The 257,402-nt window shown below is 37.1% G+C and overlaps 3 protein-coding genes across 3 annotated transcripts; all 3 read left to right on the forward strand.

Moving 5' to 3' along the window:
- The first annotated feature begins 1,613 nt into the window (after nt 1-1,613).
- On the forward strand, nt 1,614-62,855 carry LOC101441071 (transmembrane serine protease 11D). Its single transcript, XM_071212704.1, has 10 exons — nt 1,614-1,684; nt 22,092-22,213; nt 24,616-24,734; nt 34,959-35,026; nt 38,699-38,856; nt 43,006-43,044; nt 46,351-46,528; nt 58,100-58,359; nt 59,469-59,611; nt 62,694-62,855. The coding sequence occupies exons 1-10, from the start codon at nt 1,614-1,616 to the stop codon at nt 62,853-62,855; spliced, it is 1,320 nt and encodes a 439-aa protein (XP_071068805.1).
- A 28,738-nt stretch (nt 62,856-91,593) lies between these two features.
- Nucleotides 91,594-172,824, forward strand: LOC139437852 (transmembrane protease serine 11C-like). Its single transcript, XM_071212727.1, has 9 exons — nt 91,594-91,757; nt 105,422-105,540; nt 116,750-116,868; nt 132,722-132,789; nt 138,290-138,453; nt 164,908-165,079; nt 166,964-167,223; nt 168,284-168,426; nt 172,590-172,824. Exons 1-9 carry the CDS (start codon nt 91,594-91,596, stop codon nt 172,749-172,751), a joined length of 1,371 nt encoding a protein of 456 aa, XP_071068828.1. The 3' UTR covers nt 172,752-172,824.
- Nucleotides 172,825-195,968: 23,144 nt separating this feature from the next.
- GNRHR (gonadotropin releasing hormone receptor) lies at nt 195,969-214,972 on the forward strand. The gene is made up of 3 exons (XM_004466873.2): nt 195,969-196,490; nt 212,336-212,552; nt 214,728-214,972. The coding sequence occupies exons 1-3, from the start codon at nt 195,969-195,971 to the stop codon at nt 214,970-214,972; spliced, it is 984 nt and encodes a 327-aa protein (XP_004466930.1).
- Nucleotides 214,973-257,402: the final 42,430 nt, after the last annotated feature.

The raw sequence follows: 257,402 nt of genomic DNA on the forward strand, positions 1-257,402 counted from the left end.
GACCATATTACCCCTCTTCCCATCCCCAGCCCCCCTCAAACCCAGAAAACCCCACCCGAAGGTAACCCCTTGCCCCCATTTTGTCCCTTCTTTGTGCTCATACTTACCCCCAGCTCATCACAGATTCCACCCCTACAGATATTAACTCACATCCTTCCTCCACCCCCCGATTTCCAGTAAGCCACTTTTCCAGACTCTAGCTCTCTGAGGCAGTTAACTTATTTCATATCATTGAGGTCATATAGTATTTGTCCTTCAATGCCTGGGTTGCTTCACTTAACATAAGATTCTCAAGGTTCATCCATGTTATCACGTGCGATTGTAGTGTATTGGTTCTTACAGCTGAGTAGTATTCCATTGTGTGTATATACCACATTTTATTGATCCACTCATCTGTTGATGGACTTTTGGATTGATTCCAACTTTTGGCGATGGTGAACATTGGTGTACATATATCGGTTTGTGTCCTTGTTTTCAGATCTGATGGGTATATACCCAGCAGTGGTATTGCTGGGTCATATGGCAAATCTATGGATAATTTTTTGAGAAACTGCCAAACTGTCCTCCAGAATGGTTGGATCCTTCTGCATTCCCACCAGCAATGGATGAGTGTTCCCCTTTCTTCACATCCTCTCCAGCATTTGTATTCTACTGTTTTTTTTTATGGCTGGTTGGGGTCTATTTTAGAGCCAATTGTGTATTACCCACCAGGTTCAGGGTCAGTGAGAAGGCAAGAAAATGCTATAGGCCCTCAAGTGGTATTGCACAGGAAGGCAAAACCTGAGGGGAGACAGGGAAGTTTTTTTGTTCATGAGGGAATCTGAAACATTTGGGAAGGTCAGGTTGACTTTGGTGAGGACAGCTGAGCAAGGTATGGACCAGCCTGAGAGTGCTTAGGGGATACCTTCTTGTCCAGGGGTGGGTATTGACTTCCTGGGTGTTGTCAACAGTTTGATCTTCTGAATTGATCGTGTAGATAAAAAGTTTCCTGCCACAAATAAAGAAACAGGGGAAGGGCATTGTGGAATGAGACTCCCGAAGGCAGGTGAAACCTGGTGTCTTCTGGGAGGCCACTTTCACCTCTGGATTGTACTAGGGACTCCCACAGGAAAGACCAGTGCTAGAAAGATTAGGGAGGGGTATTCCATAAATAAAGGATTGGGCTACTTGAGGGTTATTATGACAAACCCAGCAGTTTGAGAGATTAAGCCTGGACACAATTTGGTGTTAAGGATAGGGTTGGTTTTCCAGATGAAGGTGGGATGGGGGAGACAGAGGAGGAAGCAAAGAGTAGTTCTGGGGTTATTTTAGTTAGCCAATGTGGCTAGATGAAAAAGTGTGGGAAGATAATGTTTGTTATGATCTAGATAGAGTCAGTGAAACTAACTGCAATGAAGAGAACAGAGATAGCAAGGGTCCCTAGAGTCAGGGTGTTCTGGCTCTCAGGGAAGAACTACGCATTAGTTAAATATTTAGTTAAAAAAAGAGACAAAGGGAATTTTAAGTATAACAACCCACATCCAGAGTCTTTGGAGAACTTTCTTGTCAGATGCCAGATGCTTCTGGGCCCTGCCAGGTCAGGTCTCCAGTGCTTTCAATGGCCCACTCTGGTGATGGGGCTGGATTTAAGTGCAAAGAGTGAATCTAGGAGTGGATTCCTCAAAGCTTTGCGGCAGTGGGGGTGGTAAGGAGGACTTGAAAGTATCCTGTCCATTGGGCTCATGTCTGTGCTTCTGACGGTGCTGTTTCCAATACACCCAATCTCCTGGTTGCACAGGCAGTTGAGAATTGGGAGCTCAGTAGAGAGAGACTCAGTTTTGTAGAGTTCAGAGTTTGTAAGAGATTTTGGCAGTAGGTAGCCAGTGAGGAGCTGTCTTCGGCAGTTTGTGATGAGGGAAATAAGGGCATGGGTCTGCCAGTAACAATCTCATAAGAGGAAAGTTGGTGAGGGCTGAAAAGGCATCGCTGTAAATTCCTGAGGACTAGGGGAAGAACTTTAACCCCGGGGAATAAAACCTGTTCAGTAGGTTTTGATTAGGCCATTGGTGCGTTCAACTAGCCTTGATGATTGGCAGTGACAAGCGCATTGGAAATGCAAGATGGGTGAAGTCGATGGAAGTTTAAAGTGTTGCCCTGGAAAGAGGTTGTGGCAGTCACTATAGATTTCTCAAGTAAACCCCACCAAGGAATGACTTTTTCTAACAGAATTTTAGCTACAAATGTGGCAGTTTCTTGTCTTACAGGAAAAACCTCCACAAACTGAGAGAACATACAGATCTAATAAGGCAATACTTATATCCCACACAGGGAGGGAGTTGGATGAAGTTAATCTGCTGGATCTCAAAAAGCCCTCAAGGCAATGGGAACTTTCCCAGAGCAGGCTGAAGGTGTCTACCGGGTTTGTACTGAAGGCAGAGGCTGCAGTTTGCAGCTGCTTCTTGAGCTGCAGATTTAAAATTTCCCCACCAATACTTTCTCACAAGATTTTCAAGCTTACTAGGAGCCTAATGGGATTTAGTGTGAAGGTGACTCATCATTGGGTGAGTGAGGACATCTGGCAGGACAAGTAGACTGTAGGGGCTGACCCAAAGTCCGGTCTGGGGAGCTTTATGTCCCCCTTGGCCCTCCAGATCTTTGAGATTGAGGAGAACATAGTCTGCTGGGCTCATATAATGTCATTTAAGGACAGCCCTTGGGGGCTGTCAGCACAGTGCCGAGGGGAAGGCAGGCCACCTAGGAGCTTCCAGCAGTTCACTAGGTGTTCCATACCTGCCCCTTGACAAGCTGCAGCGTCCACTGTTGCATATCTCCAGGTTTCTTCTGAATGAGCTCTGCTATGTCATACAGTTTTCACTACCACTATTGCCTTGGGGAGCAAAAGACTTTAGAGAAATTCACCTACACAAAGCTTGTTTTTGATGAACTTCCCAGAGGACATAAGGACACCTCGGAGCTTCCAGAGCCGGCCAAAGTCATGGGCTACTCCAAAAGTTTAGTGACTGTCAGTGGGAATGGGAACTGTTTTACCTTTGCCCAAGCAGCAGGCCAGCATAACCGTGCAATTTCTGCGGGTTGAACTAAGGAAGCCTCAGGGAGGGGACCATATTCAACAATTTCAGGAGTTGTTGTTCCATATTCTGCCACTAGATGTCCCTTTTCATTATGATAGCAGGATCTGTCTGTAAACCAGATATAATCAGCTTCTTTCAAAGGCTGAGAACTGAACTGAGAAAAGTGATGCAGTTACGGGGTTTAGGGTCATCTTTGGTGGCAAGTTGGGCAGGAAAGTGGTAGAGTTGGGAGTCTTAATGCACTCTATTAAAATATTAGGGTTGCTTAACAAGAAGGCTTCTAGGTGTGCCAGGAGGCTTGCAGAGAAATGCTGGGTATGATGGCTATTTAGCAGAGTCTCCACAGTATGAGAGGCACAAAACTTGTATAAGTCCTCTCTAGGGTTACTTCAGAGACTGCCAGAGCCCAAGTGGCAGCGGCAATTACTGCTTAATAGGCAGAAAGGAAGGCCCCAAATTACTGCCTCCAAGGTCTGGCGGTAATAGCCAATGTAGTGATAACGATCAGCTTGTCTTTGGTTAATACCCCACGGGCATTGCCTCCTTTTTCATTCACAAACAGCTGGCAGCGAGGGAGTAATTAGGAAGCCCAGGGAAAGGGGTTCTAACAGCTCTTGCAGCAGAGACTGGAATGCTGAAAGGGCGGGGTCAGAGAGTGAGAAAGGTTCAGGTTGGGATTTTTGAGGAGCTCATAAAGGGGCCGGTAATGCAAGAAAAGGATGGGACCCACAAACAGCAACATCCAGTGAGGCCCAAGAAAGCATGGATTTGTTGTTCGGTGGTGGGTTAAGAATGGGCTTGAGGCTAGAGTAGTTGAGCAAGTCCTTGAGAGGAGATGACCTAGGAGCTTGAAAGAGGTTGGGCAAACTGAAGTTTTTCCTTAGCTCTGTGCCCTTTTGACTCATAAGTGGTAAGGAGTATCAGGGAGTCTTGAAAACAGGAATCAGCATAAGCGAAACAGAGTAGAAGATCATTAACATACTGGAGCAGAGTTGGTTGAGAAAAAGAAATGTGAGCAAGGTCTTGTTTCAGTACTGGGGAGAAATAATAGGGGAACTCAGTATACCCTTGGAGAAGTACAGTCTAGGTGTACTACTGATTATCTCAGATAAATGGGAAAAGATATTGGCTCTCAGGGGAAACCTTTACAGAGAAGAATTTGGCCTGGGGTTGGGGGACTAGGAGCATATGTGGATTGGGAACAAGAAGCATTTAGGTTTAACAATAGCATTAGTAGTGTGGAGATCATGGGCAAGACATCAGCCATGATTCGTTTGTGCAGAGGAAAGATAGAGGTGTTGCATGGACTGGTGCAAGGAATGATAGAACTTTTAGCAAGTAAATTTTTAATTATGGGTTTGACTCCTTCAATTGCAGCTGGACTTGGGGGTACTGTGGGAGAGAGAGGAGGGAAGCAGAGGGCTTTACCTAGATAATAATGGGGTGGGGGTGGGGGGTGCCACTGAGGACATGGCCAGTGTCAGTGGAGTCAGTATCCCATAAAGCGAAGGGAAGAGAGCACGGGGATAGGTGGGAAGGACCGGGGAGTCTAAAAGTGTGAGATGAAAGGGCAAGATGAAGTTTGCAATGAGTCTGTGACTGTTAGTGAAATCCGTGTTCCCTTCGTTTGAAAACTGATAGATACATGAAGCCTGGAAAGGAAATCTTGCCCTAGGCAAGGAGAGGAGAAAGGGGTGTATTCTAGTAAGGTCTCGAATTTCTAGAGGGCTTAGAAAAGGGAGTGGAAAAAGGACTTAGTGATCCCCACACTATAAAGCTCAGTACTCTGGTAAGGCTCTTTGGGCAATAAAGTGGGATTTAGGACAGAAAGACTATTCCTGAAGTCAATGAGAATGGAAAGTGGACTACCGCAAATGGTCATTAGAATGAGCCAGAGAGGAGTGTCTGAAATGGTAGTAGTCACTGCATAGAGGTTAACCTCTCCAGAACTCTAAGAAAAGCTGGGTTGAAAGCCAGGGGTATTTAATTGGTTTCTTGTGGGGGAGGGTTTTTGAAAACTCCCTCTTGGTCATATTTATGGGGACATTTGTTTGTCCAGGCTGGAGTTGATTTAATTGCAGCTGTAAGACTTTGGGTTTTTTTCCTCTTTGTTCCAAACAGAGGGAGTTCTGAAATTGGGCAAAAGTTCAAAGGAGGGTTTTAATTTCAATAGTTTACCAGTCAGCAACATTGCCCGTGACCAGAGTAGAGAGTTCAGGAGAGAGGCTTTCTAAGAACGTGAAATGATAATTAATAAGACTTCCAGGTGGCTATGATTGAGTCCCGAGTTTGCATCGTAAGTGTCAGTGAATCCAGAGTAATATTCATAGACAGATTCCCCTTCCTTTTGCTTTATGGCCTGGATCTTTGAGGTCAACAAGTCAAGGGAAGACACTGGGGATGGTGTCTAAAAAATTTTTTGTGATATGTTGAGTCACATCCCAATGCTCCTCGGAAGTCCATTACTGTTTAATCTAGGACTGAATGTCAGATATGTCCCCAGTAGTGAGCCAGTGAAGAGCATGTCCTTGGCTGACAGTGAGTTGGGCTAATTGAAAAAGGTGGGGGATGCCTGGCTTATATTTGAGACAAAGTATTTCAAACTGCCTGGGAGAGCTAGTTGGATCTTCAAGGGCGTTGGAGAGGCTTTCAGTGAAACAGGTCAGTTCACTTTGAGTCCATGGAGCATAAGTATAATGGATCATATCTTTAGTTCTGTTTTTTTGATCCTAAATGATGCAGGATTTGATTTAAAAGAGAAACTGAGGAACAGGGTTGGAACAAGAACAGTTAACTTGAGGAATAAAAAGAGGGGCAGGGAAAAAAAAAGAGAGGGAGGGTGATTAGGGTTAGGCAAGGGGGACGCGGTAAAGGAGTTTAGGAATTTGGGGCATGGAATCCAAGCCACAGATTTTACTTTTCAGTCTTTTCACGGAAGTATGAAGTTTGTGCTTTAAAATCTTTTACAAGGTCATGGGTTTCCATTTTAAGGTCCTTTACAAGGTCATGAGTTTCGATTTTAAGGACTTTAATTTTCTCTTTAATAGATTCTAATTGGCCTTTGTGCTGCTCGCTGGCTTCTAAAAGCTATTTATTCAATGCATCCCATTCAGGGAGCTTAGTGGAACCTTTTGGTGAGCTTACCTCTTCCCTAAGATAATTAAGTTTGAAATGATCAAAACATGCCCATGGAGACACGTAAATTTGGGGTCATCAGAGGTTAATTTTGTCCATTTAGTTAGAAAATAACAAGAATTATGCCCTAAATTAGAAAACATAAAATGAACAGCCATCCTTTGTGGAGCCACTTCCTAGGAATTGACTGTCTCCCATGGTAACAGTTCACTTAATGAACAGATCATCAAGAACCTAAGGAGTTACAAGCACTGGCATAGGACTAAGTGCCAGGCATTATTCTAGTTGCATTAACAAAATTTTAATTCATTTAATCTTTACCACAACCTGAACATTGGACTATTGTTATCCCCATTTTGCAGATGAGGAATTTGAGAAGTTAGATAGATGACTTCCCAGGGTCCCCATGTAGTGGAATTTGAACCAAGTTAGCCCAGCTCTCCAATCTGTGCTCTTAACTATTATTAATATATTGTGCTGCCTCTCTCATGAAGCTTACAGTCAGGAATAGGGAGACAGAAAATAAACATGTAAGCAGACAAGCCCTATTAAGGAACGAAATTGTTTGCAAAGATTGAGAGTGTGTAGAGAGATGGGAGAATCTACCTGATAGAGTGGTCCTGGAACACCCAGCAGGCCAGGTGCTGTAAGTGGGAAAGAGGGAGGGCAGTGTAGGAAGAGGGGAAAGGCAGTGTGAAAGTGTTGAGGAAACTCCCTGATTCTTTGTTCAACAACAAAGGAGAAGCCTCAAGTTCAGAAAAGTGACCTGCCCCATGTCAAACAGGTTTTCTGATCACCACATCAGTGTTTTGCCCTCACTATTCTTACTACCTCCCAGGATGAGATACATCCGCAGCATTTTCCATGAGCTCTAAGGGATGCATTCTATTGTACAGGCCTCAAAATATTCACTTCATAAACCTTGAAACTCTGTTCATTTCATTATGACACAAACCATCCTGGGAAAAATGATACCGGGAATTTCATTTCCCTCTTCCACTTCTAAAGACAATCAGGGCAAGAAACCACTAGGATTAAATTCAGAAGGTGTTGAGTGCAAGATGTTGTTTTAAAAAATATATTGATGCAACTAAATATTACTCAAGAGCACTTGAAACACCTAATCTTGGGTTTGGTTCATGAATCACCAGAAGTCACCTTTTTATATATGAAAGCAATTCTCTTTTACTGTGTATAGTTGAATAGAACCAACCATGACGAATACATGTGGGGCTCATATTCCAGTCTTCACTCCTCTTCTCTGAGTTACTGGTAATAACCTTTAACAGTACTAGAGAATAATTGTGGTATGTGTCTGGAGTCAATTCTCTGTGATCCCCACTGACTAGTTCTTCCCACCTTGTAATGAAATATCTCCTTGCTTTAGGCCCTTTATTAATAGATTCTTACATTTTAATTTGTACACTTAATAATATAAAATATTTCTACTTCCCTTATCATTCATAGCACCTTCCTCCCTTCTACCAACTAACAAATATTAAAAATCTGGTATATATCTTTCCATACAAATTAACCAGGCCTGTCTCCTTGGTAATTGTTAGATTTGTGTTATAGTTGGGTCTATTAATAACAGTGGAATCAAACATTGGAAAATGCACATATTTGGAGCAAAAAAACACTGCCCTGTGCTGGCATGTAATATGTCAAATTACTTACCTCTGTGAGGCACACTTTGGAGAGACTACAATGACGGATAGAGGCTATCCTGACACTAGCAATTTAGTATTACAAATCAGGTCACATTAAGCTGGAAATAGGGGCCCCTAAATGTTTCATCCATTTATATTCTATAGAAAGGAAACATGTATCTAGTTCTATATTTTGACAAATCAGTAAATTAAGCTTCTGAACACTCCACAATGACCCTATAGCAAAGGATAATTGCATGCTCAGACTTTAGGAAATAGACAAGAAATAATTGAGCTTTCAGTAAAATCACTTCTTATTGTCTTGGAGCTACTCTGGTCTAATTGTATCCTAAACCTTATTACACAAAGTGTAATCCTTGGACTAATAACATCAGCATCGCCTGGGAGTTTGTTGGAAATGTAGATTCTCAGTCCCAAGCCCAGATTCAGTAAATTAAAATTTGCATTATAACAGGTAATTTGCATATACATTCAAATTTAAAATGCACCAAACCACAGCTATAAACAGCTACAAGATAGTTTTCCAAGTATAAGAAAAAAAAAAAAAGGAAGAGAAGTACAGCAATCAGTTGCTTGGTGTGTTTAGGTATAAATAAACATGCTAAACATGCCCTCTAAACTGGAAACTGCCTAACCTGTTCCTTATTGTAAATGTTATACCTGTTCTATTGTAGATGTTGCAGTTGTTCCTTATTACTGTAGATGATGTTGCAGTTCTGATAGCAAACAGTTGCTTGGTAGTTTCCAATAAATATGAGGTGGAAACTAGGGTCGAGACTCTCAGTCCCAGAAGCTGCAAGCCCCTGGTTCCATCCTTGGTTCTTCTCTAGTGTTTCTCTTCATCCTTTATTTCTGTAAGTTCTACGTTGCCTTCCCTTCGAGCAAACCTATTGTTGAGCTGGTTCTCAGCAACTGGAACCCAACATGGGGCACAAAGGGAATCTCAGCACTGGGTGTGCAAATAGATTTCCTATCCCTCTCCTGTTGAAACGCTTAATACTGTGGGCAGTTTAGAACTCACAGAGCAGCATTTTCCAAACCAAGTTCCAGGAATACTATGCTCCCCCAAATGCTAGGTAGGGGTTAACATGGCTATAACTGGTCTTTTAAGCAATTTCCAATGCACTCTTTTATAACTCCACCCAGAAAATTTAAAATACAAATGAGTGGAAGGAACATTATCCTGGAAATACCTACTCTAAATTGTATAAGAAGTAAATCATTTCAAATCTCTGACTCTTAACTCTCATTTTTAATGAAATGCTTTTGAGCAACAACAGCACATCACCACATTCCAATTCACTGAGAACTGCTGCTTAAGAAGTGCCATTGAAACATGAACTGAATAGGTTAAGTTCTTTTCTGTGAGTTACTAAATGCTTGGTAATTTTATTATTGCAGTAATATATTCATTTATTTTAGGAGCTTTATTGAGATATAATCACATTCCACAAATTCACTGGCTTAAAGTACAATTCAATGGTTTATCGTATATTTACAGATCTGTGCAACCATCACCAAAATCCAATTTCAGAACACTGTCATCATCCCAAAAGATACGTTTAATTTTAAAAATTAATTTGATTTGCTCATTTCCAAAAGATCATTTTAATAAGAAACTGTTACATATTACATTGTGATTAACATTCCTTTATAATCTGCAGATAGATAGAAAGATAAAGTTGGTGCCAAAGAAGGTTAAAGAATATCTTCAGTTAAAAATGAAAAACAAAAAGGAAAGGAAATGAAGGGAAAGGAAAAAGGAAATGGAAGAGAAAAGAAGAAAACCTACCTATGTGAAAATTAAATTCAGGTAGGAAAAATGCTATTTTGCGGAAAACAGACAAGGATGCAGGCCTTCAACTAAATTATCCTTACCGTCTTTAAAACTACTCTTGGCAGTGGCTCTGAAAATCACTACAAGGTCTAAAACTGGGAAGAAATACTAACATTGAACAACATTGCCCTCTAGAGTACATACTTGGTTCCTCCTAACCAATATTACTAACCAGCCAGGAGATAGAGGAGATAGAGGTAGCCTGTGTCAGGACTTCATTAGAGTTGTTGGTGTAGGAACACTGGGTATATGTCTTTCCGTAATGGTAGAATCAACAGGGTATTGCTCCCATTGCTTTATAGATTGTTGACTCCTTGAAAAATATACTTAAAATATCAACACCATAAAGTTTTGTTGTTTAAAATCACCTAAGTAGCTCACCTTTGTAGATCACACCATATAATGCCACCCTGGGTCATTTGAATATGGAAAAATCTCCATAATTTAAATTATGGAAGCAAGAACCATGTTTTGAGCTCCCCAGTTCCAGCAAACTGGCCTTCCTTTAAAAAGCAAGTGTTTATGATGTGAAGCAGGACAGTAACCACAATATGTATTTTAGTCCTCAAAGGACTCTTGATAAAAATGTCAAGTAGTTTTCGGCCACATTCTATTAATAATTATGCAAGTCTGACTCTATTACTCTATATGGGAGTATATGCTAAGTGAAAAGAAAATGGACAAGATTTACTCACCTGTCTCCAGCAGCATTTCTCAACCCCCTCAGCAGTCTACACCATCTTCTTAACCAGATCATTTGCTTGAGGAAGATGAGGCATGAGAGTGATGACTCAGAATACCATTTCCTTCCTGAGTCTAAAATAAAGTTTATGTCAAATAAGAATAAAAAACAAGCTTCTGAAAATTCTTGTGCTGCAGGTAATGGGTGCAAAGCTGTATCGACTCTGAGTTGATAAGGAAGTACTTTGAGTTTCTTTGGATAATTCTTCCATAATAAAAGTTTTTCCTCTGGAAAGGGCCTACAAAATCATCATCCCTGCTCATGGACAAAAGTTCTTGTCTTGTCCCTCTGACTGTTCAAGGCAGAGGGAACAGCAAGCACAACCTCCCAGAGGCAGAGTGCCTGTTAAAGTCTGAAGAGTAGCAGGGCGTCCAGGATGTCTGGAGCAGAACACAAAGGGAGAAAGGAGGATTAAGGTCAGATACATGAGGAAATGAGGAAGCCTCTTAGATATTCCTGGAAGTAAGTTCCCGTGCAGTATCAAGAAATGAAGAGAAAACGTATTACAAAATGAATACTCAGGATTTTCTTGGATGTTTGATACTACATAAGCATTGGTAATCTTATCCTTGAAGATCTTAGAAAACATTAGAATATGCAAATTTAAGGTTTTCCCATGGAAGAAAAGTCTAAGGCATTCCACAAGAAATCTTTAGTAGTGAGATGATCAATGCAGTGCCACGACATCTTATTTGATTAGATGCTCAATTTTCTTCTTTTTTTTGGGGGGGGACAATACCTTACTATAAAGAGAGCACACATTTGTAAGAGAGCAAATAAGAAGACAGGCTCAGCTTCTAGCTGTGAATTGACCTAAAATTAAACCCTGATCTCGATCTGATTACACCATGCTCCAGTACCTTACATAACCGGCTACTGATTTATAGTTTAATGAAGTAGGTGTGGACCATTTGTCTATTTAAACAAACTACACACCCAAGGACCAAACGTAAGTAGTTACTGATGTTGTTTTCATTCATTTGAACGCCCAGTGCCTCTTTTAAAATGAGCATGGGCTAATAAAAGCAGTTCAGAAAAAATTCTTATTTCTTATTTTCTTATTTGCAAGCCACAGTAAGTTTCATCTTTCCTTGGTCATGGTTCACTGTGTTTTCAGTCTCATATGTAAATAAAAGATTTCACTTAGGACAGTGATATGCTTATGTGTTTGTTAATATTAACTGATGGTTGTCTAAGTTATTCATATATATAAATAAATATATATAATTTCTGATTATAATTGCCTAGGGTTTCTTCTTTTTTTTTTTAAAGATTTATTTTTATTTATTTCTCTCTCCTTCCCCCCTGCCCCAGTTGTCTGCTCTCTGTGTCCATTCACTGTGTGTTCTTCCCTGACCGCTTCTATCCTTGTCAGTGGCACCAGGAATCTGTGTTTCTTTTTGTTGCATCATCTTGTTGTGTCAGCTCTCCGTATGTGCGGTGCCACTCCTGGGCAGGCTGAACTTTCTTTCACACTGGGCAGCTCTCCTTACGGGGTGCACTCCTTGTGCATGGGGCTCCCCTATGCAGGAGACACCCCTGCGTGGCATAGCACTCTTTGCAATGCATCAGCACTGCACGTGGGCCAGCTCCACACGGGTCAAGGAGACCCTGGGTTTGAACTGCGGACTTCCCATGTGGTAGACGGATGCCCTATCCATTGCGCCAAGTCCACTTCCCTGTTTCTTCTTAATTACTGGATACACAAGGCTATAATAATGGAAAATTCCTTATGAAATAAAATTCATATTTGTCTGTATATCTACCTAGAGATTCATATTGGAGCTCTATATTTTTTAATCCAAATATAGTGAAGTGAGCTAGTTTCATGCTATCTTTTCCAGAGCTTTATACACTACCTGTGAGATAATGGTCCAAACATCTTTGCTAAGTCCAGACCCAGCTTTTTAGCTGACTACTGGGCATTATCACACTGAAACACTGAACATTATTAAAATTGAATATTATAAAACATCTCCAAATATTCAAGTTGTCTAGTCATATAACTAATATAACTATCGCCCCAGTAACTTAGGCTCAATCCTCAAAGTCACATCTTGGACTGCTACTCTTGTCTCTCACACTGAATCTTCTACCAGTATTGGTCTTAATTTTCTGTCTTCCTCATTTCCCATACAACCTGCCTTTCCAAAGCCCCCACAAGGCTCTAGATCCATTCTATCCTTTTAATGAACTGAGTCAGTCTTTCCAGTGAGACTTCCTGACTCCTAACTCCCTCCCCTTGCAGTCCAATTGGGCTACAAGATGCAACTTTTTAAATCACTGCTGTGTTGGTGTAAGTCTATATTTCAAAAAATTCAGTGATGTCTTAAAGTCTACAAAAGGAGTTCAAATCGATAGCACTTGAAGTCTTCCCATAATCTTGACCCACATTATTTTTCAAGGTTGTTTTACATCTGCCTGTCTTCAAAAGCCAGATTGAGACAAATATGTTTACTCCAAGCACAGTTTGCAGTCTCCTTTTCTTTTGTTCCTTTTATCCTTTTACCAAGAAGGTCAACTTTCAAGGCATGGCCCATATGTCACATGTTTCAAAAAGATTGGTAACAGTTCCTCTTCCCTTTAAGTGAAAGATATTTGTCAGACTTTTTGATTTCTATAGCATTTGGAGTGTTCCTGTGGCACGTTTCACCGATGATCCTGAAGTATTTAATGAATTTTATATTATATTATCTTTGCATGCCTGGCAAAATAGGCATATAAAAACAATAAATATTTCAGAGTAAAGAATTAATGGCTATAGAAGCAGAGTAGAAAGCTAGTATTGAATCTCTTCCACTCAAAAAAGTATCCCAATGGAGGAGCAGGTGGGCAGGTTACTGTCCCTTAATTAAGCTGGAAGATATTAAAGTTTATGGGAAATGTTACACCTGTAAGTATAAATTTAGAAGTCATTCCCCCTGAAGTAATAGTAAAAGCTCTGAAAAAGAATGTGCATAGAGTAAGATAAAAAGGGTAGAAATAGAATGAGTTTTTGAATATATTTAAAGAAATGCAGTTTTTTCTCTTATGGTACATATTAAAATATAAACAGATAATAACAAATAAGATTAAATGCATTAATGAAAAATTGTATTTAACTCAAAAGATTTCTTGTACTTCTTTAGCACTAGAGTTTATGGAGCATGCATGTTATCCGTTTTAGTTCTCACAAAATTCCTTTGTGGAGCATGTTGTTATCACCATTATATAGTTGGGGAACTGAGACTCACAATATTAAAATGCCTCGACCAAGATTATTCAGCAGTTATAACAATCTTCAGATCTAGGGCCTTTCTATTTTACTTCAGTTGACCCTATAACACTGCTTTACAATTCCAGTGGATTTAAGTTTATAGATCACTGTCATATACACTGGTTTATTTGGTTCTTGTTGGATAGGGAAGGTTACTTTTACCCATATCAAAAATGACAAAAATGATACTGAGAGCAATCATGATTTATGTGAGGTTTCATTGGTTATATTTAATAGAGAGAGTACTGGAATCCACATCTCCTAAATCTAGTCTACTCCTCTATCTACATGCCCTTAGAAGTCCTTTGCAATGCAAGAATTAAATACTTTGTTCAGAAGGTTAAAGTCAATTAAAAGAACTTTTATATCTTGGGTCCTTCATTTCAAACTATGACTGATATTAGAACAAAGGAAATCTCAAAAAGAAGAAATGATCAATTTTTTAAGGGGGATAAAATATAATGCCTACTGCAGATACATTATGTGAATATTAGTAACAAAACTGGAACTATTTTTAAATTTAGTGTGGTCCAAATAATTAAAATTTGATGTACTGTGATGAAGCATAATCTACAATGTTTTCCTTTGCTAATTGTTTAGCCTAAGATGTATCTTAAAACACTACAATCTAGTGAAAGTATGGTGGTGGTTGTTTTTTAAATCAGTGTCTTAGTTTGCCAGGGCTGCTATAGCAAAATATCACAGACTGGTTGACTTAAACAACAGGAATTTATGGTCTCACAGGCTTAAAGGCAAGAAGTACAAAATCCAGGTATTGGCAGACTATACTTTCTCCAAAGTCTATAGCATTCTGGTGGTGGCTAAATCTCTATTTCCATCATATGGCAATTTGTCTCCTCCTGTGACTTCTATTTCCATGTCCAACTTTCTCTTGCATATAAGGGCTACAGTCATATAGGATTAAGGCCCATCCTGTTTTAGTTTGGCCTCACCTTAATAGGATCTTTAAGATCCTGTCTGCAAATGAGTTCACACCCACAGAACCAGGGATCAGGACTTGGCCATGTCTTTATGGGAGAAATGAGTGAATTCCCAATAATCAGGTAGTAATTGCTGTAAAGTATCTTGAAATATAAAAATTTAGTAAACTGGAGAAAGAATGCCTATATACTTCTAGGATAGGAAAATGATTCCTTCATGCTTAGAACCAATTAGACAAAGTATGACTAGAACAACAGTAGGAGAGAGATTTATTTACTATTTTCCTAGCAGCAGAGCTGGACTGGTCCTAATGTAGGCGCACCCTCTAATGAGATTCATTCTATGAACTAGATCTGTTAAACAGAGTCTGACCTACAGAGTGTAGCCTGGGTCCTAGGAATGGAAAAAGTTACCCAGTCCATGAAGGACTTGAGCACACACACTTAGCCTCACTGACCCCAGATTCTCATGAACCATAATCAAACCCTCTTGCCTCAGCTACTGCCTCCATATATACATTTTAGTTATCTGTTTATATCAATTTTCACACTTTATAAGAGGCTTAATCCTAGACTGGAAGTTACAGTTTAAAGCTTTTGTGAATCCCAAAAAAGATCATGTTCTTGGAACTAACCCATTCCTGTGGGTGTGGGACACTTTGATTGCATTAGATTCAATTAAGTGAACTTTTGATTAGACTGCTTTTGATTAGATCTCTTTAGGACCTTTGATTGGACTATGTCAGTGAGGCATGACCCAAGCTGGGTCTCAGTCCTCTTGCTGAAGTCTTACATAAGGAGAGAACTGAAAGCAGAAACACAGAGAAAGACAGCTGTCATTTTACCTGCCATATCAGATAAGACTCCAGGATCGCCTACAGCTGCAGAAAGAGAAAAAGACAGAAAAACCCTGAGAGGCTGAGAGAGAGGCCAAGGCTGGACTCAGTGGAGCAGCCAAAGGGAGAGATGAGCCATGTGCCTGATCACCCACAGCTGGGCTTGGAAGAAAGTGAGCCTGGAAGGAAAGGCAGAGACTGACCTCCATTTTGCCTTGCCACATGTCAGGACTTCAGGATTACCAGCAGTTGACCTTTGTGAGACAGTCGTGGAGTTATAGGATTTTCTCCTAAAAAATTCCCATTATAAAAGCCAACCCATTTCTGGTATTTTGTTCCCAGCAGCTTTAGCAAACTAAAATACTGAATTTCTGTACAAGCAACAGAATCCAGAAATTCGACACTTTCTTTCATGTCCATGTCCAGTTGCACAGTATATGTAGTGCACAAGGGTGAGTGACCTGTGGAAAGACTGGAAGTGGGATGGAGCCCATGATCTAACTCCAAGCTATATGCCCCAGAGTGGAGCTTCATGCCGCCAGAGGGTTACCTGTTTATAATCGCCTGCTCAGAGTACTTACCTTTTCCTAATTCCCTCAAAAATATAGACTAGCCTAAGTCCCTCTCCACTTGCCCAGGTTGTGTATTCTCAAGAAGTGTAAAGTTTTTTTAAATACTCAAGTAATATAGACTTATTTAAATGTTACCTAAGGTAAAAATAAATTGAAAAGTAAATCATTGACTTAAAAGTCATATAGTGCGTTCCAAAGACACACACACATACAGTATTGTGGATTTGCAATTCAAGGATAGGATCTTTATCTTCCACATGAATCCAGAATTTTCAGAAAGTAGAATGGCTTAATACAATGAATTTATTTGAGAAGTCTTGTGACTATGATTCTACCATCCAGTTGTGTAATCCTGAATAATTACATGTCTCTATTTCCTTTTACAGCTCACCTAGGTTTATCAAGACCCCTCAACATAAAAAAGTAGAGCTACAGCATTGATTTTCTGGAAATAGGGGGAAGGAGTCCTTTTCTCCCACCCCAATTTCAAACAGTACAGCTACTTCATTTTCATCCATTTTAATTATTGGGGATCCAAAGGAGATTTTGTTAGAACACAATATTCCTTCACTTAACAAAAGATAAACCATTGAAATGGAAAGTCTCTACTGCCTGCCTAGCAGTAACCTTCTAGAGTTAATGAAACTGACTCTTGCTAAAATAGAAGGATTCCCTTTATTTTGAAACCATTCCTCATATTCTTCATAAGTACAATATGTAATGTAACATATATACATACATGCACATATATATTTATGTACTATATATGTGTATGTGTGTTTGTATATTCTATATAAGATCCATAAAAGTATTTTTTAACTTTTCATTTTTAGCATCACTAATTACATTCCATGATAGAAATCAATAGTAACAATATTGTAATAAGTTGAACATCTCCTCCCATCTAATGTGGGCCTTTATAGTTTAGCTTGACAGATCTGAATTTACATTCTAGTTCTGTCATTACTAGCTGAGCAACTTAATCTTTAAACTTCTACTTCCTCATCTGTAAACTAAGGTTGTTACGAGGATTAAATGAAATGATGAGCACAGTTCCAGGTTCATGGAAAGTACTCAGTAAATGACAGCATTTATTCTATCAAGAATACACTATATACAATTCTATATAAAGTCCTTCCAAACTACAGTGAATTTATTTTTAAATTCCTCTTCACAGAGTCATTCATCAATTTGTCCATAAACAATGTCTAATATGGACTCTGCGGTCAGTATCTTGCTAGGACCAGGGCATACACTGAGAGAGAAAATGCATCTTCACTTCTCATGAGCTAACAGCCCAGAGGTAGAAGCAGGCAAGAAATCCATTGATTACCTCTTGAAGGGATAAGGAGTATGATAGAGGAATTCACTGAGCATTTTGGGACCAGATGATGGGAAGCTAGGAGAGAAGAAAGGAATTACCTGGAGGAAATGAATTATCTTAAGGATAAAATTGGAACTAAACAGGCAGCAAAGGTATGAAGAAGTTTTCCAGGCAAGAAAACGTCACATATAAAAATGATTGTAGCATTTGGTTTGGCTGGAGTTAAGTGGGCAGGTGAAGATGTGGCAGGAGATGAAGGTATAGAGGTGATAGTGATGGGCCTTATATGTCACGCAGAAGGTATGGATGTCATCCTGAGAGTTTTGAAAAGCTGTAGACAAATTTCAAATGAGGTAGAGGAAGAGAAGATATAACATGCTAAGAGTTACATTTTAAAAATCTCTGGCAGGAATTCTAAGGGTTGATTGGAAGGAAGCAAAAATCTTGGATTTCACTTTCACTCCTCTTTTTCTCATACCTCACGTGTGAATCAGCAATCCTCTAGGCTCTAAATTAAAAATATATCTAATTCTGACCACTTCTCACTACTTCACTGCAACTACCCTGTCTAAGCCATCAACCTCTCTCACCTGGATTAGATCTGATATATCACTTCTTTGCTCAAATTGAGAAGGGCCCACTTGGTGTTCCTTATTTTTACCAGGTAGGCTCCTGGCTAGGGTCTCCCACTACCATTCCCTCAGTTTAGCTCATTCTTTGCCTGGTGTCTGCATGGCTGACTCATCACCCCTTTCTGGTCTTTATTCAAATGCCACCTTTTCGGCAAGGCCTTCTTTGGACACCCTATCTAAATTTTCATCTCCCCATAAATACTCTTTTGCCAACCTCCCTGTTTTTTTCCAGGATTTTACTTATTTATTTTCTGTCCTTCCCACACCATTGGGCCAGGTGTGTTTGTCTATTTTTGTTCACTACTATATTCCCAGCACCTTGCTTATATCCTGGAACATTGCAGGCACTCACAAATGTCTCTTGAATCAATTGATCAACTAATGGAGGGATTCATGTTAAGAGGTGTTGCACGTAAAGTAATAACAAACAGAATTAAGAAAGAAATTGAGGGAAAAGAGAAAAGTTAGAAGCTATGATAAGCATTATTTAGTGATCTATTGAATGTGGGAAGTTTCAAAGAGGAGTAGCTCCAATTAAGGCCTGAGTATCTAACATGGGATGTCACTAATTTTAGAAATAATGGGGGCAGAGTGCAGACTGGGAAAAAGTAGTTAAGGTAGTTTATATAGTATCCAGGGGATATCTAACAATAACTGGAAATAACGGTGCAAAGCTCAAAGACAAAGATATGGCCTGAAGAGCAATCTTAGGAAATATTACTTTCTGTGCTGGCTAAAACCATGGCCTAGGATGGGATCATCAAGAAACAATATATAACAGGAGAAGAGGACTGTGAGCCAAACCTTTGTTACAATCATACCTGAAATCTTATTTAGCTGGAAGGAAATTACTTATAACTTCAGTACATACATGCTCTTTGTACCTGAATTTGTATTCATCCTGTCACAGGTTTCCTCCTTTCTTGCAGATAATGGAAGTATATTGTCACATAACTTAATTAATCCATAGATGAGTGTTGGGTGTACCTATATGTCAATGACAGAGATTAATTAGTATTCCTACATAAATCAGGCATATTAATGTAAGGTATATTTTCAAATGAAAGTATACCTTTTTTTCCCACTTACTACGCATAAGGCAAATTTCTAAACACTTAATAAGCATTCAACAGATGTTGATTCTTTTTGCTTTCTCCAGCTAAAGTCAGATTAAACTGAAGTTCCTAAACTTTCCCAATCCCTGTCCTGGGAGACAATTTACCCAGGGAGGAAGGGTATATGAGAGGAAATGTGCTTTGATTCAGAAAAAATGCTCTGTTGCTCCATGAGTAATCATGAGCTATTTACTCTTTGAGACTCAGTTCCCTATCTTCAAACTTTACATATTGTGAGAACAGACAATGATATATGTACAATGCCTGACACAAAGGCTCATGTAATAAAAATATACAAAACTAAGTTTTCCAACGTTTATGTGATTTTTTCCAAGTCAGAGAAAAAGAAGAGAGAAGGAAGCTGGTTAAATGTGTCACAACTGAATATTTGTTTTGCTGTTTAAATGCAAATCGTACTAATCAAGGATCCTACTTAAAAGCAAAGTACTTTCTTCCACAGATTTCCATTGCATTTTGAGTCACATTTCAGACAGCATTAACATATATTTTTCTCATAGTTTGCCAGGTAAATATTGTGTGCTATTTAGTTCATGTTGGCAAAGCTTATAATCAACAACATACGAGATTTGACTACAATTTGCACTGCTAACAAGAGAGCAGATATTTCTGTGCCTGTTTCTACAAGGTGGAACAATCCATTCTTATGTAATTAGTTGTGGCTTGTAAGATTAAGGTAATTTGGGTCTCCACGCCCTTCGTTCATTGAGTCATATGTCTAATGGTGCTTTTCAGTCATTGAGTGTAAGATGTTTCTGGTGAACTGCAAAGTTGGCTCTAAAGTCATTGCACAGGAGGCACATCCAAGTTAAAGTATATGCTGACTCCAGTCTTTTCATTTTGTTTTTTGAGATTTTTTGACCTCCATCTTAATCCTTGTTTGTGAGAATTTCCCACTCCACACTCATAAATCTTGACACAGAAGTAATCTCTATAAATACCATCAACCCTTGGTTATTGAGGAAAGAGTGACTATTAAACAGAGACTTATTTAGGCTTTGTGGTTTACTCTTGTCTTCATCTCATGTCTGTCTCCATCTCATGTCTCTGTCTTTGTCTCTTTTTGGCTCTTTCACTGCTCACCAGACTCTAATACTACTGAACTCACAAATGCCAAACAATGTTCCCTTGTGACTGCATGTAAATGGTATAAGAACCCCATGAGGTTGTTGCCATTATCCCCACTTAACAAATGAGTAAACTGAGGCTCAAAAAATTAGCAAATGTCAAAGTGCCAATTTTCTCCAACTTGAAAATTATTACAGCAGTGTTTCCCAAACAATGTCTCTGGACCAGTCAGTAACTCACATTTCACTAGTATAGCAAAATGAATAAGGACAAAGAAGTAAAGATGTTATAAATTTTAAGTGCACTTTTCAACTATTTTTTTGTTCTGAGATTATATATCCTTCTTACTTTCATATATTTAAATACATGCTCTTTCTTTTGCTACATGGAATTGTTTGAGCAGGGTTGTGTTTTGTAAGTTGTAATATTTATATCCCCCCCAAAAAAGTGAAAGTTTTTATTGTCTCCAATAACCTAAAATTTTACTGTTCCCAGAGCCACAGCATGTAATTGTACAAGGTGGTACACTGCAAATCACCAGCAAGTGCCCTTTTATAGGTATGTAAATTGGGTAGGGTCAAACAACACTGGGCAACTCTGCTGTGGAAAATTAAAGTTTGGAAACCACTGACCCTCAGAATACTCCTTTCACAGTTACACTAGAAAGTTGGCAAAACAAAGAGAAAATGAAAGTCAAGATTATTATCTGCCTAAGTTTAACTGCTTTTCAGCTCTTAAGGCTTTGAAATCTGCAACATACTCAGGATTTAACACATGCAACAAATATTTATTAATTTTATAAATACTTACGAAACACCTACATGTGTTGGGCACTTCCCAGTGTCAGAAATCCAAGCATGGATACTGGCTTTAGCCCCGAGGGGCTCATAGACTAGTGACTAACCTATTTAACTAGAACTGTACCCGTTCATAATGCCCTACCATACCTAGAATACCTCATTCGATCTTCAAAACAGTCCTGTGAGGCAGATATTTGTTATTATTCCCATTTTTCAGGTGAAGAAACAAAGTCTCAGATACATTACAATGTGACCTCTAAGCAAACAAGGGTCAGAATGGGAATTCATACCCAACTCTGCCATTGAGCACCCCAGTACATGAGTCTGTGTGACTATGTGTGTAGGGGGCAGGTGGGGAGAGAAACAGTAACTAAGATTATTCCTGGGCTGTATGCCTAATGCAATACCAGATACCATGTAAGTATAAATCCATAGGCTCACACATAGGCTCTGAATTCATGGGGGGGGGGGGGGGAATGATAAAGCATATAAATCGAAAACTGCTATTTGGTGATGTTCTAATTCATTTCAGGTGCTTGCTAGTCTAAAGGATTCCAGACTCTCTGTCTCTGCCCATATTCCCGTTTATTAATATCGAGAACATCACAGTGAAGGCTACTACTGTTCTGACTCTCCCCACCCCCACCCCCTTTTTTCCCCTCTTCCTTCCCTCCACAGAAGAAAATAATCTCTTTTCTGTGCATCTCTGGTGGTGGTGCCCACGAGAAGAAGATTACTAAAGAAGTGCCCAATGGATGTCTTGAAAAAACTTGTAGTAAAACAGAGAACTATTATTTATTCTTGAGAACGTTGCCAATTGGCAGTAGAATGGAAATCAATTGCTAACTATAGGTCACATTGCCTCATTCTACCACCAAACTACCAAAATGTCAAGAGTTTTGAGCTGAAAAAAAATTTTGAAAGGAAAGCCATTAAGGAGAAGAGTCTAGCTCAGTTCAGGTTTCACTTCCAGCACCGTTTACTATAAATGAAGCCACGTGCAAGCTAAGAGACTGAAGAAGCTTCTCTGAATGAAATGAATGACCTTTGATTTTTTTTCCCCCTTGCTCTAAGGCCGGCTCGGGTGCCGTCAACTTCAAGATTCTTAAATCCATATGTAATATGTTTCATCGTCATCGCAGTGGTAGTGATCCTGGCAGTGACCATAGCTCTACTTGTCTACTTTTTAGCTTTTGGTAAGTATTAGATTATTACTCTTTTTACTAGACAACTAATTATTTGAAATATACTTTCAGATTAAAAGTTTAGCACTTTCCTTTCTTTCATGCCACTTTTATCCCTTCTTTTTTTTTAAAGATTTCTTTTTATTTCTCTCCCCTTCCCTCACCCCCCCACCCCCCGTGTTGTCTGCTCTCTGTGTCCACTCGTTGTGTGTTCTTCTGTGACCGCTTCTATCCTTATCAGCGGCACCTGGAATCTGTGTTTCTTTTTGTAGCATCATATTGTTGTGTCAGCTCTGTGTGTGTGTGGCACCATTCCTGGGCAGGCTGTACTTTCTCTCATGCCAGGCGGCTCTCCTTACGGGGCACACTCCTTGCGCGTGGGGCTTCCCTACACAGGGGACACCCCTGCGTGGCAGGGCACTCCTTGCACACATCAGCACCGCACGTGGGCCAGCTCCACACGGGTCAAGGAGACCCAGGATTTGAACTGCGGACCTGCCATGTGGTAGGCGGACGCTCTATCTATTGGGCCAAATCTGCTTCCCTATCCCTTCTTAATGTAACATAATTATATATCTTATTATTCTTCTCTGAATATATGTTCATGTCTGTATTTTCCCTCAATGCATATTTTTTTTCTCTTCTCTTCTCTGACCTTTCTAGTATTCAAAACATTATTACCTAGGCAAGGATTATTCTAGTGGAAGAAAATGTAAACTCCGGAAACTTTTCTGATTCTAGAACTTGTCCATTTTGTTTTTTATTAATACAATGATTTCCTTTTGCATTTAATAACCTGATGAAATTGTAAAAGTGGAATATTACTAAGTACCTTAAATTCCAATACCTAAAATATCTTTTAATTCATGCTCTTCTCCTGAAAACACAGTTTTGTAAGGAGAACAGGTGTGATAACAGAAGATGCCTTTGCAATTGAAATGCAAAGATGTAAGGTGAAAAAAAAATTTTGAAAGTTCCTATTCTTTTATTAGTTGTTTTTCTTATTTTGTTTAATTTTTATCATAGGAAAGAGACAAAAAATAATATCAAGTAGACACTGCTCATGCATGAACAGTCCGCATTAATGTCTTGGTAAATATTTTTCAGGTGCTTTAACATGACATTTTACTAGATAATACCATACATCTATAATCTGTTTTTTTTTTTCACTGAAAAATACAGTCAAGGTATTTTTATTTCAGATGTATTTCTGTTAAATCATTTAAATTGTATGCATGTGTGTGTGTGTTTGTGGAGAGGAAAAGTGTAACATTATTATGTCCTATTGTACCTTTAGGCTGTTCCCAACTTTTCCTTATTATAAACATTAAAGAGTAAGTAAAATAGGCCAAAAAGGAATTTTAATTTTAAAGATATACTGGAAAACTATTTTTAAATGGGCCAAAATGCTTTACTATGCAAAGACTGAAAAACTCCCAATTGTGCAATGGCATTACCAACATTAGAAAAATCAGAAACTAGAACTAATCATTTCAACCAAGTATTCCATCAAATTTTAAAATTATAGCTAAAACTGTTTTTTTATGCATTTCCCTACCAAAACTGATTTATAGAAAGTGGGGAAATAAAGCATCATGTTTCAGATTAAATTAGTGGACTGTCACTCCTACTGACACTGTATTACCACACAAACACAAAAAGAGTAGGAGTTTAGGTAAGTGCTCTTCAAATTGTATCCCAGTGACCAACTGTGGCCCACAAAAGACTTATCCATATGCTTGTGAATGATCAAAACCACATATGAATTTTTCTGAGACAGATTCTTCTTGTTCATAATGTTTGAGATATGTGCCAATGTTTTAGGAATTCCGTTTCCTTCACAAAGCTGTATATGTCCTTTGGAAGACTCCTTCTGATAGAAATAATTCACAGTAGACAACCAGGTTATACATTTTGTCAGAATATTTCTTTTCTAGCTTAGTCCAAAAAAGAGTAATGACAAATCAATAATTCCTCTATAAAGAATATTATTTGAAATAATTTTTAAACTACTCAGCATTACTTTGGGTTCTTCCTTAATGACATTAGAATAATAGCATATAATAGAAATTCATTTCTGTTTCTTAAATGAATACATCTCCAACCACAAATCTCAAATCTCCCTAAAAGATAGTAAGAATGAAAATTATAGTACTTCTGAATATTTTCAGTGTCTCAAATAATGATGCTGCTCTGATTTTAAAACATCTTTAACAGTTCCAGCTTTGCCAACTTTTTAAAAGTCAAAGAAAAATAATGATCTTATAATTGCATTTATATTAAGTATAGAGTTTTCATTCTACTAAGGAAAGCAAGTTTTTAAAATAATGTAATATAGCCTCCCAATCCTAAATAATATAAATGTTCGACTATTTCATAGAGTGAGACTGATCCTGCCTTTTTTTCTTTTATAGACCAAAAATCTTACTTTTACCATAGCAGCTTTCAAATCCTAAATGTTAACTATAGTAATCAACTGAATTCACCAGCTACACAGGAATATAGGAGTTTAAGTGAAAGAATTGAATCTGTGGTAAGTTAATATTTATCCTTGCCCTTTACTCCATTGTAAAATGAATATATTAAAACTAATATTTTGCTATGTATTTTCTATTTCTACATACTCTGCATAATATCCTCTCTTGAGTGAGGAAAGATGTATTTCTCTGTGCTGAGTTTTTTAAAGGTAAATCTACTAAGATACTGATTTTTATATCATTTTCTTAAGTCATGAGTCAAAAAGTATTAGAGGGGCCATGAGTAAATATTCATTTGATTATGATTTCAAAGACTGGAAGTATTGTCTGTTCAAGTTAAACATCTATTATTACTACCCTTGAGATTGCCTTTGAAGCCTTTTCCTTTTGCCTTCTTTCCTCTGTTCTCATCCAACTACACGCACAATGGGTTAGATGTGATAGCACGTTAGCCTAAACATTAATGCATTGTTTGGACAGTCCCACACTTTAGTCCAAAGAAGACTTGACTCAGGGTTTCTCCCTCATCCTACATTTTTTTCAAAGTTGTCTTAAGAATATAAATGAATTCAGTGGTTCTCAGACTTTACCATGTAACAGAATCACTTGGAAGGCTTGTTAAAACACAGATTGCAGAAATTTCTGATTCAGTAAGTCTAGATGGGTCCAAGAATTTATGTTTCTAACACGTTCCCAGGCAATGCTGATGCTACTGGTCCAGGGACCAGATTTTGAGAATGACAGTTTATCTGTTATGAGAACTATCACTGTTAAGGGGCAGAACTATCAGCTTGTCTAACACGAATTTCCCTAGAGGCCAGCTTCACTGAAAGCCAAGTTATTAGAAGACTGCTTGGCGAGCATGGAATTAGAGCAAGAGAAATTAGGTATATCATTTAAATGCTTAATCAGATCAGGAGGAAAGCTGAATCAGAATGATTTGGGAAGAAAAGCTAAGGTGGGTGGCAGATGCAGGGTTAACGTAGGGAAACATAAACTTAATATATGAGAACTGGGAGCATCCTTTTCCTTTAATAAACATTTATAAAGCATTAACTCTGCCAAATACTAGGGACATACAGAAATGAGTGGAAATGGATCCTGCTTTCATGGAGTTTAGTCTAACATGCAAGATTAAACAATCCTACAAATACTTATGATACAAAATATATAGGAGGTACGTGACTTGAGAGTAACACAGATGAATTTGTGGTGATGGGGTGTAGAGGGGAAGTAGATTATATCCAGTCATGGAGATGAGAGAAATTTTCTTTTAAAAGGTAACTTTTCATTTTGGCTTGAGGATGAAGAGGAAACAAAATAGCCAAAACATAAACCAAGGCTTAGAGGTGGGAAGGTGCTTAGCTAACAAGTTTGGACTCTAGTTTTTAACAGGCAAAAAGTCTTAAGCCTAGAGGTGACATAATAGAACCCAACTCAGACAACTTAATGTTCAGAAGTATATAAATTAGGTTAGAAAGAAGAGCTAGTTGGAAGCTCATTACAGTGGTCCAGAAAAAAAGTGTAACAGTTAAGAGCTTAAACTAGGGAATAGTCAGAAAATGTGGAAATGCAGATAACAACTTCCAGCTTAGGCTCACCAAAGTAAGCCTCTTTACCCTAATCAGTACTTTCTGCTTTCAACCTGTTCTTAGAAATGCACAGGAATATTTAGTATTTCATTTGTACCTTGGAATCCCATTGGTTGCAGTTTAAACCAAATGATATTCCTAACTTTCTTGAAGAAGCTACTAGAGGTACACATCCTTAGGAGGCCAGTCTGAAGACTCAGTTGTTCGTAATGAAGTTCTCACATCCACACAAAGATGTCTTGTAATGCATCCAGGTTAATAAAGGAAAGGAAAGTGAAAGGGTGTGTATTGAGAAGTTTCCAACTTCACTGTGGGGAAATAGAACCGAGCTATTTGTTATTATGGCAAGATGCCAAAAATGTCCTCAGCCCTAATGAGTTCACTCAATTCCTGCTAGAATAGATCAGATATGTTAAGTCAGCTCATCCTTAATTGAGCATATATAAAATTGCAAAAGGCTAATTTGGAGAAGAGTTTACAATAAAGTACAGCATATATTCAGCAATGTGAGAGGACATGAACTACATAATTTCTTTTAAAAAATACTACCAGCCCTTTTGGAAGGTATTCAATAAGCCTTTAGAACACAATCCCAAATGACAAAAAAATTATGTATGCTACCTGGTTATTCTCAAATTATTCTTGAAAATGTTCTATAAAGTTAATCATTATGTATAAACAATTTTTTTCAAAATGAAAATGGTTTTATTATTGTCTCTTATTATAAAGATAATACATAAACATATAGAACATTCAGGCCATTCAAGAAAATGTAAAGAAAAAAATATATACAAAATCTCAATACTCTGATATATCTGCTATTAACATTTTGATGAGCTATCTTCCAAGTACCTTTCTATATGAACTATATATACCATACATGTATAAACACACACACAACCAATTTGCTATCAATGGAACCATGCTATATATATTTTATTACCTGCTTTTTCCTCAAAAATTTGTTTTAGACTTATTTAATGAATGTTTAAATGCCACTTTAAACAATATTACAGTATATAGATGTACAGCATTTTATTTAACTAATCTTCTATTGATAGACGTTTAAATTGTTTCCAGTTTTTTTACTATTATAGTTAACATTCTTTTTTTTTTTTTTAAGATTTTTTATTTATTTCTCTCCCCTTCCCCACCCGCCCTGGTTGTTTGTTCTCTGAGTCTATTTGCTGAGTCGTCTTCTTTGCCCGCTTCTGTTGTTGTCAGCAGCATGGGGATCTGTGTTTCTTTTTGTTGCGTCATCTCGTTGTGTCAGTTCTCCGTGTGTGAGGCACCATTCCTGGGCAGGCTGCACTTTCTTTCGCTCTGGGAGGCTCTCCCTTACGGGGCGCACTCCTTGCGCATGGGGCTCCCCTACGCGGGGGACACCCCTGTGTGGCACGGCACTCCTTGCACGCATCAGCACTGAGCATGGGCCAGCTCCACACGGGTCAAGGAGGCCTGGGGTTTGAACCGCGGACCTCCCATGTGGTAGACGGACGCCCTAACCACTGGGCCAAGTCCGCTTCCCTATAGTTAACATTCTGATGACTACCCTTCTTCATGCATCTTTGCCCACTTGAGTGATTATCTTCTTGGGATATATTCCCAGAAGTGAAATGACCAGATTATAAGGTCTTTGAATTTTTTATTTCTGTCTAGAGATAGGCTTTTATTTTTTTCTTTATTTTTAATAAAATTTTATTCTAGGGTTATTTTAGATTTACCAACAAGTTGCAAAGGTAGAGTTCTCATATACCCTGCACCCAGTTTCCCTTATAGTTAACATCTTACATTGCTCTGGTACATTGGTTACAATTAGTTAACTGATACATTGTTCTGAACTAAATTCCTCACTTTATTCAGATTTTCTTAATTTTTATCTAATATCCTTTTTCCTGTTCCAGGATCCCTTGATCATCTAGTTAAGGTAGCATTTGTTTGGTTTTTACACTGTAAAATGATCCTCCCTTCCTCTTCTTTTTGGAAGGAAGTCACAAGCATAGCTCACACTTAAGGGGTGGAGAGTTAAGCTCCACCTCCTTGAGGGTAGAGTCTCTGCATAACTCATTTTAAAGTCCTATTTGTATATTCTCCCCATGTTTTTATTTATTCAACCATTTATTTATGTCAGTATGGATGTCTACATATTTTAAATATTTGCTTAATTTCTAGATTCTTCTCCAAAGTGCCTCAGTTTACATGTCCACCACCAGTATATAAAAATATATGCTTGTTTCTCCATCACATTCACCAAGCTAGGTGTTGTAAATCTTTTTAATGTTGCTAATCCAATAGGTGAGAAGTGATATCCTCTTATCATTTTGGTTTGCATTTCTTTGATTATTAATGAGGTTTAATTTCTCTCCATATACTTATAAGTCATTTTTATAATTTCATTTGTTAATTGCCAGGTCATGATCTTGCAGATTTTCCTACTGGAACATTTGACATTTTATATGAATTTGAAAAAATATGATTATTAGAAATTAACATTTGTTTGTCATTCATGTTGTACATATTTCTCCAATATATGTTTTTAATATCAACCTTGCTTATAATGTGAGTCTTTAAAATGCCAAGTAGAGGATTTAATTTTTTATGTAGTCAAAAATTTCAATCCTTTTTTATGATTTCTCACGTTTATGCCAGGTTTCGAATGACTCTCCCCACCCCAAAGATTCTTTAAAATGTTCATTTATATTTTATTTTTGTACTTTTAATTATTTCAGAATTTAAATTTTTTTCATCTTTATTGTATCTGGAATATATTTTGTGGTACAGTAGTGATCCAGCTTTTCCCACAAAAATAGCAAGGTTGTGATCCCAATAAGTGTGTTAAATAGTGCTATTGACTTTATTTGCTATGCCACCTTTACCTGCTCAATTCCTTCATATTTTTTCCTGTACTCTGCTCTCGCACTGATTTCTCTGCCAGCACCAGTACCAGGCTATGTACAGTGCTGTAGCTTTACAATATATTTAAATATTGGGCATTGCAAGACTTCCCTTGAAATTCTTCTGATGTATGATTTCCCCAGTTAATCTTACAAATGTATCTTTCTGTTAAAGTACTTTGAAGATTTAAAACACTATGTGACTAATACTCTATTATAGTGTGTTATATAGTTTACAAGACACTTGCACATATCTAATCTTCATCTCACAACATCCAAACGAATTAATTGTTCATTTTCTAGTCCAGTAAGTAAAGGTGGTGAGACTAAGAAACATGTCAAAGGCCATTCAATTAGGAAGTGGTAGAACCAGAATTCAAACCAGTTTCCTGACTCCGCGTCCCAGAGCTATACCATATCTCAACATCATTATTCTTGTCATCCCAAAAATGTTATGGTATTTAATGGGCAATAGAATAGGCCTAAGAAGATTGGGTGTTACAACAAGAATCTATTATATTAAGCAATTCACTTCTCTTCTCTGACCCTTATTATAGTCATCAGAAAAATCAAATCATTGAACTAAATGATTTTTACAGTACATTTTAACTCAAAAAGTATACGATTTTGTGATTATTGTAGGAGACATCCATGCCAACTTGTTTTTCTTACCCTGACTATCTGACCACTCCTCTGTCTTTTATGGACTTACCCTACTCTGTCTGGCCATTAATGGTTGAAAGGGTTGAAATTCTCCAAGGCTTTGACCTACACCCTCCCTTACACTATAGTCTAGAAAATAGTCTATCTCTAGATGATCACATCCAAGCGCATTAGTTCATACATTATGTATGTACAAATGATTCACTATATCTCCAGCCTCGGTTTTTTTTCTACACTTCAAGACCTGTTCATTTGAACTACCAGCTTGACATCTCTGCTTGGCTATTTCTAAAACATCTCAAATATATTATATCCTTAAATCAAATTCATGTTCTCTATCCACAATCTTAGCCTTCTTCTAATGCTCCCTGTCCCCATTGACAAAACCTTTTATTCAGCTATCCAAACCAGAGTCCTATAATTCATCCTTAACATACTGCTCTCAATCATTCCAAATATCCAATCCATCACCAATCCTTGTACATTTTATCTCCTCTATTTCCCTTTTTTTTTTTTTTTTAAGATTTACTTACTTTTATTTATTTAATTCCCCTCCCCTCCCCCGGTTGTCTGTTTTCTGTGTCTTTTTGCTGCGTCTTGTGTCTTTGTCCGCTTCTGTTGTCGTCAGCGGCACGGGAAGTGTGGGCGGCGCCATTCCTCGGCAGGCTGCTCCCTCCTTCGCGCTGGGCGGCTCTCCTTATGGGTGCACTCCTTGCGCGTGGGGCTCCCCTACGTGGGGGACACCTCTGTGTAGCACGGCACTCCTTGCGCGCATCAGCACTGCGCATGGGCCAGCTCCACACGGGTCAAGGAGGCCCGGGGCTTGAACCGCGGACCTCCCATGTGGTAGACGGACGCCCTAACCACTGGGCCAAAGTCCGTTTCCCCTCTATTTCCCTTAACTCCATTCATTTATTTCTGTATCCACTGTCACCATGTCCATCCAAACCATTACCTCTAGCCTGGAATACTGAAATAATATCATAACCAATCTGTCCATTTGCAACTAAAACTGATATTCCATGTGCAACTAGAAAAATTGTTTTCAAATTGCAAATCTGAAAGCAGGATGAAAGAAAGAAACTTAGCTTTGTTACTCTTTAACAAATGAATTGTCATTGGCATCTTTGGTTTTTATGACAGATGGTCATCTACTATGTGTAACTTAGGAAACAGAGAGTGATATAGCATAGTGGAACTGATTAGGACTTCACCATCCCTTTACCTGTTCTCAGTATATTTCAATGATGTGCAGTTTACAGTTGGATTTAAAGATTATTTTATCTAGTTCTAAAAGTAAAATCAGCTTCCACAAATCAATAAGTGGAGTAAAAAGAATCATACACACACACACACACAACCACTACCAATAAACAAAGAAGAGAAAGAAGACCTACAGTTTTTTTTGTTTGGTTTTTGGTTTTGGTTTCTTTAATCACCTTTTTTTTTTATTTTTGAAAGTTAATAGATCACAAGAAATATTACATTAAAAAACATAAAAAAACAAAAAACATAAGAGGTTACCATATATCCCACTCCCCACCCCCACCACGTCATTTTTGTAAATTGTATTTTTTTGAAGATACATATATCACAAAAAAAATGTTACACTAAAAAATATGAGGTTCCTGTATATCCCTCACCTCCCCACCTCACTCGTCCCACACCAACAATCTCTCTCATCATTAACATAACCTTAACATGTATGCACAGTAATTAACAAGTAAGTGAACCAAAGGATAATGTCAGAAATGTCTCCTCTATAACTCTGAAATAAAGCCATGTTACCAGGTAAAGCAATGACAATTATTGATATGCTTCTTAGAAGGCATTTAATATGTATACACATGCAAAAAAAAAAAAAACCTGTTTCTGCAATGTAAAATGTGAGAAATTAATCACTTTTCAAAGAAAACTTTGAAAATATATGTTTAGAAATGTGTGCATCATTAGGTGATTGGATTTGTTTTACTGAAAATGAAATGCAAATGTAAAGTATATTATCTATAAAAGAATTCAGGCATACACACATAAATATTAGAGGTAAAGGGTTTTAAGAAATGAACACATTTCTTAAAAAGTAGAAAGTTTTTAAAATGAAACACCTTTCATTTGGCTTATAAAACTATGAATGAAAAAAAGTCAACCAGTTAACATCATGGAGGATGGAAAGCCAATTGCTGAATTACAACAAAACCTTTGCATGATGAATGAAACTGACAGCATAGTGTCATGATTTATTAAGTTATGCCAATGACACACTTCATGAATTTGTAGCCACATAATTTTGTGAAAACTTTTCAACCCTTAACACCAAGTGCTAACATTAAACTTGGAATGAGACCCTTGATTCATACTATCACAAAGTGTTTCAGAAATTATAAATTCTATCCAGTCACATTGTTAATAATGAAAATATTAATAAATTAATTTAATTAAGTAACTAAATGTTAACGCCTAACTTTGTAAACATTTTATGTGATGGATATATCATAATACCACATACATTATTTATCTGTTTCTTGAAAACTGAGGCTTCCACATCTTCTGATTAGACTAAGCAGAAAAGAAAATTATAACTGGAGCATGATTGCAATCACAAAGAAAATTACTTCTACTATTCAGCTATTGAAAAATGTAAGCCAAACTACTATTAGGCGGCGGACTTGGCCCAGTGGTTAGGGCGTCCGTCTACCACATGGGAGGTCCGCCGTTCAAACCCCGGGCCTCCTTGACCTGTGTGGAGCTGGCCCATGCACAGTGCTGATGCTCGCAAAGAGTGCCATGCCACACAGGGGTGTCCCCCGCGTAGGGGAGCCCCACACACAAGGAATGCCTCCCGTAAGGAGAGCTGCTCAGAGCGAAATAAAGTGCAGTCTGCCCAGGAATGGTGCTGCACACACGGAGAGCTGACACAGCAAGATGACGCAACAAAAAGAAACACAGATTCCCATGCCACTGACAACAACAGAAGCGGACAAAGAAGACAATGCAGCAAATAGACACAGAGAACAGACGACTGGGGGTGGGGGAATAAATAAATAAATCTTTAAAAAAAGAAACTATTATTAATAAGAAAGCACTGAAAAAATAAGGTGAAATATCTGATACACTCATGAGCAATTAATAAACTCTTTCCCCTCTAGATATGCAAAATGAGAGACAATTACATTCTGTAATTAATATTTATATGACCCGTTCCACTAACAGACTTAACAATGTTCATTTTATTAGAATTTACCTAAATAATCCATAACTCCTTTCAAGTCATTATAATTATGAATATTAGTGAGATATGAGAATTCTAGATATATCCTAGAATAGAAAGATATTTTTGTCACTCTCCATCTGGAGAGTAATATTAAATGGTTCTCTTTTTTTTTTTCATTGTTTACTTGATTTTTATCCAAGGTAATAAAATGGTCAACAGTCCCATGTTACAAAATCAAATTATATGAAACTAAAGTCACTTTTTAATGAGTTAATAATTTTGAAAGAAGGGGGAAAGGCCAAAAATATTGAATGTAAAGACAATTTATTTGTGTTGCATTATCAGGCTACATACAAATAAATTATCTTAATATACCATTAACTTTTCTCTTTTTACAGATAGAGAAACTGAAAGGAAGACAGGTTTCAGATTCATTCAAGTTATCATAGCAAATTAACTTATCTCTGTATTCTCCATCTAGTGCCCTTTCTACTATTTCATTGATACATACTTCAAGCATCTGCTCACTGATTTTCTACCAAGCATTTGATAATTTCTAATGAAAGCTTCAACAACATTTTCCCTCACTCTGTGAAATACAGACTCTTACAATAATCTCTTCTTTTATTATTGGACTTGCATATCCATAAATTAATCAACTTTTTTCTTAATGTCGCTGGTACAATATCAAATCAAAAATTAAATATAATTATGAAAAATATTTATCTGAATTTTAGCAATTCTATTAACTTCTACTTCATTAGTTTCTTTTAATTCTGTTAAAGTCAAGTAAAATTGAAGTTAAATCTTTTCATTAAAATACCTCCTGTACAATACCATATTACTATTCATAGTTAAACTCATCCTTCTACCTACATATCAGCAATGTAGCTCACCTAATGATCATAACAGCTGGGATGACTTGTGTTCTATTCTTCATATCTACTGGCATTTCTGAATTCTAAAAAAGAACATTAATTAACTTGATAATATCAATAGTATCATTATTCTCAAAAATGTTCAAGGCCTCTCTGAAAAAAAGAAAACTATCCTTTTGTCAAACAAATGCTAGATCTGATATCATCTGTATGAATGGATAATGAAAAAGTAAGATACAATGTGGTGTGATAGAGATTGGCATACATTTCAGTCTCAAGAACTGGCTTCAGGGGAACAGGCATAGCTCAGTGGTTGAGTGCCTGCTTCACATGTACAAGTCCTGGGTTCAATCTCTAGTACCTCCTTTAAAAAAAAAAAATGGGGAGCTCTTCCAGTCACAGAGTCACTTATAGCTTACTGTAACATTGAACTTTATACTTCAAGAGGACCATCCTTGCTGGGACTGAGTAATAATTCAGGAAGATAGCTAAGGTTAGGTCAACAAATTATCAACCAATGCTAAAATAATCTCTGATGCTTATAAATAAATTATAAATAACAAGGAAAAGACTGACATTTGCATCCTTTCCTCTTCTCTTCAAACTCCTTATTGTGAGTCATTTTAATATGGTTTCACCCATTCAAAAAAACAATTGTTGGTGGACCACACAATGTGAGTTGCATCAGTGGCTTTTCCTAGTGTTGGTGTGGCCTCTGCACCCACTTCTTAAGAACAGCCACCAAGTTACGTAACAGGGGCTTTCAGTGAGTACAGCATCTGATGTGCTCAGGATGACTTTTAATGAGGACATATTCTGTGCATTATTATCTTTGTGTAATAGAAGATTGGACACTGCCTGAAGAGTTTACATAACTACCCAGATCTAATCCCATGTGTCACTGTGATGGAACTGAGCAGAACTGAAAGCCCAGACCTCTAGTCCTCATTTAACCCAAAGTCTCATGTTGCAAGGCTGGGAGGAAGGAGGAAGGGGAGGAAGAACTCTAATAACAAAGAAGTTTTTTCCTTTCTTTCTACAGGTTACCAAAACATTCAAAGAATCAAATTTAAGAAATCAGTTCATCAGAGCTCATGTTGCCAAACTGAGGTGAGTGAAATTATGTCAAAAAATATAAAAGCATAGATGAAAATGGACACATTTGGCTTTTGCTTACAGCTTCAAAAATGAATGAGAAGTTCACACACTTGGTACAATATTATGAAAATAGTATATTTGGCAACTTCAAAAATGCTGCATGTTGGGAAACGGACTTTGGCCCAGTGGTTAGGGCGTCCATCTACCATATGGGAGGTCTGCGGTTCAAACCCCGGGCCTCCTTGACCCGTGTGGAGCTGGCCATGCGCAGTGCTGATGCGCGCAAGGAGTGCCGTGCCACGCAAGGGTGTCCCCCGCGTAGGGGAGCCCCACGCGCAAGGAGTGCGCCCGTGAGGAAAGCCGCCCAGCGTGAAAAGAAAGAGCAGCCTGCCCAGGAATGGCGACACCCACACTTCCCGTGCCGCTGACGACAACAGAAGCGGACAAAGAAACAAGACGCAGCAAATAGACACCAAGAACAGACAACCAGGGGAGGGGGCGGAATTAAATAAATAAATAAATCTTTAAAAAAAAAAAATGCTGCATGTGATCTATTTACCTACTAATGTAAATAACACATTACTTCAATTCTTAGTGGGAGAAAGGGGAAGGGGGGGAAGGGATTAAGGTGAAGGTACAGTAATAGGGCCATCCTATTGTATAAATCTAGTGGATACCATTCATGATGCAATCTCTTTAAACACTATAGCCACTCCTCAATTTCTTTTGCTAGCTCTTATTCCTTCTGTGTGCATTCCTCAAATTTTATTGAACACCCAGCCGTACTGTTAGCCTCCTATTCAGTTCATATCTCTCTTTTCAGTGGCATCTTTGCCACCAATAGCTTCATTTGTCTCACAGCTGTATTTCTGAACTAGTCTCCTTTCAGCTCTACACATGAATATAGAGCTATTTCCCCCTAAAAGATTCATACATACACATGTGCATGTACACTCACACATGCACACAAATGCATTTTTTCCTTTCCCCTTCATCTGACCATTTCCTACTCATTTTCCAGGTCTCAGATGAAATGACTTGTCACTGCTACTACCACCTCAGACAAGGCTGAGCACTCTGGTTCTGTACTCAATTTTGTCATTCACATCATACTTAACAATAATTTTATTATGAAGCATTGTAAGCATATAGAAAGCACAAAAATGATCAACACATGCCTTATATCAAACATCCAGATTTGTGAGATCAACATTTTGCCATATTTCAGATCTTTTTTTCAAGAAACAATAACTTACAAATTAATTTAAAGTCTCCATTATACCCCACCCTGATTCCATCCTCTTCTCCTTCCACTAGCTTCTATTTATTCATCTAACACTGGTAAATGTTTGTTGCATGGAAGACAGTAGGTGAAGTTCTAGGTACAATGCATTCCACAGAGAACAAAACTTAATACCTATTCTCAGGGAATTTGTTCCACTGAGGGAAGTCAGAAGAAACAAACATATTATGTGTTAGGTGTGATAAATATAATGAAAAAAAGTAAATGTGTTCCAACTTTTATTGTGATATATTTATGTGTGGATTTTCTTGTACATATTTATTGTGGGCTCATTGTGATCTGAGGTTTCATATCTTCATCAATTCTCAATAATTCTTATCTTTAATAATATTGCTGTTCTTTTATTTTCCTCTATGCTCTTTCTTATCATTGATTTAAGTATATATTTTGGCTTTTCATGTCTCTTAACTTCTCTGATATTTTTCATTTCTTTACCTGTGTTTTATTTTGTATAATTTCTTCATTTCTGTCTTCCAATGCCATAATTTCTCTTCAACTTTGTTTAATACTCTGTGTAACTCTTCCACTGAGTTTTAATTTCAATGATTATGTTTTCCTGTCTGCATGCTCTATTTCTTTCTTTTGAAAATCTGCCTGGTCTTTTCTGATAATGTCCTATACTTTTCTCATATTTATGATTTCTTCTTTTATGTCATTAATCACTGTAAATATACTTATCTAATTATACATCTATTAATTCTATTACAGAAAACTTTTGAGGATACTGTTACCACTCTGCTGACTCTAGCTCTTAATACATTGTTTACTCTTGGGATTGAGTGATTATCTTTAATCTTATTTTATTGTGCAATCTGGATTTAACATGCATGCCTCCACAGCATTTGCTTCTGTCAAGCACCCTAGAGAGACCAGCAGCACCTGGACCTTTTTTTTTTTTGGTTAATTTTCCTTGCTTTGGATCATTTTTTAGCTTGATAGTTCTGGGACCATGCAGACAATACTAATGTAAATTGAAAACATACATGCACACAGACCAATAATTATGAATTCTCAAGGCCTACTTATTTTTTCCATCAAAGCTGGACCTCTGAAAAGATAAACTTTGCTGTTTTTTTTTTCTTTTACAATATCGTGAACAGATATTTCTAATCTACTCTTCAACTAAGGGTTTAGTTCTTTGGGAATCATACTTATTACAAAACCTCAATTCTAACTCCTTATTTTACACTACCCTGAGACCTTCTCTCAAATCTCACGGTAAATGTTACTATTCAATATTATTTATTCTAGTGCTTATTATCATAATATCATAATATTAATATTTTTCTTTATTTTGGGTCTTTGGTGATTTCCCTTACATTCATGTGAACTATGCTTTGCATTTCTGATTGTTTTATATGGAAAGGTTCTTGGAGTTATATGGGCTTCCGTGTTGCCAAAAAATGGAAGCTGTAATTATTTGTTCAGGGTATGCTTCTCCAGGTAGAGGATGGCATGAGAATAGCAACTACTAATCTTATGCATGGCTAACTTCTGAAACGTAGAAGAGTGCCTAGCATAAGAAGGCACTTATACTTGCTGAATAAATATTAAGTTAGTACCTAGAATGAATATTATGCCAAAACTGGCAATTGAGATGCAAAAAAGAGGTTTAGAGTGAAAAAAAGTCTCCAGAACTCCACAAATAGGAATATAAGAGCATCAAAAACAAATTTGCCTACTGCACATTTTTGTCTAAATATGATCCAGAAATAGAGAACAGCCAATTTCAGATGCAATAAATGGTTTACATGGTAATTTACGTGGAAGGAAGTAGATAATTATCAAGTTTTTAGATAACTATAGCCTTTAATCAAATTTTCAAGGCTCATTGTGAAGAATGATATGGTTAATTGAAATGAGAGATAGAATCTTGATATATGATTATAAAAGTTAAAATTTGCTTTTGAAACCAGATGATTAGGTCGAGATACCAGAAAATTAAATTTAGTGCCTATGTCACATAAATTTGAAACCTCATCTCTTTACATATTTAAGAGTTATAAAATATTTGTGAAGTCTAATAATAATCGTTAAGTACATTGACTATATGCTGGATATACTTCCCAAGAGTTTTGCATATATTAATTAATAGAATCTTCATTAAAAATGCATTTTATACATGAAGGAACTTAGACACAGAAGATTAAGAAACTAAAATAACTCACCCAAAGTCATACAAAAACAGCAGAGCTGATATTCCAACTCTAGCATTCTGACTTCAAAGCCAGCTAGGCTGTATGGTAGATACAGTGTACTCTGCATTGAAACCAAATTTGTAAGATAGCACTATGATAAGGTTTAATCAAGAGGAGTATATAAATAGAATGGTAGAAAATTATCATAATTATCCTTCTTTAAAAATATCTCATTGTTTACAGACCAGATGGTAGTGATGTGATTGCAGATGTTATCATGAAATTTAGATTCACCAGAAGTAGCAATGGAGCATCTATGAAAAGTAGAATTGAATCTGTTTCACGCCAAATGCTGAATAATTTTGGAAATTTGGAAATAAACCCTTCACCTGAGATAACATGCAAGTACCATTTTTATATACTATTTTATTTCAATATATTCCTTAACTTTACCTGTTCTAATTTGCATTTTAATTTCATTACAGACTGGCTTTTCTTTACTTGGAATTAAGCTTTATGAAAACAATACATTAGAAAGCTATATATAATGCATCTAATAATAAAACATTCTGAGATTTGAAGAATCATTTAGCATTCATATAGTAAATTTTATTTGCTAAAAATTCTTTATTAATTATCCCTCCCAACACTCCTTATGAGGGATGTTATTGTCAGATACACATGACTGCTGATAATTTGTGGAAATACTATAGAAAGATTAAATGCTGCTCAAGGTCAAAGAACAATTTAATTAATAACCTACTTCATCTACAACAGGGCCTATTATGTAACTGGAAGGTGCTAAATAAAACTTGTAGACTAAAGAAGGAAATTAGAAAAATTTTATCCATATTCCTAACTCCTCTCTAAAAATCCCCTATCCCTCTGCCTGTCTTGAATCTATTCCCATATTTTCCACTCCTATTACTACCAAGGCAACATCAGCTCTCATTTTACTGCAATAGCCTCCTTACTACTCTCCTTATATCCTTGTTTTGATCCCTTCCAATCTATTGTCCACAAATTAGTCAAGGAAGTCTTTTTAAAATTCAAATACATACTTAAAAAATCTCCCATGGCTTCCTGTAAAGTCAAAAAAAAAAAAAAGTGTAACCTGTAATTAGTATAGCATACTTCCTGATATAGTTCCAGTCTATTCCATTTGTCAAAAACCATTATTAATATTGCTTCCTTTCAATGGAAAATTACCTTCATTTGGACAATAAATGGCATAGCCATTCTTCTAAACTGCTGCATGATCTGGTAAATAATTACCCCTCCAGCTATGGTACCATTCATTTCCTCATTCACCATAATCTAGACACACTTTCTTTTTCTCTTTCTGCCAGCTCCTTCCTGCCTCAGGACCTTTGCAAACATTGTTTCAATTTCTTAGCATTCTCCCTGATCATCTCCCCTCATCATTCAATTCTTAACTGAACTGTTGCTTTCTCTGGGAAGCCTTGTCTAACTCCCATTACTCAATTATTAATCTGTGACATAGACGCCTTCATTTCCCTTCATAACAATTATCACAATTGAAATTTTAAAATTATTTCTGCAATTGTTGTCTTATTTGTCTTCACCCTACTCTATAAGGCAAGGACCAATATCTGCTTTGTTCATCCTACTGTCCTTCTGCCACCTAGTTCATATTCCATATTACATAGCAGATACTCAGTGAATACTTGTTTCATGGCTAAAAGGTAGGAATTACTGAATACCTGCGTAGAATTCAAGGACACCTCTCCAACTTTGCCATGTACTGCTAGCTTAGTAAACCATGACTTCCTCATAATAAAGGGTTTGGGTGACTTCTACAAAGGAGTAGATACCTGTTAGCTGTACTAAGTTTTTAAATGTTGAAATGCTTCCCTATTGATTGGGAAAGAGCCATTTCTCCAGACTCACAGAGTCTCCTTCATTCCCTTAAGCCTGCCAACATCTACCCTGGACTCCCCGGCTTCTCCAGCAGAACCCTGCAATAAAGGGTTAATGCTTGACCAGGCAAGAACCTCCAGGACACTGCTCCAGCTCCAAGGCCTGGCCTGTCAGCATTCTTTCTGATTTGTTGATATCCGAGCCATACAGTTTGTTAAATAATTGAATATTACCCCTGCTCCCATTTAAGGAATCTAAGGAATTCTTCCAAAAGCACTTCCCAAGTGACTATTAGAGCACAGACAGTGACTGCTGTAGAAATCCAGGAAAGGAAGGGACCAGAGTGCTCAGGATCCCTAAGTAATAATTTCATAAAGAAGGATACTTTAAGCCTGGGTAGGACTTCCGTATTTTGCCAGAGAGGGGGCGGGCATGAGAAGGGGCAAAAGTCTGTAATAAACTTCTACAGGACAATAAAGGATGGCTTGCTGGAATGACTTGGTATGCGTTCTCATCATCCCCCTCATCATTGTCATCAAAACAGTTATTTAATGATGACTTACTATTTTTAAGGCATGGTTTAAAGTATATTTTATGCATTTCTTTTTCATTTAATCTCACAACAATCATATTCTATGGGCACTTTTGTTGTTTTCACTTAGAAAAGTTATTGCCCAGAGTCCTATAGTCAGCATCTGGGGGAGAGGCAGGATTCAGACTCATGCTTTCCTTGTTCAAAGAATGAAGAGGGAGAAGCTCTTTACATTTCCTGCCTCCAAAATGATGATTTGGCTTCACTGAGGCTTAAACTAAGACCTTAATCTTGCAAAGCAAATATATAAATCTAACTTTGTGAAATTTCTAGTGAGAAATAAATTTAGATAAACTGATTTTTGAGAGCATGAAAATTTATCTGAAAATTTTGGGTTTATCTTATAAGAAATGAGAAGCCACTAAAAGACTCAAAGCAGGAAAGGATATGATATGACATACATTTTTAGAAAAGTCAGTCTGGTAAAGTAGGGGAGGATGAATTGAAAAGGGCAAGAGAGGAGGCAGGGAATATTCCTATTTAATAGTTATTATAATAGTATAGGTGACAAATAATGAGAGCATGAACTAAAGTAGTAGCATAAGGGATGGGGAGGATGGGGCTAATTGAAGGTATTTGGGGAGCTAGAAGGCAGAGAACTTGAGACCAATTATATGGTGAATGATGAGAAAGGAAGAGCTGGAGACAATTTCAGATTTCTAGCTACTGGTGGAAGTGATGCCATTTGCTCAAGGAAGGAATATTATGTAATGTTGCCAGATTTTCTCTAGGTTCTTGGCTAAGCTACAAAAAATAAATTTTAAGTGCAAGCCAGTTTAGTTAGTCCAATAATGTATTAAGGAACGAGGGAAGAGAAATGGGAGAAAATAACAGGTTATGGGTCCCAGGTAGAGAGAGAAAGTGGTAAGGAGGACTGATTTGCAGACTGTGATTCCCCATTACAGATTACAAATCCCCAGGTTTACCTGCATGCTGATCCAGGCAGGGGGGGGAAAGGCAAGAACAGGGCCTGTTCAGATTCCACACTTGCTTTTTAAATCATTAATTATTCACCTCTTTGCTAATGTTGGGGGAGGAATCCCAGTTGTTTGCTGTTTTGATTATGCCACCCCTCAGTTCCCCCGGGAGGCCCCAATAATAAGGCCCCTTGAGAGTATCCAGGGCTTCTCCTTGATTCGGGAAGAAATCCTGTTCTGAATGGGGGTTCTTGCAAGATTCTTCCAGCAGCCATCTTGTGGGGTGTCCATGGCCACACAGGCTTTCTGCCAGATTCCAGACCCATCTCTTGTCTTCCTAATCTAGCCTGCATTATAAGTAGCAAATTTCAGATGAAATTGGATCATTGTGTTTGAGATGGCTGTGGGACATTTAGAGGAAAAAATAAAGGACTGTACGTAGACCTCAGATTGGAATAGAAAGACGTTGACTATTTTCATTTCCATTCTCTCCCACCAATTTCCCCAACATACAGCATGTGTTCTAGCTCTACAGAAATTCCTGCTCCACAAACACTCTTACAGCTCCATGCATTCGCATCCCCCATTGCTTCCACTTAGAATGCCTTTTCAGCTCTTTTCTGCCTGAAAAAAAAATTCATTTTACGTCTTAAAATAACCACCTCTGATTCTCTCCGATAGCATTAATTACCTTCTCTTTTCTCCTCTCCATTTGGCAATTACATTTATTTTAATGATTCCTTGATTAATTTCTGTCTATAAATTTTGTGAGGAAAAGGACCCCATATTTTGCTCACTGTTATTTTTACTGAGAATATACCAAGAAGAGTTGTATTTTATATAATTCTTTCTTCCAAAACTAAATTGAATTACTTAAGAGTAGGGATATCTCTTAAATATTTGATGAAAATTAAAAACAAAAAACAAGAGTACTCAAACGTTAGTGTGCATGATAATAAATTGGGGGAATGTTGTAAAAATAGAGATCACCTCAGAAATGCTTTTAGTAGGTCTGGCATGGAGCCTAGGAATCCACATTTTACCAAGCCCTCTAAGATTCTGATTCTGGTTATTTGAGTACTACACCTTGAGAAGTCAAAGTCAAATGATGTCCTGTCCATCTATTGATTTTATTCTCCTTCTCTTTTCCCTAATACCAGCACTTACTGTCCAAGATGCAGCAAATATTTTCACCAAAGGTAAGTTTTAAAATTATTTGGTAAGTATGACTTACCAAAAGAAAAAGAAAAAAATTGCAAGTTATTTGTGTTCTTTGCCAAAGCAGCATCTTCATCTGTAATTCTTAATAAGGTTGGTAACTTTCTGTTCTTTTTTTTTTAAGATTTATTTTTATTTATTTCTCTCCTCTTCTTCCCCGCCCCCCACCCCGCTGCCTGCCCCAGTTGTCTGTTCTCTGTGTCCATTTGCTGCATGTTCTTTTTGTCTGCTTCTATTGTCAGTGGCACAGGAATGTGTGTTTCTTTTTGTTGCATCAGCTCTCCGTGTGTGTGGCGCCATTCCTGGGCAGGCTGCACTTTCTTTCATGCTGGGCGGCTCTCATTATGGGGTGCACTCCTTGCAATGTGGGGCTCCCCTACACAGGGGACACCCCTGCGTGGCAGGGCACTCCTTGCGTGCATCAGCACTACACATGGGCCAGCCCCACGTGGGTCAAAGAGGCCCAGGGTTTGAACCACGGACCTCCCATGTGGTAGACAGACGCCCTATCCACTGGGCCAAGTCCGCTTCCTGCTAACTTTATTTTCAATTCACTCAGACAGGTTACTTGTTTTGTTTTGTTTCATTAATTTTTTTAAGCTTTTCATCTGAAATAATTTCAAACTTACAGGAAAGAACTCCCATATACCCCCTACCCAGACACCTAAATTTACCAACTTTTAACATTTCGCCACATTTATTATATTATTCTATCCATTGATTCATCTATTTATCTATTTATTAAACATTTGAGGGTAGGTTTTATATATCATGCTCCTTGAACACTTAATATGCTCATGTATATTTACTTAAAATTCACTTATGTAACCTTATTAAGTACAGTTATCAAGTTCAATAATTTAACATTGACATAAAGTATACAGTCTACAGTCCAATTTTTTTCACTTATCCCAATAATGTCCTTTTGGACATTTTCTTCTCCGTTGTTAGATCTAGTCTAGGATAATGTGTTATATTTAATTGTTTTATTTAATTATTGTCTCTTTAGTCTCTCTCTCTTTTTAATTATGGAAAAATATATAAAACAAAACATTTTCCTTCCCAACCACTCCCCAGCATATAACTTAGTGGGATTGATCTCTCTTATATTATCGTACCACCCTCATAACCATCCATTACCAAATTTTTCCATTAACTCAAACAGAAACCATGTATCTATTATACATTAATTCCCCATTTTGCCTCATCCTTACTCCTGGAAACCTATACTTCATTTTTCTGTATCTTATGAATTTTGGGAGTTATTTCATAAGTGGAATCATACAATATCTATTCTTTTGTGTCTGCCTTGTTTTTTGCAACATGATATCTTCAACTTTCATCTACTGTTGCATGTATTAGAACTTCGCTTCTTTTTATGGCTAAATATTGTATTATATGTATACCACATTTTGTTTATCCATTCAACTATTGGTGGACATTTGGGTTGCTTCTACCTTTTGGCTATTGTGAATAATGACACTGTGAACAATGGTGTACAAATATCTGTTTGGATCCCTGCTTTTAATTCTCTGGGGTGTACACCTAGAAGTGGGATTGGTGAGCGATTAGGTAATATGGTAGTTCTATGTTTAACTTTTTGAGGAACTGACAAACTTTTCCACAGAGGCTGTACCATTTTACATTCCCACCAACAATGTACTAGGGTTGTTTTTGAGGTAAGACAGTGCTGATCCCATTGGCCCATGGAATGATGCTTAGGTTTTCCCCTCCTTCCAGAGGAAGAAGGAAGTAGCTATGATTTGCCACTGGAGTAGCACTGGAGGTAGGACTCATGAAAAAATTTTTGGCAGCTTTAGGAAGCTTGTCCTGCCCTGGTTCTATGATGGCATTTCTATAGACTTATAAATTTTGTTTGGTGACACAAGAATAGCTTAATTTGTTATGGATTCAAGTTAATCACAAGACATAATAAAAAGAAATACAAAAAGTTTGGGTTCAATACTTCCCAATGTCATCCTATATTCTCATAAACTGGGTGAACAGAATATAATTCCTTAAAAAGTCAGTTTACTTATCTGGCTGATAGAATATAGTTAGAAATTAGTTCAATGTACCTGGATACCTAGCCTATCTCTGATATTTACATGATATTATAAGATGATACTACTCTTATGGATGTTTTTTTACTTTATTATATATTTAATTAATATTTCTTTTTAATTAAAATGTGACTAAGTAATTTACTAGAGAATTTGTTTGGAGGATGCAACAGAGGAGACAATATTCCATGTATATTCGTGATAGAAGACTGGTCTTCCTCTATCTGGGAAGTTTGCTAGAAAAAAAATGCCTTTGGGTAGTTGTCCTATTGAAGCAGGGTCACTACTTTAGAGCCAACTCAGCAAATGAAAGTGGTGGAGGTGATTTGCCTCTAATAGACTAAAACCAGACTAAATCAGAGGAAAAAAACTGTGGGAGTGGGGAGCTGAGAGAAGCTCTTGGTGATCAGGCTGCCCCAGCCTGTTTCAACTCTGGCCATTGGAGTAATCATGGCTCTCTTAAGAATTTTAAATAGACCTTATCTAGATACTTGAAAACCTTCAGTCATGCTCTAGAATAATCTCTGGAACTAACATCAGTCTTTTTCAAGGGGGCATTTGGCAATATAGAGTTAATTCTGGAGATGACCTGGAAATTTCATGATGGATTACACCACCACCAAGGAGTCCTCCAGAGCAGAGCAGTGTTCATCAGACTTCTTTGTGCACACAAAACACCTGAGGATCTTGTTCAATGCTGCTTCTGATTCATTCCTTAGTGTGGGTCCTGAGACTCAGCATTTCTAACAGGCTCCCAAATGATACGCATGTTACAGTTTCCGAGACCACATTTTGAGTAGTAAAGCTATAGAGAAGGAATAAATTCCCCCAGAGAACCTGTGGTCCGAGCTGGTTCATCCAGGACTGACTTATTTTAACTCTTGTTCATGAGAAATGCTGGAGAACTCTGAAGCTGCTCCAGAATTTGAGGTCTAAATGCCAATTAACTCTCAGAGAATTTCTTGAAAATGCAGTCTATTGGCTATGGTCGTCAAATATTTACTTTAAAAATACAACATATTGATCATACTTTTGGAAACTCTAGCATATCCTGGGGAAGACTACATGCCTGCATCTGGTGTGTTGGGGGTGGAGGGTGGGAATGTAGGCAAGAACAGCAGGGAAGGCATAAAAGACGTAAATGATGAGGAAACTCCTTCATTGCCGCATCTACCAATAAATTGTGATCATCCTAGCACACATTAATTGCCCTTTTCTTATTAGAATGTGGGGCCGGTCCAGACCTAATGACATTGTCTGAAGAGAGAATCATAGGAGGCATTAAGGCTGAGGAAGGAGACTGGCCATGGCAAGTCAGTCTGCAGCGCAATAACTTTCACATCTGTGGAGGCACCCTGATCAGTAACACGTGGATCCTGACAGCTGCGCACTGCTTCAGAAGGTGAGGGCACAGCTACCCGCCATCTGAGAACAGCTAGGATAGACGTTTACCTGAGGATTCCACCTATTATCCCTAGAACTGAGCATGACTGGATTGAACCAGAAATAATTCGATTAAAAGAATTGAGACTATTCTTCCTATTCATGATAGTAAAGCCTGTCCTTCAGCTTGTAATAATTTACTGCCTGCTGTTTCACTGTTTCAGGTAATCATCTGGCAATATGGTGAAGAATAATGGTTTATGTGTTAGAATGTTCAATTTAAATCCTAGCTATGAAAGCTTTAGGAAATTTACTGAACCTCTATAAGCCTCATTTTTTTCCTAATTAGAATTGATACTATTATCTTTGTCTTGATGTTATTGACAGGATTAAATAAGTCCTTTTAAACATGTTAAATGTTTGCAAATTGAATTATTGTGGGAGATATTGTGGGAGATATATCATGTAACTTGATCAGCAGGCTGATGACTGACCTATAGATTGTCCTATGCCACTAATTTATTCTTTCACAAAATTATTAAGTATTATGTTTTATAGAAGCTGCTAATATAAAAAGAACACAGCCCTTACCTATAGGGAGCCTACATTCTAATGCTGGAGGTAAATATGCACACATACAAAAATGATCAGTTACAAAATTAATTTAAACGACATGCAGAGACTTCTTAGTCAAGCTGATGAAAGGCTAACATTAGGGTAGTAAGCTGCCAGTGGACAGAAGGGAATATAATCTTATCCTTCTGGTATAAAGAAAATTTCATATTGTTCATGAAAAAAGCACTTCGGACTTCAGCATGATGAAATCCTGTGAGGTTCAGAACTCTCATCTTATTGGTATTTTGGATCCCAGCAATTGTTTTCTAAAGAAACTAAATGCAAAAAGTTCACCCAGAAGAGATAATCTGACCTCCAGTGTGCTCCTCACCACATCTATCCCTTTCCCAGACGCTTCCAATGATTTGCCACTTCCAGAGAATACAGCAAAGTATAGAGATAAATACAAAAGATTCTTGGGGTACAACTGGCTTGCTTCTATCTTCTAGACACCAAGAATCTTATTGCAACTGCCCAGGTTTGGTTTAGCAGCTGTGGTCATTTCAGCAGGCATTTTTGTGGACCAATATTATCCCTGGTTTCATTTTCATTATTGATGCATTCAACCTCTTTACTATTCACCCAAAGCTCTCCATTTAAGTCAGATCAGTGCAGATTTATTTCTCAAAGCATGAATCTTGAGCTCCAGCCAGACAGCGCTATGTTCTTCCCCTGTACTGTACCTACATTTTCCTATTTATGAGCATTTGCCCAATCTAAAATGTTAACATCCCTTCCAAATCGCTATTTTTTCCTATTGGAATTCTTCAAAATCTTCACAATTTCAAAAAGGTGTTTTGTATATTCAAGGGCACTACCTAACAATACAATGCCTAATACAAAAATATGTGTTAAGTTAAAATAAAAGGGAATAAAGGTTGACAAGACTAGTGCAGTTTCTGGATTTAAAAAAGTTTTAGGAAATTCCAAATTATTCTGAATTTTTCTTATGGCCTATCTTATAATTCAATATTTTAAAACACTTTAAATAAATTTAAAACTTACTATAAAAGATATACCCAGAGTTAGCACATTTCTGGCTTAGATTCATACAGTTATTGCTGTGTCCCAGGCAATTCAAGGAACAAAATTCACAAACATTTCAATTTTCATTGCCACCTGAAAGCCCAACAAGCAGGAATGGGGCTAATTGATTTCAGAAATGCTATGGAAGCAATACTGATGCTGAGCCTTATTCAAACTCAACTACCAGAAGCTAAAATAAAGGATATGACTATAATGAAAGTCATAGCTGTAAATCTATAAATATCACTAGTAATTATTAAAGGAATCCATGATATTAAAGACTGGAAATTCTTTGAAGGTTGCCTTCCCAAATCCTTCTGTTCACTACCATGGTCGATCCACTAGGGTTGACAAAGCATGTGAACCATCTGTCCCCTCCCTGTAGATTCCCAACTTCGCTTCATTGGCTTTGAGAACCCATCAAAGAGGGTTAGTTTGGGGCATGGCCGGCCCTACATCAAGGTACATAGTAGTGATGAGGGAGGATTGTTGATTTGACAGTTCTTCTATGAAGCTTTCCCTGTTGTTCTCTTCCCACTCCATCCTGTCCCCACAAATTTGCTCATCTTTTACAGTTGTCCCTGTAATTTAGTATAGTTTTTTGTCTCTGTCAGTCTCCTCCACTGTTACGTGCAGCTACTCGAGGACAGGGGTCTTAAATTATTTCTATTTTTTATTCCCAGAGACTCATGGTATTACTTATACAAGTTTAGACACTTAGTAATGGCTTGTATAAAATTAATGAAATTAATAGCAAACTTCATTGAATGCTAACTTTGTGCTAAGTCCTGTACTTGACGTATTTTACTTACTTGATAAATAAATTCAACTATGTGTATTATTATAAAGGCATTTCATACTTAAACTAAAATCAGAAAGATTAAGAAATTTGTCCTAAATAACACTGTTAATGTCTGGGAGAGCCAAGGCATAAATGCAGAGCTGTCAGATTCCCAAACCATGCCTTTATTCATTTGCTGGAAAGAGTAGAGGAAACAAGGAAGGTAGAAAGTGAGGGAGGAAGGGGAAAGGGGAAGGAGAGAGAGAGGAATTAAAGAAAAAAAGGGTGTCGTTAGAATTTTCACAATATTACATTAATCCAGGAACAATATTCTGTATAGACCCTGAGCCAAAGAAGTTGAATATTTTTAAAAACTCATGGATTTGTTTTAAAAATGTTTTTATGAAATTTTAAACTATGGCTCATTGTACCTTATGAAAGTATTTCCCAGATATGTAAGATTTGTTTTCTGTGTCAAGTCTAATATCTAAACTCAATAATTCTTTTTAAATGCTTTGTTTTCTTTTAATTCAACCGTTGGGACAACCTTCCAGTTCACAGATCCTTTTTTCATCAATATTTATGAAAACTTTCTCATTTTATTTTTTTCTCCTGTCATCCCTGGGTCCCACTTCTAAATGCTCTGCCTCCCATAGTCCTCAAACTAATATATATGAAATATGCCCATATATATATATATACCTGCAAAGCCTGTAGTTTTATTTTTGTGTGTATGTATTTTAATTTATGTAAGTAGCATTATGCTATAAATCTTCTATTGTTCTTATTATCTTCACTCAACCCTAGGAATTGTTCATCAGGCCCATTAGTACATAGCATTCCATAATATTCATCTATCATATTTCCTTCATCCAACTGGGTTGTTCCAACTTTCCACTGCCACAAAGAGCATGTGAGCACATGCACGCACACACACACCCAATCTTCACATGCGTCTCTTTATAAACCTTCAGGAATTTCTTTGAGATATGTATCCAAAAGTACATAAGTAGTCTGCTGAATAAAACTAGAACACTTTCCAGAAGGTCTATAACAGCTTACACCTTCACCTGTAATACAAAATAATTCAAATTTCTCCTCATCACCAACATATGGTATTACTCTCCTGTCTAATTTTTGTCATTCTCATAAATAAAACTTAGATCTCCTTAGTACAATTTGCTTTACAATTTGCTTTTCTCAGATTATTAGGGAGATTGAGTATCTTTTTTTATATCTATTTCCTGTTTGGAATTGCATATTTTATTTGTTTTGTTTTGTGAGGTATATTTTTATTAGAAGAGTTGTAGATATATATAGAAAAATCATACATAAAATACAGAGTTCTCATGTCCTGCCATATTATTGGCATTTTGTATTAGAGTGGTGTATTTGTTACAATTGATGAAAGAACATTTTTTTATAATTTTACAAATAAATATAGTCCTTGGTTGACTTTAGGGTTCACTGTTTTGAACAGTGCTGAGTTTTTCTTTAATATTAATAACATGTATGTAACCTAAAATTTCCTCTTTTAACCACAATCAAATATATAACACAGTGATATTAGTTATGTTCACAATTATCAATCATCACCATTCATTACCAAAACTTTTCCATCACCCAGATAGAAAGCCTCTAAAATGTAAGCATTAACCCCCCCTTCCCTTCCCACATCCCCACCCACAATAACCTATATTCTAGCATATAACTATGAATTTCTTATTCTAATTATTTCATATCTGTGAAATCATACAGTATTTGTCCTTTTTTGCCTAGCTTATTTCACCCAACATGATGTCTTCAAGATTCATCCGTGCTGTCACATATATCAGAACTTCATTCCTCTTTATGGCTGAATAATATTCCACTATATGTATATACCACATCTTGTTTATTCACTCATTGGTGGATGTATGCTTGGGTTGCTTCCATCTTTTGGCAATTGTGAATAATGCCACTATGAAAATTGGTGTGAAAAGATCTGTTTAAAAGTCCCTGCTTTCAATAGGTTTATACTTAGAAATAGACGACAGGGTCATATGGTAATTCTATACTTAAATTTCTGAAGAACTGCCAAACTGCCTTCCATAACAGCTGTACCATTTTGCATTCCCATTAACAATGAGTATTTCTATCTCTCCACATCCTCTCCAAAAATTGTAATTTTCTATATTTTAAATACTATCCATTCTAATTTGTTGATTTGCATTTCTCTAACAGCTAATGATGTTAAGCATCATTTCATGTGCTTTTTGGTCAATTGTATATCTTCTTTGGGGAAATGTCTATTAAAGTCTTTTGCCCATTTTTCAATTAAGATGTCTTTTTTTTGTTGAGTTGTAGGATTTCTTTGTGTATTCTTAATATCAAACCCTTATTGGATATGTGTTTTCCCAACATTTTCCCCCATTGTGTAGAATGTCTTGTTACTTTTATGATACAATCCTTTGATGAACAGGTTTTTTTTTTTAATTTTGATGCTGTCCCATTAATCAATTTTATATTTTGCTACTTGTGCTTTGAGGGTAAAGTCTAAGAACTCATGGCTTAACACAAGATCCTGAAGATTCTTCCCTATATTTTCTTCTGGAACTTTTATAAGTCTGATTCTTTTATTTAGGTCTTTGCTCTATTTTTAGTTGATTTTTGCATATGTTATGAAGTTGCGATCCATCTTCATTCTTTTGCATATGGATATCCGGTTTTCCCAGAACAATTTGTTGATGAGACTGTTCTTTCCCAATTGAGTTTACTTGGAAACCTTGTCAAAATCTGTTGGCCAGAAATGCAAGGGTTAATTTCTGAATTCTTGAGTCAATTCCATCCATCTATATCTGTCCTGATACCATGTTGTTTTGATTTCTGTGGCTTTGTAATAGGTTTTAAGATTGGGAAGTGTGAATCCTCCAACTTTGTTCTATTTCAAGATGGCTTTGGCTGTTCAGGGCACCTTCCATATAAATTTGATGATTGACTTTTCCATTATTGAAAAGGAACAATAAATATTGTTGAAATGTCTCTTCTACCCAAGCAATTTACATATTCAACATAATCTGAATTAAACTGTAATTTCTTCTCCTAGTTGCTCTGTCAAGAACTTCCAGTACAAAGTTGAATAACAGTTATGACAATGGGTATCCTTGTCTCATTCCAAATCTCAGCGATAGAGCTTTTAGCTTTTCACCATTGACTATGATGCTAGCTGTGTTGTTCAATTTAGTCCTTTATCATGTTAAGGAAGTTTCCTTCTATTCCTAGTTTTCTAAGTCTTTTTATCAAGAAGAGCTGCTGGATTTTATAAAATCCCTTTTTTGCAGCAAGTAAGATGATCATATGTTTTTTGCCTTCCTTCTATTGATGTCATGTATTATATCAATTGATTTTCTTATGTTAAAACACCCTTGTATACCTGGGATAAATTTTACTTGACCATGGTGTATAATTCTTTCCACATACTTTTGAATTTGATTTGCTAGCATTTTGTTCAAGATTTTTTAATCTATGTGCATAAGGGATATTGGTCTGCAATTTTTTTTCCTTGTGCTCTCTTTATTTGTGTTTGATATGAGGCTTATGTTAGCCTCATAGAATGAGTTAAGGTGTATTAATCAGCCAAAAGGGTGCTGATACAAAATAACAGAAATCTGTTGGCTTTTATAAAGGGTATTTATTTGGGGGTAGAAGCTTACAGTTACCAGACCATAAAGCTTAAGTTACTTCCCTCACCAAAGTCTATTGCCACATGTTGGAGCAAGATGGCTGCCAACCTCTGCCAAAGTTCAGGTTTCCTGTGTTCCTCTCTTCCTGGGGCTCATTTCTCTTCAGGCTCAGCAGCTCTGCTTTCTCCATGAGGCCAGCTGTAGATATCAGGTGAACAGCTCTGTCTCTCTCCCCAAGACCTCTGCCTGTGTTTAGTGGAGACTTCTTTCATTCCTCATGTATCTGCTGCTTTGTGTGTTTACTTCTCGGGCTCAAGGATCAAAACTCTCACTCTCTTCTCTGCCATGTGGTTTTCTTTGGTGGGGACTCAACATCCTACTGATGTGGCCCAATCAAAGCCTTAATCATTATCTAATCAACTAAAAGTGAAACCTCTGAATCCAATATCATCTAATATGCCCAGAAGAAAAGACCAGATCACAAATATAATCCATTATCTATTTTTGGAATTCATAAACAATATCAAACTGCGACAAGGAGTGTTCCATTCCCTTCAGTTTTTTAACAGAATAGGTGTTAATTATTCTAGGAATGTTTGATAAAATCACCTCTGAAGCTTTCTTTGCAGGGAGGTCTTTGATTATTCAGTCTTTACTAGTAATTGGTTGGTGGACATCTATTTCTTCTTGAGTCAGTGTAGTTTGTATCTTGGAATTTGTCCATTTCATCTAGGTTATCTAATTTGTTGGTGCACAATTGTTAATATTATTCTCTTATAGTCCTTTTTATTTCTGTGGGGTCACTAGTAATGTCCTCTGTTTCATTTCTGATTTTCGTTACTTGTGTCCTGTCTCTTATTTCCTTTGCCAATCAAGCATAAGGTTTGTCAATTCTATTGATCTTTTCAAAAACCAACTATTGATTTTGTTGATTCTATTGTTTTTAATTCACTGTTTCATTTATCTCCACTCTAATCTTTGTTATTTCTTTCCTTCTGCTTGATTTTGGTTTAGTTCTTTTTTTTTAGTCCTCCCATTTTCAGATTTGGACTCTGATATGAGATTTTTCTTTTTTTCAATATAATTTTATTGAAGTATATCATTCATATATGAACATGCATAAACAATAAGTGTATGGTACAGATTGTGGACTTACAAAATAAACATACATAACATCATACAGGGGTCTCATATATCATCCCTCCACCAACACTTTGCATTGTTGTGAAACCTTTGTTACAAACTATGCAAGAGCATCGTCAAAATATTACTACCACCTGTAGTCCTTATCTTACTACATTTGGTATATTTTGTTGGGCCTGGGTAATACTTGGATAGGAGATATTTTTTCTTTTTTAATGTAACCATTTAGATCTATAAATTTCTCATTCAGCACTGCTTCTGCTGCATCTCATAAGTTTTCCTATGTTGTGTTTTCATTTTCATTCAACCTCAAGACATTTCCTAATTTCTCCTGTGATTTCTTCAACCCATTGGTTGTGTAAGAGTACACATATTTGTGAATTTTCCATTTCTCCCTCTGTTAGTCTTGATTTGTGACTTAACATATGGTCTAATCCTAGAGAATTGTGTGCACTAAAGAGTATATATTCTGCTGCTATTAGGTGAAGTGTTCTATATACATCTATCAAGTCTAAGTGGTTTAGGATATTGTTCAATCTTCTATTTCCTTAATGATCTTCTGTCTAGATGTTATATCCATTTTTGAAAGTGGTGTATTGAAATCTATTGGACCTCTCTAGTTTTCCCTTCTAATCCCTTTTTTTCCTTCATATATTTTGAGACTTTACTGTTAGGTGTATATATATATTTATAACTGTTATGCCTTCTGTTTAATTGACCCATTTTTCAATATATAGTGAGCTTCCCTGCTTCTCATAACACTTCTTTACTTTAGTATGGCTATACAGCTCTCTTGATTACTACATGCAAAAGAGCATGTAGCTTTAAATTCAAAACTCATGATTTTGAATTTAAGGTACCTTGTAAATAGCATATGGTTGGATCATCCTTTTCATTCCATTAGCCAACCCCTGCCTTTTGAATGGAAAGGTAAATCCACTTGTATTTAATGTAACTACTGATAATGAATTACTTCTGCCATTTGCTATTTAGACTTTGTAAGTCTTATATGTTTTGTGACCCTCAATTCTTCTGTTAACACCTACTTCCATATTTATTTATTTATTTTGGTATTGTATCATTTTAAGCCCCTTATTTCTTTGTAAATATATTTTATGTGTTTTCTTTGTGGTTACAATGAGGTTAAATGTTATCTTAAATCTACAGCAACCATATTTTATTTGATATCAACTTGACTTCAATAGCATATACATACACTGCTCCTATGCCCCATCTTTTTGCACTTGTTTCAAGTGATATCTTTGCACACTGTATGCCCAAAGCCATAGGTTTATCATTTCATTTTATGCATTTGCCTTTCAGCACTGGTAGGAGGTAAGAAGTGGAGTTACATACCAAAAAATACTTTTACTGGAAGTGTCCTTTCCTTTCAGTCTGAATAATTCCTTTTAGGATTGCTTGTAAGGCAGATCTAGTAGTAATGACCTCCTTCAGTTGTTGTTTATCTGGGAATGTCTTAACCTTCCCTTCATTTATTGAAGACATACCCACCAGATAAAAGATACTTGGTTGGAAATTGTTTTCTTTCATCACTTTAAATAAAGCTGCAGAGAATTGGATTTGGCTCAACTGATAGAGCATCCACCTACCATATGGGAGATACAGGATTCAAACCCAAGGCCTCCTGACGTGTGTGGTGAATGTCCATATTCATGTTTTCCATTGAATTGAGAAAGTTTTCTGCCATTATTTCTTTGAATAGTCCTTCTGCCTCTTTTTCTTTTTCTTTTCCTTCTTGGACTCCCATAATGCTTATAATGGTATTCTTGATGGTATCCCAAGATCTTTTAGGCTATTTTCATTCTTTTTTAATCTTTGTTCTTTCTGCTTCTCAGCCTGAATAATTTCAACTTTCTTCTCTTTAAGATCACTGGCATTTCTTTCTGCCACCTCTCATTTGCTATTGAAACCTTCTAGGGAAATTTTAATGAATTTACTATGTTCTTCAACTTCAGTATTTCTGTTTAATTGCTACTGAGACTCTCACAGAGTCCCTCCCAAACTGTTCATTCAATTTTTCCTCATATATTTTAGTTCTTTCTCCATGTTTCCCTTTATCACCTGAGCATATTGATAATCATATTTTTTAAAGTCTCCATTGATTAAGTCCAAAGTCTGGTCCTCTTCATTGAAGGTTTCTGGATTTTTCTTTTTCCTTTGGATGGGTCATCATTTCCTGTGTCTTCATTTGTCTTACTGTTTTATAGTACACTGTGCATAATTGAAGTGTTGACTCTGGAATTTAGTTCCCGGGCTGTCTGTTCCTTGCATTTGTATCCAGCTAGTGATATGGCAGAGATTTTCCTGAATGCCAGAAGCTAGTCAAAACAAATAAGCCAAAGCAAAGGCACCTTTCACTGTTTTTGTAAATTGGCTCTGCTTTGGCTGGAGGTTTCCTTCAGATCTTAGTCATCCTATCAAGAAAATCAGCCCAAGGAAAATAGGAAGTGTCCTGTCTTTTCTGTCTTATCTGAGCCTACCTGGAGCCACAGGACCTGCTTTTTTCCTGGGCATGTGCTTTCTAAATGCCTTAGGAATTTCCTATTTATGCTTTATAGTCGTTCAAGTGAACACCCCCTTTACTCCCCTTGAAAAAGAGTTTCATCCCCTCCTGGTTGTTCTCTTGAGTGACTTAATGCAGGTAATCCTTTGTCACCGTTTGCTTCAACTTAGTTGTTTCTCACACTGTCCCAGCTGTCTGCAAGTAGCTTCTTTGCCCTCTGAACAAACTCTCAGAGGGCAAGCCTGAGACATGTTCCCTGGCTCAGTCTCTCAAACTTCCACCCAATAGATTGGCACAGACATGCATGTGCTCCAATCTGGAATAGGGCCAGCACAAGCTGGCTTTACCCTGCACTGTGGAGGAGTTGGGAGAAGGACCAGCAAGAGTGCCAGGAGTTCCTTCTATGGCTGTTGAAGTTGTATTTACTTAATTCAGCACTTGCCCGGTTAATGTAGCCCTTTAATTTTTTCTTAGTTTTGAGGAGATTATTGTCTTTAAGTTTCCTCTGCTGATTTTGTCTGAGAGGACTTGGAACAATGGCCACCCTAAGAGTCAGCAGCCAGCAAACAGAAGTAGATGATCAAAATTAGTGATCTGCGATCAGACCACACACCACTGGAGATTGGAGGACTAGGATTTCATGTCCCACCATGGCACCAGCAAGCTGCCTCAAGAGCGTGAGCTGCAGTCCCCACTGCTGCCTGCCATGAGGCTGGGGGAAGGTGGATGGTAACTGCTCAGGGAGGGTGAAACTGACTAGCATTTGTCACAATTTACGAACCTCTTCTTTCTGCTCCTGCCTATATGCTGCACAGTGTTCCAGAATTTCAAACTAGTTGATTCTGACAATTTCTGTCAGCTCCAAAGTTATTTTGGTGGAAGTACTGAGTTCTGGAGCTTTCTACCCTGCTGTCTTCCACAGTTTTCCTTGTCCTTTTATTTATTTATTTATTTTGTATTTTCTACAAAAAAATTTAGATATTAAATATTGTAATATTTTCTCATGGTTTTTCATCATCTGGTAATCTTGTCTATGGCATGCTTAATTTTGATTTAGTGAAATCAATCCATTTTTAAACTTATAGTTTGTATTGTGGGGGGTTACCTGAAAATTCCTAATTCCTAGGTTGCAAAAATAAAATGTCCTGCTTTGGGGACATTCTCATTCTTTGTATTATATTAATATATATATACATACACACACTTATAAATATATGTTCCTATGTATATATGTATGTGTATATATATCTATGTGTATGTGCATCTGTATACGTATACATACCAAAATCTTCAACAAGCATCACACTTAGTATAGAAAAATCATTCATCCATTAATAAGACAAGAGTATTCATTATCACCTTTCTTATTATCATTGCTATTTAAATGGAGCTTCTGACTAAAGGCAGGAAACAAAAAAAATAAGGTTTGGCAGAAACAAATTAAAACTTAAAATGGCCACTTTTCCACACTTATTAATTGTTTGGATGGAAGGGTATAGAAAAGAGAGATATCAGAGAGGAGGTTTATGCTATGCTGGTCATAATCAAGTGTCAGAATGACTTCATTGAAATAAAAAAGAATGAAGAAGTTCATCACCTCAGGACATATTTTCTAGAATTTTTCTCTGTTTCTTTAGACAAATGATTATTCATTCTATCATGAAAGAGTTAAACTCATCTACTAGCTTGTAATATAGCAAAATATAACAAAGAGATGTTGATCAAATACTCCTAAATTGTGGGCACAATGTGGAGTGGGAGGGTAGCAAACACTAAATTCAAGTATTTGAAATGCTCACAAATTACTTTTTCAAATAGTATGTGTTCTTATTTTTTTAGCTCCTCTAATCCTCGTCAATGGACTGTCAACTTTGGTCTTTCAACAACAGTTCCTGCACTTAGAATGAGAGTAAGGAGTATTGTAATCCATGATAATTATGAACCTATAACTCGTGAAAATGATATTGCACTTATGCAACTTGAGAGAGGAGTAACCTTTACCAGAAATATCCATACAGTGTGTCTCCCTGTGGCTTCCCAAAATATTCCACCTGGTTCTACTGCTTATGTAACAGGATGGGGCTCTCTGGAATACGGTGGTAAGTAACTCAGGAGAAATAAACAAAACAACAAAAAAAATCTCTGTTATTTACTATTAAGGAAATGTTTAAATTAGGGAATATCTGGAAGACAGGATTCTATGGAAGAACTATCCTATATTCTGGTCAACCTAAGTTCTAATTAGTCCTAGAATTCCCTTAGCATAGCAAAGCAAAGTCCCAAGAATCCTGGAGAGTTCTCAAACAAAATCAAGGGAAATATATGAGAAAGTAAATATGATACAGGAGTTCTTTAATGATTCCGAGACTCTCTAGGACTCAAATTGTTCTCCTATTTAAAAAAATATTTGGATATACATATTCTCTAAAGGTTTTTACAGCATTAAAGTATTTTGAATGAAATTAATTCTTACTCTAGGGCAGAAATTCCATGTGTGCATAAGCATTGCTCATGCTTGTTTATTGAATGGATGAACTAAAGTAAAAAAAAAAAAAGGAAGAAAAGGAAAGCAATGCTAAAAGAACCAAAGAGTAAAATAAGAGCATCAGCCAAAGAATGAAAGGATGATGCCAATAATTTCCACTGGCTTAAATCCACGTTGTAAACTATTTCCCTAAGGAATAATACAAATGTATAATTGCCTTAGAAAATATTTCTGTGTCCTCATTGCCAAAAGTAATTTGGTATAACACATAGAATTTGTGCTAAAACCTGGAACACTCTAACAGTGCCATTTTAAGGAACACCAATATGAAATAGATTCACAATTTAGACCTGGCGGCAAACTGTTTTCTCTTTAGTGGCTGGATTAAAGAATATTCAATATGTAATTTTCTAATCTAAAGCTGGTCAATGTATAATTCACATGCTACTGGTAAATTTTAAGATAGCAAATTTATTTTCTCTAAAAGCCTAAGCAACCCTACATCACAAAGCTATAGCAAAAAGAGAAAAACAATCGTTGTAAAGTTATTCTTCTCTACTATGGGAATCTTTGTTGGGAAAAAACTCCTCAGTACATCTTCAGTAGCCTTCCTTGCTGAACAGGAAATCATGTTTGGAGGATATTCATTATTTCCCATACTCGCCGTAGTTATTAGTTTATATATTCTGAAGTCCATTTTCATTCTGCTTTAACACTTAACAGGCAACACAGTTACAGAGCTACAGCAAGTACAAGTCAGAATAATAAGTAATAATGTATGTAATGCACCAGCTAGTTATAATGGAGCCATCTTGCCTGGAATGTTGTGTGCTGGATTACCTGGTGGTGGAGCAGATGCTTGCCAGGTGAGTTCACCGCAATATTATCAATGTCATCATCCAAGAAGATGTTTGTAAGCAATTACTAGCATGTGATACTGTGGTAGGCATAAAGCTAGCATAGTTACATAGTCCTGATACTCTAAAAATGTATGATCCAAATATTGGAAATAAACTTCTTTTATGAAGTTGACCTATCATAAAAATACTAATTCTGAGAAGCCAAATTACAGTGGTTAAGTATCCAACTTAGCTCAAAAATCAGAAAGACCAGGGATGGAATTCTTTAATCTCTAACCAGTGTTCTTTATCTATAAAATGGGATAATGATAATAGTATCTAATGTTTTAGGTACTATTAAAGACTAAATGAAGGTTAAATATCTCAGGCACATACTCCACATCAAAGAAATATCAGCTGTTTTTATTGTTGTTATTATTAACCTAAGACCATGATCGCTGTTATTAATAATTTTAATCTCACATATTTAACAGCTATGAATTTTTAAATAAAAAATTAATCAATAATTTAAGAGTCATAGACAATAAGCAAATTTTAAAATACAAATTGCAACAATATCAGCATGTTAAAAAATAGAAAATTTATTCAGAAAGTCTAATAATTTGAGTCACAGCAGCTTCCATAATTGTGTAAAAGTGCAAATGGAAAAATTGAATAAATGACTATTTAAGTCTAGCCAGTAATTTTTCAAGCAAATATACATAAGCAAACAATGAATATGAAATTTTCACTTTAAAGTAATTAGAATAAAAGTTTTTATATTAAAATTTTAAATCAAATTATATAAATGTAATTCATATGGTTTTGTCTTTCAATAGGTTTAAATCATATGTCTAAAACTGAACCCCATATATTAGCAGGAACTACTACTTAGTGGCAGAAATTAAATATTCTTTAACGTGGAATTAAGTCAAATCAATCTGATTTCTTGAGGAAAATGCTGTTGCTTTCCTGGCAAATTGTATGCAGAAACATTAGACGTGCTCTTTATATCAAATAATACTGAATTCTATGTTTAGTGTTCACACCCTTGGGAAAGAAGTCGTGCTTAAATAGCATATGCAATGAAAGACCCCCATCCATAAGCACTTTCCCCAAAATGAAGAATTTTTCTCAACTGCAAGTTGTGTGATGTTGGGGATTACTTCTCAATTTTCAAGACACCATCAATTACCCCTTCAGCCTTTTTCCCCTTTAATTGCGATCTCTCTAGGGTAAGGAATGGCTTCTTGCTCCCCTTCCTGGTCCCCTTTTAATGCTAGTCTTGCAACAAGTTCTCAAGGTCATAATAGTTTTTCAATGAATCCACCAATCACATAAATAGCACACCTCCACACTGACAATTCTAGATTCCCTAAAAGCATTAGTTAAAATTGACATATGGATACACAAGGGATTTAAAATGATTATTCACTTGCCTTTTCTGTAAACAAATTCTATTCTTCCTTCATTTCAAGCCATAACTCATCATGAAGTTTTCCTTGTGTGTTCCATTCCTTACTGATTTTCCTCCAAAATAGTATAGTGCTTAGACATTGTGCCTCAAAAGTATACCATTTTACATATAAGCTTATTTTTTTCTATTCATTCTTTCTTTCAGTGAAGATATAGTAACTAGTTTCTACACACATTGTGCTCGCACAATGCACATCACACATTCCCTGTCCTCAGAAAGGCCACAGCATAAAAGAAAAGAAATAAGCTAGAATGCTTGCACAGTCAGACAGTGAAGCTAGACAAATAGAGAAAAAAATTACATGTCCCTCTTAGTTTAACCTTTGCTTGCCCATTCTTAATAAGACATCATGCAGAAAAGCTTCTTCCTATAGACGAAGCAGCATCAAAAGCATGATTATGTGAAAGTAACTGAGAACTGGTTCATTGGAGCACACATACACCACCTAAAGGAGGTAGGTACCAGTCAGTTCTATTCAGTGCTTGCCCTGCAAATTGGTGATTCACACGATGACCTTTCTCCCCATCAGGCCAATAATTAAATGGGTATGGGAAGAACTAGCTACTACTAAGAGCACCACCTGAATAGTAAACTATTCCAGAGGCAAACATGGTAATAATAGCAAACTTTTGAGTAATCTCCATAAGCCAGACTGCACTCAAAGTGCTTTATGTGTTAGCTTATTTAAACTTGTTAAAACACTGTTTACAGATGAGGAAGCTGAGACACAGAAGGCTATTAAAAAGCTCATATAGGTAGGAAGTGGAGCAGCCAAGTTGCAAACCCAGGGTATCGAACTCCAGAACCCACAGTCTTAACCCATCATGTGACATATAAGATGTACCAGATTTGTCTCCCTCAGTAGATTATTACATGCACAAATATTTGTTGGTTGGTTGATTATAATTGGCAGTTAATTATTTCATAAGGAGAATTTTGCTCATTGCCATATAAATTTCTCTACATTTATTCACCAAAAAATACTTTTTGAGGATATTCTTTTCATCAGACACTATGCAAGGAGTTATGTATATGAAAATACGTTGAGTCCTCTAGAAACTCATTCATTCATCAAATATTTACTTAGTATCTCCTAAGAGCTACAACCTTATGTACAGAAGTTTTCAGAATAAAATGCCCTTTCCCCTGATGGTGCTTACAGTTTATCAGGGAAAACAGACACTGAACAAAAATCATTGATACAATGATTTGTTAGTGCAGTTGCACTAACAAGGGGGGCTAACCTAGTGGGCAAAAGCTCAAATGTGCTTTTATTTGATGATGAAGAAGCAATGATAGCTGAAAAGTCATGGTGATGGGGCGGAAAGGAGCAGGTCCAAGAAGGCTTAGGAGGTGAAGCCTGGGATGAATTGGAATAAATCAAAGAATCAACTAAGGAAAGTCTTGGAAGTGTACTTATCTTTTTCTCAGACTTGCTAAAGAAACAACTTACATACTTGGAGAGTTTTGGTACTTTTTGCATGATTTGATGTAATATTGCCACAAGTAATATCAGACTGGCTTTATTTTTAAAATGGATGTACTCTTCCTCTGTTGCCATAGAAATAAACTCCTTAATGTTTTGGGGCAATGTATTCACATTTAAGTAATCAACAATTCTATTTCCTTCAGGGTGACTCTGGTGGCCCACTAGTACAAGAAGATTCCCGGCGACTTTGGTTCCTTGTGGGGATAGTAAGCTGGGGATTCCAATGTGGTCTGCCTGATAAGCCAGGAGTGTACACGCGAGTGACAGCCTACCGCGACTGGATTAACCAACGAACTGGGATCTAGCTCGATAAATGCACCTCTCTTGTAAACTCTAAATGCAGATGTGCCGAAATTCCAAAGTTTTACTCTCCACTTGAAACAGAGAATGAAGTGTTCTTTTACAACACCTTGACGCATAAATGTTGTTTAAGAAAATGCCATTTAATCTTTCTTTGTTATTATGGCTCTTATATTTTCTCAAGAATTATATGAGTGTTACACAGTACTGTCACTGTGTACTAAGGGAAAAATATTAAACTGGTTATAGAATTAACAATTTTCTTATAGTTGTGGTAAGTGCTAGCAGTAAGAAAAACAGGTGCCTTAAGAGTGTATCCTAGGGAACCTGGACATGTCCAAAAGGTCAGAGAAGTCGTCTCAATGAAGAACTGAGAGAAGTGTAGACACTAACCAAGGAAGAAGTGATAGATATCACTCAAAAATGAAAGATCAATGTGAAAAAAGAAAAAATAGTATTTATCCAATACTACTGGTTACTTAATATTTTCCAGGTGATGTGAATCCTAATATTAAGTATCAGGAATCATTGTACAGTCTTATAGCAATATTAATTATATATGTAATATGCTCCAAAAAAACTATGACTCTCAGGTATTTAAGTTCAAAACTAAAATGGTTCATTCCTTAACTGAGACTTTAAGAATTATAAATAATTCTCATGATGAGTTTTATAAAAAATATCCTCCACCTATAAGAAAGAGAAAATATATCTCCTCCATAGCAAAGCTAAGGAAGGACACCTACAGAAACTTCTCAGGTACCTTTTCAAGGACCCAATAATACTCTTAAGAACTAAGGACACTATCGTTTTTGGAAGAATTGTTGGTACTAACTTCCCACCAGTGGCAGTAATTTTGAGAATTTAAGGATCCTCAAGAACAAAAATCCAAATAATGAACTGAATGTTATTGAGTTTAAAAAGAGGAAGCATTGGTTTGCAAAGAGATAGTTTAAAAGTTTTATTTCAATAAAATTGTCTTAGAGAAGGAACTTTCTTTTCCTCACACAAACACACACCACAAAGAACATAAATTAAACAAAAGCCATTAAAATGTAATGGCATAGCAATTTATATAACCTGACTCATTAATGTTACTGAGTTTTAATGGGATCCTAGCATAGCTAAAGCTTGGTTATACATGGTCATGTATGTGTCAGAGCTTCCTTCTTCTAAAAGTTAACTCACTACACCTGGTTATCTGAACTTCATGCATTGTAATGAATATTTCTTGTATTTCCTGATTTAAAATTTATAAGACATTCACACTGAAGCCATTTTCTCTGAAAGAAAATAAGTTGCAAATTTAACTCTTGGCGAGATATAGAAACTTTGATATACTTTATTTCAAATAAAGCTATTTTAAAATCTTTTCCCTGCCTAATTATTTTTGGAAGTTATGATTTCTGAAGGACAATCCAAAACAGTTTATTTAGTTCATTCTTAAATGAAAGACCTACCAACTACAGTCTAAAAGTTTGGCACTTTTTGCTGCCTTATAATCAAGCTCTATATCTGAGTCAACTATCTAGCTTGACACTCCCTGGCTGTACCCCTGTGAGGACAGCATTAAACTGGTATTTTAGAGTAAGTCTTAAGGGCAGCATGAATATGTGTATGATGTGTTTGTGTGTTTGTATTTGTGTGTACACATGCCCTCACATAACCACAAGCATATTTGTGTTTATTCTTATACATATAAAACTATAAGGCAGTTATCTACTTAGCAGAAAAATAGAGCAAATTCAATGCTTTTTTGAAAACAATAAAAAGTTATTATTTAGCAGATTATGCAATGTATATATAATTTTGTGAAGAGATATTTGAAAACCAGATGACCATTTACTTTACGAGCATTTTTCTTTCATGTACTGATGGATTCCCTTTCCTGACACCCAGGAACTCCATAAAAGTAAGTTTAAATATTTATGAAGGGTAAGTGTTCATAAACCCATTTAATCCTTGAAAAATCATTCTGAAAACCCTTGCATTAACTGTCCAGCAGTGCAACTCAGTGTCAGAAAGTGTTATTAATATTTAGGAAGAATCCTATTCAGCATATAGTAAAAATACTGACCAATGAAAAAACATGGCAAAGTGCAAATTTAGTATTCAAACAATTCTCCTGAGTTTATAGTGGATAATATGAAAAAAGACTATCCAAGAAAGTTTACAGCAAAAGAACAGGATTTTTTTGTACTACTTGGATTACAGATAGAATAGATCATTCATTTAACAAATATTTTAAGCCCTACTGTGTTCCAGGCTACCTATGAGACACTAAGGAAATGAAAAAAAAATTAAGAAATAGTCCCTGCCCTTAAGATACTCAGAGAAGAGTGGTGTTGACAAACACAAACAGGCACTACAATATAACATAATGGCTGCTGTGATAAAGAGTTGGATATTTATTACAGGATAACAGAAGGGAGGTTCTAGTAGACTCAGGAAAAATGCATTCCTTTTACAGCAATATCAAAAGTGGGTCTTTCAGAGCATCAATTTGACATAGGCTATAATAATTACCCTGTGATTAGAGAAAAGAGTGCCAAGAACGTCTCAATTTATGAACCTAAAATCTACCACAGGCTCCAGCTTAGACAACTCACTTCCTATTTTCCAATTTGCTAAATATCAAATGGTTCAAAAAGACCCAAAGATTTTCTCTTTACACTTTTTTACTTTGCCACATACATAATCAAAACCTCAAAAGCCTGTCCTTTCTATTTCTAATCTCCTATGGGGATAATAAATCATTTATTCCTGTGTTTCCAGTGGTCCATTTCATTAAGAATCAGATGTCTTTTGAAGGAAGAGTCTCCTTATCCTGGGAGGTTTTGAAGCAAAATTCAGATGATCAACTACAAAAAAATGTTTGGGTATATTTTTGCATTGGGTTGGACTTATTAAAATCAGGTATTTCCCAATGCCCCTTCCTGGTGTAAGATTACTTGTGATAGGCAAATAGCTTTGAGAGTCATAAGATCTCTGCCAGAAAGAGGAACTTCAGAGCACTAGAGCTTTCATTTGTTTGTTTAATCTTATGTACCACAAACACAAGCAAAATCATTTAGACTAAAGAAATCAAACCAATCATAATTCAACTTAACCAGAAATCACTTTTAAAGAAAAAGGCAATGAATGAAATTGAGGAATTAACTTTAAAAGCAAATGGAGATTGCAGGGCATTTTCCAGGGCTACCTCTATATTGACCCTACCTCCTTTCACACAAATTAGACTGAAATTACTAATGCAGTAAAAATGAGCTGATATATTAAGAAGGATATTTTCTGCAAAATTAATCTACCTATCCATTCATTCATTTTTCAACCATCCATTCATTTATCAATGTTTTTCAGCATTTATCATATACCAGGCACTACTCAGTGCCTTAACTTCACCCAGGCAAGTTCATTTCTAGGGAAGACCAAGCCAGGCAGAAGAAGAAATAAGTGTAGAGGTCCTGAGGTCGGTGAAGCCACTGTGGAAGACAGTTCGGCAATTCCTTAGAAAGTTATGAATAGAATTACCACATGATCTGGCAATCCCACTTCCAGGTTAATACCCAAAGGAATTGAAAGCAGGAACTGGAACAGATATTTGCACACCAATATTCTTAGCGGCATTATTCATAATTGTCAAAAGATGGAAGCAAGTCAAGTACCATCAATTGATGAAAGGATAAACAAAATTTGGTATATACACACAATGGAATATTATTCAGCCATAAAGAGAAATGAAGTTCTGATATATGCAACAACATGGATGAACCTTGAAGATATCATATTGAGTGAAATAACTCAGTCACAAAAGGACAACTATTGTATGGTCTCACTGATATGAAGTAATTAGAATAAGTAAAATCAGAGAGTCAGAATCTAGAACTTAGGTTACCAGGAGACAGGGATAGGGAGCTAAGACTTAAAACATACAGAGTTCCTATTTGGAATGATGGAAATGGTTTGGTAATGTATGGTTGTGATGGCAGCACAATATTGTGAAAGTAAATTAACAGCACTGAGATTTTTGTCTGCATTTGGTTAAGAGTGAAATATTAGGTTGTAGAGATGGTACTAGAATAGTTTTTTTAACAGCCATAGAACTGCACAATACAAACACTGAATTCTGTAGGACAGGCTGCATTCCAGGAACTCTGATGAAGCTTCTCTCTGAGTTCCCCTGAGTGAGCTGGTTGTCTGAAGTAGAGACAGGAATTCTCTCTTCTGACTTTGGAAATTGCTTTTTTAAAGGCCTTCAACTGATTAGATGAGATATCTCTCATTGCTGAAGACAATATCCTCAGTTAATTGTAGATGTAATCACTATAAAAGCAATCAGCTCACTGATGATTTAAGTCCACGAAATGTCTTCACAGTACAATTTGGCCAGTGCTTGCTTGACCAAACAACTGGGCACCATTACTTGGTCAAATTGACACATGAGTCTAACCATCACAGCAGGCACCATTACTTGGTCAAGTTGACACATGATCCTAACCATCACCCTCGTACCAAAGCCAGATAGAGATACTAGTAGAAAAGAACTCCAGAGACCAATATCCCTTATGGATATAGATGCAAAATTCCTCAGCAAAATACTGACAAAACAATCCAATAGCACATCAAAATAATTATACACCACTATCAAATGGGATGCATCCCATCTACGCAAGGGTGGCTCAACATAAGAAAATCATTTAATATAATACTTCCCACTAACAGAAAAATGAAAAATATATATATATGATCATCTCAATTGAAACAGAAAATGCATTTGACAGAATCGAACACCTCTTCTTGATTTAAAAAAAAAAAACAACTTAAAAGACTAGTAAGAGAAGGAAATTCCCTCAACATGAAAGAACATATATGAAAAGCCAACTGCTACCATCTTACTGAATGGTGAAGGATTGAAAGCTTTCCCTCTAAGATCAGGAACAAGAACAGGATGTTCACAGTCACCACTATTTTTCAACAATGTATTGGAAGTTCTACCTAGTGCAACTAGGCAAAAGAAAGAAATAAAGGCATTCAAACTGGAAAGGCAAGAAGTTAAGTTTTTCATCTTTGCAGATGATAGGATCCTATATATACAATATTAAGTATTTGCACACCAATACACTTAGTGACATTATTCACAATTGCCAAAAGATAGAAGCAACCCAAGTGGCCATCAGCCAATGAATGGATAAACAAAATGTAGTATATACATACAATGGAATGTTATTCATCCATAAAAAGGAATGCAGTTCTGATACATGCAACAACATGGATGAACATTGACAACATCATTTTGAATGAAATAACCAAATACAAAAGGGCAAATATTGTATAGTCTCACTGATACAAAATAATTAGAATAAGCAAATTCATAGAGTCAGAATCTAGAATATAGGGTATCAGGGGATAGAGTGGGTGTAGAGTGTGGGGAGTTCATGCTTAAATTATACAGTTTCTGTTTGTGATGATCATAAAGTCTTGTTGATGAATGGTGGTGATGGTAGCACAACATTGTGAACATTGTTAACAGTACTGAATTATTTCTTTGAATGTGATTGAAGGGAAATTTTAGGTTATATACATGCTACTAGAAAAAAAATTTTTTAAATAATAACAGGACTGTACAACACAAACATTGTATATGAAAGAGTATATTTAATAGCCAATTATAAAAATGATCTTTCATTAAATTGTAATAATTATGTACCACACTAATGCAAGGCATTATAATAGGGTGGTATTAGGGAAAATATACTTAACACATGATTTTTCTTTACACCTATAACTTCTCTAACAAAAAAAAAATCCTAATCACTTGCATTATTTGAATTTCACTTATAAATGTTTGTCTTTGTGTCCTTGGCCTGCTGTAAAATATTATCAGAACCTGTTAACTTGAAACAAGTGTATTGTCTTACAGTTCTGGATGCTAAAAGTGTAAATAAAGACATTGGCAAGGTCGCACTCCCTCTGAAACCCACAGGAGAGAATCCTTTCTTGCTTACTCCTAGCTTCTGGTGGCTTACTGGCCATCCTTGCATTATTTGGCTTGCAGTTACAACACTTCAATCTTGTGCCTCCATCATCATTTGGCCTTTTCCCTTTATTTGTATGTTTCTTCTTCCTTTCTAATAAGGACACCAATTGTATTAAAGGCCCATTTTATTCCTTATGACCTCATCTGAACTAATTCCATCTAAAATGACCCTTCCTCCAAATAAGGTCACATTCTGAGTTACTGGAGATTGGCACTTCCACATGTCTTTTGGGAGAAAGACAATTCAATGCATAACAATGTTATTTTTATTTTCCAAACTATACGAAATTTGAGGGAGCTTCCAACTCTCCAGAACAATGCAAGTGTCAATGCTAGGGTAGAAAGCCTGGCCTCCCCTAAAATTTGTGCCATGCTTTTTCACAAGAAATAATTTTTATGGGGTCTGAAGTCTCTAAAAAGACTCTTGAACATTTTCTTAAACTTGTTCTAATCATCCCTTCCTTAAAATCCTACCAAAACTTTCATTAAAATCAAATGTTCTTCTGTTTCAGGCTTTTACACTTCGAGCTCTAAGAGCTGACAGTTCAAGAGAACTACATCCTCTGTGTTCTTTCTGGCCACTGCCTCCAATGAAAGCCCCTCTACTCTTCAAGAAAGAAAACCAAAGCTTCTATGCATATTAATGGATGAAAAGATCTTTTGAGGGGAATGTAGGATGAAGGTGTTGGGAGTAGTGGTAAAAGCTTATTGGTGTCAAAGGAGCCCGCAGATAATAGTGTTTATTACAGTTTTTTAAACAACTATAGCGTTTTTCTTACCTCTTTGGTTAACTGACTCAAACACTATTTGCAACTCCTAAATTGTCCTTCTAATTCTCCTACAGTCCTTACTCAATACCACTTACACTCAAACTCATTGTGGGTCCCCTAAAAAATCCTGCCTTTTGCTTTTCTTGTGATGCGTTACACATTCTCATGGTGTGATTTCACTGACAATTTCTGTTTTGAACAAAGTAGGATGAAACCCTCTTTTGTTTCAACATTAAAGACATTGTATTTTCTCTAATATTGAGACAGAGCTATTTAATGAGAAGGTATACATTTGAATAAACTATGAAAATCATATGTAATAAAAATAAGATCATAAAAAAATCAACACTTACATTGCCTCCAGACTGGCTCGGTTTCGTAGTGTCAAAGTGCACTACACACCAGGCTAGTCAAATACTGGAGCTTTACTCTTCTAGTCTCTTTCTAGGGTCAACTTTAATGCAGCATGCTAGCTGTGTGAATGGTATTTCAAGTGGAGCAACAATTACCGTAGCACTGTGAGTAGAACTTAAATAAACACAATTGGCATTATGGTATGCTCCCATAGAAAGATAACATGTATTGCAAACCTGGAGTTCAGATCTATTAACTGCAGCTCAAAGAGGAACTTGTACATTGATTAGTATTAAGTACTGTACCTATATGCCTGATGACTATGAGGATACCTTTTTATTCTAGATTATATGCAGAGAGATATTGAACATGTTAAAAGTTCTCGTAAACTTAATTCATTCTCTAATTAATGAACGTGCCTATAAGATAAAGGAATGGCTCTCTTAAGTACTGTCTTTATTTTGTTTGCCATTTGCTTGTCTTGTTGCCTATATTATCTTTGTGAGTTTACATCTAGGGCAGTGCCTCTCCTTAGCTCTCCTAGCTGTCCTAAGTATTACCGCTGCTGTGGGAACTGGGGTTGGGAGTATGTACCCAAATCCAGCAGGTCTACCACAATCTCTCCCTAAAGTTAACAACAGCATAAAAGAACTCAAGGAAGAATGCTGTTTCCCATCAACTATGGGAAGACGCAGCCATTGAAGTCACCTGGCCTTTCTCACTCTCATAGTCTAGTATGTCATGCTGGACCCCTTTTTGGGACCACCCACCACCACCTTCTTTACCCTTTTAATGGGATGATATATCTTCAAAATTCTAATTAATTTTATTTCTTGCAGAATCAAAGCCCTATTAGTTATGCAGGGATTTCATCCAGTTCCAATCAGGGTGCCAGACCCATTTTCCCTCAACCATAATAGAATAGCCAGAGAGATTTATGCTCTGTCAAACAGACACTACTGCCTTAACCAGCAGGAAGTAACTACAGAAGAATGACCATTGCCCCTCAACACTCCCTTAAGAATAAGGGCTTGAACTCTCTGAGGGGGTAGTTGAGGCAGTATAGTATAGTGAAAGGGGAAAGGTGACTGGCCAGGTAGACAATATGGCCAACAGACAATATGGCTGCAAGACCCTGCCAAGACCATGATCCCTACCTTGAGGTCCTAGCTGGGACTCTTTCTGGAGCCAAGGGGAGGCCCTGAATATTCCAAACAGGCCTCATCATTCATCCCCACCATTGGTGGGGTAACCAATAGCAGCTGGAGCCCCTCCCCTTAGCATTAGCAAGAGAGGAATAATTAATAGCTTAAAAGGTGATAACACAGGCCAAAGCCTGCTCTCTCTGCCTAGAGAAGGCCACACCAAATCTCAGTACATATTTCCGTCCTTCTCTCCTATTCCTCAGCAAGCTCTGTTCTTTTTCCCCATTTCCCAATACTTTTTATTGGCCTAAAAAAAAAACACCACTAACCTCAAAGATATATTTATAGCACCTAGTTGGCCAATTTAAAGGAAAATATCTTCTAAATTACTCTAGAGATGTTATAATCTAATTATTACATTTTTCAGTAAAAAAAGAAATCCCCATTTGATTTACAGCATTTAACAAAACAATGAACTTTTCTTTTTCTAACACTCTAAAGCTTTTAACAATCCCTTCTCTAAAACTTTTTTGTGTAGAAGACTTGTCAAACTCATCTCATTTAAATTGCCTGTAACTTCACTTTTCTTCCAAGCCCTGCCCAGGAAATATTGATCACAACATGAAATGTCCTTGATTTATGGTAACACCCTTGCCATGAGCCTGAAACAAAGATTTCCTTTTCTTCTTCGCCAGTTCTGTCTAGCAGGGCAAGTGTGACTTTCAGTTCATTGCAGTTTCATATAATGTGAGGGGGAAATGCCAGAGTAGAAACTTATTGTAATTGTAGGGCCTGACTCAGTGACAAACTTTAAGAAAATTAAATAACAGTATTAACTGTCTCATGAGAAAGACCCCTGTGATTAGAGTGATTCTTTTAGAAAAGAGAGAGAAAAAGAAAGAAACAAAGAAACAAAGGGGAAAAAATTAGTAAATTCCTCTAAAATCTTTTCTTAAATTTTACAAGCAAAAATGAAAGGTTTTAAATATTAATTTTAAAATGGACTGAATTAAAAGACTGTAAAATGGATAAAGAAAAGGGACTAAAGGTCCAATAGTGTAAAATCAGAGTATTTTTTCATAATTTTGACTCAAGCAGTTTTGAAAAAAATCAATGAACTGTATATAACCACACATCATATATACCTAGACTTTCACAGAATCCTTATGCAGATTTAAATTTTCCACAAAATTTTACTTTCATTGATAAAAGTTGACCGTCATCTCAGAATCTCCATCATGACGCATGACATATAATAGGCATTCAAAGAATATCAAAGGAATGAATTAATTAATGAACACTGAAAACAGAAGTAAATAGCATATAAGGGAAATTTTCACTTCTTCCTACAATGGATAAAGATTGATGCCACAGAAATTTTATCTTATGTGCAGCCATTTTTATGGGTTTTGAAATTAAAACACATTTGTAAAAATTGTTCTATACTTTAGAAAATATTCTTTCAAACTTTTCTCCCAGTATACAGTTTCCTGAGTTATTAAATGTTAAAATAGTGATGGAGACTGAGAGAGATACTTTAAACACATTTAATTACTGAACTTAAAGGAAAAATATACACACAATTCCATAAATGTATGTAGGTATTTACATATGTATATTTATACAATCATATTACACATTAACAGAAAATGAAAGAAAACATTCTCAAGAAGGAATAACAAGTGAATTTACTAAGCTTTTTTTTATATGTCAGGCAACTTTTACAAAAATTCTCAACAATGAGTATACACCTATACATTTATTAAGAAAATGGAAAATGCTATTTCTCAAATTATGAATTGAATCTATTTCAGGATTGCCTCTTAAATTAGCTTCATTTTTATCTAATTAAAAATTCTCACATAGCACAATGGCTTTTCTAAAATGACTTTTATTTCATTTAAAAAATAATGAAATTTCTTCCTTTATATACCATTCTGTGTGATTTTCTTACTAACATACATTCCCCTCATAAAACATTTTCTATTGAAAACTGGATAGAAAAAATGCATAACATATGCTATACTTACTTTACAAAAAGATCATTTTTAAATTTCGCCAGAAACATTAAAAAATTTATATAAGTGAGAGAGCTGGTGTAGCTCAGTAGTTTGAGTGCCTGCTTCCCAAATACAAGGTCCTGGGTTCAATCCCTGGTAACTCCTAAGAAAAATATGTATATAAGTGAATAAGCCAAAATCAAAAATTGTTCTGTTTTTCAAAAAATGTATTATTTAAGCAACATTACATTAATGGAAATTAATTTAAAAATCAATTACACTGTTAACAAATCATTATCAAGTTTCATTTTTTCATATTCTTTTTCAACGGTCATCTAACTTATATAATTTTACATGGTTTGTATTCATGGTATAAAGCAATTTTGCATTCTGCCAACTTCACCTTATATTTTATCTCCAACATCATTTTATATGGTTTCATGACAAATATCAAAAGATTTTAAGTTTTCCTTTAGTTTATTCTATGTCAATGACACAGCTAATACGCATTTTTAAAATGAATTTTTTATTCTTTCTAATTTGAATCCAATGGTTTGTTTGATGGTTAGTTGATTGACTTTTTTTCACTTTTTAAAAAAATTTATTGAAGTATATCACTCATACATAAACATTAACAATGAGTGTACAGTAATAGTTGTGAACTTACAAAACAAATATATATAACATCATACAGTACTCTAACACCTCACCCTACCACTAATACCTTACACTGTTGTTATAATTTTTAACTAATAATTAAAGAGCATTGTCAAAATATTACTACTAACCAAAGTATTTTCCCCAGCCCCGTTATCTTTATATCATTTTTATATATGACCATATATAAACAATAAGTGTATAGTAAAACTTGTGAACTTACAAAGTAAACATGCATAACATCATGCATCCCATACATCAACCCTCCACCAACACCTTGCATTGTCATGAGATGTTTGTTACAAATTATGAAAGAATATTGTCAAAATCTTACACTAATTTTAGTCCTTATCTTATATTTGGTGTATTTTTCCCCAACCCATCTTATTGTTATTTTTTAAACATATTTTTTTATGACAGAAGTTGACAACTTATAAAATAATCATGCACCTGTGCTGAATTCCCAAACAACATCCCTCTATTAATGCACCACAATGTGGTGGAACATTTGTTATAAATAATATAATATCATCTGAATACCATGTCCATAGTGTACATTTGGCACACATTTTCTAGACTGCCCCATTATCAACACAGTACATCTTTGGCATAGATGCAAGAATATTATATTGTTACTGCTAACCACAGTCCATAGGTCATTCCAGTTGTATCTTTCCCATGCTTCTCCACATTCCCACCACCCTGCCATAGTGATGTACATTTGCTCTAGGTAACAAAGGACACTCTTGCATATGTACCATCAACCACAATTCTCATCCACCTCTTGGTTTACAGTGCTATTCTGTTCCTAGAATATTCTCTAGCATTCTGTTAATTGGAATTTACATACCTAGACTACCATTTTCAGTCACATCCCATTTATAAACTAGCTGTTACTATATGTTACCATGCACCTTATACATTAGCACACTTTTACAGTAAACCTAATTAAAACTGCTATATATATTAAATGTCAGTAGTCCATCTCAGTCCTCCTCTTATCTCCTTTAAGATCAACCATCTACCACAGGTCCTGAAGCTACTTTCTTACAATTTCTTCTAGAAGCTTTATGGTTATTGCTTTTATTTTTTAGGTTTTTGATCCACTTTGAGTTAATTTTTGAATAAGGTGTGAGATAGGGGTGCTCTTTCCTTCTTTTGGCTACGGATATCCAGTTCTCTCAGCACCATTTGCTGAATGGACTGTTCTGCCTGAGCTGTGTGGGTTTGACAGGCTTGTCAAAAATCTCTTGACCATACATGTGAGGGTCTGTTTCTGAACCATCAGTTTGGATCCATTGGTCTTATGTGTCTGCCTTTATACCAGTACCATGCTATTTTTATGAATATAGCTAACTAATATAATTTGAAGTCTAGAGAGGAGAGTTTGCGTTTCCTTTTTAAGATGTTTATGGCTATTGAGGATCCCTTATCCTTCCAAATAAATTTGATAATTTTGCTTTCAATTTTTTTTAAATGCTAAATTTTTTATTGGTATCACATTGAATCTCTATATCAGTTTGAGTAGAATTAACATCTTAATAATATTTAGTCTTCCAATCTGTGAGTATGGAATGTTCTTCTGGTTATTTTAGGCCTTTTTAAATTTCTTTTAACATTGAGTTGCAGTTTTCTGAATACAAGTGCTTTACATTGCTGGTTAAGTTTATTCCTGACTTTCTGAGTTTTATCTGTCATATTTTATTTTCATACCACACTTGACACTTTTAGTTACTTTGATTGATATAATCTTCATTTCTAGACTTTCTTCTAGGCCTCTCTCTCCTGTCTTTTCTTTTCAGACTCTAGCACACTCTTTAGAATTTCCTAAAAATCTCGTCTCTCGGTAAGAAATTCCCTCAGTTTCTGTTTATCTGTGAATATTCTAAACTCTCCCTCATTTTTGAAAGACAATCTTGCTGGATATAAGATTCTTGGCTGGAAGCTTTTCTCTTGTAGTATCTTAAATATATCACACCACTGTCTTCTTGCAGTCATGGTTTCTGATAAGAAATTAGCACTTAATCTTATTGGGTATATGTTATATATTATGCATTGCTTTTCTTTTGCTGTTCTCAGAATTCTCTCTTTGTCTTTGGCATTTGACATTCTGATGAGTATGTGTCTCAGAGTTGGTCTATTTAGATTTTTTTTTGGATGGGAGTACATTTTACTTCATGGACATGGATATCTAAGTCCTTCAATAGGATTGGGAAATTTTCTATCATTATTTCTTCAAATATTCCTTCTGCTCCTTTTCCCTTTTCTTCTCCTTCTGGGACACCCATGACATGTATGTTTGCATGTCTTTTCCTGTCATTTAGTTCCCTGAGACCTTGTTGAATTTTGTCCATTTTTTTCTTTGCCTGTTCTTTTGTAGGTTCACTTTCAGAGACCATTTCTTCATGCTCACCAATCCTTTCCTCTGCCTCTTCAAATCTGCCTTATATGATTCCAATGTTTTTTAAATTTCATTTATTGCACCTTTAATTCCCATAAGATCTGCTATTTTTCTAGGTATGCTTTCAAATTCTTCTTAGTGCTCATCCAATATCTTTTTATTAAAGATTTATTTATTTATTTCTCTTCCCTCCCCGCCCCCCCCCCCCCCCAGTTGTCTGCTCTCTGTGTCCATTCACTGTGTGTTCTTCTGTGGCTGCCTTTATCCCTATCAGCGGCACCCGGAATCTGTGTTTCTTTTTGTTGTGTCATTTTGTTGTGTCACCTCTCCGTGTGTGCGGCACCATTCCTGGGCAGGCTGCACTTTCTTTCATGCTGGGCGACTCTCCTTATGGGGCGCACTCCTTGCGCGTGGGGCTCCCCTATGTGGGGGACACCCCTGCGTGGCACAGCACTCCTTGCGCGCATCAGGACTGCACATGGGCCAGCTCCACACGGGTCAAGAAGGCCTGGGGTTTGAACTGCGGACCTCCCATGTGATAGGCGGACGCCCTATCCATTGGGCCAAGTCCGCTTACCCAATATCTTCTTAATATCCTTAATCTCTTTAGCCATCTTATTGCATTTATTAAGGAGATTTGTTTGAACATCTATGATTAGTTGTCTCTACTCCTTTATGTCATCTGGAGGCTTATCTTGTTCCTTTAACTGGGCCATGGCTTCCTGTTTCTTGATATGGATTGTAATTTTTTGTTGGTATCTTCTCATCTGACTTACTAGAGTATTTTTTCTGGGTGCAGTTTTTCTCTTTAGTTTAGGGCTTCCTCTCCTTTCTCCCTTGCTGATTCTACAGTAGGAACCAAGGATGTAGTTGGTGCTATAAGCTGTGGAGGCTCAAGCTGCCCTTATTACCCCAGGGACCAATGAAGCTTCTCCCAACTTTCTCCTTTGCCAGGGGCAGGATCAGAGTCACAGCTGTGTGGAATAATCCAAGTCATGCAGGTCTAGACTCTAGTTGTCTAGAGAGACTGATGAAGCTCATGTCCCTTTCTCCCCTGCCTGGGGCGGAGATGGAGCTGCAGGTATGGGCAGCAATCAATGCAGTGCAGGTCCAAGATGACCGCGGTTGCCCTGATAGACATCTGATTATTCAGTCTATGGCAGCCAAATATACCTGCAGTTACCAGGATAGACTGGTGCAGGTCCTGCCAGCCTCCTCCCTGTCAGAAGCAGGGCTGGTGCCTAGGCTAGGACTGCAGGCTGATCTGGGGGAAAGAAACTAGTCTCTACCATCACTGTGATTTTCGGTCAGCCCTGCTTTCCCTCAGGCTAGGGGCAGAGTCAAAATGGCAGCTACCAGCCTCTTTCTGACCTGGACAAGTTCAAATTTTATCTGTTCTTAGGGTTATACTCTAGCCAGTCAAATCCACCAAGCAGTAGCTGAAATCAGTAGCCAACCGTCTCCTCCTCCTTCCGTTTTTGGGAAATGGAGCTTCAAATTCCAACCACAGAATAGCTCCTGGGGCAGCTTGTGCTGTCAGGTAGGATAATCACTGTTCTCCATGGCTTGGCCAGTTATTTCCTGGAGAGGCTGACGCAGGTCTCCCACAGCTTCCTCCCTGCCGGAGGCGGGGTTGGGGCCAATGCTAGAGCTGCAATCTTTTCTGGATGGAAAGAAGCTGGTCCCCACCAGCACTGGGATTTTCAGTATGCACTGCTTCCCCTCATGCCAGGCACACAGTTAAGATGGCAATTATTGCCCTCTTTCTGGCTTGGACAACTTCAAACTTAAGCTGCTCTCAGGATTATACTTTAACCCACTGAATTTACTCATCAATTGCTGAAGTTGGTGCCCAACCATCTCATCCTCCCCCATTTTTGGAAAGTGGAGCTTTCAATTCCAGCCATGGAACAGCTCCTGAGGCAGCTTGTGCCTTCAGTGGAGGATAGGCACTGGCTTCTGGGGCTTGGAATGCTCTACTTCTGAGTCTTCTCAGCAGATGGGCAGTCTCTTTCTTCCATTCCTTCAAGGATGTGGCAGGATGCTCTTCTGGCCTCCTAGAGCCCCCAAAAGGTGCTTCAGCTAGCTCCAGATAACTCTGGCTATTTACTAACTGCCCTGTAGTAGGAGCTGACTTTAGGAGTGCCTTACTCCACTCCCATCTTGCTGGTTCTGGTTGATTGATTTTTAGCGATAACTTTTAAAGTGGATTCTTAGAGTTATAAGAAGAAAAAGAAAAAAGAAGAAGAGTTTTAACTTTTGAAATAGTGCTAAAAATAGATAGCCACAAATGTCAGATAGTGGAAACACTTTAACATGCATACAATTATGGAATATAAATGAAACCTTAGAATTAAATGGCATCTTTCTATAGCATTTTTCTTTTATAGAATGTCTCAAAGGTATCATCCTGTGTCTTTCCTTGAGGATTTCTAAACATTTTATTGCTTAAAATCTAACCATTTTAGAGAGTGTTTTTTCTATAACTCAACATATGCCCCTTTTTAAGCTCAACCTCAAACTTCCTCCTCTAGCAGGTATGATATTTTTATACCATAAATGAACTATGCCCCTGAGAGTGTAATTTTCTTAAGTACATCTCTCTTTCAAGTCCTCATCTGCCTAATGGCAGAAACTATATATTCTAAAAGGGTTTTCTTAGACAGTTTGGGGTTTTCTCAGTTGTTTTCTTAGACAGTTTGGGGTTTTCTCAGTTGTCTCCCCCTCCTCTAAGTTCGAGATGACCTGGCTTACAGTGTCAAGGCAATGGGGCTAAGGAGCTGATTTTCAGCCATCATGTGTTCACACTGTCATCTCCCAAGATGCATATTTCCCGTCTGGTCTGCAACCCTCCACAGCTATCCTCTCAGAAGTCTGGATTCCCATCTAGTCTCTGATTCAGCTCATCATGCTGCTAACTGGCCATGACCTGGTCCCACATCAGACCTATACAGATCTGCCAGCTTACTCTCTTGCTCACTTCTGAACACTATTCAGAGGCAAAGAAAAAAGTGAACTATTATCCCCAACTACTTTAGGTCACCAACAAACTCAACAAGACTACATCATGGTCTCTCTGCCTCAATATACTGTGCAGTCTCTGTACTCAAGGGCTTCAGCAAAAGGATGGCACAAGGAATTCTGCAAGGCCATCTCTTTCCAACTACAGATGAGAAGAGGAGCACAAGGCTTCTCTACTTTCCTATCTTCCCATCCTTATCTGAGTTTTATTATCCCTATTCTCCAGAACTAACCCTGAGTTGGGGCAGAAGTACAGGAAGGGTTGAATGGTTACAGGATTTTTTTCAGGCTCTTCCTCTAGTGCTTTCTTCTCTGATTCTAACCTCCTACCTGTAGTTCAAAAAATTCTTTATCTAGTTATGTTGGATGGGAAAAAAATGTTGGCTCTCAACAATAAAGTATTTTTCCAATTCTATAGAATGGGGTTCCAACTTAATATAAGAATATGTTTCATATATATATATGTATATATATATATACATATATATATACACACACACAAAGTAGTATATATTTATATACAGTTTAGAGAACATTTTTAGTAGAAGCACTAATACAATTCTCATAAGAATAGAATATTTTTGGCTTGAGTTTTTCTGTGTAAGAGTCAGTTTTGATAGTTGTCAAGCTTTTTAAAAGATAGATAAATAAGCAAACAAACTTTTAAGATACTAATTCTGACCCATGTTTTAAGGACCTATTTGAAATTATGTTTACATTTCTGTTGTAACAACCTTTACTCAATTCAGTAAACTCATAACACTGGAACTATGGCATGAGGTTAGCAAAAGTGTCACAGGATCAAGGACAATTACCAGAAATGAAAAAAATACAACAAATAATGTTTTAAATTGTTTTTCTGCCACACTTGCTTTGCTTTCTGAAAATGGGAAAACACACAAAACAGATCAATACTGTGGGATCTCAGATATTTTATCTCAGCTATCGTCTTCCTCCTTATTCAGTTTCCTTCAGCCATTCTTTTTGTGGTTTCCAGCCATATCATGATTCCAAATTTTCTCCTCTGATTTTACTCTATATTATCGTTACTCCCTCAAAATATAGCACTCGAAATTGTAGACAGTTTTCCAGGTATGGTCCAATCACTGTGGAAATCAGTGGGAATACTACTTCCTGTGATTTGGAAAGTATATTTCTTTCATTGAAGCTCAACATTTTGTGAGCTTTATAACCAGCAGCATCACACTGTTGACTCATAAGTATTTGCACTTCTGAAAAATGATTCACTCATTCTGTAATATACAATGTTTTAACTTTAATGCAGAACCATATGCTAATATACTAAAATTACTTTGTATACATAATCTATTGTTTTTCCCAGCATTTTATAATTTAATCTGTTAATATTAGTTTGACTCTCGATGTAGACTTTATAAGATTATCTATTCCTAGAAAAATGACTTATTTTTCCTAAATCATTGAGTAAAATATTGAATGGAACAAGACAAACAACAGAAATTATTGATTAAAATATTGAGTACATACTAAATAACTTCATGAGGAGTCATATCCGATTACTGATCAATATTTATTTGATAGAGTTGTCTAACAATTTGGAGATCAACGATGGCATTATCACACTGTTCACTGTTCACAATTTTATACACAAGGGTATCATGGGTGTCTTTGTCAAAGGCACTTTTATGAAATCATGCATTAATATTGTTCTTGATTCCTCCTCACCCTCACTCCTCACATCCAATCAATCATTAAATCTTATCAAGTCTCTTGACTGAATCTAAATTTCTTCATTTTACTGGCTTATTTCAAACCACTTTCATCTGGATAATTAAAATAACTTTCTAAATGTTCCCTTCCAAACCCAGTTTTTCCATTCTCCAAATCTTTCCCACATATCAAAATGTCAATATAATCATATTTAAACTCCTCAGAAGCACTGCATTGCTCTGAAATCAAGTCCAAATACCTTAACTAGCCCATCAACCTATAGAATCTACAGAATTCCTACCACCAAAGTAGGATTGAGTTTCACCTCTATGCTCAGGGTGACATATATGCTCCATCAAGAGTTTATTGTATTTACATTGACAGTTTATTTGACTTCATCATAAGTCTTTAAGGTCTTTAGGGTATTATTTCTAACTCTTCTTAGTATAGTACCTAATCCATAGTATGTATGTAATACATATTTGGGATGAAAGAAGGAAGAAAGTTAAGTGTACCTTCTCTTGATCTCCAAAGACCATTCTAAGACAGTAATTCAGGAACTATATGTATGAGAGGCTCATACATATATTTCTGTGAAATGCATATATTTCTGTGCAAAACCCCATGAGTTTATGGGCCTCAGATGATAAAGCAGTATGTTTAGGAAAGCCCACAAGGAGAAAGTAGGATTGAGATAAGCTTGAAGGATTAGTAAGTGTTACAGAGTAAAGTAGGAGTGGGAAGAATATACTAGATATTTTGAACACACAAGCAAAGGGGTAGAATCTAGAATTCTTAAAAACAATACAATTAAAATTGAAATTTTTAAAGAATAGGATTCTATTAATAGCCAACATAAGAACTATCATAATTGTTGTTTTCATTCCAATTCAAATAGAATTTCTTTGATTATCTTTCCCTTTGCATGATGTTGGGAAGAAAGGAGGTAGCTTAAGTAGGACACTGATTCTACTTGATCATCCAGTGTTGCTGAGTATTTTAGTAAACACTGTAACCCCAAGAAGTCTTCTCTCCCTCCTAATAACTGCATGCTCACTGATGGCCTCTGGCATCTGGCAAATTCTTTCTCTTCCAGGTAGCTAAACATCAGGATGTGTCCTATTTAGTCTCCACAACATCAACATTGGCTGCCAAGAACCAGAATACTGTCCACAATCTTGGAAAATTACTGGTTAAACTCATATATGAGGGGTGTGTGTGTTTAAAAAGCAACACTCTTTGGATTTCAGGGAATCAAAAATTCTTTAATGAACACTAATATTATGGTAGAAATAAAAATTTCAGGGAGGAATTCATGACAGTATGATTTATGTGTTGAAGGAGGAGGAGAGCTATGAGTTGGAAAGCATTCAATTCTTAATAGAGGGTTAGGGCTGGGAGAGCCATTGGCTTACCACAGAAGAACAAAAAAGAAATTGCCACAATCTTTGCAAGTGGAATCTAGGGACTTAGAAGAGCAGCAGCATGTCTCCAAATTCACAAAAATGTGACATGGAGTAGAGGCTCAGTGCCCTCCTCAAATCAGGCGGCCCTATTGTTTCCTCAGTCACAGCAAGTGAGAATTTTAAACTTTGCCTCCACTTGGGTCATATGATTAGTTATTGTTTATGGAGCTATATAAATACACCTCATGTTTTACTAAAGTAAAATTAATTAGTAAATGTTTGGAAAGCACTTTGAAGATGAAAAGTTTTGTAAGTGCTAAGTATTATCATTATAGCAGTATCATAAAACACATATAAGTCACAGGATCTTGTGAGCCAATAGGTGGAGAATGACTGTGCTGTGTAGCACTCTAGAAGAAGATGGCAAAGGAACAAGTTCAGCACAGAGAGCAGATATGGACATCTCTTCAAAACAGGTGGGTCTAAGAGTCTCTCTGAAGAGACCAAATTAATTAAGATAGCATAATTTGTATTCTAAAGATTTTAAAATTGAGTTCCTGCCTCAACCATTTTATGGCTATAAGAGCAACTTAAATTATAAGGGAGAAAATCTATGATTAAGATTGAAAATTTTGATCATTATAGCCTGCATTGCTTAAACATTTTTGTGAAAAATCTTTAAATAACAGTTAGGACATCCATGAAAATTATGGGTATAATTGTTGAAGATATTTGGGTGATTTTACTTTTAAAAGATAATCTCACTTTGAAATTGAAAGGACACAAGATATATTTCTAATGATGTGTGTTTATACAGAAACATATTTATGTTCACAATATGCCCTTTTACCTATCAGAAAAGTAATCTAATGTTTAGGTCTTAATTTTTAAAATTTTTGAGACATCACAGTGCTTCACTCATATGCATTAATACTTGAGTTGAAAACAACACCAGAAGTAACAACAGGCTTTATTCCTTCCCATTGGCAGTGCCAGGAAACCAAAAAAAAAAAAAAAAAATGCTGACTGTTCCACAGCAAGCTCAGATGGACAAATACTTTTTATATTTTCATTGTTAAGCTAATCAAATTAACATTCAAAGATGAAGGTTAATATACACATTGTAGTCTTTCCTGGCACTCCAATAAAATGTACACCTTAATAAACTTATGGAGTCTGACTCATATTTTCAATGAAATTTTTAGACAATTTTTATGGTTATATGGTTTCACATATATATTTAAATATACATATATGTATTTTTAAACTCTGGATAACTACTTTCAAAATCAACAAAACATTTTGCAAGTAGAAAGAATACCTGTATTTTAGAAATGGATACTTTGTTCTTTGACCTTTCAATTTAATTTTATTTCATTAACTATAATTTTGCATTCATGGATCAAGATGACCTTAAATTTTGGCTTCAAGATAAGTGAGAGTTGTAAGTGGGATATAAATTTCACATATACTGACAAATATACTGAATATACAGTTTCCCCTTCTTTAAAAGTAGGAACCTGGAATGGGTGATTTGAAAAGTCCCCTTCAGCTCAAAACAGCTATGGGTTTTTGGAAGGAAATTTGAAGTCAAACAATACTCTCTAATAGTTGAATTCTTGTACACAGAAATGACTTGTGTATCATCTTTAGACCAACCAAAAGGAGAAACAATAAATGAAAACTATCTGTGTATTTATAGGGTGTATTATATAAAATTGCCAATATTAAACTGCTTTTTTTTAAATAAAAAAGCAATTTTAGATGGTTCAAACTATTATAAGGACATGCTTGAGAAGAATGGGAATATATACCTCAATTACTTGCTACTTCAAATTTCACACTCCATTTATTACTTCTTTGGAGCTTATCCAATGTCAAGCTGTATTGAGTAAAATATACAGGCACATATCTCGATAATACTCCTTATGGAAGTATGGAGGAGGATGCTTCAAAATGACACGTTCATCTGGAGGAAATTAATTTACCATTTAGTCAATTCCTTTTTTAAAACATTTAAATAATATTTGAGACTCAAAAATTAAACTGGTCAGATTGAAAAAGATGTCTTCCTTAAGATTTTATGCATTTTATTATGAACCAAAAAATTTCATGGGCATCATACTTCTATAGAAATATTGAGATATTAGTCCTTATGTGCAGTGTGCAAAGAAAATTTGAATAGACATTTTAAATGGATAGAGTGCTTTTTAAAGCAAAATAAGATTCCTAAAAGGATTTAGACAGAAATTTCATTTGCCTTGGAGATCTAGCTGTTAATATTTTTTCTACTGCTCTGTTTAGAGAATGACTACTAACTACAAAACAAATTTCCTGATTGTTATTTAATTCCATTTGCAAGTAAAAGCCAAAATAATAAAGATGATTAAGATAATATTATTATAGTCATTTTGATGTAACTTGATTTTTCTTTCTATATACCAGAAACATCTCATAAATACACACAAACACCCTCTACATATACATATACAGAAACATATTGGAAGGATGGTGTGTGTGTATTTTTATACAGTTCTTGTATTTTATATTTAACAGTCATGCTCATCATTATACTCCCTTAGCCTAGCACAACAATTGGCATGTAAAAAAAATGCTCAACAATAGTGCTAGAATCAATTATTTATTAATTAACTTTTACAGAGACATTTCCTTCTATATCTGCATATGCTAAAGAAAAATATTATTTAACAATGTTAAAATATATAGATAAGAATAAAGTTGCCCTTACAATTCACAAATAATAAGGCAATTTATTCTAAAAGGTATAATATTCTCTTCACTAACACAATTGTTTCCAAGTGGTCTGTATCATATAATGCCTATAACAACCTCACAAGTCTATGAATAATGATGAGTAAACCTCAAGGCATCTGAGAGGCTGTTTTGATTACAACATTATTTAAAGTGTGGGGAAGGTAGTAAGCATCCCAGTGTTCCTTTTGGTAGCCTTAATTTTGCTTCATAACTTATAAATGAATCCAAACTATTGTATAAATTGTGTCTGATAATCCTATGTTGTCTTCTCCTCTACTGATTTTTCTCTTCCCAAACTTTTTTTAAAATTTCCCTTCTTATCCTTACCCAAATCCCTAGAGAATAAGTGGAAAAACATCACATGCAGCTCTCATAAAAGGTGCATATATCAAACACCACCATCCCTGCCAAATCAATATATTAATTCAAAATATTATGAAGTATTTATCATATGCCAGATATTAGTCTAATATATGTAACATATAAAAATAGTTCCTGCCCTCATGATATTGCAACAACATAATACACAAACAAAATTCCACTTCCCAGAAACATAAAAAGAGAATGCACAAAAATTATGCCTAACGTCATAAAAAATATCAGCAATTTTTCCCATCCTTAACAAAATGGGATCCACTTCTGGAAATATAGTTGACACACTTTCCCATACTCCTTCCACTAAATACAACTAAACCCCTTGGGCATTATATGTAAAACAAACATAAGATTCTGAAAGGTGGAGAGAAAAGGCCAGACCATCTAGGGAACTCAGGACTTTTAAAATGTCACATGATGAGTTTCCTGGATTTTCTTTTTGCCTAATACATCCCATAGTTGGAGCTGAAGAAGCTGGCTACCTGGAATGCCAATGCGTGTAGATACAAAAGGCCCTCAGAAAGTCTGCTCTCTCTAGTCACAGACAAGGAAAAGTCACAAATCAAAAAAAAATTTTTTATACAATAACTTCTCTACAACAGAAAAATAACACAGGAAAAAGTGTGGCCCCACCAACACCAGCAAAGATTCAGGGAAGAGCCTAGACTTTGACCAACATGACGCTATAACAGAGGTACTCCAATAGCCTCAAAAGGGTGGTGCCAAAGAAGGTCACGTAAGGAGCTAAGACTTTCACACCTCCCAGTCAGTAATAAGGTCCCTCACCTCTTTTGGTTTAAAAGGAGGCCATTGGGGTGCTGGAACACCCACAACAACCCAACAATAATGAGTAACATGCCCCCCACATCAGAGAGAAGGGACCCAAAATCTTTATTACCACCAAGAAGTAGCAAAGTGGTATCACCACAACCACCACCCCCATAGATGGAGCCATTTCAGAGAAGGCCAACAAAACAGAAAATAAAAATAAGATTTTAGGACTTATAATGAATAAATGTCCAGGTTTCTATTGAAAATCGCTGATCATAACATGTTTCAAATTGAATGAAAAATCTGACAAAGATTTTAAAGCAATGATAAAAATGTTTCAGTAATTATGAGCACACTTGAAACAAATGAAAATATTGAATGCCTTACAAAGAAATAAAAAGTTTCAAAAAAGAAATGTAAGACATAAGTATCACATAGAAACTTTAGAACTGAAAAATACAATAACAAAAAAAAGTTCATTGGAATGGGTTAATAGCAGAATGGAGGAACTGGATGACAGTGAACTGGATGACAGAACAATCAAAATTACCCAATCTGAACAACAAAAAAAGAAAAATAGACTGAAAAACATGAACAGAGCCTTAGAGACTTAGGGGACTATAACAAAATAGCTAATGTTTCTTTCACAAAAGTCCCTGCGGTGGTTAGTTGCATGTGTCAATTTGGCTAGGTTATGGTGTCCAGTTCTGTCCAGGAATCACTGGTCTGATTATTGCTATGTGACTATTTTGTAGATGGATTTGCATCTATAGTCAGTTCATTGCATCTTTGGCTGATTGCATCTATAATTAACAAAGCAGTTTGCTCTCAGCAATGGGGGATGTTTCTTCATCCAATCCTTTGGAGTTCTGAAAGTCAGAAGTCAGCAAGAATAATTCCTACCTCTACTTCAGTCAGTAAACTTCTCCTAGGGTATTACACCTTACCTTCATCAGCATTTTCAACTTGTGGCATGCCCAGTGGAATGTGGAATTTCCAATCCCCCCATTCATGCGAAACAATTCCCATAACCAATCTCTTTTTGTGTACATTATGTGTGTCCTGTTAATTCTGTTTCCCTGAAGAACTCTGACTAATAAAGACCTAGAGGAAAGGAAAAAGAAGATGGAGCTTGAGGTTTGAAGCTGAATATACCCCAGAAAAACAAAAACAAAAACAAAAACATGTTCTTAAAATTAATCCATTTCTGTGGGTGTGAACTAATTGTAAAAAGGACCTTTTGACAAGGCTACTTTAGTTAAGGTGTAATCCACCTCATTCAGGATGGGTCTTAATCTTCTTACTGTCATCCTTTATAAAGAGAATGAATACAGAGAGAAGGAAAGCCATGGAAACATGAAGCTGAAAGCAATAAAACTCAGGGGAGAAGGGAGAGATTAGCAGGTGACACTAGGTGCCATGCAATGTGGCAGAAGAATCAAGGATCTCTGGCAGCCAGTCTTCAGGAAGAAAATATAACTGTGATGATGCCTCAAAACTGTAAACTAATAAATTCCCATTGTTAAACCAACCCATTTCATGGTATCTGATTTCAGCAGCCTAAGAAACTAAAACAGAACTTAAAAGTACTTTAAGAAATAATATCTGAAAGCTTCCATAACGTGGCAAGAAACATAAATGAGCAAATCTGAGAAAGTGAATTAAACCCAAATTGGATAAACACAAAGGAATCCACATCAAGACACATCACAGTCAAACCTTTGAAACTAAAAACAAAGAATAATCCTGAAATCAGTGTAAAAGAAATGACAGCTTAGCAAAAAGGGAAAAATAATTCAAATGGCAGTGGATTTTTCATCAGAACCATGAAAGTCAGAGGAAGTGTCACAACATTCTCCAGCATTTTGGTAATTGCAAAAGTACTTCCCCACTCTCTGGTTACAAATTCTGTATTAGTCAATCAAAGGGGTGCTGATGCAAAATACCAGAAATCTATTGGCTTTTATAAAGAGTATTTGTTTGGATTAGAAGCTTACAGTTACCAGGCCATAAAGTGTAAGTTACTTCCTTCACCAAAGTCTGTTACCACAAGTTGGAGCAAGATGGCTGCCAACATCTGTGAGTATTCAGTCTTCCTCTTCCTCCCAAGGCCCCATGGTCCCAGTTTCTTCCAATCTAGCCACAGGCTGGGACAAATCTTGTCTCTCTCCCAGAGCTCATTTCTCTCCAGATTCAGCTGCTCTGCTCGCTCCACGAGGCCAGATGTAGACTATCAGACTAATGGTTCTTCTCTCTTCTCAGGGCCTCTGCCCTGTGTAATCAAGCCTTCTCTCCTTCCTCACATATCTGCTTCTCTGAGTGTTTAATTCGTGAGGCTACAGGTCAAAACTCTAGCCTTCTCTTCTGCCTTGTTATTTCCTCTGGGAGTACCCACCCCATGGGCAGGAACTCAACAGCCTAGTGATGTGGCCCAATCAAAGCCTTAATCATAGTTTAATCAAGTAAGAGTGAAACCTCTGAATCCAATACAATCTAATGTATCCAAAGGAACAGCCAATTTACAAACGTTTTGGAATTCATAAATAAAACCAAACTGCTACATAGGGATATGTCAGACCAAAGAAAGACTCAGATAAATCTAGCTTTGTGAGTAACAAGCATTTATTTAGGGGGCTTATGTGGGGTCCTCATCCTCAGCAGTGTGAGGAGAGACAGCATTTTCTAAGCTCAATCATTTGCACTTACCACCAGAGGAGAGGGGTCTTTTATGTGGTATGTTTATGTGCAGCTGAGGGGGGCCTGCCTTATAAAGAATGCAGTGCACTGTCAAAGGTACATGACTTGACAACAATTACCAAAGCATAGAGGGGATGCACATGACTTTTACAGGACATAGATTCTAAAGGAACAGATTTTTCAGCAAGGCAGAAATTACACATTGCTGGAAAGTTTATTGATATAGGGGTGATAAGGCAATTTGAGGAAAATTGATACCATAGCAGGCTTCAGGAAAAATTGTTTAAATATTCTAATATAAGATCTGCTTATCAGTTATGGGCTACAGAGGCTGCTGTTTTAGCTACTTAGATATGTTGCTACTATTTGGAGTGGGGAAAAGAGCTGGAAGAGTTGAAGGAGAAAAATGCAAAGTCATATATACTACAAGGGCCCTAGGGGGTCAGTGACAGAGCACATACAAAGCAGTCCCCAATAAACAAGGGCAACCCATAGTGGGACTGTTGGCAAATGGTGCATGTTGACAATCTGGTTTCCAACTGCTGGTGTACCCGAACAACAACAAAAAAAATGAGTGTTTATGAACACCAACCCTATCTGGCACCCTGGAAATGGATACCCTCATGGAAAAGTTCCTGGAGACAAAAAAGAGGCATGCAAAAAGGGGGAAACTGGACCACTCTATACAGGGCAGACCCAGGACTGAAAGTTGTTTTGAAAAGGCAGCACAGAGCAAGGGAAAACAGTTGAGCAAATCATAGCCACTGGAAGGAAAACATGCATAAAAACAAACAACCCAGGACTTTAAGAAGAGGAACAGAGGAAAGGAAATATTCAACTGGAGGGGAAACAGTTTCACTTAATAGCATAATCATAAAAGTTTCAGCACATGCCCATAGGAAAAGACAGGTCAAAAGACCTGAGAAAACCAGACCTGTTAAGCATGGGTTATTCTAAAGGTTCAGTATAAGCTGAGGCAAGCATTGAAGAAGTGCTTTAATACACAGCCAATCTAGTAATAAAACCCTAGGCATGAAGGAGAATTGACATCCAGAGTTAACACATCAAACAATCAAATGCCCAGACATCTAGCAAAATATCACACATAAAAAACAAAAGATCAAATGGCTGAAGTAAGTCCTGACTTATCAGTAACAACACTGAATGTAAATGGATTAAACTTCCCAATCAAAAGACAAAGATAGGCTCAATGGATACAAGAGCATGATTCAAATATATGTTGCTTGAGAGGACTCAAAGATGCAAATAAGTTGAAAATGAAATGATGGAAAAAGTAGTCCATGAAAACAGTAACCAAAAGACAACTGGGTAGTTATATCAATACTGGACAAAATAAATTTGATGAGGTTATTTCAGTTAAGAAGGTGTAGCCCACCTCAATCATGCTAGGTCCTACTACTGATGACCTTTAGAAGTAAAGTAAAATTCAGACAGAGAAAACTACAGAAAGCGAGAGGCTGGGCATCTACAGAACTCAAAAGAGGAAGGACAGATAAGGAAATGCTGCCATGTGACAGAGTAGACAAGGATTACTGGCAGCCAGCCCCAGAATACCAGTCTTCATGGAGAAAGCACCACCTTGATGCCTTGAATTGGACTTTCTTTTAGCCTCAAAACTGTAAGCTAATAAATTCCCATTGTTTAAGCCAACCCATTGCATGGTATTTGTATGAGCAGCCTAGGAAATGAAAACACTGATAAAGGGGTCAATTAAACAGGAAGAAATAATAATCATTAATATTTATACTCCTAACTACAGTGCCCCCCAAAAACATGAGGCAAACATTGACAAAACTGAAGGGGAAAAAATAATTGAGGTCTTCAATACACCACTTTCACCAATGTCTATAACATCTGGGCAGAAGATCAATAAGGAAATGAACTTGAATAATATGATAAAGTAAACTTAACAGGCAAATACAGAACACTTCACCCCCAAAAAAACAAAATATGCATTCTTCTAAAGTGCACATAGATCATTCTCCAGGGTATGCCACTTGTTAGATCACAAAACAAGTCTCAATAAATTAAAAAGTTTAAAATTATGCAAACATATTTTCTGTTAACAATGGAAGTAAGATAGAAACCAATAAAAGGGAGAGGCTAGAAAATACACAAATATAGGGATGTAAAACAATGCATTCAACAATCAATAGATAAAAGAAGGCATCACAAGGGAAACCATGAAATAGCTTGAGATGAAGGAAAATGAGATCACAACATATCAAAACTTATGATATGTAGTGAAGGCTGTCTCAAAGGGAAATTCATAATCCTAAACCCTAACATTAAAAGAAAAAGAGGAACTCCTGTAAACTATAAACAGGGAATTCCTAAGGCCTCTAGCAAGCACAAGCCCAGGAAAAGAACAGGCTCCAAAATTCAGCTCCACACAGGTTCAGCTAAGAGAGAGGCACTTCCCAGTTACCAGATCTTGATACAAGACAATCAGCCAAAGCAGTTAATTTGCAAAAACAGTGAAAGGTAATCTTAGCCTAGTTTATTTGTTCTGAATAGCTCCTAGCAATCAAGAAAATCTCCATTATATCAATAGCTGGATACAAACTTAATGGACAGCCCAAGGACTAACTCCCAGTCAACACATTAAAATATTAAAATGTACAATGTACAACAAAAGATTACAAGACAAAGAACAGGAAATTACGGCCCATCCAAAGGAACAAGATAAAAATATAGAAACCGTCAGTGAAGAAGAACAGACTTTGGACTTACCGGACAGACACTTTAAAATAATGACCCTTGGAACAAACAGCAAGATGGCAGCAGAGTAAGGAGCTCCTAGAGTCAGCTTATTCTACAGGGCAGTTAGTATTCACCTAGAGCTATCTAAAGAACCTGTTTGGGGACCCCAGGAGACCAGAAGAGCATCCTGCAACATCCGTGAAAGAATAGAAGCAGGAGACTGCCCAACTGCAGAGTAGATTCCCAAGTAGAGCGCTCGATGCACTGGAGGCTAGTGCCCATCCTCCACTGGTAGCACAAGCCGCCTCAGGAGCTATTCCACAGCTGGAATTGGAAGTTACATTTCCCAAAAATGGGGGAGGAAGAGATGGTTGGGCACCATCTTCAGCTACTGATTAGAAAATTTGGTGGGCTAAAGTATAATCCTAATAAGAACTAAAGTTTGAACCTATCCAAGTCAGAAAGAGGACAGTAGCTGCCCTTTTAACTCTGCCTCCAGATCAAGGGGAAGCAGGGCAGACTGAAAATCACAGTGCTGGTAGAGACCCACTTCTTTCCATCCAGATTGGACTGCAGCTCTAGCATAAGCCCCAGCCTCACCTCTGGCAGGGAGGAAGCTGGGAGGACCTGTGCCAGCCTCTCAGGAAAATACAGGGCACAAAGCAGAGGTCAGTGATCATCCTACTTTTGCAGCACAAGCCATTTCAGGATCTATTCTTTAGCTGGAATTGGAAGCTCCATTTCCCAAGAACAGGGGAGGAAGTGACAGCTGGCTGTAGATTTCCACTATGGATTAGTAAATTCAGCTGCTAAAGTATAACCCTAAGAACAGCTAAAGTTTGAAAGTCAAAGTCAGAAGAAGGCCAGTAGTCACCATTTGACCCTGCCCCCAGCATGAGGAGAAGCCCTGCTGACTAAAAATCACAGTGACTGTAGGAATCCATTTCTTTCTTCCAGATCAGCCTGTGGCCCTAGCCAAGTCTTCAGCCCCACCTTTAGCAGGGAGGAAGTTGGCAGATCCTGCACGAGCCTCTCCAGGTAACTGAAGGTATATACTGCTGCACAAACTGAAGAGTTTGAAGTCTACTGGGGCAACTGCAGTCATTTTGGACCTGAACAGCATATTTCTGCTCATACCTGCAGCTCCATCCCCACCCCAGGCAGGGGAGGGAAGGGGCATGAAGCTTCATCAGCCTCTCTGGGCAACTACAGGCTAGGCCTGCACTACTTTGGTTATTATGCATGGCTGCAGCTCTGTCCTAAGCCCTGAGAAAGAAGAAAGTTAGGAGAAGTTTCATTGGTCCTTGGGGCAACGGGGCAGCTTGAGTCCCCAGAGCTTATGCACCAACTACATCTTGGTTTCTACAACACAACCAGCAAGGGAGAAAAGGCAAGAAAGCCCTAAACTAAAGAGAGAAACTGCACCTAGAATAAATACTCTAGTAAGCCAGATGCCAGGACAACAACAAAAAAATTACAACCCACACCAAGAAACAGGAAGATATGGCCCAGTTAAAGGAACAAGATAAGCCTCCAGATGACATAAAGGAGTTGTGAAAACTAACAGATGTTCAAACAAATCTTCTTAATAAATGCAATGAGATGGCTGAAGAGATTAAGGATATTAAAAAGACATTGGATAAGCACAAAGAAAAATTTGAAAGCATACATAGAAAAATAACAGATCTTATGGGCATGAAAGATACAATAAATGAAATTAAAAATACATTGGAATTATATAATAGTAGATTTGAGGAGGTTGAAGGATTGGTGAGCTTGAAGAAATGGCCTCTGAGAGTGAACATACAAAAGAACAAAGGAAAAAATGGACAAAATTCAACAAGGTCTCAGGCAACTAAACAACAGCAAGAGACATGCAAACATACATGTCATGGGTGTCCCAGAAAGAGAAGAGAAGGGGGAAAGGGCAGAAGGAATATCTGAAGAAATAATGGTAGAAAATTTCCCAACCCTATTGAAGGACATAGATATACATGTCCAAGAAGCACAATGTACTCCCATCCAAATAAATCTAAACAGACCAACTCCTAGACACATACTCATCAGAATGTCAAATGCCAAAGACAAAGAGAGAATTCTGAGAACAGCAAGAGAAAAGAAATGCATAACATATAACATATACCCAATGAGATTAAGTGCTGATTTCTTACCAGAAGCCATGACTGCAAGAAGATAGTGGTGTGATATATTTAAGATACTACAAGAGAAAAGCTTCCAGCCAAGAATCTTATATCCAGCAAGATTGTCTTTCAGAAATGAGGGAGAGTTTAGAATATTCACAGATAAACAGAAACTGAGAGAATTTCTTACCGAGAGACCAGATTTTCAGGAAATTCTAAAGGGTGTGCTAGAGTCTGAAAAGAAAAGACAGGAGAGAGAGGTCTAGAAGAGAGTCTAGAAATGAAGATTATATCAATCAAAGTAAATAAAAGTGTCAAAAGAGTAGTGAAAATATTATATGACAGATAAAACTCAAAAAGTCAGAAATAAACTTAACAATGTAAAGCACCTGTATTCAGAAAACTGCAACTCAATGTTAAAAGAAATTTAAAAAGGCCTAAATAACCAGAAGAACATTCCATGCTCACAGATTGGAAGACTAAATATTATTAAGATGTCAGTTCTACTCAAATTGATATATAGACTCAATGCAATCCAATAAAAATTCCACCAGCATTCTTTAAATAAATGGAAAACATGATTACCAAATTTATTTGGGAGGGGAAAGAAGAATCTTGAATAGCCAGAAACATCTTAAAAAGGAAAAAGCAAACTTGGAGGATTCTCATTTCCAGACACTAAATCACATTTCCTAGCTACACTGGTAGTACTGGCATAAGACAGACACACAGATCAACGGAACTGAATTGATGATTCACAAACAGACCCTCACAACTACATTCAAGTGATTTTTGACTAGCTTGTCAAACCCACCCAGTTCAAGCAGAACAGTTCATTCAACAAATGGAGCTGAGAGAACTGGATATTCAAAGCCAAAAGAAGGAAAGAGGACACCTATCTCACACCTTATACAAAAATTAACTCACAATGGATCATAAACCTAAATATAATAGCAAGAACCATAAAGGAAATATCTTCAAGACATCATGGTAGGTGGTGGATTCTTAAAAGAGATAAGAAGAGGACTGAGATGGACTACTGATGTTTAATGTATGTAGAAGTTTTAGTTAACTTTACTGTTAAAGTGTGGAAATGTACAGAGTTGATGGTAACATTATAATGAGTAACACCTGGTTTATAAATGGTAATATGGTTGAAAATAGTAGCATAGGAATGTAAATGCCAATTGACAGAAAGCTAGAGAATAATCTAGGAACTGAATAGCACAGTAAACCCAGAGTTGGATGAGAATTGTGGTTGATGGTACAGATGCAAGAGCTAGAGCAGATGTACATCACTATTGCAGGGTGGTGGGAATGTGGAGAAACATGGAAAAAATACAACTGGAGTGACCTATGGACTGTGGTTAACAGTAATAATGTAATATTTATGCATATATGCCAAAGAAGTACTGTGTTGATAATGGGGAAGTATGGATAAAGTATGCCAAATGTAAGCTATGAACCTGGTAACAACCTGAGGATATTATGTCAATATCATAATAAATGTTCCACCAAAGTGTGGTGTGTTGATAGAGGGGTGGTATATGGTGGTATATGGTAACTCTGCACATGGGCATGATTGTTTTGTAAATTTACAACTCCTTTCATAAAATTATATTTAAAAAATAATAATAGGGTGGATTGGGGGGGGAAATATACCAAATGTAAGATAAGGACTACAGTTAGTAGTAAGATTTTGACAATATTATTTCATCATTTATAACAAATGTCTCACAACAATGCAAGGTGTTGGTGGTGGGTTGATGTATGGGACCCCTGTATGATGTTATGCATGTTTGTTTTGTAAGTTCACAACTTTTACTATACACATTGTTTATGTATGTTCATGTATAAATGATATAAAAAACAATAATAATAGGCTGGGTTGGGGGAAAATACATTGGTTAGTAGTAATATTTTGAGGATGCTCTTTAATCATTAGTTTAAAATGTTTCACAACAATGCAAGGAATGTGCAAAGAAATAATAGCAGAAAACTTCCCAAATTTAATGAATGACATGAATATGCACATTCAAGAAGCCCAAGTTACACCAAACAGGATAAACTCAAAGAGAATCATATTCAGATGCATCTTAATCAAATTGTCCAGTGCCAAGGAAAAGGAAAGAATTTTGAAAGCTGAAAGAAAGTTGAAGATCAACAAGTTATGTACAAGGGAATCTTAAAAAAGTTAAGGGCAAATGCCCCATCAGAAACCTAGAAGGCAAGAAGGCAGTAGTAAAAAAAATATTTAAAGTGCTGGATAGCATCTGTGGCTCAAGTGGTTGAGCACCTGTTTCCAATGTGGGAGGTCCCAGGTTTGGTCCCAGTGCCAACTAATAACAAAAACAAACAACAAGCAAACAAATGAGAATACCAACTCAGAGAGGCCAATGTGGTTCAGTGCTTGAGCACCAGCTTCCCACATTGAGGTCCCAGCTTCAATCCCCAGTCCTGGTACCTCAAAAAAAAAAAAAAAAGTAAGTGCTAAAAGAAAAAACTGCCAACAATTTTATATCCAACAAGATTTTCTTTAAAAAATGAAAGAGAGATTAAGACATTCCAAGATAAACAAAACCAGAGGGACTATGCCTGTCCTATAAGCAATGCTATAGAAAGTTCTTCATACTGAAAGGAAATGACACCGGACAGTGGATCAAAGCAGTATAAAGAGGAAGCGGATGTGGCTCAACAGATAGAACATCTGCCTACACATAGGAGGTCCAAGGGCTTGATGCCCAGGGCCTCTCGGCTCATGTGCTGAGCTGGCCCATTCATAGTGCTGCTGTGTGCAAGGAGTGCTGGCCCACACAGGGATGCCCCCACGTAAGGGTGCCCCCTGTGCAAGGAGTGGCCTCCATGCAAAGGAGAGCAGCCCCATGCAAAACCACAGCGCACCCAGGAGTGGTACCACACACACACAGAGAGCTGGCGCAGGAAGATGAGACACAGATCCCAGTGCTGCCTGATGAGAATACAAGCAGACACAGAAGAACACACAGTGAATGGACACAGAAAGCAGACAATGGGGAATGGGGAGAGGGAGGCAAGGGGAGAGAAAAAAATAAATCTTTCTTTTAAAAAAGGAGTTTAAGAAATAAAGATCTCTAGTAAAGGAAATCATGGGTAATTATTAATGCCAGTACTATTGTATTATATTGTTTTTGTGTAAATTCATGTCTTAGTACAGGTGCTAAAGTGCAAATATTAAAAAGTAAGCTAAATTGACAATTTGGAGCATACAATGTATAAACATATAATTTGTAACAAGAAAAAATGTGGGGAGATGGAGAAGTAGAGGAACAGTGTATGTATATGCTACTGAAGATAAGTTGATATCAAGTCAAATATGATTGTTATAGATTTGGAATATTAAATTTTAACCTCATGGTAACCACAACAAAATACATGAAAAATAAATTCAGAAAGAAAGGAGAAGGAGCTCAAAATGGTACAATACAAAACAGAAAAATGGAAGTAGGTATTAACAGAAGATATAAGACTTAAAAATGCAAAACATCAAAATAGCAAAAGAATGGCCTGTATGATCAGTAGTTACCTGAAATGTAAATGGATTTGATTCCCCAGTCAAAAGGCAGAAATTGGCAGAATGGATTTTTTTTTTAAAATGATCCAACTATATGTTATTTAAAAGATACCTTAAATTCAAAGACATAAATATGTTGAAAGTGAAAAGGTGGGAAACATACCAATGAATTAGTAACTTAAAGAGAGTTGGGGTAGCTCTACTAACATAAAATAAAATAGACACAAGTTAAAAATTGCTACAAGTGCTTCACTGAAAGAAGGAAAAGGAGGAGGAGGAGGGGAAAGTGCTCAAATCAATTATTTCAAGACTGAGTCAGCAAGATGATGATGACAAGACTAGCAAAGGAGGAGGGGAAAGTGCTCAAATCAATTATTTCAAGACTGAGTCAGCAAGATGATGATGACAAGACTAGCAAAGTCAGGGATACAAGCCAATTTTCATGAGGAAGGGGTTTTAGTTTTAGATTCATTGGCTTCTAAGTGGAAATATTCACTCTCCATTAGGTATTTCTGTAGGATATCAGTATCATATGAACTACGAAAGGCCATAACAAATACTCAAATTTATAAGCCCATTAAAGTATTTCCCAAAGCAAGTTCTAGGGAACAGTTTCTTGTGATGTCCTTTAGAAAAAGGATTGCTTTTTCATTAGCACCTAGTATTCAAGGAACACTCTGTCCTATCACTATTTTGATACAAGTTTAAGGAACAGATTTCTCAGTTACTAAATTCCAGAGATAACACATTAAAATATCAAAATGTTCAGTGTGCAATAAATGATTACAAGGAATACAAAGAAACAGGAAACAGCCTATGCTAAGGAATTAGATGTAGCATTAGTAACAATCAGGATTGTTACTAACAATTAGGAAAACCAGAACTTGGACATCTCTAAGAGCTCAAGGAATACATGAATAAAGAACTAAAAGGAATAAGGAAAATGACAAATGAGCAAAAAAAAATTTTCAACAAAGATATAGAAATCATAAAAAGGATCCAAACAGAAATAGTAGAGCTGAAGACTATAGTAACTGAAATCTTTTTTTAAAAATTCCCTGTTCCCTGTTCAGCAACAGATTGGAGCTAGCAGAAGGAAGAATCAGGGAGCCTGAAGATAAGACCATTGAAATTATTCTGTCTGAGGAGCAGAAAGAAAAAAGAATGAAAAGGGGAACCTGTGGGACACCATGAAACATACCAATATATGCATCATGGGAACTCCAGAAGGAGAAGAGTGAAAGTGTCAGAAAGAATATTCAAAGAAATAATTGCTGAAAATGCTTCATGTTTAACAAAAGACATAAATATATCCACCTAAAGATGCTCACCAAACTCCAAACAGAATAAACCCAAATAGACCCACATGGAGATAAATTATAATCGAACTGACAAAAGCCAAAGATAGAGAGAGGCCTGAAAGCCAAAGGAGAAAAGAAATACATCATATACAAGAGAACCTCAAGAAGATTAGGTCCTGATTTCTCATCAGAAACCATGGAGGCAAGAAAGCACAGGGATGACATATTTAAAGAGCTAAAAGGAAAATAAATTTCCAACAAAGAATTCTGTATACAGCAAAATTGCAATTCAAAAATGAGGGAAAGATGAAGAAATGCCCAAATAAACATAAATTGAGGGAAACAGTCACTGCTAGACAAGCTGTACAAGAAATTATTAATGCAGTTACTCAAATTGAAAGGAAAGGAAACTAGACAATAGACAAAAACTATATGAAGAAATAAAGATCAATGGTAAAGGTAAAGACATGGGTAAATATAAACGCAATTAACACTTCATTTTTGGTTCCTACGTCCTTTTTTTACTTCCTACAGGATCTAAAAGGCAAATACATAAAATATAATGATGAATCAGTGGTTTTACACTCACAATGTAAAAAGGTGTGATTTGAGACAAGAACTACATAAAGGGAGGAGGATAGAGGGTGTAGGAATGTAGTTTGTGTATGCTATTGAAGTTAATTTAGTATCAAATCATACAAGATTATTATAGATTTAGGATATTAAACTTCACTAGCCATAAAGAAAATATCAGAAAAATATACACACAACAAAGTGGTTCACTATAAAAGATCATCTAAATACAAAAATAGGCAGTAATTGATATACACAAGAGAACTGAAAAGCAAAAGAATTGAACACAGATTTATACATCAATGATTATAGCATCATTAGTCACAAAAGTCGAAAAAGTGGAAGCAATCAAATGTCAATAAACAGTTGAGTGGGGAAAAAATGTGGTTTATACCTACAATAGAATGTCTTCAGCCATTAAAAAAAAAGTAATGAAGTTCTGATACATGCTACAACATAGAAGAAACAGTTTGAATGTAAACGTGGCAAAATGTTAAAAGTTGATAAATATGGGTAACTGAGTATGGGTATATTGGAGTTCTCTGTATTGGTTTGTATGGTTTTTTCCACTGTCCTGTCAGTATGAAATTATGTTAAATAAAGTTTGTTAAAAGACTGCATAGTATTGGTAGAAGAATAGACACATGGACCAGTGGAACAAAATAAAGAACCCAGAAATAGACCCACACAATTAAGTCCAACTGATTTTTTGACAGTGATGCAAGGCAACTCAATAAGTATAGTCTTTTCAACAAACGGCACTGAAGCAAGGAGACATCTATAGGCAAATAAATGAACTTCAACCTAAACTTCACACCTCATACAAAAATTAAAATAAAACTGACCTTGAACTTCAGTGTAAAATGTAAAACTATGAAACATTTAGAGAAAAACATAGAAGAAAATCTTCAACATATAGGGCTAGGCAAAGAGTTCTTAAACTTGATACCAAAAGATTGACCCATAAGAGAAAAACTTGATAAATTGGACTTCATCAAGATTTACAACTTTTGCTCTGGGAATGACACTGTTAAGAGAATGAAAAGACAAATTATAGACTTGGAGAAAATATTTGCATACAACATATCCAACAAAAGACTATTATCTAGTGATCTAAAGAGATCTCTATTACAACAGTGAAAAAAGCAACATATCCAATTAGGAAAGGGGCACAACATATCCGGCAAAGGACTAATATCTAGTTATCTAATTAAAGAACTCTCTAATACAACAGTGAAAAAAGTAAACAATCCAATTTTTAAAAGGGCAAAAGACAGAGATATTTCACCAAATAGGATACGCAGATGGCAAATAAGTACATGAAAGATGTTCAATATCATTAAGAATTAAGTAGGCAGTGTGTGAGTGCTCATTTTGCCATAGTGGGTTATATCACTGGATAGAGACCCATATAATGAGAGTGAAGGTATACCCACATCCTAGGAAGGACTGATGTTCTCAAATAGAGGGAACTGTATCTCTCGAGAGAAATGGTGTCTCCCTAGGGCAGTTGAGCATGTCAAGCCCTCAACACTGTTGCAAGTATCTCTGAACATGGTCCTTCAAGCAATGAAGATTGACTGTCACTGTGGGCCTTGAGGGGAGGGGGAAAGAGGTACTGAATAGATGGAACCAATGTAACTGTGTGGGCAATAGAAGTGTTCCACAAGATTACACAAGGATGGATATAAGACATGTTAAATTACACCAAAAATATATAGAGGCTGATAGGCTAAAATGTAAATCATAATGTAAAACATAAGATAACTAAAAATTTAGAAAATTGTATAATCTAAAATATAAACCACAATGTAAACCCAAATGTTACCTTGTTTGAAAGCTATTGTCTCAATATCTGTACATCAGTTTCAGTAAATATAGAATGAACATGTAAAAAGATTATTGCTGGGGAAGGGAAAAGGGTTTTATGTTGGATATGTGGGAGTACTGTATATTGTATATATGAATTACTGTGATTTAAAACTTTTGTGAAGATAAGCTTAAAAATTAGGAAAAGAAAAAAGAAAAAGAAAGGACATAGACACTGAGGAAAAGATGGAAGACGTTGCCTTGCCAATTTGCATACAGGGCAATACTTATTGCAGTGATGGAAGGCAAAACATCAAAAACAAAGCTTTTGCATTTTTAAATTTTTTGATTTTCCAGTTTATTTTTACCTTAATTTTTCTAAATTGATATGTATTCTATATCTAACCTTTACACTCATCACTATATTCCATTTTACTATTAATGGAACCTGGCAATGTATTGGGCTTCATTTTTTAAGAAGTTTTGGATCACAGAGAGGTTCGACAATGGCAGGGGAAGAATACTGGTGTGGGATGTTACTGACAGGGGACATATGGTTGGCAGGGAGTTCTCCAGGGCCTATATCCAGGGTACATAAAAATGTTTGGACATTTTCATAGTGGTTACAAGTAAAAACAACAAATGAGGGAGTGTTGAGTTCCTAACCAGGGGAGCTCTATCACAGTCCCTAAAGGAACAATCCCCCAAGTGCAATGGCAAAGACCAAAAAAGAAGGAAGGTCCAACAATGAGCCCTTGATACTAATGACTATGCTTGTGAGCCTGTGCACCTGAAATAAGAACAAGGCCTAAAGCTGCAAGGTGCCTAAGAGTTACCTCCTGAGAGCCTCCATGTTGCTCAAATATGGCCAGTCTCGAAGCCAAACTCAGCATGTAAATGTGTTGCCTTCCCTCCAATGTGGAACATGATTCCTGGGGATGAGCATCCCTGGCACTGAGGGATTACTACCAAGTTCCAGCTGATGATGTAACTAGAAAATGACCTTGAATAAAAGGGTCAACTCAGCAGAATATCTCAGTCTACATATAATACCAGGAGTTAAAAATGCCTTGTGACCTGAATAAAAGGGGGAAATGGAAAGGACAAATGAGTTTATATGGCTTTAAGTCTCCAAAAAGAGCCAGGAGGTTATCTGAGCGGTTGCCCTTATGCACACCTCAGCAGAGTCCCAGAGACAGATAAAGTGGATACAACCCCAGGTATTGGTTCTTCTGAGGGATACAGAGACCCACAGGTTTTATGGTCATGGCAGATGGAGTTCAGTGCCATGTCAGTTGGCCCTACTTTGGAATTTGTGTTTCTGTGTGATGGAGCTGGACTCAGATGTGATCTTTGTCCACAAGCCTCTCCTGTTTCTTTTAATGGATCTGTAGTTGGTGCTGTGGTTTAGTGTATACGCAGGGGACCTGAATCTCTGGACTGACCATGTGATAGCCAGGCCCTGAGCCTCAACAGACTTGTAACTCCTACACTCTGGTTTATTGGACTTACCACACTCAGCTAACATGGAGGTGAAGAAGGTCAACCACCACACCAGGGAGCCAAGAGTGCCTACAACTGAAAGCAAGAGAATTGCATCTATCATCCATGTGGAATCTAAGACCCCTCTTGATATAGATGTGGAGTGGACACAACCATTCTAAGGTCCACAGGATGGAGGAATAGAGTATGGATTAGAGTTGACTTACTGATATTCTATACATGAACTATTGTGATTAGTAATCGAAGAAAATGTGGCATTGGTGTGGAGAAAGTGGTCATGGTGGCTGCTGGGGGTACAGGGTGGAAGGAAGAGATGTGATGTGGGGGCATTTTCGGGGGTTGGAGTTGTCCTGGGTGATGCTGCAGGGACAGTTACTGGACATTGTATGTCCTCCCATGGCCCACTCGGCGGACTATAGGAGAGTGTGGGCTATGGTGTGGACCATTGACCATGAGGTGCAGTGGTGCTCAGAGATGTATTCACCAAATGCAATGAATGTCTCATGATGATGGAGGAAGTTGTTGTTATGGGGGGAGGAGTGGGGTGAGGGAGGTGGGGGTAAATGGGGACCTCATATTTTTTTAATGTAACAGTTAAAAAATAAAGACAAAAAAAAAGAATTAAGGATATGCAAACTAAAACTGCAATAACATATTAATACACACCTACTAAAAATGGCTAAAATTTTAAAATATAATGACAACACCAAATTCTGGTGAGGATGTGGAGAAACTGGACCGTACCTTCATTGTTGGAATGTAAAATGGTATAGCTACTCTGGAAAGCATTTTCGCAATTTCTTTAAAATCTAACCATATAACTATCCTAAGATCCAGACTCTGCATTCCTAAAAGAGTTACCTTTTTATCCCATAGAAATAAAGACTTATGTTCACCTAAAAGCTTACACATGAATATTTATACCTAATAGCCCAATATATTCTTCAATGTGAAAATGGTTAAATGGTGGTACATTGACATCAGGAAATACTACTTAACAATAAAAATAAACAAAGAACTATCGATACATATAAGAGCATGCATAAATATCCAGAAAATTCTGTAGAGTGAGAAAAAGCCAATCTCAAAATTTACATACTGTATGATACCATGTTTATATAACATTCTTTAAATGAAAATTATAGAAAGGAAGAACAGATTTGTGACTGCCAAAGAATAAGGACGAGGTGGGGAAGTGATGGCAGTGATTAGGGCTATAAAAGGGCAACATGAAGGATCCTTATGATGATGGAAATTACCTGTATCTTGACTGTATCCACATCTATATCATAACGTGACAAGATGTTAACTTGGAGGAAACTAGATAAAGACAAGGCATTATTCTCTGTATTTTTCTTACATGTTCATTTGAATGTATAATTGTCTCAAAATAAAATGTTTAATTAAGTAAATAAATTTATTCTCTTAGGTAAAACATTTTCTAGAACTGACCTACTATCTTCAACAACTAAATGTTATGAAGGAAAAACAAAGTGAGCTATGGAAGCTGCTCTATAATAAAAGAGGCTTAAGAGATACAAAAAACAAATTAATGCAATTGGATTGGATCCTGGTTCAAACAAACCAATTGTAAATGACATTTTAGGGACAAGAAAGGTATCTGAATACGGACTTAGTATTAAAGGATATTTATATCTCCAGTCCAGATCTCTCTCACAATCTCTAATTGTATATCCAATCAGAATCTCTACTTGGATGCCTAGCAAACACCTCAAACATAAAGAACAAAAGGGAACTCAATCATACCTGCCCCATCAACAGCCTTCCCCTTCTCCATTGATACAACTCTATTCTTCCAATTCTCAAGCTAAGGACTGTAAAACCATCCTTCACTGCTCTTTTCCTCCCACATTCCACACGTAATCTATCAGGAAGCCTTCCCTCAGCTCTATATTCAAAATATATCCAAACTTCAACCTTTTTTCTTTCCCTCCACTTCTACTACCCTGATCCAGCATCATCTTTTGCTTCACTTATTTTAATTACTCCTTTCTTTTTGTTCTGCTTCTGCCCCTGCACACTACAGTTTATCCTCCACACAAGCAGCAGGGTGATCCTATTAGGACCTTAGGTCAGATCAACATACTCCTCTGTTCAGAGCCCTCCAATGCTCCCCATTTGACTCAGAGAAAAAGCTAAAATTCTCATCATGAACCACAAAGCTCTATGTGATTTGGGCCATAGGTACCTCTCTTACCACTCTTCCCTTCATTTCTTGCTCTAGCCAAAATGGCCTCCTCACATATCAGAGCTGCTCCTACTTTAGGGCCTTTGTCTGGTTATTCCCTCTTCCTGGACATTCCATGTGGTCAACTTTCTCGTATGTGTCAAGTCTGATCATTTTAACTTCTCAGTCAGTCTAAACTGACCACTGTCTTTAATATCACCTCATGTCACTCTCACCATCTCAAGGACACTTCCACATGTTAATCTTCTTTTCCTAGCTCTACTTTATCTCCACAGGGCTTACTATCTCTCAACTTGCTATATACATCATTAATTATAATTTTGTTTTCTGTCTCAGTGAAATGTAAGCTCCATAGGGGAAGAAATCTTTGTGCCTAGAAAAGTGCCTAGCATATATAGTACATCTGTAAATATTTGCTGAGTGGTAAATGAATATTGATTTTATTATTACCATTATTATTCATATACAATGAAAATTAAACAGTCAGGCCAAATATGGTATTCACTAATTCTACATCTGTTTTCCAAGCTCAGCAGTCCCCTGAATCTAAAATTAATGTAAAATAATTCTTGTATACTTAATGCCAAACCCACAATTTATTTCTGAGAAAGTACTATATCATGCTTATATTAACACTTGCACTTCCTGTTCTTTTTTGCTTAGAAGAACAGAGTCAGACACAAAAATGAAACTCACAAGGTGTGGAAAAGTTACCCTGTGTATCTTAGTGATGGTGCTTGCTGCAGTAGTCATTGGACTCATTGTTTATTTTGTTGCTTATGGTAAGTATTCTTTCTGTCTGGCTTTCCAGTTACATAGCTTGATCAATTCCATTAATTGCCAATTTAGGAATTTCAAGAGTGGAGAAAGGAAAGAAATCAAATGAGAGTATCCAGCAAAAAGAATTTCTTGTGATTACTAAAATTTACTGAAAATTTGTTTTTTAGTGACTTTGGCTTAGAGTATTCCAAGACCAGAGATTTAGGTACTTTATTTTTCCTTTCTTAGAAAGATTTAGGTGCTGGGAACACATTAATTAATAAAGTAGCTGCAGTCCCTACTTTTTCTGAACTTATAACTTTCTGAGTAAATTATCAGTAAGTAAATACAAATAAATACAAATACGTAGGATTTGTGATTCTAAGCCAATATTTCTTACTCCAAAGTCTATGTTCTTTAAACTATACAATGTTTATTCCCTTATAAAATTATACAGATGAAGTATACTCTTTCCTAAAATTGAGGGGTGAAAGCAAAACAATTTCAGACAAAACTTTTCCACATATTTGGCATAAAATAGGAAAGAATTATAGCCTCCTTGAGTTTTTCTTAAAACTTTTTATTTGTGCCAGGTTCTATGTGCCCTATTCTTGTTATTTCCTTTTACCCACTGGTCTTATTCTGCCAAAGGGCTGCTGATACAAAGTACCAGAAATCTGTTGGCTTTCATAATGAGGATTTGTTTGGGGTAAAAGCTTACCATTCCAACGCCATGAAAAGCCCAACTCAAGGCACCATAAGAGATGCTTTCTCACCCATCAGCTGCCACATACTGAAGGAAGATGGTGGGCAATTCCTGCCTGGTCTTTCCTTCCCCTCTGGGCTTCCTTTCTCAAGTCCAGCTGCTTCACTTTCTTCCTGATTTCAGCTGCAAACTTGCACAGGGCTTGTCCCTTAGGGCTTCCTATATCAGTCTCAGCTGTTCTGCACGCTTCCCAATCTCAGCTGTAAACTCTGCAGCAAATGGTTAATCTCTCCCAGGGGTCTCAACTGTTTGAGCCTTCTCCTTTCTGTCACCTGGCAGGATCAAAAATGACAGAGCTCTCTCTTCTTGTGTCTGTCTGAGTGAGTGTTCAATTAAAGAAGAACTAAGCAAGCGGGTAGGGACTAAACCTGAGTCACGCCCACTGATGTAGTCAAATCAAAAGCCCTAAAGCAATCTTTTCAAATAATCTAATCAAAGTCCTCTCAACTGAATTTAATGCAATTAAAAGATATCACACCCAGAGGAATAGATTAGTTTACAAATCTTTCTTTTTGGGGAATTGATAAAATAATTTCAAACAGCCACACCACTGTTTCCCAACCTTTTCATGGATGAGGATCTTTTAATAAAGAAAAAGGTTTTCTGCATTCCTACAAGAGAATACTTTGTTGACTAAGAAAATACATGGAGATAAGCAAGTACTATACATTTAGTAATGCTTTTAAATTAACTTTTACTTAGTTACATCTATCTATGCCTGAAAAGCAGTAATACATGAATGTACAAGAATCACCATTTATTAAGTCTACAAGAATAATGTGAATATAAATATTTTTACCCTGGAGTAATTTCTACTACCCCCATACCCCCATCACATATAATCCATGACTCACAAGCTCACTACTGCTTTAAAACATAATAGTATTTTCTGGGAACAAAATCACATTTAGACAAGAGACTTTCTGGCTAAATGAACATCTGTCTCAGTTTATAAGGGGAAATAATTTGCATATAGACAAATAAAGAGAGTTGTGCACAGTAAAGAGGCAGTCACCCCAGGAACTGTTTATGACTATCCCTACTCCGTCTTCCATATGCACCCTTCTATAGACACAGACTGATTGTGCAAGCATTACCCTTCGGTGTATTGTAATACCAGCTGTTGCCTCTCCAATCCAAGAATCACAACCAAACCAAAAGTCATCATCATAACATACATCCATAAAACTTTGAATAAGAGGTGCTCACCTACAGAGTAGACACAGAATCTGATGCTTTTCATTGAAGGTATAAAAGTGCCAGGAACTGAAGATACAAAAGGGAAATTTAAAGAGGTTGTCTTTGGAGAACATATGCTATAATTTCTCATCCTATCACAACCACCCCAAAATATGAATAGTGGATATGTTCTTCCCTTCACCTTTAGCTGAGAGACAGATATTAAAAAGGAGATCTATATCACCCTAAGACAAGCCTTGCAGGTGAGAGAACACAGATTCTGACTCACACCTGGAATATCTAAAAGGCAAAAGAGTTGGTGCTTGTTCAGCAAAGTGAGGAAGGGGTGATAGCCCTGGACAATTTGATCAACAAATGTATGTTGAGCAAATAATGCTTAAGTGTGTCCTATTGGCCAGATATTGGTCACCCAAAAAAAGTATCATATATTAGGTGCTCTCCTAGAAGCCACATAGAGGGGTGAGCCAATCTCAAGATAAAGAATGGGAATTATCTCCAGCTGCCTAAGAGCTGAGGAAAGAATAAATTCAAGCAGGAGTACAGATACATTTGTACATGTAAATGGAACTGTCGTTGAGACAGTTCCAACAATGTGGAGAAGGGAGAATTCAAAGTTCAAAAGTACCTAGAAAGGGGAAGAGGATTTGGCTCAACTGATAGAGCATCCACCTACCATATGGGAGGTCCACGGTTCAAACGCAGGGCCTCCTGATTCATGTGGTGAGCTGGCCCATGCACAGCATTGATGTGCACAAGGAGTACTGTGCTACGCAGGGGTGTCCCCCACATAAGGGAACCCCATGCTCAAGGAGTGTGCTCTGCAAGGAGAGCTGCCCTGCGAAAGAAAAGCACAGCCTGCCCAGGAGTGGCACCACAGACAGGGAGAGATGATGCAGCAAGATGACGCAACAAAAAGAGACACAGAAGAACACACAGCAAATGGACACAGAGAGCAGACAGCAGGGGAGGGGGGAAGGGGAGAGAAATAAATAAAAATAAAATCTTAAAAAAAAAAGTACCTAGAAGGGAGTTAGTTTTAAATATCTACCAAGTCCAAGAGCACCAAAGCTAAATGCCAAATTCTTAATCATTCAAGTAAGGATATTCCTCTTCCTAGTTCCTCTCCCCTCCAAACCTGATAGGGTCCAAATATAGTTAATCAAGTGGGAAGGGAGGAATATTAGAATTGGGTAAGTAAGGAACTTGGGGAGGGAAAAAGCCTCAACTTTAAATCCAATTCAAATTTTGATTATTAAATAGCCTCTGTGTTTTAATTTCTGAATTAATACCATGATTTATAATTTATAGTGACCATAGCACTTTTTTTACTAAATTATTCAAAACAAAATTGCCTTCTAATTACATCCCATAAGACATGCTAATGTGAAATAACATTCTACATGTATTTGTGTGTGTGCATGTAATCACCCTTTTCATTTTATTCTAAAGCAACTCTATATAAACGGATAGCTTCCATGGGCCGAGAAGAAGCTACCCACATGAGGATGAAAATGAGATCTAATATATTTAAGATCTCATCCCTGGAGTTGTAATAGTAATGACTATTTTCCAGTAATTCTGAACCTTAGTCTCTTATAAAAACTTACAAAAGGAAGGAAAAACATCCAACATTAAATATTTCTTCATCAGAATAATAACACAAGATTTCTGCAAGTGACGCTAAACCACTCATCTAGGGAGGAGACAGTTTCATGCATAAGACTCAGACACATACAAGTTCAGAAATCTGTGACCCAAATTCAGTCTGTCACTATGAGATGTCAGGGACACAGATTCTCTTCATCTCTCGTAGCTCTACTGTGCATGGCTTCCATTGCCAAGGACACCTCTCATTGTCCAAAGTCACTGTGCCAGCAAGAAGGAACAGAAATAGCATGCCCTCTCCCAATAAGGAAACACCTCAGAAGTTGTACCTACCACTTCCCATTCATTCCATTGTTCAGAAAGTAGATGCATTAGGTCACTCCTAAATGTAACAGAAGGTGATAAATAAAGCTTTTACTTTGGATAGGATCTACTCAGCTAAAAGGTGTAGGTTCTACTACAACAGGAAAGGGAAAGGAGAATATCAAGAAATAACCCAATTTCTGCCTCAAGAGATTATGATGAGATTGAAGTAGGCTAGGTTGTAATTGTGAAGAAATTAATATATGAGATGGCCAGTAAAATTTTTAGATGTGCATGGCATGACTTTTTTTAATCTCTGAATATTTTTTATTATTATTTTAAAAGAAGCTTTAGATTACATTAAATATTACATAAAAAATATAGGGGATTCCCAGATACCTCACCCCTCCCTTCCAAACTTTTCCCCATTAACAACATCTTTCATTATTGTGGTACATTTGTTACAACTGATGAACATATATTGAAGTATTGCTACTAATCATGGTCTATAGTTTACATTATGGTTTACTCTGTTCAAATCTCTTCTTTCAATTCTTTGGGGTATATACCTAGTAGTGAGATTGCTGGATCATATAGTAATTTAAAGTTCTGAGGACCTGCCAAACTGTTGTACACAGAAGCTGTACCATTTTATATTGCTGCCAGCAAGGAATGAGTATTTCTATTTCTCTGCATCCTCTCCAACACCTGCACTTTTCCATTTTTTTAATAGCAGTGATTCTAAAGGGCATGAAGGAGTATCTCATTGTAGCTTTGATTTGCATTTCCCTAATGGCGAATCATGTTGAACATCTTTTAATGTGCTTTTTCATCATTTGTATATCTTTTGTGAAGAGATGCCTATCAAGTTTTTTGTCCATTTTTTAATTCAGTTGTTTGTCTTTTTGTTGTTAAGTTGAAGTATTTCTTATATATTCCGGATTAAACCTTTATCAGATATGTGGTTTTCAAATATTTTCTGTTGTTAGCTGTCATATTCCTTTCATGAAAAAAGGTCATTGAGAGAAAAAAGCTTTTAATTTTGATGAGATCCCATTTATCTATTGTTTCTTTTGTTGCTTATTCTTTGGATGTAAAGTCTAAGAAACACAGTCCTGAAGATGCTTCCCTTTGTCTTCTTTTGGGAGTTTAGATCATTTTTCATTTTGAGATGATTTTTGCCTAAGGCATGAAGTAAGGGACTTCCATTTTTTTTGGAATGGAGATCCAGTTTTCCCAGCACCATTGCTTGAGGAGACTCTTCTTTCCCAATTGAGTGCCTATCACCCCTTGTCAAAAATGTAGCTCAGTGGTTCAGAGCTGGCTTCCCACATACAAGGTCCTGGGTTCATTCTCGACCCCCAGCACCTCAAAAAATAATCATTTGGTCATAAGTGTGAGAGCTGATTTCTGGCCTCTCAATTCTATTCTATTGGTCTACATGTCTGTTTTTCTGCCAGTACTATGCTGCTTTGATTACTGTGACTTGTAATAAGTTGGGGTTTTTTTTAAATTTTTTAAATTTATTTCTCTCCCCTTCCCCAACCCCCAGTTGTCTGCTCTCCGTGTCCATTCACTGTGTGTTCTTCTGTGACCGCTTCCATCCTTATCAGCGGCACCAGGAATCTGTGTTTCTTTTTGTTGCATCATCTTGTGTCAGCTCTCCGTGTGTGCAGCACCATTCTTGGGCAAGCTGCACTTTCTTTCGCACTGGAAGGCTCTCCTTATGGGGCACATTCCTTGCGCATGGGGCTCCTCTACGCGGGGGACACCCCTGCATGGCAGGGCACTCCTTGTGCACATCAGGACTGCGCATGGGCCAGCTCCACACGTGTCAAGGAAGGCCGGGCAAGGAGGTCTGGGGCAAGGAGGCCTGGGGTTTGAATCGCAGACCTCCCATGTGGTAGGCAGATGTCCTATCCATTGGGCCAAGTTCACTTCCCTGTAATAAGTTTTAAGTTCAGGAAATGTGAGTCCTCCAACTTCTTCTTCTTTTACAAGATGACTTTAGCCTTTTCAGTCTTTCACCTTTGAGTATAATGTTAGCTGTGGCTTTTTCATATTTGTCCTTTAGCATGTTGAGGATGTCTCCTCCTATTCCTAGTGTTCTACATGTTTTTTATCAAAAAGGGGCGCTGGATTTTATCAAAAGCCTTTTCTGCATCAATTGACTTGATCATGTTTCCCCCTTTTTTCTTTCAATGTGTGTATTACATTAACCTGTTTTCTTATTTTGAACCACCCTTGCATACCATTGATAAATCCCACTTGATCATGGTGCATAATCATTTTTATGTGCTGTAGGAACAGCTTGTTTTTATGTTGTTGAGGAAGTTTTTTTTTATATTTATCAAAGATAATGGTCTGTAATTTTCTTGCGTTATTTTTATTTGACTTTGATATGAGGGTGATGCTGGCCACGTAGAATGAATTAAAGACTGTTCTCTACTCTTCAATTTTTTTGAAGAATTTGAGCAGGACTGATGTTGATTCTTCTTGGAATGTTTGGTAAAATTAGCCATTGAAGCTATCTGGTCCTGAGCTTTTGTTTGTTGGGTGTTTTTGATTATGGATTCAAACTCTTTTTTCATTTGATAAGATCTTCTATTTGTTCTTTAGTCAGTGTAGGTAGGTTGTGCGATTCTAAGAATTTCTCCATTTCATTTAAGTTATGTAATTTATTGGCCTACTGTATTTCATAGCATCCTCTTAAAGTCCTTTTTATTTCAACAGGATTGGTAGTAATATTCCACTTTGCGTTTTTGATTTTTGTTATTTGTATCTTCTCTGATTTTTAGTTTGTCAGTTGTACTAAAGGTTTGTCAATTTTTTCCTTCCTTCTACTCACTTTGGGTTTAGTTTGCTCTTCTTTTTCTATTATTTCCAGTATGAGTTTAGATCTCGGATTTGAAGTCTTTCTTTTTTAATTTAAACATTTATAGCTATAGATTTGTCTCTCTGCATTGCCTTTGCTACATTCCATAAGTTATGGTATGTTCTATTTTCATATTTATTTGTCTCAAGATACTTATAATTTCCCTTGTGATTTCCTCTTGAACCATTAGTTATTTAGGAGTATATTGCTTAATTTCCACATATTTGTGAATTTTCCCTTTCCTTCTCTTTTATTGATTTTTAGCTTCATTCCATTGTGGTTGGAGAATATACATTGCATGATTTCAATACTTTTCTATTTATTAAGACTTGTTTTGTGACCTAATATATGGTCTATCCTGGAGAAAGGCACCTGTGCACTTGAGTCCCAGCTACATGCTGTCTGCAAGAGCATTTGAGAAGAATGTGCATTCTGGTGTTGCTGGGTGAAGTCTTCTATATTTTACTGTTAGTTCCATTTCATTAAAGTATCATTCAAGTCTCTTTTTTTCTTATTTTATTGATCTTCTGACTAGAAGTTCTATCCATTATTGAAAGTAGTTCATAAAAATCCTACTATTAATGTAGTGCCATCAGTTTCTTCTTTCATTTCTGTCAGTATTTGCTTCATATATTTTGGGGACTCTGCTCTTAGGTACATATATATTTATAATAATTAAATCTTCTTGCTGAATCTATCCCTTTATCAGTATACAATGACAATCTTTGTCATAACTGTTTTTAATTCAAGTCTATTTGATCTGATATTAGTATAGCTACCCAGTTTTATTTAGGCTACTACTTAATTGATACATTTTTTTCATCCTTTTACTTTCAGCCTACTTGTACCTTTAATTTAAGGTGAGTCTCTTTCAGATAATATATAGTTGGGTATGCTTTTTTACCCAATTTTCCCAGTCTCTACATTTTTACTGGAGAATTGAATCCATTTACATTTAAAGTTACTACTGATAATGCAGAACTTTCCTCTGACATTTTGCTGTTTAGTCTTTGTAAGTCTTATACCTATTTTATGCCCAATTCTTCTGTTATTTGCTTTTTGTGTTGTACCATATTGAGAGACTTCTCTTTCATATCTGAATATATTTTTCAAATATATTCCTTGTGACTATTATGGGGTTAAAAGTTAGCATCCGAAATATATAACAATCATATTTGGTTTTATGTCAACTTAATTTCAATAGTATGTACATATACTTTTCCTATACCACTCTGTCCCCCTACCATTTTTTGTACTTGTTACCACTTATATCTTTCTACACTTTTTGTCCAAAATCATAGATTTATTATACTTTTTATACATTTTATTTTTAACACCTATAGAAAATAAGAAGTATAATTACATACTAAACAATACACTATAATAATACTGGCATTTATAGTTACCCAAACAGTTACCTTTACTGGATTTCTTTATTTCTTTATGCTACTTTGAACACTGTCTAGCATCATTTCTTTTCAGTCTGAAGAACTCCTTTGCCATTACTTATAGGGCGGACCTAGTGTTGATGAACTCCCTCGGTTTTTGTTTATCTGTGAATGTCTTAATTCCTCCCTCATTTCTGAAAGAAAGTCTCACTGGACATAAAATTCTTGGTTGGCAGTTGTATTTTTTTTTAGCACTTTAAGTGTTTCAACACTCTGCCTTCTACTTTCCATGGTTTCTGATGTGAAATTGGCACCCAGTCTAATTGGAGCTTGTACATAACTTGTTGCTTTTCTTTTGCAGTTTTCAGAATTCTCTCCTTTTCCTTTGCATTTGATATCATGATCAATATATGATGGGGTATTTTTCTTCATGTTTATCATCTTGTTTGATGTTCTCTGGGCTTCTTGGATGTACATATTCACATCTTTTGCCTAGTTTGGGAAGGTCTCCATCATTACTTCTCTTGATGATGTCCCAGGGGGATTTTAGGCTATTTTCACTTTTTAAAATTCTTTTTCCTTTCTGCTCCTCAGTCTGACTCATTTAAATTTTATTGTCTTTGAGTTCACTGATTCTTTTCCTCCAGCCCCAATCTCATCTTAAAATCCTCCCAGGAATTTTTATTTCAGTTATTGTGGTCTTTAGCTCCAGTAATTCTGTTTGAGTCCTTTTTAAATTTCTTTCTCTTTAAAAAGATTTTCATAGTGCACATTCATTGTTTCCCTGATATCTTTTAGCTCTTTCTCTGTATTTTCTTTCACCTCCTTGAGCTTTAAGATCATTTTTTAAAAAAGTATTTGTTCAGCATCTCCACATTCTCCTCTTCCTTAATGGGGTTTTCTAGATTTTTATCCTCTTCCTTTAAATGGACCATCATTTCCTGTTTCTTTGTTTGCATTTTAATATTTAAAATATTAACTCCAGGATTTATTTCCCGAGATGTCTGTTTCTTGATTTTGTAACCATATGGTTACAGAACAAAGTTTTTCTTGAGCTCCAGTCCTCCTATCTGTGAATTTAGAGTGCAGGGTCTGGGCCAGTGTCTTGTCCTGGTTTGTGCTTGTTAGTTGCTTTTTAGCTCCCTGTTTACAGGATTTCAAACACCCACTCTATTTCCCAGGAGATAAATCTCCCTCTCCTAGGTGTTTCAAGAAGGGAGCCTCTATAGTTTCATACACTTCTTTCATTGTCTTTAACTGCTTTCATCTGGAAAGAAAATTCTGGGAGGGGAAACATGCCAGAGAGGAATTTCCTAATTCAGTATTCCCAGCTGGAATAGGGACAGGGACTCACAAAGGGGGTACAGACTGGCTCCAAAGTGCCCTGGGGAGAAAATCAGGAAAGGCACCATGAGCTTCTTACTTGGGCGCACAATGCTGCGCTTTCTTGGCATGCTCAGCAAATGCAGCCCAGTAACTAACTGTCCCCCATAGCACTGAGAAAGCACAGTGCTTTAAGTCTCCTCTACGGCCTTTGTCTTGGGCAGATTAGATAGTGGCCATCCTCAGAGCCAGGCGTCCAGCTATCTGAAGTCACTAATCAAAAGCCATGGTCAGTAATCCGCCATGCCTCACTACCTGTGGGTTCAGGACATTGATAGTCCAATAAAAGTAAGAAGTTTGTAGTATTTGTGCCTCAACGAAAATGTGTCTCTTTCAAATGGAAAAGTAAAATGTTGTGACAGGAAAATAAAAGAAAAATAAAAGCAGACATTAAAGAAAAGTGGGAAAAAATTAAAGTAAGGGAGAAAAGCAGAAGAGAAACCCAGTAGTAAAAAGGAATAAATAGGGATAAAGAAGTTTTTCTTTAAAAAATGATTTTTCTAGTTAATGTGATAATATTTAGGTTTGTGGAAAATACAGAAAAACATGAGGAAGAATATAAAAACTATTTTAATCTTACCCTCTAGCTAGAATCACTATTAATTTGGAAGGACATTTCCTTGCTGTCCTTTATTTCCCACTTCTCATGTTCATGAGATGTTGATGTTAAATATTATTCTAAAATCAGGTTTTTCATGATAATATAGTATTTTATTTCATAGATACATAATTTATTTTGTTAATTTCCTACTCTAGGAATGAAAAAATGAGAATATATCTCAGGCTTTCAAGAATAATTGTATTCCATAAATTTGTTCCAATTACCATTCTGATTGACCAACCAAAAGAGTGTGTGGGTATTATGACTTTTGTTATCTCTGCCAATTTATTCCAAAAACAATGGCTATCTCATTTTACTTTGCATTTCCTTGTTTATTTGTGAGACCACTGGGAAAACTTTTTCAAATACTTAAATGCAGCCACTGACATGAAAGATTTCCTCAGAATGTTCCAAAATGTTTTTTCTCCGTTTCTCTCACCCTCTCTCTCACTCACTCTCACTCTCACTCTAGATTCTCTAGCTCTAGCTTTAGCTCTGTCATCTCTGTCTTATCTCTCTCTCATAGTGGAGAAGTAAAATAAGTCCTGAAAAAAAGCAAATGTTTTTCATTCACTTCTACTTTAGATGCATTATATTAATCAGTACAACCTGTACCTCATCCTTTTTCCTTTGTTTTGCTTTTCTAAATTTGTTGGTTTCATTTCTTTGTTCTATTTGCTTAATTTGTAGTACTTACTATTCATGATTCTTCTTATTTTCTCTTTTATTAATTTTAACTTCCTAGATATGCCATAAATGATAAACCCTAGGATTCTACTTATTTTCCTAAGTGTAATCTGTGAATAATAGGTCAAGACGATTATCTATATTTCACTGTGTTTCTTGTCATTGTAACATATCAGTCTTCCAGATTGTCCAAATTTGAAACTCGGCAAATTAAAACTTTATAAAAACATCTGGATGCAGTCTTAAGGAAGGTTATAATTTAATTAACATTCCTCTGTCAATGCTATTTCGACAATCTCTGGGCATCAATACTATGTAAATGTCTAGTTACCTGAAATTTTATCAATCTATTTTGAATCATTTTCAGGAAAATTAAAGTAGTTACACAATAAACAAGTGAGAATTTTTTCTTTTCTCTCCTCAGGCAAAACACCCTTCTACTATCACATCAGCTTTAAGGTCAATAACATAGACTATAACAGCAAGTTTAAAAAACCATATTCACAAGAATATATGGGCTTAAATAAAAAGATCGTGTCTTTGGTAAGTTGACTTTTTTCCTCCAAATTATCCTTTTCTGTGTGGTCTAAGAAATGCCAGTATCCTAGAACTTGCCTTCAGAGTAGGAAACAACTGATAATTTCAAACTTTTTCTTACCACCTTAGTTCTAGAATAGAATAGTCATTCATTTTAGAAAATTGATTAGAAGACATGTAGAGCAAAAAATTTGAGGGACACATTTCAAGAATTTCAAATAATATTTAGTAAGTAATTTAGTAAGTGCCAAGCTCTTTGTGAAGTCCTAGAGATATAATGAATGGTGAGGAAAATTAAACAAGGTCCCTGACTTCATGGAATTATCACAGATAATACTATGATTAGTTCAAGTAACTCTACCAATCAAACCAAATTTTTCTAAGAGCAATAATATCATCATTCATCTCCCATTTTCCCCAGCAGATTTTGACAGATCATCTTCAGAACTACCTCTGTCTGACACAAGCATGGGTCTTTCTGTAACATCCCAATACTTTCCAATTCCTAGTAAATACAAAATCTCTGAAATTCCTGGCATGCATTTACCATTATACTGAAAATTATTAGATAGAAAATAGAAACAGAAAATCCCCACCTTTAGCTAAGTTTTATAATTAAAAGGAAATGACAAGGAAGTAATGTAGCTCAATTGTTAAGGAATAGGCTTTGAGTCTGGGTCCTTCTTCAAATCTAAATTTAGCCTTTTACTAGGTTAATGTCCACTCACCTCAGTTTTCTTCTACTACAAATAAGTACCTACATACAGGTACAAGCGGAATATGCAAAGATTAGTATTGCTTCTATATAGTAGTAATGAACAATCTGAAGAAGACGCATGAATTTTAGAACTGATTCTTTTTCCACATATAAGGAAGAACAAATTGGAAATTACAATGGATTATAGAATAATAGAATTTCTGCTATAAGCTTGTTACACTTCATCTTATGTAATGCCTACAACAACCCTATATGTTGTTGCCACTCTACTGAATTCATGTATTATTTCCACTAGGTTTGTTGTGGAATTTTTTAGGATTTTCTGTCTTATGCAAATAGGAAAAGTTTATCTTCTTCCTTTCCAATTTTGATTACTTTTATTTTTTCTCTTGCCTAGCTCCTCTGGCTAGAACCTCTACCACATTGTTGAATAACAGAGGTGACAGTTGGCATCCTTGTCATTCCTGATCTTAGATGGAAAGTTTTAAGTCTTTCACCATTGAGTATGATGTTACCTGTGGATTTTTCATATATGTCCTTTATCATGCTGAGGAAGTCTCCTTCTATTCCGAGTTTCCTAAGAATGTTTTTCAAAAAGATGTGCTGGATTTTGTTAAATGCCTTTCTGCATCAATCATTTTAAGTTAAACCATCTTTGTATATCAGGGATGAATTCCACTTGTGCAGGATGTATAATTCTTTTGATGTGCTACTGGATTCAGTGTGTAAGTATTATGTTGAGGATTTTAGCATCTGTATTCATAAGGGATATTGGTCTGCAGTTTTGTTTTTGTTTTTTGTTTTTTAATTTTCTGGTGGTATCTTTAACTGGTCTTGTTATGAGAGTCATGTTGGTCTCATAAAATGAGTTAGCAAAGTGTTCCTTCCTTTTCAATATTTTGAAAGGCTTTGCACTGGACCTGTTTTAATTCTTAACATTTTTGGTAAAATTTACTTGTGAAGACAATCTGGTCCTGGGCTTTTCTTTGTTAGGAGGTTTTTGATTACTGATTCAATCTCTTTACTAGGTATTGGTAGTTGAAATCTTCTACCTTGTCTTGTGTCCATGTGATAGTTTATGTGTTTCTAGGAATTTTTCCATTTCATCCAGTTTCATCCAATTTGTGGCATACAGTTGTTCATAGTATCCTCTTATAGTACTTTTTATTTCTATGGGGTCAGTAGTAATGCTCCCCTTCTCATATCTGATTTTAGTTATTTGTGTCTTTTCCCTTTTGTTCTTTGTCAGTCTACCTAAGGTTGTCGATTATATGGATCTTTTCAAAGAACCAGTTTTTGTTCTTTTGATTCACTCTATTTTTTTAAATTCTGTATCTCATTTATCTCTACTCTAAGCTTTGTTATTTTCTTCCTTCAGCTTGCTGTGGGTTTAGTTTGTTCTTTTGTGGATCCTCTAGTTTTAAGTTGAAGTCTCTGATCTGAGATCTTTCTTCTTTTATAAAGTAACTATTTAGAGCTATAAATTTCCTTCTCAGCACTGCCTTTGATGCATCCATAAGCTTTGGTATATTGTATTTTTGTTTCCATTCATTTCAAGATATTTTCTAATTTTCTAATTTCACTTGAAATTTCATCTTTGATCCATAAGTTGTTTAAAGGTACATGGTTTACCACATATTTGTGAATTTTCCATTTCTTTCTCTGTTACCGATTTCTAGCTTCATTCCATTATGGCTGAAGAAGATATATTGCATGATTTCAATATTTTTAAAAATATGCAGTGTAGCATATGAATCCAAAATGCAATGAATGTGCTACACTGATGAAAGAGGCTGTTGATGTGGGAGGAGTGGGGGGAGAGTGGGGTATATGGGTATGTCTTACATTTTTTAATGTAACTTTTTGTGTGATCTATGTATCTTTTTTAAAAAGACAATGAAAGTAAATAAATAATTATGAAAGATAATAAAAATGGGGGAAAAAAGAGAAAACTTTTTTCTTTATTTTTATTTTTTTAAAGATTTATTTATTTCTCTTCCCTTCCACTCCCCCCTGCCCCAGTTGTCTGTTCTCTGTGTGTATTTGCTGCATCTTCTTCTTTGTCCACTTCTGTTGTTGTCAGTGGCATGGGAATCTGTGTTTCTTTTTGTTGCGTCATCTTGTGTCAGCTCTCCATGTGTGCAGCACCATTCTTGGGCAGGCTGCACTTTCGCGCTGGGTGGCTCTCCTTATGGGGTGCACTCCTTGCGCATGGGGCTCCCCTATGCAGGGGACACCCCTGTGTGGCACAGCACCCCTTGAGCATCAGCACTGAGCATCAGCACTGAGCATGGGCCAGCTCCACATGGGTCAAGGAGGCCAGGAGTTTGTACCGCGGATCGCCCATGTCGTAGACAGACGCCCTAACCACTGGGCCAAGTCTGCTTCCCTTTTCTTTATTTTTAAAGAATTTTTAGATTACATACATATTACATAGAAAATATAGGGAGCAGATGTAGCTCAAGTGGTTGAGCACCTGCTTCCCAAGTACAAGGTCCCAGGTTCAATACCCAGTACCTCCTAAAAACAAACAAATAGAACAAAATAAATGGGGGGAAAAATCTCTCATTGGGAAGTGGATGTAGCTCAGTGGTTGATCGCCTGTTTCCCATGTATAAGCTCCTGGTTTCAATCCCCAGTACCTCCTAATATATATATTAGGCTATACCTCCTAAAATATATGCTGGAGGTATATACAGACATATATGTATATTTGGGATTCCCATATACCCCATCCCCACATTTCTCACCTTCCCACACTTTTCTCCATTAATATCTTTCATTAGTATGGTACTTTTGTTAGAATTGATGAAGACATATTGAAGCATTACTACTAACCATGATCTATAGTTTACATTGTTTTACACTTTGCACAGCACAATTTTATAGGTTTTGACAAAATGTATAATGGCTGGTATCCATCATTGTAAAATCATGCAGGACAATTCCAATGTCTCAAATATACCCATGTTACACCATTTGTTCACTCGCTCTTCCCTCAGAACATCTAGCAGACACTGGTTTTATCAATGTTACAAGTTCTTCCATTTCTAGAAAAATAATAAGTCTATTTTAGTCCACAGTTGCATTCCCCCCTTATGTTCGTTCACCCCCCTATCTTAAGGGTTTTGGGGTGGTGATGACCCCTCTGCATCTGACTAAGAGAAGTCTTAGATCCATGGGGCAGATGGATGGAACTGTCTTGCCTACAGTTGTAGATACTCTCTGTTTCTTGAGATGGGCATTGTCCATCATCATCCTTTTGTTGGTTATCCTGGATGAGTCTGATGAACTGAAGAGGAAATGTTGGCTACAACTCTGCTGAGATTCAGGGCTCAACTGGCACACTAACAGTCAGAAGATTGAAGGTTTTGTGATACACACTCAAGGGATACAGTGCTAATCATAGGTTCAAATAAAGTGGTAGAAGAACCATGTGTGGGAAAATTATAAATGAATCTAACTCTGATACTTTGGGAAGATAGGTTATTGTATATGCCAAGATAAGGCCAACTGATGGGGTACTGATTTCCTGGTGATGTCTGCCCTGCCTATAGTGTCTAGATGTCTCTAGAGCACCCAGGAGCATACCTGCTTGAGACACTGTTTACTGTAGCAGTTAGTGTGATCATCCTGAGACATGCATAAGCAGAACCTCTGTAATGGCCTCCCAACCCACTTTGAAATCTCTTTGGTATTAACCCCTCAGTGACAGGGATGCTCATCCCTGAGAGTCAAGTCCCATGTCAGGTGGGGGAAGGCAATGACTTGATATGCTGAGTTTGGCTTAGAGAGAGACCACATATTAGCAACAAGGAGGCCCTCAGGAGGTAACTCTTAGGCAATATAAATTAACAGACCAGGTTTCAATTTCACAAGAACAAGGTTCAAAAGTACAAGCATCAGTATCAAGGGTGAGGCACATTGGTCCACCTTCCTTTGCCAGGCTTTGCCCATGTACTCCATAGATTCTTATCACTCCATGAGAGAATGTAGCAGGACTCACCAGGATGGGAATTCAATATTCCATCAGTTATTGTGTGGGTCTCCATCCACCAAGACAATACCCTGAACACATGAACACCATCTTGGTCACAGTGGTTATCTCAGTGAGTGAAGGTCCACACAATAAACAAGAAAATATTAAACTCCCATCCTGGGGAGTCCTGCTACCTTCTCAAATAGAGGGGCAAGAACCTCTCAAGTACATAGGCAGTACCTAATAAAAGAAAACAGCATGTCAATCTCTCAGTGTTAATGCATGTAACTATGAACCTTACTGTTCAAATATTGGACCATAGTGGTTGCCATTGGTTCTGAGGGGAAAGGGAGGGAGAAATGGGTGGAATATGGGACATCTCTGGGACACTGGAGTTGTTCAATGACCAAAACAGGTCATTATACATTTTGTCAAAACCTATAAAATTATACAGTGCAAAAGGCAAACCATAATGTAAACCACTGACCATGGTTAGTAGCAATGCTTCGGTATTTGTTTATTGAATGTTACAAATGTATCATACTTACATAGGATGTTATTGGTAGTAGAGGATGTGGGGAGGAGGAGTGGGGGTTATAGGAATCCCCTGTGTTTTCTATGTGACTTTTATGTAACCTAAATTTTCTCAGAAAATAAAGTGAAATAAAAATAAGACATTGGGGGAACATAAAGAAGAAATTGTCAACATACATGAAAGAGATCTGACAGTGATGAAAGGCACAATGCAAAAATTTTTTGTTTTTTTTATTTTTTATTTTATTATTGTTATTTTGTGTTGGCTTTGTTTTGGGGGAAGTTTTGGGCTGCAGAGTGCTTGCAGCTGGGGAGCAGAGGGGAGGATCACTGGTCTGGGGTATCAGTGCTGGGGGGGATGTGTACGTGAGGGGGTACACCTGGGATTTCAATATTTTTAATTCATTGATACATTTTTGTTACTTAACACATGGTCTGTCAGAGAAAGATCATGTACACTAGAGAAGAATGTGTATTATGCTTCTATTGGGTGAAGTCTTCTCTATATATCAGGTTTAGCTGGTATACATTATCATTCAACTCTTCTATTTCCTTGATTTTTTGCCTAGATATTCTATTAGTTAAAATCTCCTGCTATTAAAGTAGAACCATTTATTTCTTCCCTCAAATCTGTCAGTATTTGTTTCGTGTGTTTTGGGGCTCTGCTGTTATGTACAAATATATTTATAATTGTTACATCTTCCTGTTGAATAGACTCCTTTATCAATATTTAGAGATCCTCTTTGTCCCTCATAACAGTTTTTTACTTAGACACCTTCAGAGTTTGGTTTTATTTTTAAAAATTTTTTGTTTGAATAATACCTTTACATTCCTAAAGGTAAAATAAATATGTAATCTTTTATCTTATTTTGCTCAATAAAATTAAGAAGATCAAAAGTAGTAAAATCAATGTAAAATTTAACATTTCAATTCTGATGTTGTACACCATTTTACCTAATATTTTGGGGAGTTAACTGTCTCTGTAATCACCTTTTGTAGTGGCATCAGTAAATAAAGGGATGTTTATTATTTTTTTAAAAAGTCTATTGTATTAGTCAGCCAAAGGGGTGTTGGTGCAAAATACCAGAAATTGGTTGGTTTTTATAAAGGGTATTTATTTGAGGTAGGAGCTTACAGATAACAGGCCATAAAGCATAAGTTACTTCCCTCACCAAAGTCTATTTGGAGCAAGATGATTGCTGATGTCTGCAAGGATTCAGTTTTCCTGGGTTCCTACATTCCTGTGGCTTTCTTTTCTGTGGGTTCAAGTTTCCTTCCTTCCTGGGGCTGGCTTCTCTTTCCTCTCCATGCTGACTTCCTGGGGCTCCAGTTTAAGTCTTCAGCATCAAATTCCAACATCAAAACTCCAATATTAGAAACCCTCAACTCTGTCCTTTGCCATGCCTTTTATCTGTGAGTTCCCACCCACCAAGGGGTGTGATTCAATGCCCTAATGACGTGGCCCAATCACAATCATAGCCCCAATCATAACTCAGTCATGCCCAGGTACAGACCAGTTTACAAACATAATCCAATATCTATTTTTGGAATTCATAACCATTTCAAACTGCTACATCTATTTTATCTCATATTGCTATAGCTACCCAAGCTATCTTTTGCTTACTATTTGTGTAGTATATTTTTTTCATCCTTTCACTTTCAAACTACTTATGTCTTTGAATTTAATGTTAGTCTCTTGCAAACAGCACATGGTTAGGTCATGATTTTTATCCATTCTGCCAATCTCTGATTTTTAACTGGAGAGCTTAATTCACACACTTTTAAAATAAATATTAATAACAGGACTTTCTTTCGCCATTTTGCTATCTTGTGTTTGTAAGTCTTATAAAATTTTTAATCCTCAATTCTTCCATTAATGTCTACTTCGATATTTGTCTTTTTTGTATTGTAGCATTTTGAGTCTCTTCTCATTTCTTTCTGAATATACTTTTCACATATTCTTTTGTGGTTATCTTGGGGTTAAAAATTAACATCCTAAATATTATAATAACCATTTTCGATATAGATACCAACTTATCTTCAATAGAATACACACACACTGTTCCTATACCCATCTATCTCCCCACATATTTTTGTACTTGTTACAAATTATGCTTATGCATTGTATGTCCAAAACCATCAAGTTATCATATTTATTATGCATTTGTATTTTAGCACCTATATTAAGTAAAAAGTGAATATACATAGCAAACAATAGAATGTAAAAAGTACTGGCATTCACAATTACCTATATGGCCACCACTGGAGGTCTTTATTTCTTTATATTGCTTTGACTCACTGTCTAAAACCTCTCTTTTCAGGCTGAAAATTTTCTTTAGCATTGCTTGTAGGGCAAATCTAGTGGTATCATTCTCCCTCAGCTTTTTTTTTAAATCAGGGAATGTCTTAATCTCATTCATTTTTAAAAGAAAGACTTGCCGGTTATAAAATTTTGGGTTTAAAATGTTTTCTTTTAGCACATTAAGTATTTTTCACCACTGCTTTCTAGTCTCCATGGTTCTGATGAGAAATCTGTACTTAATCTTATTAGGATTCCCTTGTATACAACTCATTCCTTTCCTCTTGCAGCTTTCATAACTCTCTCCTTACCCTTGCCATTTGGACAATTTGATTACTATATATCTGGACAATGTTCTCTTTTTTTCATTTTTTATGAAAAAAAGCATGCATAATGTACAGAATTCATGTATATCACCCCTCCATCAAAACCTTATATTATTGTGAAACATTTTTTACAGATTATAAAAGAACATGATCAAACTATTACCACTAACTATGGTCCATAGCATACACTTGGCATATTTTTTCCATAACCAGCTTGATTTATTTTTAATTTTTATTTTTAAAGAAGCTTTAGATTACATAAATGTTACATAAAAAATATAGGGGATTCCCCATATGCCCCACCCCTTCCCCCTCCCACACTCTCCCACATTAATAACATCTTTTATTAGTGTGGTACATTTGCTAATATTGATGAACACATATTGAAGCATTGCTACTAACCACAGACTACAGTTCACATTATAGTTTATACTTTATCTCACACAATTTTGTAGGATATGACAAAATATATAATGGCCTACATGTGTCATTGCTTTCCCTTGCTCTTTTCCCAGTCCACTGTACATGCCAAAGTGTCAGCCCAGTTCTCCCAACAGCACCCACCACGTGCTGAGCCACCCTCCCACCACTGCATGGGATGGTTTGCCTCCCTCCTCCTTTCCCCACCAGTGTCGTCCCCCCTCCACCCACCCCTTAACCTTGTACTAGGCTGGCTAGGGCCTGCACCAGCTCAGCTATCTTCTCAGTCTGTTTCATATTGTTTATTATTTTAATTTTCTATTAAATTATTGAAATAAAGTTGAAAAAAAATATCATGTGTGACAATTCCAATGTCCTGAAAATGCCCCCATATTACACCTATTCTTCCCTCTCCCTCCCCTCAGAATCTCTGGTGGCCACTGCCTTTATAAAAGCAAGGTTCTCTTTGACTTTGTCCTTTTTGGGGTTTGTTGTGATTCTTGAATGTACATATTCATGTCTTTCATTAAATATGGGATGTTTTCTGCCATTATTTCTTTGAATATTCTGTCTGCCCCTCTTTCTCTTTCTTCTCCTTCTGGGATTCCCATAATGAGTATGAGTATGATGGTGTCCCACAGGTCTCTTACGTTCTGCTAATTCTTTTTTGTTCTTTCATCTTTTTTGCTTCTCAGCCTGAATCATTTCTGTTGCCTTGTCTTTGAGTTCACTAATTCTTTCTTTTGCCAGCTCCAATTTGTTGTTGAAACCATCTAGAGAATTTTTCATTTCAGTTATTGTGTTCTTCAACTCCAATATTTCTCTGGGGAGATTCCCATATTGTTCATTCATTGTTTTCCTCCTATCCTTCAACTTTTTCTCCATATTTTCCTTTATCTCCTTTTCATATTGAGGATAATTACTTTAAAATCACTGTCTGATAAGTCCAAATCTGGTCCTCTTTGCTGATGGTCTCTGGTTATCTGGTATCTTTGAATAGGCCATCATTTCCTGTTTCTTTTTCTTTTATTTCCTTTGAAATGTACATTCTCCTCCTCCTGGTTGCTCTCTTAAGTTACTTTATGCTAGTAGTCCTCCACATTTCCTGGTTGTTTCAACCTAATTGTTTCTCACACTGTGTCAGTTGTCTGCAAGCAGCTTTTTTTGCCTTCAGGACAAACTGTGGAAGGACACCTGAGACATGCTCCTTGACCCAGTCTCTCAGACTTCCAACTAATAGACATAGCACTGACATACATGCACACTCTGCTTCCTATGGAACAGAGCTAGGGTTCTACAATGGGAGTACCCGCTGGCTCCACCCTGGCAAATTACCAGCCTAATACTCCTACCTAGATGTTGCTCAATGCTTCCCTAAACTCCGTAATTTCAATGTGGTCAAATCAGACATTTCCTGCCAGTTCAATAGTTGTGTTAGTGAAAGAACTGATTCTTGGAGTTTTCTCCACCATCTTCCCACAGTCCTTTAGACTGAGCTTATTAAAAATAGGGTTGCATGAGTGTTAGTGAAAAAATTCCCAGAACTCCACTTTATAGTATTTTGGAACACCCTTAGCATAAAGTTGCTATTTACTCTAAGGATGACAGGCTTTGATAATATTTAAAGTATGTCTTGACTTTCTAAGCTATTGTGAAGTTTAAGAAGATGAAGACCTATAATGGAATAAAGAAAATAGTCTTTGAAAAGGACTAAAAGCATTGTTATTTCAACCTCTTTTTGGTTTGAAGACTGTACTTAAACCCAAAATTGTCAAAAGCATTGTTATTTCAACCTCTTTTTGGTTTGAAGACTGTACTTAAACCCAAAATGTAATTTCCTGTCTTTGAACATCTACAGATCTCACAATCTGAAGTACTAATTTTGTCAATGAGTCTTTTCTTTGGCGCTACAGCTATGCTCCCTGTATCTTATTGTTCCAAGTACCTCTTCAAAGACAGAGATCATCCAGTGCTGATCATATTCAAATAATATTGGCAAAATAGAAAAGGCAAAAGTGAGGGATAAGGGCTGAGAAGAGAGAAAGAATAAAAATGATAAACTGCTTAGAGAGAAAAAGGTGGATTTATGGAAGCAGCAGAATTATTTCTGAGTACTATAAAAGTTAACACTTGAGTTATTCTGTGTGTAAGTATCTATATTATTCTCTTTTTTTCATAGAATTTCCTCTTTTCCACAGGAAATAGGATACCATAACACTATTGCTCTCCTAGAATGCACTGCATTCTTTCATGGTCTTTGCTTCAGTGATTTCATTAACTGGTTCAGAAACCATCATCTGAAAACATCTCCTATAACTCTACGTTCCCCTCCAGCATCATTTCCCAGCTTTTCTTTCAGCAAGATTTTGTTGAATAAGTAAGGTATTCTTCACTACTGTTCCCATCTCCTTGTCTCCTGTTCTCACCTTAGTTCAGTGCAACTGGGGATTCTTCCTCTCCACTCCATTAAACTGCTCCACATAAGTCACCAAAGTCTTCACTTTTGTCAAACCTGATGGTCACTTCTCATTTGAACTCCTCACCATTACTTTTATTCTATCCTGAAAACTTTTTCTTTTTTGGTTTCTGAAACACCCCCTTCATCATATTTTCTTCCTCTTCATTAGCCACTGGTTGTCTGAGTCTTAGCTATGTCAGTAAATAAAACTAAAACCAAGTCAGTTGCTCAAGCCAAGAGCCTAAAAAAGAAATATTCCTCACAATGAACAATTCAGTACATTCTCTCAAGATACCTCCAAAATATAAAATTTTTTGAGGTACCAGGACCGGGGATTGAACTCATATATGGGAGGCCAGTGCTCAACCACTGAGCCATGTTGGCTCCATCATCTCTTTGCTTGTTGTTTGCTCATTGTCTGTTCATTGTTTTTGCTTGTTGTCTGCTCATTGTCTGCTGGTTGGGTTTTTGTTTTTTCCTCCTTGTCTGCTCATTACTTTTGCTCATTGTCTGTTTGTTTTCTTTGGGAGGCACTGGGAACCAAACCCGGGACCTAGCATGTGGGAGGCAGGTACTCAACTTCTTCAGCCACATCCAATTCTTACTCATTTGTTTTTGCTTATAGTCTGCTCGTTGTCTGTTCATTGTTTGTTTGTTTTCCTTAGGAGGCACTGGAACCTCCCATGTGTGAGGTGAGCATTCAACTGCTTGAGTCACATCCACTCTCCCCAAAATATAATTTTAGCCTATTCCTTTCTCTCCTTAACCTCAACCTCTATGATTTCCCTTGCCTACAATCCTATAACTGCCTTCCAAACAGTTTCTTTGCTTTCACCCTCATCTCCTTAAAATCTATATTCCACACAGTAGCTAAAGTAATCTTTCAAAATTGAAAACCAAATCACATCACTTACCAGCTTAAAAAACCTCCAAAGATATAAAAAAGAAAGAAGTGTATAAAACATATAAATGATAGAGTAGGATCAAATCATACAAAATGTATAGTTTTAAATACAAACTTTATTACTTTTTGCTTGCCTTTTCTCACTCCTTCCCTTTCTCTTGCACATATCCCCAAACTCCACCTCCAAATAACCCATATAAACAACATAGTATGAATTCTGCCATATATTCCTCCTTGCCTATATTAGCATATATAGAAAACAAAAGACACAGGAATATTTATCCATATTTTAGCAAAATAGGATTATATTATACACAGTTTACATTTGTAACTTGTTTACATTTCTCACTCAGTAATACCTCACAGAAATTCTTCCAAGTCAATGTAAAGATATAATTTATTCTTCTAAGGTTTGGATAATCTGGTGATCTAGCACTATTTATTAAATAATCCTTTTCCCCTTTAAAATATCATCTTTGTCAGATACTAAATCCATATGTATCCTGGAATCTCTTTTGGGGTTCTCTGCTGGTTCTGCGTTATTTATTTAGTACTTCTTTCCCATAACTTCATTTTCACATTCTTTTAACCCTTTTTTTACAAATGTGATCCTTATAAATAATAGATAACTTTTTTAATGGAAAATGATAGATTCTATAATGACAGAACTTTGCCTATTTGCATTAATTGCAACAAGTGACTTACTTGATTTTATTCATTCCAGTTTGCTTTAAGTGAATAGTGTTTTACTTTTTATGCTTCCTTTTCCTTATTCCTGCTAATTTAAGTTGTTCTTCATTCCAATTTCTTCTTGTTGTAAATTTCCCTATACTTAATTAATAGTTCTTCCCTTCCTGATCTCACTATTGGGGGGGGGGGGGTGGAGGGGGAGTTGCTAGTCCCAAAACTTCCTCAAAATGAAAAAGGGCATATACAAAAAATCCACAGCTAACATCATACTCAATGAAATTTTTTTTTTAAATTTCTCTCTCACCCAGTTGTCTGTTCTCTGTGTCCATTTGCTGTGTGTTCTTCTTTGTCTGCTTCTGTTGCTGTCAGCGGCACGAAATCTGTGTTTCTTTTTGTTGCGTCATCTTTTTATGTCAGCTCTCTGTGTGTGTGGTGCCATTCCTGGGCAGGCTGCATTTTCTTTCGCACTGGGCGGCTCTCCTTACAGGGTGCACTCCTTGTGCATGGGGCTCCCCTATGCTGGGGACACCCCTGCATGGCAGGGCACTCCTTGCACACATCAGCACTGCACATGGACCAGCTCCACACAAGTCAAGGAGGTCCGGGATTTGAACTGCAGACCTCCCATGTGGTAGACGGATGCCCTAACCACTGGACCAAGTCCGCTTCCCTCGATGAGATATTGAAAACTTTTCCTCTAAGATCTCGAATAAGACAAGGATGCCCAATGACACCACTTATTCAACATTGTGTTATAAGTCTAGCCAGAGCAATTAGGCAAGAAAAGAAATAAAAGGCATCTAAAATGGAAAGGAAAAAGTAAAATTTTCACTATTTGAAAGTGACATGATCCTATATATGGAAATGCCAAAAAATCTACAACAAAGCTCCTAAAGCTAATAAATGAGTTCAGCAAAATGGCAGGATACAAGAGCAACATGTAAAAATCAAAAGTGTTTCTGTGGACTAATAAGGAGGAAACTGAGGAGGAAATCAAGAAAAACATTCCATTTATAAAGCAACTAAAAGAATCAAATATATAGGAATAAATTTAACTAGTGATGTAAATGACTTTTACACAGAAAACTAAAATAGTGCTAAAAGAAATCAGAGAAGACCTAAATAAATGGAAGGGCATCCCATGTTCATGGACTGGAATACTAAATAACATTAAGATGTCAATTCTACCTAAATCAATTTACAGATTGAATGCAATCCCAATAAAAACTCCAATATCCTACTTTGCAGAAATAGAAAAGCCAATTATCAAATTTATTTGGCAGAGTAAGGGACCCCAAGTAGCCAAAAACAACTTCAAAGAGAAGAATGAAGTTGGAGAACTCACACTTCCTAACTTTAAAGCATATTACAAAGCTTTGGTCAAAACAGCATGGTACTGGCATAAGGATAAGTACATTGACCAATGGAATCAAATTGAAAGTTCAGAAATAGACCCACATATCTATGGTCCATCAATTTTTGACAAGGCTGCCAAGTCCACTCAACTGGAAAAGCACAGTCTCTTCAACAAATGGTGCTGAGAGAACTGTCTATCCACACTCAAAAGAATGAAGAGGACCCCATCTCACACCATATATAAAAATTAACTCAAAATGGATCAAAGACCTATATATAAGAATCAGGACTATAAAACTCCTAGAAAAAAATATAGGGAAGCATCTTCAAAATTTTTTCATAGGCAATGGTTCTTAGATTTTACACCCAAAGCATAAGCAATGAAAGAAAAAATAGATAATGGACCCCCTCAAAATTAAAAACTTTTGTGTATCAAAGGATTTTGTCAAGAAAGTGAAAAGATAACCTATTCAACAGGAAAAAATATTTGGAAACCACATATCTGATAAAGGTTTAATATCCAAAATGTACAGAGAAATCTTACAATTCAACAATAAAAAGACAAACAACCCAATTTAACATATGGGCAAAAGACTTGAGTAGACATTTCTCCAAAGAGGATGTACAAATGGCTAAAAAGCACATGAAAAGATGTTCAACATCAGTAGTTATTAGAGAAATGCAAATCAAAACCACAGTGAGATATCATTTCACAGGTACTAGAATGGCCACTAGTTAAAAAACATAAAACTACAAGTGTTGGAGAAGATGTGGAGAATTCATTGCTCATTCACTGAGTTGGTTATGTAAAATGGTGCAGCTACAGTAGAAGACAGTTTGGTGTTTCCTCAGGAAGCTAAATATCGAATTACCATATGATCAGGCAATCCCACCACTAGGTATATACCCAGGAGAACTGAAATTAGGACTCAAACAGATATTTACACACTGATATTCACAGCAGCATTGTTCACAATTGCCACAAGATGGAAGCCACCCATGTGGCTGTCCATCAACCAATTAATGGATACACAAAATGTGGTATATACATATGATAGAATGTTATTCAGCTGTAAAAAGAAATAACAGTCTGATGCAGGCAACTACATGCAACATGGATGAACCTTAAGGATGTCATGTTGAATGAAATGAGCCAGGCACAAAGTGATAAATATTGTGTGATTTCACTGTTATGATCTAATTATAATAAGCAAACTCATAGAGTTAGAATCTAGAATATAGTTACCAGGAGCTAAACTGGGATTAGAGAATGGAGATTTGATGCTTCACCTGTATGGAATTTCTACTTAAGCTGATGGCAATACTTAGGAATAATACCAAACTCCTACTGTAGCCCTCAAGGCCCTCTGTAATCTCATTCCTGCCTACCACTTCAACCTCAATTTATACACTCTTTCCCTTACTCGCTTCTCTTTGCTTCTACCTCTAAGATATACCAATCTCATTCTTGCATTTGCTTTTCTCTCCATCTAGAATACTCTTGCCCATTTATTGTCAACTTTTCATCATGCAGATCTCACTCAAATATCACCTCTTCAAAGAGAACTCATTTGATCACTCTACAACTGTCCCCGTAATCATTCCACCACATTATTTTACATTCTTGTTATCACTTAGCGTTATCTCAAATGATCATATTTATACATCTATTTCTTGGTTTGTTTATTGTATGTTTTTTCCACTTGCATTTCCAAGAAAGTATTGTTCTATCTATCATATTTGTACCTTTATTTCTATAGATATTAAATAAAGGAATACGTTTCCATTGCTTTGGAGTAGGAAGAAAATCCAATAATAATTCACTGTTTGAGGAAACCTGTCTTTGCCAAGTAAAAGTCATGGGTAGTACAATTTGTTGTCTGGGACTGTGTGAATGTCCTACTGCAGTATATGTATATACACACAGAGAGACATACTCTGATGTGTTGAGATAAAATTATAAATTATTTTCCCTAAAATAATCTGGCAAGGTAGGGGATATGGGTAGGAGTAAAATGAAACAGGTTTGGCCATGTCATGATAACTGGTGAAGATGAATGATGGGTAAATGGAGTTTATTACACTATTCTATTTGCTTTTGTGTACATTTGAAGTTTTCCATAATGAAATTTAAAAATAAAACAAGAAAATATGTCATTATCCACTTTTTAACAGATAAATGAAACATTTCATGGATCCAAACTGAGAAGACAGTATGTCACATCTCATGTCGTCCAAGTAAGGTATGTAAAACAGCTAGAGAAGCACAGAGTCCTTCAACTCCACATCTCATGCTCAATAGAATATCTTTTGCTTGGTATACAGTTGAATTGCTGAGATATACTTGAATTCGGGATTTCAAATCCCCTAACATTTCAAATATGAAAGAAGGTATTTAAAGTCTCTTGGAAAACTAGTTAACCAGAAAACCAAGAATTCAGGCTTATCGTAAATATTGGGTGGAAGTTAAAGGAGTGTTTTTTAAATTTGAGGGCACAAAGTCAAAAAAGCAAATAGAAAATCAGGAAACCAGTTCAAGATAAGACAAGAAAGCCATTTGCAGAATGTCTGACCCAGAAGTGGCAAACTATTAGCCAACGGGTCAGATCTAGCTTACATAGGTAATTTTGGCTTCTACAAAGATTTGAAAAGTGGGTTAAATATAAAAGTTTGGAAATCACACATAAGAACAGAACTTTCAAATTTTTGTTGAAAAAAATCAAAAGATCTGGCAGCATGGGGCCCACATTACTACATGGTTATCATAGACTGGAACTAAGTCTGTGCAGTTTGCCACAGTCCCTCACATTCACACAATGAATGCATATATCATTAGACCCAACCAACTTGACGCCTTTACTTTACCTGCCTGGCACCTCTAGAAATCCAAGACTACTCAAAAACTGGTAAAGAACAGAGAACCTGAAATATGTAAATCAAGAAGTATGGAGACATTCAAGTGTACAGAAACAGGCAGTCTACATCAGAAAAGTTTACAGAGAGAGAGAGAGGGAAAAAAAGAAGACAAAGATGGCATACCTTAAGGAAACCTACCCTCTGGGAGAAGGGAGTTCATGGAGAGAAAAGAAAGCCAATGCATAACAGAAAAACAAGAAAAAAATTTAAGTCACTAGGAAATGGATGCCAAACCCAGAGCGCATTAAATATCCAATAAATACTTGCCACCTATTATGTTTTAGGTCAGGAGAATCTAACAGTAAATAATACCCAGATTTGACATAAGATGCTTACAATATAATTAATTAAATATAATTTTTAAAATATGTATTAATTACTTGGTATGCACAAAACATTCTTTTAGTCTTCATTGGGCATTGAAGAGTCTTGATAATATCAATAAAATAATATTTCTATTCTCATGAATTATTGGAAAGCCAAACTAGGTAAAGAAATTGGTTACTAGAACCTCCACCTAGCCTTTCTAAGAATATGAGGCATAAAGCAGGTAGCTTAGATAGTGGGGATCTGTAGTTTCTAAACCATAGCAGAAAACAACTACCTAGACACCAACCAAGTGGACTAAGGCAGGCTTCTTGCACCAGTGGATAGTGTGTCATATTCTGGACAGAAGTGAGGCTGTGAGCTACCTAGGTAGCCTGGGTTAGAATCATGCACATGCGGGAAACTTGGTAGGTCATTGCACCTGGGCAGCAAGATTCCCTTAGTGGGTTTTTTAACAAACAATTTCAATAAAATGAACTATTACTTCCTGGTTGTGTGTTACACATTCCATGTTGCCACTACTATTTGTCATTAGTATTAACTATTCAATTGTTTTGAGCAAAAATCTGTGGCCTTCTGGAAGCCAAATAAGTGTCCTTACCCACCCCAGGATAAGAGAAACACAGATGCATAAAAATCAAAATACCCATATTTCAAATGATTCTTCAGTGTTATCAGTTCCAATGAGTACTCCTTAACAAAAGAGGGGAGGAAATATTTTCCTAGGGAGAAGAGATAACATTCAAGATAGATTAATAATCCACTCATGCAGTGGAAGTAATTTTTGAAATGTAGTGATTCCAAATCCCTATGGGAAAAATTATATGAAATTCTAGCAAAAAGTTTCCAAACCTGCATGCTCCAAAACAAAAATCACCAACATTTTTTTAAATGTGCTATATCTATTGGTTATGTGTAGAATTAAACCAATGCAGCAAATGTACATTCTCACTGTGTTCTATCTAGATACATTGTTAAACACAGTTGGACAATCTGGATTTATTTAAGAATAGGAATAATTATTAAAATTTAAATCAAATTTGCAAAAAATTAAAATAAATTCTCTGGTATTACTAATCCAAATCTCAGTAGCTAGAGTGAATGTGAGATATATTTGCTTTTGGTGTGTAGAACAAAAATAAAGGAAGAGTCAATCAATCTATAGTGAGACAATTTAATAGGAGAACACCTTAGAACTGCTTTCTTTTTTGAGGATAGATGGGAAAATAACAAGCATGAGTAGAAAAGTTAAACTTTAAAATCTAAGTCTTCCTTAAAGTAAACATGGACTATTTTGTTTTCTTAGTTTGCTTTTAAATATAAAGCATGCTTTTAATCAATACCCCAGATGACTTAACTCATTTAAACCTCATAACAATCCTGGTATGGTAGGTATGTTATTTTCCCATTTTACAGATAGAAAAACTGAAACATAGATAGGTTTAGTGACTTATCAAGGCTACACATTTAGTAAACAATAAAGCTGTATCGTGAACCAGGTAGTTTTACCATGCTCTTAACCACTACATACGCTGCCTTTTCTAAAGATTGTCATGATATAATAGTACCTTGAAAAGTAAGTGCTTAGATCGTTAAGCGCATAGATGATCTAAACGTGAACCAAGAAAATAATAGCACAGGTTTTAAGTCCAGGCAAATCTATATTCCAAAGTTTATTACCTTTTCTTTTTATATAGTACATGAATTTGTAAATAGTTTTAAAGAAATTTCTGGTCATAGCTTTTGGATGCTTAACCCCTATATGCTTCAGTTTTCCTTTTCTATAAATGGAAATAATAAAGCTTCATTTACAGAGTTCTGATAAGAACACAATGAAAATTAGCCATTTTAACAATTTTGCTTCTCTAGGTCTAGGATATTCTACTCAGTATCTTAAAAATAATTGTCAAATCACTGGCATATAACAGATTTTCCATCAGAGCACTTTCAAATTTCATTCTTTATCATCTTCAAGATGTTTCTCTATTATCCGATTTTAAAAGAATAAGTCTCTTTTCAAAGGTCACTTTGAAGATAATTCCTTTTGTGTTCTCATAACACAGGGCTACACTAAAGTTTTAATTGTACAAACATACAAATAACACCATAATATTTGAAAAGTAACAGCATTTGACTTCAATTTCGATGAGTATAATCCTATATTAAATTCATAAGAGCCAAAATGTGAAAAACAACTATAACTGATAAGCTCTAACTTGCCAAGAAATCCTATCAACTAACTGCTATATCTTCTAACTTTTCATATATCAAGCAGCATTTCACAGCGCCACTTGCTACCTTTAATTGGGTAAACAGATGAGTTAAGCTGGGGGCATAATCACTAGCTGACAGCAGAAAAAGTAAATAACCTGCTAGGGCAGGTGCGATAGAAATTTCCATAAGAGGGAACAGGTTGTTGAGTTCAGAGAGTTGAAGTAAGAGTTAGAAAGAGGAGGGCCTCTACTTCCTTCATCTAGCTATCTCTACTACATCCTAGCCCAAGTTCTTCCTTATTTAGATTACTGTATCACTCTGTTTAATCTCCAGCTTTCACTCTTGCCCCACTACAATCCATTCTCCACACAGCAGCCAAAGTGAATTGGAAAACCACGTCATTCCTGTTTAATACCTACTGGTAGTTTTCCACAAATTCCAACCTCTTACTATATAGTCCGTTGACCCTACCTGATGCGACCCCTGTCTCTCCCTCTCTAACCACATCTCATACCCCCATCCTCACTCTCAAACTTACATACACACTGACATACTTCCTATTCTTCCAGTAAAGTATACCCACCACAGGGCCTTTACACTTGATGTCCTTCCTGGAATGTTTCTCCAGATCTTAGCTTGAGTCTTTCTTGCCATTAGGGTCTCAACTCAGAGGCCCTCCCTCAAGTCCTATGTGATATTCCTGCCTCTAACTGCAAGTCAGTACACTATGTTCTTCATAACACTTACCTTGAAGATTATTTTACTTCTTTGTTTTCTTGTTTCTACATATTTCCCACTAGAATATTAATAAGTGACATGAGTGCAGGGACCTCATAGTCTTACATGCTGATATATGCAAGTCTCTAGAACTCTGTCTAGCTTATTGTCTGGACCAATACACATTTGTTAAATGAATGAATGGAAAGTATGAGAATAGAGAGGAAAAGTGCTTTATGCAAATATTTATCATATAAAAGTAAAGATTATTTTGTAAATCAGGAGAAAGCAAAATTTAAATAACTATTAATTCATGTTTTTGGTAATAGAGGGGGGATCATATATCCCTAATGACATCAGGCTAAGAATCCATGTGTCTATATTTAACTTGGTTTTAGTTTGCTATTTGACCCAGGAAAAAAGTTCAGAGTGACATCCATGGTTTAACCAAATCCTTAAAATAAATAGAGTAATATGATATGTCCTAGTCCATTCCATAAGGAACAAAGGGTTTATCACTGCAAATGAAACAAGAAGGAGATGTCATTGCACCTGTGGGGAACATGAAAGCAGAGGAAGAGGTAAGAATACTTAACAAATTAACATGTAATTAGCAAGGGTCTAATACTACACAAAGGAAATTAAAATAGTATCTTTATGGCCCCAAAAGAAAGGGTGCCTGGTTTATAGTACACCTTAAAACATAAAGTGAATAAATTGACTAATCCACTTATTTAGAATAATCCTGGAAAAATAACTGAAATAATAAGGCATTGTAATCACTCAGATAATCTTGAATCTTGGCCTTGGTTTCTATTTTTTTCATGAGTTTCATGAATATTTGGAGGTAGATGTTTTCAGGCTCCTTCTCAAAGCAGAGAGCTCTGGGGCTATTGTAGATTTGCAAGTGCACAAAATGTGGAGAAATGCCTATGAAAAGGTGAGAAGTCACAGAAACACAGATGAAAACAGAATAGACATTTCATTAGGTCAGTAGTAGTAGTTTTCCCCTTTTAAAATTTCTGGCTTGTACATTTGCATTTTCAAGGTAGATTACTAATTAAAGTAAATGCAGTCTAACATTTCCCCCCAGTCATTATTCCCAACAGGTAAAGAGAACTGACTCACCACTGCAAATTTTACCTCAGCTAAAAGAAAATCAAGATGATCAATGATGCTCTCATCCTACCTATTATGTTTCATTTTGTTATTTTTATTGGCCCTTTCAGCAGAGTCTCTAGTGTATTCGTAATGCAGAGATATATTTATATTAATGAATAATTTTACACAGCATTCTAAGATTTTCAAAACATCCCTATATCTATTACCTTATATGATATTTTAATTACTAGTAAATATTATCATCCCCATATTAGAGATGAGGAACTTCAAGTACAGAGAATGCAAATAGCTTGATGTAGTCAAACACTTGACAAATGGTGAATCTAGAACACAAACTCAATTTTTCTGAGTCTCAATCACACTTTCTTTAAAATGTTTCACCACAAGGTAGCATGACAGGAGCTAATGTGTAAAAGCATAATTTATTTTTCTGTTTATGTTCTGCAGCCAAACCAAAGGGAAAGTGATAGTGCACTCTGTGCTGAAGTTTAAATCCTGTTACAAAAATCATGCAGCAAAATTTCGGGATAGGATTAAAACCACTTTGTATCAGAAGCTGAAGGGTAAAACTGGGTCTTTACATATAGATTCTTCCTCATTTAAATTTTCAGGTAAGCCTTTTTATTTACAGTATAGAATGAGTTTCATCTTTTAATTTGAATGCATTGTTTTGTTAGGCAAATGAAAACAACCCCTTTATCCCATTGTTAAAGTAATCAGGGTCCCAAATAACCTTTCTTTGTAAAACAACAGTCTTTTTTTTTTATGGCTTCTTTTTTTTTTTTTTTTGTCTTTATTTTTTTAACATTACATTAAAAAAATATGAGGTCCCCATATACCTCCCACCTTTCTTACCCCACCCCTCCCCCCATAGCAACAATCTCGTCCATCATCATGAGACATTCACTGCATTTGGTGAATACATCTCTGAGCACCGCTGCACCTCATGGTCAACACAGTCTTAAACTTCTTCGGCTCATTCTGTGGGTCATGATTACTCCATAGGTTTTCCTGTTGTCTCAAGAATCTAGACTCCTAAATTCCACATTTGAATTTGAGTCCCTTTAACATCAAACTGACTTCCTAACAGGCCTTTCATGGACTTTGTCTCTCTCCCTGTTTATACAATATAATTCTTATCTCTGTTACCTAACAATATTGTGAAAGTCAGCCTCCAAATGTGGAGACAAGGATCCCTCCTTTCTCGGGATAATGAATGTCTCTCTGATCTTGATAAAAGGACATCCAATGCCTGGCACAGCTAAGCTCGGCTATCAGTTCTCTGCAACAAAAATTTCACCAAGGACAGAAAAGTATCTCTATTCTTACAGGAAGGTATTAAAGGACTAGATGTTCATTAAAAAGAAAAGGGGGAAAAAACTAGGCCAAGGCTTCATTTGCATGAAACATCAAAAGGATCAAAAGGCAAAATCTGAAAATGCTTCTCCTGGGTAAGAAGCCATTATGCTTTTGAAATGTGACTTTCCTCAAGTTACCAGATCCTTTTCTTTAGAACCTTTCTTCTCTAGCTGCTTACCCTGTCCTCAAAGAAACAGAGAGAAATAAAGCACTTCTCCAATTTATAAGGAATTTGCTGCCAAAAACATATTTTCAGGAGTTCATCTGCTAAAAAACATGAACTCAAATGTAAAGAAACATAGCATTATCTTCCTGGTATTCCTTCAAACTTTAAGAACAATATGTGAAAGCCAAGAAAATAGATTGTTCTAGCAGTTTTTTCCAGCTTTGTGACTTTTTTCAGCAATTTTATTTATGAAAAAGCCATCCTACAATTTTATGAAGAGTAGTGACTGTTAAACGTCACACACTTAGGTATGGACTGTGCTTTGGTATTGTCTTCACCTATACCTGTTGCATAACAACTTCCCCTTTACCCCCCATCAGAAGCTAGAAGCCTGATAAAACTGACTGTGGATTCACAGTTCAGGATCAAGCCCAGTAGCCAAACATGTCAGACCTCCAAAACCACATTGAAATGAGCTGACATGGGGTCACATGCAAGGCAGCTCTCACTGAGACCAAATGTGAATTCATGTAAATGGTCTCTGGATTAGGGATCTCGAGAAAGTTTATCATGACAGTCAATGTTAGTGTCATGGTGTCTTATTAGATCACCTGCCTTCTTATGTTGTTTGATTAGTTCAATTGCTTAGAACCTGCTTCTAAATATGTCAAAGTTGTGGATTTCATTTCATACATGCTGCTTAGCATAAAAGAAAAAGTCACTGCTTCTTACAGATGTGGCTTAGACGGTGTGACTTTGGAAAAATTACTTAACATTTCTGTGGCTCAATGTCACCATATCATCATGGGAATAACAATAATAATAAAATAGACTTCATATGGATTTTGTGAGGATTTCAAAGCCTTAGTACATATAAAGCACTTAAAACAGGTCTGGCTTAGATAAGTAAGATAAGTATCATTAATTATCTTATTAAGAATACTTTGTTATGTGGAAAAATACAATGTATGTCTTATGGATTGTGGTTTTGCAAGTCAACTATATATATATATACACACACACATGTATATGTTATCATTGTTATTAATAATTTGACACCTGCCCTACCCTCTCCCCACCAACTCAGGCTGTCCCATGGAGCAAGCCAAAGAGAGTAAACTCCAAAAGCCTTCACAGTGTAGGTAGGGATGCCTCTACCTCCTACTCCCAACCCCTCACCAAAAAAATCACTTCAAATCATTAACTCTTAGTTTTCTCATTTATAAAAAGAAAAGTATGAAGGAAAAAAAAAAAGAAAATTATGGTATCATATGCTTCATAGCACAGGGCCTGGCACAGACCAAGCATTCAATAAATAGCAACCAAGATCTTTGTCTAAATGTACACATCACAATGGAATGTTTTCCCAGCCATTATTGCTATCTTTCTGATATCAGCATATTTGGATGTTCACTGCCACAGTCAACCAAATCTTAAGGATCATCCCTATGTGCTTTTTATATATAGATTAAAAGCAGGGCAATAAAGTCATTTAAGGAGGTTTTACAAGCCTTAGAAATGAAGTAAATCAGTGGGAGTTGAACCAAAGGAAAAAAATATTGCTTTGGTAGAAATAATGGTTAATCAAGTACTCTCCATTAACATTTCAGCACTTATATAATAATAGTTACACCCCCCAAAAAAAATGTTTTAGTATAATTTTTGGTTATAATACAAAATAATGACTAGGAAAATGTTTAAATCATTAATTGCAGGCTTAATTAATTCATTCACTTATTGAGCAAATATTGATTGAACACTGGCTATGTCCCAGGAAACTGAGCTTGAATTTTACCTAAATAAATATTTTTTACTCATGCTAATATTAAAATCATATTCTTTTCCTTTGTGCATACCAAATGATACTGGGATGGTTATCTGAAAAGGAAATTGTTTGATGATATTTTTTAAATTTACCATGGACAATCCAGACTAAAAATCAAAATCTCACAGAATTTCCATTCGGAATTTCTATTCTCTATTAACTGCCACATTGTTAAATAATTTATCAAAGATAATTGGCAAAATCAGGAATAGTGAAAATGGACTACTAAATTCTGGTCTAGATCAAATGTATGAAAATGCATTATTCATTGCAGAGTGGACATTTAGAGGGCTTTGGAGTTAGATAAGGTCTTAGAAATCCAAAGTTTGTTGCCTCATTTACAGATAAAGAAAATCCAGAATCAGAAATAAGTGATTCATCCTAAATCAAAAAACAGATAATGAGCAGAAGCAAGTCTTGAACCCACGTCTTCTGATTCTGAGTGCACTGCGCTATTTTTATGAATCAATTTAGAACTGAGATCTGCCACTGCATTCAAAAAAATCTACTTAAACTGTAGATGGAAAGTCCCTAGAAGGAAAAAAAAAAACTTGCCTTCTAAAAAAAAATATCTATAGTCACTCTTTTCAAATTCCAATCTTTTAAGTCTGTCTTTTGTTTACTCATCAATGAAGAAAGGATAGAAATCCATATCTAACTTAAAGAACTACTGAGAAAGGATTAAATAAAATATTATGAAATGTTAAATTAAATAAACAAGGATGTAGTACTTACACAAAACATTTTGCTAGGCACTATGGGGAACTCAAAGAGAAACAGAATACTGGCCTCCCAGCTAAGAGCTTACTTACTCTTATACCAAGTTAAAGTACAGGAGATGAAAGACATAATTAGTATTTCACAACTATATTTTAAACTTGTCCACTGGGTGTAGATTATACAGTGGATGTGATTTGCAGATTGAACCTAATGCTGTTACCAGTTGGTAAAGTCAAAGTGATTGCAAGTTGCTAAATGAGAACAGCTGGAAACTGTTTCTGTTAAGAGCAAAAATAATTGCATGTTTCACAATCTGTTGACCTTTATAGCCTTGTCACCAATTTTCACCAACAATCCCAGTCAAGATCAGGCTTCTTTGACACAGATCTCTTAGAAACCCATTCCTTGCCTCCAGCACACATATCGCAGGTTTTAATTATACATCTATTAAGATGATTATTTGATTTCTTTTTGTCTGCACCACCAGAACATAATCTCCATGAGGGCAGAGGCCATGTCAATTTTTGTTCACCATTATATCTTCAGAGCCTAGCACAGGGCTTGGTATATAGCAGGTCATCAGTCAATATTGTTAGGTGAGTTAATTCCATAATATCAAAGCTAAAACTGACAACCAGAAGAGGAGAAGACACCCTTTCTCACCTAAGGTTTTAGAAGAGAATTAAGCCCTAAAGAAAATGGCTTAGTTATTTGCTTATTTTAAATAAAAGATTGCTTAACTTTTAGAATGGAAAAAGTGCTGCAATTATTAAGAGCCACATATATAATAAATATGTAACTTCATTTTCCACTCACTCTTGAAATTCCATGAGAAATGATAATACTACTACCTGCTTAGATACTAACAAAATTAGTATTTAATTTTGTGTATTCCTCAGTGAGAGATCAATGTTTTCTCTATCAATTCTAAGCTCACTAGATCAGGAGATTTTCATATTGACATTTCAGCATAAAACCTAGAAAACCATTTATGGTATAGTTTTCTCCTGCCCATGAAGGAATTGTTTCCTTAAAAATCCTTCATAAGGTGAATTTCTTAATTTAATTCCATTGATTTTCATGGCAAAAGTTTTAAGCATTCCTGAACCCCAAAATTTATATTCATTTATGCTTATATTGCTTGATATTCCTTAAAAACAGAGACAATTGCTTCAATGATTAAAATCAGTTAACAGGAGAGGGGGCAAGATGGCGGCTGAGTGAACATCCCTGTGAGAGTCTTCTGCAGGGAATCGGCTGGGCGGCGTTGGAGACTCTTTGGGACCGGATTGTTTTGGGATTTTTGCTGGTCCGGAGGTGTCTGGACATCGATTTGGAGGGAAGGTAAGAGAGAGGATTCGTCTGTGAAATATACACGGAGATCCCAGCTACCTGTAGAGGATTCCCTTCTTGGGTAGGCGGAGACGAGGCATCTAGCCCCGCTCGGTGGGGCTGAGCCAGGCCGGGCCGGGCCGCGGTAGCGTTTGGAGCCGGGCGGGGCCGGTGCAGGCCCCGGCTGCGGGCCGCGGTAGCGCTTGGAGCCGGGCGGGGCCGGTGCAGGCCCCGGCTGCGGGCCGCGGTAGCGCTTGGAGCCGGGCGGGGCCGGTGCAGGCCCCGGCTGCGGGCCGCGGTAGCGCTTGGAGCCGGGCGGGGCCGGTTCAGGCCCCGGCTGCGGGCCGCGGTAGCGTTTGGAGCCGGGCGGGCCCGGGTCAGGCCGCGGCGGGTACGGAGCCGGGCAGGGCCGGTCCAGGCCGCGGTGGCGGGAGGTGGATGCCGGAGCCGGCTGGGCCGCTGTAGCAAGCGGAGCTGGGCGGAGCCAGACCAGGCCAAGGCGGCGTGAGGAGCCGGGCAGAGCTGGTCCAAGCCTCCGCGGCGGGCGGAGCCGGGCCTGCGGAGGGGTTTCTGTTTTTTTTTTTTTTTTTTTAATTTTACTTAATTTTTTTTTTTTTTTTTTTTTTTTGAGCATCTGCAGTACTGGGGAGTTCGTGGGCCCTGGGCGGCCTATTGGGGGTTTGTGGGAAGGGAGGTGCTTGCAGACCCATTTGGGCAGACAGACGGGGGGGGTTTAGGGCAAAGCGGGGGGAAGTTGTTGTTTTAGATAGTGTTGCAATTGTGACACGTGTGTACCTGTATCTCTCTTCTCCCTATCCGTTCCCCACCGTTTGCCCATCCTCTTTTTCTTTCTTCCTTTCTTCTTCCCTTTCTTTTTTCTTTATTATAATTAGTTTGTTTTTTTTTTTTTTCGGTTTTCTCTTTCCCTCTTGTCCCTCATCTTCCACTTATTTTTACTTTAATTCAAGTATACAATAGGTGCTACAGGGAACACCGCACATTTGCTGGGTTTTCCCATCCTCCACTGCCTCATTTCTGTGTGAACTGATTTAGGCTACCTACACTATCCCCCTTCCCCTGCATCTTGATATCCACTATCATCTACTGTCTCTCCTATATTCCACCCCCCACCTCCCGTTCTTTGATCCACAAAGTGTCTAACTCTTAATTTCTAATACCTTTGTTCTGTTTTCTGTCTATTATCCACTCTTGAAACTATTACCTTTCTTTTCTTTATCCCTCTCTCATGAAAACAATAGCTGTGTAGTTCATACCATATTCCTCCCAAATTCAGTCATCAACTTCATAAAAGGTACTCTACCTACAGCTATAACCCTATACAATCTACATGAATCTAACCTCCATCCTTCCAGATCTCATATTCCTGCTTTATTAACATACATCACCAATACAACTTTACACTTTTCCCTTGCTTACACAATTGCCTTTCCCCAACACTAATACTTTCCTCTAAAGTGAACTTAACCAACAACAAGTAACTAGAATAAGAAGAAAAAAGTGACAAAGAGAAGATATAACACCTGTGCAAAAATAACAACTAATTAACCTCCAAGAGCAGACAAAGAAGCTAAGGAACTGATTAAATTCGTCAAAATAAAGAGATGACCAGAAAGCAACAAAAATCTACGAACCAAACCAATAATCAGGAAAACATGGCTGAATCCAATCAACAAACCAATAATCACGAAGGGGAGCAAAACTTGGCACAAGCAATAAAAGATCTCAGAACATTTATCACCGACAAATTTGATGCAGTAATGAAAGAGGTTAACAACATGAAGACATCACTTGGAGGGGAAATTGCAGACATACGCAAAAACATAACAGATATGATGGGAATGAACACCACAGTTCAAGAAATCAAAAATACACTTGCAGCAAATATCAGCAGACTAGAAGAGACAGAGCAGAGAATTAGTGATGTGGAAGACAGTACATCAGAAATCAAACAGATAGTAGAAGGGGTCAATAAGAAGATAGAAAAAATCCAATTAGGATTTAGGGACCTGAATGACAATGCAAAACGCTCAAACATACGTATTATAGGCATTCCAGAAGGTGAAGAGAAGGGAAAGGGGTCAGAAAGAGTGTTGCAGGAAATAATGGCTGAAAACTTCCCAAATCTACTGAAAGAGACAGATGTACATATCCAAGAAGCACAGCGCACTCCACAAGTCATAAACCCCAACAGGCCCACCCCAAGACATATACTTGTCAAATTATCCAATGCTCAAGACAAAGAGAAAATCCTAAAAGCAGCAAGAGAAAAGAAAACCATCACATACAAGGGAAGCTCAATTAGATTAAGTGCTGATTTCTCTTCTGAAACCATGGAGGCAAGAAGACAGTGGTATGATATAGTCAAGGTACTAAAGGAAAAAAATTTCCAACCAAGAATACTCTATCCAGCTAAACTAGCATTCAAACATGATGGAGAGTTCAAAATATTCACAGACAAACAGAAACTGAAAGAGTATACCAACAAGAAACCTCCCCTTCAAGAAATTCTAAAGGGAGTTCTGCAGGAAGAAAGGAAAAAACAGGAAAGGCAAAGTTGGAGGAGAGTATAAGACCAACAACAACAACAAAAAAGACAAAAAAAAATATACAAACAAAATATGACAAACACAAATCCAATCAAAATATGGCTAACACAAATAATTCCTTGATAGTAATAACACTGAATGTCAATGGATTAAACTCACCTATCAAAAGATTCAGCCTGGGACACTGGATAAGGAAATATGACCCATCCATATGCTGTCTACAAGAGACACATCTTAGACCCAGAGACGCATGGAGATTGAAAGTGAAAGGCTGGAAAACAATCATACAAGCTAACAATAACCAAAAAAAGGCAGGAGTAGCTATATTAATATCAGACAAAATAGACTTTAAATGTGAAACAATTGTGAGAGACAAAGAAGGATACTACATTTTAGTCAAAGGGAAAATCTGTCAAGAAGATCGAACAATCATAAATATCTATGCCCCTAACAAGGGTGCCTCTAAATACGTCAGGCAAACGCTGGAAAAACTAAGTGAAAGAATAGATACATCTACAATTATAGTGGGGGATTTTAATACACCACTATCAATTCTGGACAGAACATCTCAAAAGAGAATCACCAAAGAAACAAAACATCTGAATAGTATATTAGAGGAGCTCGATCTAATAGACATATATAGATCGCTACACCCAAACACAGCAGGATATACATTTTTCTCAAGTGCACATGGATCATTCTCCAAGATAGATCATATGCTAGGCCACAAAGAAAGGCTGAACGAATTCAGAAAGATTGAAATCATACAAAACATTATCTCTGACCACAGTGGAGTCAAGCTGGAGATTTGCAAGGGAAAGAAGCCCAGATTTCACACCACGATTTGGAAATTAAACAGCACACTCTTAGAAAAACAGTGGGTCAAAGAGGAAATCTCAAAAGAAATCAATGACTACCTTGAAACAAATGATAATGATAACACAACATACCAAAATTTATGGGATGCAGCAAAAGCAGTACTGAGAGGGAAGTTTATAGCCATAAATTCATATATCAAAAAAGAAGAAAGAGCAAAAATTGAAGAACTAACTGCACATTTGAAGGAATTAGAAAAACAACAACAAAGTAACCCAACAGGAAGAAGAAGGAAGGAAATAACAAAGATAAGAGCAGAACTAAACGAAATAGAAAATAAGAAAGCACTTGAACAGATAAACAAGACCAAGAGCTGGTTTTTTGAGAAGATTAACAAAATTGACAAACCTTTAGCAACACTAACAAAGAAAAAAAGAGAGAAGATGCAAATACACAAAATAAGAAATGAGAAAGGCGATATCACCACTGACCCCACAGAAATAAAGACTATCATAAGAGGATATTTTGAAAAACTATATTCCAACAAAAATGACAATCTAGAGGAAATGGACAAATTCCTAGAAACACATAAACAGCCCATATTGACAAAAGAAGAAATTAATGATCTTAACAAACCAATCACAAGCAGAGAGATAGAATCAGTTATTAAAAATCTCCCAACTAAGAAGAGCCCAGGGCCAGATGGCTTCACAGGTGAATTCTATAAAACATTCCGGAAAGAACTGACACCAATCCTGCTGAAACTATTCCAAACCATCGAAACAGAAAGAACATTACCCAACTCCTTCTATGATGCCAACATTACCCTAGTACCAAAGCCAAACAAAGACATCACAAGAAAGGAAAATTACAGACCAATTTCTCTAATGAACCTAGACGCAAAAATACTTAACAAAATACTTGCTAATCGTATTCAACAACACATTAAACGAATTATACACCACGACCAAGTGGGATTCATCCCAGGTATGCAAGGATGGTTCAACATAAGAAAATCAATCAACGTAATACACCATATAAACAGATTGAAGGAAAAAAATCACATGATTATATCTATTGATGCAGAAAAAGCATTTGACAAAATACAGCACCCTTTCTTGATAAAAACACTCCAAATGATTGGAATACAAGGAAATTTTTTGAACATGATAAAGAGTATATATGAAAAACCTAAAGCCAATATTGTTTACAATGGAGAAATCCTAGACTCCTTCCCTCTAAACTCAGGAACAAGACAAGGATGCCCACTGTCGCCGCTCCTATTTAACATTGTCTTAGAAGTACTTGCTCGAGCACTGAGGCAAGAACCAGAAATAAAAGGCATTCAAATTGGAAAGGAAGAAGTCAAAATTTCATTATTTGCAGATGACATGATCCTATACATAGAAAACCCTGAGAGATCTACAACGAAGATTCTAGAACTCATAAATGAGTTTAGTAAAGTCGCAGGTTATAAGATCAATGCGCAAAAATCAGTAGCATTTCTGTACACCAATAATGAGCAAGATCAGGAGGAAATCAAGAAACAAATACCATTCACAATAGTAAATAAAAAAATCAAATACTTAGGAATAAATTTAACTAAAGAGGTAAAGAACTTATACACTGAGAACTATACAAGATTGTTCAAGGAAATCAAAGAAGACCTAAATAAATGGAAGACTATTCCTTGTTCATGGATAGGAAGACTGAACATTATTAAGATGTCTATCCTACCAAAATTGATCTACACATTCAATGCAATCCCAATAAAAATCAATGCAGCCTTCTTTAAGGAACTAGAAAAACTAACTATGAAATTTATTTGGAAAGGAAAGAGACCCCGAATAGCCAAAGACATACTGAAAAAGAAAAACGAAATTGGAGGAATCACACTACCTGACTTCAAAACATACTATAAAGCTACGGTGGTGAAAACAGCATGGTATTGGCATAAGGAGAGACATATAGACCAATGGAATCGAATTGAAAGCTCTGATATAGAACCTCACATATACAACCACATAATATTCGATAAAGCCACCAAACCCTCTCAACTGGGAGAGAGTGGCCTATTCAACAAATGGTGTCTGGAGAACTGGATAGCCATATGTAGAAGAATGAAAGAGGATTACCATCTCACACCTTATACAAAGATCAACTCAAGATGGATCAAAGACCTAAATATAAAAGCCAAGACCATAAAAACCTTAGAAAGCAGTGTAGGGAAACATCTACAGGACCTTGTAATAGGTAATGGATTTATGAATATCTCACCAAAAGCACGAGCAGCAAAAGAACTAATAGATAAATGGGACTTCCTCAAAATTAAAGCCTTCTGCACCTCAAAGGAGTTTGTCAAGAAAGTAAAAAGGGAGCCCACACAGTGGGAGAAAATATTTGGCAATCATATATCTGATAAGAAACTTATAACTTGCATATATAAAGAACTCCTACATCTTGAAAATAAAAAGATAAACAATCCATTTAAAAAATGGGAAAAAGACTTAAACAGACACTTCTCCGAAGAAGAAATACAAATGGCAAGAAAGCACATGAAAAAATGTTCCAAATCTCTAGCTATCAGGGAAATGCAAATCAAAACCACAATGAGATACCATCTTACACCCATAAGATTGGCAGCTATGAAAAAAACAGAAGAATACAAGTGCTGGAGAGGATGTGAAGGAAGGGGAACACTCATCCACTGCTGGTGGGAATGCAGAAGGATCCAACCATTCTGGAGAACAGTATGGCGGTTTCTCAAAAAACTAGCCATAGATTTGCCATATGACCCAGCAATACCACTGCTGGGAATATACCCAGCAGAACTGAAAACAAGAACACAAACGGATATATGTACACCAATGTTCATAGCAGCATTGTTCACTATTGCCAAAAGTTGGAATCAACCCAAATGCCCATCAACAGACGAGTGGATCAATAAAATGTGGTATATACACACAATGGAATACTACTCGGCTGTAAGAACAAACACACTACAAACACATGTGATAACATGGATGAATCTTGAGAACCTTATGTTGAGTGAAGCAACCCAGACATTGAAGGACAAATACTACATGACCTCAATGATATGAAATAAACAAGCTGCCCTAGATAGCAAGAGACTGAACGATAGGCTTGCAGGAAATCGGAGGGTGGAGGAAGGATATGAGCCGATGTCTGCAGGGGTGGAATTTAAGACGAGATGGTGGTAAGTATGAACACAAAGAAGAGATAAAAGGGGGGCAAGGGGTTGCCTTTGCTTGGGGCTTTGCGGGTTTGAGGGTGGCTGGGGAGGGACGGGTGGGTAACGTTGCCCAAAAGTGGGGGGAGGGAGGGGTAGCATACGAACCAGGAGAGGGTCAGGTGTTGGTGGAGAGTAAAATGCCGAGAAAATCATATAAAAATATAATAAAGAGGGTTACCTGTTTAGAATGCTCGGAGGGGAGGGTCTGATGCAGGACGGGCTCCTGGGGAATGTCTAAATGCTCATTCTGCCAGAGTGGGTGACACCATGGGGTAGAAACCCAAGTAGTGAGAGTGGGGGTGGACCCACATCCTGGGGAGGACTAATGCCATCCAATAGAGGGAACTGTATCCCTCGAGAGAAAGGGTGGCTCCCAGGGCATTGGGGCAGTTGAGCAAGTTAGGCCCTGAACACTATTCCATCTATCTCTGGAAGTGGCTCCTCAGGAAACGGAGGTTGGCTATCACTGAGGGCACCAAGGTGGAAGGGAAAATGGACGTTAAATGTGTGGAACCAAAGTAAATGGGGGGTAAGAGAGGAGTTTCTTGAGAGTACACAAGGATGGATATAAAGCATGTAATATTACACCATAACATATAGGAGATGACAGACTGATAATGTAAACCATAATGTAAAACATAGGATAACTAAAAATGTAAAGAACTGTGTATCCTAAAGTATGCACCATAATGTAAACACAGATGTCACCTTGTTAGAAAGCTAATGTCTCAGACTCTGTACATCACTTTAAGTAAATATGATATGAATAGGGCGTAAGAGTATCACTGTGGAAGGGAAAAGGTTTTCTGGTGGATGTGTGGGAGTGCTATATATTATATATATACATTGCTGTGGTCTAGGACTCCTGTGAAGAAAAGCTGAATAATTGGGGGGGGGGGGGGGGGGGAAAGAAAAAAGAAAAAAATAGGATGTGGAATTTTTTCAAGTCAACATTCTTTATCTAAGTTCTTTATCTAACTTTATCCAAGTTCTTTATCTATCCTTTAAACTCATCGCTATATGCCATTCCCTAGTAAGGGACCATGACATTATATTGGGCTTCAAATTTCGGGGAGTTCTGGATCACAGAGTGTTTCAACAATGGCAATGGAGGGATACTGGTATGGGATACCAATGACAGATGATATATGACTGACAGGGAGCTGTACAGAACATATGTCCAGGGTGCATGGTAATGTTTGGATATACTCATAGTGGCAACAATTAAAAACCACAGTAGGGGGGGTACTGGGTTCCTGGCCAGTGGTGCTCTGTCGTGGTCCCTAGGGGAGCAGCGACAGTCTCCCAGGTACAGTGGTGGGGACCGGGAGGGAGTGAGGGTTCAACAGTGAGCCCCTGATACTAATGACTATGCTTGTGAGCTGATAAACCCAAAATAATAACAAGGCCTAGAGCAACTTTGTGCCTGGGAATTTCCTTCTGTCAGCCTTCATGTTACTCAAATGTGGCCAGTCTCGAAGCCAAACTCAGCATGTAAATGCAATGCCTTCCCCCCAGCGTGGGACATGACACCCGGGGATGAGCCTCCCTGGCAACGAGGGACCACTATCAACTACCAACTGATGATGCAACTGGAAAATGACCTTATACGGAAGGTTCAATGCGGATCAGCAGAATATCCATGTCTACATAAAATACCATGACTTTAAAATGCTGTTTGACCTAAAGTAAGGGGGAAATGGAAAGGAGAAATGAGTTTATATGGCTACGAGTTTCTAAAAAAGAGTCTGGAGGCTGGCAGAAGGTTTGCCCTCATGCACAACTGAGCAGAGTCAGAGAGACAGATAAAGCAGATACAACCCCCAGATATTGGTTCCTTTGAGGGCTAAAGAGACCCATGGGAGTTATGGTCATGGCCGATGGGGTTAACTACCAGGGCAGATGGCCCCTCTTTGGAAATGGTGTTTATGTGTGATGAATCTGGACTCAGATGGGATCTCCCTTCATAAGACTTTCATGCTAATGTGCTGGAGGTGCAGTTAATGTTGGGGTTTAAGATATATTTAGGGGATTTGAATCTCTGGACTGACAATGTGATAGCTAGATCCTGAGCCTCAACAGACTCCAGCACCTACAATCTGATTTATTGGACTTACCACACTCAGCTAAGATGGAGGTGAAGAAGGACAACCACCACACCATGGAGCCTAGAGTGATTACAACTGAAAATGGGAGGATTGCATCCAGCATCCAGGTGGAATCTGAGCCTCCTCTTGACATAAAGGTGCAATGGACACAACCAATCCAGTGTCCACATAGAAGAGGTGGCATTGGATTGGGAAAAGTGGACATAATGGACAAAGGGTATGGGGAAAGGCAGGAAGAGATGAGAGGTGGAGGCGTCTTCGGGACATGGAGCTGCCCTGGATGGTGCTTCAGAGGTAATCACCGGACATTGTAAATCCTCACAGGGCCTACATGATGGAATAGAGGAGAGTATGGGCCGTGATGTGAACCAATGTATATGAGGTGCAGAGGTGCCCAAAGATGTACTTACCAAATCCAATGGATGTGTCATGATGATGGGAACGAGTGTTGTTGGGGGGGGGGGAGAGGGGGGGTGGGGGGGTGGGGTTGAATGGGACCTCACATATATATTTTTAATGTAATACTATTACAAAGTCAATAAAAAATAAAAAAATTAAAAAAAAAATAAAAAATAAAAAATAAAAAAAAAAAAAAAAAAAAAAAATCAGTTAACAATCAATTTTCCCTTTATTGTTTTGTAATATGACTACTTATATGATATCATTAAGATATTTTAGATATGTTAAGCAACAGTCAAAACAGAACATACACATGAAACTTAGTTTATGTAATTCAAATTTTAATGCAAAAAATAAAGAATAGAACTTGTAAAGCTGTGCCAGTGATATCTCACCAAACAAGCTGACCTCACAGTATAATGTACTTCACTGTCTGCCATAAACTATCAAGCCAAGAGCTGTGAAGAGATCAGAGAACATAACAGTATGCTAAATGCACCAACCACACAACTGCAAAGTTGACCACATGGCTACTCTCTCCTGAACTCTCTGGAGGAAAAATGTAGATCAGTCCTTATAAATGCAAATAAATGCCTCATAATCTAAAGTGAAGGTTTTAAATGAAATGCCTCATATAAAGTTGAATGCTTATAACTTATATTGGCATATGTAAAGGTACAGCTGTAATTTGTTTTTAAAAAATAATAATTTCCTACATAAAAGATAATAATTTCTTACATAAAAAATGATTTAATTTTATTGGTACGTTAACCTAGTGAATCAAATAGCTGTGAAAATATTTCGAGTAGTTACCCCAAATCAGAATTAAAGTAAAAATTCAAATTACATTGGAGTAATAGAAATAATAATAACATAGCCCTTTGTACCTGAAGATGATAGTCATGACCCACTATCAAGAGTTTCCCAAGAAGAATGAAGCTGTTTGTGAGTAGCCATCCAACATAGAGGTATGGATTATATTAGTGGAATGTTCCTTTTATATGTAGTTTGGTCCTAAGATAATGCATGACTTCATGTTTTAAGCAACTGAACTAATCAATCTTACGCTGTTAAATCCTAAAGGCCATTTTTTAAAAGCTATATGCATACACCAAAGCATACTATTTACCAGATTGTGCTTTCTTAGTGGAGAACCAGTCTTCAACTCTATGAACCTGTTTTATCAGGAAATGTTTCTTAGGATATTCTGAGTAGTATAAGATCTTAAACACCTATAGTTCCCTGGAAATAAATCTAAATAGGAAACCTTTCTGAAGAGATTATATTTTGCCTTTTTAATGAAGTACGGAATCCAATTATTTTACATCTAACTAATTGGTTGATGAAAACTTCATAAAGAAATAGGAGACAATGGAGAAGGAGCAACAGTTGAAAGGTGATGAGTTTAGATTATTTGGTCATGTATATTTGCATGTGATGATCTCTGAGATCAAATATACATGACCAAATAAGACTGTTTATCAAGACGTTGGAAATAAAAGGCTGGTCTTCTAGAGGAAATTCAGGTTCAAAACCATAAATCCTCCCATGAGGGGATTCTTGAGAAAGGATAAGATTACAAAGATTATAGTGAATGACATGGTGGTGAGCTCCTCAGATTTTCTAGGAAAATGGAGAGGAAGATAAGTTCAAAGACAGTATTTCAGGGGTCGTTTTCATTTTTGGAATAGAAGAAGAAAGAGGAGACAAGAGTTAAGATAATGAATCAGAATAGAATAGACAGAAAGTTAGTAGAAAAATAGTTTTCTAGAAATTCAATAAGGATATATGACTTTTCCTTCTCGAAAGATGAAGTAGATGTAATTGTCCAAGTTCTTCCCACTAAATACAGCTAAAAACCCTGGTTATTAGATATAGAACAAACGGAAGAAGACTCTGAAAGGTGGAGAGAAGAAGAAAAACTGGATAGGGACTTCAGGACCCAAGGGATGCAGCAGTGAATTCCCTGGGTTTTCCTTTTACTTCATATATGCAGGAATTGGAGCTGAAGAAGCCAGCGAGCCAAAAATGTCAAAGGGCATAGGGGGAAAAAGAACCCCAATAAAAGCCTGCTCTTTCTAGCCAAAAGACTAGAAATGAACACCCTTTCCAGACAGAACACTATTAGACAATAATGATGTTACTCCAGTCAAAACATCACAAGAGAGTACTATGGGCCCCACCTCCACCAAGGCCAACAAAGGCCAAGTGGGGAGCCTCCCAGGCTCTAAGAAGCATGTACAAGTTATATGCTAAAAACTACACAATGCTCATGAAAGAAATCAAAGAAGGTTGAAATAAATTGAGAAACATATCATTTTCATGGATTAGAAGACTCAACGAGACATATCATATTCACGGATTAAAAGACTCAATGTAGTAAAATGTCAAATGACTCCAAACTGATATACAGCTATAATGCAATTCTTACCAAATCCCAGCAAGGTTTTTGTAGATATAGACAAAATTATTCTAAAATTTATGTGAAAAAGCATGGGAACAAAAATGGCTACTTTTTTTTTAAAGAAGAAAGTAGGAGGAATCAGTCCTCCAGATTTTAAGACTTCTTATATAGCTATAGTAATCAAGACTGTGTAGTACTGGCAGAGGCATAGACACATAATTCAGTGGAACAAAATAGTGGACTCACAAATAGACGCATACAATTATTCCCAAATCATTTTTGACAAAAGGTGCAAAAAGCAATTCAATTAAGGAAGTATAACTCAACGAGTGGTGCACATGGGCATCCATAGGCAAAATATGAGCGTAACTTCACATCTCCTACAAAAAATCCAAAATGGATCATGAACTTCAATGTAAAACATAAAATAATAATTTAGAGGAAACATAGGAGAAAATATTCAGAATCTAGGACTAGACAAAGAGTTCTTGACACCATAAACATGGCCTATGAGAGGAATACTTGATAAATCTGACTTCATCAAAATTCAGAACTTTTGCTCTGTGAAAGTCTTAAGAGGATGAAGAGACAAAACTACAAACTGGGAGAAAATATTTACTCACCACATAATCCAACAAAAGACTGCTGTCTAGAATTATAACAATGTTCAAAACTCAACAGTGAAAAAAACAACTTTTAATCCAATTAGAAAATGGGGGAAAGGCATGAAGAAACACTTCACCAAAGAAGATATAAAGATGTAAATAATTACATGAAAAGATGTTCAATGTATCATTAGCAATTAAAGAAATGCAATTTAAAACCACAGTGAGATAATACTACATGCCTAACAAAATGGTTAAGATAATAAAAAATTAAAAAAAAACACGTAATGCTAGCAAGGATGCAGAAAAAGTAGATCACTGGTGAGAATATAGATTGCTGGTGAGAATATAAAATGACACAGTCACGCTGGGAAACAATTAGGCAGTTTCTTTTTAAAAAAAAACTTAAACATGTAACTATCTTGTGACCTAGCAATTGCATTCCTGGGCATTATCTCAGGGAAATGATGAATTATGTTCACACAAAAACGTATACAGGAATGTTTATAGCAGCTTTATTCCTAACAACCAAAAACTGGTAACTGTCCAGATATCCTTTAAAGGTAAGTGGTTAAACAAACTGTAGTACATCTATACTGTGGAATACAACTCAACAGTAAAAAGAAATGAACTATTGATACATGCAACAATTTGGATGAATCTCCAGAAAATTATGTTGAGTGGAAAAAAAAAAGCCAATCCAAAAAATTGCATACTGAATGCTTCCATTTATATGACATTCTTGAAATAGTGAAATTTAAGAAAAACAGGTTAATCATTGCCAGGTGTTAAGGAGGGTATGGGGCAGGATGGAAGTGGATGTGGCTATAAAAGGACACATGAGAACCTTATGCTGTTACAAACAGCATAACCTTATGTTTTGCACGTTGATTGCATCAGTGTTAATACCCTAGTTATAATACTATAACATAGATTTGCAAGATACTACCTTTGGGAGAAAATGGGTAAAGGGTACCTGGGATCTCTTGATATTATTTCTTACACTTCATGTGAATCTACAATTACCTCATCATAAGGTGTTTAATTTAATTTAAAATTAAATTATTATACAAACATGCACATTTCTGGGATTAGATTTTGTATGTCATGATGACTTGTCTCTCCTTTCTCATGTTCTTACATCTCTGATTTATTGTCATAAAAAATATTATTGCAAGTTAATCTGTTAAATACAAAAATGAGTAGTAGTGTGAAATTTTTAATGCCTTTGGAAAGTTCAGAAATTTTTAAAAAGCCTGTGAAACAAGGATTTTGAGTATGCTTTAGAGTTACTCCTACTAAAGTATAATAGTGATACTTTATCTTCCTTTCCAGCAGCCTCCAATCTTGTGACATTCATAAACACATTACATGAAGTTGCAAAGGTACTAAAGCTATCAGACAAAACCAACTTGGTTCTTCTTTTATATTACTAATGACTAACATATGACTTTCCTTTCTGTTTCTCTTAATACACTTCAGTTCGAATAGTTTAAAATGTCGTATACTAAATGTCAATTTTAACCTTTTTCCCCTTAAGATGATTTCTGTTTCTAAGCTATGCTTCTGTTTATTAAAACTTATAATGAGAGGGAAAAAAACAAGAACAACAATATGGAAAAGGAAGAGACACTTAACATATTCACAGCTATTTTATATAAAGAAAGACATTTCCTTTATTTACCAAGTCTTTCAGTTTCTGGCCAGCAATTTGAACTTAAAGATTTCAGGAATTTCTTCCAAACCAGTTTTACCACTTTTCATACCTCTGCATTCTTTGCTCTTTACACAAACTTTAAGAAGAAACACTCATGTATAAGAAAAAATAGAGGTGATTTATATTTAATGAATAGCTTAATTGTGCAACTTCAAAAACTATGTAATTGTCATGAAGCTACTTTTAAGAAATGCATAAAAATGAGTCTCTGAATTCTGATATGGTTGTAATTAGGTCTACTAGACACTATCTGAATATTTTTATTTTTATTTTATTTCAAACATATGTAGTTCCTAGAAGTATTTTTATTATTATTATTTTAGGAAAGATAGTTATTGTAAAAGCAAGCAACTTGAAATAAATTCCAGAAGAAGAAAAAATTTAACTGAATTAACAAGTGAATATTACCAGGTAAGGGTTATTTTGGGCCAGAAACTACTACATGCAAACTGGCAAAGGAACATGAAGCTATGTAATTGTCTGAGAAGAAGGAACGCTTCTTGGTGGCACTACCACTTGAGTCTTAAAGAGAGCAATGCACATGAACTGAAGGGTCTCCGGAAAGTATTCTGAGATACCAGGGCTGTGCAATCCAAGTCAGATCTGCACAAGGTCTCTAGATACCAGGAAGAATCAAACTAGAAATTTCCAAAATGAAAGTGCTAATCCTAAATATTAACTTCCTGTTCAACACACATCCTCAAAAGAGCCCCTACAAGTACAAGGATGCATGTCATTTACATTATGCACTACTCACTACATAAAATGACTGCCTGAATCAGGAATTCCTAACAAGGTGTCCATGAGCTTGAATTGAAATTCAAATAAACATTATTCTTGTGGGGATGTATTGGTGAGGATATGATATCTTTATTAAATAATACACAGTATAAGAATCCTTGGCCTAAATGTACTCTTCTCTACATGCCTTATCCTCTCTTCATTCACCAGGCTTTTGTACTGCTTCCAAGCTTAAAATCAACAATGGCATGAGTCATAGGAGGAGCATATATAATATACAAATAAAAATAGGTATCTCTGACTTTCATATTTCTTAAATTCTGCATAAAGGTAAAAAAATGGTGCACAGTTCTTCTTTAAAACTACCACTTGCACACACAAATGAATCTTAATAAACTCATAAAAAATCTTTTTGTGTTCAATGTCAAAATGGCAAACATATTGAAAGCATATACTTTGCAAAACTACATTACACTGAGGAATGACAAATGATATGTAATGTCTAACCACAGAAATAATTTTCAATCTAATTAGACACAGAAAGAAAAGTATTTATTGAGATTAAGCATGCAGCAGGTAACTAAGCAAAACCTGCAGTAAGTGAAGGATTCAGATTGTTTGTTCAACCATACTGTATTTTTTTGCCTTTTAATGCAGGCCAGTCATATTAAAGCTCCAGAATAACGCTTTTTGGTGAAAATTTTATGAATGAACTTCCATCCTGGAAGATGGCTATATGTAATAGTTACTTTGATCATTGAGTGCATGTACATTTATAGTTACAAAGTTTTCAGAAATCTACCACTTGAAAATTTTTTAAGCCCCCATAAAACACATTCCATAAAAAAATACAGCTAAATTCTTCTATATTTTTAATACAAGAACCCTAGGAAAATTACCTGAGAAGTAGAATTGATCAGCTCTTAATAGTTTAGCGTTTTGTCTTGTGTAAAGTGGTAAATTCACCTAAGTAGAATTAATGCCTATGATCTATGTAAAATATATATTATAAACAAATCTACCATCACTATAGAATTTTTTCCTATGTATCAGAATAATGCAATTTAGTTTTCATTAACATGATCTGCTTTAGATTTCTTCTCTTAAGGAATAAGCTATTCTCTGGATATCAGAATTTGGGGAGTCCTTGTTTTTACCAACACATCCAGACTTGCATTTCTTATTTCCTTGTCCTGGAAAGAGACCAACTCTGAAGTAATCATCAATGAACTGAGACACTACAGATCCAGAAGTCCATTTAGAAAGCATCTAAGCATCTTTTCTAACCTGATGTTCAACATTCAGTGAATTATGCCCATTTTGCCCTTAGTAAAATCATTTTCTTGACACCCTTCCCAGAAGAATATTCGTCATCAGCTGTTACTATCCTCCCTGATAGTTGTTCCTATCTTCTATGCTAAGTGACTTGTCTTAGTGCACCAAGTTCCTATGCATACTTCTGCCACAACCCTTATTACATGTCATTAAATTATTTACTTAAATATCTGTCTTTCCACTAGACTTCAGATTCACTGAGAGTAGTACCCATGTCCATTCCTTTATTCCTGGACCATAGAAAAGACCAGTGCACATTTGCTGAGCTGTTTTTTAAAATGCCTTATTATCCTTTGGAGCAATCTCCTTATTGGCAAGAAGAGTGCCATTGTTTGTCTCTTCCTTTATGTGGTACATATTAACAGAGTATCCTAGGTTACATTGTTGACTCTTGATTCAGAGGTAAAGTTACAGGAGTCCCAGCCTTTGATTGTGAGCCAAGAGACTTAAAAGGAAGGAGACACAAACAGCCACAACAGTGAATCAGTCCAAATGAGTGACAGTTTAAGTCACTTCCTCATTCGTTGTAGCCTGACTTTCTTCCACCTCATGCAGGCGGTGATTATAGTATTAAGCTCTGGGATAAAACAACTATTATTATTTAATTACTATTCCAAAACATTTCTTCCCTTTAGCAAGTCATGTATCAATAAAGAAAACCTCAAAGAAAGAAAAAATTTCTGTGAAAATAATAGGGTTTCAAAATAAGTCATTCTTAAGGTGTTGGAATTAACATTTTTCCAGTCCAGGTAAAAGAGTTTAATTACTTCCCAAAATCTTAATATGGTTTGATATATTTTACCGAGGTGTAAAACTCAAAATTAACTCTAAAGGTACCATGTTAAGCAAAACATAACCTCTGGAAGGCAGCTGTGAAGGCTTAGATAGAAATATGCCAACTTTCTGTTTCTAGTAGGTGTGGTTCATTTCATCTCATGGCCCCTGTGACTGCTGAATTGCTCCTGCCTTTTTGTTCAGGCAGGTTGACTTTCTGGTAAAGGATTCCTTTGTTTCCCAGTTTGGGAAACTATAATAGAAGAGTGTGTAACTGTAATTGGCACGTAGAACTGGAACACCCTCCTGGATTTATAAAAACCCAACAGCTTAATAAAAATGAACCTACCAGAACATTTCCATCGTTCCAAATAGGAACCCTTGCATAATTGCTCTGTAAACCCACAACTTCTCTAATAAAGGGAAAAAATGCATAAATTTTCTTGAAATAAACATACATTGACATTTATAATGTTTGGTTTTTAGAGCAGCTGGTGATTTCTTTTTGAAAAGGAATTCTTAAGGAGAAATGGCTATTAGATTTGTGGTTCCCTGCATTTCTAAATTTGGAGGATAATTTTCTCATTTATTCTTCCTCTTCCCACATATTTCCCACATGAATTGAAGAGGTATGCAATTCTGCAGGGATGTGGGGCCCATAGAAAAATTGTCTGGAGTAAATAATCTCATCTTGCAATATTCCCTGGAATGACTTGTCTATCCAGGAATGAGTAGGCAATGTTAAAGTCTGCCTCATTAGTAAAATAAATTATTTTTGATCCAAAATGAATGGGGAACAAGGTAGAATGCTTAATTGAATGTTCTGGATCATTGTAACTCACCACACAAAGATTACTAATTTTAAAAGGAGTAAAATGCACTCTATACACACACAAAAAAAATACACTAAATATAATAATGTGTGTATGCCTTATTAGTTACTGGCATTATTTATCATATACAGTTATTTAGCTGTCTTAGCCTGGTTTCTTAAAAAAAGAAGAACCTGAGACAAAGGATTGCATGCAGATAGCTGATCTGAAAAAGAGTGAAGGGCAGAAGAATAAAATGGGGAAGGAAAGTTGGCCACTACTAAAAGCTGTATCCCATGGAAACTTGTATCTCAGAAACATCTTCCCATGTGTATAGAAGGGAAAGCGTCCATGTTATACTGGCCTGTGGCCCAAGGAGCATTAACTTTCACTTTTCCAGGTTGAGTATCTGGGAGGATCCAGGAGGCTTCTTCTGGGAAAAGTGAAAAGTCTTAGGTACAGACTTGAGAAGGTCACCTGTCAAGTTACCCCTGAGCAAAGCTGATCCAAACCTGAATGGAATTGGTCACCACGCTTGTGGCCAGAGTGAGAGATGGCCCAAAATAATATGAAATGGTACATAAAAGGTGGCAAATACATTCAGTTTTCTGGTAATTTGGATTCAGGATATGGTGAGAGAACACCATTTTTTCACATATTGGAGTACTTCCCATAACCCAGGCCCCTTTCTCCACTCTCTTATAATAAAGGACTTGAGATTCTCTATCAAAACAGAAGAATGAACACTAAGATTCTATCACTTTCTATTTTAATTTACGGGCATAGAAACTATATGCTCAAGATTAAATAAGGTGATTATGCCTACTGAATAATTATGTGCTCTCCCCAAACAAAGTAATTTATATTATTATTAAAATCAAACAGTCATAAATGTAAATATTTCCATTTTCTTTTCTCTTGACTTTCAGATATTGCAATGTCAGCAGCAGAAAATCTTCTCAATACCTGTAAGTTTATCAACACAGAATAATTTCCTAGTGAAACTTAATTCCTCAGATGCCAAAGAAGACTCCTACTTGAGTTAATTTTGTGTTGATAAAGGTGTAATAGGAAGCTGAATTTTAGAAATGTGTATGAAGGTGACTGTAGTGGGCTTTAAATTGACTGATGCCATGGATTTAAAATGAGGAACACTTATCACATGTTCAGGGAGTAACAAGAATTAAGCAGTGATGGTTAAGAACTTAGAATCTAAAATCAGGTACACATGAATTTTGCATCCTTTGCTACTTATTAACTGGATGATTTTACAAGTTGTTGCAAAGATGAAACAAAGTAACACAAATACTTGTAAGAGTTCATGGCTCATAATGAGCACTCAGTAAATGTTAGCTACTTTTGCTTTTTATAGTTGTCTATGAAAACCTCAGGCACAGGAACTTACTGTGAAATTCTGATCCTATAAGCCAAGTTCAATGTGTTGAGAAGTGAGATCTGCCAGACAAAACATCCGCTAAACTTCTCAAACTACTGCTGTAGGGTCCTAGAACCTGAGTGGGGTAGAAGCAAGCTGTCAGGATAAGGGTGAAGTATCTTCTTATCCAGGGACCAAGACTGATTGAGAAAACTGGATTAGAGCGCTGACCTCCAGAGTCAAGTGACACTAACCAAATAGCTCATACTGTCCTCCAGTCATAAATACAGTTATTTCTGAGCAAACTGGGCAAAATTTAAAAACTTAAAGCTGCACTAGATTATTTTTCTCTCTGATATATTTAGGTTGAGCAATCCTCAAGCAACTTATAAGACATGTTAAAAGTCAAATATTCCAATTAAGACTTCATTATCAAACAATCAAAATCCTCATTCAGAAATTCATTAGTTGATAGAAGAGGGATGCTCAAGACAGGAATAAAAACCATGGTAAAAAAAAAAAAGCCAATTTGTCTGTCTCCCACTTGGACTGGCCTATTTGGTATTTTGATCATACTTTAAATAAAATGTGGGAGGGATAGGCAAGAAAAGTCAAACAAGATTAAGGAAAGAATAGAGTTTTGGAATGTGACATAAAGTTGATCCAAGTGTAGTGATAGCCAATGGAGTAGAAGTTAGAAGGGTAGGGGTGCTGTAAAAGCTTTGTTAGATTCTCTGGTGTTTCTGAAAATACAGCTAGTACATCTTCATGATATTCCTTGTGCCCTTGAAATTTAGCCTGAGACATCTTTTGACGTGACAAAAGCTACAAGGTGCTATGTAAGGCTTCAGCAGAGGTGGAGGCTAAAAGCTTAATAGTCACAATACGCATGAGTAAGTGAGAAATCAGAATGGAAGTTGATACATGGGTATAAATTAGATTAAAATTCTGAGTAAGAGCAGAAACAGGGAAGTAGAGTTGCCTGGAGGAGATTCTCCTAGCCCACAAAAAAAGGATCTTTGTTTTTATAGTCCTCTTGAGGAAATTGAGTAAAAGCCAGCTTCCTCTAGGAGTTGTCCAAACAGAGAAGGGAGGATAGGGAGGAACCATTATACCTTTGGGTTCTGGATTATTATTTTTATCCTCTTAAGCGTTCATGTTAAGGGAGTGGGAAGAAATAGGAAAAGAAAAGGGAGTTACATTCTGTGAGTCAATTTGAGAGTCCTCTCCTCGGAAATAGCCACCACCAAACCTCCACTTCAGCTAAGTGGACTTTATGAAGATGCTGCCTAGCAACCTGAGGTTTGGGTTGCATCAAGAGAATGAATAACTTAGAATCATTGTACAAAGTTAAGGACTTAAAGAGCCAGTGAAGGCCTATACAAGAGTCTACAAAAGCTACCCTGCACTTCTAATGTCTTTCTACCCTCAGGAAGACTATCATAAGGTACATTTAGGCACATAAAAGCAAACATCTTTGTGAAGCAATTAGCCATCCAACCTTTCCAATTAATTTAAATGTTCTTATACTTGGTAAAATTACTTTTCTCTAAACTGGGTTTCTCCACCTTAACACTATTGACATTTTGGGCTAGGTAATTCTTTGTTGCAGGATGGATTATCCTATGTACTGTAGGAAGTTTAGCAGCATTCCTGGCCTCTACACACTAAATAACAATAGCATGCAAAAATGTTGCCAAATAACCCCTGGGACTGAAATCATCCTCCATTGGGAGCCACTGCTTTAATCTATGCCCCCTACATTGATTATGGAAAGCTTTTAACTTTCTAAATGCCTAGGAAAATATCTACTACAGGAAAGAGTTTTGCAGTCAAGTATCATTTTTATTTCAAGATGTCTCATGACTATATAGACTTCATTCCTACAAATATTTGTTGAGCTCCTTTTATATTATAGGTTCTCTGTGGTAGGTCTGTAAATACATCTTTTTTAAAGATCTGGTTCCTGTCCTCTAGAAATGTTCACTAATGAGGATGGCAATCTCTAGTAAAAGATACCACAAACTGTTAAAGGACAAACTCAGTGCTTCAATCGAAGTAAAGATGAGACAGTCAAGGGAACAGGTTGGGGGGAGAAATAATAATTGTGAGGTTGTACCATCACTGCTGATTTGCTTTAAAAACTTAAGAGTTCTACAGTTTCTCTGGATCTAAGAAAAAAACTGAAGTGCAGTCTCGGTTCAGAGACATATGTAACTTTAGAAGATGGTTAGCTATCTTCATGTGTTATTTTTTTGATTCAGGTTATTGTGTATTGTGATTTGAGAGTGAACACATTTGTGTCTAATCTGTATTCCATCAACATTTTCTTTATATCCAATTCATTTACATTTCCTTATGAATGTTTCCATAGCAATCATTGTTTTATCATTGCTATACAACAATTGTTCACTAAAATTAGAAAGTTACTAACTTGCACAAAACTTGTTATATGACTATGTTCCTCTAAATTCAAATATTTAATTCCACCTGTCTCTGCAGCAGGTTAAAGCAAGGTCACACAGACACACAGATTGTGTATATGAGTGTTGGGGTTCGGGAGGGGGGGTGAGGAGGGAAGGAGGATGTCAATCATTTTTAATACATTCTCCAGAAATTTCTTGTCAGCAGTCAGTCCTAAGACTATGCATTTCCCCTCAGTTAATAGTTTATAGAGACGTGTATTATGGGGAGCTTTTTTACTACAGTAATGAATGCATACAAAATATCAGTGCTAATGGATTCTATTTTGAGCAGGTTGTGGACATCGCACAATAACTCCTTCTGGCAACAAAATAGCAGGGGGCACTGATGCCCAAGAAGGGGAATGGCCCTGGCAAGCTAGTCTGCAACAAAACAATGTCCACCGATGCGGAGCCACTCTGATTAGTAACAGCTGGCTTGTCACGGCAGCTCACTGTTTCATAAAGTAAGTTCTAGTCCATGTGAAACCCTCAAAGTCACTCAGGTGCCTAAAAATGTGATGCATACCTTTCAATAATGTAGTCACACAACTATGCCTCCAGCTATTCGATAAGGTGAGCGGTAGTGTCAAAATTATTCTATGAATTATCAGTAAAATAACAGATACAGTCAGGTGAGAGCGGAGTTTGTCAAAAGTGGCATTACTGACATTTTGGAAGAGATAATTCTCTGTTGTGGTCCTTTATTAGTTAGCCAAAGGGGTGCTAATGCAAAGTACCAGAAGTCTGTTAGATATTATAAAGGGTATTTATTTGGGGTAGAAGTTTACACATGAAAAGCCCTAAAGAGTTCAACTCAAGGTTAGTTCCTCACTAAAGTCTGTTGCTATGTGTTGAAGCAAGACACTGGGTGATATCTGTTTGGGTTCAGCCTTCCTCTTTCCTCTTAAGGCTTCATGAGCCCAGCTTCTTCCGATGTCAATTGTAGACTGGCACAGAACTCAGCTGCTCTGTTCCTTTCAGCTGTAAACTATCAGGCAAATGGGCTCATCTTCTCCATCCCCAGGATCAAGGATATCTCCTCTGCCTTTTCTATGCAGCTCTCTTTTACTTCTGTGTATTTCTTGGCATGTGTGTCCAGTTATACAGCCCATCAACCCTGGGCCACACCTTAGTGACATGGTCAAATCAAAGCCTTAATCTTAATCAAGTGAACATAAAACCTTTTAATTTAATGCAATCACAGGGTATTGCACCAGAGGAACAGATCAATTTACAAACATAATCTATATCGTTTTTGGAATTCATAAGTAATATCAAACTGCCACATGTCCTATGCATTGTAGGATGTTTAGCAGCATCCCTGGCCTCTACCCACTAGACACAAGCAGTGGGTGGAGACACCCCCAAGCCATGACAACCAATAATGTCTCCAGATATTGCCAAATCTAATGTCTCCTGGAGGGCAAAACTGGCTCCTTCCTCTTTATTTTATTTTTTTCACCAGGAGGCCACAGGGATGGACCCCAGGTCCTCCTACATGGTAGGTGGAGGCCCTACCACTTGGGCCACATCCGCTTCCCTCCATCCCCCTTATTGATAACCACTGGGCTAGGGTCACTACAATTTTATAAAGAGACTAGAGATCCCAAATCGAACACAGGGCTCCTATTTCTTTCTCATTGTTATTACATTGAGCTTTATTAATTTAGTCATCAGTATTTGGATTTAGCCTGCATACTCATATATATTTATCACTATATTTGAAATGATGATAATTATTTTAAAGGATAAACTATTGAGCCAAAAGTTTATTTGTTTTTAAAAACAAAGTTTTTTATTCTTTTGGTTGATGGCTTTCCTTAACTTCTATTGCTTTTGTTAGCACTTTTCAAAATCATGCTTGCTTATTATGTCACTTTAGTAGAGAATTTGAAAATGTTCCAGAAGCACTATTTTTTCATTATTTATACACAAATCATTGATTAAAAATAGTAAAAGTTAGAAATATTTTCCTATTTGTAGTTTTTACGCTCAAAATGAGGATTTAGACTATTTCCTTAATTTCTATAAATCCACTCTGTCCAATATCCTTGCCTACTTTTTATTTAATTTTACTATGTAGTGATGTCATATTTATCTTTCTAAATCACCTTGAGTTCTTCCTGGATAAAACAATTTCTATGGATTATCCTTTAACACAGGTTATCAAGTTACTTAATGACTATTCATGTTATAAATTTTATTTTTTATACAGCTTTACTGGTGTGTGCTTATAACATATATTCTATGGGAATTCAAAACATTTTTAAATGTTTTTAGATGAATAAGAGATGAATTCCTATGGTCCAATATATAGAACTTTTAATAAATAAATTTATTTTCTTTAGGGCCAACAATCCCAAAGCATGGAATGCTAGTTTTGGGCTTCTTTTAAGTGATCCACAAATACAGCGAGGTATCAAGGATATTGTAATTCATGAACACTACCACTACCCTGCTCATGATAATGACATTGCTGTTGTACGTCTGTCTTCACCAGTACTATATACAAGCAACATCCGAAGAGCATGTCTTCCAGAAGCTACTTTTACGTTCCCACCCAATTCAGATGTGGTGGTCACTGGATGGGGGACATTAAAACCTGATGGTGAGTTCCAAACCTCCCTTCACTATAGCGTTTGAGTTTTAGGAGTCCAAAAAATACTTGAAATCACAACTAAATCTGAGAAATACTTCCTCTGGATCATTTTAAAGAAGGTAATGTGCAATGAACCAAAGAATATCCTTAACAACAAAACTGCAAGTTTCATAGAGCTGTTTACCATAATTTCCCTTAACAATGTGAGCTTTTACAGAAATGTATTATTTGAATAAGTAATTCATTTTTCTCTATTTAATTATTCAATTCATTCAATAAACATTCATTTTGATTATCACCTTTGTGCAAAGTATTGTTCTAAGAGGTTTGGATATACTGATGAATAAAATAGGCAAATATTCCTATCCTCATAAACCTTACATTCTTAGCAAAGGAAGACAGATATTAATCAATAAATATAATAAATAACTAAACCATACAACACATTTTATGCAGATAAGTACTATAGAAAAAAAGCAGGTATTACAGATGATTGGGTATATAGGGACAGAGAAAATGGGAATGAGGATTGTAAATTTTAATCATGTGAAATGATTTGCCCTCAGTGGCCAGGCAATATTTGAGCAAAGAGCATTTAAATATGTGTATTCCATGACCCCAATAATGTAAAGATTTGGTAGCTATTTATGTTTATTTTGGAAGCAAAAAAATAAACCTAACATTAATTCAAAGATTTAGAATTACAGTAACAAAGTTAGCGTAAAACTGGAAACAGCCATGAAATGCATGCTTCTTGAATTTGAATTTTTCATTTTGCTTTCTAAGGCATAAGTATAATATATATAAAATTCCAAAAACTATTCAAAAGGAAAAAAATCACACCTATGGATGTACACACTAAGTACATCTAAGTCTGGTCATTTTTAACAGTATCATAAACATTAACTTGCTTCTTTGTTGATAAGGAAGGAGATAAATAAAAGATGGATTAATATGTGTTTTACATTGATTTGAAAAGTGTTCATAGTATTAAAAATTGATGCTAATATACTAGCCAAAGAGATTAATATTTACTTTATCAAAAATTATATAATTTTCTTCCTGATAGGACCAAGTCCTAATATACTCCAAAAAGGATTAGTGAAGATTATAGATAATAAGACCTGCAACAGTGAAGCAGTATACAGTGGTGTCATCACACCTGGAATGTTGTGTGCTGGGTTCCTGAAGGGACGTGTGGATGCCTGCCAGGTAAATCTGATTGTTCTATTTTTGAGATTTTTTCCCTTGTAATTTTTAATGTCAGATTAACCAGTTCAATTTTCTGAAAGGGTTGACAGTTTTTAACAGCTTAAGTATGTGTTATAGCCAAAATGCCTAATTAAAATTATTATAAGTATCTAAGTCTCATTAAAGTTCTAAGATTGCAAAATCACCTTTACTGATACAAAAAACTCAAATAGAAATGGGGAAGAGACTCAGCCTAGAATAAGCAATAAAGAAATGAAATGGAATATTGGTGATCTTAGTTTGGTTGATCTTTTTTCACTGAGAAACATTCAACTGAGTCCAACACCAAATGATCATGGTGCTTTCTTAATATTTTTAATATCCTAATCCAATGTTCTAAACATTTTATTTACTTACCAGCCCTTATATACCACCCCCATGTGCCAGGAACTGTCTTAAATCCTTTAAAAATATTAATTCTTCCAATCCTTATGAAAATCCCGTGATGTATGTTTGTATTATTATAAACACTATTTCTCAGATGGGGAGATTAAGACAAAAAGAGATCAAGTAACCTGTCCAAGTTCAACTAACAAGTTACAAAACTGGGATCCAAATCCAGGATATTGGGTTCTGGAGACTACACTTTGAACCCCGTGCCTTTCCTTAAGCTTAGTATGCTATTAATATCCTTGATACTGTTTATAAACAATAGTGCCAGGAACAAAAATACTATTGTACTTATCTAGGCAGGCAAAATCAGTGGTAAATTCAGGAAGACCCTTAATTTAATCATTCATTTTCTCCACATAGTGGCTATTTATTGTGCCAGACACTGTGCTAGGCTCAGGGTACTTAAAGGTGAATAGAGCAGGGAAGCAGACTTGGCCCAGTGGTTAGGGCGTCCGTTTACCACACAGGAGGTCTGTCGTTCAAACTCCGGCCTCCTTGACCCGTGTGGAGCTGGCCCATGCACAGTGCTGATGTGCGCAAGGAGTGCCCTGCCACGCAGGGGTGTCCCCACATAGGGGAGACCCACGCGCACGCAAGGAGAGCTGCCCAGCACAAAAGAAAGTGCAGCATGCCCAGAAATGGTGCCGCATGCACAGAGAGCTGACACAGCAAGATGACACACCAAAAAGAAACACAGATTCCCATGCTGCTGACAACAACAGAAGCGGACAAAGAAGAACACTCAGCAAATAGACACAGAGAACAGACAATGGGGGGGCGGGTAAGGAGAGAGAAATAAAAAAAAATTTTAAAGGTGTATAGAGCATTATCCCTGCACTCTAGAAGCTAGAAGTCATGAAAACAAGTATTTGCATTACATAATTATCATCTCTAACTACAGATTCTTACTTTTTTATTAGTTCAATTTTTTCTTTGTCTTATAATCTAGCTCCATAAATACTTTTTAAGCCATAAAAATTGAAATTTATATCCAAGAAACCAACTTCCATGCTCTTCTTTATTTTTATCAACACCCAATAAGAAAGCAATATGAGATTCCTATTTTTTTAAATTTTCCTACTAAATCTATTCTTTGGAGTCATGGTGAGTTTATATCCCTGTATCTTTCAATTTTCTCTCAGTACATCACCTCCACCCCCATGGCTCTCTTCCAAACTTATACACCCTAAAACCCATGTTTTATTATTTCCACCACACTATTGAAAGCACTCTCAATGACTTCACCATCTTCTACGTCCCCCACACCCATCCTAATAATCTTCAACCACAGAGAAATGTGACTATCTGCTTTATTTGCTCTTACATGCAAGCTGTCAAGCACAGCTACAGGAAATCTCGCAGGCTTGTAAACTGGTGACATACAATTACAGCTGAGTCCTTACATACTGTACAGTTCATTAGTGTGTCTTTTATGGAGTTGTGTCAAACTTTTATTACATTCTTTAACCTACCTATCCTACATGGTCTTTTCTTCCTTAGCTTATGACATTGTCTCCGACTTAACAGAAAAAATGAAAGCAATCATATAAGAACTCCTTAATATCTTTCTCCTTGGTACGTTTATATTTGTGTTCATCCTTACCTTCTAGGTTCAGAATAAGCAAGTTTCTTCTACTGTTCAAAGCTAATTTCTTTCCTGTGTTCTTCACCTAAGAATTGAATTTTCCATTTCTTTGAACTTTCTTCCATATTTCCAATCATTTCACTCTAATGGACCCTTCTTCACATTCTGTAAACATGAGCAAGTCTCTCCCTTGATAGATCCTATTCTTTCTTTCTTCTTCCTTTCTTGGTAAGGTTTCTAAATAATAGTTTATCTTCATTGTTTCACATTCTTAACTTATTCACTCTCTGATCCATCTCTTGGAGACTACTGACCCTCAGTCCACTAAAAGTGAATTCTATCCAAGATTACTAAGATTTTCTAATTGCCAAGACCAATATTTGCAGAGTGGAAGATGAACAGGAGGTAAGTGAGCTAGAGATAGTAAGATCTATTCTTTTGCCTGAGAAAGAGAGTGAGGGCTTCATCCAAGAAACACAGCATGAATGAAAAGATAATAAATTTCATTGGAGAAGAGTTTGTGACTGATTAGCTGTGAGAATGAGGGAAAAGAAAGTTCCTCCATGAGAAACTTTAGAGAGGGAATATAGAGAAAGAGCAGGTTTGAGGTGGGTTAAAGTTAAGTTTGGGGTATGCTAAATTTGAGGGACCTGTGCAATATCCAAAGTAGATATACTCAATATTCCATTGGAAATAGAAATCTTGAGCTCAAGAAAGAATTCTAACTGGAGATACATACTTAAAGTCATTTGCAATTGGGTGGTAGTTAAACCCTTGAGCACAGACTCAATTGCCTAGCTAAAGTGTGTAAAATAAGAAATACTCAAAACAAAACCCTTGGGTACACATGCTCTTAAGGGGCCATCAGTAAGATATAAAAGTCAAAGGTATTGTAGATGTCCAGGGATCAAAAAAACAACAAGAAATTGGTGTTGTAGAAGTCCAGGAATCAGAAAAAGGGAATAGTTAATAGTGGCACATGCCATAAAAGTATCAAGGAAGGTAAATCCAGGAAAGAGTCTATCAAAGTCAACAATTCATTCATTTTTGGACTTTGGGAGATCAGCTTTGGTACACTGGAGGAAAGCACAACCATTTGGAAGTAAACTGAGAATGGGATGAGAACATGGAAACTTTAATACAGATTATTCTAAGACACTTTGTTAAGAAAGGAAGAAGAAAATTAGGGCAACAAAGGAAGTCTTAAAACTCAAGAAGTTTGCCACTTTTCAGGTAGACAAGACCCCCAAAAAAAGCATGTATGTGTCCATAGGAGAAAGAAAATAGAGAAAATGACAACATATTGGGAGAAAAGCAAACAAAACAAAAGCAAACAAACAATGAGATTATTGATAGAACAAGGTCCTTGATCCAGAGAAAAGAGAGGAATCAAAGAATTGGCTTTCTTGATAAGGTTGAACAGCAGTAATAGAGTGAAAAATGAAATATGAAAATTGAAGGGGTAAGTAAATATAATCATAATGCTGAATGCTGACATTTCAGAGATAGAGCAGTCACAGGTATGGACAAGGAGTAACAAGGAAGGGTTGAATAAAAATGTGGATGAACAAAATCAAGGCAGCCAAGAGATTGTAGGCTAAGGTATCAGATAGGATATCCAATAGATGATGAAATTATCTATTAGAATAATTTAGATAGAATTAAAAAGAATTAGAGCAAAGGAAATCCAGATGCCAACATCTTCTATCATTCTGGGGAAATGGTCTGATTACTAGATGAAAACCATAAGAAATTGTAAGGAATAGTATAGTCAAATTAGGTAACTCTGAACATTGGAGGAATGTTCATACAGGAAGTGAAGAGCAATAGTCCAGTGCTGGAGGTAGGTAAAAACATCTCTTTTTCCCAGCATTAGCCTGGAAATAAGGGAACTTGGGTAGATAATCAAAGAGTTCCTCAACATGACTGCATAAGTAATACTACTTTCAATATCCTCTTTGGGTAATGTTAGAGTTGAAATATATAATACATCTATTCTATCATTTTATATTTATTCAAAGGCATATACTAATACCTTTGATTTCAAGAAAGATTTATAAAATTCAAAAATATTTTAAAGTCAAGTCATTTTAAATAATTCACCTTTAAACTAAAGCAATTGCATATATTCTATTTCTCTCTCTAGGGTGACTCTGGTGGACCACTGGTTGGTACAGATTCTAAAGGTACCTGGTTCCTTGTTGGTATTGTAAGCTGGGGAGATGAATGTGCTCTTCCAAACAAACCTGGAGTCTACACTCGAGTGACACACTATCGAGAATGGATCATGTCCAAAACTGGTCTCTAGTACATAACTTCCTTGTATATTAAAGCTTGCAGGTCATTTGCTTATCAAATATATTTGTAATTCCAAAACCACATTTAATTAAGATATTACATCCCTTTATGCACACCAGCATGGCAAATATAGATACATAAGATTTTAGAATGAAAAATTTTTGTTAGACTTTGACAAGGGTTGTTTGAGACTAACAGACCAGGACTTAAAATTTTCTTTTACCCTTTTCCAAATTGGAAGTAATTATATGAATGAATATGGATTGCAGTTTACAAAGGATATCTTTCCTGATAATATAGAGTTATATAATTAATCATAGACAAATATGACTTCCTTGGGAAACCATAGGTCTTAGCAATAAATTCCCTTCTAAATGTATAAATAATCCCCTGCTGATAAGCAAATGGTTTTAACAGTATCAGCATATTGGTAGGTTGTAGCCTAGTACTGGTTAACACTACCTATAATAGGTTACCAAGGAAATCTATCTACCTGTTTTCTTTCTAGTCCTTGTGCCAATGGTAATTCCTTCTCTATTTATGGCTTTCTCCATTTGAGTGAAAAAAATGCATAATCGATAATCTCATAGGGTGCATGGAATAGATCATGATGCATGTTGACTTGTTCTCTTTTGTATTTCAAGTATGAAAGTGAGGCCAGAAGATGATTCCCACCAACAGTAAAATTATCCTCAGAACATATGGGCTATGTTTCAACTTAGGGCTTGACAAATGCAATAAGGTTATATATTTTATACTCTTAAAATTATTCAACAATGCAAAACATCAATAATCCAGAAATTTTCCTTCCACTTGATTCACCTTATACCCAAACAGAAACATCCTAGTGAAGTCATAGATGTGTGTAAGTGCCCTGCCTTGCTGTTATGCCTCATGCCAACTTGCCAATTCAGCAAACCAGTTGACTTCTACTCATAATATTAATCTTGAGGTTGCTTTCCCATACTGCAGTCTACCTATGTCTTTAGAGGAGTTTACCCTTCTTTTTCATCACTGACAATCCTATATCTACCAATAATATCCATTACCATGATGTAAACTTTCTTCACAGATATAATAGCATAATTGCATTAATAATATAATACTAACATTTATTGAGCCCTTACTATATGCCAGACACTGTTTGAAGCACTTTATATGTATTATTACATTGACTGTTCACAACAGTGCTATGAGAATTGTCTCTTATTATCTCAATTTTATAGATGAGGAAACTGAGGTTCACAGAAGTCAGTTAACTTGCCCAAGATCAGAGTTTATAATTGACTGAGCTAGGATTCAAAATCATATGATTCCAGAGTCCACATTCTTAAGAACTATGCTATGTTACATGATATGATTATAACTAAGGATCTTTGTAATATGAATATTGGTCCGATATCTTTTGGTTACAAGTGAGCAGAAACTAAATTAACATTAGCTTAAATAACAGAAATTTATTGGCTCTTCTAACTAAAAAAATCTGGGGAAGCACATTCAACATAACTGAGGCTAAATCCGGGGTCTGAAAAAATTTCTCGTCTTTAGGCACATCTTAACTCTCCTCCTTTCTGATTCATTCATGGGCAGGAGCTCCCCCTAAATTAGTAATGATGTGCTCACTAGTTCTAGATTTAGGTGTCCTTAGGGCTAAGCTAAGCTAATATCCCAAATAAAACTATTACCACCTGCCTACTGGCTCCAGTAAAAAAAAAACACACACACAAAAAACCCGAGGATGACTCTGGCACAGCTTGTGTCAAGGTGCCCAATCCTAAAATGGAAGAAGTGGGGCCCTTGATTGACAGTCCCTACCAACAGGGAGGGGCATTTCCCAAAAAACGCTGTGTAAGCAAAAAACGCTGTGTAAGCAAAAAACGAGTTACCTATTATTACCTACTGCAAAATGTCCTGCCTTCCAAATTAGGACAGTATTTCTCAAAATCATATAACTTCATAATAAACAGAGATCCTATCTTTTTATTTATTAAGTCTCGTCACAGATTTTGTGTAAAGAAGTGTGGGGTTTGCATATTCTAGTATCTTGAAAAGCAATATGGACAAGTGATTTAAGCTACCAGTACTCCTCTTTACTCTAATTTCTTTGTCTATAGAAACTGGATAAAATTTCTGTGAGGAAAGAAGTTCAAAATATTAATAATTTGAAGTGAAGGCAAATATGCTAAGTTAGCACATTTAAGAAATGTGCCCTTCCAAATAGGGCTGGTTCAAGCAAACCTACCAAAGTTGTTATACTATGTGATGATATACTCCCTTTTCTTCTCGATAGGACAATCAAAATAATAGGCACCATTAGGAATAATCGAGCTTCCCCACTTAGGAATCAATGTAGTAATTATGGGGTCATTTCAGATTTGGGCATTTCTGCTATAAATATTATCTGGCAAGAATTCATGAATGGGAACTTTAAATTAAAGTGAAAATTAACACACCAAATATAAACAAATCATGACCAAGTTTATTAGATAGAAACGTTAATATTATGTATATATCACAAGTAACCTCTTGATGTTGAAACATAATTTGCCTACCAATCCCTCCTTACTAGTGAGCTAGGAATTCTTTCATAAACTGAAGGTTCACTTCTCGGTTGGTTTCTTCTTTTGCCTTCTTAAACCTCAAGCCTTTGTGACTCCTACCAGCTGAATTATCTGGCATCTCTTTCAGCGTCTCTGTCATTGTTTATACTCAGCTGTGGCTTATAGACTCTTTCTTCAGGTAATTCAATAGCTAGTAAGACCAGTTTTAACAGACTTTGCTACCCTAACTGCAGACTAATATTTTTGCTTTGCTCTCCAGTCTCTCTCCTTTTTGCTCAAATTCCTGCTTTTGCTGCTTTTCTGGGCACTTTTGCAGAACATACTGCTTTGTTTATGCTGCTGAAAAATGCATGATAGATTGCTCAGATCCTTTTGGGCATAATTTGTTTATTTCCCCTCAGAAAATCTCCTGGGTTAAGCGGGATGGACTGGCTTTCTCAAAGCGAAGAGGACTTTCCACCAAGTAAACAACACAAAATAAAAACAAAAGCCTTTCAAGAGAACTTATTCTTTCTCTATTTTTAAGATTCCCTTGAAAAACAGAGCCACACTGCATGCATTTTCAAATGCCCAGGAAAAAGCATAGTTTTAGCACATTCTCTTTTAATGCTTTGCTATGTGGAAATTTTTATTAAGTTCAAAAAAGTTCTTTTGTAAGATGAAAATTGCTCATTTTCTATGCTTTTTTTTTTAAACTTCTTCCCCCCCCGCCCCCCCATCCCCGTTGTCTGCTCTCTCTGTCCATTTGCTGTGTGTTCTTCTGTGACCACTTCCATCCTTATCAGCCACACTGGGAATCTGTGTTTCTTTTTTTTGCGTCATCTTGTTGTTGTTAGCGCTCCGCGTGTACGGTGCCATTCTTGGACAGGCTGCACTGGGCTGCTCTTCTTACACGGCACACTCCTTGCGCATGGGGCTCCCCTAAACGGGGGACACCCCTGTGTGGCACACACCTCTTGCGTGCATTAGCACTGTACATGGACCTGCTCCAAACGGGTCAAGGAGGCCCGGGGTTTAAACCCCGGACTTCCTGTGTAGTAAGCGGATGCCCTATCCGCTTCCCATCTATGCTTTTCTTTAAAATTTTCTTTCTTTAAAATTTTGCTTTAAAATTTTACATTAAAGAAAATGTAAATTCCATGAGATTAGGGCACTTGTCCTGTTTTCCAAAGACTTGAACTCTGTCTGTCACATAATAATAAATATTTACTAAATAAGTGAATAAAAAAGCAAATTATGGAAACTGTAGTTCCAACCACTGTATTAGGTGAATCATGTCTTACAAATGAGCATAGACCATTTTAATAAGTAGAAAGTTGTGCATAATAAAAGAGAAAACAGAAATAATTTTGAAACTGAAAGAGAACTTAGAGACTATGTCATGAATTTTACAGGTAATAGAGATGAAATACAAGATCATTGAGGGCCCACTAGAGCTAGGATTTACTGATTCTCAATATGGTGCTCTTTCTTCTATATCACATTCATTATTTAAAAAGAAAATAGTTTTCTGTTACAGGGAAGTGGATTTGACTCAATGGATAGAGCATCTGCCTACCACATGGGAGGTCCAGGTTTCAAACCCAGGAAATCCTGACCTGTGTGATGAGCTGGCCCAAGCACGGTGCTGATGTGTGCAAGGATTACCGTGCCATGCTGGGGTGTTGCCCATGTAGGGGAGCCCCACATGCAAGGAGTGCACCCTGTAAGGAAAACAGCCAAGCCTGAAAAAAGTGCAGCCTACCCATGATTGGCGCTGCACACACGGAGAGCTGATGCAGCTGACAAGAATATAAGCAAACACGGAAGAACACACAGCAAATGGACATAGAGAGCTGACAACTCGGGGGGGCAGGGGGGGAGATAAATAAATAAAAAATAATAAAATCTTTTTTAAAAGTTCCACTACAGAGAATTCTATTGCCCTCATACATTGATTTCCTAGAATGATCTTTCAATTATACTTGCTGTAATGGACAATGTTGGTGCTCCATCCATGACCCTTTTAGCAGACGTGAATATTCATCTACCAGTTGTAAATGTTGGCTGCTATAGGCTCACAGTAACCCTCTTCTTCAGAGAAATACCCTCAGCTTACAGGAACCACCATCCAGATATGTCTGAGAAATTATACCTCATCTCATCTAGTAGATGGACCTCAGCCATTGAGTAACTAACATGGGATCACAACTTTGTGGCCCATTCATACTCCAGTGCTTTAGTTGCAGTCAGGCTGAGGTTAGACTTCATCTGAATCCACATCTTTGCCTAGCTTCTCCCTCTGTCCTATCTGGTTTCCCAACTCTTCTATATGTCTCACCTTAGAGACTCCCAAATCACTAGCACAGGTATCCCCATCTTCTAGGGATCTTGACTTAATACCCCGGTTGATTTAGTTTTCATACTAGTTGAAATGATAGAGGAAACAGTTTTGTTGTCATTTTTCCTAAAATACATAAGTGTACTTCTCTAATTTAGTAAATCCAGTATAATAAATGTAATTGTATCTTTATGGTTTCAGAATATCTTGCCTAAAATTCATCATTCCAATCATGAAATTACTTGTTTTGTACTCTAAAGTCAAATGTAGATGGTTTAAGCATTTAAATGTTAACTATGGGGAAGCAGATGTGGCTCAATGGATGGAGCATCCATCTACCATATAGGAGGTCCAGGGTTCGACCCAGGGCCTCCTGGTTCATGTGGCAAGCTGGCCCATGTGCAGTGCTGTCATGCACATGGAGTACTGTGCCACACAAGAGTGTTCTTCGCATAGGGGAGCCCCACACACAAACAGTGCACCCCACAAGGAGAGCTGCCCCATGCAAAAAAAAAAAGCACAGCCCATCCAGGAGTGGTGCTGCACACACAGAGAGCTGACATGGCAAGATGATGCAACAAATAAAGAGACACAGATTCCCGGTGCTGCTGAGAATGCATGCAGACGCAGAAGAACACACAGCAAATGGACACGAGAGCAGACAGCAGCGGAAGGGGAGACTGGGAGAGAAATAAAATAAATTTTTAAATAAATAAATAAATAAATGTAACTATGTTGATTTTAGGACATATTCTTGTGTTTGACATAACCCTTATTATCACTTTGTTTTCTTTTTTATTTGTCTTTCTCATGAAAGTATAATGCAAAAAAAAAGTCCCAGGTAACTAACCATAATCCTGCTTAGTAGAATTCCAGTTAATTCACTTTTACTATTCAAAGACTTCTGCTTAAATAGCTCTGTACTTGTCTCTATGGATGCTTTAGTGATCTAGTAAGGAAAAATTCTACATAACAAAAAACACTGTATAAATAAATAGATCTCTATCTACAAAATTAATCTTTATTAAAAAGGCCTTCATACGTGATATCTGCATTGTAAACCAGGAGAAAGAAGCAAAGGGAGGAGAGTTTTTTACACTTCAACTTCTTATTATCATTCTTACCTTTGAAAAATAATAATAGCAGACTTCCAATTTATACATTATAGCAAAACAATCAAGCAAAAACTCCAGATAAGAAGTATGAATACACTCACTTGATTTAAAGTAACTTTCAAATAACTTTAAATAACTACAGCACCTCCGAGTGCCAACTCTGTTTTAACTTTGAATCCTAAAGATTTAAAAACATCATCTTAAAAAAATCAGTTAAAATATTTTTTTAAAAATTAATCAAAAAGTTAATGTCATAATTATGAACTTTGAAGTGTATATTTATGTTTTCTGGGGAGAGTAAACAGACTGATAGTGGCTTCTTGCATGAAGTGGCATTGACTATGGAGCCAACTTACCTGGATTCAAATTTGGCTCTGCCACCTCCCAGCAGTGTGACTTTGGGCAAGTAATCTAAAAAAAAAATCTCTCTATGACTCAGTTTCCCCATCCAGAGAATCAGGGTAATAATAGTGCCTACCTCAGAAGGTAGTTATAAAAATTAAAGTATTTAATGTCTGCAAAGCCCTTACAATAGTTGCCACTGTATCAGTGTTTGCTAAGCAAAGTTTTTACTTACAAATTTGACATACTTGGATTGGTATAACTATTTCATATCACTCCCTCCTGTTAGAGGAATGTAATTTACAAAAAAAAAAAAGAGGGAAAAATAATAAAATGGGAATTGTTGAAGTCAGTATTCTTATCCTTTTGAAACATTCTGTATAGGTTTGTGGGGTATTCCAACATTGACTAAATAGTATTTAAGAAATAGCTCAGTCTTACAAATAAAGAGAAATTCCCCAGCTCTCTCTAGAGGTAGCATGGGTGTTAGGGGAAACAATTTTATTTTTATTTATTTACTACTTTTCCAGAAGAAATTGCTGCATATTTATATATTTGCTATACTATACTAATTATTTCTAAGGTAACTTCAGTGGCACTATAAAATAATGTAAGGTTTGGAAATCCTTCTTCTTTCTGCTAAGAAATCCTTTCTTCTGCTAAGGAAAAATGTTAAGCCTTAGTTAGATTGTGTGGAGCACATTGCAGAATTTAAAGCAAGAAATATTTATAATTATTAAAAATTTTTATTGAAAGGAGCATCAAGGAATTAGAACAGTAAATGAACCATTATTAGAAACTTCAGAGACTTTATGCAAACATTTTTACAAAGTAAAATAAAAAAAGAAAGAATGAGAATGAAATAACAAATGTTACATAAGAATTAACAGATTAATATGGAAGAAAATGTCACTGTACATTCCAGACAACACATCTTACAGTGATGAAAGACACAATGTCTAATTTTTTATTATTTCTAATTGTTTTAAATTTGTTAATTTTATCGGCTATTGTTTAAATTATTATTTCATTTTCTTATGAATTTTATTCAATTATTTTGTTGGCTTCATTTTTGGAGAGGTTTTGGATCACAGAATGGACACAGAAGTGGCAGGAGAGGATCGCTGGTGTGGGATGTCAGTGATGTGGGGATGCATGGGAAGGGGGTCACCTGGGGCATGTCTCTAAGATGTATGAATATGTTCAAGTGTTCATGGGACACTGTCTCAGTGGGTGGAGATCCATACAATAATCAAAAGAATATTGAATTCCCATCCTGGGAGTTCTGCTGCATTCTCTAGTAGGACAGCAAGAATCCCCTGGTGCAAAGGTAAAGTCTAGTGAAGGAAGACAGACCACTGTGCCAGGCCCTTGACATTGATGATTATACTTATGAATCTTTTCTTGTGAAATTGAAACTTAGTCTAATATTATATACTGCCTAAGAATTATCTCCTGAAAGCCTTGTTGCCTAAATGTGGCCTCTCTAAGCTAAACTCAGAATATAAACCCACTCCCTTCCCCCTGGCATGGCACATGACGTCCAGGGATAGGCCTCCCTGGCATCAAGGGATTATTACCAAATGCCAACTAGCAATGCATTTCCCCTTGACCAAAAGGGGGAAATGGTAAATACAAATTAGTTTGTGCCGTCGGGCTGGAGAGCTTAGCCTCACTCAGGCCCAAGAGTCGGGGGGGGGGGGCTCGCTCTTGCCCAACCGCCGGCGGGGGGTACTCCCGAGGGGAGCACCGGTTCTCCAGGCGTGGGGGATGCGCGGTTGGGGAAAAAACCACGGAGACCGCTTGAGCGCAAGAACAGGTCTGCTTTTATTACAGAAGTACACTTAGCTATATAGGGTTGGGTAGAGGGAGGGGCGTGATGAAGGGAGGGTTGGCTGAGAGGTTTGGAATAGGGGAGGGGAAAGGGGGAGTGAGAGCTGGCCGGATGTTGGGCTAGGCGGGAGATAGAAAGGGGGAGGGCAGCGCCGGCCAGCCGTTAGCAGCAAAGGCCTAGTCAGGCGTGGTCACCTTATCTAGGCCCAGTGGGCAGAGGCGGTATCACTTCTTGCCGCACCGTTTGCTACTGTGGCAAGCCGGGCGCCCTTCCTCCCACAAGTTTGTATGGCTAGGAGATTTCAAAGTGAGTCAGGAGGTTCCTCCAGATATTACATTTATGCAAGTCTCAACAAGATCTCAGGAAGCGGACTTGGGCCAGTGGTTAGGGCGTCCGTCTACCACATGGGAGGTCCGTGGTTCAAACCCCGGGCCCCCTTGACCCATGTGGAGATGGCCCACGCGCAGTGCTGATGCGCGCAAGGAGTGCCCTGCCATGCAGGGGTGTCCCTCACATAGAGGAGCCCCACGTGCAAGGAGTGCACCCCATAAGGAGAGCCACCCAGCGCAAGAGAAAGTGCAGCCTGCCCAGGAATGGCACTGCCCGCACGGAAAGCTGACAAGACACAACAAAAAGAAACACAGATTCCCGTGCCACTGACAACAACAGAAGCAGACAAAGAAGATTATGCAGCAAATAGACACAAAGAACAGACAACCGGGGTGGGGGGTAGGGTAGGGGAGAGAAATAAATAAATAAATAAATCTTTTAAAAAAAAAAACAAAAAACAAGATCTCATTGACTGCCACAGTAAACAGTGCCTCCAATAGCAGGCCTCCTGAGGGCTCTAGCTATATCCAGAAACTACAAGCATGGCAGACAGATCAGGGATTTGGCACCCTGTCAGTGGACCTTACTTTGGAATTTATACTCCCCAGTGTAACAGCGTTAGACTCATTTATATGTTCTCTACACATGGCTCTTCTGCCCCTTTTATTTGAACCCATGACTAGCACTATATTTGATAAATATATGTCCCAGAGACCTAAATCTTTGGTCTACCCATGTGCCATTTGAGCCCTGAATTTTAGCAGACTTGCAGCACCTACTCTGCAGTTCACTGGACTCACCCAGCACAACTAATAAGGAGATGATGATGGACAACACCCATCCCAAGGTACAGAGAGTGTCTGCAACTACAAGCAAAATAGCTCCATCTATCTACCCCATGGTATCTAAGGCCCCTCTCAGAAGCAGAATGGGAATCACCATCCAAAATCCTCAAGACTAGGGAATGAACAATGGGCTGAAGTAGACTTTTTATTCTATTATAGAGTTATTATTTTCCTAGCAATGGAAGAACTGTTATCATTAATGTAAAGGCAGTGGCCACCAGAAGTTCTGAAGGATGGGAGAGGGGAAAATATGAGTAATATGGGGGTATTTTAGGACATTGGACTTGTCCTGCATGACATTGCAATGAAGGATACAGGTCATTATACATTTTGTTAAAACCTGTAAAATTGTGCACTGCACAGTGTAAACCATAATGTAAACGAAAGACCATGGTTAGTAGCAATGCTTCAATATATGTTCATCAATTGTCACAAATGTACCACACTAATGAAAGATGTTGTTAATGGGTAAGTGTAGAAGGGGGAGGAAGTAGAGCATATGGCAATCCCTTATATTTTTTATGTAACATTTATATAATCTAAAGCTTCTTTAAAAATAAAAATAATTAATTACAAAAAATTAATAAAATGTCTAATAATTTCATGTGAGCCCAGTTGTACTAAAACTTAATTTGAACAGAAGTAGATAATGCCAATAATTTCTTTTTTTTTAACGATTTATTTTGTTTATTTCTCCCTACCCTCTTGTTGTATGGTCTTTGTGTCCATTCACTCTGCATTCTTCTGTGTCTGCTTGTCTTCTCCTTTAGGTGGCAGCGGAACCAATCCTGGGAACTTCTGGCGTGGGAGAGAGGTGCTCAATCTCTTGTGCCACCTCAGCTCCCTGGTCTGATGCATCTCTTATTGTCTCTTCTCTGTGTCTGTTTTTGTTGCATCATCTTGTGCCAGCTCTCCACTTAGGCCAGCACTCCTGAGCAGGTCATCACTCCACTCCAGCCAATTTACCACGTAGGCCAGCATTCCGTGTGGGCCAGCTCTTCACTCAGACCAGCTCACTGCATGGGCCAGCACTCTGCATGGGCCAGGTCACTGCACATGGTGTGATTCCCAAATAAGATACATTCTCAAAAAATGTGATCAGGTCTGCCATTGCACATTGAAGATGCACAAATAATAATCAGGTCATAATGACAATGGGAGGCAAGCAACAACTGATGTATAAGCATGTTTGTGTTGGAGCCCTCCCCAAATATATCACTCAAAGCATTGGTGCCTCAAAAAATGATGGGTATATTGTGAATGGAATTAATACTAACATATAGTACACTTTGAAAGTGATAAAATGAGAAAGTTTGAGTCATATACATGTTATTACAATAAAAGGTTTTTTAAAAGACTGAAAGAGACATACTAAAAGAGAAGCAGCATACATACTAAAAAAGACCCAGCAGAACTAGTTTGAAGGGGCTTCCACTGGCAAATTTGTAATAATTTGAGCATATAAATAAATAATGTCAGGAAATCATAACATTTAAAAATTTTTAGCTCCATGAACATATATAAATTTTTAATATATAATAAGAAATCTGTGAAGAAAAGAGAAATACATCTTGTTTTAGTTACCTAGGCTTTTTAAAGCAGGTATTGTGAAATGGGTTTCCAGGAAAACATCCAAATCAAGGCATCATCAAGGCAATGCTTTCTTCCTGAAGACTGGCTCCTGGATCCTTTGCCACCTACATGGCAAGGCACGTGTCCGTGTCTGCTGGTCTATACCTTCTTTTCCAGGTTTCATTCCTTTCAGCTTCTTGCTCCTGAGACTGACTCTCTCTCTCTCTGTCTCCCTGTCTCTCTCTCTGTCTCTCTCTGTCTCTCTCCATCCCATTTACAAAGGATTACATAAGAGGATTATGACCCATCTTGAATGAGGTGGGTCGCATCTTAACTGAAGTAGCCTCATCAAAAGGTCCTGTTTACAATGGGTTTACAGCCACAAGAATAGATCAGATTTGAGAACATGTCTTTCTGGGATATGTTCAGCTTCAAACCAACACACATCTTAACAACAACAAAAATGCCAACTAATAAATCACAAATGATGATGGAATTTGAAAATGCCATCTTGCAACCATCAGAGTAAACACAGAGTCAGACAAAAGTCTTCAATGGATACTAAAACCACTGTGTTTTAGTCTGCTAGGCTGTTGAAAGTAATGTACCAAAAATGAATTGACTTATACAATGGGAAATTATTAATTTACAAGTTTACAGTTTCAAGACAGAAAAATGTCCAAATAAAGGCATCACCAGGTGATGCTTTCTCCCCAAAAAACCAGCTGCTTCTGATAGCCTTAAAATCTTTGGCCAGGGGAGCAGATGTGCCTCAAGCAGTTGAGCACCTGCCTCCTACATGGGAGGTCCCAGGTTTGGTTTCTGATGCCTCCTAAAGGAGACAAACAAATAATGAGCAGACAACAAGCAGACATCAAGCAAAAACAATGAGAAGACAATAAGCAAAAACAGCAAACAGACAATGAGCAAAAAAACAAAAACAAAAAACAAGCGGACATAATAACAAACAAACGAGCAGGGAGTAGATATGGTTCAAGTAGCTGAGTGCCCGCCTCCCACATGGGAGGCCCCAGGTTCATTCCCAGTGCCTCCTAAAGAGAAAACAAAATAAAACAGACAATGAGCAGACCACAAGCAAACAATGAGCAGACACTGAGCAAAAACAAGAAGCAAACAGGCGAGGCAGCCTGTTGGAAGGGAAGGATATATTTTTTTAATATCATCAGCCAATAATTTTCAGTGGTTAGCCAGTCTTCTCCATGGTATTTGTTTTGGCAGCTAGAAAACTAAAACAAGCATCATGTCATCTGCAAATAGATAAAGTTTTACCTTTTTCTTTCCAATTTATGTAAGCTTTAATTTTTCTCTTGCCTGATTGCTCTGCCAGGACTTCCAATACAATGTTGAATAACAGTGGTGATAGTGGGCATCTTTGTCTTATTCCTGATCTTAGAGGGAAAGATTTCAGTTTTTCACCATGATGTATGATATTAGATATGGGTTTTTCATATATGTTCTTTATCATATGAGGAAGTTTCCATCTATTCCTAGTTTTCTGTGTTTTATTAAGAAGCGGCACTGGATTTTGTCAAATGCCTTCTCTGCATCAATTAAGATTACCATGTAGTATTTTTCCTTCTTTCTGTTAATGTGGTGTATTACATTAATTTATTTTCTTGTGTTGAACCACCCTTGCATAATGGATAAATCCCAGTTGATCATGGTGTATAACCCTTTTAATGTGCTGTTGGATTGGGTTTGCTAGTATTTTGTTGAGGTTTGTATCTATATTCATAAGAGTTTTGGGTCTACAGTTTCTCAAGTGTTATCTACATCTGGCTTTAATATGAGGATATGCTGGTCTCATAGAATAAATTAAGGAGTGTTCCCTACTCTTCAATTTTTTGGGAATTGTTTGAGCAGAATTGTACTTAAATCTTTTTGTAATGTTTTGTAAATTTCCTGTGTGAAGCCATCTGGTCCCGAGCTTTTCTTTACTGAGAGGTTTTTGGTTACTGACTCAAACTATTTACAAGTAATTTATTTGTTGAGCTCTTCTATTTCTTCTTTAGTCAGTGTATGTAGGTTGTGTGTTTTTAAGAATTTCTCCATCTAATTTATCTAATGTATGGGCCTAAAGTTGTACGTAGTATCCTTTTAAAGTCCTATTTATTTCTGAGGGGTCAATAGTAATGTTCCCCCTCTCATTTCTGATTATATTTCTTTTTGTCTTTGCTCTTTTTTTCTCTGCCTTGTTAAAGGTTTGTCAATTTTATTGGTCTTTTCAAAGAAATAACTTTTGGTTTTATTGATTCACTCTATTGTTTTTTTTTGTTTTATTCTCTCTTTCATTTCTCCTCTAATCTTTGTTATTTCCTTCTTCAAGTTGCTTTAGATTTAGTATGCTATTTTTCATTCAGATCTTTCAGTTGTGAGGTTAGCTCTCTGATTTGAGATGTTTCTTCTTTTTAATGCAGATAGAGGTCTAAATTTCCCTCTCAGCACTGCCTTTGCTGCATCCCATATGTTTACGTATGCTGTATTTTCATTTTCATTTGCCTCAAGATATTTACTAATTTTGATTCTGATTTCCTCTTTAATCCATTGGTTGTTTAAGAGTATGTTGTTTAATTTCCACATATTTGTGAATTTTCCATTTCTCTCTCCTTTATTGATTTCCAGCTTCATTCCATTGTGGTTGGAGAAGATACATTGTATTAGTTCAATATTTTTTATTTTATTGAGACCTGTTTTGTGACCTAATATATTGTCAATCCTAGAGAATAATCCATGCAGCATAGAAATGTATATCTACTGTGGTTGGGTGAAGTGTTCTATATATGTCTGTTAGGTATAGTTGGTTTAGAGTATCAAGACTTTTATTTCATTATCAATCTTCTGTGTTCCATTATTATTGAATGTAATGTTTTTAAGTCTCCTATTATTAACGTAGAACCGTCTATTTCTCCCTTCAAGTTTGTCAATATTTATTTCATATATATTGGGGTTTGCTATTAGTTGCATCTATATTTATAATTATTATGTCTTCTCATTGAATTTACCTCTTTATTGGTATACAGTGACCTTCTTGTCATCATAACAGTTTTTCATTTAATGTCTATTTTGTCTGATATTAGTATGGGTACTAATCCATAAATTATCTTTTGAGCATACTTCCATCCATTCACTTTCAACCTACTTATGTCTTTGAATTTAAGGTGAGTCTTTTGCAAACAGCATATTGTTGGGTCATGCTTTCTTATCTATTCTGCCAATCTCTACCTTTTGATTGGAGAGTTTAATCCATTTACATTGAAAGTAACTACTGATAATGTATGACTTTCTTCTGCCATTTTGATATTTAGCCCTTGTAAATATTATACCTTTTTGACCCTCAATTCTTCTATTAATGCCTACTTTTGTATTTATTTGACTTTTTATTGTATTTTAATGAGTCCCTCTCATTTTTTTCTGGATGTATTTTCCATGTATTTTCCGTGGGGTTATCATGGGACTTAAATTTAATATCCTGTCTGCTTCATGTGTCTGTATCCAGCTAGTGATCTTACAGAGATTTTCCTGAGAGCCAGAAGCTAACAAAAAAAAAACAAAAAAAGATGCAAGTTGATTTTCCATTGGCCAGTGTTCTTCAGAGTTCAGCCCTCCTATCTAGGCCAGCCCTAGGTCAATGCAAAGTGAAGAATCTTCCCTGTCTTTTCTGAGCCTGTCTTATTCTGAGCTTTGTGCTTACTAGTGACCTTAGAAGTTTCCCTAAGGTGTTTACAGGAATTTAAAACTCCTAGGAAATAGACCTCCCTCTCCCAGGCACTCCTTCATGACAGGACTTAAAGCCTGTAAGTCTTTGCTCCAGGCCAGTCACCTCAGTTTTTTTAAAATACTCTTTTATTTTTTTTAAAGAAACTTAAATTACATAAATGCTTCATTAAATATATATATATGTGTGTGTGTGTATATATACAGATGGGATTCCTGTATGCCCCACTCTCTAGCCCTCCTACATTTTCCCACATTAACAACATCCTTTATTAGTGTGGTACATTTGTTACAATTGATGAACCCATTTTGGAGCATTGCCACTAACTATAGATTTTAGCTTACATTGTAGTTTACACTCTCTCCCACACATTTTTATATGTTATGACAAGACATATAATGGCCTGTATCTGTCATTGCAATGTCATTCAGGACAATTCTCAAGTCCTGTAAATGCCCCCAAATTACACCCATTTTTCCCTCTCCCTCCCCTCAGAGCCTCCAGTGGCCACTGCCTCCACATCAATTATGAAAGTTATTCCATTGCTAGAATCACAATAAGTCTATAGTAAAATAACAGTAAGTCTACTCTAGTCCATCATTCATTCCACAATCCCGAGGATTTGGGGATGGTGATTCCCACTCTGCCTCTGATTGGAGGGGTCTTAGATCCCATTGGGCAGATAGATGGGAAAATCTTGCTTACAGTTGCAGACAGTCTCTGTTCCCTGAGATGGTCATTGTCAATCTCCTTGTTAGTGCCCTTGGTGAGTCCAATGAACTGGAGAGTAGGTGTTGGAAATCTGTTGAGTTTCAGGGCCCAACTGGTACATGGACAGCCCAATGACTTAAGTCTCTTGGACATACACCTAATAACTCTAGTACTGACTGTAGGTTCAAATAGAAGAAGCAAAAAAGTCTGTGTAAGGAAACCACAACTGAGTCCAACTCTGTCACACTGCAGTGCATAAATTCCAAAATAGGGCCCACTGGCAGGTCACCAAACCCCTGAGCTGTCTGCACTGCATATAGTGTCTGAATGTCTCCACAGGCCTAGGAGCCCCACTATTTAAGGCAATATTTACTTTGACAGTCAATGAGGGCCTCCTGAGATGTGCATAAGCGTAACCTCTTGAAGTCTCTTAGCTATATAAACTCATTTGTCTTTACTATTTCCCCCTTTTGGTCAAGGTATTTTTCCAGTTGCATTGCTAATTGGTTCTTGGTAGTAATCCCTCAGTGCCAGAAAGGCTCATCCCTGGAAGTCATGTCCCATGCTGCGGGGAAGGTAAATCATTTATATGCTGAGTTTGGCTTAGAGAAAGGTTCCATGTGAGCAACAAGGAGGCTCCCAGGAGGTAACTCTTAGGCACCCTATAATACTAGGCTGTTTTAATTTCAAAAGTAAAGGTTCATAAATATATAGTCATTAATATCAAGGGCTCATCAATGGCCCATCCTCCTTCACTAGTCACTGCCCCTCTATACTCAGGGGATTATTGTTGTCTTTTTAGAGACTGTGGCAGAACTCCCCACGATGGTTATTGTGTGAATTTCCATTCACCATGACAATGCCCCATGGACACTTGAACACATTCATATGCTCAAATTTTTTCCTTACACTGTTTTAGTTGTGCAAAGCTGCTTTTCCCTGGAGGGCAAATTCTGCGAAGTGGGGCAAGCTGAAGAAGAGTTTCCTAGGTCGGTCTTTTCCAGCTTAAAGGAAGACAGGGACCCTCAAAGAGAGCTCTGGTCAGTTCCACGCTAATCTGGGGAGGGGATGTAAGTGGACCCAATAAGGGTGCCAGGAGATTCGTCTAGGGAAAGGTGCATTTTTTTTTTTTTTGATTCATCACTTGTCCAGTATATGCAGCTCTTTAACTGTTTTCTACAGTTTTGAAGAAGAGTTACTATTGTTTTTTAAAAGATTTATTTATTTATTTAATTCCCCCCCCCCCTCCCGTTTGTCTGTTCTTGGTGTCTGTTTGCTGCGTCTTGTTTATTTAATTCCCCCCCCCCCCCTCCCGTTTGTCTGTTCTTGGTGTCTGTTTGCTGCGTCTTGTTTCTTTGTCCGCTTCTGTTGTCGTCAGCGGCACGGGAAGTGTGGGCGGCGCATTCCTGGGCAGGCTGCTCTTTCTTTTCGCGCTGGGTGGCTCTCCTCACGGGCGCACTCCTTGCGCGTGGGGCTCCCCCACGCGGGGGACACCCTTGCGTGGCACGGCACTCCTTGTGCGCATCAGCACTGCACATGGCCAGCTCCACACGGGTCAAGGAGGCAGGGGTTTGAACCGCCGACCTCCCATATGGTAGACGGACGCCCTAACCACTGGGCCAAAGTCCGTTTCCCGAGAGTTACTATTTTTTGTTTTCTTTTGTTGGGTTTGTTTTTGTTGTTGTTGTTTGTTTGTTGTTTGTTTTGGTACTGTCTTTAAAACTCCACTGCCACTCTTGCTTGAGATGGGTTGGAACAATCACCACCCTCAGAGTCAAATCCCCAGCAGTCTGAAGTAGCTTATCAAAAGCAGTAATCAATAATCAGACAACACATCTCTAAATCTTGGGGTTCTAAGGCTTTATATCCCACCCTGGTGCTTGCCATGAGGTTTAAGACTGGGCAATGGTAACTGCTACAAGGAGAATGATATTCGCTGGTATTTGCTGCAATTTATCAGCTTCTTCCTCCCATTATTGCCTGGATGCTGCAGTGTTCTACTAAACTCCAGAGTTTCAAAACAGTTGATTGAAACAGTTCCTACATATTTAATAGTTGTGCTAGTGGAGAGACTGATTCTTGGAGACTCCTAACCCGTCATCTTCCTACAATCCCAGTAGTGATATTTTAAAAATAAAAAGATAAGAGCAAACATCAGGCCTTAGACCTACTAAGGCTACTGTGATATCTAAGCATTAAACATAAAGGTTCAAGCCACATGATGGATAATGCTTCTAAACAGATGTTTTTTTTGTCATGCTGTTTTAAGTCTTTCTGAGAATAGCTTGGTTGCTATTTTTCCAAAATAATCAGCCCATAATTAACAAATTAATGAAAGGGGGAAATAGAGAAAGAAGAAAGGGAAGGAAGAATAGGATTAATACTGAAACATTTCTGCTCTAATTTGTTGGATTTTTTTTTCATTCTTTTAATGAAGACGTCTAAGTGTAAAATATATTTCATTTAATGATATTTTACTATGAACAATTTCTTCCTTTGTTCTTTTTGTTGCTGGCTCACATGTAATAACTTTTCAGGTTTGTTAATCTGGTTATCTTGTTTTGTTTTGTTTCAAGCTTATGGCCCAGATCAGATCAAATGATACAAATCCTTTTGAGTTATTAGAAAAATAAACTGTTTTATTCAGAACAGCATGGCTATAAGGAACCTATTATGCTATTATGGTAGGTAAAAATTTTATGGACACAAATCTCAAATGTGAAAAAAAATGTTTTTCTTTTAATATTCTATATAATTTCATTCTCTCTTCTAAAATCTCAATTGTTTTTATGAACGAAGGACTCAAAAAATAGTATTTCTTTCTATCTATTGTGAATCCTTGGATTAGAACACTAATTTTTTAAAATTTTTATTTCAAAATTTTAAAGGACAACTATGCATACCATATAGAATTCTCATACATCACACCAACAACAACACTTTACATTGTTGTGACACATTTGTTACAAATGATGAGAGACTATTAACACAATATTACTGTAAACTATAGTCCATAGCTTATATTTGTTGTACTTTTCCCACACACTGTCCTATTACTAATACCATGTATTCATTGTACTGTATATTTGTTATAGCTCATGAAAGAATTCTCTCATATTTGTACTGCTAACCACAGTCCATCATTCACCACAGAGTTCACTGTGTTATATGTTCCCCTGCTTTGTACAATCTATCCAAACTGTATACCCAGTGGCTCTCAGCTTCAACACAGTGTTGTGCTGTTATCAACTCAGTCCATATCAGAATGTTTTCATTACTCCAAAAGGAAAAATCTCAAAACCCTTTATACTTTCCCATTATTGACCCTTAGCATTGATATAATACCTTTTTGCCACTGTTGTAAAATATTATAATATTTCTTTTAACCGTAATCCATACATTACATTTGTTGTATTTTCCCCATGTTTCTCCACATTCTAAACACCTTGTAATAGAGGAATATTCTTGTATTTGTACTATTAACCACAATCATCATATAACACCTAAATCACTATGTTATCCAGTCTTAGTTATCCTCTAGCTTTCTTTCAATGGACATTAACCTCCCTAGACTATCCCTTTCAGCCACATTCACATTTATAAATCAGCACTGTTAGTTATACTCACTATAATGTGCTACCATCAATTCTATCAATTTCCACACATTTACAATCAATCTTATTAAAAATTCTGCGTACATTTAGCATCAGCCCCTTCTTCTTAACCCACATACTATCTCCTAGTAACCTATACTCTGTAGTTAACTACATGAGTTTACTCATTGTATTTAGTTCATACTAGTGAGCCCATACCCCGTGTGTCCTTTTCTGTCTGATTTATTTCACTCAACATAACATCCTCAAGGTTCATCCATATTGTCATATGTATCACAACTTCATTTCTTCATACTGCTGAATAGTATTCCATTGTATATATGTATCATTTATCCATTCATCGATTGATGGACACGTGGGTTGTTTTTTCAATGTTGTGAACATTTTATGTTTACAATATAGTTTTACTTACTTGGATGTTCTAGTGGGAATTCAAATTTTCTTTAACATCTAATTTTACTTATTAGTTCTTGTTTACATGTTTGTGCATTATTTGTGATTGAAAATAGATGCGTTGCATTTTAATCTATTCTAAAATGCACACCTCTCATAATTTTTGACTCATCTATTCCTCTCACTGATTATTCCAAGTGAACAAATTTCAGAAGCAAAATACTCTATCAGAAAATACTCTCACGCCATTCAGAGATCCATTTGGGAAGCCAGATCCCACACCTTGAAACATAAGGGTTCATCCAAGTCTAGAAGTGGTGAGGAGAACCAGTAATTCTGGGCACGTGGTGACAACCAAGAGAGAACCCACTGGTCTAAGCTGCTCTAAGCAGCAAGCTGCTCTAAGAGCAACTGATCTAAGCTGCTCAGTATCCAGGACAGCACAGAGGGAATGAGGAGACATAAGACATGTCCAATATTGTTATTTAATCTTCTATAATACCAAATAGACTCCTTGAGGGCCTTAATGTTGCCTTTTTTACCTTTGTATCACTCGCAATGACTATGAGAGCAGCATATTTATTCAGTAACTATCTGAATAGACAAATACATAAAGCAACACACATGAACCATCTAAGGAAAAATGGCCCCTTTATCCTTAATGTTGTTCCTGATTTGACTGTCACAAAAGCAAACTTATTGGCATAAGACAAATCAACCTAGAAATTTAATGAATTCCAATGTAAACCATACAATATTGCAAAATAACACTCACTCACTATGAAAGTTAAAAGTATGAACAAAGAAAAAAATTTTGAAGCGGCCCCAATGTGAAATGATCAGGTAATATATAAGGAAATATAATTATTTATTCATATTATATTATATGTAAGTAAACATAAATACTGCTGTAGCATTTGTACAATATTCTCTCCAATCTCTAGTTACCTATGCAATAATGGCAAGTATGTTATTAAGACAGTTATAAAATCAAGACAATAACAAAAATGATTAATCATTTTATTCTAATTTAAGCATGACTCTTCTAACTAATTTTATTGATTGCTAAATTTGAGTGCAGTCAAATTTATATTACATCATGGAAAGTGAATGGGCCCCCACCTACCAAATAGGAGGACACGGATTCTATCCCTGGAGCCTTCTGATGAAAAAGAAGAGAAAGCACGTCTGCTGTGAGCCAGTGCTCAAGTCTGCTTGAGCCAGTGCGCAAGCCGAGTGCTTGCGGGGTAAGCCAAGTGCCCACGTGGTGAGCCAAGTGCCGGCGTGGAGAGCTGAGTGCTCATGTAGGTGCCCATGTGATGAGCTGAGTGCCCACGTGGTCAGCAAGTGCCCACAAGAAAGCCCATGTGGCGAACCAAGTGACCACATGGAGAACCGAGTGCCCATGTAGGTGCCCATGTGATGAGCCAAGTGCCCATGTGAGTGCCCGTGTGGTAAACCAGTGCCCGTGCAGCAAGCCAGTGCCCACAATGTGAGCTAAGTGCCCACATGAGTGCCCATGTGGTAAGCCAGTCCCTGCTCAGTGAGCCAGTGCCTGTACAGTGAGCTGAGTGCCCACATGGCAAGCCAGTGCCCACATGATGAGCCAAGTGCCCACATGAGTGCCCGTGTTGTGAGCCAGTGCCCACACAGTGAGCCAAGTGCCCATGCAAGTGCCTGTGTGGTGAGCCAAGTGCCCACGAGTGCCCACATTGTGAGCCAGTGCCCATATAGCAAGCCAGTGCCTGTGCAGCAAGTCAGTACCCATGTGCAGAGCTGAGTACCCACCTGAGTGTCCACCTGGTGAGCCAGTGCCTGCTAAGTGAGCTGAGTGCTCACATGAGTGCCTGCATGGTGGGCCGAGTGCCCACATAAGTTCCCACTGGGTGAGCCAGTGCTCACACAGTGAGCCGAGTGTCCATGCGAGTGCCTATGTGGTGAGCCAAGTGCCCACGTGAGTGCCTACGTGGTAAGCCATTGTCCATGCTGTGAGCCCAGTGCCCAGATGAGTGCCTGTATGGTGAGCCAGTGACCCTGCAGCAAGCCAGTGCCTGCATGGCAAGCCAGTGCCCACATGGTGAGCCGAGTGCCCACGTGAGTGCTCACATGGTGAGCCAGTGCCCACTTGAGTGTCACATGGTAAACCAGTGCCCATGCAGTAAGCCAGTGCCCATGTGCTGAGCCCAGTGCCCACGTGAGCACCCGTGTGGTGACTCAGTGCCCATGCCAGGAGCCAGAGCCCATGCAGTAAGCCGAGTGCCTGTACAGTGCCCGCGTGGTGAGCCAGTGCCCACGCAGTGAGTGAGTGCCCATGCTAGTGCCTGCATGGTGAGTCAAGTGCCCACAAGTGCCCACATTGTGAGCCAGTCCCCATACAGCAAGCCAGTGCCCATGTGGCAAATCAGTGCTCATGTTCCAAGCTGAGGGCCCACATGAGTGTCCACATGGTGAGGCAGTGCCCGCGTGGTGAGCCAGTACCTGCTCAGTGAGCCGAATGCTCACGTGGGTGCCTATGTGGAGGTCCGAGTGTCCACATGAATTCCCACTCGGTGAGCCAGTGCCCACGCAGTAAGCTGAGTGCCCGCATGGCAAAACAAGTGCCCACATGAGTGCCTATGTGTTAAGCCCATGTCCATGCAGTGAGCCAGTGCCCATGTGGTGAGCCCAATGCCCATGCGAGTGACCATGTGGTGAGCCAGTGACCCTGCAGCAAGCCAGTGCTTGTGTGGCAAACTAGTGCCCACATGGTGAGCTGAGTGCCCATGCATGTGCCCACGTGCAAGCTGAATGCCCACGCAAGTGCCCACTGAGTGCCCATGTGGTGAACCAGTGCCCATGTGGTGAGCCAGTGCCCACACGGTGAGCCAAGTGCCCACTTGAATGTCACAAGATAAGCCAGTGCCCGTGCCGTGAGCCAATACCTGCACAGTGAGCCTAGTGCCCACATGAATGCCTGTTTAGTGATTAATCGAATAATCAAGTACTAATTTTGGTGTTTTGTGGAGGGTAATTTTAAATGAAAATAATTGTTGTCTAGTGTTTAAATGTTCAACATTATGTATTTGAAAAAGGAAACAAAGACATGTTTTTTTATTTTTTATTTTTAAAGAAGCTTCAGATTATATAAATTTTACATAAAAAATATAGGGGATTCCCATATACTCCACCTTCTCCCCTTCCCACAATTTCCCACATTAACAACATCTTTCATTAGTGTGGTACATTTGTTACAATTGATGAACACATATCGAAGCATTGCTACTAACCATGGACAATAGTGTACCCTGTAGTTGACACCTTGCCCAGCACAATTTTATAGGTTTTGACAAAATGCATAATGTCCTGTTTGCAATGTCAAAAGGCATGTTTTTGAGAAATGTATTCATTTCTTAAGTCGAGATTTTAATTGGGTCAAATATTTTTAATATTTTTCTTCACTTTTATTTTGCACAGAACACTAACATGTACGTTTTTAGAAAATCCCTTCATTAAAGTTTTTTGAATAATGCTATGAGTGTGTTTTAAATTCTAAATTAAGCTTAACGTGTCCCTCCACGTAAGAAGAATGTTGTGAAAACCAGGCCATCTGCTGAGGTGCTATAGTTACATTTGGCCTTCAGAATATGTTTCCATTGATCTCTTTCAGAACTCTGTTGGATTATAAACTCACAAAGAAGGTTCACCTTGATCTTTCACATTAAGTCCAAAGTATCTCAGGGACATCTGACATAAATCTAAATCCATGACATTTCCATCTAAAGAAGGCAGAAATAAAATGGGACTTTGGGTTCAATTACAGAAAAACACCAGAAGTACCAGAAATACAAGTCTCGGAGCTATATCAGTTGGAAAGTATGGCAATCAATGCCTCTTCTGAACAGAATCAAAATCACTGCTCATCTGTTAACAGCAGCGTCCCACTGATACAGGGCAACCTCCCCACCCTGACCTTATCTGGAAAGATCCGTGTGACAGTGACTTTCTTCCTTTTTCTATTCTCCACAACCTTTAATGCTTCTTTCTTGTTGAAACTCCAGAAGTGGACCCAGAAGAAAGAGAAAGGGAAAAAGCCCTCAAGAATGAAGTTGCTTTTAAAGCATCTGACGTTAGCCAACCTTTTGGAGACTCTGATTGTCATGCCACTAGATGGAATGTGGAACATTACAGTCCAGTGGTATGCTGGAGAATTTCTCTGCAAAGTCCTCAGCTATCTGAAGCTCTTCTCAATGTACGCCCCTGCCTTCATGATGGTAGTGATCAGCCTAGATCGTTCCCTGGCCATCACCAGACCCCTAGCTGTGAAAAGCAACAGCAAAATAGAACAATGCATGATTGGCCTGGCCTGGATCCTCAGTGGTGCCTTTGCTGGACCACAGGTAACCTATTATGTGTAAACTTGTTAGGATATGGAGCTCACAGAATTCTTATCTAAACTTGGGTAAATAGCTTGTCAAAGGCAAGATCTTTAAGATCTTGGTCTATGGACATCAATGAGTGGCATTTAATCCTGAGTCTGCTATAGGAGTAAATTACTTAACCTCCTTGTCTTCTATTCCTTCATTTATAAAATGAGGTTAATAACTACTTCACAATCTTGAGTACACAATGAGTGCTCCCAATAAAGGTAGTTATTCTCAAATTGACCTCATCCCCATTCTATTCTTCCATCTTCATTTCCATTAGCTCTGGTAGAATGAATTTAAATGATTAATTGAGAGAACTTTTAGGAATTGTGGAATTTGCATTGAAAGCATTTACAAATCATTTTATTTGAGATTTCTTGAATGGAAACTTTAAGAATTCTGTCACTGCAGCTTAGGGAGAACTATTCATGATTAGTATGTTGTTCTGCAGTTTGCATTTGGGTGAAATTGAATAACAAGGAGAAGTGGGAAATCTTGGATGTTTGGAAATTAGAATATTTCCTTAAGATTGGTTTGAGTTTTGCTAAAGATAGATTAGACTCTAACATTCTGTAGGCTAAGCTATATGGCTACTGGTGTAGGCACAGGACCTCTCCTACAGAAGGCAGGCATCTCTCCAGACTGCCTTAATCAGAGCCAACCTATTAATTGACCTGCAGGACCTGCCTTTTCAACAGTCAAATTTCCTGATAGAGAAGGACAAATTTTTGCAAAAAACAAAGATCTTTTAACAACAGATGAACAAGTTGTCACTGCTTGTAAATATACTGTAAGATGAACCCAGAGTACAAGTATGTGTCAAGAATTAAAGCTACAAGGATTTAATTATTAAAAATATATATAAAAGAAAAAAAAATTAAGTTAAAGAGAGTCAGCAGACCTGGAAAAAAAAAAAAAGAGTCAAGTGGTAATTCATACAACAATATGAATTAAACTTGAAAACATTATGCTAAGTGAAAGAAGCCAAATACCAAAGGCCACATATTGTATGAATTTATTTATATGAAATATTGAAATTAAGCAATTCGTAGAGACAGAAAGTTCACTAGTGGTTACCAGAGGTGGGGAATGACTGCTAGTGGCATAGAGTTTCTTTTGGGGATGATGAAAATCTGGGCGGAAAAAAAAGAATTAAAGCCAAAGTTAAACAGGATCCTCCAAAAACTTACCTTCTATAAATGAGAATTTATCTAGACATTATAAAGTGCTCAGATGTTTTTTTTTTTAATTTCCATACAAAACTCATGAAATATCAAAATACACTAGAAAGCTGTTTAGCCAAATTATTTCCCATCAAATCGTAATTTAATTTTTGGCTGCTAGATAAATTTTACTATTGTGTGTTTTAAGTTCTCAACTGCTTATGTCGTAACAACTATTTAAGATGCAGCTACTAAACCTGGTATCTCAGGGGTCGATTATAAAGACCATGGTAGAAAAAAACAAAAAACTGAAATATTTTTATTTCCTTGGAGAAAACTGTATTACAGATACTTTTACAGGGACTGAATATGCAAGATTAGGTTAGTGACATAGCAAATATGTCACTTGAAATGATGTGTTTTAGAAAAGGCTTGTACTTCTGAAATTTTCCATTTTGTTTCCTTAAAATATGAATTGCTTATTGGTTGGTCTTCTTAGAGAACATGAGTGTGTTTTAAATTCTAAATTAAGCTTAGCGTGTCCCTCCATGTAAGAAAAATGTTGTGAAAACCAGGCCATCTGCTGAGGTGCTGTAGTCACATTTGGCCTTATAGTTAAACACAAGTTATGTTCCTACCACTGAGCCAGGTACTGATGAAACAATGAAGCTGCCCTCAAAAAAATGCAATTCAGTTATAGAAAAAAAACTTACATGAAAGGAATAGGACTAGATACTAAAAAATTTTAAACCTATTAGAAGCATAAGTACAAGAATAAATGAGTATGGGTTGAAATGGTGAAGGAAGGTTTTAGGATAAAGAGGGGATAAGCTGAGCTTTTAAGGATGAATATATTTAGATGGAAATGATAAATCAAGTCTCAGAATATTTTCCAGCAAAGGCTGAAAAGTGTGATTAATATTTATAGGAGACCTGTCTGGATTAGTGAAAATTAAGAGTTACAAGTTGTGGGGAATTAGACTTGGTGGTTTGTTCCCTTTTCTTAGACCTCACAGAATGCTATTTATGTGCTATAAAACATTGTGATTATATGTTTGTTTGCCTGTCATTTATACAATTAAAGTAAACACTACTAAATGGTGGAAACTCTACTGTGTTGAATTTAACAAATATTTATAGTATCCAATAAGATACCTAGAAAAAATAGAAATTAAATCATGTTTGGATAAATGAGTGAATGAGGATAAATTTTATATTATAGAAGATATAGAGAGCCAGGGAAAATTATCAAGTAATGTGGGAGTTGTGTAGCCCTTTTGAGTCCTCTGCAAGGAATACAATGATTTTTTTAAATAAAAAGATTTTTAAGAAAATTTATTTATGCCTGAATGAGTAGAGAGTGCAAAAAGAAAAAAGAAGATTTTTCCAATCATCTGACAATGAAAGGATTAAGCTGGGGGACTAATTGCTACCAAAGGGAAATGATGGTAGGAGGGACATTTCAAGCAACAAGAAAATGGCAAAATAGAGAATTTAGAGAGTTAATGATAGCAAAATAAGGCTCCAATATTTTTAGCCAAGGAGTCTGCACATAAAACCATTAAACTAAACAGATAGATTGAGAGGAGGGACTTTCTTTGTCTGTCTGCCTGTTAATTTGCTTGTTTCCTTATTTGAAGGGAGTAGAATGCAGGCTAAGAAGGAAGAGGTAAAAACATTTGCTTTAGGACATCATGTCAGCAGCATAAGGTTTCATTTAAGCACAGCTAAACTGGAAAGTAGCTGTAATTTGGGATTCTGATGTAGGTGAAAGTCCAATCAGCAGTAGAAATAGGTCAAATTGTGAAAATAACTGAAAAGTACATCCACAATTTCACTCTCTTCAAAGGAATCCCCCAAAAGCTTTAAAGTATTAATCCCATTATTTTCATGTAACTATATCACAGCAGTAATTGAAAGATAATACCAACTACTTATCTATATTTATGCAGTAAAAATAAAGTACAAAATTAACTTTTTTAATATATATACTTTTAAAATATTTTTTAAAAATACTTAGATTACATAAATATCACACAAAAAATATGAGGGATTCCCATATGCCCCCCAAAATTAACTTTTTAAAAAATTTTTTAAAGATTTATTTATTTATTCATCCCCCCATGGTTTTTTGTTTTGTTTTGTTTTGTTTTGTTTTGTACTCGCTGTCTGCTTTCTGTGTCCATTTGCTATGTGTTCTTCTGTGTCTGCTTGTCCTCTCTGTAGATGGCACCAGGAAGTGATCCTGGGACCTTTCAAAGTAGAAGAGAAGTGTTCAATCTCTTGCAGCACCTCAGCAGCTTGGTCTGCTGTCTCTTATTGTCTCTCCTCTGTCTCTTTTTGTTGCATCATCTTGCTGTGCCAGCTCTCTGCATGGGCCAGCACTCTGTGTGGGCCAGCAACCCTGTGCAGGCCAGCATGTTATGTGGGCCAGTACTCTGCATTGGCCAGCTCTCTGCACTGGCCAGCTTGCTGCACAGGCTAGCTTGCCTTCACCAGGAGGCCCTGGGAATCAAACCCTGGACCTCCTATGTGGTAGATGGGAGCACAATTGCTTGAGCCACATCCATTTCCCAAAATTAACTTTTAATAGCTTAGGAATTTCAAATAATAGCTTAACTACAAGCACATTACCTGAGAGATTTTTGTGACACTGAGCCACAGAAAATTATGGTGATGTTTTACTTTGTAAAACAAATGATTCATTCTCACTTTCAACAACTCTTTTAAAAATTTGTAAAACATTTTGTTGAAGCTTCCTGGAAACTATCATATACATAATCTTATTTGATATTTATATTAACTCTATGAGGTATATAAGAGTCGTGTTATTATGCCCATTTTACTTGTAAGGAAACTATGATATAAACCTTTGCCTTCAAACCTTTTTGGTAGTAACTCTAAGTGAGAAATGTATATTCTATCCAGACATAATTTGTCTGTCTCTCTCACACACATGTATAACTAAGAAAATATTTTCACAAAATAAATATTTTTTTCAATTTAAATTTCCAAGTTGATTTCAGCTCACTGAAAATACCAATTTAAAGGGATTAATTGGTCCCCCTAATATCACTTGGCCTGTTGGACTCATGCCCTTTTATTAAACCCAGTTTTTAATTTTATTGTAGCTCTCTGCTCTCTCTCTGATTAAAAGAGGTTTCATCCCTCTGAGTAAAGATACATACAGTTGATGGGAAGACATGAGATGGGGAGGGCTTTTTATTTCTAGACTGTGATGCATGGTGAGTATGTGTCATGCTTCACTATGCTCTATCGATAAGCCCATTAACAAAAGAGGATAATGCAGAGGGTGATTTACATTGAAAATGCAACTTTAATCTTCATCCTTTGTGCATGTATTGATTTTCTATTACTTGAGTTAATCATACCTCGGTTAAAAAAAAAAAAGGTAATAAGCTAGTTGTCATGACTCAGGGCTGGAAATTCATGACATTTTGCCAGAACTCAGAATGATCAAATCTCAATTTGCTCACATTGGTTTACCACCTTTCTGATTGCTAACCTCAGAAGCTAATTTCTATGATAGTTTTGGGGTGTGCTTTCAGAAATTTCAGCATGGTATAGAATAGTAACGTTTAAACTTTTTGCTAGTAATGGAATTATTTCAAAAACTCCTATGTGAGCTGCATTATTCTCAATTGGCAAAAGTTGAAAACAACCCAGGTGTCCATCAACTGAAAAATGGATAAAGAAATTGTGGTGTACACACACGATTGAATGCCATGCAGCAGTAAGAAGAAATGAAGTCATGAAGCATGTGATAACATGGATGAACCTGGAGGATATTATGTTGAGTGAAGCAAGCTAACACAAAAGGACAAATAATGTGTGACTATGCTATTATGAACGAAATACATTATATAAACTAATGGAATTAATAATTAGAATATAGGTCACCAGAAAATAGAATGAGGGTAGAGAATGGAAAGCTGAGGGTTAATCTGTGCAGGATTGGTTAAAGGTTATTTGTAAATCTGTGGAAATGAATGAAAATGGTAAGAGCATATCATGGTGTTTGTGACTAGCAGAGCTATTATTTGGATATGACAGTGGTTGAAAGGAAAAGTCTAAGGACATGTATATTACTAGAAGGAAAACTAAAAAATGTAACAACGGACTGTGTAACATAGTGAAACCTCATGTAAAACATGAATAAGGATAATATTGCATATATAAAACTGTTTTCTAAAACATAAATACAAATACACTAGAGAGAAGAAAGCAGAGTAGCTCTCTATGGCAGGGGACACAGAGATTAAGAGATGATAAATTTTGTTTGTGGTTGGTTTTTGTTTATTATTATTATCATTAGAATAATGAAAATGCTCTAAAAATGATTAAGTGATTAATACACACCTAAGTGATTATACACTGATTGTACACTTTGGATGGATTTATTCTTTATTAATATGCATCAATAAAATTGATTTGTTAAAAAAAACTACTGGTGAGCATTAAACATATTTAGCTCTAGAACTAGGCCCAAATGAAGAGGATTCAGAAAAAAAAAACCTCCTATGTGGAAACCCAATAAATGAAACAGATAAAATGGAGCTGCTCTGGTTAAAATAGGGATAAAAGAGGCCTGGTACTCTGCTTGGCCATTCTCTTACCCTTACTCATGGTCCCTTTGATGTCCTCTGAGCTCCCTGCAACAAAGTTTGAAAGTCAGTGGGATAGGAGAAATGGCAAGAGTATTGGATATAAACAAAGTAAAGTTCAAATCTCAACAGTGTATCTTACAGCTTTGTGACATTGAGCAAACTACTTAACCCAAGATTTAAAAGGTGTGAGTTCCAGGAAGATGGCATTGGAGTAGGCAGGCAGGGCTCAGGTCCCTCACAAAGTAATGGAGAAAGGGAACTGCTTTGGGGATCAGGAGACCAAGATAGTGCTACACAACTCTCAGGAGGGCGAGGGAGAGAGGGGAACAGACATCTTCCTCCCTGTCAGCTGTTACAAGGGAAATGTGAGGAGGAGTCGGGGGCGGGGGGGCGGGTTCTCTTCAGTGATTTCAGCAAGCTTTGAATCTCAGCTCTGACCAGACCAAAACACAGGAAAGCAGAAATTAAAAGAAACACATCCATGGAAAGGTGTACAGAGAGCGTTATCTGCTGGCCAACCTTGAAATTGCATGGAGAAAAACTAATTTTATGTCTCTCTTAACCCCAACTCCTGGGAGAAAATCTGCATCCATTAGTGAGGCCCTGGCCCAATTTTGATAACTTAAGCTGGGCAATTTTAAAGACTTACAATGAGTTGAACAAAATATCAAAGAAGAGCTATGAAAAAAAAATAGGCAAGAGAGAAATACGGGCATTCAGAGTAAATTCACCAACATAATCAGATGCCTAGACCTTAGCAAAAAATTACAAGCCATACTAGGAAACAAGAAGCCAAAGGAACAAACCAAACATCCTGAAGAGATACAAGATTTAAGACAAATAATCAATGATAATCACACAAATCTCCTAAATCAATTCAAAGAATTGAAAGAAAATATCACTAAAGAGATAAAGGATATTAAGAAGACAAAGACACCAGAGGAGCATAAAGAACAATTTGAAAGCCTGCAAAGAAAAGTAACAGAGCTTATGGGAAAGAAAGACACAATGGATGAGATTAAATATACATTAGAGGCACATAAGAGCAGATTTGAATTGTTCAAAGGCAGAATTAGTGATTTCAAAGACAGAACATCTGAAGTGGAAAAGATAGGAGAATGGAAAGAGAAGAGAATGGACAAAATGGAAGAGGGTCTCAGGGAATTGAATGACAACATGAAATGCACAAACATACACATTATCAGTGTCCAAAATGTTGTAGAATTTGAGAGAAGTCCAATTACTTGCGTATAGAGAGGCCAGGACTCAGGAATGAGTTTGAGAAGGAAAAATGGTTTATTGACGGCCGGCCGGATTCGGGAACTTTCTGTTTGAATCCCGAGCCCCGAACAAGATTTTTTAGTCCTTTTATACAGAGAGGAAAGGCCAAATGGTCCTTTTGTTTCAGTTCTCAATAGGCTTGAATTAGCATATATTTCCACATCTTAGTAAGCTTTTAGCATGGACCTCAGGCATTCGATAAGCTTTTAGCATATTTGCTTTGCACCAGAAGGGGACAGAAAGAATATTTGAGGAACTAATATACCCAGAAGAAATGAGAGCACTGACACAAACAGACATCAGCACACCAGTGTTCATAGTGGCATTATTCACGATCACCAAAAGATGAAAGCAGCACAGGTGTCCATCAACCGATGAATGGCTAAACAAATTTTCATGTATACATACAATGGAATATTATGTACCGATAAGAAGAAATAAAGTTGTTAAGCATGTGACAACAGGGATGAACCTGGAGGACATTATGTTGTCTGAAGCAAGCCAGACATAAAAGGACAAATATTACATGATTGTACTGTTGTGAACTAAATATATTGTGTAGACTCACAGAGTTGATATTTAGAATATAGGTCACCAGAAAATAGAACGAGGGTACAGAATAGACAGCTGAGGGTTAATTTGTGCAGGATTGGTAAAAATGGTTGTAAATCTTTGGAAATGGTAAGAGCACACCATGGTGTTTGCAACTAGCAGAACTATTATATGGGTATGACAGTGGTTGAAAGGGTAATTATAAGGTCATGTATATTACTAGAATGAAAGCTTAAAAAAATGTACCATGGGACTGTATAACAATAGTAAAATCACATGTAAAATACAAATATGGGTGATATTGCATATATAAGACTGTTTTTACAAAATATAAATACAAGTTAACTAGAGAGATGGAAACAGAATAGCAGCAAATGTAGAGTAGAGGACTCCTAGAGAGACTGAGAGGTGATGAGTTTTTTGTTTATTATTATTAGAATAATGAAAATGCTCCTGAAATGATTGAAAGGATGAATGCACACTTATGTGACTATACCAAATATCACTGACTATATATTTTGGGTGGATTTATGCTTTATTAATATGTATCAATAAAATTGATTTGTTAAAAAAGATTAAAAGGGTGATAGAAAGAATAAATTGTAAATAATGTATGTAAAATTATGTCATATAAGACTTGATACTTAATGTTCATTTCCTTTCTCCCTCCTATCTTCTTTTCTTCCTTCAAAATAGAGTTTTGACATTAGGAAAGGAAAAAAAATAGGGAAATATGAGTAAGGAAATGGATGATTAAGAAACAACAAAGAAATGTGCTTCTATAAAGGTTGATTATTTGACATTTCTGAAAATTATAACATTTTTGACTGATCAGTAAATTTGACCAACCTACTCCCTTACTCTGAAAGCTGTATTTGCCAGAGCATAAGAAATCCAGATGGGAGGTATCATTTCTAAAAGTAAGATTGGAAAGAAAGTTTAAAGAAAAGAAAAGGTAACAAACATGCCCAGGGAATAGATTTAATTTTAAGACCTTCTGTGTCTTCATGTAACTGCATGATGAGGAGAAACGTCTCCTAAATTAGGTGATTCCATATAACATGGTTTCCAATAACAGCCATCTAAGACCACAAGAACTCCAGAAAAGCAAATTATTTTCAGAAAGAGTTTGTACCACTAGCTTATCTGAGTTGGTGTAGAAGATTATATATTGGCAGCTTTTAAATTCTATAGTTAGCCAAGGGCCTGCAGGCAAGATATCTGAGGCATCTTGGTGTAAAGATGTAATCTCAAGATGTGTAGAGGCTTGCCTTGACAGAATTTACAGAGCTAGAATGCATTTCTGAACTTGACAAGCAGTTTAAATTTAGTAAATACTTAATAAATGTGTTCAATATGCCAGGCATTGTGTTGGAACATATTAGTAGCACACTATGCAGCAGAAATAATGATGATACAAAATTAACAATGATGATGATAATAAAAGTTACTGAGGACATAAATATGTCCCAGGAATTGTGCTAAGTGTTTTTGCATTTAAGCCTTATCCCTATTTCAACCACAGCAGCTCCATTTATATTTCACACAATCCTCCCAACAACCCTATAAATTATGTGCAATTATTATCCTTATTTTACATATGGAAAAACCCAAGCTATTTGTGTTATATAAAATGCTGCGATATTGGAGGTCTGCAAAGTAAGCAGAGTTATCAATACATCTAGTTAACTCCACAGCCAGAGCTTTTTACTACTACAGTATACCACACTATATAATATTGTTTATTTCCGTTTTTCTGTAAGAGCTTGGGAAAGGTAAAGAAGAGAAAAGCTTAAGGTAAGAACAGATGGTTACAAGAAACCAGGAAAAAATATGTTATACATTTACAATATATAAATAAATGCAAATGCATATATATTTATAAGTTGTATACCACTGTTTTTTTAATAAGACAAATGGTTAAGATTTATATACTACTATGCGTCAGGCATTATTAAGTGCGTTACTCATTCAATTCATATGACAGTCCCTAGAGGTAGATATTATTATTATTCTCATTTTATAGATGAGGAAAATAACCATGTCATCTGAAGATAATTATCTTTGGAAAAGATTAAGTAAAGGTGTAATTAGTGTGGGGTAAGATGAAAGTTAAAGATAATGTTCAAAGAAGAAATGAGCATCCAAAGGTGACTGTGAAGAAGGAGACAGAAGAATCCTCTAGTTTATGGTGAAATAAACACTGATGAGAACCCAGGCAAGGGATAAGGGAGGAGAATCATAAAGAAATTAAAGAAATACAACCCAAGGACAAAGGAAGTAAAGTAGATTCCTATGTTAATCACTCAAATAACTATGGCCTTAGAGCACAGAATTAATTGAAACAAGCCTAAAACAAATTAGTTTACCGGCAAGAAAGATTCTGAATTTGCATAGCACTTAACTGTACTTCTCTTTTGAGACTTATCACAGCCTCTCTTTTACCGTTGTCATGTGCATGCTATATCTTCCCCATCAGATATTAAATTCCTTGATATCAGGATAAATACGGTTTATCTTTTATGACAGGGAACACTTAGTATAGTTATTTTAACCAAGAATTTGCTTAAAAAGTAAGCACTTACTAAATAAATAAGACAATATTAACTCAAATCATAGTACTATATTTCAAAGTCATTGCTATTGAAAGTTTCATCTTTATGACTTTAAAACATGAAGTATTATAGTGAAACTAAAACCCAGTGCAGAGCAGAAAGTAAAACTCAAGTTTTTTGGTTCCAAGTCCAGTTGGAAAGTAGGGAGAGAAGTAGTTTAGACTTTAAAGAAATGTAAGGCTCCATGTCAGGTTCTACGTGGGTCTTCCAAAGACTTGAGCTCACAACTTCTGTTGGGTCAAATTCAAAACTGAACATTAAATTAGGTCAGTTGGCGAAGTATTAAAAAAAAAAAACTAAAAATCTGCAGAGAGTCTCGATTGAAGGGCACTTGTTTAGGTTTCTTAACTTTGCTATTATATTATGATCATTGGCCGCCCTCTAGTGAAATAATTTTATAATTCTTTTTTCCTTTGTAGCTGAGAAAAAGGTTGAAGTATTTCCATTACAAAATGGAACATCAACATTTTAACTACAATATTAGAAACACAGTCATTTTCCCTACTCTAAAAAAGAAAGAAATATTTCATAGTATTCTTTTTTTTAAAAAGATACTTTATTTCCATACCCATCATGCCAAAGGGGAAAGAAATTATGGGACTGTTTAATTTAACTTAATTTAATTTAAATTTCTTAATTTAATAGTAAGAGTAAATGAGTACTGCCCCTCGTTTGCTTAAAATAAAAAAATACTGTAACCTTTATGTTTGAATTTACTTGCCGTTGGTTAAAAGTGTTTGTGCTCTCATGTCTTCTCATTTTAACAATGTGAGTCTTACAGTACAATGAAGTTTCTCAGTGGAAGATCTTGGAAATTACTAGATAAGAAGTATGCTTGATGAAGGGGGAAAGAATTAGTAAATGTCTATGAGAATTTGTTTTTGAAAAACTACTTGCAAAGTTTTCTTAATAAGTGATTCCATTTTTGCTTTAAAAGTCCTAGATTAAAGAACACCTTTTTTTTTACATAATTTTACACTTTGAGGAAGGTTGCAAAAATAGAACAAAGAATGCCTAGATACCTCTAACCCAGATTACCCAAATATTAACATTATACTACTATTGCCTGCCCCTTTACCCTTAAATATTTCAGAGTGTTTCCTAATGAAAAAGACATTTCTCACATAAGTGCAGTACAATGACCCCACTCAAGAAATTAGCATTGATACAATACAACTCACCAGTTGCTGTCCCAGTAATCTTTATAACAAAAGAAAATTGAAAATCATGTAGATTGTTTGGGTGTCATGTCTTGGGTCTCTTCTAAACAGGAACTGTTCCTTAGACTTTCTTTGTATTTCATGAAGAGTGCAGTTCAGATATTTTTGTAGAATGTCCTTCAATTTTTTATTCATCCAATGTTTCCTCATAATTAGTTTCAGGTTATGAACTTTCAGCTGAAATCCTAATAAAGTGAAGTGAATTTTTTCTCAGTACATTATATAAGGAAGCAGATGTTGATTGATCTCATTACTGGCAAATATAACTTGATTATTTGGTTTTGTCTCTACTGTTAGGTTATTATCTTACTCTTTGTAATGAATAGGTTGCCTGTGGGTAGATATTTTGAAACTATGTAAATATCAAACTCTCACCCACTGTTTTTCTCATCCTTTGATGATTCTTGATGATCCATTACTCTTTCACATTTACTGATGTGGGCTATGGGTGGGAGGCTCTTTGTCTCTTCAGAGATAACCTAAACTATCTGTGACTTGTGGGTGTGGGGTGATAAAAGGCTGCAGTCCTGCCCTTGGTGACCATGGCAAGGACTCCAGTCCCAGGAAACAGTTTAACAATGCAAGGTCTATAAACTTTAAGTAGTCAGGGGAAATGCAAACCAAATATGCTAAAAGTTTATCTAGGATGCCTGAGGTCCACGCTAAAAGCTTACCTAAGATGTGGAAGATATATATGCTAATTCAAGCCTATTGAGAACTGAAACAAAAGGACCATTTGGCCTTTCCTCTCTGTGTAAAAGGGACTCAAAAATCTTGTTCAGGGCTCGGGATTGAAACAGAAAGCTCCGGAGTCCGGCCGGCCATCAATAAACCTTTTTCCTTCTCAAAATCATTCCTGAGTCCTGGCCTCTCTATACATAAATAATTGAACCTCTCTCAAATTCTACAACATTACTAGTTGGTTTTCTCCAGTAAGGAAGAACTTTTTCCTCTCTCCATTTATATGTTTTTATTTTCTAACTTATATGAGCATGCTCTCATAGATTCCTACTGTTTTCAATAGTTTATCATTTTCTATCATCCTTTTTAAACTTTGATGCTGACATTTTCAGAGATCTGACCAGTTAAAGTTCTTTCAAGCTAGCTCCAATCATTCTTTGAGCACAGCCTAACTTTTCGGCTAAAAAAGCCGTTCCAGACACAAAATAAATGTATTTTGCCTGCCCAGTGAGAACTGGTTCCCATTAGTAGAGAATGATATTTAGAAGTCAAGATCTGGACACTAGAGTGCTAAGTATGCCCACTGTTATGGAATGCCAATGTTTCTAAGCTCTCCCAGCAGACAGAACTAGGAAATAGATACACACACATACACATACACACTTTTATATATGAAAACACACATATATACACACATACATACACATAAAGATTTCCCTCACTATTTTTTACAGCTACATAGTACTCCATTAAGTGGTTGCACTATAGTTTGTTCAGCTACTGTTCTATGAATTGGTATTGAGGTTATTTTCAATGCTTTTTAATTACAAATAATCCTGAAATTGATAAGCTTGTGCACATATATTTTCATATTATAGGGAAGGGAAGTATCTTCAGGTAAATTCCTGGAAGTGGGATTGCTGAATTAAAGATAAATGCCCAGTGGTTAAGGCGTCTGTCTACCACATGGGAGGTCCACGGTTCAAACCCGGGCCTCCTTGACCCATGTGGAGCTGGCCCATGAGCAGTGCTGATACACGCAAGGAGTGCCCTGCCATGCAGGGGTGCCCCCCGCATAGGGAGCCCCACACACAAGGAGTGTGCCCTGTAAGGAGAGCCGCCCAACATGAAAGAAAGTTCAGCCTGCCTAAGAATGGTGCTGCACACACAGCTGACGCAGCAAGATGACGCAACAAAAAGAAATACAGATTCCCATGCCGCTGACAACAACAGAAGCGAATAAAGAAGAACACACAGCAAATGGACACAGAAAACAAAGAACTGGGGGTGGGGGGGGAGAGGGGAGAGAAATAAGTAAAAATAAATAAAAAAAAAAAAAGATAAATGCATATGTAGCTTGCCAAATCCCCCTCCATAATGGTTGTTCCAATTTGTATTCCCACTAGCAGTATATGAAAGTGCCTGTTTCCCAATAAGCTTGCCAATTGACTGTTATTATACTTTTTTTAAAATTATACTTTTGATTTCTGCAGTATGATTGTAAAAATGGCATCTCCATGTATGAAGAGCTTTAATTGGCATTTCTCATATCAGTGAGGCTTATCTTTTCATATGTTTAAGGGTATTTTTTTAAATTCTATTTTGGTTTTGTTTTTTTACTTTTTATTGCAGTAAGCAATATTAAGCACAAAATTGGTTAACCACATTCAAACATACAATTCAATATTTATAGTCACAATATTGTGCTACCATCAACAATACCCCTCCTTTTCTTATCTCAAACAGAAACTACTCACTCATTAACCTATAACTCCCAGTTCCCTTTTCCCCACCCCTGTCCTTGGTAACTTATAACCCACCATCTGTCTCTGGAAGTTTGCTTCTTGTAGGTATCTCATGAAACAGCATACAATATTTGTCTTTTTTTGTCTGACTTAACAGGATGTTTTCAAGGTTCATCCATGTTGTAGCCTGCATCAGAACTCCATTCTATTTTACAGCTGAATAATATTCCAAAATACATATATACCACAATTTGTTCTTCCATTCTTCTGTTGATGTACACTTGGGCTGCATCCACCTTTTGTCTATTGTGAATATGCTACTATAAACATTGTTGTACAAATATCTGTTCAAGTCCCTGTTTTCAATTCCTTGGACATATACCAAGAAGTAGGATTTTCAGGTCATACAGTAATTCTACTTTCAATTTTCTAAGGAACTGCCAAACTGATTGCCAAAATGGCTGCACCATTCTACAGTGCCACTAGCAATGTATGGGTCTTTATTTCTCTGCAGTCTCACTAACACTTATTATTTTCTGAGTTGTTTTTTTTTTTAATAATTAACATCCTAGTGGGTATGACACAGTATCTCATGGTGGTTTTGATTTGCATTTTCCTGAATGATCAATGATGTTGAGCATCTTTTCATAAGCTTATTGGAATATCCAGAATTTATAAATAACTGCTACAACTCAACAACAAAAAAGCAAAAACCCAATCTAAAAATGGGCAAAGGTTGTAAACAGACATTTCTCCAAAGAAAGGCAATTTTTATGTCTTTGTGAACTATCTATTCATGTCTTTTGCCCACTTCCTTTTAAAAAGCAGCTATTTTAATGGGATTTTCTGTCTCTAAAATAAAATTTAAATATGTATTTTATTGGGCACATTCTAAGTGCAGACACAGTTTTACATACTAGGGATATAACAATGAACAAAATAGCTGGCAAACTAAAGCATTCAGTGTGGAGTGGACATAGTCCCAAATCCCTCAAGATTGAGGAATGACCACAAGTAAGGGGAGGGATTGTAATCACTGACTAAAGCAGATTTATTGTTATTGTCATTAACTGGGTATTTTGTAACACTGATATAAAAAATAAATTTTAAATGTAAAAAATCACTGGCAAAATGTAAATATCAGTTGAAAGAAAGGTAGAGAATAATCTAGACACTGAATAACACAGTGAACCAGAGGTGGATGAGAATTGTGCTTAATAGTACAAATTCAAGAATGAACTTCTGTGAACTAGAATGGCTATACATCACTATTTATTGTAGGGTGGTGAGAATGTGGAGAACCATGGGAAAAATACAATTAATGTAGCCTATGGACTTTAGTTAACAGCAATACTGTAATATTCTTGCATCAATCCCAAAGATGTACTGTGTCTCTAGTAGGAGGGTATAGAAAAAATATGCAAAATGTGTGTTATAGAACATAGTGGCAATAGCCTATGATATTTTCTCATAACCTATAACAAATATTCCACAATAGTATGGTGTATTGGTGAAGGGTTGTTGTATGGGAATTCTACACATGTGCATGATTGTTTTCTAAGTTCACAACTTCTGTAATAAAAATAAATTTTTTTTAATTTTTAAATTTTAAAAAAGCGCTAGCAAAGAGTTTACTCAGCATTAACCCTATCTGAAATTGAAAATGCAAACAAGGTTTAAATCCTTGGGTGATAAATAGTCTCGAGGTTGAAATTATTCCCAAAAAATCCAAAATCCTATAGGTACAAAAGCACTTACTCAAACATATTTTAAATAAGCATCTACTTATAACGTTTTATAGAAATGCCAAGAAGATAATACCAAGGAGCAGAGCAATTGCTTTGCAAAATATATTGGAAAAACATTCAAGAAAACATTCAAATACTGTTTATAAAATGTAACCCAACTTTGTTCATTTTTTTTTCTCAAACAGTTATACATCTTCAGGATGATTCATCTAGGAGAAGGTTCTGGACAGACTGATATTTTCTCTCAATGTGTAACACACTGCAGTTTTCCACAATGGTGGCACCAAGCTATTTATAACTTTTTCACCTTCAGTTTCCTCTTCATCATTCCCCTTCTCATCATGTTGATCTGCAACTCAAAAATCATCTTCACCCTGACACAAGTCCTTCAAGATCCCCACAGTAAGTATTCCTTATATTTATTTTCAGTAAACAGTTTTTAAATAGCAATTTTTAAAGGCCAAGTGGCACTTATTATGTGCCAGGTACTGTTCTAACCAGTTTACAAATATTAACTCACTCCATGAGGTATGTATTATTATCATCTCCAATTTACAGATGAGGCAGTTTAATGTCTCCTGCTGTTCTAAATTTGACATCCTAGAATTAAAGATGAAAGGATAATTGCCTCTTTTACCAGGATAAGCATTGGTAAATTGCTCATAACAACACTATATCAAACACCTGATTTCTAGAAAAAAAAAGTACAACCTGTTAAATGCTAGCCAATAGGCATGTTTAACTTGTCAAATCCCCTATATTCTTACAACATAAACTATGTATATTTATGTGTATGTGTGTGTGTGTATTTGGATGTGTGAACATTGTTAAATATGTATTTGACTATTTCTTCCAAAAACTTCACATACGTGGTTATGCCTTTTTGGTTTGTTAATTTGGTCCATTCCTGAAAACTAAAATTTATGAACTTACGAAGCATTATTATGTTATTGTGACATCCAAAAGACATTTATCAATGACATAGTACATTTATAAATGACATAGTACACACATTATACCTAGTATCAATTAACAGGGAATAATAATTGTATTAATCATTATGGGATACTCACTCTTAGAAGATAATTATGGTGATACTCTATAATAGCTTTTGGGCCATTTCTACCCACTCAGCACAAAATGGTATTTGATATTTCTAAGAAAGTAGACTGCAAAAACAATTTACCTTCAAAATCTTATCCTAAAAAAATTCAGTTTTAGAGGCGATATCCAGGAAAAGCCAAGGAAACATAAGAAGATGGATTCCAAACAGAGATTAATCTGAAGTGAGCAGTGCAGAAGCAAAAAAAAAACCAAAAAACATAAAAGTAAAGGTAGAGAACAATAATTAAGCATTATTCATTCAATCTTTTATTTATACAATTAGTATGTACTGACTACTCTTTATTGCTGGAAACTGTTAGGTGGGGATTATGCTCTCATAGAGCTTACAATTTAGCAGAAAAGTCAGATTGTGAATAGTAAACTAATAATCAAGTGTGATGATATTTCAAAAGAGGAAAAAGCACAGCCTTTGTGAGAATCCCTATGTTTTTTTCAGACTCACCCACTGGGCTAAGCCAAGATGCTTTCTCAAACACTCTTATTAATTGTTTTTTTCACTTATTTGTTACATATATGTGCAGATATTAAGAATTTAAATGAAATAATATGTGAAAAGAGCAAGACCCATAACTAGATTCTTAATATATGATGATTTGAATTGTATGACAAAAAAATCAATAATCAATCTGTGTTCAATAAGTTACCTTTTTTAACATTTCTAGTCAAAAATGATTTTATATTAAAAATGTCATTCATATAAATATTTCCCTCCATATTTCCACTCCTTTTGGTGGTCAATGAATAAGAAGTTGAAGAGTGAGTATTTCTGAATTGCATTATCTCTTTCTCTCAAAATACAGTATATTGAGTATTTTTTATTTTAAAACAGCAGTTCAGGATTATAAAATACAAGAAAGGCTTTGAGCACTTCAAAACTTCAGCTTTCTACCTTTCAGAACCAAGTCCTAAACTTCATGTAAGCAAGCAGACTGTATTAATGCCAACAATTCCATTAGTCTAGTGAATTTCTTCACAAAGGGAGTAACCTATGAAGTTTAAAGGACGTATTGATACAAAAAAAAAAAAGTGAAATAATTTTGGACATCATAAAAAGAAGCATACAGTTGAGGTATACAAAATGCACAACCTTTATTTTCCTATGTGTCAGAAAAACTCATATAGTGAATATAAGTCTGTATAAACTCAGATTTTGATTCAGATCAAACATCGTCTACTCTTAAGTTTTCATTTCAAGGATTTGAGTACCCCCACATTTGAAATTCAGTTGAAATTCAGAAACAACTTTCCTTACTCTCTCCTATTCATTATTTGACATTGTGGAAGACTTGGAATAAAAAAGTGCATTTCCACAAATTATCGTTGTTAAAAATATTGAAATTCACTTTCAGTATATTGATTAGGTTGAATTGGTGATTCTCTCTTCCTTTATGTCTATTCTGGTCTTGTGAGAAAACCGGTCATTAAACACCTACTGTTTTCTCTATCTAATAGAACTACAATTGAATCAATCCAAGAACAATATACCAAGAGCACGACTGAGGACCTTAAAGATGACGGTTGCATTTGCCACTTCATTTATGGTCTGCTGGACTCCATACTATGTCCTAGGAATTTGGTATTGGTTTGACCCTGAAATGTTAAACAGGGTATCTGACCCAGTAAACCACTTCTTCTTCCTCTTTGCTTTTTTAAATCCATGCTTTGATCCACTTATATATGGCTATTTCTCTCTGTAATTGATAGACTACATAAGAAGTCATATAAAGAAGAGCAAGATAATAAATTTCCCTAACTGGACATGATGAATTCGAAGGGTGGCACATTTTCATTTAAAAACAGGATTTGAAGTTCTATTTTCATCCTTATTCTTTTAGAAGCCTCTCTGTGAGAGCCTCAATTACAAGGAAAAAAAAACTTCAATAAGAATACTGATCTATTTGCTCTTAATCATAAACTTCTCAGTTAATCTCTATTCTTTCTAAAGTCCTATAACAAATACATTATTTGTTTCTCATCACTTTCTTCTTGTATAATAATGTACAAATATTCAAAATAGCATGGCCTAAGACAAAGATATGCCAAAAAGTAAGGCAGAGAAACTGCAACACAGACTGCTTCGGAGTTTTTAACCAAACGGGTTTCACAACACTTAGAATCTTATGCTATATCTATATGTAGAGCACAGAAACGGTATTTCCTCTCTACACTAGGGCATTTTACTTCCTTTCATTAAAAGGGGGGGGGGGGGGGAACCTTGCAATTAATATAATTTTCTCTTTGGAAGTTTGGAGTACTTGGCAACCAACTCCACCATCCACTTCAACAATCTGATAAAATTTACGAATTGTTCTCCTTAATCTCATTCTTCGCAAGACAAAAATTGTGAAGTGCCTCCATATAAAGTGGGATTTTAGAGGAGTTAAGATTTGTAAAGGGGTTTAGAACATTTCTCTAGGCTCTAGATTGTGGAGTTAGTGTAATTAATTATGATAAGAACAAGAGTGCTTTTTAAAACAATCAAGACCTATACTGATTGTTCTATGTATAACATTACTTCTGTTTTAACTAAATGTTTTTTTTTTTTCTATTTCCTGATCTTACTAAATCCATAATCCCTAAATTGTTGGGGGAAAATCAATAAGAAATCATTTATGCACAAGCAGAAAAATGTTTTATATATAAAAGGATCTCTGAAGAGAAAAATTGTACAGTTTTAATCTATACAGGGCAAAGAAGACAGTGGAGGGAACTTTTTTAAAAAAGGGAAAAGAAACCGTAATGTGCTAACACCTACTGATATTTGGTATGGTTTCTTAAATATGTCAGTACAAGAACACTTCTTTTAATTCAGGCCTGTGTCAACCCATCCCTTAATAAAAGAAGAGCAGATGAAAATAATAGGACTATAATATCTATTAAATGAGAAAAGTATAATAAGGAACTTAAAGGAAATGCAACCATTATTTAATTTCCTAAAAATCAGGTAAAATACCATTACATTCATCTGAGATATATAGTACCATACAAAGGAAGAAATATAAATTCCAAATATTTCAGGGCATATGAAATTGTGGAAAATAAATGGCTAGCTAAACTATTGGTAAATGTTTCCTTATTTTTCTTCTCATACTTTCAGTTTTCTTATGCTGTGTGGTATTTTTTCCCCTACAGCATACATTATTTTTCTTCTCTGTCCCCACTGGTCTTATTCCTTCTTCCTTCTACTCTTTCACTCATTATCTTCTAATTTACTAAACACAAACCTTAATGAACCAATTCACGGCCTAACTATACAGCTGAAATGGGCAAAACTCAAAATTAAGTTTTCTAAAATGCTTAAAGTTAACTTTAAACTTTAAAAGCATGCATATATTTGATGTGGAGAAAATGGCCATGGTAGCTGCTGAGGGTAGGGAGAGGGAAGAAGAGATATGATGTGGGGCATTTTCAGGACTTGGAGTTGTCCTGTGTGGTACTGCAGGGACAGGTGCTGGACATTGTATGTCCTGCCATGGCTCCATGGTGGACAGGAAGAGTGTAAACTACAGTGTAAACCATTATCTATGTGGTGCAGCAGTGCTCCAAAATGTATTCACCAAATGCAATGAATGTCCCACGATGATGAAAGAGGTTGCTGATGTGGGAGGAGTGGGGTGAGGGGGGTGGGAGGTATATGGAGACCTCATATTTTTTGAATATAACATTTTTAAAAAAATAGAGAAAAATAAATAAAGGCATGTATATTTATACTAAGATTTTTTCATCCTGCTAGATGATACAAATATGTAGATAAATTACAACAAAACAATCTTCTCCAAGTCTCTTTACCATGTACTTATTCCTAAAGTAATAATAATTCTTACTTCTGGATTTAAAGGCAAAAATAGCACATATATATAAGATACAATCTAAGGGCTTTAGTTATGTGTGTTTAATAAACATATCTCAGCTTGGTTCTTATAAATTCAAGAAACTATTCTACTTGGGTATTTTCTCAAGCATTTTTTGATACAAAGGGCTATTCAAAATCTTAATGCAGGTGTCCTTAATCTATGGTCCATGCATAAAACTAGATTTCAATGTAATTGTTTTTTAGTCCTATTTGTATTATTTTAAGCATTTAAAAACATTATTTCAAGAGGTGGTTTATAGTCTACACCACACAGCCAAAAGGATTGATGGCATGAGAAATGGTTAAGAATCCTTGATTGTTTCAATTCACTTGATCACCCTTTTCAAACCCAGAAACTCTTTTATGCCCAATACAAAATGCAAAACTTCCTAGAAATAAGTATAATCTATGAATCTTATGGTCCATAATTTGTAATGTGGACTCAAACTCAAAGCCCAAAAGGTAAATATGACTTTTAAAATAAAGATATGCTACTCAACAGCGTTCTTCATATTTGATAATACAATAACTTTTTCTATTTGTAATCATAATGAAAGATGAAGATTCCTTGGAAAAAGGGAATTTCTGTGGAATGAATCTACTAGATCAGATAATTAAGATTCCATCTTGGTTGTCTCTTCCTTTAACTAGCCCATAAAACTAGTTAAAAATTGGTTTTCCTTTAGTAAAGAAGAGGCATGAACTAATGACAATGAATTGAGGAAACACCAATTGAATAAACACCAAAGAAGGAGCATTATTCTGTTTTGGGAGAGGGGAAAGGGATGGGGCAGTTACCACAAACATTATATTCCAGGGAACATAAGTCAGTATAAATGAGTTAGGAATTTCCTGAAAGTGACCTGGTCTCAGAATTTGTTACAAAGAGATAATATTTAATTAGAGCAATTAAATATTTTTAGAATTTTACTTATTTTCCCTTCAGCCTAGTTTCAAATGTTGAATCAATGCCTTGGGCTTTTCTAATTACTATAAATTGTGTCTAAATGAAACTGAATAAAACAAGAGGGTTCAAAATAATCTTGCTTATCATCGTATGGTAATTAAGAAATCAAATTTAAAACAATTAGTCCAGTTTTTAAAGTTATATAATGCACGCATAGGAACAATAGAATACATGCAAAAAAATGTTAATATGATTATCTCTAATGATTTATATTATTTTCCTTGTGAATTCCTGTAATTCCAAATTTACAAAATGAAAATAAATCGCTTATGTAATGAGAAAAACAAAATACAATAAATATTTTATGTGTATGTATTTGTATGGCTTCTATTTTATGCATCACTGTTTCTGTCAGAATGCTTTCTGCTGTTAGAGTCATTTTTCATCTCAGGTCACAGGAAGTCCAGAAGTAGGCATTATAGTAGTAGAGTTGGTTAATTCAGAGTTTTGGATTCTCTTCTCTGCCTCCATTGGTTTTCCTTTTATCACTAGAGGTTGGTTGTTATCAGTCTAAGTCTCAAAAGCAGAAGGAAAGGGTAGCTTCTCATTGTATATCTCTCTTTCCAAAACCCTCTTAAATTTGCCAGTCACTAGAAAAGGAGAAAGGGATTAGCCTGAACACCAAAAGGGTATGATTTATCTTGGAGAAAGGGCTCAATTTCCCTGAATATGTAACCATCTGATAACAGGGGAAGAAAGGTAGGTTGTTTTCACAGTTTTTATATATATATATATATTTTTTTGAAGATATTTAGATTACATAAATGTTACATAAAAATATAGGGGATTCGGATTTGCCCCACTCCCTATACCCCCACCTCCAACATTTTCCCACATTAACAACATCCTTCATTAGTGTGGTGCTTTCCTTACAATTGATAAAAACATTTTGGAGCATTGCCATTAAGCATGAATTATAGTTTACATTGTAGTTTACACTCTCTCACTCACAATTTTGTAGGTTATGGCAAGCTACGTAATGCCTATATCTGTCATTGCAATGTCATTCAGGACAATTCCCAAGTCCTGAAAATGTCATGATATTTCACCTGTTTTTCTCTCTCCATGCTCTCAGAACCTCCAGTGGCCACTGCCTCCACATAAATGATATAATTTCTTCCATTGCTAGAATCACAATAAGTCTATAGTAGAATACCAGTAAGTCTATTCCGCAGTCCTGAGGGTCCTGGGATGGTGATGCCCATTCCACCTCTAATTGAGAGGGAGATATGATCCCATGGGGCAGATGGATGGGACTCTCTTGCTTGCAGTTGTAGACTCTCTCAATTCCTTGGGTTGGCTGTAGTCCATCATCATCTTCTTGTAGTTTGTCCTGAGTGAGTCCAATGAACTGGATAGCAGGTGTAGTAACTCCATTGAGATGCAGGGCCCAGCTGGCATATGGACAGCCAAAAGATTTTAGTCTCTTGGACATACACCTATCAATCCTAGTACTAAATGTAAGTTCAAATAGAAGAGTCAGAAGAGTCATGTTTAAGAAGTCACAACTGAGTCCAACTCTGTCACACAAGGAGTATAAATTTCGAAGTAGGGCCCACTGGCAAAGCATCAAACCCCTGAGCTATCTGCCCTGACCATAGTGTCTGGATGTTTCCAGAGCCCTCACAATCCCTGTTATTAGAGGTACTACTTTGGCAGTCAATGAGATCCTGCTGAAATATACATGAGCATAACCTGGAATGACTTCCCAACTCACTTGGAAGTCTTTTAGCCATGTAAACACATTTGTCTTTACTTTTTCCCCTTTGGTCAAGGTCTTTTTTTTCAATTGCATTCCAAGTCGGTGCCAGGGAGGCTCATCCCCAGGAGTCATGTCTCACACAGGGGGGAAGGTAATGCCTTTATATGCTGAGTTTGGCTTAGAGAGAGGCCATATTTGACTAACAAGGAGGCTCTCAGGAGGTAACACTTAGGCACTCTATAATACTAGGCTAAGTTTCAATTTCAACAGTAAAGGTTCATAAGCATAGGCATCAATATTAAGGGCCCATCAGTGGACCATCCTCCTTCACTAGTCATTGCCCATCAGGGGATTCTTGCTGTTCCATTACAGAATATGGCAGAGCTCCCAGATGGGAATTCCATATTCTTTTGGTTATTATGTGAATCTCCACCGACTGTGACAATGCCCCATGAACAACTGAACTCATTTTTTTTTTTAAGATTTATTTATTTATTTATTTATTTCTCTTCCCTCCCCACCCCCCACCCTGGTTGTCTGTTCTCTGTATCTCTTTGCTGCACCTTCTTTGTCTGCTTCTGTTGTTGTCAGTGGCACGGGAGTCTGTGTTTTCTTTTTGTTGCATCATCTTGTTGTGTCAGCTCTCCGTATATGCAGCACCATTCCTGGGCAGGCTGCATTTTCTTTCGCGCTGGGCAGCTCTCCTTACGGGGCGCACTCCTTGCACATGGGGCTCCCCTATGCGGGGGACACCCCTGCATGGCATGGCACTCCTTGTATGCATCAGCACTATGCATGGGCCAGCTCCACACGGGTCAAGAGGGCCCGGGGTTTGAACCACTGACCTCCCGTGTGGTAGACGGATGCCCTAACCACTGGGCCAAGTCCACCGCCCTGAACTCATTTATATGCCTTTTTTGTATGTCCAGGTGACCCTCCTCCCAAGGACACCTATTACTGATACCCTGCACAAATGATCCTCCCCTGTCATAGTTAAAACCTTTCTGTGATCCAAAACTTAAAAATTAAGCCAATAAATAAAATAGCCAAATACAATTAATAAGAAAATGAAATAATAATAATAGTTTTTAAAATAAGAAATAAAATATGAAGTTTTTTAATAAAATGATTAAGATTTGGAATGATAAAAAATAATGAAAAAATATTTTAAAACTTTTTTTGACATTATGTTTTTCATAACTAATATCTGTTGTCTTCTATGTATAGTGAACTTTTCTTCCATTTACTCCCCCAGTGTCTTACTTTTTTCATTTTGTCTTCAAAGAAGTTTTAGGTTACAGAAAAGTCTGTACAGAATACAAGGTTTCCTATATACCCAACATCCTCCCCCTTTCCCCCTTTCCCCTAATTAATAACATTTTATATGTGAATGATACATTTGTTACAATTGATGTACAAATATTGAAACATAGCTTCTGACCATGGTAAATGGTTTACATTATGGCTTATATTTTGGGCCATTCACTATTAAAAATTTTGATGAAATTTAACATAGTCTGTATCCAGCATTGCAAGATCATGTATAACTCTTTCATGACCCCTAAAATGTCCCATGTTCCATCTATTCTATTCCTCCCACCCCTCCCCTGGGGACCCATGGCACCACCTTGAAGGAAAAGATTCAGTTACTTGCAACAACATTGAGGGTTTGACATACTGCTCTGTCCTCCCCTATTAGGCACTGCCGAGGCTCTTGAGAAACTCCCACCCCTCTATTTGAGAACATAGCAGGACTCCCCAGGATGGGATCCAACACCTTCCCACTCATTATGCAATGTCACCCATTGATACAACCCAGTATTACAAGATGAACACTCACACATTCCTTAGAAGCCTGCCTCAATTGTGTCTTGTCTCAAATGCCCCCCACATCCAACACCCTAAACCAGTAACCATCCCCTGACGTGTTGCCAAAAGAACATTCCCAACATTATAGTTTTAACCACACACCCACTGTATTAGTCAGCCAAAGGGGTGCTGATGCGAAATACAAGAAATTGGTTGGGTTTTATGGGGTAGGAGTTTACTGATACCAGGCCATAAAGCATAATTTACTTCCTTCACCAAAGTCTATTTTCATGTGTTGGAGCAAGATGGTTGCCAATGTCTGTGAGGTTTCAGGCTTCCTGGGTTCCTCCCTTCCAGGGTCTTGCTTCTCTCTGAGTTCAGAGTTCCTCTCTTCCCAGGGCTTGCTTCTTCCTGGGCTCAGGTTTCCTCTCTTCCTGGTGTTTGTTTCCCCATCCTCCATGAGCTTACTTCCTGGGGCTCCAGCTTAAGGCTTCAGCATCAAATTCCAACATCAAAACTCCAGCATCAAAAACCCTCTAACTCTGTCCTTTGCCATGCCTTTTAACACCCTAATGATGTGGCCCAATCAAAGCCCTAATGATAACTTTATCACGCACAGTTACAGACCAGATTACAAATATAATCCAATATCTATTTTTGGAATTCATAACCATATCAAACTGCTACACCTGCCAATCTCCAGTGATAACCTGCTCGCTCCGCCAACCTTACCCTAGTTCCATGGACAGTCCAACACACACTTCTTACCCTACCCCCCTGACAAACCAGCACTGTCTAAACCTAAAAGTAACACAGCACCAGTGTCATGCCCCTCCACTGCACAACTAAACACTTTCACTTTATCATAGATTTTGCCCATATGAGCATTGGCTCATGATATTCTTCTCCCTTTTTAACTCTTATAAACCTATCTTCCAGACTCTAGCTCTGTGAGTCTGCTCAATTTACTTAATCCATATTGGTGAGGTCATGTAATATCTGTCCTTCAGTGCTTGGCTTCCTTCACTCAACATAAGGTCTTCAAGATTCATCCATGTTATCCTATGTATTAATACTGCATTCCTTCTAACAGCTGAGTAATATTCCATTGTATGTAAATACCACATTTTGTTTATCCATTCATCTGTTGATGGGCATTTGTGTTGATTCCATCTTTTAGCAATATTGAATAATGATGCTATGAACATTGGTGTGCATATATCTGTTCAAATCCTTGCTTTCAATTCTTCTGGGTATATACCCAACAGTGGAATTGTTGGATCATATGGCACTTCTATATTTAGCTTTCTGAGAAACAGTCAAACTGTCCTCCTCAATGGCTAGACCATTCTACATTCCCACCAGCAGTGGATGAGGGTTCCCATTCTTTTTCCACATCCTCTCCAACACTTGTAGTCCTCTGTTTTTTCAATAACCAACAGTCTAATGGGTGTAAGATGATATCTCATTGTAGTTTTGATTTGCATTTCCCTAAGAGCTAGTGATATTGAGCATCTTTTCATGCGCTTTTTAGCCATTTGTATTTCTTCTTTGGAGAAGTATCTATTCAAATCACTTGTCCATTTTTTTAATGGGTTGTTTGTCTTCTTATTTTTGAGGTGTAGGATTTCTTTATATATGCTGGGTATTGGGCCCCTGTCAGATATATGGCTACCAAATATTTCCTTGCATTGAGAAGGCTGCCTTTTTACTTTCCTGACAAACTCCTTTGAGGAATAAAATTTTTAATTTTGAGGAGATCCCATTTATTTATTCTTTCATTTCTTATGCTTTGGGTGTAAAGTTCATGAAGCCATTTCCTCATACAAGATCTTGTAAATGCTTCCCTACATTATCCTCCAAGATCTGTATGGTCTTGGTTCTATATTTAGATCTTTGATCCATCTTGAGTTAATTTTTGTATAAGGTGTGAGATGGTGTTCCTCTCTCATTCTTTTGGATATGGATATTCAGTTCTCTGAGCACCATTTGTTGAAGAGGTCATTCTCTTCTAGTTGAATGGGCTTGGTAGTCTTGTCAAATATTGGTTGACTGTAAATGTGAGGATCTATATCAGAACTCTCAATTTGGTTCCATTGGTCAATATGTCTAGCCTTGTGCTGATACCATGCAGTTTTGACACTGTAGTTTTGTACTATGTTTTAAAGTCAGGTAGTGTGATTCCTCTGATTTCATTTTTCTTTTTCAACATGACTTTGAGGCTTCTTGTCCTCCCAAATAAATTTCATAGTTAGCTTTTCCAATTCAGGAAAAATGCTGTGGTGAATTTTATTGGGATTGCATTAGATTTGTAAATTAGTTTGGCTAGGATAGATATCTTAATGAGGTTTAGTCTTCCTATCCATGAACAGGGAATATTCATCCATTTATTTTAGTCTTCCTTGATTTCCTTTAACAGAGTTGTTTAGTTTTCTGTGTACAAGTTATGTACATCTTTAGTTAAATTTATTCCTAGGCCTTTGATTCTTTTAGTTGCCATTGTAAATGGGATTTTTTTTCTTGATTTCCTCCTCAGATTGCTCATTATTGGTGTTCAGAAATGCTATCTGATTTTTGCACATTAATCTTATAACTGCCACTTACCAAACTCATTTATAAGCTCCAGAAGCTTTGATGTAGATTTCTAAGGGCTTTCAATGTATCGGATGATATTATCTGCAAATAGTGAAATTTGTACCTCTTCCTTTCCAATTTGGATGCCTCTTATATCTTATTCTTGCCTAAGTGCTCAAGCAAGTACTTCAAACACAATATTAAATAAAAACAGTGACAGTGGGCATTCTTGTCTTGTTCCAGATCTTAGAGGGAAAGCTTTTAGGACTTCATCGTTGAATACAATGTTAGCTTTGGGTTTTTCATATATACCCTTTAGCATGTTGAGGAAGATTCCTTCTATTCCTATCATTTGAAGTGTTTTCATCAGGAAAGGGCACTCTATTTTTTCAAATATTTTTTCTGCATTTGTGAGATGATCATGTGATTTTTTTTCTTTCAATCTGTTAATGTAGTGTATTACACTGATTTGCTCATGTTGAACCATCCTTGCATACCAGGGATGAATTCTACTTGTTCATTGTGTATAATTAGTTTGATGTGTTGTTGAATATGATTAGCAAGTAATTTGTTGAAGATTTTAGCATCTAGGTTCATTAGAGAGATCAGTCTATAGTTTTCCATTCTCATGGTGTCTTTGGTATTAGGGTGATCTTGGCATCATAGAATGAGTCAGTCAATGTTCCCATCACTTCTATTTTTTGGAAAAGTTTAAGCAAGATTAGTGTTAGTTCTTTCTGGAATGTTTGGTAGAATTCACCTATGAAGCTGTCTGGTCCTGGGCTCTTCTTAGTTGGGAGGTTTTTGATGACTCATTACTCATTATTGGTTTGTTTAGTTCATCAATTTCCTCTTTCATCAATATAGGCTGCTTGTCTGTTTCTAGGAATTTGTCCATTTCCTCTAAATTATCCATCTTGTTGGCATACAATTTTTCAAAGTATCCTTGTGTGATACTCTTTTTTTCTGTGGGGTCAGTAGTGATATCCATTTCCTTGTTTCTTATTTTATGTATTTGCATCATTTCTCTTTTTTTCTTGTTAGTCTACCTAAGGGCTTGTCAATTTCATTAATCTTTTTGAAGAACAGCTTTTGGTTTTATTTTTTCTTGTGCTTTCTTATTTTCAATTTCACTTGGCTCTGCTCTAATCTTTGTAATTTTTTCTTTCTACTTCTTTCAGGGTTAATTTGTTGTTCTTTTTCTAATTCCTCCAAGTGTGCAGTTAGGTCTTCGATTTTAGCTTTCTTCTTTTACAATATAGGCCTTTATGGTTATGAATTTCCCTCTTGGTACAGTTTTGCTGCATCCCATATATTTTGAAACTTTGTGTTGTCATTTCATTCATTTCAAGGTAGTTACTGATTTCTTTTGTGATTTCCTCCTTGCCCTATTGTTTGTCTAAGAGTGTGTTGTTTAATTTCCATATCTTTGTGCCTAATCTGGTTCTCTGCCCCTTACTGATTTCCAGTTTCATTCCATTGAGAAATTACTTTGTATAATTTCAATCTCTCCGAATTGATTGAGAGTTGTTCTGTGGCCTAGCATGTGGTTTAACCTGGAGAATGATTCATGTGCACTCGAGAAGAATGTACATCCTGCTGTATTTGGGTGTAATGTTCTATATATGTCTGTTAGGTCCCTATCCTCTAATGTATTAGTCAAAGTCTTTGTTTCTTTATTGATTCTCTGCTAAGATGTTCTGTCTAATGGTGATAATGGTGTATTAAAGTCCTCCACTATAATTGTAGAGGCATCTATTTCTCACTTAGTTTTTCCACTGTTTGCCTCTTGTATTTTAAGGTACCCTGGGTTAGGCTCATTAATGTTTATAACTGTTCTTTCTTCTTGATATATTATCCCTTTTATTAATATATAATGCCCTTCTTTGTTTTTTATGATAGTTTTGCATCTAAAGTCTATTTTGTTCAATATTAAAGTATAGGTACTACTGCCCTTTTTTGTTAATGTTTGCTTGTAAAGTTGTCCAGCCATTCACTTTCAGCCTCCTTGTATCCCTGGGTCTAAGGTGGGTTTCTTGTAGACAGCATATAGATTCATCATATCTCCTTATCCATTCTGCCAATCTGTGTCTCTTGACTGGTGAGTTTAACCCATTCACATTCAATGTTATTATTGTCATGGAATTACTTACATGAGCCGTATTTTCTTTACATTTATGTATATGTTGTTTTTATTTCTCTTTTTATTTTTTTAGTTCTTCTTTCACTCCTCTCCAACTCTATCCTTCCTGTTTTTTTCCTTTCAACCTACAGAACTTCCTTTAGTATTTCCTGAAGGGCAGGTTTCTTATTGACACACTCTCTTAATTTCTGTTTATCTGTGAATATTTTGAACTCTCCCTCACTTTTTAATGCAGCTTTGCTGGATAGAGAATTTTTGGTTGGAAGCTTTTTCTCTTTTAGCACCCTAACTATGTTATACCACTGCCTTCTTGCCTCCATGGTTTCAGAGGAGAAATCAGCACTTAATCTTATTGAGTTTCCCTAGTATGTGATAGGTCTCTTTTCTCTTGTTGCTTTTAGTATTCTCTCTTTGTCTTGAGCATTGGACAATTTGACAAGCATATGTCTTGGCATAGGCCTCTTAGGATTTATATTGTTGGAGTGTGTTGTGCTTCCTGGACATGTACATCCATCTCCCTCAATAGTGTTAGGAAGTTTTCTGCCATCATTTCTTCCAATATACTTTCTGTCCCCTTTCCTTTCTCTTCTCCCTCTGGGATGCTTGTAATGCATATGTTTGTGCATTTCATGTTGTCATTCAAATCCCTAGGTCCCTGCTGTATTTTTTCTAATTCTTTGTCTATCTGTTTGATTTCAGATGTACTGTCTTCCACATAACTGATGCTTTCCTCTGCCTATTCAAATCTGCTATTATGTGCTTCCAGTCTATTTTTTATTTCTTGGATTGTGCCATTCAGCACCATAATATCTGTTATCTTTTTATATATGTTTACAATTTCTTCAGTATGTTCTCCCAGTGTCTTCTTAATATCCTTAATCTCTTCCTCCACTTCATTAAGTTGACTCATGATATTTGTTTGGACAGCTCTGATATGTTGTTCCATGTGCTGCATCTCCTCCTAGTTTTTAGTTTGTTCATTGGACTGGGCCAAGTCTTCCTGTTTCTTAGTATGGTTTATAATTTTTCATTGGTGTCTAGGCATCTGTTTATCTTGATGGGTTTATTCAGCTGATTTGCCTCTCTCTATACTCTGGGGTTTTATTTTGTTGTTGTTGTTTGTGTGTGGTAAAGTTTCACTTTAACGCTTCATTCCTCTTATTCTCTTTCCTTGCTGTTGTCTATGTTCCCTTGGGGAAAAAAAATAGGACCAAAGAAAAGGATAGAGATAGGAAGAGAAAAGGAATAATAATAATAATAGTAAAAGTAGGAGAGGAATTATAGAAGACCTAGGAAAATTAATAATTAACATGAGTAAGAAGTACAGAGGAACAAGATTCAAAAAGTGAAATAGAAATGATGAAATGAGACTCAGAATAGTGAAAAATATATAGAATGAATTAAAAGACTGGAATGATGAGAAGTGAGGAAAAGAAAAAAGAAAAGAGAGAAAGAAAAAGAAGTAGAAAAGAAAGAAAAAAGAGAGCAAGAGAAATAAAAAGAAGAAAAATTGATGACCAAACTAAAAGAGGTAGAATGAAAGAACAACAGAAAACAGAAGATATTAGGTTGGTAAAAAGGGAATTGCGGTTTCAGACCATGAATTTTAAATCATTATAACTAAGTTTAAACACATCTTTATTAATCAAAATAGGAACTAATTACAATCAACACATTTTTCCAATGAGAAATAAGTTTGTGTATTCCTGTAGCATAAAAATCTGTGTTTTGGGATTCAACAAACTCTTGAAAAGTGTTTTCTGCATCCTGCTGGTTGTGGAAGCATTTTCCCTGCAAAAAGTGGTCGAGATGCTTGAAAAAGTGGTAGTTGGTTGGCAAGAGTTCAGGTGAATATGGCAGATAAGGCAAAACTTCATAGGCCAATTTGTTTAACTTTTGAAGCATAGATTGTGCAACATGCAGTTGGGCAATATCGTGGAGAAGAATTAGGCCCTTTCTGTTGAGTAATGTTGACTGCAGGCATTGCAGTTTTCAGTGCATCTGAACAGTTTTTTTAGCATACTTCTCAAATGTAATGGTTTCTCCAGAGTTCAGAAAACTGTAGTGGATCAGAGCAGTAGCAGACCTTTGGTGCAAGTTTGGCTTTGGGAAAGCACTTGGAACTTCTTATCAGTCCATCCACTGAGCTGGTCATAGCCTGTTGTCACACAAAATCCATTTTTCATCACACATTACAATCCAATCGAGAAATGGTTCATTGATGCAGAGAATAAGACACTTCAAAATAATGATTTTTTTGGATTTTTGCTCAGTTCATGAGGCGCACACTTATCAAGATTTTTCACCTTTCCAATTTGCTTCACATGCCAACTGACTGTAGAACGGTCAACGCTGAGTTCTTCAGCAATGTCTCATGTAGATTAAGAGGTTCAGCTTTGAAGACTGCTCTCAATTTGTCATTGTCAGCTTCCAATGGCCAGCCACTATACTCCTCATCTTCAAGGCTTTCATCTCCTTTGCGAACTTCTTGAACCACCACTGCACTGTATGTTCATTAGCAGTTCCTGGGACAAATGTGTTGATGATGTTGCGAGTTATCTCTGCTGCTTTACAACCCATTTTGAACTCAAATAGGAAAATCACTCAAATTTGCTTTTTTTCTAACATCATTTACATTTTCTAAAATAAAAATAATATAAACAGCAAGTAATGTCATTAGCAGAAAAAAAATAAGGTGAGAAATGCACATTAAAATGATGTATAACATAACCACATTTATTTAAAAATGTATGCCAATATCAAATGGCAAATTTCAACAATGCAAAACCTTAATTACTTTTGCACCAACCTGATAGAAAGATGGAGAGAAAAGAAATAGCATAGGTAGTGAAAGTGGGCAAGCAGGGAAACGGACTTGGCCCAGTGGTTAGGGCGTCCGTCTACCACATGGGAGGTCCGCGGTTCAAACCCCAGGCCTCCTTGACCCGTGTGGAGCTGGCCATGCGCAGTGCTGATGCGCGCAAGGAGTGCCGTGCCACGCAAGGGTGTCCCCCGCGTAGGGGAGCCCCACGCGCAAGGAGTGCGCCCCTGAGGAAAGCCGTCCAGCGCGAAAAGAAAGTGCAGCCTGCCCAGGAATGGCGCCGCCCACACTTCCCGTGCCCCTGACGACAACAGAAGCGGACAAAGAAACAAGATGCAGCAAATAGACACCAAGAACAGACAACCGGGAGAGGGGGGGAAATTAAATAAATAAATAAATCTTAAAAAAAAAAAAAAGAAAAAAGAAAGTGGGCAAGCAAAAAAAAAAAGCAGGAAAACAAAGGAAGGGGAAACACAACAAACAACAAACAAGACAGCAGCAACTTGTTTTTTAAAAAGGAGAGAGAAAGAAAAAAACAAAACACAAAAATAAATGTGGAAAAACAGCCTTCCTTCTTAGACCCCTAAGAATCTTCTCATGCTGCTGGTGTTCATCGATCAGTCACCCTGCAACCTGCCCTCTGCAGGTTTTGAACCAGGTTAGTGAGTAAAATTAGGAAAACTTTAAAAGGAGCCTTTTAAAAAAGGAAAGAGAGAAATCCAATAAAAGCTAATAGAAAGAGAAAGACTTTGCATTAGCATATCATAAAGCTTCAGCTGGGTGCCTCATAACACAGTGAGGTCACTTCTCTAAGAAGAGCTGGGAATTGAACCAGAGACCTCACATTTGCAAGGCAGGTATTCTTCCACTGAACTAACTCACCTCCTTAGGGTAGCTGGCCTTTCAGAAGGCTGTCCACCCCTTTTCCCTCAGGCAGGTTAGATTCCTTGCAATTTGCTAGAGTTCTGCTGATTAGGTACCAGTCTGTCCCTGCCTCCTGTGTGATCTACTTATTTTCTTACCTGGGCTGCTGGGCATGACAGCCTGCCTGAGAAGATCCCCCTCCCCTCTCCCTGTGGAATCAGATATTCAAGGGGGGACTCAGCTGGCCAAATTCACTGCAAAGAAACTTCTCTACTCTCCCAGATCCCTCTTTCTCCCCAGGAATCCACCCACACCCTCCTCCATCTATGCTATTTGCCCTGAGGGCAGGTTATATTTGCCCCTTCCATCCACAGGAACAAGCAACTCAGGATTTTCCTTTGGCTTCTTTAACTTTCCAGTACCCTCCTAGATGACTCAGAACACCTTCCCGTTCTATATATATTCAAAGCAACTGGCAGGGAGGAAGACCTCTGCTCTCCTGTTTGTTAGATGTAACTCACCAAGAATTTCACCCTCACTTAATATCTTGGGGAAGGGGAGAACTTCCCAGGGGCCAAGAGGTTTAAAAACTCATGATTACTTGTTTTGGCTTCTTCGTCTCTCTGTCTCTCACTCCCCTGGGCGTTGTGAAGCAGTGTCCTGGTCTGCTGTACCCCAAAGCAGGTCCCCTTGGCAACCTTTGGCTATTTCTCCATTGTTTTAGTGAGAGCTGAACATTATCTGCCTGACCCCACAGCCATGCTCCCACAATTCCCTTACCCTGTTTTTTGAGGGCAGAAGGAGAATGTCTTTTAGGACAAAAATCAGCAGTCTCTGCCACAATCACCAATTAATTTCTCAAAATAAAAGTGTACTAAATATAAAACTTTAAGCTTAACATATAATTTAAAATTCAAAGCGTAAAGACTAAACACAGTTCTTGGAACACAGTAGCTACTCAATAAATTCAGCCCTAAAGAAAAAGACATATTTTCATTGTTTTTCACAATTTAAATCTAAGCATTTAAAACTCTAGTGCTTAGAGACTTCACTTGGTGTATAGAGGATAACTTCTGCCCAATTAAAAACATGGAAATCTTAGTCTATGTTTTTTGTCTGTCTATATTTATAATCAGTGCTATTGAGAAAGTAAATTCCATAGGTTTTTAAATTTGGGGTCACATTTGAGATTCAGAGAATAATTGTCAAATAATTAATAATTAAACAAATAGCAGCCTGAAGTGGATTTCCTGTGATATTACTGAAGCTTAACTTCAGAATTCCTCACTTACTCAATCTCCTCCTGAGGCCCTAGAAAATATATGTTCACATATATGTTTACATGCACTTTTAAAATTTGCAAAAATAATCTATTTTAGTTACAATTAGTTAAGACTCTCTCTTTCAACCTTGACTTCCCCTCTCCCACTCCTCTGGTAAGGTAGTGTTGGAATGACCCTGGGCATCCTTAGGATCTGGTCAAGGGGAAGACGAATTAAGAAAATGCAGTGGATTCCTCTTTTTTGTAATAGTTTTGTTCTATAAAGTTGCTGCAAACACGAAATTAGTGAATACTGAACCATGGCTCCTAGGGGCAATAAAGGGTTAGAATCCTGCAAGCCTCAGATCACAACATTATCACCAACCAATCAATAATAACCTTGTCTATGTGTGTTCCTGTTTAAATATATTTAAACCTTATTTAATATATATTGTTAATGCATTAACAATGAACTCATGACCAACAGCACTGTAACTCATGCCTGAATGAAGTTTATCTAATATGTGTATTTTCTCCATAAGACAAATCACAGTCTTCTTGTGCACAGTAAGACTAAATAGCACATTAGCACTATGCTTAAACAGAAAACACAAAGAGTACAAATATGTGAAAACCATGGTACTAAGAAAGACACATGTTTACAGTAAGAGAGTTGAAGCAAGTAGGCAGAGTGCTGCCTTGTTCAATTTCAGCTGGGAACATGCACATCAGGTGACTCAAAACTTTTGGGCTCTGTGCTTACCCACAAATGACCACAAAAGCATGGTAAATATTGATTCTGGAGATACAAATAAATTTTAGTGAATAGATGAATTTGCAAGAATCTGTGAATCTGTGAATAATGAGGATCAACTGTATTTTTATTTGGGTATTCATATATGTATACTATATAGAGTATATATGGCAAGAGAAATTAAATATGTAAAGCTCAGCAAAATTCTTATGTAATATCTCTCTGTGTGTGCAGAAATGAAACAAGTTTGCTACCTTAGTGTTTCTGTTGGAGAATGGGAGAAAACATTACTTTCATCAGTTAGGATGCTTTACACTACAAGTATTTGGGAAATACAACTAACAGCAGCTTAAGCAAGATGACATCTAATATTTCACATAACAATCAATCAGTGAGTTGAGGCCTTTGGCTTAGTACTTATTTCAGTTTTTATCTCAGGCTTATCCATTATGGTCATGAAAACCCTGTGTAGTGCCTGCAAGTGTCTCCTCCTTACAGAACAAACCCGAAGACACAAAAGGCGGTATTTCCTCATGTGTCTCTTCTTATCAGTGGAGTAATCTTCTTCAGTAATTCATCCATGAGAAGTACCTTTTAGTATCCAGAATTATATCCCATGCCCATGCCTAAACAAATACACTGAAAGGAGATTGGGATTATGGTTATTTTAGACTAATCATTATTCAGTAACTAGGATTAGGAAGAGATCCAGCATCTCTCTTCTGCACCAAAGCTCATGGCAGCCCTATACCAGACTAAAATTAGAATTCTGTTACTATAAGGTAGGGAGATCTGCTAGCAAGAAAGAGGGTATGGCATCTGTCAAACTACCTTTCAGCAACTTGAATAAGTAAAGAGAAGTTGTGATTAAATACCCACCAATGTCCACCATTTCTGTACAATGAGATAAGTAGGAATATCTCTCCTTTTCACACAATCACTGGATCTGTCCACAAAACGTGGGGGTGAACAAATCTATTTCGTACCTATTTTCTTCATTGTAAATTGCCCTCCCTTGGAAATAAAGATGAAATCTCACCAGCAGAGGGCTGAGGACAAGTGCATGTAATTTATTATTATTACTTAATATTTTTAAGTGAAAATAAAGAATCTGTAGAAAAAACAGTTTCGTGGGTGTTTATCTCTTGGTATTTTGAAGTTACATTTCACTGCTTATTACAAAATCAATACTTAGTTAGAGATGATAACCTGGACTCAGTGACTACTCCCATACCTTTGATTCCTATCCCTGCCACCTCACCACATTGTTGAGGCTATTGTCCAGATTGGCAATACCTGCTGGAAAGTCAACTGCTTATAATATAGAACCTAGTCTCAGGCCCAAAGCCAAGTGATGAAGGCATCCTTTAATATCTTCTTCAGTGAAACTGGTATTATCAAGTATGTACCTTCAGGATGTTTATAGAGATGGAACCAATTGTCAGTTATAAGATTCACCCTGGGATGCAATCATTGGCAAAGAAGTTGTTGCAAATAAATGTGCCTCTTTTGGTAAGTAGGGATTTAAGTTAAGATGTGAACCACTTCATTCAGGATGTGTCTTAATCCTTTTACTGGAGTCCTTTTTAAGAGAATGAAATTCAAATGAGAAGACAGAAAGCCACAGAAGCAAGAAGTTAAAAGCAATGAAATCCAGAAAAGAAGGGAATGACCAGCAGGTGACACCATGTACCTTGCCATGCAACATAGGAGTCCAGTATTACTGGCAACCAGTATTCAGGGAGGAAGCATCACCAGCTGATGCCTCAATTTGGACTTTTTTCTCAGCCTCAAAATTGTAATCTTTGTAAGTGAATAACTTTCCACTCTTAAAAGCCAACCCATTTCTGGTATACTGTTTTCAGCAGCTCAGAAAACCAGAACAAATAGAAATTTATTGGTTCACAGTTTCAGAGACTAGAAGGTTTGCTTCCTCCTTGGATTGGTAGCTTTCAGACTAGCCAGAAATCCTTGGCATACTCATATCAATGTCCTCTCCTTAATCTTCTGGCTTATTTCCTGTTTCCAGCTCCTCCCCTTGGCTGTCTCTATGTCTGAATTTCTTCTGCTTATAATGGATTTAAGTAATCAGGATTGAGGCCCAGCCTCATTCAGTTGGACCACACTTTCACTTAAAATAACATCTTCGAGAGATCCTATTTGCAATGGGTTCACACCCATAGAATTTGGACCAAGACCAAGAATATGTTTAAACTGGGGTACATAATTTAGACCATTACAATTTCTGCAGGCTTTCTTGTATTTCCCTTTGTTGGTGGTAGAAAACAGTTCTTATTTAACCTTCATGCTGATGGAATCTTTACCTGTTAATTATTGGCACAGAGTTTCTATTGCCCTCCTTGTTAGTTTTCCTTATCTGTAGCTGAAGTCTTAATTCCATCTACTCTGGAGCACTGTGACTGTGCCTTTATATCAGATAATGGGGCTATCTCTAACATGTACATAGAAACCTTGTTATCAGTTACCCAATAAACAATAACTTTAACCTCATTGTCAATCATGTTGTATCCTCTATCATTGCTTCCCTCAAATTTGATAGTGTCTTGAATGTCAATATCCACATATTTGCCTCACTGTCCATATATACTCCAGTTATCTATGCTAAGAAAACCACCACAAACATTTTTTTGTAGCAGAGATTATTAATGCTTGCTCTGAGCTAGCCAATCAGATGATGAGATATGACCCTTGCAATAATATATGGCTCACAACTATTGTACCATGGAAATATGGTTTGCACAAATATGAAATCTGCCATTGCCACCATCAATACCCGCTCTGGGCGGCGGACTTGGCCCAGTGGGTTAGGGCATCCTTCTACCACATGGGAGGTCCGCAGTTCAAACCCCAGGCCTCCTTGACCCATGTGGAGCTGGCCCATGTGTAATGCTGATGCGCGCAAGGAGTGCCCTGCCACGCAGGGGTGTCCCGCATAGGGGAGCCCCACGCGCAAGGAGTGCACCCCATAAGGAGAGCCACCCAGAGCGAAGGAAAGTGCAGCCTGCCCAGGAATGGCGCTGCACACACGGAGAGCTGACACAACAAGATGGCATGACAAAAAGAAACACAGATTCCAATGCTGACAACAGCAGAAGTGGACAAAGAAGGCGCAGCAAATAGACACAGAGAACAGACAACCTGGTGGGTGGGGGGAGGGGAAATAAATAAATTAATAAATAAATCTTTTTAAAAAAAATACTCCCTCTGACTTCAAGGTTGGAATCAATTATCAGCCCCCTACTGTATTGTCATTAGAGACTGCCAAAGTTAAATAAGCTATGTGCTCATTGAGCAACACTGCCACCATAGCTGAGGCTTGGGCTTGTCACATGTTTATAATAATGCCAAAAGCACCTTTGTTCACTGAATGTAAAGGTGAGGAGATGGAATAAGGAGAGTATTCTGTAGCACAGAAAAAGATTATGAAGGGGTATGGATTCAAGAGGATAGGATAAAGGAGATAAATGCCATAGAGCCATACTCTTTAGCTTACCCTATCTACTAGTCACAAGTTGATAGACATTTAGTAAGATTGCTTTTATTGTCTAATGTAACTTTGTCTAAATAACCAATATGCATATACAATTTTTTCTATTTTTGTTTATGAAAGCAAAGGTTTAAAGAAAGAAAAGAGAGAGAGCACATGTGCCAGAGAGACAATAAGTTTAGGAAGGAAAGGAAATCAGTCCCAATCTTAAACCACCTAAAGTATATATTCTACATACAACGAACTGGCTCATGCCTCCTGTATTAGTCAGCCAAAGGGGTGCTGATGCAAAATACCAGAAATTGGTTGGTTTTTATAAAGGGTATTTATTTGGAGAAGGAGCTTACAGATACCAGGCCATAAAGCAAAAGTTACTTCCTTTACCAAAGTCTATTTCCACGTGTTAGAGCAAGATGGCTGCCAATGTCTATAAGGGTTCAGGCTTCCTGGTTCCTCTCTTCCCAGGACTTGCTTCTTTCAAGGCTAGGGTTCCTCTCTTCCTGGGACTCCAGCTTACGGCTTCAGCATCAAACTCCAACATCGAAAACCCTCCAATATCAAAAACCCTCCAATTCTGTCTTTTGCCATGTCTTTTATCTGTAAGTCCCTACCCCTTGGTAGGACTCAATGCCCTACTGGCACAAAAGGTTTACCTGATTATACTTATCCAATAAAATCTAATATGCCCAGAGGAAAAGATCGGTTTACAATCATAATCCAATATTTCTTTTTGGAATTCATCAATAATATCAAACTTCCATACCTGCTCTCTAACTTTATCTAGAACTTTCTCTTCTCATGGATTCACTTTAGCCACATTAGTCTTCTTTCTGTACTTTTGCCTTGAAGACTAACTCTTACTATTCCCTCTGCCTGGCACACCCTTACCTCAATTGTTTGCAAGGCTAGCTTCTTCTCATTTCTCAGATATGTGCTTTAAGCCACTTCCTCAGAGAGGCTAATCCTAATGGTTGATAATTCCAAATGAAGATCTTTTAATGAAATTGAACTTATTTGGAAGATTTGAAATTTATTGTGATCTCTTCTTTTTCTGGAGTAAGAGTCTCACTCTCCCACTTTGTTATTATATCATAAAACTATGTTTACCTCCTTCATAGACCTTACTAAGTTCTATATTATTTTGTTTATTTTTATTTACTCATGACTTGATTTAATCCAATAGAACTAAAGATCCATAGATACATGAAAAACATTTTATTATTAGCTTCTATATCTCCATTGTATAGAATAGTTTCAGGCATATAATAAATACTTAGTAAATATTTGTTGAAAGAATGAGTAAATTCCTTTGGTATATCACTACTGTTTAATATAAGGAACTCAATCTCTTAAAATCCTCAGAAAATCTAGTCACTAGTATAATGACATACAAATGATGAAATAGGGATATAAAGCCACACAATCCCAAAAGATCAGAAATAATCAGCAGTTTATTTTTGAGAGCTTTTAAGTAAGTGGGAGATATAAAGTGAATGAGAGGTACAAAAAGATAAAAACAAAAATTGTTCATGTTCTCTGACTTAATAGAAATACACCAAAACAATAAGATCTATAGTATATATATATCATTTTTTGCCTATCCAGCATCCTTTCCAAAATTGCCTCAATTTTCCTTGAAATAGACTATTTGCCACTTTCAGTCCATATACTTTGGGTGGGTTTTGACCCAGGCCTGACCAATCAGAGTACTGTAATTCCTGGCCAGAATGATTGTTTCAGGTATGATCATGTGATTCATACCCAAGTCTATCAGAGTTAAAAAGACTCAGGACTTTAATAGTAACTATTGCAGAAAAACCTTCTTTCTCTGCTGGGGCTGCTCAAAGACTAAAATATGGTTCTAGAGATGCTGGCTGATAACATGGAAATGGGAATGCCTAAGGGGAAAAAAAAAATGTAAGAAAGAAGAACTGAGAAATGAAAAGAGCAAGATAGACTTCTAAAGACATTATCTGAACTTCTGAATCCAGGCTTTTCAGTTATATGAACTACTAAATTCTCTATCTTGCTTAAATTTGTTGAATTTGTTTTCTGTCACTTGTAAGGAAAAGAATTCTGACTAATAGAGGATTCTAAGAAATGCCATAAAGGGACCGCTCTGTGATCTGAGGTCTCACCATATAGAAAACATCTTGTGCGGATTTGGAGAATAAGGAGTAAAATAGAATTATTACGGTTGAGGAAAGCATGCCTGAAATATGTACCCACAAAATAGATCAAAAGTGTCACAGACCTGCTTCTCAGGACAATGGCAGAGTAGGGAGGTCCAGGACTCAGTCCTTCTACCAAAACAACTATTAAACAGGCAGGAACTATTTGATACAACTGTTTCAAAAATCCAGAGGCCGAAAGAACACTGTACAGCCTCCAGGAAAGAGAAACAGGAAAAGGGTGATAAATTACTATAAAGAACAGTATTTTGCTTTCTCCAAGGTGGCCACCAATGCCCATCCTATACTCTCACTCCAGGTTGCTGTGGGGTCCTGTCACTGGCTAGCTCAGTGGAGACAGAAATGGACATAAAAATCCTCTTCTTTAGGAACATGGGTGGATATGGCTGATCAAAGATCATGGCTTTTGATTAAGATCAGAGGAGGCCTAGCTCTGAGGCAATCTATGGCTTCAACCTGCCCTGGACAAAAGTGGTGTAATAGTCAGCCAAAGGGATGCTGGTGCAAAATACCAGAAATTGGTTGGTTTTTATAAAGGGTATTTATTTGGGGTAGGAGCTTACAGATACGAGGCCATAAAGCCTAAGTTACTTCCCACATCAAAGTGTATTTTCACATGTTGGAGCAAGATGGCTGCCAACATCTGCAAGGGTTCAGGCTTCCTGGGTTCCTCCCTTCCAGGGTCTTGCTTCTCTCTGGGTTCAAGGTTGCTTTTCTTCCTGGGTCATGCTTCTCTTTCCTCTGTGCAGTTACTTCCCAGGGCCCCAGCTTAAGAATTCAGCATCTAACTCCAACATCAAAACTCCAACATTAAGGGAAGCGGACATGGCTCAACTGATAGAGCATCCACCTACCATATGGTTGATCCAGGGTTCGAACCCAGGGCCTCCTGGCCCATGTGGTGAACTGGCCCATGTGCAGTGCTGCCATGCACAAGGAGTGCCGTGCCACTCAGGGGTGTCCCCTGCATAGGGGAGCCCCACGTGCAAGGACCGCACCCTGCATTGAGCTGCCCCATGCAAAAAAAAGCACAGCCCGCCCAGGAATGGTGCTGCACACAGGGAGAGCTGATGCAGCAAGATGACTCAACAAAAAAGAGACACAGATTCCCAGTGCTGCCCTGTCAAGAATGCAAGCAGACACAGAACACACAGAGAATAGACACGGGGTGGGGGGGGGGAGGGGATAAATAAAAAATCAATCTTTAAAAAAAGAGAACTCTAACATTAAGAACCCTCAACTCTGTCCTTTGCCATGCCTTTTATCTGTGAGTCCCCATCCACCAAGGAGTCGGGACTCAATGCCCTAATGACATGGCCCAATCAAAGCCCTAATTATAATTTAGCCATGCCCAGGTTCAGACCAGTTTACAAACATAATCAAATATCTATTTTTAGAATTCATAACTATTTCAAATTGCTACAAGTAGTGACAGCCATTGTTTCAACCCTGCTCTGGACACAGGTGAAGTTGGTAGAAATGTAAAGATACAGTACTTCCTCGGGCCTGCAGGGACAGTTAGCTGAAGGGCTAAATTTACTGGAAGGGTCAGAAAAGCTCAGCTTTGAGGAGCCATCAGAGAAGTTTTTGGTGCCCTTCCTGATCCACTCCAAAGGCACATTGGAGCCAGGGTCCCTGTCCCTGTTTTGGCTGGGAAAGTCTGAATTGGGAAACTATCCTCTAGGGTGATCTCCTCCCAGAATTTGCCCTTCAGGAAAAGTAGCTAGAGACAACAGAAGAAGTGTAAATACCTATAGAAGAGGGCAGTCTGGTACAAAGGCCTTCCAGCTTTAATCACCTAGAAGAGGGAGGCTGTTTCCTGGGAAAAAGATTGCACAACAAAACTCCTGTAAACAGGGGAACTCCAAAACAACTAACAAGCAAAAGCCTAGGACAAGAAAGAGTCCAGGAAGACAGGGAAAACCCTGCCCATGGCATTATCCTTGGGAAGACATGCCTGATAGAAAGGTCGAAGCTCAAGAAAATCTCTGTCACTACCAGCTGGATCCAAAATCAAGAAACTCAGACATCTCAGGAAATACATACTACAGTTAATGTTTTAAAATATTAAAAGGTATACTGTGCAGCAACAGAGTACAGGACAAACAAAGAAATAGGAAATAATGACCCATCCAAAGGAAGAAGATAAAAATACAGAAAATGGCAATGTAGAAAACAAGAATCTGAACATACCAAACAAAGCCTTTTAAAAAAATTATCTCAAAAATGCTCAAGAAGCTGAAGGAAAGTACAGAGAAAGAACTAAAGGATATCCAGAAAACAATGAATGAGCAATAGAAGAGTCCAAGAGATAAGTCTTATAGAGAACCTAATAAAACTACGGAGTTAAAGACCACAATAAATGAAATGAAAAATTCCCAGAAGGGTTTCAAGAACAGATAGAAGGGAAGTGGTTGTGGCTCAACTGATAGAGGGTTCAGGGTTCCATACCCAGAGCCTTCTGACCTGTGTGGTAAGGTGGCCCACACGCAGTGCTGCTGTGCGCAAGGAGTGCCGTGCCACACCATGCAGTGGTGTCCCCCACGTAGGAGTGCCCCACACGCAAGGAGTGAGCCCTGCAAGGAAAGCTGCCCCATGTAAAAAAAGTGCAGCCCGCCCAGGAGTGGCACCCCACACATGGAGAGTTGCTGCAGCAAAATGACGCAACAACAACAACAACAAAAGTGACAGTTTCCTGTTGCTATATGACAAGAATGCAAGCAGACACAGAAGAACACACAGCAAATGGACACAGAGAGCAGACAACTGGGGAGGAAGGGGAGAAAAAATAAGTAAAATAAATCTTTAAAAAAAAAAAAAAGAGCAGATTGGAGGTGGCAGAAGAAAAAAAATCAATGAACCTGAAGACAAGACATGTGAAATGAGCCATGCTGAGAGCAGAAGGAAAAAAAATGCTAAAAGCAAAAATAGCCTAAGACAGCTATGGGACACCATCGAGTGACCTAATATATGCATTATGGAAGTCCCAGAAGGAAAAGAAAGAGAGAAAAGGGGCCGAAGGAATAGTCAAAGAAATAACAACAACAGAAATTTCAGCTTTAGCAAATGATATGAATATGTGTATCCAATAAGCTCAGGAAAAAATGAAGAAAAAATACATACCATCATGTATTGATTACACTGTCAAATGCAAAGAATGAGGAGAGATTTCTGAAAGCTGCAAGAGAAAAGCAATGTGTTACATATAAGAGAGTCCCAAGTAGATCAATGCCGAATTCTCATCAAAAGCCATGGCAGCAAGATTACAGTGTATTGAATACTTAAATGGCTGAAAGAAAACAACTGCTAGACAATAATTTTATTTCTGGCAAGACTCTCTTTCAAAAATGATTGAAAGATTAAGATATTCTCAGATAAAGAAAAGATGAGGTAATTCATCACCACTAGACCTGCCCTACAAGCAGTGCCAAAGGGATTCTTCAGACTAAAAGTAAAGGCCACTAGACAGTGGTCCAAAGCAGCATAAAGAATTAAAGACCTGCAGTAAAGATAACCATTTGTATAATTATAATCATTGGCATTATCATTTTATATTATATAGCATTTGTTATAGGTGTTATTTGTTATAGGTGTTAAAATGCAAATGCATAAAAAGTAATGAAAAATTTTAGGTTTGGGACGTAAAATGTACAAAGATATAACTGGCAACAAGTACAAAAATGTTGGGAGGACAGAGAGGTAAAGGAAAAATATATGTGCATTATATTAAAGTTAAGTTGGTATCAAATCAAATATGATTGTTATATGATTAGGATCTTAAATTTTTACTCCCTTATAACCACAAGGAAAATAGATGAAAATATATCTGGATAGAAAAGAGAAGACTCTCAATATGGTACAACACAAAAAAGCAAATAAATATAAAAAAGGGATTACCAGAAGTCAGAGACAAAAATGTATAAGGCTTGCAAAGGATAAATAGCAAACTGGCAGAAGAAAGCCTTGTATTATGAGTAGATACTTTAAATGTAATAGATTAAACTTTGCAGTCAAAAGGTACAGATTGGCAGAATGAATAAAAAATCATGACCCAACAATACGCTGTCCGCAGAAGACTGAACTTAAATTCAAAGATACAAATGGATTGAAGGTGAAAGGATGGAAAAAAATGTATCATGCAAAGAATAACCAAAAGAGAGATGGGGTGGCTATACTAATATCAGATGAAATAGACTTTACATCAAAAATGTTATGAGAGACAAACATGGTCATTACATATTGATAAAGGTGATAATTCAATAGGAAGATGTAACAATTATAAATATGTATGCACCTAACAGCAAAATATATGAAGCACTGCTGACAGATTTGAAGGGAGAAATTGACAGTTCTGCAATAATAGTAGGAGACTTTAAAACACCACTCTTAATAATGCATAGAACATCTAGTCAGAATATCGACAAGTACAGGGCTTGAATGATACACTAAATCAACTAGACCTAACAGACACATATAAAGTATTGCACCTGACAAAAACAGAATACACATTCTTCTCAAGTGCACATGGATCACTCTCCAGAATAGCCCATATGTCACAAAACAAGCTTTGATTAATTCAGATGATCAAAATTATACCATGTATATTCTCCAACCATAACAGTATGAAGCTAGAAATGTAACAGAGAGAAATGGAAAATTCACAAATATGTGGAAATTAAACAACATGTGCTTGAACAACCAATGAGTTAAAGAGGAAATCAAAAGCAAAATTGGGAATTACATTGAAGCAAATGAAAATAAAATACAACATACCAATACTTATAGGATGCTGCAAAGGCAGTACAGAGAGGGACATTTATAGCTCTAAATGCTAACATTAAAAAAGAAGAAGGATTTAAAGTCAGAGAACTAACTTCAAAACCAGAAGCCTAGAAAAAGAAGAGCAAACTAAACCCAACACAAGCAGGAGGAAGAAAATAACAAAGACTGGAGCAGAGATAAATGAAATAGAAAACAAAAAATCAATAGAGGGAAGTGGATGTGGCTCAAGTGATGAGGCCTCCACCTACCATATGGGAGGACCCAGATTCAAGCCCTGGGTCCTCCTGGTGAAAAAGAAAAAGAGAAAGTGTGCCTGTGCAGCAAGCCAGTGCCCACGTGGCAAGTCACATGCCCACGTGGTGAGCCAAGTTTCCATATGGTGAGCAGAGTGCCCATGCAAGTGCCCACATGAAGAGCTGAGGATTCACACAAGTGCCCACATGGTGAGTCAGTGCCCACGTGGCAAGCCAGGGCCCATGTGGTGAGCCAAGTACCTGCATAGGTACCCATGTGGCAAGCCGAGTGCCCACATGGTAAACCAAGTGCCTGCATGAGTGCCCGTGTGGCAAGCCAAGTGCCCACATGATGAACCAGTGTCCGTGCAAGTGAGTCACACAGCAAGATGATGATGTAACAAAAGGTGACAAAGGGGAGAATTAAGGTGAAGTGCAGCAGAAACCAGGAACTGAGGTGGTGCAATTGACAGGGAACCTTTCTCCATATCAGAGGTCCCCAGAAGAGAAGACAAAAAGAGAAATAGATAGAAAAGATCACACAGTAAATGGACACAGACAGCAAAACAGCAGGGTGGGGACAGGGGTGGGTGCAGGGAAGAAAAAAATAAAAATAAAACTTTGTAAGCAATGCTGGGAAAAATTTTTTTAAGTCAATAAAGAGGTTAAAAAAAAAGGTTAGTTCTTTGAAAAGATCAATAAAATTGCCATAACTTTAGGTAGAATGACAAAGGAAAAAGAGGATACAAACAATGAAAATCAGAAATGAGGGAAGTGGATTTGGCTCAAATGATAGAGCATCCACCTACCATATGGGAGGTCCAGGGTTCAAACCCAGGGCCTCCTGACCTGTGTGGTGAGCTGGTCCACATGCAGTGCTGATGTGCACAAGGAGTGCCATGCCACGCAGGGGTGTCCCCATGTAGGGGAGCCCCACACGCAAAGAGTATGCCCTGCAAGGAGAGCTGCCCCATGCGAAAAAAGTGCAGGCTTCCCAGGAGTGATGCCACACACACGGACGCAACAAGATAATGCAACAAAAAGAGACACAAATTCCTGGTGCCACTGACAAGAATGCAAGCAGACATAGAAGAACACACAGCGAATGGACACAGAAATCAGACAATAGGGGAAGGGGGAGAAATAAAAATAAATAAATCTTAAAAAAAAAGAAATGAAATTACTAATGACCCTGATGAAATAAAAAGGTGTATATACTATGAACAACTGTATGCCAATAAATTAGATAATGTAGATGAAATTGATGAATTCTTGGAAACACATAAACTACCTATATTGACATAAGAAGAAATAGAAGATCTGAACAAAAGAATTACTAGTAAAGAAATTGAATCAGCAATCAAAAATCTCTCCAAAAAGAAAAGCCCAAAACCAGATGGCTTCACAAGGGACTTCTACCAAACATTTCAAGATTAACTCCAATTCTACTCAAACTCTTTCAAAAAAGTGAAGAAGAGGGAACACTTCCTATTCTATGAGGCCAACATCACCCTCACACCAAAGGCAGATAAATATACAAAAAAAGAAAACTACAGACCAATATGTCTTGTAAATATAGACGCAAAAATCCTCAACAAAATACTAGCAAACTGAAGCCAACAGCTCATTAAAAGAATTCTACACCATGATCCAGTGGGATTTATCCCTGGTATGAAAGGTTGGTAAACATAAGAATTTCAATTAATGAAATACACCACATTAACATAAAGGAGTTTAAAAAAAACACATGATCATCTCAATTGGTGCAGAAAAGGCATTTGACAAAAATATAGCACCCTTTCTTGAGGAAGGAAACTTCCTCAACATGATATAGGGCATATATGAAAAACCCAAGGTTAATATCCTACTTAATGGTAAAAGACTGAAAGTTTTCTATCTAAGATCAGGAACAAGACAAGAATGCCCACTTTCACCACTGTTATTCAACATTGTACTGGAAGTTCTTGCTGGAGCAATTAGGTAAGAAAAAGAAATAAATGCATGAAAATTGGGAAGGAAAAAGTAAAACTTACCCTATTTGCAGAAGACATGATCCTCTATACAGGAATTTCTGAAAATTCCACAAAAACCTCCTAAAGCTAATATGTGAATTCAGCAAAGTGGTGGGGTACAAGATCAACACACAAAGCTTTGTATTGTTTCTATACACCAGCAATGATCAATCAAGAGAATAAATCCAGAAAAGAATTCCATTCACAATAGCAACTAAAAGACACAAATATCTAGGAATTAATCTAATCAAGGATGTAAAGAACTTGTATGCAAAAAGCTACAAATCATTAGTGAAAGAAAACAAAGGGAAAACCAGCAAGATGGCAGCAGAGTAAGGAGCTCTATGAATCAGCTCATCCTACAGGGAAGTTAGTAATTACTAATTTAAGTTAGTAAGCACTATCTAAAGCACCTGTTTGGCGGTTCCAGGAGACCAGAAGAGCATCCTGCTACATCCTTGAAAGATCAAAGGAGAAGACAGCCCATCTGCAGAGAACATTCATGAGTAGAACACTCCACACCATGGAGACCAGTGCCCATCCTCTGCTGTGGGCAAAAGCTGCCTCAAGAACTGGAATTGGAAGCTCCGTTTCCCAGAAACCATGGGGTACCAACTTCAGCTACTGATTAGTAAATTCAGCTCTTCTTAGTATAATCCTAAGAACAGCTGAAGTTTGAACCTGTCCAAGTCAGAAAAAGGCCAGTAGCCACCATTTTAACTCTGCCCCCAGCATGAAGGGAAGTCCGGCTGATTGGACCAGCTTCTTTCCACCCAGATTAGACTGCAGCCCTAGCCTAGGCTTTAGTCCCACCACTGGAAGGGAGGATGCTCTTAGGACCGGCACAAGCCCCAGGTAACAGGTACATTTGGCTGGCACAGAATGAACAAGCAGAAGTCTACCTGGCCAACTGTGGTCACTATAGACCTGCATGGCATAGATTGCTGCCCACATCTGCAGCTCCATCCTCACCACAGGCAGGAGAGGAAGAGACATGAAGCTTCATCAGTCTTTCTGGGCAACTACAATCTAGGCCTGCACAACTTGGATTGTTACACACTGCTGTGGCTCTGTCCCTATGTCTGGCAAGGAAGAAAGGTGGGAAAAGCATTATATGTCGCTGGGGCAATGTGGACACCTTCAGCCTCCATAGCTTACAGCACCAACTACATCCTTAGCTCCTACTACATAACCCGGAAGGCAGAAAGGGCAAGAAAGCCCTAAACTAGAAAGAGAAAAGGCACACAGAATAAATACATCTAGTAAGCCAGATGCCAAGAGACAAGCAAAAAATTACAATCCATACCAAGAAACAGATATGACCCAGCTGAAGGAACAAGATAAGCCTCCAGATGACCTAAAGGAGTTGAGACAACTAATTTTAGATGTTAAAAAAAAGATGCTTAATAAATTCACTGAGATTGCAAAAGAGATTAAGGATATTAAGAAGACATTGGATGAGCACAAAGAAGAATTTGAAAGCATACAAAGAAAAATAGCAGATCTTATGGGAATTAAAGGTGCAATAAATGAAATTAAAAATACACTGAAGGGGGAGGTGGATGTGGCTCAAATTATTGGGCTCCTGTCTGCAATGTGGGAGGCCCTGGGTTCGTGTCCTGGGGCCTCCTTGTGAAATCAGGCTGGCCCGTGCCCACAGAGTGCTGACGGCCCATGCCTGTGGAGAGCTGGCACAGCAAGATGATGCAACCAAGGGAGAAAGGCAGACACAGATGAGCGCACAGTGAATGGACACAGATAGCAGAGAGTAAGCAAGCAGCAAGAAGGGGAATAAAAATAAATAAATAATTCTTTAAAAAAAAACACTAAGGGAAGTGGATATAGCTCAAGCAGTTGGGCATCTGCCTACCACATGGGAGGTCTGAGGTTCAGTTCCCAGTGCCTCCTGAAGAAGACAAGCAAGACAGTGAGCTGACACAACTGGCTGGCATGGCAAGGTGAGGCAACAAATGATGCAATGAGGAGGCCCAATGAGGAGACACAACAAGAGACAAAATAAGCAGGGAGCAGAGGCACCTCCCTCCCAAATGGGAGATCCCAGGGTCGGTTCCCAATGCCTCCTAAAAAAAAAGAATTGAGCAAGCACAGAGAATACACAACAAATAGATACAGAGAGCAGACAGCAAATGCAAACAATGAAGGGGGGAGAAATAAATTTAAAAATAAAATAAATCTTTTAAAATATATACTGGAGTCACATAACAGCAGATTTGAGGAACAGAAGAAAGGATTGGTGAGCTTGAAGACATGGCCTCTGACAGCAAACATACAAAAGAACAGATGAAGAAAAGAATGGAAAAAATTGAACAATGTCTCAGGGAACTAACAATGACAAGAAACATGCAAACATACATGTCATGGGAGTCCCAGAAGGAGAAGGGGAAAGGGGCAGAAGGAATATTGAAGAAATAATGGTAGACAATTTCCCAACCCTATTGAAGGACATAGGTATCCATGTCCAAGATGCACAATGTACTCCCATCGAATAAATACAAATAGACCAGCTCTGAGACATATACTAATCAGAATGTCAAATGTCAACGATGAAGAGAGAATTCTGAGAGCAGCAAGAGAAAAGCAATGAATAACATATAAGGTACCCAATAAGATTAAATGCTGATTTCTCATCAGAAACTATGGAGGCAAGAAGGCAGTGGTATTATACATTTAAGATACTTCAAGAGAAAAACTGCTAGCCAAGAATCTTATTTTCAGCAAGATTGTCTTTCAAAAAGGAGGACAAGTTTAGAATATTCACAGATAAACAGAAACTGAGAGGGTTTGTACCAAGAGACTGGATTTGCAGGAAGCACTGAAGTATGGTGTGCTACAGTCTGAAAAGAAAAGATAGGAGAGAGAGGTTTGGAAGAGAGTCTAGAAAGAAGATGTTATCAGCAAAAGTAACTAAAAGTTTCAAAAGAGTGGTGAAAATAAAATATGAAGATAAAACACAAAGGTCAAAATGGATGAAATAAGAACTGCCTTTACAGTAATGACATTGAATGCTAATGGATTAAACTCCTCAATCAAAAGACAGAGACTCATGAAATGGATAAGAAAATATGAGCCATCTATATGGTTTCTGCAAGATTCACCTTAGATTGAAAGGGAAAGGCTATTAAAAGATACCCCATGCATGCAATAACAACAAAAAGCCAGAGTAACTATACTTATACCAGATGAAATAGACTTTAAAAGACAATAGTAATGCACAATCTGAGGAGGAAGTCAGGAAAAAAGTTACACTTATGATAGTGACTAAAAAAAAACAAATATTTAGGAATAAGCTTAACCAAGGATGTAAAGCACTTATATATAGAAAATTACAATGCATTGGGTTTTTTTTAAAGGTTTATTTTATTTATTTATCTCTCTCCCCTTCCCCCCTAATCCCCCGCCCCGGATGTCTGTTCTCTGTGTGTATTTGCTGCGTCTTCTTCTTTGTCCGCTTCTGTTGTTGTCAGTGGCACGGCAATCTGTGTTTCTTTTTGTTGCATCATCTTGTTGTGTCAGTTCTCCGTGTGGGCTGCACTTTCTTTCGCACTGGGCGGCTCTCCTTACAGGGCGCACTCCTTGTGCGTGGGGCTCCCCTACGCGGGGGACACCCCTGCATGGCACGGCACTCCTTGCACACATCAGCTGGGCCAGCTCCACATGGGTCAAGGAGGCCCAGGGTTTGAACCGTGGACCTCCCATGTGGTAGACGGACACCCTAACCACTGGGCCAAGTCCACTTCCCTACAATGCATTGTTAAAAGAAATTTTAAAAAGACCTAGGGAAGTGGATGTGACTCAAGTGATTGAGCTCTTGCCTACCACACGGGAGGTCCCAGGTTTGGTTCCTAGTGCCTCCTGGAGAAGAAGAGCAAGACAGAGAGCTAGCACAATGGGCTGGCACTGTGACCTGATGCAACAAGATAATGCAACAAGGAGACACAAAGAGGAAACACAATGAGAGACAACAAAGGAGGGAATGAAGGTAGCTCATGTGATTCAGTGCCACTCTCGCACATGGGAGTCCCACGTTCAATTCCCAGTGCCTCCTAAAGAGAAGAGCAGCCAAAGAGAACACACAGTAAATGGATACAGAGAGCTGACAGTAAGTGCAAACAATGAGGGGAGGAATAAATAAATAAAATAAATCTTTAAAAAAAGATTTAAATAATTGAAAGAACATTTTATGCTCATGAATTGGAAGACTAAATATCAGTAAGATTTCGATTCTACCCAAACTGATATACAGATTCAATGCAATCCTGATAAAAATTTCCACCAGTATTTTTTAAGTAAATGGAAACATAATTACCAAATTTATTAGGAAAGGTAAGGGGTCCTGAATAGACAGAAACATCTTAAAAAGGAAAAGTTAATTTGGAGGACTCTCACTTCTGGACATTAAATCATATTCCCTAGCTACAGTGGTAAAAACAGCATGGTACTGGCATAAAGACAAACACACAGACCAATGGAACCGAATTGAAGGTTCAGAAACAGACACTCATATATGGTCAAGTGATTTTTGATAAGCCTGTCAAATCCACCCAGCTCAGGCAGAACAGTCCATTCAACAAATGGTGCTCAGAGAACTGGATATCCATAGCGAAAAGAAAGAGGACTCCATCTCAATCCTTACACAAAAATTAACTCTAAATGGATCAAAAACCTAAGTATAAAAGCAAAAGTCATAAAGCTTCTAGAAGAAAATGTAGGAAAACATCTTTAAGACATGGTGGTAGGTGGTGGCTTATTAAGAAGTGGAGTACTGAGATGGACTACTGGTGCTTAATGTAAGTAGACCTATTAATTAACTTTACTGTAAAAGTGTAGAAATGTATAGAGTTGATGGTAACACATAACAGTGAATAACAGTTGGTTCAAAAATGGGAATGTGGCTGGAAAGGGTAGTTTAGGGAAGGAAATGTCAATTGAAAGAAAACTAGAGAATAATCTAGGGACGGAATAACAGTGAACCCAGAGGTAAATGAAAATTGTGGTTGATAGTACAGGTGCAAGAGTGTCCTTCTGTGAGCCAGAGCAGAGATCACCACTATTGCAGGGTGGTGGGAACGTGGAGAAGCATGGGAAAATACAACTGGAGTGACCAATAGACTGTGGTGAACAGCAATACTGTAATATTCATGCATCTATGCCAAAAATGTACTGTGTTGATAATGGGGGAATATGGAAAAAAAGTGTACTAAAATGGACCCTAAGGACCATGGTTGGTGGTAATAGTCTGATATTACCTCATAATCTGTAAATGTTCACCATGGTGTGGTGATGGAGGAGAGTCGTATGGGAATTCTGCCCATGTGCATGACTGTTCTCTAAGTTCACAACTTCCGTAATAAAAATGCATTTTAAAATAATAATAGGGTGGGTTGGGGAAAAAACACAACAAATGGAAGATATGGACTATAGTTGGTAGTAAGATTTTGACAATATTCTTGCATAATTTGTAACAAAAGTCTCACAACAATGCAAGGTGTTGGTGGTGGTTTGATGTATGGGACCCCTGTATGATGTTATTCTTGTTTGCTTTATAAGTTCACAACTTTCACTATACACTTTTTGTTCATGTTTGTTCATGTATGAATGATATAATAGTTTGGGGAAAAATATACCAAATGTAAGCTACTTTGGTTAGTTGTGATATTCTTTTTTCCCCATATTTATTCATTTATTTCTCCCCCCCTCATTGTTTTGTGCTTACTGTCTGCTTCCTATGTCCATTTTCTATGTGTTCTTCTGTGTTGCTTCTCTTTTTTTTAGGCAGCACCAGGAACCAATCCTGGGACCTACCATGGGAGAGAGGCACTCAATCTCTTTTGCCACCTCAGCTCCCTAGTTTGCTATATCTTTTTTTTTTTTTAAGATTTATTTATTTATTTCTCTCCCCTTCCCCCCCCCCACCCCAGTTGTCTGTTCTCTGAGTCTATTTGCTGCATCTTCTTTTGTTTGCTTCTGTTGTTGTCAGTAAAACGGGAATCTGTGTTTCTTTTTGTTGCATCATCTTGCTGCGTCATGTGTGCGGCGCCATTCCTGGGCAGGCTGCACTTTCTTTCATGCTGGGTGCCTCTCCTTACGGGGCGCACTCCTTGTGCGTGGGGCTCTCCTACGCAGGAACACCCCTGAGTGGCAGGGCACTCCTTGCACGCATCAGCACTGCGCATGGGCCAGCTGCACACGGGTCAAGGAGGCCCGGGTTTGAACCGCGGACCTACCACGTGGTAGACAGACGCCCTAACCACTGGGCCAAGTCCGCCGCCCCATGCTATATCTCTTATTGTCTCTCCTTTGTGTCTCTTTTTGTTGTGTCAATTTGCTGTGCCAGCTCTCTGTGCAGCCCAGCACTCCATGTGGGCCAGCACTCCTGGTTGGGCCAGCATTCCTGTGTAGCCCAGCACTCCCCGTGAGCCAGCGCTCTGTGTGTGCCAGCTCTCCACTCAGGCCAGGGTGCTTTCACCAGGAGGCCCCGGAAATCGAACCCTTGATCTCCTGTAGGTGGCTTGAGCCACATCCACTTCCCTAGTAATATTCTGAGGATCTTTCATCGTTTGTTAAAAATGTTTCACAATAATGCAAGATATTGGTGGTAGGGTAAAGTATGAGTGCTATGTATGATATTATATATGTATATTTTGTAACTTCACAACTTTTACTATACACTTATTGTTTATGTATGTTTATGTATGAGTGATGTGCTTTAATAAATTTTTTAAAAACAAAGAAAATATAAATAAATGGAAAGACATTTATTGTTCATGGATTGGAAGTCTAATTATCCTTAAGATGTTAATATATCCAAAAGCAATTTATAGATTCAATGAAATCCTAATTTCAAGATGGCTAAAGCCATCTTGAAAAACTAGAATGAATTTTGAGGATTCACACTTTCCAAACTTAAAAGTTAATACAAAGCCATTGTAATCAAAGCAACATGGTACTGGCACAAGGACAGACAAATGGACCAATGGAATAGAATTGAGAGCTCAAAAATCAACCCTCACATTCATGGCCAACTGATATTTTTAAAAGCAATTTTCTTGAGATATATTCATATACCATACAATCTATCCAAAGTGTACAGGCTTTTAGTATAATCGCAGTGCTGTGCATTCATCACCACAAAATAATTTTTAGAAACATTTTATTACTCCAAAAATAAAAACTGCACACCCCTTAGCAGTCAATTCTCAATCCCTCATTCCTTCTCCAGCCCACTAATAACCACAAATCTAATTCCATCTTTTTCCATCTTTATAAATTGATTTGCGGCCAATTGATTTTTCCCCACACACCCCTTTCGGATTTTTGCTTGCTGTCTGCTTTTTGTGTCCGTTCACTGTGTGTTCTTCTGTGTCTGTATTTTATTTTTTTTATTTTCCCCCCTCCCCCTTTTTGACTTGCTTGCTGCCTGCTCTCTGTGTCCATTCGCTGCACATTCTTTTGTGTTTTTTTTGCTTGTCTCCCTTTTTGTTGCATCACCTTGCTGAGTCGGCACTCCATGGCGTTTGCAGGCAGGTGGCTCTCCGCAGCATGCAGGCGAGCCTGCCTTCACAAGGAGGTCCCGGAACATGAACCCAGGGCCTCCCATATGGTAGATGGGAGCCCAACTGATTGAGCCACAGCCACTTCCCCAATTCATTTTTGACAGGGTGACAAAGACCACTTGATTGGGAAAGAATAGTCTCTTCAAAAAATGGTGCTGGAAAAACCAGATCTCCATTTGAAAAAAAAAGATCCCCTCCTTCAGTCCATATACAAAAATCAACCCAAAATGGATCAAAGATTTTAGAACTATCAAATTCCCAGAATAAAATGTAAGAAACATTTTTTGTTTTGGGCAACATTTTCTTTTTACAACCAAAGAGCATGCAATAAAAGGAAAAATAAATAAATGGGACTTCCTCAAAACTAAAAACTTTTGTTCCTCAAAGAACTTTATTAGGAAAGTAAAACAACAACCTACACAATGGGAGAAAATATTTGGAAATCACATATCCAATAAAAGATTAATATCCAGAATATATAAAGAAAACCTTCAACTTAACAACAGAAAGAGAAACAACCCAATTCAAAAATGGCTAATAGACTTGAATAGACATCTCTCATAAGAAGATATACAAATGGCCATGTGAAAAGGTGGTCAGCATTATTATCCATCAGGGAAATGCAAACCAAAACTACAATGAGATACCATTTTATATCTATCAGAATGGCTTCTATTAATAAAATGGAAAATAACAATCTTTGTAAAGGATATGGAAAAACAAGAATACTCATTCATTGCTGGTGGCAATGTAAAATGATGAAAATGGTACAGCTGATGTGGAAGACAGTTTGGTGGTTCCTCAGAAAGCTACATATGTAACTACCATATGATCCAGTAATCCCACTACTAGGTATATACCTAAAATAATTGAAAGCAGGGACTTGAACAGATATTTGCATACTAATATTCATAATGGTATTATTCATAATTTCCAAAAGATGGAAGAAAGCCAAGTGTCCAACAACCAATGAATATATAAATAAAACAATGGAAAATTATTCAGCCATTAAAAAAGAATTCAATACTGATACATGCATCAACATGGATGAATCTGGGGAAACGGACTTTGGCCCAGTGGTTAGGGTGTCCGTCTACCATATGGGAGGTCCCCGGTTCAAACCCCGGGCCTCCTTGACCCGTGTGGAGCTGGCCATGCGCAGTGCTGATGCGCGCGCAAGGAGTGCCATGCCACGAAAGGGTGTCCCCCGATGCGCGCAAGGAGTGCCGTGCCACGCAAGGGTGTTCCCCGCACGGGGGAGCCCCACGCGGAAGGAGTGCGCCCTTGAGGAAAGCCGCTCGCCCAGCGTGAAAAGAAAGTGCAGCCTGCCCAGGAATGGCGCCGCCCACACTTCCCGTGCCGCTGACGACAACAGAAGCGGACAAAGAAACAAGACGCAGCAAATAGACACCAAGAACAGACAACCAGGGGAGGGGGGGAATTAAAATAAATAAATAAATCTTTAAAAAAAAAAAAAACATGGATGAATCTGGAAGACTAATCATGTTGAGTGAAATAAGCCAGAGACAAAAAGATAGTGTATGATCTCACTGATTTGAAACAATTAGAATAAGCAAACTCATAGAGTCAGAATCTAGAATAGAGTTTACCAGTTGTCAAAGTGGAGATAAGAATTAGAAGTTAAGGTTTAAAATACACAGGGTTCTTATTTGGAATAACGGGTATGTTTGAGGAATGGATTGTGGTAATAGTAGCACAATATTGTGAATACAAATTACAGCATTGAAATAATTATTTGAAAATGATTAAAAAGGAAAATATTAGATCATATATATGGAATCAGAATAAAATTTTTTTTAAAAAACCATAAAAGTACACTACAGAGTGTGAGGTTAAGCAACAGTTGAGGCCCACCTCAGCAGGCCGGAGCCAGGGGTAGAGCTAGCAGCCCCCAGTAAGGGAGACAGGCAAGGGCTGGAAACCCGCCCTCTGTAGCCTTTCCGTCCCGGAGTCCGCGGTATCAGCCGGTGCGGAGCTCATTCCCTGCCTTCAAACCCTTATCACCACGGGCAAGCCACCCAACCGTAATCCCTATCTACCCTCCCTACACCCAGGTCTCGTGCTCCCTCAGCCTATCAACACCCTACACATACTCCTCCACCCCATCCTGCTGCGCAAACGCCTACCCCTCCCAGCACCCCTTATATGGTCGCCAGAGAGGAGCCCACTTCCTTGTTCTTCTTCCTCCCTGCTCCTTTGTTCTCCGTTTCCCGCCACTGCCCAGGCTGATAAAACAGTGCGCAGGCGCAAGGCGCGAAACTGAAGTCTGCCTTCCACCCCAGCAACAGCAGCCACCAATCCCTAAACCCTGCCACTTACCCCAGCACGCCTAATAAGGCATCCCAGCAAGAGCTCCGCCCCGCCCCCATGATAACCCTATATAACCTCTGTACATCCCCCAATAAACGGCTCTGTTATAGCTCCACAAGGGTGTCTCGTCTCCTTCGTCCCCTCCGCCCTCCACACCTTGCACGCCTCCGCCGGAGACTCGGCCAAGTCTCCCGCCTCGCCCTCGCCTCCGGGAAGAGTCGCCTGGCCCACGGCCGCCCGTCCCTCAGCCAGGCTCAGACCGCCGCTGCCACAAGAGTGAAACCTAAATTTAACCATAGACTTTAATTAATAGTACAATTATTGTAAAAAGATGCTATCAATTGTAATAAATGTTCCACACCAATGCAAGTTATTGGTGGGGTGGTACATGAAAATCCTGAATTTTATACATGATTTTTCTATAAACCTACAACTTCTCTAAAAAGAGAAAAAGAAATGATTACTATTTCAAAACTAGTTAAAAACCATTAAGAAAATTATATAACACAAGAAAGAACAAATGATTCAGAATTAGAAAACCGCAGAAATCGGGTGACAGAACTCAAGAGAATTGGTAATGAGAAATAAACTAGGAGCACAAAGCTAATAAACACAACAGTTTACATTATTCTGACAAGAATCTGAGTCAGTCTGTATATGTTGATGATTCTCTAGTCATTTTCATTGTCTAAAGCTCATTCCCTAGTAATTCTTCAAGAATAACTCCTGGGGGAAGCAGATGTTGCTCAATGATTGGGTTCCCATCTACCATACAGGAGGTCCAGAGTTTGATTCCTGGGGCCTCCTGATGAAGGCAAGCAGGCCCACATAGCACACTGGCCAACACGGAGTGCTGGCCCACACAGGATTGCTGGCCTGCGCAGGGGTTTTGGCCCACGTGGAGAGTTGGCATAGCAAGATGACACAACAAAAAGAGACACAGAAAAGAGATAAGAGGCACAGCAGATCAGGGAGGTGAGGTGGTGCACGAGATTGAGTGCCTCTCTCCCACTCCAGAAGGTCTCAGGATCAGTTCCTGGTGCTGCCTAAAGAGAAGACAAGCAGACACAGAAGAACACACAGATAATGGACATAGAAAGCAGAGAGTGGGCACAAAAACAATGGGAGAGAGGGAAAAATAAATGAATAAACCTTTTAAAGAAAAGAATAACTCGTGGGAACAATAGTACTTGGATTTTTGCAAATTGATAATAATTTGTACCCTTTGTACATGAGAGTCAGTTTTGCTAAATATAAAATCCTTGGTCCACAGTTTTTTCCCTTGAGTATCCAAAATATTTTATTCTACTTTCTTCTGGCATAAAGTATCACTGACAAAAAGTCTGGTGACAATCTCTTTTACTTTCCCATTTTGCAAATGTTAAACATTAAAATCTGTTAAATCTGAGTGTTTGTTACACTGGATGTTTGAAATAATTTATACCATAGTTCATCAAATCAAAGATGCCTTCAATTTTAAGATACACTATCATTTTCTATATTAAGAATGAAAGAAAGCTCTCCAATTTCAAGGATGTTAAAATGGAAGGAAATGCCGGTCTTAGATAACATAGAGTGTATTAGTTTTTGATTGCTGCATAACAAATTACCATAACTTTAGCAACTTAAAACAAATTGTATTAGCTCCAATTCTGTAGACTACAAGTTAGGGCAAGCTGGGTTCTGCAATCAAGGTATTGTTGGTGAAAGGCTCTGGGTTCTAGGCTTCTAGGTTCTTGGCTTATGTTGCATAGAAGAATATAAGGACATGCCATAGGGTAGGCAAGGGAGTAAAAAGTATATATTAAGCAACAAGAGGGAAACGGACTTGGCCCAGTGGTTAGGGCGTCCGTCTACCACATGGGAGGTCCGCGGTTCAAACCCCAGGCCTCCTTGACCTGTGTGGAGTTGGCCCATGCGCAGTGCTGATGCGCACAAGGAGTGCCGCCCCACGCAGGGGTGTCCCTCGCGTAGGGAAGCCCCACGCACAAGGGGTGCACCCCATAAGGAGAGCCGCCCAGCACAAAAGAAAGTGCAGCCTGCCCAGGAATGGCGCCGCCCACACTTTCCCTGCTGCTGACGACAATAGAAGCAGACGAAGAAACAAGACGCAGCAAATAGACACAGAGAACAGAAAACCGGGGGAGGGGGCAGAATTAAATAAATAAATAAATCTTAAAAAAAAAAAAAAGAAACAAGAAAAGAGTACACAATCCTAGACATGGATGATGGTATGATGCACAGTGAAATACACACGTAGGGGTCCTAGGTAAGGCCTTTTAAGGCTTTTACTCCTCCCCCTTCATAATGTTTTTGGGGAGGGAGCCCAATTGTCTGCTGTTCTAACCGGATGCTTTATGATCCCCACATGTTAGCTCGCAGGGGCCCAATGCGAAGACCTGTTTGGGGTTACCTGGGTCTTCTCCCTGACCCTGGAAAGATTTCAGAATGGGATCTTGTGGCCAGGGTCTCACAGGATCCCTCAGGTTTCTGGGGCAGGGTCTTACAGCCATGTTTTTTGCTGGGTCATCCCTCTTTCCCCTGTGCTAACCTGACTCAGTAACAGTTAACTATGCTTTAATATGGAAGTCAGGGACCTCTACCAAGCTCATTTAGGTTGTTGGCCAAATTTACTTCCTTGTAGCTGTAAGCTTAGGTCCCTGTTTTCTTTGTTTGCTCTCAGTTGAGGTCCATTCTCAGCTCTTAGAGGCTGTTTCCATTCCTTGCAAACTGAACCCCCTTCTTCA

This window comes from Dasypus novemcinctus, chromosome 1, assembly GCF_030445035.2.
Source record: "Dasypus novemcinctus isolate mDasNov1 chromosome 1, mDasNov1.1.hap2, whole genome shotgun sequence".
Lineage (NCBI taxonomy): Eukaryota > Metazoa > Chordata > Mammalia > Cingulata > Dasypodidae > Dasypus > Dasypus novemcinctus.

Excerpts from the sequence above, each read along its gene's own strand:
- LOC101441071 (XM_071212704.1), top strand. The coding sequence starts at position 1,614 with ATGGGGCTGGATTTAAGTGCAAAGAGTGAATCTAGGAGTGGATTCCTC. Across the intron at positions 1,685-22,091 it reads GCTTTGCGGCAGTGGGGGTG|GCCGGCTCGGGTGCCGTCAA; the intron begins GTAAGGAGGACT and ends CCTTGCTCTAAG. Across the intron at positions 46,529-58,099 it reads GCTGCGCACTGCTTCAGAAG|CTCCTCTAATCCTCGTCAAT; the intron begins GTGAGGGCACAG and ends TTATTTTTTTAG.
- LOC139437852 (XM_071212727.1), top strand. The coding sequence starts at position 91,594 with ATGTACAACAAAAGATTACAAGACAAAGAACAGGAAATTACGGCCCAT. Across the intron at positions 91,758-105,421 it reads AACAGCAAGATGGCAGCAGA|AAGAACAGAGTCAGACACAA; the intron begins GTAAGGAGCTCC and ends TTTTTTGCTTAG. Across the intron at positions 116,869-132,721 it reads ATAAAAAGATCGTGTCTTTG|ATAAATGAAACATTTCATGG; the intron begins GTAAGTTGACTT and ends ACTTTTTAACAG.
- GNRHR (XM_004466873.2), top strand. The coding sequence starts at position 195,969 with ATGGCAATCAATGCCTCTTCTGAACAGAATCAAAATCACTGCTCATCT. Across the intron at positions 196,491-212,335 it reads GTGCCTTTGCTGGACCACAG|TTATACATCTTCAGGATGAT; the intron begins GTAACCTATTAT and ends TTTCTCAAACAG. Across the intron at positions 212,553-214,727 it reads AGTCCTTCAAGATCCCCACA|AACTACAATTGAATCAATCC; the intron begins GTAAGTATTCCT and ends TCTATCTAATAG.